This window comes from Magallana gigas, chromosome 3 (assembly GCF_963853765.1).
Source record: "Magallana gigas chromosome 3, xbMagGiga1.1, whole genome shotgun sequence".
Lineage (NCBI taxonomy): Eukaryota > Metazoa > Mollusca > Bivalvia > Ostreida > Ostreidae > Magallana > Magallana gigas.
In genome coordinates, this window is record NC_088855.1 from 23,398,840 (window position 1) to 23,687,197 (window position 288,358).

Consider the following 288,358-nt stretch of genomic DNA (forward strand, 5'->3'; position numbering starts at 1 on the left):
TCTGGTTAGCAAAATACGAAATACATTTTTTAATTACTAGTAGGCCCGACTTCTGCTATAAAATTTTACAAGGAGCAGATAGGGTATGTACGTTTTTGAGTGACTGGTGTTATATGTTGATGGCTTTTTTGTATACACAGATTGAATATTTATTTTCATAGTCGAAGATTCGTCAACTCCACACGGCTGTAGAAAGAGGAAACCTGCTGGAGGTTAAGAGATTAATCACCGCAGATTTATCCAAATCTCGAGACAAAGGCGGGCGGGGACTCCTTCATAAAGCTGTGCTCTTTGAGCGTCGATTTGTCATCAAATACTTGTTGAAAGAGTTTCCTAAAATGGTCCATGTCGAGGATTACGTAAGTGATAGTATACTATCACGCTTAGATCTATCTTCAAGAGGACTTGATGGTTGTGGCCATTTTTAGTCTATTTTGATCTCCTTTCGAAGAAGAGCTCTACAAAATTTTAGGAAAGTATTAAATATATAAATTTTTTCTTAACTAAATATAATAGATCATAGCGAAACAAATCCTATCATAAAATTTTACGCAGATCTGATGGTTAATTTGTTGTTGATGACGACCATCTAGCCTCCTTATAAATAGAAGAAAAGGGATAGTTTAACCGTTAGAGAAAATTCGGTCAATTGCAACGGGTTAAAGTTTTGGCGATAGATTGCAGCAAGTGATGGAATCAATCAAACTGTCGTTGAAACTCAGTAGGGTGGCTGGTTTTTCTTTTTTTGGTTTGATCATTTGTTTTATTATACCAGTAAGTTACTTAATTCATATCTCAATCCCGATTCATTCAATTAGGGTGGAAGACAACCACTACACTGGGCTACCTGTCTGGAAGAAAAAGACATAGAGAGGATGCTGATAGACGCAGGATCCAGCATGTCAGCTCGTGATAAAGTAAGAGAGAGAGACAGAGAGACAGACAGACACAGAGAGACAGAGACAGAGAGCATGCATGCATGCATAAAATGATATTACACATGTATATATATGAAAATGAAACTTTTGCATAAATATACCAACAACACTAGCTGCTTCTTTCGTCTTACAGTTTTACACTGTAAATGATTTATGGTTATAATAATGTTTGTGGCGATCATCAATCGTTGGTTTTATTCTTTAACAGAAAGGTCGAACACCGAGGACTTACAGAGATGTAGAAGCCGAAATCAGAAAAATCATCGAGAAAGAGAAGTCCAGGGACTATGGACTAGACATCTTTCTACTGAGAAAGTATCTCGAGTTGGCTGATGCCATCAAAAACAACGATTTGGCGGCCCTGGAAAAGAGTCGTAACAGCATCTATGCAGACATCAAGCTGAGCGATTTGATGAAGCTCATGTTCCCAATCAAACCAAAACCCATTGATTTACTGTGTCTGTGTATAAAACTTAAAACCGAAAGGTGTGGGAAATACCTGTTGAGCCAGGGATGGTCGTGGGAAATTAAGGTGGGATTTTACAACTGCTATATTAAATATCATCTTAATGTTTGCTAGATGATATTCCGTAAGCATATATGGAATACACACAAAAGTGACTATATATAATATATTGACTAGACTACAGAATGACTAGACTACCGTTGACATAATGTCTCGACATATAGGAAATTAAATTAGATTCTGCACAGAATCCAAACAATTTTGATTAACAATCCAACCACTGGTTTAGCTGATTCTGGCCACGACTCTTGAGTCCTTTACCATGACCTGAAACTTTTGTTTTGTTTATTATACCTTTTTTTATAACACTTTTCACGGTGGAAGTTACAACATATCCAACTTTTCTACAATATGTAATTGCGTCTTTTCGTTGTTTTTTTTTTTCATTTACATGATGATGTACCGATAATCCGATTTCTTTTTAGTATGTGGAAAATGAAAACGACAATCCAATTCCTCTGGAGAAAGCAGTTCAGCTGAGAAATCTACAAGGCCTGGTGGTGTACATCGAATATCAGGTTACATTAACTTTTCTCATTTCATCAGTTTATTGCAGAAAGTGTAAATTGATATGGACAGATGTGAAATACATGTATTAATATCCCATCTCTATTCATGCGCCGTGGAATTACCCCTGGATAACCTAATCATAATATAACAGGGTACCACATTGCATTGCATTATTCCATGAGCGATTATATAAAGGCATGCAGAGTTTTACATTCGCCGATTCGGTGACCAGCTCATGTGGAAACCTTTTATGGTGATTACGTTTTGCAGCAGATTGTGTATCTTATACCAAGAACAAAAAAGGATCAGATTACATTGTAATCAAAATTGATTTTGCATGGGTGGCTCTTGTCCTCATTTTATTTTTATCACCTGCATAAATACGTGTATATTTGATATTGCTTGAAAAGCTGGGTCTGGAAACATGAATATTTAAAAAAAAAAACCTCTACATGTAATAATTCCGAAGCCAACTCAAACAATATACGTCGTGATCGATTAGATGTCGATTATCATAAAACCTTACAAAAACTTAACGTGTTTACTCAGTCGCTCTCTCTAAAATGACTCTCGTGGAGAAAACTGTCTTTGAGAGAGGAACTGATTTTATGCAATTATTTCTGAAGAGGTGACAAATGAGAAACCCATTAGCGCCTGTTCCTCGCTCCCTGGAAACCAGGGATCTGTTGATGAGAAAAGCAAATACTGCTGGCCCGTTAAATCCGAAATCCAAAATCATTTCTTGATTGGATTGAATCCATTTCATTAAAGTGATGCATTGAGTGTAAATGCATTTGTTTCATACATTTTATACATCCAGGATGTAGTAAGAAAAGACCACACTGTAATGGCGTTCATTTACGACTCCTTCATTAAAGTTTATATATATACAAGATAATAATAATGCAGAATGCAAAAAGAATTTTCAGCATCTTTATAATCCCTTGAAAGTTTTAACCTCTTATGTCTCAAACGGGCGTAGAACGCGTTTGTAGGGGTGGGGTGGGGAATACTTTGCATCAACATTTCGTCTAAATTTTGAAAGTCTTACCCTGAATACTGGCCCTGGGGCCATAAAAGTAGATGAGCTCACTTTTGATCTCAGTCTCTCTTTTCTACTATATATTCCCTTTGAAAAAGTGAGACTGAGATCAAAAGTGAGCTCGTCTAACTTTTATGGCCCCAAGGCCTGGTCCGTGGGGGTCGAAACTAGGACGTTAAGAAAAGATACTGTATGTACCATTATATAAACTTTACAGTAAATGTCGTGGCGTCTGTATAACATACGATAAACATAGGCACATGTTCTTTCCAGGGCATAATAAAATATGCTTTTGTGTTCTTCGCATAATTTTTGTATTTTGATCCCTATAGTTTGATTGTGGTATAGACAATAAAATGGAGTATTATATAAACTTATTGAATTGCGTACAATAACATTTCGAATTTGTTTGCCATTGAGTATAATTTCTGTTGCCTATTAGATATAATCGAGGTAAGAATTCAGTTTGCGCTTTGAAATTACTATTTTGTAACCTTGGAGCTACTGAAGCGCTGCACGAGGCGCAGCCTCAGACCGGTCCCAATGGAAGAATGGCGTTTTTAGCCTTCTGTGTGCCTCATGTCACGGAGAAAATTAGGGTCAAGGTTTAGGTTAATTTTATGGTAGGAATTTATGCCCTCGAAAAGACTCAACGAAAACTTGGCGCCTGAAGTAAGGACATTTGTCATTGAACCTGGACTTTTCCGATGGATATACAGTTCTTATAATAACTATTGCCCGAAATTCCATTCAATGGCTCTTCTGTTGTAGCAAAATAAACGTTGAAGGGTCTTATTACAGCCACGGGTGTGTAGTCAAATCGCCCATCATGAGTGAATTGTCAGAGCATCGTAACCTTGATTACACATTAACAGACGACATTAGTTACAGTACCCTTAAAGCTTTCCTCAATAGAATTTAAAAAAATTCGTTCATTACCATTTTCTTTTTTCTAGAAACAAAAACTACTGGAGAAAGAAGAAGAAATCAGGCTATCGAAGCTGAAAAACAAAACTCTAGAAAAAGAAGAAAAAAAGGAGAGCAAACAAAAGAAGGAAGAAAATGAGGTTTCAAAAGAAAAGAAGGACTGACCTGTCAAAGCTACAGAAATGGAGTTCTAAAAAAATTGTAATCTCGTGTTCTGTGTGGTGTCCATTTCTCTCTCTTGGTTGCACATTTTTTTCCCAAGGAAAAATACGCAAAAATGTTGATTAAAAGTTGTGTAATACTTGTATGCAATCTTTCATATCGAATACAGAAGAATATGTACATTTAAATTCTATCTTTCGTCTTTTTGTTTTTGCAGACACCAGCTAACGCCAACAAGTCCCCAAACATGTAATTCAATTTGAAATGTATTTTTCGAGTTTTAATAAAAATGTTCAACCCAAGACTCAATGCACCTGATCGAGTGTACATTTCATTTTGATGCTTATCAACTTCTGCATGTTGATAAATTTTCCATCCTTGTTCCGTTTTGCCTATGCCCTGCAAGAAGTACCTTGCGTTTGGAGATGATAGGTGGTATGACAATGGTTAGCTTACTAAGCTGGCAACCCGTTTCCCTTTCAGTGTAAATACCCGTTATATGTCTAGATGGCGTTCTATTGGATTAACTCTATAGCAATAGATATTATAAGGAAATTGCCATATCACACGTCACCATGAATGATATTAATGTACTAGTATTAAGGTGCGTTAATCTTTTGCATGTTTGATCATCAGGTATGGAACAATATGCGTGAACTGCTCTGCAAGTTTTATCTGAGGTTTTCCTCTTTTAAATCTCTACATGAATCTGTGTACTAGTATTGAAAGAAAGGTTTAATCGATTAACAATGTGTAATTTTTTTTTTTTGCTTTAGATCAATAACGTGCAAATAGATATGATGCACCTCGAGTACATGTATAGTATATACTTTTGATGGGGTCGGGATATGCCTTTGTTGACCATAAGAGGGTATATCGACCGAAGACGAAGTCCGAGGTTTATCTACTCAAGATCACGTGATAACAATCGCCTAATCGAACGCTTTTTGAAACTACAGATGACTAATAAAGTTTTATTAAAGTGTTTATGATCTAAAACTTCCGATAAGTCACCGTGATCTCCTAGCGTTATATCTGGAGTAATGCGGGATCTGCTTTGAGACACTTTTTTTTTTAATTTTCATAAAAAGAATCAATATATAAGAATTAAAAAAAATCTTTTCCAACAGAAGACGATCTACCAATTTTTTATCTTTAAAATTTAATTTGATGCTGATAACACAAAACTGCCCGAACAGGCCATCAGAAAGGTGATTTATAGCAAGTGCTTATGAATTTTATATACTGGTATACTGTCAAAACTGGGAACTCGCAGTTCAAAGTGCTAGGCGCTCTAGACCCACGCATCGATAACCGGTTCTAGTATATACATGTGTATAAAAGAACCGTCCGAACAGAACTACGCATATATACAGTATATACTAGTATATATGGAAGAAAGGCCAGAAGAAACAAACTGATGACGAACATCTCTATACCGGTATATTGAAATGAATGTCAACTAATAACATGGTACGTGCAATTCTTGAAAAACGGGGCTATCAATCACTTAGCAAAAATAACTGATTTTTATCGGCTCCAACTTAGATCTGCCCTACTGTCCATTACAAAAATTTAGACTATTGAGAATAGTAAATTGTATATGACAAATATTATATTTTACTTTTGATTCTCAAAATTCTTAGTTTTGTAAAAGACACTACCCAATTTGTGGGGGTATTTTATATACATACGTGTATTAAATGAAGCCATTTTAACAAGAGGCTCGGGGCCACATCGCTCACCTACGCAACATTAGCCATAGCTCTGGTCAAATCAGCGTTTTGGAATCAAATACAAAATATCTTTGGTACAGTAGATGTTGCATAATGAAATAAATTTTCATTTATTTTTTCTTATCCTTTTATTAAATATTGAGTCCCTTTTGTTCATTCAGTTTTGAAAAGATTTTAAAAAGATAATTTCGATCTATTATTCCTATGAATAGATTGAAGTACCATTCTAGCTCCACCCTAACCTCGGGGGTCATGGTTTCAGCTAACGTAAATCTACACTACGTTGGGATGCTTCAACACAAATTTCAGATTTTTGGCCAAATATTTATTGAAAAAAAATTTAAATGCCATGAAATTTCCCATAATTCTTAATTACTTCCCCTTGAAAGAGGATGTAGCCCTTCACTTGAATAAAATTTGGTTCCTCTGCAACCATGGATGCTTTGTGCCAAGTTTTCTAAAAATTGGTCGGTTGGTTCTGGAGAAGGAGATAAAAAGTTTACAAAGACTACGACAATGACGACAGACAGTGGACACATTTTGATAAGAAAAGCTCACTTAGGCCTCTTGCTCAAGTAAACTAAAACCATATTGTCACTTTCCTTTTCTAAACGTTCTAATATAGGCAAAACGGGGATTTGATTTCATAATTTGAGATCGCCGGCTATCTTAAATATCGATAAACATTTTTCCTTAAAAAACAATACTGTTATTAAAGCAAAATACAGAATTATTGCCTTGAGTTATAGTTTAACCAACATTTTGGACGAAGCAAAGTAATTTAGTAGGATATTGGATAGAACGAAAGTCATTAAGTAGGAAATTGGATGGAGAGAAGTTAATTCTACAGGATATGAACCACACACTGATAATGGAAAACTTATTATAGGCCGAAATATTTCAAAAATGAGTTGGATTTTGACACGGTTATTTGACAATTTTTTTTTGGAAATGAAACAGCGTGAATTTGGAAAAGAAATTAATATAACTTGATACAAAGCTAGTTAAGGGTGCAATATATATTGTGACATACTTTCTTTTACAATAAAACAAATCTTTCAAAACGTTGATGTGCAGTTGCGTAACACAAAAAGATATATATGCGTAACCTACGGTCTGCAAGTCATGCGTTCGAAACTCAATTTTGTTTACTTTATTTTTTCTAAAGAATGTTGTCAAATTGTCAATTGCTGTTCAACTTGATTCATGAACATGAATTTCTAAAACGGGGCTTAAATTTTGAAAATGGCATACTTTCCCCCACGTTCACGTTGAAATCTCAAGGTGTACCATGCCACCTTAATTAATTAAAGCAGGTAGATTCAGCTGCACACCGAAGTAGAGCCCTGAAGTACTCTCCATGTATGTGCATTGTATAGTCATTATAGCTGAAGTAACATAGTGACATGCTTCACCGAGCCATACAGCGAAATCAACAATGATTCTGATAGACAACATTTAAGATGTCGTGTATTTTTTACTCGAAAATACATTTTTATGAACACATAAAAGGCATACAACTAGCATGGTGTATTTTTTTTTTACAGAAAGAAAAGAAAATCGATAAACTCTTCAGCGGCTGAGATAATAAAATGTCAGCCCGTATTGAATGCTTCTGGCATTAGAAAAAAATACTTTAAAAAAACCACCTAGATTCTCTCACGACATGTGGATTAAGAATACAAAGCAAAATCGGAGGGACATCATTCCTAGGTAAATTGATCAAAATAATATAATTCTTGGTGGTGGTTTACCAGGACGCGAAATACCTGGTATAAGATGTTGGTGCTATTCCGTCAGCCAAGAGTTGATCCCTACCTTAGATATACATGTACACAATCTTGACTCTTGCAAAATATGTTTCTCTTACAATTATTTTTGCATCACAACTGATTCTTTAACTGAAGAAATCTGTATTAAAGAAAAATGAATTCCCACAATTCTTAATATCAATTTCAATTGTTAAAGGATAAAACAGTCTACCAGACTTGGACTACGCTCACAGAAAGGAAAAGAGTATTTGTCCTTGAACCCCGGAGAGAAATATGACAGATGTAAGGAACACATTGTTTACATTGAATTATATGAAGACAATACTAGCATCACCACACGAACACGCTTTTCAGTACATTGCATGGTTTGTGTGCACTTCAAATAAAACAATTAACACTATATATGTACATGTTTAGTTTTCCATGTTTTAGAGTGGTTTCAAAAACTGAAAGCGAAGGTCTCGGTTGTGATAACCGCAAGCACATGCAACAGCAAGCATGTCATAAACGCAAATATTTATTTTCTAAAATATTGACTTGGTTCATAGAGTATTCCACCAATGGACTTTCACGTGAATATTGGTCCTAATTCACGATCAACTTCACCCCCTTCCACAGAGTCCCTACCCCCTTCTTCTCCAGAGTCCCTGCCCCCTTCTTCCACAGAGTCCCTGTCCCCTTCTCCCTCCCCCTCCCCCTCCACAGAATCATCACATAGCTCTTTCTCCTGGGTTACCTGGTTCTTGCACTGAGAGTCGTGTCCACCACACGATCCGTTTCTAATGGTCGTGTCATGAGAAATCTGTCTTAACTGAACGTACGAGTTTGGATGAAAAGTCTCACGGCGCGCAGCCTCCGAAGGAGCAAGAGAACGAAACAACAGAACGAAATGAACTATGTCCAGGATAAGGTTGCCACAGGCACCGAATCCGGCAAGTAGAAGAGACCAAGGGAAGTAAAACGTCAGGTTTTGGTTTAATTTTAGTTTATTGGTTGACGCTACTTCCGCCGTCCAGTTGAACACGACAGCTGACAGCAAACAGACTGTAATCAAATAATGAAAAGTTATCATATATTTTTTTTTCTAGGGTTTTTCAAAACATGCGTACAGTATAGAAACATATTATTGATCTTACTCTCAGAAAAAATAAATGATATTCAATGACACACTGACAGACACTTTGAATGTTGAAGAAATCAGGTACTTATAAAATTATGCCGAAATTTATTCTTACATTGATTTTTTTTTCCCTTTTGAAATAAGAGCTATTCAAAACATAGATTACGGTACATATTTATCAAAAGTTTCGTATTTCGTCAAGTTAATAATCCCCAATATCTCTCTTACTCTCCTACCCCCCCCCCCCCCCCGTGCTCTCTCTCCCTTCTCCACACTCTACTTACACGATATTGTAGAAGTAAGGACTACGACTAAATGATATCGCAAAAAGCTGCTGGTTTTGCAGAGAAATGGAACACAGAATACAGCGGCTAGAATGGAGGCCAGCAGCGCCAGGGTACACAGTACCTGTGACCAGACGCGCAAGGAGTACTGGATTTCTGAAAGACACAATCATTATTTTAAGCTTTAGTACTATACAAAATGTAAATCATTTCTGGAAAACATGGCGATTGCTTTACTTCATATTTCATATGATATCTAAACTTCAACACACAACAATTGCACTATTCATAGTTATAGTACATGTACTACCATTCATTTCTGGAAGACACAACGATTGTTTTACTTTAAATTGCACATGGTATCTAAACTTCAAGACAGAACAATTGCACTATTTATGGCTATAGTACTACCAATCACTTCTGGAAGACACAACGATTGCTTTACTTCATATGATATTATAGCATTGAATGATTTATTTTTGACGTCGTCGTGTCAATAACTGCCGTCAGGTGAGCAGACAAATTGAATAACGCGCGTTAGCGCGTTATGATAATTTGTCTGCTCACCTGACGGCAGTTATTGACACGACGACGTCAAAAATAAATCATTTAATGCTTATATTTACATTCCCTTACTGAAGAAATCAATTGTTTACTGAAATAAATCGATATAAAGTGAAGACCACGGAGGGAGTAAATTAGTAACAGCAAGAACAGCTGATTTGTAATACCGGTTTAAACTGGTTTTCACAGAGACCGTTGAGATGAGATCGACGAGCATGAAAATATAATCCATGAAAAATAACTATTGAAATGTTGCTTTTAACAATAAAGTCAACTGTTTTGTTGAATAATTATAAAACATGGTGTTTTGACAACATTTATGAAATACATTTTTTAACCGATTACATAGAAATCACTGTTTGAGAACTACTTATGTAAATTACATGTAAATTCATACGCAGTGAATAGGTGTTGCATTTAGAGGCATTTAAACATCACGGAATTTAATGGAAAAACACAGTAGAATGTAAATATATAAAATTAAAGACAAGACAACTGCATTACCTAATTTATACCGAAAACACATTTCTCCATCATGCTAAATGTTGACGATGAGAAGGAGGGCAGTGTTGTTTACATGTAGCAGTACTATTATCGCAACATTCACTGTCGTCGAGATTTATGAGTTTTCTAATTAATTAAGATCTTGTATTTTTGTAAAAGATATAGTTGGGATACAAAAATCAGAGAGTTGGAAAAAAAGCTTTTTGGTCATGACCCATTCATTTGCAATTGTTTGTGCAAATTAATTCCTGGAAAAGCCAGGAAACTGAAGAAGACCTCGTTTGATGGATGTTCTGCGTACGAATCTAATTATGCTTCGCTGCCTCATTTAAGGATGACTGCGAAGTGTGCGTTTAGTTATTTGCCTAGTGTCACACAGGTGCAAAGATAACATAACAATGTATTAATATTTAATATTCTGGTATTCTTTTACAGATTATTGAATTTTGATGTCAATACCCGGTATGTAACAAAAATTATACAGCAACATGCCACATTCTATAATATGCAAACAAGAGTTATAAGAAAGAACAAACAGTAATAAAATATGGGTCTTATTATCAAAGATCTGAATAATAAAAAAGCTTTTGTTTAATATTGTGCGAAGTAAGCATGCTTACAAAACAAGTATTACATGACTTTTTAGTCTAATCTAATGTTCAAAATATTTCACTTGATTTCGCATTACTGTCCATTGCATTTATTTTCTATTTAACATCAAATGCGATTGCAGATCACTCTCAGTCTCTCTATAAGTGCCCTGAAATCGGCGTACTGCAGTAAAGAGAACGTTGCTCTTTTTAGCGATATTCAATTATTCATTAAATTTTAAAATGCTTTTATAAATTGCACATCAATAATCTGCTGTAACCCAACTTCATCTAATAAAACAACAAACTAAGGGATGAATTCTGGTGAACAGATGGGTAATTTGATGCTGATGTCAAGTAGAGTTTCAGACATGTTAACAGGGATGCATTATAGACGGCCAATTTGCCTAATGGACTAGGTTTTCACGTCTCTGTGATTGCTAAAGTAAGCCCAATCTATTTTCTATGGCTCCATGGAGATTTTTTTTTACGATCCAAGGTGTTGAAGACACAAAACTATGAATTTGCATCTTTTTCTAACAAATACCTGATTACCACGAGAGATGTTTCAAAATCATTTACATATCAAACCCGAGGAAAGGTCTAATTGCCAGTACGCGGAAGTCTTGGGAAATAAAACTTAACAATTATATGGGTGTCCTGTTTGCAGACAATGATTTGACAATCCTTATTGTCTAATCTTTAGCAGAGAAGAAATCGATATCTTAAGCGTTAACACGAATATTTGATCACTTAATGCACATTTATCCTCCGCATTAACATACAGTATGCGTGGCCTTGTGAAGTGGTCCACAGCCAGAGATAGTACACATACGTGTAATTACAAAGGTTCGGCTAAAGTGATCTTTCATAATGTTACGACAGATTGAAATGATACTGTTACCTTGGCAACAGTTACCTCAAGCAATAATTTTTACTCCATGCGTAACCACTTATACTTTCTGTATATTTACACGACAATTGATATGGTTACTGAACATTTCAAATTGCAAATAAATTTTACTTCCATCATAAAAAAGGGACAACTGAAAATAAAATATAATAAAGAAACCTCTCCGAATTTTCTTTCCTTCATAAAAAAGCACACATAAAAATATTCTCAAAGAACAAGCAAACAAAAGGAGAATTAATTGACATGACAGACTACCTTTGAAATTATTGCCATTTGCTATGTCCTCCTTGAAGGCTTCATGGTGTGTTACCGAGCTGCAGGCACCGTTTTCACATTTAACTGTATACCACAGGCCGGTGTAAATCTCCACACTGCGGACATCATCCGTGTAGTTGTCGGTCAGGAATTCCGTCATGACGACCCATCCGTGGGTGCTGAAGGCGAGGATCTGGAATATAGTGGACACACAAGCCAGGCCCAAAAACAGGACGGAGAACAACGGATTCATAGTACACTTCGACGAATTCACGGGGACGATGCTGTATTCATCTGCCATTTTATCGCTCCGTCATGCTTTTTCTGTATTTTGTTGATATATTTTTTTTCATACAAGAACAAACAAGCGATTGGATCGTCCTCCCTGCCACCACATCTGCAAAGATGTCATAATATTAGATCCGAGATTTTTGGGTTAGTCTAAAATGTGGTTTAGCCGTAGGTTTCCCCCCAATCGCCACGTTAAAACGGATCAGCTTTTGTTCGGTATCAAGGCGCATGGGAATTTGCTCTGACATACAAAAGAAAAGGGTAAAACAGAGCTGTATCGATACATGAATATACAGTCTTTTGTTAGGAATATATCTTTACCAAGTAAATTCAATATAAATATTAAAAAAATGAACCTATGATCATCAATTTGGCAGAAACGAATTACATGACACCAGCATAAAGATTACGCTTTTATCTTTTCATCAAATGAAGAAATACATACGTAATCTACGTCGAATCCAGTTTTCCCATCAAAGAAATAACACCAAGGTTTAATTTCCGGAGAATGAATACTTCACAGCTAGGATTTAGATAACGCCACACATTATGTCGCCGAATCAATACCAACCAGGTGAACCAGTCACCCAGTTGTATAGTGCTGTGTATAAACTAAAACAGATGCGTATTGTACTATCATTATCCACAACATTTTCTCGCAGATTTATCTACACAGTGCACGTCTTTTTTTCGCGAATGTTTATAACGACTTCCAACCCGGTGTGTAAGTGAACTATTGTTTTCCTATTTTTTCGCTTGAACGGTAATTTAAATCCCTTCGAGTCGCAGTATCAAAGGATTGTTGTAAAAATCAAACAAAAATTCATTTAGATTAAATATTTAATTTAAAAAACCTATAAGCTTCATAATATATCGATCCTGTTGTACAACGATTTTTTTAATGCCCTATAATTAATAATAAACTCATAAATTACCTTTTTCACTGTTCGCACTAAGTCCTCAATAGCGCCCTCGTATATGACAAATTCAAATAAGAAAGCGGGGCTCATCAATTAAGTGCCATATTTTGGACGGACCCTTGTTCATTCCCCTCCCCGAGAAGACCCGTAATTAACTATGTGTAAAGACCCATTCACGCTACACTGGAATTTCTATTCTCGAAACAACGACAAAGAAATCCGATAGTAAAAGACATGCATTATTTTTCGGACGTTGTCGGTAACCCAATTTATTTAAGCAGGGAGGTTTAAATTTAATTCTGTCGACCCCCTGTCAACCTTCATTTATTGGTTTTCAGGTGGGGAGAGGGGTGTCCGATGCAGACAAGAAGATAGGAAATTGTAACAGAGTTGAAAGAAATTCCAGTCACTTTAAACATGCATGAGAATTAGCCAAAGAAACCAACCGCAAATCTGAACTTTAGACTTTGCTTAACTGAAGTCAACAATTGACGAGTGATCGGTTTACTTCACATCCAGGGTCTTTTACATTCACAGACACGTCAGGTGTGGGCGAAATACCCCGGATGAAACACCCGAAATTGATTCCAAATATACCCCCCCCCCAAAAAAAAAAATCCCCGTAATGTCCTTTTGCCTTGTGAAGCTTTTTATCAGGTCAAATTCTCGGCTTTCGATTTCGATTGGCGTGTACCTTTGCCAACTGGTTTGGAGAAATGACACCCAGAGAATGTTTTAAAAGTCGTGTAACTTTCCCCGCCATAAATAGGTTGTCCAAGCCATATCTCTGACAGGTATCCCTCTCAAGTTTGCACTGGGTTTAGGCGGTGTTATATCCTCCGCCTCAGTCATATAACCCGGATAGTATCAGTCAGTGCAGAGAACAAATGTATGTGTGTCACTGACAATGCTTTAAATGGGTTCTTGGTAGCGGGCAACAAAAAGTCACACAAAACATATGAATGATTTTCAAGCATTAAATTTTCCAATACAGAGTAAAGCTAATATCAGTATTACTAATATGTAAAGTTTTACATATACATGCAAGAAACTGCCTGGTATCACTTTAATCAAAAAAAAATCCGAATACATAGTTCATTCCATTTCATTTTTTTCTTTATGTGTATACAGTGACATCTGAGTAACGGAAGAGCTACTAGTACTTGTCATGCCAACTAAAAAATAAATGCTCTATAATTGTATTTTAGGGCCAGGGAAGAAAAAATAGGTAAATTTTGTATGATTGAATTATTATTAGAAGTACAGTTTTTGTCAGTATCAACTTAAAGGAAAAAGTTAAATCGCAAAACTGCTCACTTCTCTGGAAACTTAAGTTACAATCAACATTAAACAATCAACATTAAACAATCAACATCTCCCAATTATCACCGGTGCCATCCATTTCTAGAAGCGTCATGTCTTCAAGTTTGTAATTCAGATCTAGCTCATACACGCTTAGGAATATTACCTGGCTCCACCGTCACAAAAATTTTCAAATCCCTCAACTCATTCTTCAACTCAAATTCTTTCAAGAAAAGTGCATAAAATTGAGGACAAACCTCAGATTTGAGGCTGAGTATTGACTTAATTTTAAGCCGTTTATTTATCACAAAAAATTGAGATATTCGGACGATTTGCCTGAAAATAAAGTGTTCTGATGACGAAGGCTCCACTTTACAAACCGTGCTTCGGGAATCAGTAGAAAAATGCAGTAGTTCACCACGAGGTTAGAATTTGAGGACATTCGTTATAAGTTGAGGTAAATCTGTTTTGTCCTTTTCACATATCAATATGTACTAGTATTCCAATAATCTCCATTCAGGTTTTGGTGTTGTTTTTATCTATTGCAAATTTGTTATATGCGCAAACAGGTGGGTATATTATTAGCTTCGTTAAAAACTGCCTTTCCTTTATTGACTATACCGGTAAAAAGCGAGCAAAAGGGGAAAACCGGAAGACCTTCATACATGTAACATAGATAAATCATTTCCGGTCCTTTTCACTGTATGTGAGGTCTGACGTCGTCTCTGACCCGGATGTTGTCCCACTCTCGGCTGTTTAGGTTCATGGCCTGTCGATTAGGGAAGGGGTTAGGTTCAGTGATAGGGTACGCAACTCCGGCTCTCCACACGGTAACTGGTTTTAAAAGCTTTTCCAAAACTCGAACCTAAAATGATATCGTAATGACGATTTACAATTTCATTATCTCATCAACTTACAAGATACGCGAGGTCATATTAAATAGACCTGTTTTGCCATCTGAAACACTCCTATGTCATTTTGTAAATGCATGTATTATTACTGTCAAAAAACCACCAGCCACTCATAGATTTTTTAAGAAAAAACTAACAAGTCCCATCAATCAACTCTTAATAAAAAAATATTCAAAACAAACCAACCAACTTTTTAAAAAATCGCGAAAAAAATGATTTCGCGATTTTCATAAGAAGAGACTGGGTCTCAAAGAATATTTTCTAATTCTAACTATCCTTTTAATAGAACGTAATTATTGAAAATCGCCATTAAGTTTGTACATGTACTATACGTGTAGGAAAAAAAGGTATAAAAGGGCCCACAATATGACAAACTGATCCTCTCCGACAATATCAGAATCGTATTAGAATCGTTTTTAATTTAATTTACAAGACCTTGGACTGTCGTTAGGATGTAACTATCTTTTTCTTGCATTAATTAAAACATTTCTTGCGCTTTTTCAGTTAAACATCTCGGTAAACAAACCTATAACAAAAAAGACGCCGGTTTCAAGTGAAACATACACAAATTGCGTATTCTTTGCTCAAAAGCCAGACAAATCTTGTTAATTTCAAAGAGCCATGGCCGAGTGGCAAGCATTGAATTATACAGACCTACATTACATTTCATGATTGCTGTTTGACACAACTACCCAAAGTCCAAGCTATTGTCAAAACGATTCTATAATGCGTCAAGCATATGAATGATGACTACAATTATCGCCGAGTTTTAGAACCATTTTAACAAGACCTTGGACTTTCAGTAGGACGTAGCTATCTATTTCTTGCGTCAAAACAAGTTAAAAATGACGCGATTTCAAGCGAAATATGCACCGATTGCGTAGTCATAGCTCAAAAGCCAGACAAATCTTGTTGATTTCAAAGAGCCATGGCTAAGTGGCCAGCAATGAAATAGACCGGCCTACGTCACATTATTGTTAGACACAACTGTACCAAAGTCCAAGCACTAGATACCTGGGATTGAGAGTCTTCCATTGGACACTGTCCGTCATGAATTTTAAGAACAGTGATGTCCGCCTCTTTCCCAGGGGTCAGACTGCCAATCACGTTACCCAGTCCTATTGCCTTTGCTGGCGTTGACGTCACGGCTCTGATGACATCCGAAAGTGGCATTCCTGTAGAATGAACGGCGTGGTTGAAGATAGTATCTCTTCAAGACTTGGCAAAGAGGAATAACTCTAATTCATTTGCGACACTAATTAAATGATGCTGCCATGCACGGGACAAATTTCATTAAATAATTAGAGTAAAACAAGTTAGAGCAAATTGCCAGGAACGAACGATTTTGCAAAAATTGTTGTAAACGTATTTCGTTATATCCTATAAGTTTATGATACGCTGCAAGATATGAGTGGGATAAAGCTGTTTCCCCTGAAAAATACCCAGTTTTAATTAAAATGCATGTATAATATATTATAAGTGTTCACTGTAATCTTGGTTCTAGTCAATCAACAGACCTAGGTGTAAGAATTTAGACATCACGGTCGGCAGATCGTACACAGGTCCCCGGTGGTTGCCCGTATGTAGATCGGTGCTGATCGTGTCGGGGTAGAAGTTGGAGCGCGCGCAGATCTCCGCCACTGTCCACCCAAAGGAGCCCTGGCCGTGGCCCACGTCAAACAGGACCCCCCTTTCCTTGGCCCGGTTGACATCTGGGTAGATGGCCAGGGTCTCTTCGTCCACGATACAGGAGCGGTAGGGGTGGAACGTGTGGGTGTACAGGTCTCCCGGTCTGAGGTCTCGCGGACATCCTAGTTCTGTGGAATCATCTGGAAACAACGGGAATAACATTGAATAAAACTGTGTATATCCAACCAGCAAAATTTAATTATTACTAGCAAATATTGTAAAGTATAATGCTTGTAGCATTTATCATTTTGTTGTTTTGTTTGTTTGTTGTTGTTTTTTTTTGTATTTTGTTTTTTATTGCAATCATGAGTTTAGTATATTTACTCCTTTTTTATCCTGTATATTTATCAACTCAAAACCTTTAAATAACAAAACGCATTAATGTTTTTTTTTTAATTTGTCTTCCTCAATCTTACCTTAATCAGTTCATTAAATAGCAAATGATGATGATATCATACTCCATTTCATCTCGTATGAAAGTGTTAAATGAGCCAAAAAAAATATTTTAGATACAGACATTTTTACCAGAATAACATACAGCTATATTAATCAAACACATGTATTACATGCATAAAATATGAATAAATTTGACAGATCTCGATACACTTATTCATACATTGAGTAGTTGCTCGTCAGTATTTTCTTGATGTGCGTGTTGGCAAGGGGTCCAGCATTCTAATATTGTGATATCTTTTAGCTCATTGAAGTATGAATACTTGTGTATAACATGTATTTTATTTGTGAACATAATTGGAACAGTATTGGCCTACAGACAGGCAATTTCAGCAAAAGTACAGTGAAATGTGACAATCTGAAACTTATTTAGTATAAAAAGTACATGTAGTGTGTCACAATTCAGTATATACATACTGTCCCAAGATATTTATGCATCACAATTATCTTAATTGATATAAATATTCATAATTATATATACTTCGTTTCCAAACATTGACTTTAAAACAATTCCAGTATTAACCTTCTCCTTTCGATTTCTGAAAATTCCAGAATGGAAATCTCTCATGATATGAAACCGTAAGAATTAGAAATCCGTTTCCATTTTTTGTTCTTCGGGTAAAAAAAGTGGATCAAATCTACGTACAAATCTACGAGGGGTTCTCTTATATCGATTTCAATTGTTCTTCCTTCTTCAGATATGCTTATTCATTAAAGAAAATCAATACAAAGTGACGGAAATAGAAACCTGGGGCAGAGTATTCAACATTTTTAAAGACACTAATTGCCGGAAGAAAAAAAAAATAAGTTAATAACAGAAACAGAAAGCGTGCAAATATACAGTACCGGGACCAACTTGGGTTTTTACAGTTGACATGGTGTGATGAACCATCAGAGGTACGCCAGCTCTCTCGGACGCCAGTAAAGCTCGCCTGAAACAAATCCCAACAATTATATATACTATATATTGAATGCAATCATAAGCATGAATGTGCCCTAGATTCCAGCAAGCTTTCTACATGTAAATACAGACTTAGAGGCCCCATGTACTTAAAATGTCTTCCATTTATATTTGTCATTTTTAAATACCAAAACGGTAGAATTTCGACTTCTTATGGAAAAATGCAGTGTGTGCACAGTGCAAACTACAACTGCAGTTTCATAAAAATATACCGTCTTGGCATGTAATAGTAACGTTAAATATGAAAGTAGATTTACAATACGTCAGGGATTTTTTCGCATTCCATGTCAACTTAGTTAAAATAGTTTTCTATATTGTCAGAAATGAAGTATATGTATAATATTCTAGCATCTACTGCTTAGGTATTTTATTGGCGTCTTATAATCCAAAAAGATTACGATATTTCATCTGGTATACATATTGCAACTATACGGTATATAACAACATTTAAAACCATGCTCATATTAAAAAATCTTGTGATGTATGTTCGAAAGCTTGTGATGAAAACTCATAACCTGGCGTTCGACATAGTTTTACTTTACAACATTACCCATGATCACTTGGCTAGGTAAAATAGACCATAAAAACATAGCTCATCTGGAAAGAAACAACGGAACCAAACGATGAAGAATAAACCCAGTAGGCTAGACACCCGATAGCTAACCTACTGATTTACATTAACATTAATTTAGTGATTTATAATTACATTTTACAATCAATTTATTAATGTGTTAAAAGAAAAATGTAAATATTAAAAAAAAAATGCTTTCTTTGATGATTAATGTGGGTAATGAAGGTAGCGATCATTTCAGAAAAAAAAAAATAGATGACCCGCTAACGCAGGTTATGTATTTTTTCTGCAATGTCGCCACCTTCATACCCCGCATGAATCACCAAGGAAAGCATTTTATTGTTTTAAAAATAGATCTCTGTGCGCACCCCAATTTGGTTCCATGCATTGGTGCAGGGATCATGCAAGGTTTGAACTTACTTGAATCTACACAATATTGGGCATAACACAAATGACAGCAAATTTTCTTAATTCCAATTCAAAGAGGGCGTGGTCTTTTATATGAATATATTTTATATAAGCTTTGGTGAAAAAATGCACGATGTATGAAATGTTAAAGGCCCCTGATGATAGACAACGCTGCTCCAGATGAGCTAAAAATCTATTATTTTTCACTCAGAAGGTTTTTACGACCGGCATAGATACCATATTGTGCTAAATAACTGTACGATCGATTTATCAGAACCGTAGCATTTTCACATTAAAAAGAGACGGCAAACTAAGCTGCAATGCGTAAAAACGTGGCAAGGGAAATCAAAGCAGAATCAAATATAGTAAAGCTGTTGTTAGCTAAACACCGAGGCATAGTGAGATTTGAGCTTAATGTGCTGGAAAGTCACAAAAGACAAACAATGATATATCGACAGACGAGATCGGCTCCGTCCGTATTCCGTTATCGTTTGATAGCTATGTTTTACCAGGGGATACAATCAGTGTGTATTGATGATCAATACGTCAGACGCTCACACTTCCTCGTGGTTCATCGATCTCATCTCACCGCCAATCTTATCTTGTCATAAAAAGGAGACCAAACGGTTCTGTTGTTGATGGCAACAGAACACAGCGTTCGATTTAGTAACTAAATCACAGCATCAAATGAAAGCGGCATTATGACTAGAGATATGTCCATACGGCATGAATACCTAGCTTGTCAGATTGTAGGTAGCATAAAATGAACCTTCATCTTCTCACCAGGTTGAGCTTATTCTAGTATTTTACAGTTATGAACATGTATATGAGCAATAGACATCCCCCGACGAAACTTTCTAGGAATAAATCTTTGTATAACATATTATGCGGAAACACGACAACGTTCTGTTATAGGCTAGCCAACTGAGCTCCAGCAGTTTGCCAAATCTATAGTTAGACTTTAAATAACAAATTTTAGGATGATTACGAAGTATCTGCAGCTGATTTCGTACGAAAGGTAACTGTAACGTATCTAATCACGTGACGTTGTAGACCAATCGGATGACAATGATAACCTGTAATGAAATTGTTTCAATTTATTTCTTAAAAAAAATTAACGATTGTATAAATACATCGACCTGTTTCTTTAAAAGTAAGTAAACAGCAAAATACGGAATAGTAAATCAGATTAATATAAAAGGTCAGCGTCAAAAATAAGGATACAATGCATTCTTTCCCAAGTATTTTCTTTGCTAACAGCAAAAAAATGGTGTCAATGGAAAAGTCCTACTATCATGACACAATGTCAATGGCCCTCACTCATGCAAATCTTTGTATAAAGGTAGATGGAACATTGAACGATTTTTTTTTAACTGGGCTAAATGCAAAATAAGGAATAATGAGGAAAGGTTATGGTATATGATATTGCGCGACAGATCAATTGCTCTTACTTATACGTATCTTTGTGTGAAGCGGGATGTAAGAGTGTCACGTGATTGCGATTGATGTCTAAAAATAGTACCATTGGGATGGACACGGTAAAATGAAACGAAATTAAAAGTACTTTAATAATTTGCGATAATAAATATTGTAGCTTTGAATATGGTCAAATAATATCAGTTCATTAAGAAGAAAACAGCCCTTCGACAGACCACTAGCTAACGACAAAACCCGTGTAAACGTATTTACAGTCTAAACTGCGCAAAAATATCTAAATATTAAATTATTCTTGGGCAGACAATTGTTTTCGTTAAAATAGAACGCATTAACTAAAACTTCAGCTCATTGATATCGCATTGAAAGTTATAAAATTATTTGTTTATTTCTTTTTTCGAACAAACGCGTAACTTTCGAGATATACAACAGATTTTGAAGAAATGCGTACTTTTCGCGAATTAAATGCGTAACTTTGAACATTATTACGCATAACGTTCGTAAATAAACACGACACTTTCACAAACAAAAAAGTAACTTTTGCTATATAGTGCAAATATCCATACACAGAAGGGGTAGCGCGTTTCTAAACAACAAACAGTTTTCAATATACTATTAAACATGTATTTTTAAAATTGGCTATAAATAAATACAAATAGAAAACCCAGTCGCAGGTTCAATACTTGCCTGTAAGCTTCGTGTTCATTTTTCCCATCATTTGCGATAGAATCCGACAGCCGGACTTTGATACCCACGATCAGGTCACGGTTTTCCACTACACACTTCGAACACTCGTCAACTGACACTACATTCAGAGAGTCCAGTTCTCCGCCGGGGGCTTAAAAATGAAAATCCAGAAAATAAAATGACCTGTACTTTTCAGTCTGGTGTCTGGATAGGTGTCACTTTTATGGAATAGTTTCGCACAAAAGATTTAGTCAAACTATTGAATAAATGGGCTGATCTCGGATCTGACTGTTTATATGATGTGTATCTATTCCTAGAAAATTAACTGTATTTGTTTTCTCTGTAATTAATCACCTGTCGCAACATTTCGAGCCTTTCCGACAAATGAAGCAGAAAAACAACTTCGGGCGTACATGAAAATTTTAAAACTTTTTTTTTATAAATATAGAGTACGTACATGTATTATTTGCTAGGAATTGAGCTAATCTTAAAATTCAATGATACTAGTTTACCATTAGCATCAAATGCACCACAAAAGAGACATTCAAGACCAATTTCTAGTTAAGGGGCGAGCTCCGCATGCTTCACCAACACTGGCGGAGCTTAGTAAGTCCTCTGGTAAGAGATTGATCCAAGGCAGCCTTGACATTACGTAATCTTAAATTAGTCAAAATTTTTTGCAATTTTTACATCTGACAAGTAATACAATAGAGGTATATATATATATATATATATATATATATATATATATATATATATATATATATATATATATATATATATATATATATATATATATATATATTTTTTTTTAGATATGTTGCAAATGTCCGAGAAATCATTCAGTTGCAATTGGTTTGACATTTAGTTACAGTAATACGTTTCCCAATATCTGGAATGAAATGCAAAACTGCTGTCAAATTAGTTCGAATGTGTGCTTAAAAAAGAGGAGGTGCTATACATATAGCGTTTATAAGCATCCATGCTGGTAGCACGGTACGTACCTCCCGAGGTGCAACCCGATGCTGCCAGACCGTGCTGGGCAATGTGAAGGAACGCCAGGACTCGAGTTTTACTGTTGTCAGCAACATACTTCCGCAAACCTTCAAACGTTGAGGAGCCTTATAAAATAGAAAACGTGTATCAGCGTATATACTTTTGAAAGGGGTCTGGGAATAAATTGTATGTGACTACTGATTTTCACCGAACGCGAATATTTTTACGACTTTTTACACAGACCCCAGTCACCAAACAGGATCAACAAAAGGTCACGCCCCTGTCACACTGTTCTAACATCTAATTGCCAGCAGATTTGTTGCCAGTATGTTCTGGTGTATATATTCAAGACTGAATCACGACTACTTACGAATATTTTTTCTGAATTATATAACAACTTCTATACGACTATACAATTTAACTGATTTGAAGTGCAGACATATCTTTTATTATTGTGGTAAAATGCGTGGCGTAGAGAGACGTGAACAGAAGAAAAGGATGGGCACACTGGAAGTGTGTGTCCACTATGGAAGACTTTGTCCGTGCTTACAAACGGCACTGATATCTACGAAAGCCCATTGAGCTCATTTTCGTAGGTAAAAAAAATATTTTTTTCGCGAATAAACGCGAAACTTTCGCGAATAAACGCGTAACTTTCGCGAAAAAACGCGAAACTTTCGCGAATAAACGCGTAACTTTCGCGAATAAACGCGTAACTATCGCGATATAACGCGTTACTTTCGCGAATAAACGCGAAACTTAAGTATAAATATTGTTATTTCATAGAAGAACCCCTATGAAGAATAATTACTGAAAACAAATATATTAATTTAAATAAAACAAAATAATATTATATAAAGATGTAAATGAATTAGATTTAACCTTATACAAATTAACATAAATTCAAACGTAGGAAATCTTAAAAATCTTAGTACTGATTTTCAAAGGACATAATGCATTGCGCTTCTCACATTCTAATGGGCGCTGTATTATTGAAAATGAGGCAGCAACATATTTTAATTATTTATAACAATTTTAATTCGAATTAAACGTTTTATTAAGTATCATTTTAGAATTTAAAGGATATCATCGTTTAAAACGTTATAATATATGTTATATCGCCGCGACATAATTAACGTCTAGTTTAATATCAGAAAGATAAGTCAAGCTGTATATTGAAATTTTTAAGCTTTTGTTCAAATCTAGATGACGTAAATTCGTCCTCCAAATTTATCACAAATGTCATTTAAAAATGAATACTAAGATTTTAAAGGTTTCTGACGGTTAAATTTATATCAATTTTATAAGAAAAAGATAATCAATGAATGCCTGTTCGAACACAGGGTCGGCGAACAAATGAAAATCGTAATATGATGCTCAAACTTATTATCTACTTGGGACATATAACATATAAAAATGTTATAAAGTTTTATCAGATTTATTAATATCTATATGTAAAAAAGATAATTTTGTCTTAAAAAATCAACGTAACACGGATATTATAATAATAAGTATTTTATGATAAAAAACTTAAAATGTGTTTGTTTTCAATCGGTTTTCTTCATAAAGCTTTGCATGAAATGACAATATTATTTAATGGTTTCGCGTTAATTCTCGTAAGTTTCGCGTTAATTCGCAAAAGTTTCGCGTTATATCGCGAAAGTTTCGCGTTCATTCGCGAAAGTTACGCGTTTATTCGCGAAGCTAACGCGATTATTCGCAAAAATAACGCGTTATATCGCGAAAGTTTCGCGTTTATTCGCGTAACTAACGCGTTATATCGCGAAAGTTACGCGTTTATTGGCGAAAGTTTCGCGTTTATTCGCGTTATTAACACGTTATATCGCGAAAGTTTCGCGTTTATTCGCGAAAGTTACGCGTTTATTGGCGAAAGTTTCGCGTTTATTCGCGAAACTTTCGCGATATAACGCGAAACTTTTGCGAATTAACGCGAAACTTACGAGAATTAACGCGTTATATCGCGAAAGTTTCGCGTTTATTCGCGAATTTTATTTTTTTTTACCTACGAAAATGAGCTCAATGGGCTTTCGTAGATATCCAGCAATGAGAGCAACATCCAAACAAAAACCAGCAGGTTAAACTATGTTTGAAAATCTAAAACTAATGTAAACGACAAAAACCATGAAGATCGAGAAAAATGTCGTTCCACTAGACCTGTTAGTCCAGAAGTTTAAGTAGCAATAAACAGAGGGCAGTATAGGTCTTGCTAGAAATACAGCAGCATCTCTGAGTAACCTGTAGAAATCAACCCAGTACACTAGACACAGTAAGCTAAGACTTTTTTTTACCCAAAACTATAAGCTAAACATTTTGGACCCAAAATCAGTAAGTTAAGAATTTTCGAAACAAACGTCACATTGTTGTTGGTATACTGAACAGAGCTCTGGATGACAACTGAGAAAGAAATTGATATAAAACTTGATAAAATATTATGAACTGGGATACACTGGCCAAACAAGATCTCTAATCCACAACTACTTGTATAGAATGGCTGGAGCAAAGCTGTACAACAGTTGGCACCACGTACAGTAACATGCATGAGCCTATACCTCTCAAAAACCGTCCACCATGCTTTGTTATTTCCCACCGTGCATCTCCTGATGTTTGTTGGGCTTCCGGACCCCCCCCCCCCCTCCCGGGTTTTTTTTTTCCCTCGGAGTCGGAGAACGTGTCACGTTCATTCCATCTAGGTGCCATCTGTTGTACAGCTTTGCTCCAGGCATACCCCTTGGCGGTGCGTTTTCAGGAAGACAATCTGTAATACTTATGCTTTTAGTTTACGTGTTTCCTTGCAATATCACACGACAATACGCCAAAACACTCTATTAAGGCCAATACAATTTCGTCGCCCTGAAATGACAAGGGGTTAGCAAGGTATTTGTATGCTATAATCATTGTCGTAATAATTTCTACATCTCCAATATTTATGTGTTCCATTCGTTTGTCTTGAACTGGTATTTAAAACCATTCTAACAAGACCTTGGACTTTCAGGAGGACGTACCGATCCATTTCTTGCGTCAATGACGCGGTTTCAAGCGAAATGTGCACCGATTGCATAGTCTTAGCTCAAAAGCCAGACAAATCGATAATCCCCTTTGATAAATCGCACTTGAATTAGCATCAATTTTATTGTCTTCAAGCATAATAGATCACAGCACCTACAATAATTGTGCAATTTTAAAAAGATACATCGTGTGATTTTGGATACTAAGTTGAAATTACACCCTTGGAAACCTCAACATAATGGGTTAGGAATATATAAGGCTTTCGTGCCAGGCGAGCAAAGCAGAGCATATTGAAAGAAAAATCAGATATCTCAACTATTATGGGACTTAGACATATTCATTGTAGATGGTTAGAATTCCTTATCTTTGTGTAAAAAGCAGTTGAAATTTGTGGGGAAAAAGCCGTGTGGAAGTTCCGGTGGACAGTGTGGCCCATGGGCCTTTTTCCTTTATAGGTTTCATATTCTATATAGTTTTTTTTTATTGTTTTATTGTTAAATATGCATTAGTAAATTGCATAATTAATAAGTATCGAACTGAGAATATTAAGTCGCCTTTTCGTAAATTGTTCAATAACAAACGCAGATGTTTGCTCAGTTTGTTCAATTTCCCCTCATTTGGCCCCTGTGATGTCTAGACAAATATATTGGTATAATTAAGTCTGCAATAGAAGCAAATAAATATGCATACACCTTAGAAGATCTATTGGAAAATTGAAGAGCTTGTTGATAATTTACTTAAAACAACGGAATTGTCCTTTAAAGACGGGGCCTTGGACGTCGACATGCATGAGGTCGTTTTATAACATGTACAACGAGCTTTCAGGCGCCATCTTGGTTTTTTTCCTTCCCGCACAGACGTGACTGAACTAGTCCACAGCCATATTGGAAAGAAAAGATCTACATGTACAATATACATAGACGTGTTACAAATATCATGTTGGATATGTCAAACAATTTTTATAGAGTTAAGATGAATATACCACGGAAATGGATGTACGTTTGAAATGGCCCTTTGTTACGTACGGCTCAAGTTGTTTTCGATGGGATTACTTTCAGAAATTTTATCCCTATCTGTAAATGGAGTTTCGTGTTATATGCTGGAACATGTTTCTTAATCGTAATAGAAAAACAAAAAGGGGCTTCGATATTGATTGATGGCTACATTAACAGCGCTCACGAAGTCCTGGGGCGCTGGTTTGGTTGATGTCCTTGCAAGCATAGGACCTATATATAGAGAGCTATTAATTTTAACCATGTTGCCAACATTTATTTACATCGCAATAAAAGATTAAATTGAACCCTTTGTGGTGTGATCCAAAATCCCTCTGTATTTCATTAAAAAAAAAATGAGGTACTCCAGGGATAAAATGTTATTGTCATAATTAATTCAATGGTAAGTATATATCGCACAGGCTTGTGGGCAGGAACAAAAGAGATTTAAGTCCTCTTAGTGTAACGCGAAGAAAAATATAACCCGCAGCTACGTGTCACTCTTTCAACTGTTCAAGGGCTTGAGCTATTTGCCACATACCAACTTCCTTGGATTGAACACAACACAGATGTATTGTGTGTGTAAGTGTAGTGTGTGTACACTGATGAGTCAGGCTGTCGGCGGTTTAACCGATGTGCTGGCACACTTACACTTGGCCAGCTAAGGCGAACTCCTATCTGTCTATTTAAAACCCGTATGCAATAGAATTGATTTGCTGGATTTGTTTTAACTATAAGATATGAATACCGTTTTTGTTTAATGTGTTGTTTGTGTCTTATTTTATTTGCTATCTATCGCAGCTTACATTTCTTTGTGCGATAAATTGTGACTGTACACAATAAAGGCGACCATTTTGTTTTAGTCCTACCTGCACTCCCGCCATCTACGATGGTTGTAACACCACGGGAAAGGCACTGTTCATCGGGGTTAATCCCTAATGGTGTAGAATATTGGTAGCAGTGAACATGACAATCGATCAGACCTGGCGTTACCAAGCAACCGGTAGCATCAAATGTCTCTTTTGCCTGTAACTGTATATTATTGCCAATCGATATTATCATTCCATCATTAACAGCTATGTCAGCAACAGTGTCCACTCCATTTGCAGGATCGATTATTCTCCCGTTTTTGACCAACAAATCAATTTGCGACATTCTTTCGTGATACTGTAGTCTATACCTCTGAAACTGTATCGTTATCTACATGTATATGTATAGATATCGGTACTATAAGTTAAACCCCTTCACGATAACTGAGGTACTGTTCTCTTGCAGGGCAAATTTATATACTTTGCTGAAAGTTTAGTAGGTAGATGATTAAAGACGTAAATGAAACAATTAACGTTACGTAATTTTTTTTTCACCAAATTATGTCACTTTGCCCTGCAAAAGGGCAGTACCGCAGTTACTGTGAATGTGTTGATAGCAGCTCTAATAGCCTCTATTACGAATATAATGGTGGCGTTTTTGCTAATAAAATATGTTGTGCTAGCTTATGGCGTGTCTACAGTACATACGTGTGTCACTTGAACAAACCAGTTAGTTACTAAATGAAAGGTTTGGAGAGCGCCCCTGGTTGATGTTAATATGGTGTACCATGTGACTGCATGGTAAAGGGTCGAAGGTCACGTGTGCATGTGACGTCACGATAGGCCATGAATTTTTACTACATTGTATAGAGGATATGGCAACTGTGTATTTGCAATGATTGAATTTGTGATATTTATTGCGTTCTAATACATAACACCAAACGTTATGTAGCATAACAAGATATGGTACGAGAAACGAGGTACCTACTTGTTGGGAATTTACCCGAGAAAACTCCAGAAGATGCAGTAGCAGAACATTTTAAGAGGTGAGTATAGCACACGTTGACCAAAAAAATTCAGGTCAGCCATTTTTGTAGCGCGGATTAAAGCAACCCTTTTAAAGTTGTTGGGTTGAAAGTTATGACTATATGCTTATACTTGTATCGTATTGTTACTGGGGGTACTAATTTTCTTCAAGGTGATCATAGATATAGGAAATATTTGACCAAGGAGACAGAAAATTAAAGGCGGAAAAGCTCGCCTCGAGGGAGCGTATAAAAATGTGATATTCCATTTGCCAGGCAGTTGATAAAAGATTTGACTAAATAATTCTTACGAAATATAAGACACCAAATAACATTAATTATGCATCCAATATTGTTTGTTCAAATATACTTATTTTAGTCTTGCGTACATCCGTTCTCATGAGTTATGAATATTATAATTTAGGTTGGAATGTCCATGTTCACTGCACAGCACACATTACACAAAAGCACAGACAGGGAAGGCTTGGGATAAATGCAGTTATATCTTCTCTCCATATCTCGATATGTTGTATTTGGCATGTGTAATATTAAACAGAAATGGTTTCAAACACTTTAAGAAATATTATAATTGAACAACAACAGAATTGATTTAATTTTTTTTCTCACTGTTTTTGATAGATCATAGATTTGTCAATTCTTGAATTTAATAATTTTATTTTAAACATGGTTCTTGATCTATTTCATTCAATGTTGTGAATCCTTTAATGAAGGATTCAGAACAAGGAAGCTGTGAAAAGCAGATTTATTTATCATAATGAACGATTCGAAGAATGTTGGGGCTGCAGTGTTTCCTTTTGCCAAGATCTCAAAATGTACAGGGATCTTCAATCCCATGATGCCAAGTAGATATTGAAGTGCTGTTGAGATTTCCAGAAAAGTAAATGCAATGCCAAATATCCTCACCAAGCAAAGCTTATGGAGATTAGATATATTAATTTTATTACTATTTAATTATAATAGTGACTTTATTGAATTGCCCGAAATTTAATCAACTTGAATGAACACAAAAAACGACATGCTTGTTACGACAAACCCAGTCTCTGCCTAATTTTTGGGCTCTTAAAATACGGAGCAACTTTTGAAGAATATTGTGATTTAAATACTTCAGCCATTCAGCCACTCTAATGTGACAGGGTGTGCTATGCATTCTGATCAGAGACCTGTTCAGTAGAGAAGGCACTAGTGAAGGAAATCTAGCAAGCAGACTGGATCAAACTTTCTAAACTCAACTCCCCCCCCCCCCCCCCTTCCCCTAATTTCCATTTTCTTTGCCATTCTGGATTGCATTTTTATTGACAGCAGTGTCGCCATTGGAGTCAAGTGTTTGAATTTATTCAGACAAACAGATACAGATCTTTAGATGGTCACACAAGTAGAAAGATTCAAAATATCTACTCTGTGCTTTACGAAGTTAACTGGTCATTTGGATACACAAATTGCAAAAAAAACTGGAAATGTTTTCCTTTTTTCTTTGATTGGACCGGCTGATTTACAAAAAAACATTGCCTGCCTTTAACACTGACTCATGTCATCTCTTGATATGGATTTTTTGCCTCCATGTTGTCAGCTATGTATGTGATCCATTTGTTGTTTGATGATTATATCACATGATAAGCATTATGTTGCCGCATGGAGACATTATTGGACAAAGTTAGTGCTACACTAATGCTAGTACACAACAGTGCTTCAAACGCCGACATCTTTTATGAAAGGAATAACTATTTTTAGATTTATATACAGAGCTGATACTTGAATAGCAGCCTACTAAAGAGTGGTATAGCTTTAGAACTCAGTAGTTCCAAGCACTGACATCGCTTAAAGTTTGATATACTATAGTTTTCCATGAGAGAATAAGCTCCTTCCAAAATCTCAGTCAGAAGTGAAATCGCAGCTGTATCTAACAGTACATGTAGTAACATTATTTGGTGTTGCAACTATTCAAATATTGTCAGATTCTGTATGCTTGTCTGATAGTGAAACAGTGAAAGAAAGTTAAAAGCTATCGACTTTGACAGAAAGCAGATGAATGCCGCATCCAGATATATGCATTTTTCTGTGGCTGTGGAAGGGAAAAAAGTCTTAGCTTCAAGGGAAATAGGAAATCAATGAAGCTAATGGATGCAGACGTAGAAGTCCCTGTTTCTATTTTTCTTCCTCAGACCATTACGTCTTGATTCTATATGAGAATTTTGAAGGAAGGATTTAGAAATAGAACTAATTTAACAAAAGCTTGGACTGTGGGTAGTTGTGTCAAACAGCAATGTGACTTAGGCTAGGCAATTGGTGCATATTTTGCTTGAAACCATGTCATTTTTGACTTGTTTTGAATAATACATAGCAATCTAGATATCTTGTTAAAATGGTTCTGTTGTCTCCAGAACTCTATAAACAATGAAATATCAAATTGATAGAACCATTTTAACAAGGCTTTGGGGTTAAGTAGGATGTAACTATCTATTTCTTGTGTCGAAAAAGTAATAAATGATGCTGGTTTCAAGCGAAATGAACACCGATTGCAGTTGGTAGTCTTAACTTAAAAAGCTAGACAAATTGTGTCGATTTCAAAGAGCTGGCTGTATGTCCAGCAATGAAATAGACAGGCCAACTTCACTTCAGCATTGAATGCTTATTTTTCGATGTCGTGGTCCTACAACACACCAAGCGGTGCAGACGATTACCGCGCTAACGCACGGTATGATAATTTGTCTTGACCGCTTTGTGTGTTATAGGACCGACGACATCCAAAAATAAGCATTCAATGCTTATATTTAAATTCATACGCCAGTTTGTGTAAAAATATTTGTGCATCATAGCTATGAAGCCATTTTATACGCTCTTAGTCAGGGATATGAAACATACATGGAACAGCCATATTAACATGGTGATTAATTCGCTTCCGCAACTAAACGTATAGTGTCAGAGATTTTGTCGAAAACAACCTTTTAATTGATGAATAGATTTGATTTAACGATTATTTTCCATTAGCACATATCAAATAGGTTATGTAAGGTTGAACGTTTCATTTAATCTTACAATAATAATTATACTCAAAACACATGGTTAGTGGTTACCTTTATATTTGTGCTCATGGCACATGAATTAGCTATAAGTGTGTTCATAGGAAATTGAACGTTGCAGATTTCTAATGCAAACATTCGAGAAAATATGCACTGAAGGTAAATATAATGCTGTTTGACACAACTACCTAAAGATCAAGTTCTTGTAAAAAAGATTCTAATACATTTATAAAACATTACAGAATAAATTTCTTAAGTACCTACATGTACTCTGATAGAAACTGGAAAAACAAAGTTACTTGAAATTCTTAGGGTTATAACCATAATATGAAGCCTGTACAGTGAATAGAGGGTTATAATTAGAAGCCTAATAAAAATGTAGATAGAATACATACATATATACATTCCCCGCTCTGTTTAGTGTGTTTGGTGTAATATAGAGAGTATTGCATGCTGCCATGCTCCAACTAGCACACCTACCAACTTTTTGCTTTGTCGGTAGAGTTAATGAAGGGTAGCGAGTTTGATTCTTACAAAGACATTTAGAAATTATACGAGATTTGTCACTTACATTGGTATAATTGATATTTTCAAGTTAGGGAAAATTTAAGGTTGTGTGGGACCCATTGGCATATGTGCATGTATATAAAATTCATTTGAATGAAAGTACATCATATTAAATAAACAATTGTTATCTTCATAACTATGATAGTATGCCATAAAACACATCTTGGAGATTTGTATAAGGATAAGCAATGTATACTGTAATTGCCAGCTAGTCTTGACCTCATGCCACACAGCTCTAGATGTATATATACAGCCAACACCCTAACCATAATACACTGCCGACAATTGTGTAGTATAAAAGAAAGTGTGGCCATGATTGTGGAATAACTATCTGAATTTTTATTGTTCTATGAAATATTTCATGCCCAATTCATTTGTTAATGACGATGTTAGTTACTAAGTTAGTGTTGATCCCTTTCTTTGATTAAAATTCAATACTTTAAAAGTTTCGGTATGATAAAGTTACAGTCTCTCAATTATGTAAATGCAAGTCAAAGCAGCAATTAAAATTTTGTAATATAAGCTTATTTTGCCACAAGATGGATTAAAAACCGTTACTGAAACGTGATGAGAACAAAACAATGCATTCAAATGCAGTTAATTTTGAGTACATATACCCACAAATGCTTTTATATACAGTAAAATTTTTGCAAGAACCATTCAATACAAATCTCATGAATTGTTTCTAATGTCTAAATTCATGAACTATGTGAGAGGAAAATATGATCATGAAATTGTGGAGAAAAAAATTCATATACTACAAATGTACCTGATATATTTAGAAAAACAGAATAAATTCAATGTATACACATTTCACAAAGTTGAGATTTATCTATAGACCTGACCATGTATATGTATGTTGAAATTGGTAACACTCTACGAAAATTTCAGTGAAAGTTGTATCAATGTAATGCACATGTGTATTCAATTCTGTATGTGTATGTCTGGCTTTTATGTTAAAATGTGCTGCAAATGACTACAATTATGTGGTTGCTGTTGGAGACATATGCCTGCACAATGTTCATAAGGCACTTGAAATAGCAGTGGGGTTTCCTTGGTGAATAGATAATTTCACAAATCCGTGGTATTCTAATTCAACAACAAAATCTCAATGAGGTGAACTAATTTTGCTCCCGGAAACAGGCATCATCGCATATGTTATTTTGTCTGCACAGTCGGCCATGTTTTGTCGGTACAAACTGCTGGTGCAGTTTTGTTCGATAATTCTGGTTTATTCCACATTCACACATATACTTATTCCAAATTGTCTGTATATTTTTAAAACCAAATCTCCAATGCTGATACAGACACTGATAAGTTGAATTGAATAGGGAGGTCAAGATTTGGGTGTTTTTTACTTATAGATATCAACAATACAAAGTGACAGTAATACAATTCATAAAATTGTTTTCACTTTTTAATAACACAAAACAAAATTCATTTCTGTACACAGAAAGGTTTCGTTTCTATGAAGGGAATGGGTGAACTTCGTTTCATAGATGAGAACCACCGAAGTAAAGTGTATTCCACTGTTGCAATCGATAACCTAGCATGGAGCTTAGCAATGAAGAGAAAGGATCACCTGAACATGAGTCATACTGGAAGAGTCCATGTACAAGGGTGATCAGGCTATTCATAGCGTTTACATTGTTTATGTACATTAGCAAAAGTGGGAAAAAATCCCCCTAATGCAAAGTAGAGCTGAACATGTTATTGCCAAGTCAGCATAGAAAGCAGACAACCCTTGATAAACATGATAATAATGCTAGTCTTTGTGCAGAACGGGCGAATTAATGCCCTTGGTTTATTTACAGCTTTCTGGTAATAAAACCTGTTCTGGCAACCTTTGTAATGCCTGGCAAACGTCCAAACAAAATTCTTATCAGTAAATAGTGGATTTTAAACATGTATTAGGTTGGCTGCAATCATTGCCTAATACATAGAAGTCTGATCAATAGCTTTGTGGAATTGCGCAGATCAATATTGTTCAGCTGAAAAGACACATATTTTATACTGAAAGGCTCCATTGGCTTGTTATAGGCTATGGCTTGTTGGAGCACTCATTACTGACATTAGACTTCTTTAGAGATCTATGGAATATTGAATGTTGGTGTACACTCTGGAATAACACAATTAACAATCCTACAAAGAATATGAAGGGCAATCATAAAAATCTGTTGGGAAGTGTATAGCTAAAACTGGAATCTGCTCTAAGTAAGATACACAATTAATGGGGCATACAAATACATGAATAATTTATCTGCTTTGTGATCTAGTCAGACAAGAAGGACCATCTCAAAAGTAGTTTTATCAGGGAATGCCTGAATGTTATCTGGAGGATTGCCAGCTACAGCTTACAGTGAAAAGTTGGAACACTGCCAGTTTTCTAAGCCTGCATAAAGGAAAAAAAATAGAGCTGAATGGATTTTTAAAACACAGTAGGACAAAACGAGACATGATTGTTCCGTCTTAGCATTGTATTTGAACACAGTCCTAAGAAGGGTGTGTGGTTACAGAGTTAAGAGCACTGAAAAATGTAAAACTAATAAAGGGGGAGTGAAACAAATCTAATAAATTTTGTTGATTTTTAATCTTAGAAAATGATTTAATGAACATAATAAATTTTGCCCCAGAAGGTGATGTATGAAAAATGAGAACCAAGGACTTTATATATAGGACATAACTATGTGGTTTATGCTTCAAAAGTCAAAACAAGTTGAAATTGTTCTCTGGTCTCAAGTGACGCAGAAGATAAGACATCTTAGAATAGAGACAGGTATTCTCTACCAGCAAGTGAACTATATTACAAAGGTTTAAGTACTAAATTCAGAAACGAAAAGTTTTTTATAAAGCTGATTTGTCAGTTGCTGTTCTAGAAATCATTTGATAAAGTTGAGTGTATCCTGGATGTGAAAATAACTTGAAAGAAAATAAACATTTTTGATACTACTAAGATTCAAAAGCTTTGATAAACTTAAACTTAACTTAAAAAATCCAGTTTTTCCTTGATTTTGATCTTGTAAAAAGGAAAATGCACAAACACTTCAAATAATCTGCAGTGGTGACTAATGCTGCTATAATTTATGACTTGTCTCTCATACATTTTTTATCATGCTCTCAAGACAGAATAGGCTATTCTATACAACACAGTTTCTGACTTCAGTGATGCTGCCAAGCTGAAAAACAACTCGAGCTGGCTGATTAAAGTAGCATGGTTAGAGAACAGATGAAAAAACAATTAGGCCACATTTCAAAATCTGTTTGCCTTCTCCTGACTTTGTTTGAAGATTGTGTAGAGAACTTTTTTCCTCTTGAAAATTGTGTGAACATTGTCTAAATAACTTACAATGAGATATACAATTCAATTTCAATTTCAATTTCAATTTCTTTATTAACCAATTAAGGGCCCTCAAGGGGCAACATGAAGACTGTTGACATACAATATCCAATGAACATAAAACATTCAATAAACATATACAAGAGGGAAAGAGCTGGATGATTTAAAGAACTATGACAGACATGAACAATTAAATAGTAGATATGTATATATATGTATAATTATGTATGTTTCCATACATTCAATATAGTGTCTTCTATATATTTATGTTAAACACCATACATAAATATGTCAAGATACAAATGCACATACAAATTTGAAATAGTTTATCATATGATTGAAAAATAAAAAACCAATATTTGAATAGGAAATACAAATTAAGGCAATGCCTTTTGTAAAAATTTACCAACAGAGTTTAATATATCTAATTTAATATAATTTAATATAATTTAATATATCTGATATAGATCTGATCTGTATTTGAAAAAAAATGAGTAAGAATTTTTTTCACAGAAAACTTCTTGCTACTTGGTCAGAATATGGACAAACAAATTTGCTTTTGTACTGTGTACTGTCATACTGTACTGTGTATATAGCTAATCTGAGGTTCAAATAATTTTTTTCTCTTGAAAATTGTGTGAACATTGTCAGAATAACTTACAAGTAGATATACACATTAACAAACATAGATCTGATCTGTATTTGAAACAAAATGAGTAAGAATTTTTTTTACAAAAAACTTCTTGCTACTTGGTCAGAATATGGACAAACAAATTTGCTTTTGTACTGTGTACTGTCAAACTGTACTGTGTATATAGCTAATCTGAGGTTAAAACAGACTAGAAACTTTCATACTATGATAACTGGCTTTTCATGTATTATAGTACAGTGTGGCATTATGAAAGGGTTTACGTCGCTTAAACAATCTGAAACAACAGTCATGATATTTAATTCATTATTTACATAACAAAAACAACAGACATGATATTTAATTCATTATTTACATAACAAATACTTGAAGGAATATAGATATCCCTCTAGTTATCATTTTATTTTATTTGTAAACTTGATGAATTCTGAAACGTTTTGCGAATTTAAACATAATGGAAGTTTTGACTTTATTCTAGATATGGTAAAATACAAAGTGTGAAGATACATCACAAAGAAAATGAAGAAGGGTCCTCGGCAATTGTTGCATTTGGAGACATCAAATCGGCATCCAAAGCCCACGGGACGGAAAACCGAATAGAAGGGAATCTATTGTCAACGGAGTACTGCGAGGGCTCGGCAACAGGAAGTGCCGTTACCAGAACCGTAGAGCCAAGACACGGAACATACAACAGATCGTTCAGTAGAAGCAAGGGGTAGGAATTTTACTGTAGCATTTCAGTTGTTTTAATTTTATTTAATAAAATTAACATGCAAGCTTATTATTGTCAAGTTTTATGTGCAGATTTGCAGTGCTGTATAGTTTCTATTGTGAATGTGTAAAACTTAGTTTTGTTACTTGTTTGTAGTTGTTTCATATTTTCAGACCTGAACCAGCTCCAAATATGGGAATTTATTATTATTGTTTATTTTTTGGTTAAAGTTGATTTACTTAGATATATGAAACATATCTATAGCACATGGATGTATTAACACACCGTATCTTTAAAAGAGGAATTAATGAGTTATCAATGTTTTGTGTTGTGTTTTCTCTCTTTATTTATGGATTATTTTCTGAGTGTTGTGATGGGAATGCTGTTTTTGTGAAGGATTACTCCACAGACCTCCTCTTTCCATTGATTATGAAATGGAATAACGAAGCCTTAGTCTTTATACATCTCCGACATTTGGATGTGTTTATTTATTATTTTTCCAACTGATGGAATAATTCTTATCTTATTGTATTGAAATCCAGTGGAATATGAAATTCAGCCTGGATTTAACCCTTTCCTGAGTGAGAATGGATTAATTAATCTTTTGTTGGAGTGAGAATGGATTAATTGATCGTTTGTTGATCGATTTATAATATTTGCAAAGGATATGACAAAGGATTTGTTTGTATAGAGTGTTGGATATAACAATGGTATTCCCCCTCACAGTATCTATATCCAAGGAGTGTATTTACTTCAGGTATTGTAAGTTTTAAGTTACAGAGTATGATTACATGTGAACTAAAAGAATTAAATGATGAAGGGGTGACCAGTATCAGAATTCTGCATGCATTTGCTGTTATTTTTAATCAAAGTTTTTTAATTGGTAACAAAAAAAAAACTCTTTTGAATAGTGAAGGAGAATTAGGACACCTTGATCTTGTTTCAGAGATTTCTTTGAAATAAACAAGAAAATAACCCTGAATTGTCATCAATATTTTTGTTAGAACCATTTCAGCAAGAGCTTGGACTTTAGGTAGGACGTAACTATCTATTTCTTGCATCAAAAATGATGCTGGTTTCGAGTTGAATGTGCATTAGTCTTTGCTCAAAGGCCAGACAAATCTTGTTTATTTCAAAGAGCCATGGCTGACTGACCAAAAATGAAATAAACAGGGCTTTGTCACATTGCCTTTTGACACAGCTACCCAAAGTTCAAGCTCTTGTTAAAATTGTTCTATAAATCTTCATCAATCTATGGCATCATTAACATTTTTGTTAATCTTTATCAATCTATTTGTTTAACAGGCTAGCTCCTTTGCTAGTAATATGTAAGTGACATGGGTTTGAGACAGGCAGGGTTTTCCCCCACAATTTTCATTATATTTGAATTATGATAAAGATATATAAATTTTATGACAAGATAGCTTAAAAAAGAAATTGGAACAATTAAACATGTAAATTAATTAACATTATGTTAAAAATGTATGCAGTACTTTTATCTAAATCAATTTTCCATAACAAAGTGTCCCCATCAAAATTAAACATTTGCATGCATACATCACTCAAATTTGGACCCCTAAACTTATTAAGTATGTATCCTATGTTACCTATCTAACCTTGACCTAATTAGCTTGGTGAATGCAGACCTGTTGCTTACTGGGTAATGTAGAGGAGAAGATAATTTGAAAATGATATATTCATTGTACTTGAAGAATAATACATTTTTCACCAGTTTTGCTCTATTTAACATGTCCACTATATTCACATTGCAAAAAAAAAAAAAATAATCCTTTTAAAATTCATTGCAAAAGACTGTGTATTAAACAAATACAGTAAAAGGCAATATATGATTCATTGGTTTGTGGTATTTTAATTATTAATGTTGTATATCAAAGTACATGTATATAGGACTATGGAGGATTTAGGGGGAGGGGTATATTAGCATTTTTTGCATGTTCGATATCGTTGTTCTGTCAATCTTTTTTTTTCCTGTAGAGCTATATGGTCGCTTTTTTAACAGGGTTTTCCAATGGAAAAATCCGGTTATTAAAATGATGAAAATGGCAGGCTGGCGGGTGGGTGAGCGGCTGCCAAATGGGTACCCTTATTGTTCGGAGAACTCCTCCTACAGTAGTTGTTCTTTTGCAGATCAACTGTTCATATATCAGATGTGTGCATGTTATTAGGATATTGATTTCTGGAAATTAATGAAAAAAATACCAGCTTTTGAACTTAGTCATTTTTTGGCAAAATATAGCTTATAGGGTACTCTCATTGTATGGATAAATCCTCCTACAGTATTCAAGTATATATTTCAGAGGTTTGCACATTTCTAGGATTTTGATTTCTGATAATTTATGAAAAAAATTCCAGCTTTTGAACTTAGTCATTTTTGGCAAAATATTGCATATATATATTGCATTTCACTGGATACGGTAGGTAGTGTTTATCAATTTAGAATTGGCGTTGATTATGAATAAACCCGGTTTGCTGTCACATTGACAGCTTTTCACTTGTCTTTTAAATGAACTTATAGACACCAAAAGTTCCCATGCAAAATGAATGATATCAAAAGAGTTAGAATAATTATGCATTAGTATTTAAGCTTTGATATTGTGTGCTCTGGAGGCTAAAGGTTGATGCGTGTATGGAATACAACCAGTGGTATCTATGCAGGCATGATTGGATCTGAATATTGAATTTCTTTTCAATCTAACCCCATTTTATTAATTATTTACAACATTAGCGATTTGAATAAGTCAATTCGTATCTGTACATTGCTTTGTGAAATTCCTTTATTCATGCCTGGCTTGGACAGGGTGGATAGAAATTCACATACAGCTTGTTAACCAATCAGAACTCTTCCTTCAAACAACTTTGGAAAGAAATTTTGCACCTGTTTGTCAGAAGGATGGTCAGTTTATAGAGCTGTTATTGTGCTGCTGTCTGTTCTAAATCTTCTAAGGGCAGCAGATATTAAAGTTTTTACACAGGTATCCTTAGGATTAGTTATTTATAGATAACGGCTATTGATTTTTAGGTGAGAGTCGAGTTAAGAAAAACTACTCAACACTTCAATAGGTAGACCAAGTATTGTCAAATCAATATCTTAATCATCTGCTGGACAAAAACAACTAAGCTTCGACTATTTATCAGAATTGAACTGAATTAAAAGTGACATTCAATCAAAAGTTACATATGCTAGAAAATGATAAGAGAAAAGGGTTCAGGGACATGCAATCAGATAAAAACACTTTTTTTTTAAGATTCATCATTTAAATTCTATTCAGCATTCCTGGAAGCTGATTGATTATTTTCTTTTTTGTTTTTTTTATAAATCGATCTCTCGATAAACGATAAACGAAGAGGGCTCTACAGCAAGTTTTTCATCTTGGCTAGCCATAAGTGACAATCAACTCCTCTTCTGTTTTCACCCTTAGTGAATCAAGCCAACTTTTATATGTATTGATTGATAAGTGTGATTTAGTATTTCATCTTTAAAGGCCAAATGTTGCATCACAACCAATATTGCAAAACATGTATGTTACATTCGACAAGGGCTACATGTGTACATGAAATTCTGCATGTTATACGACATTGTTTTTTACATTTCCAGGATATGATGTCACAATTCTATCCCTAATTGTCTCCAAAGATTGATATTGTGATCTAGGTTTTTGTGGGAGTTTCACTTTATTTACAGGAGCAGCCATTGTTGTTTCTGAATGTTTTTTGTTGGTCGTTATGTGAATGCCCCTATCTGATGAATGTAAAAGAACCAAAATAATTACTAGCAAATCACACCAGAGGGCTCTTATGATATACATAATTCAGCTTTATGAATCAACGGTGAAAAAAAAAGCGAAGCAAATATTGATAAGCTTTCCAAAATTTATTTCGGTGACCTACTTGTCATGCCTTAACTATGAGTTTCTTAGTTGGTCGATATTACTAATTGTTATACTTTCATGTTAAATACTGAAATCTGATTGGTTAAGACGCAGTTAATAATATTTACTATTACCCTCAGCGTTAGCAACGCACTTGGCAACGGGTAACATTAAAAAATGTTACATGCGCGAAAATTATGCGCGTACGGTTCGCTGTAGAATTCACGTTATTCCTATATAAAAGCAGTAAAATTTTCTTAAAGATTTTAAAAAAGACATTCAGTATAACAAAATAAATAGTGCCTGTTTGGGAGGATAACAGTTGAAATTGACACCCCTCGAAAACCATTGTCAATCTCCGCTTCGCGTCGGTTGACAATGGTTTTCTCGGGGTGTCAATTTCAACTGTTACCCTCCCAAACAGGCACTATTTATAAAATACATAATGCGGTCTTTTAAAAATGAAAAGCAGTAAAACAATGTGACAATGTAGCTAAAGGGAAATTTTTTTTGGCCATTTAATTTATTTTTCAGTCCAAGAAACATGTAGAAACTATTTTTCTTTCATATTACAGTAAAACTTGTTTTAATATGAACACAGATCGAGCGAAATCTCTCATATAGCGAAGTTATTTTTAGTCCTCAGTAAAATCCTTAACAAATCTTTGCAAAATTTACAGTTATAATAGATTCAGATATAATGATTTTACAGATATAGTGAACTTATTTTAAGTCTCGTAGTGGTGATTAATAACAAAATTTAACACTTTAACATAATAGTTTGAATAAAGTTATTTTCACATTAATTCTTCAATACACAATCTGATTATTAAAAGTATAAAAAAAACCCATATTTTCATTCTAAGCCTCAATTAGGAAAAATTGTAGTCTGGTGAAAGAAAACATGTATATAGTGAATTTGCTTTAGTTATTGTTATTCATTTTACGGATACAACAAACTACGGATATAAAAAAAAATCCATTGGTCCCCAGGACTTCACTACAACAGAGTTTAACCTTATTTTGCTTGCATTAAAATAGTATGAGGTCAATGGAAAAAAAATTCTGTTCAAAATTGCTTCTGAATCTTTTCATTTATTCAGTTTCATAGATACTGTTCAAAACACAATTTCATCAAAATCATACAAAGATACATACTGGTGTAAGCAATTCAACAGTCAATGTTCAGGCCTTGACTTTTCCAGTGGCTTCCACCACATTATTTTATGTTTAATTCAGTTTATAAGTACTGTTTTCAGCACCAATTAAAGACTTCAAATAAGATATTGACTTATTGACTAGATATATGTACTAGATATTGACTTATTGACTCAATTTAACAATCTCAGTTGTGACCTTGACCTAACCAATGACCTGAACTTCACCATTGATTTCCATTTTTTGGGGGGGGGGAGGGGTTGTTGAAGAAGTTGTGTATGATATTATTTGTCAAACTTCACTCATTATCCCCAGTAGATATCTTTGTATTGTTAGTTCACAGTATGCCGGTGCTGAAGACTCAACTTTTTCAATTACTGTGATTGATATTTATACTATTTAGTTGCATTATTTGTATGATACTGAAATATTCAGAAAATGTGTCCCACTTTTCAAAGATGAAATATCGGAAATTCGTACTACCCCAGGCTGCCTCAAAATATGCTCATGACATGTATTTTCATTAACCTTGACCCTAGGCCAAATGACCAGGACAAGGTTAAATAAAATCGAACATGGCATTTATTCAAAACGGGTTTATTGGGAGGGGTGGTGGAGGTACACTGGCCCGTTGTCCTCTTGCACACCCCTAGAGATTATACTGTAAGCATATTGTATCTAGCATAGATTATATTTAGAGAAACTGATTTTTCAAGTTAGTGTTGATTACAATAAAATGTGTGTATTTCTGAAAGAATCTCTTCTTGTCCATATAAGTTAGACATTTAAGTACGTACTTGTTTTAGTGGAAGCTGCTTTAGGCAAAAAAAACCTTTGAAAAATACAACACACCAGTAGGTAGAATACACTGGAAAATTTATTATGTTTTCATGACCTGTCACCTGTAAGATGTTGTGTAAAATTATGAATAATAGTTGAAACATCCTGTTTACCTTGTTGAAAATTACATCTGACGGTCTTTGAACATGTTTGACTTTTAGCCTTTAAAGACATAAAAGTAAATTACCTCAGAAACTGAGATAAGAAGTGTTAATTGTGGGGAAAATCAATACATACAGAGTTGTGTTGTTTTCTCTCCTCCTGTGTTGTCTTTGTTCTTTGGAAGAACTAACAATCATGCAGATGTCTTTAATAACAGTTTATCTATGGAGATTTTTACCTTAGATCTTTAGCTCTGCTTGTTATTTGAATTTTCAGAGTTTGATGGAATCTCAAACAATTTAGTGGGTCTTTACAACACTCGAATGTATTTCCTTGCACTCATATGTTATCAGGTTTATAAGCCATGCAGGCACTTAATCAAATGCACAATTGCATATGTGGAGTCAGAACATGTTACAAATTGATCATTGTTGAGGGCTAAATGATCATGTACTATTGTTATTATATTTTCATATTCATATTCGACAAATAAAGCTCTAACCCTAACACAATTGTAGCATCTGGTAGACTAGTGTTAACATACAGTCTATATTTTGTTTTGAAGAATATTTACAATTTTTTTTTGTGATGGATGTAGCTTGATTTTTAATTTTTGGTCATTTGTGAATTGTTGACAACATGTTACGAATACTGATGTCTAGATACTAATTACCTTTGTCAGCTTATTGTTATTAGCTCACCTGAGCCAAAATGAAATGAGAAGAATGGGTTCAATTTTAGAAAAATATGTCAAAAGAAAATATGGTATTTATTATTAGGGAATGTGTAACTAAAGAAAGCTAGTCATAAGAATTACAATGATTTCCCATGTTTAAGGGAAAGGGTCAAATTGTTGCAAGGTTCGTTTGTGTATTGGTTTGTAGTAGTATGTGTGACAAGGAGGTTCACTGCATAGGTCAGAGTTGGAAATCGTTTCACATGTGAGCAATATTGTCCATAGGTTTCAATATTTTATTCTAATTACAATTTGAATTCAGTTTGATTAATTTTCGTATTGGAAGAGATTGCAACTTGAAATTTGCTATACAATTTGGCTAGTTCATCATCAGTTAAGGCCATTGAATTTTTGTTTTCAAATCTAAGAGCAGCATCCATTTTTTCTAGCAAGAGTAAACAAAAATAACCTCTTTACTAAACAGGTCTGAAGACAATGAATCCTTTGACTCCTACTATGGAAACAGCAGGTACCCTGGTAACCATGGGGATGAGATGTACAGCAGAGGAAGACCAAGGGAAAGGTTTTCAGGAAGGGGAACATTCAAATCATATGATAATAGGTCAGTTCATTTATAATCTCTTGAGGCTGTTACGCTGTAGTAATTATTTTTTAGCAAATTTTTTATGTGTAGTTTGGAAGTAAAAACATTGATCCAGTTTACTGATCCATCAAACAGTATGTTTCTCTATTGTGATTTGGTTTGCTGAGAGTCAGATTTCAGACCCAATGTTACCTGAATACTGGTGAAGTTCTATGTGTTTAAGCAAAAGCATTAAACAAAACCAAGACCCTTATTACTATAAATGTAAAATGTAACTGATTGCTACAAAAAAAAGTCTAAACTGAACTTCAACTTCATGTAAAGTAAGTAACATTGCGATATAAAGCAAAGGCAATTTTGTTGTTAATATGAACTTGTTTCTATAGGGGTGGTTTCCATGGGAGACCTAGAATAGTAGACCAGTCCTCTCAAGATGAGTTTGAGAAACCCAAACCTCCCCACTCTCCGACCCATTCAACCTCACACAGTGGAAGTCGACACAGTAGTAAAAACAAGAAAGAAAAGCGGGTATCTCGATCAGGCAGTCACACCAGTAGCAGTAGCAGCTCCAGTGGGTCCTCATCCAGCTGTGGTTCACGATCAAGGTCAGTGATTTCTTTCCCTTTAACTGGAAAAACATTTCGTTTTGCCCATCCTTCCGTCTCTCCCTTTCTCTGACGTACAAAGTGAAGTAAATTGAAATAAATTTTTAAAAAAGGGAAGGTGTTGTTAATTGTGCATGTTTATAATCATACGCAAATGCAGTTTATCATCCTCCTGCGTGGGTGTTGCAGGGGTTTGACTTTAATGCAAGCAAATTGATTTCAAGAGTGAATTAGAACCATTTTAACAAGACATTGGACTTTTGGTAGTGCATAACTATCTTCTTTCTTTCATTGGAACAAGTTAGAAATGAGGCTGGTTTAAAATGAAATATACACAGATGGTGTAGTCTTAGCTTAAGGCCAGCGAAATTATGTTAATTTCAAAGAGTGGCCAGCAATGAAACAGACAGGCCTATGTCACATTGCAGTTTGACACAAAAACCTTAAGTCCAAGATCCTGTAAAATTGGTTCTAAGATAGTGGCTAAGCAAGACTGCCACCAAGTGAGAAAATCAACAGTATTTTAGACCCAGTTTTAAAATCATGACATGATATGCCACTCTTTCCAGATATGAACATAAAAATGCTTGGTTATTGAAGTAGATTGGTTTTACAATGGGTTTTGTTTTCATGAAAAACTTTTTAATGTTTTGCAGTAGTAGAAGTTCTAGTCGGGGTAGTACCACTCGATCTCATGCTTTGCCTCAATCAACATCATTGGTCAAGAGCTACCGCACAGAATCCCAGGAGTCTGTTAACAGTGACAAGACTGGAGCCAATGATGACGACAAGCGGCCCCGCGGAATCTGTATAAACCACCTACCAATCAGATCCACAGGTTTGTGATCGGTCCATTTTTCCGTTTTCTTTGCTGTATTAATAAGTTGACGTATTATACCTAATGCAAAAACTGCAAAAAATTTTATAGTATTGATTTGAAAGATCTTGCTTGAAAGTTCTCATTGCTTATTTTATCTTGCATGCAGATACAAGTTTGAGGGATGGTTTGTTTCATGAATACAAGAAGTACGGAAAAGTCAATGCCGTCTTAGTAGCAGGTGTGGGAGAGGAGAGATATGCCATTGTCAGCTTCAGAAAGTAAGACTTGCATCGACAGAAATTGTACAGAATAATGGATAAAGTGTCGATCTCCACCTGTAAAATGAAATTGTTGTTTGCAATCATGATTCCATAGTGTTCAAAAGATTTAGATGAAAAAGCGTGAAAACCAGTGAAGGAATTAATTTGTCTTTTTTAGACCTGAGGATGCAGCAAAAGCAATGTCGGCCTCACAGGATAAAATCTTCTTCGGTTCCAAGATCAAAGTGAGCCAGCATGAAGGCATCGGTAAGTTAGGGCTGGACATTGTCTACTGTAGATTCCTTATGAAACATGAGGAATTAATATCTGCGTAAAATCACAAGAAGCAACGTTTGCGGATTTTAAAATCTTGCTTTTATTTTTCATGTAGTTTTTAACTTTTGAAAATGATAAATAAAAAATTGATGCTCTTGATTTTATATTCTCGTGATTTGATACAAAACAAAGGAATTGCGGAATCAAGTGCTCGCGCAAGGAATTTACAGTAAATGATCTCAAATCAAAGATACACTTCTATTTGATGGAAAGTCATTAGAATTATTGTTCTAAATTCTAATGGAATGCATGAGACATTGCCAATACCAATTGCAATACTTGAAGGTGCAGAATAATTTCACTGAAGTTTTAATCTGTTTATTCAGCGAGTCTCCCAGGCTTTTCGACAATTTTTGAGATGACAAAAACACCGTACTAGCATTACAGCAATGTTTTAAAATTAATCAACATGTGATGCGAGATTATAATCCCACGCACAACATACAAATCTGCCATTTCATTGGTCAAAGTCAAAAGGAAATCTGCTTTATTTTAAACGCTGCACAATTTTTTCCACTGGCATAGGACAGTGATCTCATGGATTCTCGTATAGACATCATAAAGACTAACCGCTATATTGATCTACCACGCAATGTATTTCTTACTCAAAAGGGAATGTTTTAATGAGAATATGCTTGAACTGATCAGTTTATTTGTGTCCTTGCTTCACAGAGGTCGACGACAATGAGTTCCGTCCCCCAGAAGCTGAGCTGGATGAACACCACCCGAAGGCCACCAGGACTTTGTTTGTGGGCAACTTGGAGAAAGATATATCAAACCAGGAGCTGAGAGAGAGGTTCCTCAAATTTGGAGATATACTGGTATGTGTACTGTGATGTATCATGATGTTATTAAATTATAGTGAAGGAAAATGAAAGAAAAACGAACACTATTACAAATTTTACTATATGTATGGTAAATATTTTTTATCATGCCTCAATGTGTGTAATAAATCCTAAATTTAAAGGTTGGATAGATTGAAGAATTTTTTTGAATCCTATTTGTATAGGACATTGATGTGAAAAGGCAAGGAGCTGTGTCGGCATACGCATTTGTGCAGTTTACAGATATACGGAGCGTGGTGAAGGTGCTGAAGGAGATGGAGGGGGAAGTGTGGGGCTCCATGAAACTCAAGGTAGGCTTAATAGATCCGGGGGGGGGGGGGGGGGGGGGGGGGCTCCATGAAAATCAAGGTAGGAGTGGGAATGGGGTTCTCAAGGTAGGCATAAAAGATTCTAGAGGGGGGATGGGACAATGTGTATATTCACACATACCCTGACCCCTGATTGTAAGAACCACCTTAATTGATGATGAGATTCTGGCATGTGAGTGTCACATCAAGATATTACAACTGTATACATCTTTTGTTTAATAAAAGACTCGACTCTTTGATTTAAAGACATGTTCTTACTACAGCTTTCATAAAGGATTGTGTATAGTACATAACTCAATCATTTCAATTCAACATGGATGATTTTTATTTTGATAGTTGGGATTCGGAAAAAGCATGCCCACAAACTGTGTCTGGCTGGACAATGTTGATCAGACCGTCCAGGAGAACTTTCTGAGTCGTCAGTTTGGTCGTTACGGACAGGTGACCCACGGGATCATCGACAGAATCAAGGGGAAGGCCCTGGTCTACTTCACCAATGCTGAACAAGCTCAGTACGCTCTCGTGGAGATGAGGAACAGAATACTAAACAACAAGAAAATTATGGTAAGCGTAATATGCTATGTTTTGTGATAAATCTAACGGCCTGTTATTTGCCAACAATGTTTTCACAAGGGAAATTAAATGCTGGAAAGATGTTTTGCTTTTAAAGTTTTGACATTCTGTAAGCTATTAGTTCCACCCACTTCATTCAATCGACATGTATTATGACTGCCAGTTTATAGTTGTTTTTAAATTACTACGTTGTATTATGCAGTTGATATAAATTTAGACAGTTCAGAAGTAAATGATCAGATTAGTTTCAGTACTGTATGAATAAGAGCACCACTGCAATCTTCACTGGATACGAGGTGCTAATGAAATAAATACACTTCACTCCAAGTCATTATCACATGAGCTGCAGAAGTAGGCAGAGGTAAAAAGTCTACTGGTCTGTTTGTAGATTGACTTTGCCAGTAGAGACTGCCAAGTGGAATTTTATGAACAGATGGAAAAGAATGGCCAGTTGAAGCCTGGTCTCCGTCCAGACGAGAGGAGGGGGTGGCTGTACAACCGACAGACCCCGGAGGGCCAATGGGAAGCAAGGTATTGTCCTATCACGATTCTGATTCAGTCGGTGATTCTTTTGAACTGTTTGATCAGAATTTTCTTTCATAGGTCTATCAGGGATTCTGTATCTGCGTTGACCTGTAAAGAAAAAAAAAATTTCAAAAGTCAAGATGATAGTCTTGCATTGGTCCTAATTATGTTGTACTTTAAGCTGTTTATATGGTGATTGACATATGATACAAAGTGTATCAATATTAAAACCTCATAATGCCATCACAAAAAAATAATCTTTTACCCCCCAAAAATCTGTTAATTTTATCAAACATTTCATAGATCTATTTAAACATGCAGTTATTCTTTTGATTTGATTCAGTTGTGATTAAATTGCAGCTATGACAACCGATCTGCCAGTTTTGTGAAATTTACCAGTCCTGGTTTCCGAGGGCCTCAGAGACCTTCCAGAACGGCAGGACGGGGGGCAAGCCGCTACAAGGAGGACTTTCCCGAGGAATTCAAAAGAACAAGGTAAAAATGGTGTACTTTTATCAATTATCTCCGGCCATTTATAGATTCAAGCATTCACTTCTTTCATTACCTGAACATTCTTAACTTGGGTTGTCCATTGGATTAATACTTAGAAACACTTGGTTACTTGCAAGACTTAAATTGTTTAATCCTGTTGTCAAGATTGATTTTTAGTTCCTTATGGTAACTAGTATATGAGTCTGCACTCGGTTTTATCTTCTTGTTAGTTTAGAGAAAAAAAGAAGAAAAAATATCTTTTTCAGAAATATTGTTAGTTGTGTATTAAAAGGTGACAATAAATTTCCACACATATGTTTTTTTCTCCACGTGCAATTAATATCATGATGCTGAACCTGTACAAAGGATTTTACATTACTTTGTGTAAACATGTTGACATTTTCTAACGTAGAATCACTGAAATATTTTCAGACAAATGTATTTTAATATTCATAACTTGTAAGCTAGTCTCCAAGAGATGATGATGTAATTTATATCAATTAAGTTCATCCGACTGGCAATAAGCAATGGCAATCCTTGATTTTACGGTGTTTATTTTTCTGAATTTCCACAAAAACAGTATGGATGATGTAATCAATTATTAATATCATATTAAGTTCACATGTTACGTATTAAGCAGAGGGTACTCATTGGAACAAATGATTTTACTGAAATATCTCTTCATGTGTTCTATGTTAAGGCATGCTTCCAAAAAGCAACAGTTTTATCAAAAGATGTCAGTTGCCATTTATGTAATATTCAAACATGACAAAATTGATATTAATTGTTAAGGCTGCCAATGTGATATTGCATGTCAGTTTTGAAATTTTTGCCTATTTTTAAAAAAGAACAAACTGAAATCAATGATAATTTAAGTTTCATTTTGGTGAAAATTTAAAATTTTCCAATGTTTTGTTCATTTCAGATCTTATGAAGACTATAGATATCCTGGGGAGTCGGATGATTTTGAACAGGATTTAAGAGCTTATCAGAGGGAGAGACAGCATGGAAGCCAGAGTCCTCCTCCCTATGGAGAGGATATGTACAGTGACCCTGCCTATCAACGGTCCAAGGATTTCTACAAGTACGCCGAGTCCTATCGCAGTGGAAGTCCTCACAGTGAGAGAACCTACGAAGGATTCGAATATGATAAAGTTCGCGGGGAGGAAAAATACTATGGCAAAGAAAGATCTGTCGCCCGCGAGCGAAGTCTTGATGTGCAGTATAACAGAAGCTGGAGTAGATCCCCATCTCACGGAGGTCAAATTACTTTAACTAAGGAAACTGTGGGCCGCAACACTCCTCCTACTCCGATGGACGATGAGGCTCGAGACTTTTCGCGGGATGTCAGCCCAGTGGAAGAGGGTCAATCCAAGTTTAGTGACTCCAAAAATAAAAGAAGGAGTGAAGACGATTTCAACATTTGTGAAGCGGATATAGCAGAGTTATCGAGTCGATCTAAATTTACTGGTGTATTGCATAAGGAGCCGTATGAAAGAAAGAGATCGTATGAAGAAAGTTTCAATCAGGATTATATGAAATCTCCTCGGAAACACAACAGACAATTAATGTCTAAGTCATCTGTGGACCGTATTGAAAGTTCTAAAAGGGATTTATATCAAAAGTATCAGATCATTCAATCGCGCATTACAGAAAAACTCAAAGGTCGAAATGAAAGCAGTCCCAGTTCGGCAAGTAGTGGATCTGAGCCTGGACAAGTGAACGAAGGCGGCGAACTGTCAAATCTTCAGCATGAGAAGGCTCTTTTACTTGAAAAATTAAAGCAGTTGGATAAGGAATCTAGCACAAGTGATATTGAAGAAGCTTTTGACATTGAAGATCCGAGGAAAGTTCCATCAAAACGTGCGAGACTAGAACCAATGGGAGCTTGGGGAGATTCTCATCACCAACTACCGTCAGGATTTGGTAGTGTTACAAACAAATATGATTATAGAGGAATAGACTCAATTTCAAGTGTGAGGAAACAAGACAGTATTCACAGTTTTGAAGAAAAGGAGAGGAATAAATCGTGCACCAGATCAAGTGTTGAGGGAAGTGACCACGAGGATTTTACTTCTTTAGTGTCTCCGAAGGATGTACACATTGGATTTATTAAAAAGAGAAAAAAGAGTGAACATTCTGAGGAAAATAACCGATCCTATAGATCAAAGCATGGTGAAGAAGAGGCTCATGCTGGAAGTGATACGGATGAGTTTCGAAACGTTTCTAGAATGGACCAATTATCTTCAAATCCTGTGTTCAGAAGATTGTCAAGCACTGACTCTTCAAGTCGCGCATATTATCCTCACGAATCTTATAGTGAAGTGCATAGACCTAATGAATCGGATATGTCGGGTGGTGATGGATTATCCATGTCCCATTCGGAGGAGAGTAAGCAGCATAAGAGATCAGATTCAACAAACAAATCTCATAGCCATAGATCTAAACACCGGCACAAAGAAGAGCATCAGCCCACCAAGATTCCTCTTGAGGAAGACTTTTCAAACTCAGAAAACCTGGATCCCAGGAACCCTCACAGAATACGTCAATCGGTTTCTCTACCTCTGCCAAAATTTGCCAAACTAGATGCAAATGTAATGACGTCACCTGATGTCAATGAATCACCCGTTAATTCTAAAGCTGAGTCTCCGAGGTTTTCTTCTCCAAGCAGTGGAAGTAAAAACACTTCATCCCCACAGAGATCACCTAGTGAATCAAATTCAACCAATTCCCAAGAAAATCCTCACCAGGAATACATTCCTGAAGAAAATCCATCAGACTTGAACAATGATGCTGCTCCCATGGAATCTATGGGAGAAAAGGGGGAATTTGATTCAGATGGGAGTTCAGAACACAGTGACCACAATGACAGTTTTGAATTGGATAAGATCTCTCTAGAAGAGCGGATTAGGAGACTTGATGAAAAACTAAATGCTGTACCGGTACCTCAAAGCAGTACTAAACTAACCTCTGAAATCAGCTCTCTGCCAACCAATTCCACCGTGGTGGCAAAGTCGGATCCGTTAGTGTCGTCTCTCTCAAGAACAGCCTTGTATTCCAAATATAAGATTAACAAAAAGGAGGCGACACCAGGAGCAGGGACAGAAGTAAAGCCTGGAGAAAACACTGAAGTCACCAGGAAGGTGACGTCAAGATTCAGCATTATAGATCAGGACACCAAGCGGTTACAGGACAAGATACAGGAAAACTTCTCCCCAAAGTCCACACCACATTTCGATGAGACACATATATCGCCTATGACGCCACTTCGCACCAAAGGAGCTGTGAAAGAGATGCCAGCACAAATGCCACATCTGGCTACATTACCAGGGTCTCTAGCTGGAAGGCTAGGAAATGGTGCTGCACCCTTTCCTACTCTAACAGTGACAACATCATCAACCATCAGCAGGCCTGATGAGGCAATCGCTGTGGATGTTTACACTGCAAGCCCAATGATGAACGATAGGCAGTGGCAGGTTGAAAGCAATTCTCTCAAAACTCCAGTAAAGTCATGGCAGATGGATTCAATATCATTGCCCAAGAATAGTTCTCCTGATCAAATCAGTAAAGATATGGCTTCAGGTCATGTGTCTGAAGAAACTTCATACAAACCATTAATAACACCAGCATTTAAAAAGCAAATGAGTGACAGTTTCCCCAAGACTGATGAAAAATCATCTCCAAAAAATTCACCATTAGAACTTAACAAGTCACTTTCACCTTCACTGGAAAACAAAAGACAGTCTCCTGTTTCTAATATATTGTGTCCATCTCCAAAGTCTGAAGTCAAGTTACAAGATGCTGGAAGTCAGAAATCGAACCAAGACTTTTCCCAGTCCAACAGCTCGCAAACCTCAAAAATGGAGAACAATTTCTCTATGGACGAGGGTAAGAGCTCTGACCTTTCAAAAGAATTAAAGTTGGATTTATTGAAGGAAGATCAATTTGCAAAGACTGACAAAGAGGTGTTGGATGATTCCATGGATATGGAATGTGAAGAATCAGAGAGCTTAGCTGGAAAAACAAATCATGATACACAAGAAACGTCCAAACCAAAGAACTCACCTCCAGTTGTGTTAACAAAGGCAGAAGTAAAAGATATGTCACCAGTAAGTTTAAATGTTTCGGGAAATAAAGATAAGAGTGTAAAAGAGTCTCCAAAGAAACAAAATTCAGAAAGTGCTGAGGACATCACAGGTGTAAATTCTACAGTGATAGTTGGGAAACGGAAAGCTGAGACAGATGAATCTAGCAAACTAGAAAATGAGAAGAATAAAGATTCAGTCACAGAACCCAAGTCTCTCAATAATAGTTCAGATTCAGAATCGCCGGACTTGGAAAAAACAACACAGGCAAAGAAACCGAAAATTAACAAAACAGAATCTCACAGCTCTGAATTATCAGAAAAATTAGAGAAATCAAGTAGCAGTTCTAAAACCAAAGACTCTCAAAAGAAAGATAAGAATAAAGATTCTAAAAAGAAAGAAAAATGTGAAGGAGACTCAACTAAAAAGGATAAAAACCATCATGAAAGAAAAGACAAGGACAAAGATGGAGGGAGAGACAAAGGTACTAGTTCGAGTTCTTCTAGATTACTCTCATCCAGCACTACCAGTAAAACAGAAAGTGAGAAAAACACCAAAACAGAGGATAAGAAAGCCAAATCTTCAAAGTCGGAAGAAAAGAAAACCGAGAAATCCTCAAAAGTGGTGGGATCTAGCAAGTCGTCAGATGACAAGACAAAATCTAGTGAGTTAAATGACAAAAATGTGAAGTCAACAAATGAGAAAAAGTCGTCCTCATCAGAAAATAAAAAAGATGTTGAAAAAGTGAAAAAATCATCTGACCCCTCAGCACATCGTAAAGACAGCAAATCCAGCTCCTCAATGAAGCCTCCTAGTGAAAAATCTAAAGAGAAATCCAAGGACAGATCCAGTGTTAAATCAAAAGACTCTAGTAAATCTGATAAAAGTACAAAGGATGGAACAAATGATAAACACTGCAACAAAACAAAGACAGATGTAAAATCAACTGAAAAAATCACTAAAAGTGAAAACTCAACATCAGCAGAGAAAAGTAAAGACGTTTCTGAAGAGAAGCAGAAGAATGCATTTACGAGTGACAGTAATGCAAAGGCTGGGAAATCGACTGATGCTGAAAACAAGGGTAACGGCTCGCATAGTTCAGAAAACAGTGAAAGAAATGGAGAGAAATCAACCAATCCTGATAATGGAAGTTGTTCAAATGCGCCAAGTGATCAGTGCAAAGACAACAAACCGAAAGGCAAGCATTCCACAAATGAAAAATCTGGGAAACCAAAGCATAGGGATGAAACACGAGTGAAAGCAAAAGAAAAACATTCAACCTCAGAAAAATCAAAGGACAAAGTGTCAAAGGAAAGTAAAAGTTCCAGCAAGAAAGAAGAAAATAAGGCAGAAAATGGGAAAGACAATACAGAAAGAAAGACAGAGCCCAAAACTGAACAAACGGAGTCAAAAGCAAAACAAACAGAACCCAATGAGAAGAGTGAGGATAAAAAGTCTGAAAATAGTGATAGGAAAATGTCATCAAAAGAGAGCCATTCAGATTCTAAGAAGAAGTCCCACGAGTCTTCAAAACCATCAGATAAAATGCACAAATCCCACAAGCAGAAGTCCAGTAGTTCTTCTAGTGTATCGGAGGATGTTACAACCAGTGACACAAGTAAGAGTTCAAAAAGTGCTGAGAAGTCTAAAACACCCAAAACTGAACACAGAAGTAAAAATGACAATGATAAGACCGTGAAAAAGGAGATTAAGGTCAGCAAATCAGAAGATGAGAAGAAAAAGCCATCAAAGTCATCTAATGAGAAAAAGAAATCCAGCAAAGAAAATAAACCTATTAAGTCTGTCACACCTAAGAAAAAAGACAAAAAGGAGGAAAAGATAGAAGAGCACAAGTCAGCTGAGGTAGCCAAAAAAGTGGTGGCCGACGATGATTTTGATTGGGATGCTTGGCAAGATGCATCTATGTACGACAAGGTGAAAAGGAGATCAACCATCAAAGATAAGGAGAGAGAACTGGAACAAAGTAGACAGAAACAGTTGGACCAACTCCAGGAACGAAGGCAGAAGAAGTCCAAGAGTTCAGTTCTACAGAGTGATGTTAGCTCTACTAATTATTCTGATTCTGATGATGTAGAGCAAAGCAAAAAACCTTTCAATAAACGGAAATCCAAGTCCAAGAAAATTTACAGCTCATCCGACACAGACTCGGACTTTAAGTCCAGTATCTTTCCTTCAGAGAAAAAGCTGCAACCTCAGAAACCAAAATTTGATCCGTTGAAAAAATCCAAAAAGGCATCAGTTTTCAACAACATTTATTCCTCAGACTCAGATGAATCAACTGATAGCAGCTTTACTGTTTCACCTGAAACCAAGAAGAAAACGAAACATGTCAAGAAAGTGTCCAGTTTTGAGAGCGATGATGTGTTTTCTTCAAAGTCTAAAAAGTCTAGCAAAAAGGATCAGGACAGCTTCAAATCCAGAGTGTTGGCTAAGTCAGGCTCAATGAAAAAGCAAAATATTTTCAGTATATTATCATCCTCTTCTGATATTTCAGACGATAGTGATTCAGATTTGGATTTCAATAAGTTTAACAGGACGAAGGAAAATAACATGAAACCTTTCGATAAGAAGAGCGTAACGCAAAAATCCTCAGGTAGAATTTATTCTTCATCTGACAGTGACTCGGTTGAAGAAGAGAGTAACATTATTCCAGTCCCCAAACCAATTTCTGTGTCAAGCAAAGCCTCAAAGAACAAAACAAAAGAAAAGCAGAGAAATCTAGAGGATAACTTGAAGAAAACGGGTGTAGGTGAAAACAAGTTTATTGAGGAGAAAACAGCTTGTACAATTGACAAAGAGACCTACAAAAGTCCAGTCATCTCCCATACAGCTCTTGATAAAGAAGTGTGTGTGGATAGTGTACTTGAAGCCGTAGAGAAGACAGAGAAGAACAGGAAGGACAAAATGAAGAAGAAGAACAAGAAGAAAGAAAAGGAAAATATTCTGGTTGGAGAAGGCAAATTAGAAATTGGCAAGAACCATAAGTTTGGTTTGTTTGAAAAAATTGAAACTTTTATGGCTCAAAGTAACTCAAAGGGGAAGAAGGGTTCACTGGACCAAAAGGCTGCTCCAGAGGATAGTAAGAACATGTTGAAAGATGTCCCTGAACATGTGGAAAAGCCAAAGGAGAGCAAGAAAAAGAAGTCGGACAGCATGAAAGAAAGGGAAATTAAAAAGCAAATGTTGATTTCACCAATCATGTCACCTGTGAGTGAGTTTTCTGACAGTCTCAATATTGACAGTGTTAAACACGAGGAAGGTAGTGTGATTGTCGATGAGATTCCTTTGGATGAGAATTCGTTATTGATGGATCAGCCCTGTGGTGCTGGTAGTGACAACGCCAGAAGTATGTGGGATGTTTCTGAAGTCAGAGAAAAAATGAGCAGTGTGTCACCAGTAATTGATGAACAAGAAAAGTCGCCAGAGAAAACCTCCACAGATAATGAAGACAGTAAAGACCCCAAAGTGAAGAAAACGAAGAAAAAGAAAGTGGATAAAGACAGTGATGCAAGCTCGAAAAGCAAAAAGTCGGTTAAATCAGACAAAGATAGTGGGAAAGAGAAGAAAAAGAAAAAGAGTAAAGGCAAAGCTTGCTCTGAAGTGGACAAGACCATTGACGATGTCTCAAAGGGGAGATATATACTGCTGTCAGAAAATGGTGAAAGAGCAGATTCACATGGCAAGAAATTGGATAGCACAGCTACAGATTTCTCAGACGTCGACTTGGACTTCAGTACACCACTGTTTGGAAATTTTGTGCCTGAGAAAATAAAACCAAACAGACCGTCTGCAAAGGATAAGTCTGAAAATGAAGAAACAGAGGGCGAGGTTTCCGAGGAGAAAAGGAAATACGATGATCTATTTGATATGCCTCTGGCAGATGATCTGATGGACACTGGTAGGCAGGGTCCTGAAAATGTTGAGGAATCTGCAGATGGGGAGAGTAAATTGTCTGAAGTTAAATCTCAGAGCTCTGATCAGAAAACACTTGAGTGTTCAGATGCATCATTATTCAAAAATCCGGAGTCTTCAACAAAGAGCACCAAGAGCTCCAGTAATGCTGAGTCCTCATCGAAGAATGCCAAGAGCTCCAATAAGAGTGAGGGGAAAGAGCTGAATGATGTAAAATTACCTAATCATGCTTCTAAGGAAGGGAAAGATTACATCACACCAGCCAATTCAGTCAAAGCCATGCTTGGTAAAGGCAGTGACAGTGCAAACCAGAAGAAAACTGCAGATGTATTTGACTTCCGGGAAGAAGAGGAAGAGGTATTGGACAAACTCAAACCCCGCCATGGCACAGAGAAAGAAAGCAGTCAAAAATCAAAGAAAGCATCAGATTCCAGTAAGACTTCGTTTAAATGGGACATAAATGATATAACATCAAAAGATACTAAACCCTCATTTGAACCGAAGATGACAAACAAAATGGTCAATCATAAACAAGAGAGTTTGTTTGCAAGTTGGGCCAAATCACTGGCAGAGAAAAATGATAAGGATCAAAACACCAATACCTCAAGTGAAAGTATAGTCAACAAACTGAATAAGAAGTCAAATGCTATCAAGAAGCAACCCAAGGTTTCTGTCACTAGTGAAGGGAAAGATGCAGATCATGACTTACAATCCAAATCAGTAGCTCAAACTGGACGTGATGATAGTTTTGTAGCGCCAATGGAGGAGAAGAGTAATGAAACCAAGAAGTCAGCAGTTGAAGAAAGTCAAAAGGAAACCAAAACTAATGATAAGAAACTGGATGAGGTCAATATCAAAATTGCAGAGACCATTGAGGCTGTGTCTACAATCCAGGATCTGCAAAACGAAGAGAAGAGGGAACGGGAAAGTGATATGTTTGGTGACGAGGGGACTCTAGTGATTGATGAAACAAATCCATGCGCTCCTGAAGCCATCACAGAGCATCCAGCTGAGCAGGAAGCACCACAAGCAGACAGTGAAACTGCACTGGCCATTCAGTCCATATTGGGACTAGAGGTGGAGGATGCTACCAGTAAGTTACAGGAATACACAGAACCCGAAGTTTCGGTAGAACCTTCAGTGCCTGACAATACACCCACTGAGGGAAAAATGGTGCCGGAGGAATTGCTAGAGGAAACTCGTGTAGCAGAAAGTTTAATTCCATCTGCCGTTCTTCAGGAACCTGTGCAGAGTCAGCTGCCTCCTCTGAATGTGAACTTCTGCCCAGAACCTATTCAGCAAGGTCCAGTTACCAATGTAATGCCATCTAAAGAGCAAGTTGACACGATTTCACCTCAGAAGTTTGATGACCAAAGGCAAAGGGGAAAGAAACAGAGGCCAGTGAAGACAGCTCCTCCTCAACCTGCTCCTCCTCAGCCTGCTCCTATAGGGTATCCTAATGCTGTTAGTGAAGAATGCCTGCAGGATACACGCAACAAAGAAGATTCAGATGATGGGGCACTGCACATTGCTGATATTCCTCCTATGTCACCTAGGGAAGCACAAGCCAGTGTCATACATCAAACACATCAAACATTGGAAACAAGAGAAGAACTTGTTGCTCCAGAATTTGAAGTACCAGTACCTAGTGTTAAGAAAGCTAAGGGTCGACGGAGGACGTCTGGAAAAAGCACAGAGGAGCTCAACTTTATGCCCGTGATCGAGCATAATCAGCCACCTGTGGTTGATTTGCCTCTTTGTGCCCCAACAACAAGACCTGAACCAGAGCCAGAGTTAGAGACTCGTGTGGAAATTCCAGGATTGGCTTCTCCTCCTTTGATGATCAGTACCAAAGGAGAGGATAAGGACATATCAATGTCTGACTACACTGACTCGGAGAGAAACGATGATAGTGAATTAGGAGGTGAAGAGACTAAGAGACCCCAAAGAGGAGGGTGTAGAAGAAAAAATTATAAGAAGATGTCGGGTATTTCACCAAGAACCAACTCTCCAAGATCTAGAACTTCTCCAAGGTCACCGAGGGTAGCATCACCCAAACAGCTCTCACCAAAGTCAGACATTGCTGCTTCTCCAGTTGTGAAAATAGAGCGCCTACCTTTGGCAAACAAAACCTTCAAAGCTGATGAAGAACAGCCTCCTAAAGACATTCAGCCAGCTCCAGCTCCTTCAACAGCAGTGAAAGAAAATGTCTCCTTGAAAGACATAAGGCAAGGAAAACCCTTAACTGCAGCTGTTGAGATGGCACCCAAAGCACTAAATGTCTATGATTTTGATGATGTTGAAAGTGAGGAACAAAATGCACCCATTCTGAAGAGACGCTCTTCCAGTAGAAAGAAGAAGTCTGCGGAGGAAACTTTTGAGAGCAAAGATACGGGTAAAGTCCTGAAATCTGAAATAATGGATACCGGCATAAAAATGACCATAAGACCAACAGTAAGACAATCTAAGGAAGCTGTGAAAGAGAAAGGAAATGACTTTCCAAGGCTGAACGAGATCCCGATGGGTCACCCAGACCCTGTCCAGAGAGAGGTGGTACATCCTGCTCACCCAGTGGAGGAAAAGAAGGCCATCAAGCCAAGAGACATCATGAGTGCAGAGTATCGAACCAGAACTAGTAGTATTCCAAGCGCAAAGGAGATGAGCAAGGTTCCAACAGCCAGTGAGCAGTCCCTGATGGGTGCTCCACAGCCAGCAATGCCTCAAATGAGTAATGTTGATCGTATCATTGATGATGTTTCCAAAGGATACTTTGACACACCTGACAAGGGCGAAGTGAGTTTACCTCAGCCAGCTAACAACAACTTTACAACCCCTCTGACTGTAGAGGTCAGTGCTTATGAAAGGAAAAGAACCTCCAGTCGCGGGAGCTGTGCGGAGGAATCGTTACTGAAGTCCCCGTCAATGAAGTCTCCTTCACTCAAGTCGCCTCAGATGTCGGCAGCAAATCCAGCCTTCCAAATGCCTACGTGTCTGGTCAAGTCTCCAGCTAACACAATCTCACCAGTCAATGCAATGTACCCGGGACAAAGGATTAGTGCAATCATGTCCAATGCTGCTTATCCAGGTACGTTGATATCTGATTGTTTGTTGAGTTGTTCTGTAGAAAAGTCATCATGTTAATTATAACTGTAATGTGTTTAATATGTTTGTTTTTCTTTATTTCACTTTATAGGATTCCTTGCAGATCTCCAGAACAGAGATGCGATGAGTCATCTGATGCCAACAACTCCCACTGTATCCTCCTCTCCCATATCCACTCAGTCCTCTGTGATTGGAACAATGGCAAGCAAGCTAGATGTGCAGGTGACAATGACATTGCCGCAGCTGGCCAATAACAATGGAGGAATGCCAGCACACATGTCTAGTGCCCACGGAAACCCTGTGGTTACAGAAAAAGAAATGGGCATGAACTTAACTAAAAGTGCTAATGAGTCTTTCCCAACAACTACATGTATGCTGAATACCGTGTCCTCAACAGGCATCGGGAAGTCTGTTATTGCGAGTGCCCACTCCCATCTAGTACAGGATGCTAACAAGCATTTAGCTAGTGTTGAAATGAGTCCTCGTCGCACAGAGGCAAGTAATTCTGCCAAGAAACAAAACATGTCGGTTGTTAGTGCCACCAAAATGCAGAATATTTCTTCTCACCTTCCCAGTCGGAATGCAGAGAAGTCCAACGTTCCCCCTGCTGTTGCTAGTGGTGAACGACAGCAACAGAGCGTGTCTGCGGCTCCTACGTGTGTGGTTCATCCAATCACCACCACCTCACTAAGCAGGCAGCCCCACAACATGCCAGCCATGATCCAGCCCGTGACTGGCGGAGATCCCTTCTTCTCTGAACACAAGATCAGAGAGGACATGACCAAAGAGAAGCTGCAGTTACACATGCAACTGATGCAGGACTTGAATCAGCAACAATTAGCAAAAATGAGTAAAGCTGCACAGAAGGAGATGTTCAAAGAAAATACTCAGAGACCACCGAGTGCTCACAGTAACCAGCATAAACAGTTACTGCCGGGTGATGCCCATGTCAGACTCGCCCAAGAGCAGGCCTTTCTATCAATGCAGCAAGATTTTCAGTCCCAGCTCTTACATTCCAAACAAGGGTTCTATCCTACATCCTTCTGGGCTCACCATCCTCATCTACAGCCGGTGGGTGTGAAGATTGATGACAAGAAGGCGGAAGTGAAAACCACCTCACCAAGTCTAAATCACCAACAATATAACATCCTAGATGCCAGCTCTCAGCACCCTCAGATCAAATCCCCAGCGTTGGCCCAGACAGCTCCAAACATTCATCAAATGGGGCATCAGCTGCCCAACAATACTAGTCCTCCAAACAGTGCCAATAAGAAGGTAGGGGAGTGTATACAAATCAGTCATACCATTTGTTGCAATAAGAGTGAACTTTTCAAAAGAAACAAAATTTGCTTAATTGGTGCTAGTGATTTAACATATTTTTGGTCACCTAAATATATGGTTGTGTCTTATGTGATTAATGAAATTAAATCAACATATTGAATACTCTGAGACTAAAAGTAAGATCCATTTAATAATGTCAGCTGATTGGATCTGATTTATTTAACTTTATAATAATAACTAATCTATATGATTTCCAGATTCTGGAGAAGTCTAACACCACAATGAGGTGGGGAAATGAGTTGGTGATGTCAGCACATGAAGGACCCAAGTCTCAACTTCCATCGCATGAAGCACCAAGAGCATCTCCAAGGGAGCACTGGGGTATGTACTCGAAGGAATCAAGCTCACCTTTGCAGCTGTCATTGTTAGAAAGACTTGAACAGTGGTCATACTGCTCTGACATACAACAAATATTTATTATATGTCTCATTTTACATTGGATCTTTGAATACTTAAATGCTTAACTTAATTTTTAATATCCAAACTAAAGGTCAACAAAGGTCATACTTATTATAAGTGAAGGCCCGTGATCTTTATTTCATAGTTTAAACCACAATTATTTTCAATGGTTTATTTGGTATTTGTGTATTGTAGCTCAGCCAAGCAACATGCATCCCCAACCAGGACCCAAACCTGCCCACCAGCAGTCAGAGGTTAACCCTCCCATGTCTCAAAAGGAGCACATCAAAAAGAAAAGGGCAGAGGAGCGAAAGCAGCAGGAGTTGGAGGAATTACATGTTAGTATCATTTAAAATGATCTCTCTGTTTGGAGATTCTAGGTCCTAATTACATGTTCAGAGAATCCTCAAATATAACCACACTAGCAGACATTGTTAGATTGTTTTCATAGGACTTAACCAAAATCGCATTTTAATATCCATCAGAGGTATAAGTGAAACTAAAAATGAAAAATTTGTAATGAATCAGCTTGTGTTTTTACATTTGTTTCATTTTCTCTCAGTTTCAGAGACAGAGAGAGCTACATTTCAAACAACTTCAGATGGAGCAAGCTGCCCATCGTAAGGCTAGTGGGTCCACATCCAACCAGCCCACTGACATGAGGCAGACGGCCCATGTTCCTGGGCAGCAGAGACCAGATGGGCAGTTAGACAACAAGAACTTGATGGACCCCCACTTTGTTCAGCATCCTATGTATCCTGGTATTCCAGACTTGCGAAGACCTCCCTCTCAAAACCAAAGTGCTTTCACACCCCCAATATCTGGAACGGACATTTCTCAAGGTAAAGCTTTGATTGATTGCATCTGATATATATTTACCATACAGTGTTTTTGTATCTGTTTATCTTACTGTGTGGTTACTGTCCACTTTTCCTGACATGTACATGTTAACTGTGTTAGGAACCTGTAGTCATTGAGGCAATTTGTTCTGGTTGTAGCAATTCCTGCCCACAAGAACTACGCTGAAATTCAACAGCAGTATCAACAACACCCACACTTGTACAACGTGCACATGGAACGCTTGTTCTCGTCCAGACTACCCCCTCATTATCTGCCTCAGCCTGGTCTGCCCATTCAGGATTTGACAGACCCAGGACCAGCTGGTAGAAGTAGGTCCCCCCACGTACAGAACCCTCCAGTCCCTGCCCAGACCTCCAAACACAGGGAGCAGGGAGAGCAGCTGAGCCGGTCCATGCATGACAACCCCATGAACATGCCACCCCGGGCCATCCAGGAGGCCCCAGCCCCACCTGGGGGAGAGGGCAGTTTGCTCAGTCTTCTGCAGGTAACCACTTATATTCTTCTGCCATCTCTTCACAGCTTTCAGAGATAAAAATGTTTTGGATGAAGTCTGATTTTCAAATCATTCTCCTTTTTTTATGTATTTAAACTTTCAAAATATTTGTTTTTTCAGCGTTATCCTGTGATGTGGCAGGGAGTACTAGCTCTGAAGAATGATCAGTGTGTGGTGCAGTTACACATGATCAATGGATTTGAACAGTTGGTGAAACTGTCCCTACCTCAACAAGGTCCAGACGGCTCGGTCCAACCTCTCCGGATCGCTCAGAGAATGAGGTTGGAGCCAGCACAGCTGGACGGAGTCATAAAACGCATGAAGGTGAATATACTGAACCTTAGAAATATAAAGGAACTTGGAAATAGCAATATGTGACTGCATATACCTGTATTGAAATTGAGAGTCATCTGTTTTTATGTGGACTTATCATTTCCTTTTTCTCTTCATGCCCTTAGTTTGACAATGACTATTGTATGCTGCTGGCTTTACCCTGTGGAAGAGACCATGATCACATCATTGAGCAGACGAGAGCGATGACCACTGGATTTATTCAGTACCTGCAGCAGAAACAAGCGGCTGGGATAGTCAATGTAGCTGAGCCCGAGACCCAGCAGGTAATGGTTCTTAAAGTAAACTCCTCTAAATGTTGTCTAGCTATTTTATAAATCTAAATGGGGAATTGGCAAGAACAATCTTAATCCTGATTTTTTATGTGAATTTTCAAAGACCGCAACTTGTTTTACAATGCAATGAATCTTGTTTATGAATTCTTTTTATCAATTTCTTTTCAGCCGGCCTATGTGGTACACATTTTCCCACCATGTGACTTTTCACGCAGCACTTTGGAGCGGCTTGGGTTCGGGTTGATGCAGCCTCTGAGGGATTTGGCTCATCTACTTGTGATCATTACGACTGTGGCATAGATATATGGAAGTGTTTAACAGACCACTGTGATCAACCTAAAACAGACAACTTGGATTATTTAACAAATCAGAGGATGGAATGTAGATATTATTTTCATTCTCTGTGTGTACTGGAGCGTACCTTTAATTCTGTGTTTTCAGAATAAAAAAAATGAAACTTATCGGGCTTTGAAAAGCCTAAACTGAAAATCATATTTTGTTGAAATAGGGCATTTCTCTTTGTTGTGAGATAGTGCATTGGATGTATACTCTGGTGTTATGTGGATTAGCATTTCTCATGAACAATTGGATTTAATTTCATTGGATTATGATATGTTGAGTGCTTCTGTTGACCATGTATAGTGGATGTATAGTAACACTGCCTGGCTGTAGTGTTACCTACTATTTATTGTGGCCCTGGCCACATCTCTGTGTGGCGGGGGGCCAGTCGTGGATTCATTATTAGTGCTGTTGTAAATACCCGTCCCTGTTTATCCAATTAAGGTCACATTGACACGGCGCAGACGTGTGAGGATTTCCCATTGGCTATGTACTCGTCATGAAAATCATGTCATTGATGTAAATTTGTGGTCCTTTTTTTTTTTTTTATTAATATCATTATTAATATAAAATATTAAACCAACATGATTGTATTGTACAAAAAAAATTGACTGTATAGTTTGTATTGTGTAAAAAAAAAGTGATGACAATAATTTGTACATACTAGTATGCTTATGGTGTTACAAATAGTTTTAAATGTTGATATAACTTATAGTGTCTGTGATAAGTCAATTTCTATGAATTGTTTGAATTAGTGGCTGGTACAGTGTGTACGTGTGTGTGTGTCTGTCTGTAGGCCACCATGTGGAGTACCCGCCTCGGGTTTGGTGTTCCCTCTTCATCCTTGTTATGTGTATGTGGAAATCTGTATGTGTGGAGTTTGTATTTGGAGTCTGTATGTGGAGTGTGGAGTCTCCTATGTGCAGAGTCTCTATGTGGAGACTGTAGGAGGACTCCACTATTTGAGTGGTCACTGTGCAGTAGAGGTGATAGTCAGACTCAGTATGAACTTGTCTAAGGTCTGGTTTTTTCTGTAATGATGGATTGACTTAAAATAATTCTCCCATTTATAAAAAGTCCTACAGAACAAAATGTATTGGATTCCTGTTATCATTTGTAGATTTTATGTGAAAATTGGAACTTTTAACAAAATAATAGAACAAGCTGACTTCTGTAAGAATTATTATTGACTTGTATGCTTGGATGTTCATCATGTCTCAGATCTCATAAAGGCAGCTATTTATCACTTGAATGACATCATGGAATGATTGAAGAAGAATGTGTTGTTACGAGTCTGTAGTGTATGTGTGTGTCAATATGGTTGTCTGGTTTGTAAAACTGTTGATTTGTGTGTACAAATAGAAACTAACAAATTTCCATCAAATCTTCTGTGCTGGTCATTATGAGGTTTATCTTCTGTCAAATTTTCAATTTTACCATTTTGAAATGCAAAAAAAAACCAACTTTTGGCTGATGATTGAAATTTAGATATAAGAAAAAAAAATTGTTCATATCTTGAGAAAAGTTTTGTTTTGATTGTTTGGTGCTATATTGTGATACTTTTTTCTTTCAAGTAATGGTGTTCGTCCCTCAGTAACAACCCAACAGTATCGTCTGTCCCAGACTAAATTGCTTTAGTACATCAATCATGAGCATGAACCTCTGGCAAAGCAAATATAATTCATATATTCAACAATTTTTTTCTTCAAATATTCCAGATATCATAAATTTGGTTTGGGTTTTTCTTATTAATCTGAATTTACACAGTAATAAATGCAATCGCAGATACCTGGGGGAAGGAACGGCCAGACATAGCTGGATTTAATGGTTAGATCTATCTTCCATTGAGAGCAGAGTTTTATTTTTGTAAACCTGTGTTAGTTTAACTATTTTATGTGGCTCAATTGTATATATCTCATCCTCACTTTTGTCAAACTTTTCTTCAGAGAATGCTTTAAGAGAATAAAGTACAAGCTAATGATATAAAAATTATATATGTGTTTTGTTTTTGATGTAATATTGTGAGGGGACATAGTCTTTACTTAATGAAGCAAACTGGATTTTCACACTTAGTCCTAGTGCTTTAATTGTGCCCATTGCCTCTGGACCTAGTCCAATTATTTATACCAGGTATCAAAAATCATAACAATACATATTGTTGATATTTCATTTATCACAGTTCACTGACAAACTAATTTGAATATACAGCCCATTTTCATTATGTGTTCTATGAATAAATATACATTTGAGACATGGCAACCATAATCACCAATCTAAGATGAATTTATATCAATAGAATTTATGGGCAGCAAATCAGCTGGGATAAATCACTATTAAACATTAAATATTCTATTTGTATTCAATACACATATATCCCATTACATAACTTAATTTTAAAATTTCTTTAACAAAAATGCAGTAATAACAAATGCATGTATTACGACTATTTGAACACATATTAAATAAAAACACTTTCCAGTGCCATTTATGCCTGCTTCATTTCACATTGACAGACAAATGGAGACGAAAATCTGAACATGTATAAAATCTGAACATAAATAATTTTTGACTAAGACAAGAAAGACTATCACATACTACTGTCCTATTCTACCCCTCAACCAAACAAAATAGTGATTCATGTACAGTATGTACTTGTTATCAAAGAGTATCAAAAGTACTGTAGAAATTATACTGATACATGTACTGGTATTGCAGCCAGCATTTAAACATAAAAGTAGCTATAACCAATTGTTTCTTTTGGGTAAGGAGAGAAAGGGAAGGATAAGTAACCAATCAAAAATCAAACTTAAAACCATTTTAACAGGAGCTTGGAGTTTGGGTAGTTGTGTCAAACAGCATTATGGCATAGGCCTGTCTTTCATTGTAGGCCACTCAGTCATGGCTCTTTGAAATCAACAAGATTTGTCTGGCTTTTGAGCTAAGGCTACGCAATCGGTGTATATTTCGCTTGAAACCAGCGTCATTTTAACTTGTTTTGACACAAGAAATAGATAGTTACATCCTACTGAAAGTCCAAGGACTTGTTAAAATGGTTCTATTTATTCATAAATAATGAGAATTTTCTTTTCATGCAAGCACTTTTAAAATATGACCTTTTGTTTTAATTACTGTCAATTTTTGTCTTGGTTTTTTCTTTTTCATCTAGTGGATGGATACCATCCATAGTTAAACGATACATTCAGAGAATTAAAAAAGAGATATCAAAATAAGTTACAAAATAATAAAAAATGTAAAATGTTCACAAACAAGATAAAAAAAACCCCGTGCATGGGCATTCAGAGGTGGAATTGCCATCTTTTAAGATGACCACCATCAGTATATGTCAGAGGTGACAGAGAAAAATCAGGCGTAAGCTGACAACACATCAATAAAATAATAATATCTTGTACATTGATATTATGTATTCATTGAGGTATTTAAGGGAAGAATTGATTGGCTACTGAATTTATACAGTTTATGAAAAAGTATGAACTGTTCCAACCTGGTGTATATGAGTATTACTTTGGTAGCTATCAAATTCATTTTTATGATTTAATATTTCATCAGTAAGCTCTCCTAAATTACCCCCCAAAAATTGTACAAAATCTAACTGTAACTTCATGTGTATTGATACATGGTCGTTATTATGCAATACAAAATAAATCTAAATGTATAAAATAATCTTTCTAGCCAATAATATCAAGTTAAAATCAGAAATAGAATCATACAATGTATATCAAAAAGCCAAAGGCAATATTGAATGCTACTACTTATCATTTGATTGTAACAGAAGCACCGGTACATGATGAGCAAGTACATTACTGTATTGTTACACAATACATGTGTAGACTTGAAGAATATTCAACTATACACTGGGCATAAAAAAAATTTCATTCAACATTTCAACTGACATAGCATTTTCATGCAACAAAGCAGATATTGAATTTTTTCAGCCCTGACCCTTCTGTAATTTATCTGTTACTTGTGGTCCCACTTTGAGATTCTTTAGATATATGAATCCAGGTGGTCAGACACAGAATCTGTGCTGGCCTTTTATTCCTATGAGCCGGAATATTCACACTTGTTTGTGCTCATCAGACGGTCTGTGCTCAAACTCATAATCCAAGTGCACAAAAGCTCGCTCGACCTCTGGTAAGCTTTCTAGTTTTTGCTGCAGAGGTTCTCCGATGTCGTGAGCCTCTTTTAGAGTCATGTCTTCCGGTAAGACAATGTCCACTTCCACCAGAAAGTTCACTCCGAAGTGGAAGGCTCGGACTGTGTCCACGTATAAAAGCTTGGGGTGGTGATTCATGCAAATCCAAGTCAGCTTCTTCAGGAAATCTGGCTTGGCCGTGTGTCCGGTGAGCAACTTGATCTGTCCTGTAAGTTAAGATGTTTACATGACTTATTTATGGATGTAATGTACACATATGAAATCTACTCTATTAAAATAATATATGTGAGTATCATGTGAAGAACAATCATGAAAGCATGAATGAGATTTAAACTGGGGCAGGTCCTCTGAATCTACAGTCAGGTGCTTCATTGCCCAAGCTACCTGATGCCAGCATTTAAACCAAACATGTACTGTTTCAATGAACAAAACCTTTTTTTTACAAGGGGAAATCACTCTACAACTTCTATTATTTTAATGATGGACTCACCATATCCTGTGGACCACCACCCAAACAGGATGTACAGTGAGATCAGGATGGCTCCTATAGGATCCAGGTACACCAGCTCCGACACCTGGTACTGCTCGTACATACTCTTGGAACCTGATCCACATTAAAGGCAAAACTTGATACTATCATTATTATTAAATGTTACACAAACCAAAAAAACTAATTATCATATAAATATTATAATATAATATGATGAATGTTGTTCCAATAGGCCATATGCCCCTTCCCTACCCTACCCTAAAATTTTAATGGATGACCTTGGATGTGTTAGGGTCATGACACATCTACAATAATGGCACTGAATACCGATTGTTCAAAATTTTTCATGATAATATATCTTTCACTTTTTGGAAATCCTTTTATTATCACAACAGTATGTGCAGAAATAAATTTTGATATTTCATTTTATATCAATCTTTTAAAATTGTAAAAAATTCCATACACAAATTAAAATGGTTTGATAATACCTTCTTTTTTGCAAAAGGACTATGTGCGGTTTTATGCATTTTTTGCCCCCAAAATTAAAGTTTTATAAAGAGCTTTAAAAATAAGGTGGAAGATAGTTAGAATCATATTTAAAATAAGGGTGCAAAAGATTATCACCACAGTGACGTCATAGTGTAGAAATGACGTCATGAAGATTGCCTAATTTTGATATATTGATGTTTTGTAGCAAAATATGGGTGTTTTCCGATGGTTTTTCGACTGGGAAACATCGAGCGCAGGCTTGCTCAAGTACCATTTTTTAGTATAATGTGTATATTTATCAGAAGAAAAACATATGTTAAAATTGTACTTGAGCAGACCTGTGCTCTATACTTCCGAATGCAAAATATAAAGCAAAATTGAAAATATATCTCAATTGTTTACAAATTTGCGGGAATTAGGTCATTTAGTTGACTTCATAGATATATAGCGAATGAGCAATGATGACTAAAATCATGATTATAGTTATAGGCATCCACTGTACAATGATTTATGAAGATTTGATTTTTATTGGACACTATTTAAAAACTGGTTAAAATTGGGGGCAGATATTTGACCATACCGCACATACCGGTAGTCCTTTGCAACATGCAAAAAAAAAACCCCAGTAGTTCCAGTTTACCTATATATCCAAATGCAATGGCCAGGATGTTGGACAGTACGTCATTGCGATGGTCTCTGGTCATGGCATCCACTGAAGGAGTCCTCACCCGCCTACAGACCAGAAACAGGACTATCTTTGTGACTACAATGCAGAAAAGATCACAATTTAATTAGCCTTCAAGATTCTTACACAAAACATCCCCCTCCTTCGAAAGAATTTATTAACACAAGGTGATAGAAAAATGGTTCCCCCCCCCCCCTCCATTACCGGTTTTAATAAAAATTCACAATAGAATGGCCATTATGTCTGACAATGCTACAGTGGTCATCTTTTTGACATAGTCAACAAAAAGTACAGAACTGTTGGCTGTCTGATAAATTTTCTGCTTTTTGTCCTTCTGACTCGCATCTATTTACATTTTGTTTTCTCAAAATTCACAGACAACAGACATATGATATAAATCATGACATTTAAAATACCATCATTTATATGGTCATGTGATTTCTACCTATAAAAATACCTAACTCTAAACTATCTCATTCCAATGAGCAAATCAAAAACTAAATTTGTAATAATGTTTGCTATCATCGAGAAATCATGCCAATGGATGAACAAATGATCTGAAACAGAACAGACGTAAAAAAAATGGGATCCAGAATAATTTACCAATAGTACAAGACAGAAGCACAATAGTTATAATGCCGACATCAGGACGTTCTTCGCCTCCTGTCGCTAAACCAGCGATTTTTTCCGAACTTTCTACAATCAGCTGGATGGAAGCGAGGCTCATGATCACAGACAGTATGACAATGGCAATCGGCTCCAACTTTGTACGACCTGAAAAACAAATTAACAACTTAACAACAAGAGGAGCTGCACTGTCATCTGAAATGTAGGGTAAATGAAGTTACAAGTTTAACAGAGAAAAAAATGTCAAAAATCATTGAGTACAAAGCTAAAATCCGAACTATTAAAACATTATTACATACATGTACATGAATTTACAAGAAATGATTTATGTATACACGGTATATAGAGAAAAGCTAAGCGCTTGAAAGCACTGTAAATGTATTTTTTGTCTGATTGAACTATGTATTCTATTTAGCAATTTTGGAGAAAGCAGATTTATACCAAGTGATACATTGTTAATGGCTGCATTAATGTAGCCCCTCTCCTGATTTTTTCCTTTTTTGGGGGGAGAGGGCAACAACTCCGTAGGATCTCTGTCAAGCATGGTGCAATTGCGGGAGTGATTCACACCGGCATTTAATTCAGCATTATTCATATATAAATGAGAATAATATTTGCAGTTTTGATACTGGGGTATCAGTTATTTTTCATGTATGTCAACAACACAAGTTGAATTTGCCAATCACGTTAATTGACCTTGATTGGTTTTATTTTGGGATGGATAATGAGAATTCAGAAGCAGATCTTGAACTAAATATACGAATTCTTCCAATTTAACCATAAATAATGCTGTAAACATGAATTTTCCATGATATACCACTTCCTTAAATGATATTTTAGTGATGCTCCGAGGTACGTTGCTTATTAAAACCCACATTCACATATCAAGCCCATTAAAACTCAAAGCGTAATTCCCATAAAATCACGTGAGAACTGTTACGACTGCTGAAGAAGACGACTGGTAAACATGATGGTGTGTTTTATCTGGTTTTAATTTGTATACAGTTCGTTTGTTCAACCTGAATTAAAAAATCTTTTTATTTAAAGGAAGTCTAACATAAAAATGATCTTTTCAGACCAAAGTCAGCCACATTAACAAAAATAATTTGCACTATTACGGAGATCCTATGGAATTGAAGCACTCTTTAGTTAACATCAGATATAAAAAAAATCGAAGAGGGCTACATTATTGCCGCTGCACAATATTTCTATTCAGTACATTCCTTCTGCATCCACACACCTTGAGGGTATTCATACAGATCTCGCTTCCGCATGGCTCTCTCGGTGATGGCGATCACAAATCCCGAGGACAGATCCACACAGCTGTCCACCAGACTCGAGATAACTGAGATGGAGCCAGACAAAATGGCCGCCACCAACTTGGCTATCAGCAGAAACTGCAATACATGGAAGTTTAATGACTAAACTTATCTTTGATGGACACAATGACCATGACAGTATCATAGACATTGTACATTGTACTAACAGAAATAATACCAGTATATGGTACTAACTATTATAATCTCTTTCAATTTTAATGCCTCCCTTTTCAAAGTCATAAGAAAAAAATAAACAATTTCAGTTTCATGATTTCTACAATGATTTTAGACATTACTGCAACGAATATGACAATTTTACATTGTCTTCAATTGCCTTAATTCATCTGGAAACATACTTCAAATATTGTGATATATTACATTAACTAAATACGTGTACAAACCACATTTGCTACAAGAGTTATCTTGGCTAATATATTAGCCTTTTTGCGCCTTTCTTCCATTTCTTCAGTGTGTTTCATTGCATCGTCAACCCCAAAATGGAAGTCCTCAAAAGTAGTGATTAATTCATCCTGATTCTTGTAGTATGTTCTAAAACATTATATAATTTTTTTTAGCAAACTATCAGGTGTTGGATCATAAAAGAGCATGGTATTACAATTCAGCATGTTTTTAATTCATTTCTAATAGTCAGCATTAGTTTCCTCATCCAAGTTATTTAATTGATTTTATAAGGTAACTGGAAAAACCTACAAAAATGTTGCAATATTATTAAATCTAGGGTTTGGGATCTGAACAGTATCCGATATAGACCATTCATGGAAAAAAAAGTTGAGATGAAGGTTTGATATAGTAAAGGTGTGTCACATAATGTCTAATTAATCTACTTGACAGATAAAATTTTTGAGTCTGATGGAGGTGGATTTTACAATTAATGTCCACCCCCTCTACAGATGTTTGATACACAATTCAGTCAAGGAAAGCCTGGCTGTTTCTATGACCAATAAGTCTTCTGTTTATCTTCTGTTCATATTTGACCACAACATTACAGATGACATGCAGCAATGACATTTATTCAAATAGCAAATGTAGAAGGTATTTAAACTGCTCAATTCTCTTTTTTTTTCTAGATATAGGGTGATGAAAACTTCAATGCATGCATCTCATTATAAAAACTGTTGTTATGATACATGTATTTGAGACAATCAAATATCTAATAGTCCTTTGCAAACGATTATGTACAGTGACTAACAAACACTCCTTAGTTTTTGATAATTATAATATCTGAGTACCACTACATGCCATACCCTCGTGACAAGCCTTCATATCTCTGGCCACATATATGTATGGTACAATCAAGTGATCATTGTGACACTATTAACCACTTAATGAGATCAAGAGTAGAGACATACATTTATAAACAAAATCTGAATGACAGAACTTCACTTTTATGCTCTGAGAAATTAAGAGTGACATCTCAATCAAGAGTGCATTTTGCTTTTATCGGGAACTGGAGAGCCCTCAAATTTAAAATGCAACCTTTGAAATTATTAGTATTTTTAATCTTGCGCAATATCTTATTCTTTCAGTGTTGCCTGTACATGGACGCCTCTCTTACCTGATGCGCTTTGGCAGATCTTTGCTACTCTTCCCGTGCTTTTTAGAAGAATACTCGCTAATGGAGAGCTTCCATTCTTCCCTATTCTCTGCAGAAACAAAAAGAAAGAACTGATGCCTGCAATTACTAATTCAGAACCACAACTTTTATTTAGAGGCTTTCTATTAACTGCATCATAATTCTTAGCTATTATAACTAAGAAATTAGCCACCCGTACTTACACACAAGAGACCTGTGGGCCTCTCAGCTCACACAGAAACAGTGACAAACTGTGTTTCAAATAAAAAGGGTAATACAAATAACTGCATTTGGAGCCAGCCATGATTCTGTATTTGTTTAAATCTTATACTATTGTATTCTAAAACTACCGTACAAATGGTGTTAAAACCTGATAATGTACTACAATGTACATTTATATAAAGTACATCTAACTAAACATGTACAGTATGTACACACATATTGCTTACCCAAGCTTAGTATGCATACAGTCACACATACACCTGCATTACAATTACATGTATTGTACACAATTATGCACATTAACATAAATTTACCAGTTCCAAAAATGCTGCTGTGTGATGGCGCCACTTCTGTCATACAGATCCGATGACGGCACTCATTGTTTGACTGGACTGGAGGAGCGGTACCATTAGAATCAAAGATATTTCCAGCATCTGCTCTTCCCAGCAAAAACTTCAACACAGGAGACTTGACTTCCTGTAAGAATGGTAAATTTGAAAGAAGATAAAAAAAATTCTGTGACAGCTTGTTTCAAAAGCTACGTTCATGTTTCTGATTGGTAAATAAAGATTAAGGTGGTATAAGGGACACATAAAGATATTAATACGGTTAGATATAAGTACATAATCTTTCAAAATATAATCCCAGTTTCAAAATTTTAAATTGTACATAATTTGAACACAAAATACTTTTATAAAACGGTTCATATTTGTAAAAGCCTGAGAATGTTTGAACTCAAAAAACTTGCAGATCAGATCAGATCACCAGTACCTGTACTAGCGGACGCTTTATCCTATTGCCCTATACCGTTTGACATGAGATTAGGAAAAAAAGTATGCCAACTTTTACTGGAGAGTGTCTCCCAATATGGAGGTCTCCTACACCTCCTAACCCATAATACTGATTCTTCATAAGATTCTATCCTGTCAGAATGAAAATAAAATCCAAAAAAGAAACACACTTACTTTATCTCTTGAGGGTTGGTCACCTTGTGAGGACCTCCTCTTTAATGGAACCGTTTCCTCTGTCTTGACTAGACTAAGATCATCCATGGTATAAGACTTCTCTGCCATTTTGCTTTTTGGAGATACCTACAGTTTATCAATATAAAAATTCTCAGGGTACACAGCATTTTTCAGACATGCATAAAACTTAAAGAAGTAAAAAATAGTTCTATAGAAATGTATGTTTATTAATATCATATGCTAGTTTAATATAAATGGCCATAATGTAATCAAATATATCAAAATCTATATTAAACACTGAACAGACTCAATATGTGTTTATAGATAATACATAATGGACGCATTTAGTTGAGAAGACTGGCAAAACTCATGGGATGCATGTCTTTTTAAAATGGTTATTTTCACTGGGATTTGCTGAACAAGCTTTCATTCTCACATTATTTATTAATACGGCTTTATTCACAAGTTGGAACAACTTTGTACACCTTTGAAAAATGTGAGTTTAAATATATTTGTCATTGGGAGGGGGATATGGCTAGAACCTCTTCAAAACTCTTTCTTTTTCAGAAAAAAAGTTTTATTTGTGCCTGATACAATAGGAGAAATGGAAATGTTGTCTGATCTTTGCATGTGGACAAACCTGTTATCATCGCTACATGTACATGCTAGTTCATAAGAAATTGATTATGTTTTTTACATAAAATATGATCTATATTTACCGTAATCAATTTTTGATTGCTAAAATTAATTTAGGTGATATGGGACATCTGTTGATTTTATATGGATTAAAATCCATTATAATTAAAATACTTTCACCATTTTAGAATATTTTCAAATTTTACACTATTAAACAAAAAATATGTTTTAAAAATTGTTAGTAAGGTAAAAATTTTAAAAATCCCTGTTGAGGCTTGAACACATGACTTACAGATTTGTACTCTAACCAACTGCGCTATGCTATTTTAAAGTGACAATTTGGGGAAAAAAACTACACTTGATTTTATTGTTTATTTCGATAAATAGTACATCACAATATGTAGTTGTCCCATACCACCTTAAATCTTTCTCATGTACGGGTAATAAAGTAAATTAACTTGACTTAGATTTTAATACTGTCCGCTTATAGTAACACCCTCTTATTGAAAGTGGATTCTTTTCTATTGCAGTGGGGACCACCCCAGTTTATATTTCATTCCACTAGTTCGTGGTAATGTCAACATTCGCTTTGCGAGCTTGGCTGGAAATTGAAACTAGGATCCCTTGAAGCTTCATTGCAATCCATAATTCCGTCAGTCTATTCCTGTAGGTCTATTGAGCAGGTCCAGTATGCACCATATCTTGAATAAGCTTTATTAAGCTATTCAGAATCTCTTGATAAAGCTATTTATATGCAGGGTTTTTTTATGACGTTTATTAATTTTTAAGAAATAGACCAAAAATAGCAATTTAATTACTACTCATACCATAAACCGGACCCCTTATCAAAGATACATGTACTTTTAACATTGTATTCTCTTTTGACAAGTGGACTACTTGGATGTAGGCTATGCCTGTCCACTTCTCAAAAGAGAATACATTGTATTAACACTGCAACTTTTGAACATAGTACTGGACCTGTTGAGCTCACAAAATCTTTTTTTCAGATTTGAAAGAAATTTATTCCTGTTGTTTGCGTAGTGCTTAATTTTATACTCAAATAAAATAAAATATCTTATGTACCTTTTAATTAAGTAGTGTCCACACTAAAAGGTGTAAAATCCTTCAGACTGGTGTTATGAGTGAGCGCGTAGAGTTTAAGGATGTGGTGAACTTCATTTTAGGCCTAATTGCTATCTGTATAAAACAAAAAAATGTTTAAATCTGATACTAAAGAATGATTATAAAGCAATCTAAAATTATGAATGTTTGTAACTGCGATATTTAAATTAGTTATAATAAAACATTAACATCATAAACATGTCTAAAAATTATATCTCTTACCAACGCAGAGAATTTCGATCCCGATGTTTATTTATCAGATTACTTCGGATTTTCTCATACTTTTTGGTAGCACGCTACCGCGTGAGGGCGAGATCATCCGATTGGCGGTGCGGTGATTCTAGCATATGTATCAAGACGTTTCGACCCCATAAATAAGTCATAAACGGTTCGGTCCATGGTCGGGGTATTACCATACAAAATAAATTGAGGGGTGAGATGGGGAATAGGATCAGTCTTTGTTAATTTTTTAAGGCACATGTTTTAATTAATTTCCATTTGTAACAACATTTCTGAACATCAGTAAAACATTGTATAGATTTTGGAAAAGAAAGCCCTTCCTCACTCTAAAAATAAGGGCTTGCAAAACAAATAAATAAATTGTTAAATTAATGTTAATTTCATCATAATCAATAATTATTGTATCGAGGGACTTCATCGGACATATGTGGGACTTGTTTTCCTCGTTTTAGTATCCGTGTTTTAGTATCTGCTTGAACCCCCCCCCCCCAGGATTATTAACAGTATTTTACTAAAGAGACGTTTAGTGTTTGTATATTTGCCTACTTTGACCACTAATTTACTCTGTACCTCACCCAAGCTCAGTAGCTGCATGAACACTTCACCAGCGTGTTCAAGATTTATTTATTTATTTGAAGAAACAAGAGGCCCATGGGCCACATCGCTCACCTGAACAGCAGTTCCTTGTAACATTACATTTCGTAGCATATGCTTTTTCTATTTTAAACATTGAACCCCTTTCTGGGGACCCAGTTATGGTCCGAGGTTTATGGTTGGCTTGAACAACATAAACAGTAACATAGGAATGAAAATGTGTAGCACTGCGGTAGGACCGCACGTACACAACCTGAAAAACTGAACGTAGCAGAGTTCCACTTCAAGAAAAATAACTCTCAGACTGTACAGAACATCAAGAAAGATAACTCTTGGTTCCACTACATTAGAGTTTACACAATTTGAGGATCCTTGCATAATAATCTCACAAACTGTAGCATTATAGTTCTCGAGAAAAACTTTTTAAAAACATTTTCAATATATCTTTCTATGTTAAACTTTGAACCCCTCTTGGGGCCACAGTATTAGTCCGGGGCTAAAGTTTTAATTATTTGGAATCTACATTATTTAAGGATGCTTGCATAGTTATCTCACAAGCTGAAGCATTATAGTTCCCTAGAAAAAGATTTTTCAACATTTTCCCTCTATATTTCTATGCTAAACTTTGAACACCTCTTGGGGCCCCAGTATTAGATTGAGGTCACAGCTTTTATAATTTCGAATCTACACTATTTGAGGGTGCTTACGTAGTTATCTGACAAATTGATGCATTGTAGTTCTCGAAAAGAAGATTTTTAAATATTTTCCATATATACCAGGACTTCTACATTTAACTTTAAACCCATCTTGGGTCCCTAGTATTAGTCCAGGGGTCACTATTTTAAAACTGTCAAACCTTCATTATCCTAGGTTGTATGCATGATAGTAATCTCACAAATTGAGGCATTGTAGTTCTCGAGAAGAAGATATTTTAACGTTACCTTTATATTTCTATAATAAACTTTGACCCCATCTTGGGGCCCCAGTATTGGTCCGGGGGTCACGATTTTACCAATTAGGAATCTACATGAGCGAAGGCATAGAAATTCCACAAACTAAAACATTGTAGTTCTTGAGAAGAAAATTTTTAAACTTTTCCTTTATGTTTTTTAAAATGTTTAAATTTTGAGCCCCTCTTGGTGCCCATCAATTGTCCGGGAGTTACAATTTTTTGAATCTACATTATTTAAGGATGTACATGTATGCATAGTAATATCCCAAACAGTTGCACTATAGTTCTTGAGAAGAAGATTTTAAAACATTTTCCTATATATGTTAAAATCTAAACCCCTACTGGGGCCCCACTTTTTTGTTCAGGGGTCACGATTTTTACAATCTTCACTATATATACAACCGTTTGTGTATGTATTGGCATTTTTGGTGAAGTGGTTTTTGAGAAGAAAATTTTTAAACATTTTTCATATGTAGTTCTATGTTAAACTTTGAACCCCGCCTGGGGCTGCAGTTTTGATTTGAGGGTCACGATTTCTACAATTTAGAATCTTCATTATACATACAAGCTTTTGTGTAAATATTGGCATTTCTGGTGCAGTGGTTCTTGAGAAGAAGATTTTTAAACATTTTCCTAAGGTATATCTATGTTAAACTTTGAACCCCGCCTGGGGCCCCAGTTTTGGTCCGAGGGTCACGATTGTTACAATTTAGAATCTTCACTATATATACAAGCTTTTGTGTAAATATTGGCATTTCTGGTGCAGTGCTTCTTGAGAAGAAGATTTTTTAAACATTTTCCTAAGGTATATCTATGTTAAATTTGAACCCCGCCTGGGGCCCCAGTTTTGGTCCGAGGGTCACGATTTTTACAATTTAGAATCTTCACTATGTATACAAGCTTATGTGTAAATATTGGCATTTCTGGTGCAGTGGTTCTTGAGAAGAAGATTTTTTTAAAATTTTCCTATGTATTTCTATGTTAAACTTTGAACCCCGCCTGGGGCCCCAGTTTTGGTCCGAGGGTCACGATTTTTACAATTTAGAATCTTCACTATATATACAAGTTTTTGTGTAAATATTGGCATTTCTGGTGCAGTGGTTCTTGAGAAGAAGATTTTTAAAACATTTTCCTATGTATTTCTATGTTAAACTTTGAACCCCGCCTGGGGCCCCAGTTTTGGTCCGAGGGTCACAATTTTTACAATTTAGAATCTTCACTATATATACAAGCTTTTGTGTAAATATTGGCATTTCTGGTGCAGTGGTTCTTGAGAAGAAGATTTTTAAAGACATGCACCCTATACTTACTGTTTCGCAATTATCTCCCTTTTGAAAAGGGCTGCGCCCTTTATTTTTACAATTTATAACCCCCTTTCCATAAGGATGCTTTGTACCAAATTTGGTTAAATTTGGCCCAGTGGTTTTTGAGAAGAAGTTGAAAATGTGAAAAGTTTACAGACGGACGGACAGACAGACAGACGGACGGACGGACGGACGACGGACAACGGGTGATCAGAAAAGCTCACTTGAACCTTCGGTTCAGGTGAGCTAAAAAGTTCAATATAGCACCATCTTTTTCTGTTTTTCTAATATTCAAATAACAAGATATAAATATCCTTTTGCGCTTTAAAATCAACTACGAGAACCAAATTAAACTTTTCCTAATATTATGTACACATATCTTGCGTATTTGATTTTTAAAATACATCCCCCCCCCGCCCCCCCCCCCCAAAATAATAAATTATCACACGGGCACTCCACGGTGGAATTTGGCCCCATTGGTACAGACTATCAAACACTTCTGACTTCTGAATGTTTTATGAAGTGTAAACATAAAGCTTTTCTATAAAAATAGTAAGGTTTATGTTCTATTAATGTCTTGATCCAAAATCCGTATTCTTACATGTATGTATATATACATGTACATACTGTACTTTTTCTTTGACATCGTATAATGAAACTATCCAATCAGGATGATTTTATGATTAATCCAGTACTTATTTTCCTATAATTGAGTTTACCTATGAGAAATTACAAAAATGTATTCCCTTTAAGATGATGGGAGAATAAGATAGCGCAAATGCCCAGTTGGTTTAGTCGTAAAATACAATTTCAAAGGAAGTAATTTTACTGGAGGAGTTGGTGTTTTAAACTCTCAGTTTAAAATCACGATAGAGCTTTGTTAAATTGCACGTTTTCATAACTTTTCAAACACTTCCTCATAAGGCTCTTTGAGTTGTTTTTCTTGAGCTCTCGCGTGTTTAAAGCTATTTTAAAAGCACTCAGAAAAATATAACCCACAAACGTCGCAGTAGTTCGTAAGTGTGAAAATTACCTTTACAACAGGGGCGTAATACCCAGAGTGTCGGTGGCAGCCCCTACATTTTTTTTTCGAAGAGGGGATTTTTTAAAATTTATACATATAGAAAAAAATATTTTGAACGTACAGGTCCTCCAATTTTTTAAGGGGGGGGGGATATATAAACGTCTAATGTCTAATGCGTTCCCTGGAGTTGTCCAAAACGTTTCTACTGTATTTTATGGAATCTACAGGTGACATGAATATTTTCTCTGTACTGACAGGGAATGATCACGAGCATCAAATTCCAAAATAAAAAAAAAACTATGGCAGAATTAAGAATAACCAGCGGCCCAAAATCCTTTTTCATGATTTCACGTATTGGAAAGTTTTTGACAAAACTTTACCATTGCATAATGAAACAAAATGCCGTAAAAATATGAAAATATATTTATTTTTATTTTTAAAATAATTAAATAAATGAAAATACATTTATTGTTTCCAACTTAGTAATCTATAAACAATATTGCCATTCTTAGTTTATTACATTTACAACATATACAAGAGTACCGTGACGTCACTATTGTTTCAGTGCTCTAACGATCATTCTTATATACTTTATCGATTTATCTATTCTATGGTGGTATGGGACACCTCCACATTGTGATGTAAATGCGATCGAAATAAACAATAAAATTTGGTATGATTTTATAAATCTCCCCCCCCCCCGAAATTGTTACCTCACAGCGTAATGAAATGGGTTAAAGTGTTAGCTATGACTCTTAAAGTCATGAGTTCGAATCCCGCAGGGGCTAGCGCTTTTTATAAATTTTACCTTTGCAAAAAAAAATTTTAAAAACTTTTTAAAACATATTTTTTGGTCAAATATTGTGAAATTTGAAAATTCTAAAACAGTGAGAGTATTTTGATTTTTGTGTACTTTTATCCACCTTAAAATCGACAGGTGCCGCATACCACCTTCAGTCCATAGCCTTGAGACAAAAACTTGTCATTGTTTACTGAAGTATTCTATATTCTTTTTGAAAACAGAACTACAACAACAAAAGTAATTACATTGTATATATGAATATTTCAATTGATAAAATGGCAAAGTAAAAATGGGTTGACAATCTTGTGGTCACAACTTTAATATATACAACAGTCAATTTTTTCATAATGTACATGAAAAATTATGGGACCAACATGTTTATCTGTACCAACCTGCCTTAACAAAAAAAAAATAATGAACTGGTTTTGGGCCAAAAAATGAAAAAGTTAAAAAAAAAAAAAAGAACCCATTAATACTGAATGCTGAATTTACTGAAAAGAAAATTAAACTGAGCCGTTGGATATGCTCCATTAAAGTTACCACCTCTACACATCAATGAGGCATAAATTTTTAAAATATTCTCATAATCTAGAGATTTAAATGTCTTGTAAAAATGATTTAAAATTTTAAAACTTCCTCATGCATTGTGTCTTTCACTCAGTCTTCTTAGCTTACAATGTATCATGTTTAACTGAAGTCTCTCTTTCTACCTTTATGTGGCTTGCCTTGCATTGGACTTCCTTATAAAATTCCACTTTTTCCTGACACTTACAAACATAGCTTCCTTAAAGCCATTGTAATTTTGCTATATTTCGTGACCTGTTTGACAAAAAAGATATTTTCCCCTATAAATCTACAGTCCCTTATACTTGTGTGAAAAAAAAAAATTCTACTGCCGGGGACATCTACCAGGTAGCTTAATAATCTAAAACAATTCTAAAAATAGTATAAAGATATCGATGTTACAAAATGGTTTTAAAACTTGTACACACTGCTTTCAACAACAATTGTTCAACAACAATTTGAAAATAGCATTATCATCAAACTACTGTAATAAAATATTCTGTAAATACAAATCGGTACCAGCATGGGTAATTTTGAAATTGTTAAAGAGAAATCAAAAATATTGCGAGATCTGATGCTAATAAGATGTGAATGATATAAAATGGTGTTAAAAATAGAAATACCCTGGTACTAAGAAATCAAAATGCTATAAAATTTATGACGATTTTAAAAAATATTTATAAAGTTTAGTGATTAAAACTTTTGACTCTGAAACAAACACAAAAGCAAATATACATGTACATTTACAATGTACTCCGTATGTACATTAAACAATTTGCAGATATGGACACAATTTTTTTTCCTTAAAAATATAAAAGAACACAAATTTTAAGAAAACAAGTTGTATGTAATTAACAAAGATAACAAATTAACAATAAATGTAAATTTGTATAGATGTGAATAAACATATACATGTACTGGGTATGTGAAATTGTATGAATACACAAACTATGAACAAGAGGTCCTAGCTCTTTTAAATATCACAGAATTGAACATTTCAACTTAGAGGAAAATCATTCCACGGATTCTGAATTTCCTCTGTCTCTAAGACATCTAAGACGTCTAGGTAGCTGTAGGATCTTGGAATCCGCCTGTACCTGACGGACAGAAAAAAGTTTACAATCAAATTATATATTGATGAATAATCCATTGGTGAACACAGAATCAATTTACATGTATATAAGTTACATTTCACAAGTGGCTGCATCCTATTAAGGTTATTTAGCATGCAATTACAAGTACCAGTACATAAATGTTACACACAGACATAATAACAGACAGACCAAGGGACTAGCTGACAGACTCAAATCAATATTCCATTTCTTTTTATAGTAAAAACTTTCAAATGTAACCTCACTTGCACTGAAAAAACCCCTAGGATGAAATTCTTTGTGTGACTAAGAAACTCCTATATGCCATTTAAACATGTTAAATCGCACATAAATCTCCACAAACCTGATGCTGTGTCATTGACAAGTCTTTCGTGTTCCCCTCCGACATGCATCATGTGTCGCCCGGCCCTCCTTCTCTCCTGACAGTACCTAAAGGCGGGCACGATGATGATGTTGTTGTACAGACACATCCCAGACAGCAGGATGACGAAGCCGACCAGCTGGAGGATCTGGAAGTCCTGCCAAGCCAGGAAGAGCGTGATCAGCCAGATGAACAGGGTCCTCACACTATCTAGCACCATGCGTGTCGTCGCACTCAGTTCTTTGGTTACACTAATCCCAGCAAAGTTGAAGAAAGCTATACTAACAACGTTTCCTGGAAACGAACACAAAAAAAAAAATACAAGGAAGGGAATTAAAGTATATGTATACAGCTTTTTAAAAACAATTAATTAATGAATAAAATACTTGGTTTTTTTTTCCCTTGATTTACTTCATCCGTTTTAATTAACTTACCAACTGTAGCTAGCAGAATCTTCCAGCTATTTCCAATTTGTATAAAAGCATCTATTGGGTCTTCTAATTTATGGGTTGGTAACTTGCTGAAGGCTCCAGCATCGATGTAAAAGAAAATGATGTTCAAAATTCCCAGGACGATGAACCCAAAAAATCCTGAAAATAAAGAAATAGATAGTTGTTACAACCATGGGATCAATCATATCTCAGATAACTTATGTACTCTGTTATCTATTCCTTAAAAAAATCAAATCTTTTTTATTTTATTTCTGTATGTTTATTTTAGCTCTGGCATTGGTACACAATACAGTACCTATCAATGTAATATAATATGACCATATGTGTTAGCTTATGTTCAAGGTTTAAAGCTACACATCTTTTTATCTCAGATTTATGGTAAATCAAAGGTAAAACATTTCTCTCTCTGAAAAGGATAGATACAGTTGAACTATAGTATCTTGAACATCAATACCTTGAACCCCAGTGAATAGTAATATAAATTGATTGGGAAGTGCGAACCATTAACAGGTATTCTTAAAGTATTTTTACCTAATTACATGTATCTTGAATCCTCTGGTATCTCAAAAACTTAAACATTTGGTCCAAAGGAGTTTGAGATAACCAGGTTTGATTGTACATGATTGTACATTGTGTATAAAAATTACAAACTTTCTAATTCTTGACCGAATGCTACAGTGCAATTAACTGAATTAATTACCTTCCCATCCAACAGCCTGCATGGCTGGTATACTGTAGCGTGTGACAAACTTCTCTTCATACACCATCTGTACAGCAGCAATGATTTGGGCCATAATGATGAGGAGATCACCTGTAAAAAAAAAAAAGATTGGCATTGTACTGAATCAATGATCAATGACAACAATAGCTTGAGATGTGTAGCTCTATAGAAATATTCAAGTGCTACAGTTCCTCACATGCAGAAAAACTGCATAAATATCAAGTAGTTTTTAATTTACGGTATAAATCCTATACCTTAACATCTGCATGTTAAGGTATAGGTGTGCAAACATCCAATACAAAAGTCTGCAGACATGTTGACTACAGTTGTACATTTGCAGCTAGGACAAACTGACAACAAAAGCAAGCCTTGAAGATGCATGTACCGGTACTTGAATATTATTAAAAAGTGACCGATCAGTTTACCTGCAATAATTCCATTGGTGTCTGTCTGAGCACCAGTATTTCCAAATATGATATCGGACACCCCCACTAATGCCAGGCCTACCAGTATGATGAAGATCCCCGTCCACATCACCTTACGAATCGTGGATCCAAGGAACGCAACGGACAAAAGAGCCGTGAAGATGATGACCGCACCTAATAAAGATTACATAAGTTTGGGAAAGATTCAGAGGTGAAGCAGAAAATGTTCAAAAGAAGTTAATAGACGATGCCACACTGCCAGTGACAGCAATTCATGTATTATTTTTGATAATTAAGATACTGAAGCAGGCAATACTGGTCATTAAAGCAGTGAAAATTCACCCCCGTCTTCCATCAACCCTGGTTATGGTGTCATCTTATTATGTTTAATGAGCAAAAAATTTAAAACTGCAAGGTAAGGAAATCATCAGATTTCTACAAGGCACAATCAGGAAACGTTTTTTTAAATTTACAGTTTGGTTCCTTTATACTATCACTAACAATTTAAAATTATTTTTCAGAATAGACATAATTTCTCCAGCTTTTTTTTTTGGAATTTTGAACTCAAGAGCCAAACAAAATTTTTTGAGATTTATAATGATTTAGTTTATTTCAGCAATTTAATGACAATCAATTAAAAGCCATAACTAAGCAGCAATAAACAGAATGTATAAAGGTCATCAGATCTACTATATAAACATACTTTCACATACACTGTTTTTTGCCTTACAATGAATATTAAACATGTAATTTTATTTTTGTACAATATCAACTAGAGGTACTATACTGAATGCACTATTTTTCTTATAGTGACCTTGAACTTGTACAAATGACCAAAGCTCAAGGTAAGGACATATTAACAGGTCACTAGCAATTGTTAGCTTCTATTCATTTTCCACTACAAAATATAACATAGACAAATATTATGATTTTTTTTTTCAAACAGTGACCTAACTTGAACTTCCACAAAATGACCTTGTTTCAAAATAATGACACAACCTCAGGTCATAAGCAATCTTTGTGTGAAATAATAACTTACAACGTTTTTTCCCAAAAAAATATAATCTGGACATGACTTTTCCTTCCAGTGAGCTTGAACTTGCCCAAAAGACCTTGAATCAAAATCATGAAACACCCTCAGGTCATATTAAGCAATCTTTGTATGTAGTAAGAACCTCCTATGTTTCTCCAAAAGAAAGAAGTTATGGACCAGAGACGATTGCACAGGCCGATATTCAAGGTGAAGGTGATTCCTATATAACCCCCCTCCCCCCCCCCCCCCCCCCCCCACCTGAAACTTTGTTTGTGAGGGGTATAAATATCTTTTTTTATAATTAACTGATAATTAACAAATATGTGAAATTGACTCATTAAAAAAAAGATGCTCTTATAAACATACATCAATGATCAGTAAACAAAAACAAAAATATCACTTTTTCTCATTTTCAGACATGTCTTATTAGCAAGAGATCTATATACAGCTTACTCCACTTATATTGAACTCGCTTATTATGAAATTCCGCTTATTTTGAAATAGAAATAAATCCCCAGTTTTTGCCTCTCATATTCTTTGCATTGATTTCACGGATATAATGAAATCGGTTATTTTGAAATATCGCTTATATTGAAGCCACTGATCGGTCCCCAAAGGTGATAATTAGTTGTTTTTATAACGGTTATATTGAAGTACTCCCTGGCGGCTGTCGTCACGGTTGGTGATAGTAATTATGCCAGACTGACCGGTTGATTTACAAAGGTGTGAATTGATAAGTTCTCTTCATGTGTGTTTTTATACTTCTATTAAAAAGTAAAATTTATTCACTGTTTAATTTTTTGTTTATACGAATACGGATGTATTGAGGCTAGACGTAACATGGCAACCCCACGGAAAAGAAATACCTTATCTCCGGACGCTAATATTACTTATTAGGTTTGTTACTGACTGTTTAAAGAAATTTGTGGGGTCGGTAAAGTCCATAGAAGGCGAGGCGGAGCCGAGCCTTCTATGGACTTTACCGACCCCACAAATTTCTTTAAACAGTCAGTAACAAACCTAATAAGTGTTTTGTTTTGTCGAGGACCTAAAGTTTGATATGTAAACAAACGTTTGTGTCGAAAATCAGTTCAAATAACGTTACGTCCGCCATGTTGCGCTATAAATTTTGACGCTTGCCTTTTAAAGAAATTAGTAAGGCAGCCACGTGACGCGTTTCATCCAATGACGTCGCGACATTCTAGTCCGAGGCAAAACAAATTATTGTAATAGATAAATGATGACCAAATAATTTGTTCGAGTTTGGTTTTCTATGCTTACATCGGGATTGAACTTTCAAAAATGGCGGCTTCACGTCAGTCAATTTCGCTTACCGGTATATTGAAATACGGATATATTGAAATAATTTGCATGGACCCCTGAATTTCAATATATCCGGAGTAGGCTGTATATATTTAATGTGCCACTGTCAGAGATTTCCTTAAGAAGGCTTACTCATAAACTGGTTGTTTTTTTGTTTTTATTTTAGCCCTGGATTACTTTTACTTTAGGTCAAAAGATGGGGAATTCAATTTTGTTTCTAAAAGTTGAGCAAAATAAACCTGAACAATTTAAAAATAAATTATACTCAGATAGGTTATCAAAAATCTTACACATCATACATATCTAAACCCTGCAAATCTTCATTGACTATAAAGTTTTTTGGTCACAACTTTCATGTGCATTTCTGCAATAGCCTTATTTCAGTCTTATACCGTAAATATCTCTTCCATTACCTCTCAACATCTGGAAGCTTGATGCGAATGTTAAATTGAGTCCCACATACATAAGAGATGTCCCACACATGTCACAGAGAGCCGGGGGCAGAAATATCAGGGGATTAAAGCTCTGGTTCCCAAGGTTTGGTTCCTGATTGGGGCGCCGGACTCTGTTGTATGTTTTGATTATCTGGAAGACTATGAGGCAGGAAAATTCCCCCAAAAACATGCCAACTGCCTGAATAAATAAACAGTTAAAGAACAAAATACATAATGGTAATTTTTTTTAAAACAGACCAAAAAAAAAAAACTCATAAAAACTCCATTATAACTTCACTGCCCTAATTTTAGGCACAAAAATATGAACAGGAAGTTTAATATGTGCAATAAAACAAATTTTTTCTCAAGAAAATGTGGTTATCATGAAAAAAACTACATGCATCAAAACGGCTTTCCTTTACCTGTAAAAATGGATGATCAAACGAATGAACATTGCCATCTCTACCTTCAGCTGACTGCCGATCTGCCCATCTACAAAACATAAGAAGAGCCAAATAGATTCAACTGTATCAATAATATTTAGCCAGGGTTGTCTCTAAGACCTGGGAGCCGGGGAATTCCCCCGCCTAAAGTGATGTAATTACCCAGCTATTTTTTCATTTCAAACACAATCAAGCTAGACCTCCAGAACCCCTTCTACTTTTTTATTTCTTCCTTCTACTTCAATTTTTAGAGACAACCCTGTTTAGCACAAAATTACATTCAAAACTGATGTAGTAGTTGGGACAAAATTGACTTTGGTAAGCTCAGTGGTAAGACTCTTAACCATAGAGTTGCAGTGGCCCCTGGTTCAAATCCCAGTCCAGACATATACCAAAATTTTCATTGATATTTGATCATTCCTCCTCTCCTACATCAGTTGGTGCCATCAGGTTCCTTGTTCAGGCAAATATGAATATGATTAATAATTCCCTACAACAAGGTGAACTTATGGTGTGTCTTTAGCTGTTTAGGTTGAAAACTCTTTTTAAAAAGGAGGGAGGAACGATTTTTTGTTTGAGTAATAAATAATTTATTCAATATTCAATTGATGATCAATAATTTACAGCTTTTTTTAAATCAAACCTATTGCAACTGCATTTTTCTGAAGTATATCAACCACTCTTTTTCCCAGAAAGTTTAAATTATACACATTGCATGTGATATAGCCTACATGCCATGAATTGGACTTAGTCAGTGTAAACCGGCAGGTACATGTACCCTAAATCTTTCAGAAGTTACAGAAGGAGGAATGATAAAGTTAGGGCAATATGAATTGACCATTGATATATTTACATGCATGGATAGCTACTGCAAAGTGGACAAGCTCCTGACTAAAGTTGTACAGGTCCAAGGTTTGACTCCCTGACCAGCAATATTTTTTTTTCATTCATAGTATCTCATTCCTCCTATCCTACTAAACTTTGTAAGATATTTATGCAGCACATTTTCTTCAATCATTCAAAATTTATTCTGTGTTTGCTTAACACCCCCAACATTGACGATGTAAAATAAAATACATGTAACGTTACATGTACTTTTACTTACGTATTTTACAGAATAAAACATAATGTATAAAACACATAAATGCATATTGTGACGAGCTCCTGCCTCTTTGCCCCCCCCCCCCTTTTTTTATACGGGTCACGTGCCGATGACATTTTTCTTGTGAAGCTTTTTGACACTATTTTTATTTAATCGAACACTATTAGAACCCCTAAAATAGTTTTTAAGAACATGAATTTATAAATGAATTAATAAACGTAGGAACCGGGAAGATAGTGCAAACCGAAAATAGAAAAAATGCGGTATTTTTTTCGGGTTCAGACGATATAACACGACAGTGTTACAGAGTCGATTTATGTTATAGTTACGGTACATTGTATTCTCACTTACTTCGTCGACAGAGTGTTTATGGAGCCCGTGATGACCATCATCACTGCAAGCAGCATTTGTTTGGCTGTCCATGCCATTTTTCTGTCTTGGTGAAGGAGGAAGACAGTAACCTACGCTTATTTACTTTTGTGGGTCATTGATCGAAACTCTACGTCGAAGAAACGCTTGAAAATAAATAAATGCCTTTCTATATACGTTTAAAGCTCATATATCACATGGCTCGTTGGTCTAGGGGTATGATTCTCGCTTAGGGTGCGAGAGGTCCCGGGTTCAAATCCCGGACGAGCCCGAACTTTTTTTCTCTTGTATTTTCATGTCGATGCTGTCCTCCAGTTAATGAAAATCATTCTAGAAACCAGATTAAAAGATAGATTACAAAAAATCCCATCATTCTTTTCTATACTAAAAAATACTAAATCTAGTTGAAAAATTGCTCCATTATTTATTTTCACTTAGCTATTACCGGTATATTGCAACTACAATATATATATATATATTAGAATTTTCAAAATTCATTTTAAAGATGCATACCTAAAAATTTCAAAGAGGTATAGCACATCTTCTGAAAGTGTTAGATGTGTGACCTAGTGGTAAAGCAGAAGTATTTTTGATTTTGTGGTTGCTGGATGGAATCCACCAAGTACCCGTAGTAAATATTCTTTCACTTAATTGTGACATGAAAACAATTGATAGATGAAGTTATATGTATCTAATCGTCTGGGTTTTTATATTTTAAATATCTTGTTTAATTCAGTCCGAGTATGAGCACACCCATTATAAACAGATCTCTTCATTAACACCATACATGTACTCTAGCTATTTAGACTTGGATCCATTGCAATTTGCTTGGACTTATCACAGTTCAGATAATCAACTGACATTTTACACACAGTTTTCGGTATTTATGACAAATCAGCAGTTACAGACACCGGCATGATTATAAAATCAGTATCTATTTTTTGAAAATCATGTTGTGACAGCTAGGTATCTGAAACAATTTTTAGTAACAGATACTTTCCGTCCAAACACAGGTGTAGGCGAAATAATGGGTAATGAGGTATACCTCATTATCAAAGATAAAGTTCATACATTATTCTTGAACATGGGTCATTTCTATGAATTGAGAAATCTCTTATGATAATATGAGATGTTTAATTACCCTTAATTAAAATGATTTTTTTCACATACATGACTATTACTTGTAGAAAGAAAGATATTTCGTCATCATGTATAATAATGAAAAAAAAAAAGACAAAAAACTTTCATGAACAAAAACAGTTTATAAGCATATATATTTCTTTATTATAAATTGTGCATATCTCACTCAGGAGAAGTGAAGGAAAAAAAGTATATTATGATATCTGATAAGACATAAGATACACAGCATTCAAGTAAATTTTTACCCCTTTTGAAAAAACTGAATATTGCAAGTTTGATATACACCGGTACATTTTTCCTTTCAAACTTGCCCATGAATTCTAATAAATTTAAGGATATGTAATATGAGCAAGTACTCAAAAGAATGCCCACTACACAGTACATTTTAACAGCGGTGGTAGCTGTTGCAGATATGTCATATGTGGTGATAAGATCTGCATACAGTTTCATGAAATTCATTGGTGATGAAATAAAAGTTCTCTTCCCATTGTGAAGGCAACAATTACTCACTAAAAATTTGTGCATATTACTTTTACTATAAGAAAGGGATTAATTCTTAGAATTAATTCAGGTGAGAAATATTTTTAATATCAAACAAAGAAAATCTTAAAAACAATTTCTGCATCTATAACTAAAGAAATGGATATAATTATTTGGAAACCAGTCCATTATGGACAATTCATTCAGGTTTTTGAACTTTTGTACAAAGAAAGGTACTCAGAGTTATGTTTTACACTACACCATTTACAGGTACCTAATGTTATATATTTTTCTCATAATAAAAATATGTACCCTCTACCTAATAAGACATATTATTAGGTAGAGGGTATATATTTTCTACAATATAAGAAAAATATAACTTCAGATGCCTGCGACATCATTATCTGAAAGTCAGAATAATGTGAGGTGATATTTCACTTGTTAGGTCTCTAAAACTCAGGACTTCTATAGGACCCCCCCCCCCCCACCTCCCTCTCTGGAACCACCCTAAACATGCTGAAGGTTCCCGAGGGTTCCCAAGTCCAAAATAACCCCCCCCCCCCCCCCACAATTCACTTTGTACTTATGTGAAACAAGAGGCCCACAGGCCTTGATGGTCACCTGAGTACCATAGCCCTTAGACTGACATGTCAGGGAGTCTCATGTTCTCAAATATATTTAGATAGAATGTTCTATCGTTAAAATGACAGATGTCCTACGGACCCGGTTTAACGATAGAATTCGTCCAATATACTCGCTTCATAGCAAATAAAAAAATTATATCACACTGTATCTGGCCTAAATTTTTATATGATTGGTCTCAAATACCTACATTGTTGCTCTTTTATAATCCCATATTACCACATTAACTGTTTTTGCAACGAAATCACTGCCACTTTTAACATCACGTTTGAAAATTCGCTGTTTATGATCGCCATGTTAATGATAAAATCCGAGACATTCCGAGTGCGATTTCCGACAAAATGGCAGGCAAATATTCAAACGTGTATATTAACAAAATGCCTTGGTACAACTCATTAAATGGATATTTTGTGGATTAAACTACATATGCATGTTCATAAAGGTTTGTAATGTATAAAAATGTGTTTTTCCCATGCAGAATATTTTTAACAGACTTAAAATCGACGCGAAGCTGATCCGCTTCACGGCTGCTACATTGCAAGCATATGGGACGAATTCTTACTGTGACCTGAGCGTAGCCTGGTCACGGTAAGATTATTCTTTCTAAAGTATATTATGCACAGGATATTGAATTAGATTTCCTTAAATAGAACACATATTTAAATCAATATTGCCAGTTAATACATTTTCACTATGTGGCCATATTGGCCCCACCCAAGGACCTTAACCCCTTACTCAGAGACCATGAATTTCAAAATTAAGGATCTTATGGATATCACACCAACACATTTAGTTTTCTCAAAGATATATGTGATAGAGAAGATTTCTTATAAATAAAATTTCACATATTTTCACTATTATGACAATACTGGCCATGTCCTTGAGCCTGAACAGGAATTTCACAATTTAGGTAAATGACTCTGTGGACATCATAACCATGTATTTAGTTTTTTTCAAATTTAAAATACAAGTATATATGGGTGTAGAAAAGAAGATTTTCAAAAAACTTTAACATTTTGACATATAGCCATATTGGCTCCATCCTAGGGTCTGAACCCCAGACTGAGAGGCCATAAATTTCACAATTTTGGTAATCAACTTCATAGAAATCATAATTATGCATTTAATTTTTTTCACTTAATGTGTGGGAGATGAAAATATTTTTGAAAATTTCGATTTTTTTTTGGGGGGGGGGGGGGGGGGTCGGGGGGCATATTTTGCCCAGCCTTTGAGGCCCAAGGGGCAATGAAGCCATGAATTTCAAAACTTAGATTTTTCTAATCATAGAGATGCTTCATTCCAAAAATGGTAGCAATTGGCCTAGTTGCTTTCAAGAATTTGAAAATGTAAAATTGTTAACACACAACAGGTAAACACACAACGACGGAGAGAGACCAGTTGCTGAGCGAAAACTTCCCAATATCAGTCATTTTACAATCATTATACTATAACTATTCAATGAAGGGATAAATAAAATCAAACAATTATCCCATTCATGATAAATAAGCTGTAAAACAAGCAATCACTGTGTTGATTACTCTATCTGGAAACATTAAAGTATTAATAATAAATAATATAAAAAAAAATCAGGGTAAAAAAGTCAGCCGTGTTGAATAAGTTAATTAACCCTGACTAATTGCTGGTTGTAAATCTTCCTTCATTGAACTTCTTTCACTGCGCTTTGCTAAAATCAAAAAGAACAGTTTAAAAGTACTTGCACTGATTGTATCAACGAATTATATGGATGTATAATTTATCCAAGTTTTATTAAAATATCTATGCATTGAATAGCCTAGAAGTGTTTGGTAATAAAACTATTCTCTGACAACAGACTAACAGACTAATTACAAATCACAAACAAGATGTGTTTAAAAAATTAATTGATTTATTAGGCTTTTGAAGCGAGCTGGTAGTTTTTTATCTGGGTCGGAGTTCGACCCCTTTCCATTGAAATTAATGTTAAAACGGGCTTGGCCCCTGTGGTATAGATGTCAAAATACATATCATACTGATACTTTTTATCCACAATAGTTAAGTATTTAGTTGTTAGCCATACAAGAGATGTCTAGAGAAACATGCTTCCAAGATACATATCATTTATATCTGAACACATTATATTAAATTAAAAGTATAAATATGATTTACCTGTCTGTTTTTTTGGGTGCTCTGAATAACCTGATCAGTACCAAGTAAACAAGAGGGAATCCTAAATACACCACATGGCCTACATATCCGACAGAGGAATAGATCTGAAAGAAATTAAAGAGAGAGAGAGAAGTGTTAACTACATCTTTTCTTCACAGAACCTTTTATTACCGGGTGTATATGAGCTTGGATGTACATGTAATTCCTGAACAAAGTTTACCGGAAATTTTAAAAAATCCCATACAAGTACATATACTCAAACAGGTCCTCACATATCAATACCTCATCAAAACAATTTCTCTGCCTCTCCCTTACCCCTTTACCCAATAACATTCATTTTGAAAAATTTCTCTTTCTTTTGGTTTATCTAAATAGTATATTAAACTAGAGCAGAGCTCGTGGCAAAGCCACGAGTAGGTCTTCCGTTGTTGCTGCGGGTTGAAAATATATGTGATATGGTGTCAAACGATTATAATGACTAAACTTTCAGTTCTGCTTTTGTTATAAAAACGTGTTATGATTGAAAACCTGTATATAAAACATGTTTTGAAAAAGAAAGGAAGAAGAAGTTTTAGGAAAACTATTTGTCGAACACAGTTTGTGTAATCGTTTCAAAAATTCTTTAAAAAATGAGATGTTAAATGGCGAGTTAAATTTTCAAAGGGTAGCAAGCATTGTTATAAACAGTATGTACTAATGATTCATGTCAGGAATTGTATTTGTTTTAAAAACCGAACACGCCTACAAAACACGTTATCTTTTCTCTAAGATAACTTCTTTTATTTAAATCTTTCTAATTTTTTTAAGACTATGTGCAAGTTTAGAATTGTTACGTGCTGACAAAATTCAGTAAATAGTCAAAATTGATGGCATTTCTGAACTTTTCTATTGGGAAATGTGTGTCGTCTGACATTATTTAATGATACGAGTAGACTTCGACTTCAAAATAAAAAGATCAGCGGGAGAATTTATGCAAAAGCGAGCATCTAAATTTTACACCAGATGGTGCTGTTTCATAGAGACACCGCCATGTAACATGAATTAAATAACCTTATTTACAGAAATGAATATAACCTCTCGCGACGATGTAATAATATGCAAAATCCTTATTTTTATGTCAGTGGGTTGATTTATAAAATTGAAAAAAAACTTCAATTGCGCTTGCGTAAATTGGAATTCTGGGAAGGAATTAGACAGTCCGTGTTAGAGAAATTCGAAGAAGTTATGAAACTGTTTCTAGATCAAACTGCGCATTGATGCATTAAAAGACTATATTGTGTATCGTCTGTAGCCACGGTCCGGAATCCGTATGTGCAGTCAATACATTGTATGTATATCGATACACCTTTACCTCCTCACCTACAGTAGTATCCACAAGTCAAATTTTATATCAGATATTTTCCACAAGTGTGATATATCATTTTAAAGCTTGGAGAAAGTATTAAAAGAAAATGACATTTTGGAATTCTTTGGTCAAATATTGTTACTAAAAATAGACTGCAAAAAGTAGTGCTTATGTTATTCTTTGTGACCATTTCTTGGGAATACTATTTATTTTAATAATCGGCATATATACAAGATAAATTATTATCACAAATCAAAATAAGTTCAATAGGATTGTAATGTAAACTTTCTTTAATCATACTATTTTGATTTTTTTTGGATATCCAAATCCCTTTATTATTCCGCACCTCGGATTTAAACGTATTCCTACGCCAACGTCCCGTTGACAAAAACGACGTCAAAACGTCAACAAATAAACATTTGTAATTCCGATATAAACAGTTCAAACTATTGCAATAACTTTGCTTGTGATTAAATTGGACAAATTAAAATACATTTACATATTTTAATTATTTACTTACTTCATTTAATACATGGTAATACGTCTTGCCACTAATAATACATGTACTACATAATACTAGTTACAAGACACAAAACTGCATTATCTGTAAAACAATAGTAAGCATTTTGCACAAATTAATCTTTATAAATTATTTTACAAATCAAATATGAACAAAAAACGATCAATGTAATTAATATTTTCATATATGATTTGCAGGTGGTCAATTTAAACAGATTTTAGAACTTTCAACAGATTAGACATAAGTTCCATGTGAGTCAGTGGGTGTCGTTTTCCATTGCTGCCTATTTTAGAAAATGAGTAAAGTTTTTTGTCTAGATCAGTCTGCTTTAAAACATTTTTCCTGTAGCGAAGCTGTGCTTTCAAAGCGTTACATTTGTCTGACGTACGATTCAGCTCTTTCAGTTTTAGTTTGCACTCTCGGGGTGATTTCCACAAGCCATAGTTAACAATGTCATCACTTTGTTTTTCCAGCTGCATTCGTTTTTTTCTCCTTTTTTCAGCTCTTTTTTGGAACTCCTCTTCTTGTCTTTCTTCTCTCTGTCGTTGTATTTCTGCTTTTCTTCGGCTGAATAGTTCCCTTTCATCAATAACTGATTTACTTGCTTCTGAAATAAGAACTTCGGTATTTTCACTATTTCTCATTATCCATGTGGAGGTTTTGTTCATTAAGAAGAGAGTGTACGCCTCGATAGCCAGGGTTGATATATTTGGTTTTGATTTCAGGATTTGGTCCATGTAGGCAAAAAGTCGCTCAGAATAAGAGTTGTGTTTGTCCACACTCTTGGTAGCTTGTGAGAGTTCCTCTGTGAATGATTCATATCTACCATTTGGCAAATGGTCTTTGTAGACATGAAGTACTACTTTTCGGATTGATGGTAACAGGACTCTGAGAATGATTTCCACGTCAGTATCATATGTTGACTCTTTAGTTAAGGATTCGAAAATTTTGTCATCATGAAACGCTACTCCTGTTAGAGATGGAAAGGTTCCCGTCATGAAGTCAACGATGTTTTCGCAAGCATCTACCAAATACAAAGACAGATGGAGATAATGCTGTGTCATGTCTTCAATTGATGTGTCGCTGTTCTCAAAAATATTCCACAGGGGCGTTGTAACCATCTTTGATATCAAACCCAACGCTTTCAGTCCAGCAACATAAAAGGAGACATGAAGATCCGATAGAACAGATTTTAAAAGTCTTTTGTTTTCTGTATCTGATTTTTCCAAAAACGCAATCATGTGGGGATGTAAAAAGTATAGACAGGCCGCATTTTGAAACAGAATATTGAATCTATGGCCTTTGAAAGGTTGAAGAGGAAGTGACATCATTCTATTTTCAGTTAGAAAAGGCTGCATGTATGTTCGGAAGGCTCCATAACACCCACATTTTTCATCCCCTCTTCTAGCAAAAGCTTTGCACGCACTTCTGATTAAACGGAAACAACCAGATTCATCACTCTTAGAGAACGTTTTGTCAAATACTGGAGGATTTCCTGCAAAATTCCCTACCTCTGCTTCATATAATCCTTTCTGTGCAGCATTTGCCATATGAACAAGACCATGAAGACCACAGAAGAAATTGTTAAGTCTACTGACTGTTTCTTTCTCTTCATGATCCATGGTGCTGTAATCTGCTCGTACCTGTGGCAACACCTCCTCTCGGTAACTTTCTAAGAGCTCATTGAACTTTAACTCAGTTGCAGCACGATCACTCATAGTATTTTGAATGTTACATAAAATCTCGTTTCCAGCACTCTGAGGATGAGTTTCTTTTCTGGTGTCAGCAATATCCTGCAAAATCTCCTTGAAAGTATCCAGTGTGTTCTGTGCTGATTTTGTAGCCATTTCACGAAGTAATTACCTTCTTCATCACGAACAGAAAATCCCCCGTACTTGATGCCAACTTTGGATGTTTCGTCAGTGTGTAGAGTAGTGTTTATCTTTTCAGGTAGTTCATCTTCTAGTTGCTTTTTAACGAGACAGAGTCTTTGAATGTTCATATTGGCCACAGTTGAAGGAGATGGAAGTCGATCAGGTTCTTTTCCAGCCAGCTTTAAACATGCTTCTATGGTTGGTCCTGAAAAAAATATGAAAGAAATTAAATGTATATCCAGTACATGTGTGTCTTGCTTAATGATGAAAAAAATCAGGATTATGTACCCGTAGTAGTTCAATGTCCTTATCCTTATGAAAATGAGATACTTACCAATTTGCGTTGAAGGAACATTGTGTTCGAGAAGAGAGTACACACATAAATGGAGTTCTGGGGTGAATGCTTTTTCTTTCTTGTCAAATAGATGGATGACTCTCGTTTCACCCCCCTCTTGTAGCTGTTCGATGAGATAAGCGATCTGATCATCCTTTTCCTTTAATGCAGTTTGAAGTTCGGTGATAGTCGTTCTTTGTTGATCATTATCAGCCTGCAGTTCATAAATAAGTTGTTGATAGTCTTCTTTTGTTGTGTCAGTCGTTGTCTCCAGTTTTGTACATTTGGTTTTCCAGTAATCCTCTCTACGTTTAGTGCGTTTGACTGTTTTGTTTGATGATACAAGGTTTTCTTGTAGCACTCGGTTCTTCCTTGATATGTTTTCAGACTTTATGTTCAGCGTTTTCAAGTTAGATATAGTTTCAGATAACTCGGACTTTAATGTAAATTTTTCCTGATTTAGATTCTGGTTTTCCATAAAAAGAGAGTTTGATATGGATATGGCAGTTGACGTGGCATCGCCGCTAGAGTTAATCAGACATGTAACTTCGGGCAATTTGGACTTTACTGTTTTTGATAATGTGGGTGGAGCAAACTCTGTTTCCAAGAATTCCGTAAACTTTCTGCTGCCGTCAGTTTTAGATTTGTTCTTACGAAGCTTTTCATATTCAGACCATAATCGACCAATAGCCACCTTAGTTGATGTCGGATTACAATTTTCTGACTGTGTTACTATCCACTTAGCAGTTTTGGATGTCCCATGTGATATTTTAGAGTTAATAACATCATAATTCCGAATCATTTGGGTAGAGCAAGACATCTGACGAAGAGTTTGTTGAATAAAAAATGCGATAAGCAGTATCCAGCAAGTTCTGAAATAAAAATTAACCAATCGTAAATAAATATATTCTTGGATGTTGGTAACTGTAAAAATGTAATAACGGTATATCATCAGATTTACAAATCATGTTACATGGAACTACGGTATTAAAATATATAACTAATTAGTTTTTGCTGGCTTTGATTTCAGAGTTTAAAAAAATGAGTGAATATTTTCCCATTAAATGGAATATATAAATGTTTTTTAATCAATTACATGTATTAACGTTTACAACAATCGATCAGAAAAAAATCATCATAATTTTTTTTTAAACTTTCATATCGCATAATGTACTATGTTTAATGTATCTATGTATGTGCTTCAGTGTGCATGCATGCATGCGCGCGCGCACGTGTGCATATGTACATGTGTGGTTTAACTTTTGTGTAACTTGATTTAATCAAAGAAATTATACTAGAAAAGTAAATATACAAATGGGTTTTGTGTCATTCACTATTATTTCGCCTATACCCGTGCTTGTACGGAAAGTACCCTCTACAAAAAGCATAAATACAGGTGCCTGTAGTAATATGATTTTCTAAACCTAGGTACATATTTTGTAATGGTGTTTGTATCCATTAGTTTGTCATAAATTATGGAAACGAGCATCGAGAAATGAATATACATAACATTGTATATATTTAAATTCAGTTAATATTCTGAATCATGATTACTTCCAGCATAATGCAATGAATGCTAATTATGCAAGTGTAAACAAAATGTAGTGCTTTAATAAATTGTTTATACTCGATGTGCTCATACTCAGAATTTTGCATAAGAAATTGAAAAAAAATCAAGCAGTTTAGATAAATGTAATTAATATCCTTAATTCTTATACTTAAAGAAAAAAATATGTGTCACTTTATGATTCTTCGGGAAATCAATTAATTGACCGCAAAAAAACTTTGCATCACCACTTGGCTATTCAAAACGCATTTTATTCAACACATTAATTGCATGTTCTTTATATACGTAGCTATGAATAATTTTTTTTTAAGTCAAATGTTTTAAAGATGTAGTGACAGCTAGATTACTGAGACTCTTTTCAATTTTCAGTTGTGTAATTTGCGTTTGTGTAAATATTATAAAATAAATATTCTATAACATTTAAAATGTATATACTATACAGATTAGAAGTATTTGTAAATTAATTATTTACATGGTTTTATATTATAACGGTGTAAGCTGGTGTTTTCATAAATCTTAAAGTAAGTACTAGAGAGAACTTGATCATTATAGATATATATTAATTTAATTTTTCAAAATATATAATTGTATTTGAAAGGATAAAAACTATTTTTCAACTAATATATTTGAATGATGTTCATTCTGCATAAGTGTTAAACCTATTTTTAATTATAATTATATTATCAGTATACAATACAAAGTGCAATTTTGATTTAATTTTTCATTGTTAAACGTTTTATTTTTTTTTCTCTAAAACATTCTAATAATAGCATGGCCTTAAACATATGTTGCAATAAAACTAGTTCCAATAATACAGGTTATAAAATTTATGAATGCATAGCTAATAAGGAGTTGAAAATAACAGTGAAAATGTGGATATTATTCTACATATCCCCGTAGGGTGCCCCATATTTGAACCTGCTAGAGTTGTTCCCCTTAATATATCCGTGGTAACAGTTAACAAACTCCATCCGTGATTTTCTCTGTTCATAGACGACGTCAAATTTCAGTTACAGCCAAAATATGTATCATGTTATTTTCAAAAGCGCTCGTTAGCGCGGATGTTTACTAAAGAAGTATATGTATTAGTTTGAAGAGGAGTTAATATCGATTTTAATAAATGCTGTAACAGATATGCAACCTGTCCGAGAACATGGGGGATTTTTTGATTAAAAATTACTTACTTTCTGTAGTCTTTTATCATGGCAGAATAAACGTTTTTCGTGCGTTGTTTGGTATCATTTTGTTCTGCAAGTTCTCCAGCGTCTGTTTGTAACAAAGAACAGTCTGAACAGTCTCATGCACCGTTATTGTCCTGGTAACGGCCGAATAAAACAACGCGACTTTTACTACCTGTTATATTTCAGGCGAAGCTTTCGCAAACAAGCGCGATATTCTTTTCATTTTAATTTAATTTTAGACGAGGTTTTATGAAATTAAATACATACACTAAGTATTTTATGGTAAATCATTTCACATATATTTTTGTTCTATGATTATTGAGTGAATACAAGCTTATGAATTTGCTGTTTAAAAACACTTAATTTTGTATAGAGTCACATAGCGTTACGTTATGACGTGACTCTGTTTGTGGATGCTACCTACAGCCATACAAATGAGGGTGCTACCTTCATATACACATGCACAGTATTATAGTTCTGGAAACTATTTATCTTGTATTTTAATATATTGGGTATTCATTGATCACCTAAAATTAGTATTCCACTGGCTGTAGCTAACCTTGTAAGTAAATTAAGTTTCATTACAACCTCATAATACACAACTTCAATTAAAAGGTTTTTTTATCAATTTTCAAACAATTAGCAATAAATAAAATCCCCAATAACGCACTTTAAAAGTGTAATTTGAGAGGCGAATATATTTTTTGGAGGCAGATATGTCGCTATATTATAGTCTGCAAGTCAAGTGAACTATTATGGTCTTTCAAAGAAATAAGAAATCTGTCGACACTTGCAGTACTTTGATGATTTCTATGGCGATCGACTGCATTGCATCATGTAGTCGTATTTCCCAAGAACAAAATTTCCTTTGACTTCCAACTTTCAATTATAATATATTATGAATTATTCTGTTCATAACTATGGAAGTTTAGCGTGTTCAACAGGTTAATTTATTAGCCACATTCTCAGGTTACTATTTCACATCTTTAAGGTGAAGATGATTGACTTCGAATAATAGTCTTATTGTTAATAAAAGCACCTTCCAACTTTTACTCAATTACATATGTTCTGAGTTGTGTGCGCTAAAGCGACACAAGATTTTCGGTCGCACATGGCGATTGAATTAACACAGACTGACCGAATAAACAAACGGGTGGGAAAGTGAAACACATTGAGGAGAAAATGTTACACACAGGAAGTCACCAAAAATGATTTTCGACAGATCTAGATATCTTTTCGCCAATTTAAAAAAAATCTAGTGCGAGCACTTGTCAGCGGGGTGGGAGGGGGGGGGGGGGGGGGCGCAGCAATGAGTTCGCTTCCACGCTCAAACGAACAACCATGTATTAGAAAAACTACAGAGTGATTAATATGTGACCGATAGAATCTAATCTTAAGTTGTTTAAAACTCATGTTAATATTCTTTCAAATAATCATCAAATGCCTCAATTCAGGACAATTCAGGACATTCTTTTATCGTGCTAGCACCTACCGCAAACATGTAACATGGAACTTTGATTATAATTTGAGTTGATTTTTAAACTACCTTGTACGCTATCGTATAATTAAATCAATGCTTAATCAGCTGTACAAGTAAAATAAATTTATCTTTTCATCTTAAACCTATATGATAGTTGAAAACATAACAAATATAGTTCTGTCCGTGCAAAATATGAAACATGAACGCGTGATAAGGTACATGTAGAAGAACACGAGCCGACAGCGGATCACTTGTCCACTCGCCCTATATTTCCTCGGCCATGTGCGAGGGATGATCATCATCTAATATTTGTGAGGGGGGGGGGGGGGGGGGGTTAAATTTTTTAGAGATACAAACCAACCATTGATTTATGTTTGACGATGTTTCCGATTTGGAGTTATATCGTTCATTAATATTCATTTTCACTCTAATGTTTAATTGAATAAATACAAGATGGACAAACTTTTATAATCATCTAAGTGTGCGTCGTGCTGTGCGAATCTTGTGTCTTAGATAACCGCTTACCGGTAGGTAGTGCAGCTGTGGCTGATCTCTTCGGCCGTGGACGAAGGATATATTAATGAAAGGTACAACGCACAGACACGCACAGCTCAGAAACCAGGACGATTTGAAAAGTTTACAGTATAATGACCATATTCTATCAAATAAAAGTTCTTTATTTTAAACTTAAAACCCAAAATTGATCTTTGTCTGATATTGCTTTAGATTGAGAATGACATTGCTTTTATTAATTAACTGAACAATTTCTTAATTGACACCGAATCGTTTAGTCGATAAACTTTTATGTGTAATCAAAACTAAAACAATTCTTGAGTTCGCGGCTAATTAAACTCGTATATGAGAGACGCAACTCTCGTGTATTAGATAACAGCTGACCGCTAGGTAACCCAGCCGCGACCATGGTGACCGATTTTCTCGGCCGCGGGCGAGGGAGAGTTTCGTTAACTTGGCCAAATTGCCGCGAGTACTGGTCAACACGTATTACTTTTTCCCTCACATTGTGAAATACCCGAACACAAAAACAGTTTTATGAGATCAATAAAGTCACAAACAACATTTTTTGCAGCGACGCCCATATCGAAAAATTTACCGTTTTAGAGTTATGAAGCAAAGACTTTTAAGGAATCTAGACCCCTCATTTTAGGGGCTAGCCCTTTTTTTATGGTATCAAATGAAAGCTCTTAATATTCTGCACAACTTTTGTTCTATATGTGTGTAGAAAAAAATTACAACTGAAAAGTTATTGAGCAAAGATATAAGCAAAATTTAACATTTTTTGAAACATAAATTTCAATGTAATTTTTTAAGAAGTATACGTGGGTTAATCAAACATGTAAAACTAGGAGGACAACGTTCAAGATGTCTACATTAAAGATTTGAAAATTAAAACTACTTGCTACGGATCAACTCGGAGCCTTTGCAGGTACACGAGACCCACTAAAAAAATATTTAAAGAGGAATAACTCAAAACCGGAAGTAGCGATTTCATAAGTTTTTAGTAAGCTATTGTCATTTCCAATAAACCCTGAAAATTTGAATAAAATCTAATGACAAACAAGCGAGATATTACAGTTTATAGAAACGTCTAGAAGAAAAAGAAGAAGAAAAATAATAATGAAGAATTTCCAACCGAATCAGTACAAGGTCTTCCGTTGGAAACGGAAGACCTTAACTAGTAAGAGGCTGAATTTAAGCTCTTTAAAAAAAACCCCACAATTTAAAAAAAAAAATTGATTATCAACAAAATGCCAATAACAGCTATGGTATATCAGTTTCTTACTAGTGAAATCATACATCCAAAAATATACTTTATAGATCCATCAAATAATGTATTGGTGCATCTAGCCATCATAAAAGTAAACAGCTTACAAGAGGGGTTACAAATGAGACATTCCAGAAAACACGATCCCTTACCTGTAAATACTTGTCATGGGTTAACATACAAAAGCTGACTAATGCATAACTAATGGAGAAGGTTAGCAGAATTCTTCTGACCAGCCAAAGGAATGGTTGCAGAGTTGGAGATCTGTTCACTTCATGTAAAAGAGGTATTCTATATTCCAGCACCATAATCTGAAAAGAAATTTCAGTATGTTTCGAATTGATTTCGCAAACTAAACTTGTAGATCCAGACAAAGCTTAGTAACACAGCTTAACATAGTAATTAATGATCAAAGAGTTCAAATCTCCCATTTAAATTTCTCTATATAATATTCCAAATTCCCTTACTTATCTTGACAGCAAAACAGACAAAATATACTATATACACAGACAGTCTCCAACAGATGTAAAGTAGTAGACTTTTAAAATTGGACCCATTCATTATAATCATACAAGAAAGAGTCAGGATCATATAATTTACATTTTACACTTAACAATGTTGGAAATACCAAGATAATTTTCAATACTTTTCTGAAAATTACAAATATTTCATCATACTTTTTTTTTTTTAATAAATATTACCTGATTTTCTGTGTTGACCATGATGAATTCTAGGAAGAAGTTCATATAATAGCCGGACGCTAGTCCATGCCACATAGCTAGATATGACAGGGTCACTGCCTGGGATAATGACTTGCTACCCAGAAACTGTAGTCTTCTGTAAATGTAACTGTAAATATAAAAAGATCAGTTATAAGCACTCTTTTATTTTATCCAATTTAAACTGGACAAAAAAGGTCGACAGTTTAATAATGCATAAAGCAATTATAGCCAGAGTCCTTTTGTTACATACACGTATTTATGAAGGTTGGGTGATTGTGGTCATTTTTAGACTATATTTATCTCCTTTAAAAAAAGAGCTCTGTATATTAAGATATAGAAAAACATCAAAATTCTAAAGCTAATATATCGGTACTTGGATTTTTTGAAATACACAATGATATTTTTTTTTACTACAGAAATCATCTCCAGCCGACCCCATGGGTAATTTGTAGACCACCCAGCCTCCTTAGGGTTAGGCCAAACAAAAAAATAGGTTTGTTTCCGCTTTCAGGCTGAAAAAAATTAGAGTCGGATGAACTTTTCCCCCGGCTGGTGGGAACATTTCTTGAAATTCAACTGGCACGACATGCCATTTGTAAATAACAAACATCTACACAACACTGATGACATCTAAATAAGTTCTATAAAAGTTTTTACGACTTAAATTTAGAGGACACAATAAATTATTTAACCGAATAAAAAAAATGTTTAAAAAAAAAATTGATAAAAACGGAAATTTACAAAAAAACTCAGAAATTTTTTTTGGGTCGGCGGGCTTAAGTTAATGTCGGTCGGGAAAGCGGAAACAAACCTATTTTTTTGTTTGGCCTTACCAGTGTGCTACTCACTTAACTGTCAATATTTAGACTGTATAAACATGAACATTTCCATGTAACATACATATATGTATATATAACATGCATATGAGCAGAAAATGGGAAAATATCAGAAGCTTGTTGCTGATTTGTCAGGAGAGAGGGTGGAGAGTATGGTGTTTCCCAGTGGAGGTTGGCGCGCGGGGCTTTGTTGGACAATCCTTGTGGCGAGCCCTGAGAGTCATCTTAGTTATTGGGTTGGAAAGAAGACAGCTCATAGGGCGACTAAGCAGCGAGGCAGAAATAGCATCGCTATGGTTGTGGAGAAGCAGAGAGGCAGAAATAGCATCGCTATGGTTGTGGAGAAGAAGAGAGGGACAGTGGGGAAGACAGTGAGAGACAATTGTGAGTGTAAGATCAGTTCACAGGCGGATAGCTGGATGGTCCCGGGCTGGGAGCTGATCACCCCAGTTGGCGCACCTCTAGAGGTTGTAGTGGACAGCGCCAAAACAACCGAGGAAGGAGGATCCACCTGATGACGGGATCATCACGCATCTATACTACCAAGATGTTTACAGGTACTTTCAGACCACATCAATTCAATAGCTTGTTCATTGGAACTCCAAGCTTGCATTAAAACAAAATTCTTAAATATTTTTATTTTCCCCATCCAGAAAATTCAAATCTATAATTATTACCTCGATCTTTTCATTTTTATTTTCAGACTAGGTCATAGCTGGGCTTGCCATTCATCCGAAAATATACTCATTGGCAGAAATAGCATAAGAAAAAGCACAAAAAACAAGAAAACTCAATGGAATTGCCTAAAAATGTGATTTGTTTCAACTGTCCAACTTTAAATCATAAATAACAATTGAGTAAAATGTGCATAGTATCTGGATGATACCTATAGCTTTCCCCTTCAAACCCTGACCATTTTTGTTAAGAGTTTCAGTTAATATATTAATATTAATATATTCAAAGTTAGAATTAAGGCTATTCACCTAAACATCCACTTGTTTGTGTTATAGTTGAAGGCCTCTATGGCTTCACGGAATGTGCTGCAAGTTTCCTGCTGATAGAGTTTTACATTGGACACGCCGTCCCACAAAATGTTGCCATTTTTATCTTTTCCATTGTATGACAGTCCCATTAAAATAGAAATGCCCTCCTGGAAAAAATATGAAACATAACAAATTAAAGTGTAACTAAAAATATGACTCAATAAAACTTTCAAATACCAATATGGAAAATTCCAACCAACCAATGTGTCGCAATACATGTCCTATGCTAGGTATTATTTACATACACAAATGACATAGGAATTTATTCAATTCCAATGATAAAAGAACCAGACATAAGGACTTTACTTGAATATAGGTCATTACTAAAGGACTTTGCTTTGACCTTAACCTCTGACTTGAAAAAATTAAATAGTTCTGAATCATTGCACATCTTTAATCTTCAAAAAATAAAGCCTGAGCAAAATTTGTTCACGCAGTCAAAAGAAAAGGATTTTTACATCGGTTTGCTATGACCATGACCTCTGACCCGAGAACTTGACTTAAGGTCACTGTACATCCTTTATCTGGAGTCACCTTGTGGGTGAAGTGTCAGCTATATTGGGCCAAGAGGAGAGAATACTGTCTAATAAGGACTTTTCACATATATCTCCTGTGATCTTAACCTACAAAACTTACACATATTAACCAGGTTCCAACATATTTTCTAAAATGAAGTTGTCCCCATACCAGTATGTAGAAACATTTGGTGATAAATCCCAATTCCTGAAACATAAAGCAAAGGCAAGTTTCACATATTTTTTAAATCAATTTTAAGCACTCTCTACCATCACAATATTGTAACAATAAAATAATTTGAGTAATCAAAAAGCACTCATATATGTTGCAAGTATTACAGTTTGTTCTCTGAATCACCCCATAACTGAATTTTTCTGTGGGGTGCTATTTTTTGCAAAATTTTGCAGTATATCTCAAACAATCCAAACAACAATAAAACAGTTACAGAAAAATGTGATAAACATTTCCAGTATTCTTATTATCATTATGAAATCACACAATATAAGATCATGAAAATTATCATAAAATGAACTCCGATTTTTTAAATCAAAATTCAAAACTCTGCACCTGCACAAGAAGGATATATTGTGGAATCATTTTTATTCAAGGGGGGAGCAATGTGTTTGAGGGTAGCCAAAACTTTCCTGATTTGTGGGAACGTAATGTCGTTAGTAGTGTAATTAGGATAATTTTAATAAATATTAAACAAATGCTTGTATATACATTCATGGGGATATAAATTCATGCATGGGGAGGCGTTACCCACGACGAAAGCTACAAACATTGGTCCCCCACAAATACATGTAATAATGATTCCACAATATGTTAAATTCTTTGTTCCTTTAGTTGACAGTTAACCTTTCCGTTCAAACCAACCTGATACTGAGCGGTAAAGAAGTACTCGTCAGAGAACAGCATGTTGCCCGTCTGGAACAAGACAATGTATAATATGCCAAGGGCGAATCTGGTCAAAGCAGGGCCAACACTGTCATTGAAAAAACAAAAACATTCTGTACAATCAGCATATAGACACTGCAAAACTTAGACTATGGCAGTTTAAAACTATAAGCATTTGTGATCGAAAATCAAAATTTTGTGATATAAATACATGTATATCTAAACAAGAGATTTTTGTGAAACACTTATGCCCCCCTCCCTTGGAAACATCCACAAAGACAATGAACGTAAACTGCAAATAACTGGAATTTTTCTAAGTCCAATGGTTATAACTCTGTCGAAAATTGCTCTATCATACCCAAAATTGAACTACCTAGATATTATCATGATAAACCTGTATACCAAATTTCATTCCAATATGTTCATCCTCTGTGAAGAAAATGAGCAGAAACTGCAAATAACTGGAATTTTTCTAAGTCCAAGGGCCATAACTCTGTTGAAAATTGCTTGATCGTACCCAATATCTAACTTGACCTAGATATCATCATGATAAACCTGTTTACCAAATTTCATTCCAATATGTTCATCCTCTGCGAAGAAAATGAGCGGAAACTGTAAATAACTGGAATTTTTCTATGTCCAAGGGCTATAACTCTGTCAAAAATTGCTCGATCATACCCAATATCGAACTTGACCTAGATATTATCATGATAAACCTGTATACCAAATTTCATTTCAATATGTTTATCCTCTGCGAAGAAAATGAATGGAAACTATTGGTGGACTGACCGACCGACAGACCAACAGACAGCAGCAAAGCAATATGCCCATATGCCCTCCCTTCTTCGAAGGGGGGCATAAAAATTTAATTTTTGTTATTCATTTCGTACATGTTGAATTATATCTCTAATTGCATAAATAATATTGAACATAATTATTATACATCTAGAAATTGCATGGATAAAGTAATTGCATGTTTATTTAAAAGTGATAACTCATATAATTATGAACATCATGTGTTTGATGTGAATTTACCACCAGAATTGTTATTCTTGGTACAACACCAAATAGAAATCCTACTTCATATACATTAACAAAAGCTGATTATTATAAACAAGAGATGTTTGTGAAACACTTATGCCCCCCTCCCTTGGAAACATCCACAAAGACAATGAACGTAAACTGCAAATAACTGGAATTTTTCTACGTCCAAGGGCCATAACTCTGTCGAAAATTTCTCGATCGTACCCAATATCGAACTTGACCTATATATTATCATGATAAACCTGTATACCAAATTTCATTCCAATATGTTCATCCTCTGCGAAGAAAATGAGCGGAAACTGCAAATAACTGGAATTTTTCTACGTCCAAGGGCCATAACTCTGTCGAAAATTGCTCAATCATACCCAATATCGAACTTGACCTAGATATTATCATGATAAACCTGTATACCAAAATTCATTTTAATATGTTTATCCTCTGCAAAGAAAATGAACGGAAACTGTTCGTGGACCGACCGACAGCAGCAAAGCAATATGCCCTCCCTTCTTCGAAGGGGGGCATAATAATATTGATTTTTATAAGAAATCAAAAGTTGTATATATGCATTGTACCAACTTGCTGTGTGTGAGAGTCTGTGAGAAAGTGGTGTTCTGTCTATCTGTCTGTCTACATACTATAAAAATATGAAAAAAATCCAAACAGCACGAGATCATCTGGAGCTTATCTCTTATCCATGTTCCTGCTGATCATACATGTAACGGACCTGAGCGCTGGATATTGCACAAATTTATATACGCAATCCTGCACGAGAATTACCTGTGGGTTTAAATCTACCAAATTACGAATTTCTCGTAAATATTGCTTCTTTTAAATTAACACAAGAATTACTTGTGTTTGGACCCGTATTTAAGTTATTATCGAGGGTAATTAAATATAAGACTATTTAAAGTTTACGTAAATTTATTAAACGATGAAAAACCAAGACGTATAATTATATAACTAATCAACAATAACAAGTACACCTACAATTATATCACTGACAATCGGGAATCACCCAAATTGAACAGTGATACTATAGCACAACCTTCGTGTGTACGTTAACTCAATAAAAGGGGGGGGGGCGCACTAAACGAGAATGACCCGATTAGTGTACGAATAAATATTATAGAAGTCGAGAAATAATCTAGAATTACCAGACTATATCTCACTTAACTTTTAACGCAAAACTTTGCCAATTATATACCACAATAAATCTAAATTTACGTAAAAACTATTTCTACTGTGACAATATTATAAAATATCGATAATTCACTTATTTAGAATAATAAAATTCCAAAGAACTATTAACGTTTACTTAATTATTTAATCGGTAAGACTTCAGAGATTAACCCTCTGTCTAATCGTAAATAAAATGAACTATGTCGTCTGTATCGAAATTAATCCAATAAAAACTCCCTAAATATTAATAAATATCGTGAAAACGAGATTAACCCGTAATACAACGATGAAATAATAAATAAATTACTCAAAATCCCCTAATTCTACCTAAAATAATCGAAGTAGTAAAAAAACACCCTCTAACCTCAATTGCTTCACCCCGAGTCCACCGGATAGAGTGATCTCCCCTATTTATAAACATACAGAGTCCCCCCAGTGACCCACGCGCTTCCCTAGGGATCACCGGCAGCCACCGGCAGTCACCGGCAATAACAAAGACTAATATATGAAATATAATTCAACAATTAAATTAGGTGATTTACACAATATATGACAAATACAATTATAGCAATTCATACAACAACAATTTAATACAGAAATCGCAATAAAACCTAGTGCACAAAAGTTATGATTTGCATCGGGCGTGATATACTGAAATTCAATAACACTAATGGCGGTATGTAAAAACAAAAAGATACAGGCTTGGAAAAATCATGAAAACGTTTAAAGTAGAGCTTGCCAATGAAAATAAAAGACCTGGCAGATTGAAATACAATCAAATAATCACGTCCATCTGAAGCAGTAAGTAATAATAGTACAAATTAAGATATCTTGTTGTAAAATACAATCGGTACAATCGGTAAATAAGGGGGTACAATCGGTAGATAAGGGGGTAAATAAGGGGGGACATGTCAAAAGTAGTACATTATAAAAATACAACTCTACAATATCACAATCGTCACATTACACAAGGATAAAAGACATTACCTGGCAGGTGGATGATCCTTCATTCCTGGTGAGGCATCTTTAGCCATTATTGCACTGAACTCTCCTCTGGTGAAAGCCAAATACTTCCTTATACCAAACTGAAATAAACGTTGTAACAGTTGAAAAGTACTGAAATATCTAAATAACCATGAGTAAGTTGAAGTGATTTTGGAACTGCAAACAGCTAATTCTTTTAGTATTTTTACACCTGATATCTCTAATAAAGTTTTTTTCTTGGTCCCACTTAAAATATAATAAATGAGTTTACCATTGTAAAAAGTTTCAAAATAGGTTGTTTGGATTTTTTTGTGTGTTAAATTTGAAATTTGGATGAATACATATTTTGTGGACCAAGTTTTACCAACAAATTAAAGGTTTGGTTTTCGATGAACTTAAAATTTAATGTTATGAATGCTAGCATCAATCTATATTTAGCTTTCCATATATCAATTACCTGTGGTCCAGCTAGCATTCCTCCCACATAGAAACATTGGCCAAAGATAGCAAGCAGCGACGGAATGTCTGTGATGAAATTTTCCTTCTGATCTTTTGATAGCTTGTCCTAAAATTCAAATCAACAAATACTAACGGTAATGGTTATCATATTTGCTTTGGTAAAGACCAATGTAACTAATTTAAAGTTCCCAGTTCTTAACAGTGTTGATTTCTTTGGTCCAAAGCTTAGTCAACCCATGGAATGAATGCCTATATTTTTTCAGTGACCAAAATCCATTGGCAGGCCTTCAAAACCAAATTCAGCATCCTTAATTAAGCATAGAATAAAATGAATTGAGTATCCCATATTAATCATTAGAAAACTGTGTCCCAAATTAATCATAGGAAAACTTAAATGAGTGCTCTATATGAAACAAAAAAAAATTAACAGCCTACTTGTCAGAGCTGGTATAGGTTTGCCTGTTCAATGGTATTTTAGAGATTTTTCATATGTTTTCTTTTGAGACCTACACCTGTTTTACCTGACTTTTCTTCCCATCATAGTAGTCTAGGACAAGGGCTGTGAGTCTGAGCGTGAGCACACACTGAGGGGTGCTCCATGTTATAGAGTAGCCCTCCAATTTCACACTCTCCACGTAACTATATAGAAGGTATAACTACAATATAAAAAAATGTTCAATCAAACACAGCTTATTTTTTTTTTATTATACAAAAGATTAACACTTCACTTAAGGATCCTAGACACCCCGTGACTTCTACTTTTTATGACAGTAAGTCACAACATGGCAATTTTAGCGCATTGTGAAACAGTTTATACCACCATTCTTTGTTTTCTATCTCTGTGGCGCAGTGGGTGTTCCTTCAGTCTACCAACTCACAGGTCCCGAGTACGAATACTGCAGGGGTTTTTATTTTCATTAACAGCAGTAAAATTTGAAAAGTTGATTTTTCACCCCCCAAAAAAAGAATTTCTGGGGTCATTTTTAAGTCGAACACATGCTAAAAATCCATATCTTCAAGTAATTTAAAAGAATGGGCTTGTAGGCGGAACTTTTCCCAGGTGTGTGGAGGACTCTTAAAGCACTGATAAGATAACATGTGAGATCTGCTTCAACAAACAGCAGAATAAAGGACAGCTTGACCTAAGCTATATCTTAAATTATTAATAAAGTGAAGTTTATTAAAGAATATCATATACACTAAAGAGTAAAAATAAAAGTGATGTATATTGTGTGTATTTGTGACAGTGTATTTGATATACAGCTGAGTTGTATCACTTTCATGTTATTCAAACCAATCATAAAGAAAAATAAATTGTCATACTCACAGAGTTAAAAATAAAACTGAAGACCACTGAAAATTTGGATCCACCTGCCACCCTGAGTAATACATATATCACAAGGATATTGGCAATAGGATGAATAAAATTTAAACCTGGAAAAAAAAAGGGAAATAACAAACAAAACATGAAATTGTGCTGTCACTGACAGAAGACACTTTTTTCTACTTTTTTAATTGAAAACCAAGCAAAATTTTTTTCTTAAACATACTGATAAATAAAAGTTTGTTTTAGTATCCAGTAGTCTACATAATTCTGGTATCAAACAATTTCAAAAATAACTGGAAGGGTTTTTTTAATCGTAAAACTTACAGATTTCTTCTCAGTTTTAATTGTACATAACTATTCTATGATAAAAGAAAAAATAATACAAACATGGTACCACGCCGACGGATACCCAGTATCTTAGTTATGTTTTAATACACTGAAAGTTTACCAATGTTAAAATGCATCATGCAGGAATAACTTACCAAAGTTAAAATAATAAACAGCAAGACCTGTTGCTGTGAAGAACACATGGTGAATGTTTTCATCTTTTCCATGTATAAAGGCACGATGGAAAAATCCTAAAGGATATCCTATAAAAAAAATCTCATTTCAATAATTTATAAGGTAAAAACAAAATATATTTGATTTATGTAAATTCATGAGGGTTCGAACAATGTTCATACAATAATATAAAAATTTGAAATTTTGTCGATTGCACACTGGACCTAATTTCAACTTCAAGAAAACGCATGAACATTGTAACACTGCATAATGTATAATAACGTAGGAAATGCGATTGGTCTCATGACACCGATTTTGACATAAACACAAATTCGCTTTACCTATAAATAACGATAACAAAAAGATTGTTGCTTCAACGCTGGCACCGATCTGCGATGCAAGTGCGTCCAAGACACCAGACATCTCGGAACCCTGTTTACCAGTTCGGAAACCACACTGTTGTAAAACTGGTCCGCTGTCACTGAGAACCAGCTTTGCCCTTTGTGATGAGTATAATGTCCGAATGACAAATGATGACCTGAATTATTCGGGGTGTGTGTGTGTGTGGGGGGGGGGGGGGGTAATGTTTATTTAGAGCGAGATTCGGTTTGAGTGACTTGTTGCCAAGAATACCTATAAAGATAAAATCTAATCAAACCAAGCCTCATCTCTGTTGTTGTTGTGTTTTTTTTGGGGGGGGGGGGGGGTTCGGGGGGGGGGGGGGTCGGTACTGCTAGGGGAGGGCTGCTGCTGCATTGAGTGCAAACCTTTCCTGTTTGTTTGGACTTAAAAAAAAGTGTCGATACTTCTTAAATGTTTCAGAATTTTGATATTTAACATGATTTGTAAAAATATACATTAATGTACAACAAATTCAGTTTGATGAAATCCATCCCCTTTAAGCGTTATTTTTTTTTAAATATTTTTTTTGGTAGTCAAACATCAGTATATACACAGCACTAAGTATAATGGATACTGCTACCCACCCAACCACCCACTTCCTTTTTTTAGGGGGCGGAATAATTCCTTCGCCGATTTATATTTAGTGATTCATCATCGATAATCTACCGATATGAAAATTCTATTGTTTGCAACTTTACATGTAAGGTTCCACGTTTTCAAAAGAAATTATTCATGCACAGTGATACACTTTGACGTTGGTGCAAAACTCAAACCCGTTACTAGTCCAATTACATGAAAAATAAACCAAACAAACGAAACAAATAAACAGCAAGTCCAATGAAAGAACATTATGCTGTGTTTAAAATAATTGTCTATGTCTAGGGAAACAAAAGAAAAAATGAAAAAAAAATATGTAAATACATAAATTTTCACAATCTGCAGTTGCGTCGGAGGATTAATTAAGGAAACTGAACTGAAGTGGGGTGGGTTGGGGCTAGACTTATTAGACTAAAAAAAAAAGGAAAGGAAAAAGGGTTATGATTACATTAAATATGTCTATTTTTGCAACAACAAGAAAAAGTGGGGGGGGGGGGGGGCTTTTTTTCATTATGCATTATGGCATCTACAGTGTATTTCATTTGTCCATGCATCACATTTCTACATGTACCTTATCATATTTTCATTTTTCAGCTTTTTTGTGACACCACGAATCGATTTTGTAACGTAAAGTCCAATACAACGGTTCATCAAATATCAATCTGTGAATCTGATTAAAATCAGCTGTTCTGATACGCTATCGCTCTATTCATTCGTTCAATTAATATTGCTGAAAATAAATACATGTATAAATTAATATAAATATATTAAGGAATCATTCTCTTATCGTATTTGATCACCTCATGATCATAATACTCATTAATGATTCCTATTCGTACAATGAGTTCGGAAATCAAAGAACCCATTGAAGTATTCTACTTCGCTACAATCGATTAAAACATAATTTTCTTTTTTTTTAAGTGTTTTTTTCGACCCCCCCCCCCCCCCCCCCCGCAATCAACAAATACAATATAAACTTGTAGACTAATTGTTCTCGAACAATTAGAGATCAGTTTCCACTTTATCATATATTTTATGTTTAGAACATTTCCGTTTCAAAAGAATCGATGAAATGCTTTCCCTGGGATACTTATTGAAAAATTATTGTTAAATAAATAAGTAATGATTTTTTATTGACCTTGACCTTTGACCTTTATCTATTTTAATTGGCCACGGTCAACTTTTCATTTTGAAATGGTCCAATGTCTCTACGATATATGTTTCAAACAAAAACTGTAAGTGTTTTTAACAAAAATAGGATACTTTGAGTGGACATTAACTACTTTAAGGAGACATAGGATCAATTTGATGCGATAACAAGCATTTTATACAGTAGGGGCAATAACTCTATAACTATTTCACAATATGGGTTGAAGGGCTATATTTTGAAATGTCTTTTTAAAATATGAGTCATTTTCTCGTGAGTTTGTTTACACGGTGAGCTTAACAGACTCATGGTCATAACAATGTCAGCGTCAATTTAAAGCTTGAATAATCAGTGGCTTTTCTTGTTTTAGTAAAACGTTTGACTGATATTTTCTTTCCGGAACCCGGATAACATGACGTCATTGCCAGTCAATCGCCATCCATTATAATATTTTTCATCGACTTGTGGAGGAAGCTAGACCCCAAAGATCCTTTTCTGCAATAATTATTTGATTCAAGATGTAAGTCATAAGCGTAATGAGGGTATTTTGATCATGCATTTGATACAAATGAAGAATCCAGGGAAAGATAATGGCTACAGTTGCATATCGGTCCCTCATTAATGTATAAAAAAATATTGCAGAGAAGAGTTCTTCCATCATATTTTGCAATCTACTATAATATTGTTAAATTTTAGAAATATTGAAATTCTTGTGTGTCGTCTATGAATTTCTAGAACCGTAGTATGAACAATACCACGGACTTGCGGTGGGGTGGGGGGATAGTGACATTTCCCAATTTGATTCTGCATGCAGCTGTCAGTCTTGCACTGCAATTTTTGGGACAACATCCGGGTACTTCTTTATTGAGGAAACTATTGATTTTTTTCGTAATTTTTAGGGGAATCAAATTGACCTCTGATCACTCAAACTCCAATGACCTGAATCGCTTAAGATGACATATAACACTTCTCATCAAGTACCTGTTTTTGCCACCTGAGTTTGTGCTGATTTGTGATGTTTTGTTACAGGGCTAGAACTATTGCTTGATGATAATCGGTTCTAGGCCAGTCCACTTTTAGTTGCCTTATCTGTTTGCTGTAATGCCATATCTTTCCCTTAGTGATTGTAGGTGTGAGTAAGTCTCTGCACCACCATTCACGATACAGATCATACTGCTATATTATACTGACATCCAAGTTAATGACTTAAGGGCATACCTGGAAATAAAAAAAAGTAAAAAAGCGCTAAACACTGAGTTTATACTGCTGACCTTAGTTTGACAGCTCATCTCTTAAGACTTGCACTGTGCACTAATGAAACATTCCAAATTATTTAAACTGTTCATGTGTCTTAAGTAGACTTAGTCACAATCTTACACATCATCATTTCAGATGTATGTATACTTATGCATTTCAGAGATGTTATGTATGCATATGCACTGCCTGGGCAACTTTTTAATTGCCATACTCAATGTTACTTATTATGATATTGATAAACATTGATGCTACCAGTATCTCATATTAGTTACCACCGAGTTTAGACTTGTATCTCTTAATTTCATTTTTGTTGGAGATGTAATGGACTGTCAAAATGATAAGATTTATGTTCACAAAACATGAAATTGAATGGCCAGTAATTTTTTTTTTCAAGTTAAATATAATTGTAGATTCCCTATTGTATTCAAGTATTTGCAATTTTAGGCATTTATCAATATTTTGATTTTTCATTAGGAATCTACAGTTCAAGAAATGGAGTGATATGGATGTTTAATAGTTTATAATTATGGTGTATATATATATATATATGTTTCATGTTAGTTTATGATTATGGTATCATATGTATATATGAATGTTTCATGTAAGTTGACTTTTGTTAAGGTCTGCTCCTCCACAGAACCCCGTGGCCGGACCAGGAGGGCCACCAATGTGAGTATGGTTGAGTTCTCATGCTGTTGGAATCATATTTACATAGACATGATTAAGTCAAGACCATATTGTCCAATTGGATTTTTCTGCAGACTAAGTGCTATTCTTTTTCCGTAAATTTTTCAGTTTTATCTCATCTGCAGAAAAAACAAATCACTTATGAAAAAAATTGTATTACATTATTATATACAGTATTTGCCTCTGAAAAAATGATTCGTTGAATGTGATGGATTCAAAATTCATTGGTGTGACATGGCAAAATATGGGAGTTCAATGAATCTATTTAATTTATGAGATTGGATGCAATCCAACTCAGAAAAAAAACCTCTGTACACATGCAGCTAACATCTTGGTCCTAAAAGTCTGTCATTACAAGGGTAACAGCATGAGAACATCTTCAGGGATTATTTTTTGTGTATATGTATAGAACTTATTTTTATTATGTTGAATTTACATGTAATGCATGTGTATAATTGTTTTTCATTTGTTTTTGTGCACAATATATTATACCAACTACATTGTTTTTTCTGTGATTTTTCACTATTGAAGATATGTTGATGATTGTGTTATGCTTTTAATTTTTACTGAATTATTGGTGTATTATACCTGGTTATTGTATTTTAAGTACATGTAGTACATGCTCAAGAAAAATCCGAAAGATAAAAAGGGCTTTGAAAATGAGACAGGCACCATATCTCGACATTAAGCACATATAGCATCCATGTTTTTTTTTTTATTTGATAGATTTTCATATTAACATATTGAAATTAAAAAGGTTTATTAAGACCAATACTAGGCGTTTGAATAAAATTTAGAGCTTGAATTAATGAAAATTTTAATTTAGCTGGAAATTTATATATCATGAAGATTCCATGCATTGTAAAATGCTAAGGTATGAAATTAGACATTTTATAACAACGTGAAGAATTTTCATTATAAGTATTTGAGCTTAACCCGACACTTGATTCATTGAACATTGCTAAAAGGGTAATTTTGAAAGCAGTTTCAAACTTGGACAAATTGATTTTAACTGTTAAGATTTGGGTTTGTCAGAAAAAATAATAGTACATGTAGTAGTAATTGTATTTAGAGGATGTAAGTACAACCCATAATGATGATGATGTCACACAAAAACTTCCCAAAATAAAGAAGTTTTATAAAATGTACCTGTAGGTATATGTTGACAAAAATTGAATTTTGTTGAAAATTATGTCATGTTTTTTTTTCATGTTTTTCGTATTTTTTTATGTTGTAATATTTATATTTTCTTCTATCAGTTTATTCTGCCTAAATATAAGATTATCTTATTGCCATTCTTTGAATTCCTTACAGGATTTTGTTATATTCAGGACCAAAGAGACCATCATGATGTTTAAAAAACTGTGATTAATAGACAAAATTGACTCCTGTTTTTCCTTCTTTTAGGTCGGCAGCCGGAGGCCCAGGGGGCCCACAGCCTGCACAGCCCAGCAAGCGCTTACAGCAGACCCAGGCCCAAGTGGATGAGGTTTGTTACAAAACTTGCATTTGCTTATAATGAAAAATTATTCCAAAATTGTCTAGTTAAAGTTATATAGATAGCTGATATGTCCTTTTTTTACTATTAAATGAAAAAAATGTATATTCTTTTACAGGTTGTGGATATTATGAGAGTCAATGTTGATAAAGTGCTAGAAAGGGACCAGAAAATTTCAGAACTAGATGACAGGGCAGGTAAAGTGAAAGACTTTAAAAGATTTTGATAATCTTTGATCTACTGAAGTACTATCCATCCATTGAATAAAAAATTCCAAATTGTTGCCAGCATATATTAAATCCAGTCTGTTTTATTAGACGCACTGCAGGCAGGAGCCTCGCAATTTGAAGCTAGTGCTGGCAAGCTGAAAAGAAAGTATTGGTGGAAAAACTGCAAGGTATGTTAATTTCTGTTAATATACGTAAAACATATTCTCCTCAATGTTAAATCTAATGAGGACCATACATACTAATCAAAGCTCGAACAAATGAAGAGGTTACATTGTGGCAGTCTTTCTTTATAGATTATTAAGGAATGAATTTTACATCTACCCATTTTGTAGGAGTGTAAACCTGGTTGGGGCAGTAAATTGTTCCAGCCAAGTTTATATGATTGTAAATTGGGTTGCTGTTAAAATTATTCTTTTTAATTCAGTTATCTATCAGAAAGTATAGGTGTGTTTGAAAAAGGATTAATTGTACAAAATTGAAAGATAATGTCACACAGATTGGTAGGATTTTGGTGCAAGTCAATGAGATGTAGACCAAACAGGTTATCAACATAAATTCCCTCAGCCAATCTAAATTGTATGTTGCATATAGAAATTGAATAGACCTTGAAACATGCTACTACAGTACACCTAGCTTATTGGCATAACTTATAGGACTTGTACTTTGTAAAAGCTTGCACATAAAATTATGTCGCTAGGTCTTGCATTTAAAGCTAGAGTACTAATATTATATGCAGAAAATATGCAAAGAACAGTAGTAAATGTATTCTTGTGACATCAATATACAGCTGGTTTGTCATATTCAGAAGCATTCCTAGATAAAGGAACGAAGAGACTGTTGCTGACCCTATGAAATATATTCCTTATATATCAAAACTATCAAAAGTTGAAATCTGCTAATTTACAATTTTATAGTTTCCCATCAGCTTTAACTCTTTACCCCTTAATGCCACCTTTTGACGCATAGGCCATATCCTTAACACTCTACCGTGGGCTACCCTTAGACTGTTTTCAGATGAACTGAAAACAGCTGGTGTGTGTTTTTGAGTAGACTTATTACAGGTCTTAGCAAATCAAACACATAGAAAATTATATATCAATGGATTTGTAATAAATTAAAATTTTAATATTCATTGAAAAAAAAAAAATTTAAGTCACTAATAAAGCAATACAGGTGCTAACAGGTATATGAAAATAAAACTGAGTGTTCTGCATTAAAGCTTCATTAAGAATAATTTCACAACAGATACTTGATAAACATATTTAAAACTGTATATATTACAAATAATTATTAAATAATTTTTATAGAAAGATTCCATTATCATCATGGAATTCGTTTTTTGATAGTAAATAATTAAATGTACCTGTGGCTGACTTTTCAATTCATGTCTATCATTTTCAGACTTATATTTACGTTTTTTTTCAATAAACATGATAAATGGTGTAAGAGGATTTGATAAATCTAGCATGTTAACTAAATAAGTGTGCTGACTTTTTGAAAAAATACAAATTTACCGGTATATTCGTGTATTTAGGGGTTGCAGGTAATGCACACCTTGTGTTCTGTTTTCTGTAACTACACAGATTTTTCCAAAAATTTTTGCATGAATTTGACATCTGGCTTTCATCTTTCAATCTCACTACCAATAAATCTAGAAAATTCTGCCTCTAAACTTGATTATAAACAAAAAGTGAAAACAAGTGCGATGTCCGCATCGTAGTCCGCCATCTTTGTTTATTGTAGTAATGCATCACACCACCATACACAGGTAAATCACGTGATATCTTTATTTAGAATGAGTGAACAACCATCCGTAAACATGGCCAGGTGTATACCAGTCAATGTTTATAATAAACAACAGGTGTTGAGGGGTCTAATTAAGAGCTGTATATAGGGTGCGTCAAAAGTCGTCATTAAGGATATGGCCAGGGTCGTCAAAACGCGTCATTAAGGGTTAAAGGATAGACACCTCTAAGGGGAAAAGAGTTAAGGAAGGTTCAAATATAGTATTGGTAGCACACTGATGATATTAGTATTTATTTATGTAAAATTATCTATGTGTCAGTTCAGTATTATCTGATTTCTTGGGACCAGGAAAATCTAAGTTCAGAAAGTTCAAACCTACTTGTCTGTTTGGACAAGGAAATGTTCTATTTCATGTTTTAGTCTTTTCATGAAGCTGATACATATTAAAAATTGATAAAATTGACAACTGTCAGAGATTGGACATCGTAGTGAGAATTAGATGGGTTGTACAACATTAGCATTTGAAAATCCCATGATATGAAAATATAGATGGTTATTTCCTTGTAAAGGTATACATGTATATTGTGATAAGCTGCTTGATAACAGATTAAAACAAATTTAATTGGCATTTGATAGTGGTATATTGTACAACTGCTAAACTGCAGTAACATGTTTCATGGTCTGTTGTATCAAATTGAAAGCGGCCTTTACATTCTCATTACACCATTCTTTTGCTCTTTTGTAACTTTCCATGTTATAGTCGGACCATAAAGGCCCAAAAAAGCTTCCCGTCTGTGGAGGTTGATATAATACAATCAGAGAATTTTATGGCTTATTAAAAACCAATTGTAGATGATGATAATATTGGGCGTGATCATTGCTGTCATAGTTATTATTATCATTGGTAAGTTCTACACATTCTGGATGTTTAGCCATCAGTTGTAATTCCTTATGTTTAGGCCACACCTCTTTTTTGTTGATTAGATGTATGTGTTTGTGTGAAAAAAAAGATTCTGTATCATTGTTTTTTGTTGTTGTTGATTTCTGGAGTCTCTGAAACCTGGCCTCTTTTACACAGCATCTCTTTTACAAGATGGACTATCTGATTTTTCTTAAACTTTAAAGATGGTTCCCTGTGTAAATTCTTTGTAAAGAAATGTGTTGATGTATGCAAAATTAATTTAATACTGATTTTAAATCAATTTGTTTAATGGTAACACATGTCAAACATCTGGCCTCTGTATTCACAAAATTATAGGTTGACAATGTTTATAGGTTGATAAATCCTACTTTTGATCAAACATTAGGGGGGGGGGGGATAAGACAACTTGACTTTGGAATATAGATTTACATGCATAATCACAGCTTTTATCATCAAATTGATATTTGGTATAGAGTAGCAATTAGTTACATTAATTACTTTGTAAAAATTATTAATACGTGGAAAGGGGAAGTGATAAATGAACTACTTGTTTCCATTTTGTACTTATTAAGTTCAGGTTATTAATTTGAGGTTAATTTACTTGATTAGAGGTTTCAGAGGCTGTTTAAATTTCAGTTTAATTTTGTTTTCACAAAGAATGTGAAATTTGTGGACTGACTTGGATTGTGATCCCAATGAGATTAATTGAACCAGTACCGAGAATAGTTTAATCATTTATGCTATTCCTCGCACAGAATTTATGTTTTTAAAAAGGCAAATAAATTAGACTTACCAGTAACTTGAGGTAATATGAAACAAATTTGAACAAGAAATTAAACAAAGTTTCCATTATTTTAGATGAATTAACAGATCTTATAATTATCTGATTATCTTGTTTCTCAAAAATTTAGAAAGACATATGCAAAGGTGTATTAAAAAAACACAGGCAGTTTTTATATATTTCAGTATAACATTGATTGAGCATACCTATCCAAGTCAGTCATTTAATGTATTTTATTGTTTCAATATTTTTGAGCACCTCATTTTATTTGTGAACACTTGTTTGTTTATTTCCAGATGTGGTTAATTCTTATTGCAATCATTCTTATTATAATCATAATAATTGTCGGTGAGTATATCAAATGCTTCACATCAAACATGTTATTTGAACTAACTGATATAGCAATAGCAAAGAGGATCCTTTCATTCTTAAAAAGATAAATGTATGAATAAAGCCCCCCCCCCCCCCCCCCCCCCCAAAAAAAAAAATTTATTCATAAATTAGAATTGTGTTGCTAAAGAATGATACAACATCTAAAAGTAATTTTAAAGAAAAGTATCTGAGAAATGAAAGGATCCTTCCATTTTCTCAACTTATACTGCTGGCATGGGAGAAGGTAACATCTAGCATCATGGTATAGTGTCTCTGAATGTTTGCTCTCAATGTCTTAATTAATACTTCAAATTATGCTAATGCTTTAATAATTAAGGGCTAAAGCTTGCAACTGTGTGAAGTATATTAATATGACATATATTTGATCTGTACTCCTTTTTGACATGGAGATATTATTCTGTTTCATTGCAATCAGCATGGGTGGCATCTACTTATGGTTAATCCACAGAAGTAAGGTTCTCAGATGGCCATTGTAATGTTTAGATGTAGTATTCAATTGTGTCTGTCTTCCATCTATAGAATATATAATGTGCTGGTATATATTCTTCTGTAGCCTTACAAGTGTACCCATCAATACCTGTTGGTCAATAGCATTATTGATTTATCATTACAAAGTTAGCTTTCCTGCTGTTGTTTCACAGACTGGCTGTATAAATATACCCCACAGCAAAACTATGTTTGCTGGGTATAAGACATTGCCCTGTCAGTCAGTCTGTCTATCTGTCTGTCTGTCATATCTAAGTTTCCTGGGCTGTGACTTACTATCTTAATCAAAAGATCATATAAACTCACTTGAAGTTTTTAGACACAAATTAAAAAAAAAACAAAAAACATTCAATTTTGAGACAGAGAAGAAAAAGAACAGATAGACCTTGCTTTGATTTTTTTTATTGGGCATCAAATTTCATAAATTACAGTTGACTTCTTGCTCAGAAAGGTTATGCGGGGGTATATGTCTCCAGTGGACAGCTCTAGTCTTAGATAAGCTTGAATATGTAATGTATTATGTTGTTATATACACTCTTCCTCTAACTCTTGCAGCTTGGGTGTATTCAAAATATGGTGGCTAAAGGTTGTTTTCTGTGTTGTCAATTTGTGCTTCTTCCTTATTTTTGATCTTATTTTTAGACAGGAAGGATTATTTTGAACACAAACAGTAGTCTAGAAAAGGTTTTCATGCACTTTTATAGTCAATTGTTTTGACAACACTTGCTACCAAAACATTTTTACTGAAGCATGAAACTTTTTATAAGATTTAGATGTAGTGCATTTGTAAGCATTTGAAAGAAATTTGTTTAATTTATCATATAAATAACTGTTCCTATAAGCCCTTTATACCATGTGGGAAGTAAAAACACACTAACTTCTTTTTATAGAAATTTTTAAGGAAGAAATATTTTTGTAGGTAGACCACTTGTTATCTTTAGATACATGCACAGTCAAACTTTGTTGTTTAAAAACATCGAAATATCAGAATATTCGAGATATTGAGGGTAAAATACTTTTGAAAAATAAGTGGTTGGGACTTACAATTAACTTTGACATATCCATTGTTTTTATCAGTGTGCGAGATATCAAAATTCAACTATATATGTAATTTGAAAAGTTGGAATATTTTGCAGTCTAGAAAAGTAGCAAGTGTTGTTTCTAATTGATATAATTTTCATTGAAACAACCCCATTGTTTGCACTTGATCTTCTATGACTCTTTTAATTTTAATTCTCTGTAGATACCGTAATTTGGAGGTCATGCATATTAAAAATTATTACCAATTCCCATCACTTTTAGTTGTTTGATACACTTTGATGAATAAAGAAGCAAGACGATATGTGGCTGAGTTGCTATTCTAAAGATAAAATTTGAATATATTTAACCTTACATGAAGAAAATGTAAGCATGCAATTGCAGCAAATTGAACTATACATAAAGCTATTTGTTTTGCCCCCCCCCCCCCCCCAACAATTTTCAAATAAAAATAATGGGTAAAATACATATATCAACAAAGAAAGGTAAATTTGAAAGATTTATAACCCATGTTTCTGTATTAATGAAAATTGACAATTCATTTTAACTTTCAAATCTTCAATATGAGTTAAAAATAGCTAAGATTTGCCTTTATTGACTGTAATCTGTTTCTATAGCAACGGATAAGTGAAATCAGCCAACTTATTCAGCCTTGCTTCTTTGTTTGGAGTATATATATCATAGAGTGAAATATATTTGTTTAAATATCAGTGACCATGCATGCTGGAACCATTGTAAGAAATTTTTGATTGATTTGAAAATTTCTTTTTAATATGCATTTATTTGTCTAATAGTGATAGCAGTTACAATATTTTTGTTATTTAATATTTTTACACAGTTTTGAATGAAAAAGGATCTCAGAAAAAAATCATTAATTTATGATATGGAAAATAGGGATTTATTAGTTTATGCATCCATAAAGTTTATGAAAGTGTTTATTGTTTAAAATTTGGTCAGAATATGTAAGAATAATTTTGGTCAGAAAAATTATGGGAATTGTATAAATCATGAACAAGATCATAATTCAGATATTTTTTTGGGGGGGGGGGGGGGGGGGGGGGGATGGGGGGTAAAATTTGATTTCTCAGAGTTGTACAATTTTGGAACATAATATTAATAATAACAGATTTCAGAAAAATTTTGTATACCATGGTACCATAGTTTCGACATGTTGCCATATATGAAATATCATACATGACAATTAAGTCAAAAAAAAATATCCAAAACAAATATAAAGCCAATAAATCCACACAAAAAAATCTTGGTTATCATGAAACTCTTCACACAATATTTTTGTTAGTACATACATGTATATCTTATTTCAGAAAAGGTGTAAAAAAAAAAAACCCCAAAGTTTATCTTTTTTCAGAAAACCTGTATAAAAAAGTTCTGCTTTGTAAAACGTGTAATAAAATCATAGGGTCTTTGATAGCTGTTGTTGTAGATGTAAAGAACATGTAAAAACTTAATTGTTAATAATTGTGTTTTCGTTCTTTGTGTAGTTTGGGCTGTTACAAGTCAACAAAGCAGTGGAGACAGTACCAACAACAGTGGATAAGTCAACTACATCTCTCAGAGCATCATCCATATTTCTAGTGCTTAGTTCCTCTCTTCAGGGACTCTCTTATTTCAACTGACAGTTTTCAAAGTTTAAAGTTGTTGTTTTTTCCTCTCAAGTTTGACATAAAACAAAATATTGATATTTAATAAGAAATAATGTGTCTATGCTTGAAAATAAGTGATGTGAAATTGTCAACTGCTTTATTGAATTCAAGTTCTGTAGAGTTGATTATTTTTTTTTCTCTCATGTTTTTCTTGTATGTATTTGCTGTCCTCAGGATTAAAAGAAAAAGATTTTGATTGATTTTGATTTTTTTCTGTAAAATGAAAAAAAAAAATGATGTGATTAATGGTACAATGTATTTATGATTATTCTAATATTGTTAAGTTTTATTGTAAAAATCTGATATGAATTAATCTATATGTACATGTATATGAACATAACCAATGTAGAGATTTCTTGCACAACATTCCAGTGTTCACGAAGGTTTATTGCTAGCTTAGATTAAATGACTGTCATGCTCTTATATTTTATTTTATAGGAATCTGTTTTTGGGGAAATTAAAGTGCATACATGGGTTAACAGAATCATTAGTTAATTAATTAAAAAATATGCAAACAAATTCTATAAGCGAAACTAGATGGCTTTTTTTAATTTGCTTTCAACCTGTTTCCTTTGACTTATTTAAGGTGGTCTCTGATAGCATTAGTATACAAAATGACCTTTGACCCTAGTGTGGTCAAATAAAATACTGGAAATCTCAAGGATGAAAAGGCGTCATATACAAGTTTACCCATGTATGCCTTTAAGATGGAAATGACTGGATAATGTGTGTCTAGACTCTATAGAATAATTCAGCAAGTTGTGGACTACGTAATGATTATACGGGATATATTTACCGAATTATTGCCCTTCATGTTTGTCTATTTTTAATTGTCAGCTTTTTTTTTAACCAGAGTTGGTCTGCTGTCCCTCTTTTACTATTATTCCAATACCTTGTTTTGGGCTATTGGAAAAAAGTGAAAAGTCATAAATATATTGTATAGAACAAGTAAGGTCATATTTTTATAGGAAGGAAGGTCTTGGGTAATATTGATTTACAGCATGCCCCCCCCCCCCTTTCCAAAAAAAAAATTCGAAGGGGTGTTAGCTGTATGACAAAAATGATTTCTACAAAAATTGAGGGAATTCTGAAATGATCGATCTCAAATAGTTTACACTTTCAACAAAGTTTTTAAGATTCTTATGATTTTCTTTCACTTAAAGAAGTATAATAATAGTAGTATTTGGTTTGCCTTGTTTTTGTTTGAACTTTACATTTTTGGTCATAAAAACAATAGTATTCCCTAACAGATTTTGAACAAAATTGGTTGTCATCAATGCCCCATTCACATAAATTAATAAGAAATAAAAATACAGCTAATACCTAGATTCTTGCATGTGGTGGAATCCTAATGAACTTCTGGAATGTCTAATTAGGCAACAAAGTCCTTGAAGAAGTAGAGTTATACGTAGTTGGCTACGTTAGGTGAGTAGTGCGTCCCACTGGGGGGCTCTTGTTGATGGTACTCGTCTGTTGGTAGTCATTACTGTACATACATTAATGTTTATTATTTATTATTGGGTCACATAGTTATCATTATTATTACTCTGTTTACATTATGTATGATGGAATCCTGTTTAAAAATTTGTACATACATTGTAAAATAATCAGATTCTTTAACTGGACTGCGAGTGGGATTATTTTCATGGCTTAAATTTATGTCATTATGCTGTTCCTTCTAACCCCCTGATGTGTACAATTTTTTAATGTTCGAATATTTTTGCACCTGCATGCTTTCTGAATCAAAGATATTTTGTCATTCTAATTAAATTTGAAAAAAAATTTGCCAAATTAAGATCAACCTGTCCATGAAACGTGTTTGAGGTGTATTTGTTTCCATTATATAGGATTCCAGTTGCATTTTATGTGTGGAATTGTAGCTCTGACATGGTATGTATATCTTGATATATGTACTTGGTCCCAGTGTCAGGCTAACACATTGTATAGAATAATCTGTGTTGTCTTGTTGATGCAGTCAGTGTAAGAAATAGATTAAATGCTTACCATACATAGGTATATCGTATTTTGTCCTTTTTTATGACTGCAAGAAGGAAGGTTTTTAGGGAGTCTGATTATGGAAGCCCAAATGAACAAAAAAAAACTCGAACAATTGATCACTTTGATTTCTGGTATTAGTTCAAAGCAGAAAAACTGGACTTTATTATTCTAATGGATGAATGGAGTTTAGGCACAAAAGTGTTCATGATTATCGAAATATTAAGGTTTCTCCACCCTTGATGATCTTATGGTATATGCATGTAATAGTTGTTTAAATTTGAAGATCAATACGTAAGCAATCAAATTGTACTTAATTTTGGATATGTTGCAAATATATTTCTCATGATGTAGGAGCTAACACGGGTACATGTATTTTGTATCGGTAGAATGTCCTTCATAAAATGTTTATTGAAATTAAAATTAACTATTATAACTCAATTATTGATTGAAAATTAAGAGTTAAATCATTGATTAGCATCCAAATTTTACACGTTGAAATTATCAAGTTTTACATAGTAATATATAGAGAAAATCGTTAAAAAACTTCTTCTCAAAAACTATTAGGGCAGAAAAGCTCAAATTAAATTGGAAGCATACTCAGGTAGTGTAGATTCAAATTTGTTCAAATCATAGTCCCTGGGGGTAGGATGGGGCCACAATGGGGGGGATCAAGTTTTACATAGGAATATATAGAGAAAATCTTTAAAAATCTTCTTCTCAAAAACTATTTGGCCAGAAAAGCTCAAATTAAAATGGAAGCATCCTCAGGTAGTGTTAATTCAAGTTTGTTCAAATCATAGTCCCTGGGGGTAGGGAGGGGCCACAATTGGGGGGATCAAGTTTTACATAGGAATAAATAGAGAAAATCTTTAAAAATCTTCTTCTCAAAATCTATTTGGCCAGAAAAGCTCAAATTAAAATGGAAGCATCCTCAGGTAGTGTAAATTCAAGTTTGTTCAAATCATAGTCCCTGGGGGTAGGGAGGGGCCACAATGGGGGGATCAAGTTTTACATAGGAATATATAGAAAAAATCTTCTTTTTAAAGACTATTTGGCCAGAAAAAGCTTAAACTTGTGTAGAGGCATCCTCGGGTAGTGTAAATTCAAGTTTGCAAAATCAGTCCCTAGTGATAGGGCGGGGCCGTGATGGCGGTTTGAATTTTTACATAGGAATTTATAGAGAAAATCTTTAAAAATATTCTGGGAAAGTTTTCGGTCCAAAACTCAGTACTTAGTGTGAAAGCACAGGTTATGCAGATTTAAGTTTGATGAAACCATGATTCCCTAGAGAAAAGTGGGGCCACGAAATGGGGGGGGGGGGTATATAGGAATAAAAGAAAAATCTTCTTACAGGTATAACAACAAAAAGGGCTTGGTATTTATAAAAAAAAAAGAGGTGGATAAAAATTGGCAGATTTTCAATTTTTTTTAGCAAGATCTATTGTACTTAGTTGTCAAGATATTTTGATACTGTAATGCTAATTTGATCAGAATTAAGGCAATTGTTGCTCAAGTGAGCGGTGTGGCCCCTGGGCCTCTTGTTTAGAAAGCCACTCAGAAGTTGGAGTACTTATCCGCTATTACTATTCGAATAGCAAATAGTAATCTGTGGTCCACAATTCAAATTACCGTAACTTTTTTTATCGACGTAAATCAAAATCAAAATCTAGATAACTTCCTTATGTTATCGAAAGAAACAGTGATATAAATGTAAAGAAATGACCTGAACATTGACATAATTAGCTAGCCTGACGAGAGTGTAAGTAAATATATCATATACTGTTGTAAAACTATATTCAATGGGATGGTTAAGAGTCTAGATCCCGTATTTTAAGCCTTCATGTTTGATCAGGATGGGATACCGGGAAGCACCTATCGACCCTCAAAAGGATCCGGGTTTAACTATCTAAATTGAACATCTTTATGGTAAATCATTAAGGAAATTTAAACGAAAAAATGTTAATATAATTGTTCATGAAATTTTGTAAATTATGTATTTCAGGCACGTAGCATCGGGGCACAGATTTTTCTTATAAATTTACGTACAAAAAATTGAAATAACATGGAGTTTGCCCCCATACTTTTATGGGAGCATGTAAAAAATTGAATTGAAAATTAGGAAATGAAACGTGAGGCATACCCCCTCTGATTAGGATTTTCGGGATTTTGGAAATTGAAAGCAACCTTATTTCGTTTTTTTTTGTTTTTGTTTTTTTTTATTTGTCAAGTTTTTTTGGATGAGCCTGGCAACCACTTTAAAAAACGATGCTACGTGCCTGTATTTAAGGAGCAAGGAAAACAGAAAGCGAATTTTAGACGTTATCCTGGTCAACTTAGTGGTAGGGAGCACATTGCGGATTTTGATATTTTTTGCTTATTTGATATTCAACTGATTTTGTTTATAGTAGATATATGAATATGATGAAACAATAAATTATTTTATGTAATGCCGAATATAGGTGCATATCTTTACAGAAAAAAGTTAGAGACGATGTCCCCAAATGCCTTACAAAATAAGGGTGAGAGTATATTGGAATCATTATCTAGATAAGATGACTCGTAGCATTTCAATAATCCTATATGAGTTTGGTTTTATCTTTTTTTTTTCCAGAAGAAACTCAGAGATCACGATTTTATCCCCCATAGACTTCAGGAAGAGCTAATAGTTGGTTCATAGAAAAGTTTGAATTTTAAAGTTACATTGTAAATCATTTTATCTTCTCATATTTTCTATCATTAAATTCTTACATAAAATGGTAAATGAAAGAAAAGGTTTGTTTAAAAAAATAATGATATGACATTCTATACATTTTTTCAGCAGTTTTAAAAAGGTTAAGGAGCGAGAGGATAACTTTTAAAGTAATTCTTGTTCTTCAACCAAATGTCATTTTTTTTTTTTCGTTTTCGTTTATTTCGCGAAAGTATTTCAAAATGTTGATTTTACATGTTCTCGCATAGTAAAAGCTGTATACATGTATGTTAATTAGATTATTATTTCATTACACGAATCAATAAAGGGGTGGTGAGTTTAATTCTATAGTGTTTCCTGCATGCCAACCTCCTGTCTATGGATTTGTTACAGGGTGTGTGACGTATGCGTTGCGTTAACACATCTGGTATTTCGCTATGATTGGCGCTTCAGCTGCCGAGAAGATTTATCTAAACGAAGCGTCCTATTTTATGATATCCGAGCGCAAACACAGGTCCGAATGATCTTTGCGATCTTCCAATTACACTTCTATAATCTTTGATACTTTGGAATAATAACATAAAAAAAAATCACACACTGAAAAGTTTTCACGATGTGAAGAAAATTACAGAAATGAAATTGGATTAACCAGTTTTCGAAAAAATGCGAGTTTTCACCATTTTCCGAGCCTTGTTTGTCCGAAGTTTGTTCGGGGCCCACGGGCTGATCGCCATTTGGCGCCTGTACATGGTGATTGGAGAGATCTGGTGTTGGTACCTGAGTGTGACGCTTCTTGGACTACTCATAGAGACTGTTGTTACCCTCGCTGTCAAACGTGGGAAGGAATGGAAATGGTATGTATGTTACAACAAGGCCTGATATTTATTGTTATTTGATATAATCCTAATTATTACTATCATTAATTACATGTATATTAACCTCATACAATAAAACCTTATTCTTCTGAACTCGATGGAACCTTACAAAAAGACGCCTTCGAGATACGCGATGAGTCAAGATATCATGGTTAAAACGTTTAAAGAAAAATTGGACTTCCAAATCACTTTCATATAATCATGAAATCGAGATATCTGTGTTGAAGATACCGAATATCACATTTATGAATGGTAGGAAATTTGTGATTGTGACAGAACAGTAAGATAAAGGAATTAGAGACATCTGCACTGAGAATAGAATTTCGCGCAAATATATTCTCTTTGAAACTGGTAAAAAAAAAATCACCGCTTCCACCACTCCTATACCCAAAAGGAAAAATGAAGTGTTCGTTTATGACGGCACTATGGTCGCTCCCTATCTAAATCATTTTATCCCTATACGTTAAAAACAAGGCCTAATACTTTCGACATTTTGATCTGTTTTATCTCGACCGGAAGCGGTCAAAGTTTGTTTTAAGCATATTAAACATAATACTTGACACCGTGCTTGTTCATTTAGAAATGTAAACTGTTGATGAAAATAAAAATACTCATTTAAAACATGTATAGTTTGTAACTTTAGTCACTTCCGGCGGAGATTTGTGCTGAGTTGCAGGCCTTGTTCATTTATAGTACTAGGAATGGCGAATTTTATATACTGATTAATATGCGTTACGTCTTTGGATGGTACAGAAAGAAAACCTTAAAAATGTACATCATGAATTTTTTTGATATTTTTGTAGAATAAAGATGGAGATTATTTGATTATAAGCATTTTACATTGTTCTGAGCCTTTCCGTAAAAAAAAATGTCTAAAAAAACAAAAGTGGCGATCATCCATTATTGGCGAAACGAGACCTTTGTGAATTATTTCTTCTTTAAAGACTACAGTGCATAAATGATTCTTGATAAATATAAGTAATGAAACCTGCAATATAAAATCACATGTATATTTTGATATGATATGGAATATATTAAAAAGACAGATGTGTTCTTTTAAAATTTACTTTCTGAAGAAAAGGAATCATAATATATTTGCAGCACGTCTTCAGAAACGCATATTGTGATATTTGCAATTTATCTATAATTAAATCCGCTCGCATACTCGCTGTAGCAAGTACGCGAGTAGATCAAAAATTTTTAATTAAATTGACAAACATTGCATATGGATCAATAATCACATTTTTTTTTTTATTTTGGGAGTTAACAGGTTTTGACGTTGATATATCGTACAATAAAGAAACGTTCAAATTTTTGCGATATTATAATTTTCAAAGAAAACCGTTAATTCTCATTAGCCTTTTAAATGCTCGCCCCTCAGTATCTTAACTGACATATGTATTAAATATATCGGAATTGAAGATTCTGTACTCCTGGCTGCAATACTTTAAAAGTCTGTACGCATGCGCGGATGTACTGTGGAATCATTAGAATTCGTGGTGGCTCAATTCGTGGGTAGCCTTTCCCCACGAATGTACATCCTCAACGAAAACAAATTTAGAAAATGTTATCTTTGTTACTGAAACTGAAAACCGACGCATCCACAAAATTACATTCCAACGAATAAGTAAAAAACCACGATCCACGAAAATTGGCCCTCACGAATATAAATGTTAATTTTACATGTACAAGTAACATCTCTCTATAATCTTAAAATAGGAAAACTAATGTGATTGTGGATAAGTGCCATACTACGTTGCAAAGAAACAGCAAATTTATAGAATGATCACACACCTCGGTCAATTCGTACCTCATAGACGAAATCAGCCGAGGTATGCCAAATGATGGAAAATGAGCACTTGGAACCGTGCTCTCTTTGTCGCTAATGGTTTAATAGACCCCGGTATAATCCACGCTTAGTTAAATTCTCACAGTCATTGTGTAAGACACCATCAATCATAATTTGTAGTGGATTCAGAAAATATTGTCACTTTTTGATTTGAATTAAATGACCAGTGTTAAAAAGTACGATTTTAAAGACATAAAAAGTTTCAAGGACTGCGTATATTTAAACAATAAAAAGCTTTCTTTAATTAGTGATTCATTCAGGTTATAAAGGTAGCGACACTGCAGAAAAATTACCCGCGTTAGCGGATTATGTGAATTATTCTGCAATGATCGCTACGTTCATAACCTGCATGAATCATCAAAGAAAGCGTTTTATTGTTAATATTATATAAATAGTGCCTGTTTGGGAGGGTATCAGTTGAAATTGACTCCCCGAGAAAACCATTGTCAACCGACGCGAAGCGGAGGTTGACAATGGTTTTCGAGGGGCGTCAATTTCAACTGTTATCCTCCCAAACAGGCACTATTTATTTTGTTATACTGAATGTCTTAATTTTTAAGAAAATTTTACTGCTTTTATATAGGAATCATGTGAATTCTACAGCGAACCGTACGCGCATAATTTTCGCGCATGTAACATTTTTTATTGTTATACTTTCATGTTAAATACTGAAATCTGATTGGTAAAGACGCAGTTAATAATATTTACTATTACCCTCAGCGTTAGCAACGCACTTGGCAACGGGTAACATTAAAAAATGTTACATGCGCGAAAATTATGCGCGTACGGTTCGCTGTAGAATTCACGCTATTCCTATATAAAAGCAGTAAAATTTTCTTAAAAATTTAAAAAAAGACATTCAGTATAACAAAATAAATAGTGCCTGTTTGGGAGGATAACAGTTGAAATTGACACCCCTCGAAAACCATTGTCAACCTCCGCTTCGCGTCGGTTGACAATGGTTTTCTCGGGGTGTCAATTTCAACTGTTACCCTCCCAAACAGGCACTATTTATATAATGTTACCCGTTGCTAAGTGCTTTGCTAACGCTGAGGGTAATAGAACGGATTATGAACTGTGTCTTAACCAATCAGATTTCAGTATTTAACATGAAAGTATAACAATAACATTTGCCTATGACTAAATCAATTATGTTAAGTTAGTAAAATTCACCAAATTACTGTTAATGTACATAAGTATGCTAGCTAAAAGAAACAGCCAAATCGTCTCCTGTGAGACATCATCATGAATATTTCGTGCAGTCCGTGATTTTTCTTAGGTCGCTGTAGGTTTCGACCAATCAATAAACATGGTGTGTCGATTTCAGTCCTGTCAGTTTTTTTGTCAAGTTCAGCCGCTGTAGATTTCGACCAATCGATAAATGGGATATGTAGATTTCATTCTGGCTGTTTCTTTAGAGCTATGATTTAACTATATAAGTTTCTGTAAGAAATAGAGGATATAATACGTGGTAGATGTAAATATATATTCCTAAGCGACAAATTGAATTAAACTGGTTTGATTATGATTCGGATTTTTGGGGGTGGTAACGATCCGATTCATATAGAAATAAGGGAGAAAATGCTAAATATCTTTAAATGTCATTGGCGAAATAAAATAATCAAATGTAATACTGTTAGCACACTCTAATTTCTTCGACCAAGCCAGTGTTTCATTAGAAAAGACCAATACAGAGATATATACAGTTACTAGCGGGGATATATAGCTTACTCGCTATTAAAAAAAAAAACCAAAAAAAAAAAAAACCCACCAAAACACCTCAAACAGACAAAGCTTGAGTCTCTCTTTCAACTTGATTATGTAGATATATAATAAAATAGTTTTGAATACAGCGGACTGTAGATAATGAACGCACCGGGTGCCGTCTCTCTCTCTTTTCCTAGTTTTTTTTTACGGAAGTATTGACCTTTAGTCTATGTTGTGGTCTTTGCAATATGATAGTCCGTTTGAGACTTCAGCATACTAGTCCATCATCAACCTACACGTGTCCCGACACAAAGGGGGGAGAGGTAGCCACACTATAGCCAAGTCCCATCTTAATGTCATGAACGGAGGGTGACAATGGCGTTATATAATCACCACAGAAAGTAATGCTGGGGAACCTTTCACAGAAAGTAATTAAAAGTATTCCCTCGATTCTAGCAACAGCAAAATTACTCATTTTCCCAAATAGCTGTAATGACAATCAAATCTGGCTGGGTTTCTCACGTTAGCGTTAATTATACGTCCGCGGTAATAAAAACTCTCCCTAGTTTGTTATGTGTGTATGGTTTTTTGCTACTACTAAATGCTTGATCAAAAACCTCAAGTCAATCCAATTCTGTGCTTTCAGGTTTTGTCCCAGCGTGTTTTTCTATTTGGCGAGTGTAGTGCCCGCCATTTGGTTCTTAGAGCTGCATGCAATGGAGGACCGGATAGAAGAAAAGGCTGAACAAGAACGATTTAATATAACTACACAAAACCAGAACAGATCCGTGGAAGATTTAAAGATTATTATTAAAGATTTGGGGGTAAGAGGAATTCATATCGACACACTGGTTAATGCTCGACAAAAGTACAAAACATTTTATTAATCTCGAAATTTTCTTTGATTTTAGAAATAAGGTTACATTACTTTTCAAATATCATCTTTTATTCAATCAGATAAATCAATAAGCATAACAGTGCGTGTACTTTAACACGAAGTGACGTCAGGAATCTATAGCCGGTATTTAGGAAATATCGGAGAGGCAGACAAATGGGGGGGGGGGGGGGGGGGCACCTGGCCACTTAAAATAATTCTATTATAAATGTATGATAATAGCGTCATTTCACAACGCTCAAGAAAACATTTTATGCCTTGCATATTGTACAGATTTTATAAGTACAAAATATGCATCTTAAAAATCGGTGAAAGAAACCTAATTTCTCTCATATTTGCACTCTCTTAAACCGTTATTTTTTACACAATTGCGTTTGTAAAAACTTTGATCAGGATTTATGTATTCAACACACCACCTTACTGCAGTTAATATTTTCTTTAATTCTGAGAAGTGTTTCAGTAAACAAATAAAATGAAAACATCAGGATTTCTTCTTTTTTTTTTGGGGGGGGGGGGGGGGGGGTAAGAACATTAGACCTTTTATTGTTGTTTTACTACATATACATTTTTATATTGTAAGTATGATATGAACAACTGATATCTTTTGTATCTTTAGATTGATTTTAGTTTCCCGTTGTCCTTGACCGCTGACCTTTGGCTGCGTGTCCTTGAGCAGTTTTTGCTGCTGATGCTGATAGTCGGACGCTGGGTGCTTCCTAAAGGGGCGCTGTCACATGATCAGTTATCACAGCTCCTATTGGTTTATGTTGGCACTGCGGCTGATATTGTTGAATTCTACGAAGCATTTAATGAGGAGGCGGTAAGTTTGAATTATTGAATATTTTCACACAAAACATAGAACACAAAAACATATGTATTAAAGCAGTCATGTTGTACATTTTAAATTACACTCACGTTTGTCCTAATTATATAAACTTCGCTCTTACAATAATTCATAGGCAAGTACCAATAACCATTTTAGGTAAAGTACAATCCATTGTTGATATATATTCTCCTTGGTATATGGACCATGAGCCTGCTTCAGTTCACGTTGGTCGTCACGGCAACGAGAGCACGGCGAGATCTTGTCGGCGTTCCGAGTGGACTAATCCTGGCAATGAAAGAAGAAGCGCCAAGCTGTTGCAATCCGGAAATCTACGGAATCATCGTGTCAATTCTGATGCAAGATTGTCCCTTTCTTGTGATTCGGCTGCTTTTGATATTTTACTACCATGTTGTGAGCTATACAAATATGTTTTTCACTTCCAAAAACTCGTTGGTAATTCTGTTACTCTTGTACAGAGTGGTCGTTATTCAGACAACCGACAAAAAGAAATCTCGTTCGTCTGGGTTGACTACGCGAGAAAAGAGTGTAGAGGAGCTCCAATCTAAGAGCAATATTGAAGTTCACAACCTTCTCCACTCCAGCAAAAGTGCTCCAAACGTGTCCATAATCAACGGCAATTCGGCGTTCCGTTCGTTTGACAGCCTGCCCATTGACGTCACCACTGATGTCATCGTTGGAGTCGAAGGATTAGTGGACGACACAAATCGTAATCTGTAGGAACTAATAGCTGGGAACACGACGTGACTTAACCATCAAAATATGTATTAATGTTTGAATTAACTTATCATCACTCATGAATCGGGCACTGATTGTTTTGACATTGAAGTCAGTTGAATTAGAATAGCCATTTCTGACATTGTATTTCTAAGACATGTTTTCAACTCAATGTGTTATACGTTTAATCGACATCAACTTTACCTATTTATCAGCTGAATTAAGACTAAACAATGACTTGCAGCCTCAGAAGCCACTGGTTTAGAGTATCACTGTTAGTTTTTTGTTGAGATTTTCAATAAAAAAAAACTTTGGCTTTTGTGATTTGTAGCGTATCAACAAATTAAGGATTTCGTCAATTTCGGATGAATCAAAAGATAGTTTCTGGTTCCTGCTTATCTAACGAGACTTCATTCCACAATTTACTCAGTTTATTTTTTGACAGTTATATGTTTTAAAAACAAGTTTCATTTTTTTTTACACAAGGTATTTTTTGATGCAGATCAAAACGTGTACATGTATCTTATAGTTAGCACCATGCAAAATAAATTCAAGTTGCAAGATCAAAACGCTTTGACATATTGAGGTCATTTCCATGTAAATAGTTGTAAACAACAATTGGATGAACTCAACACAATGTGGCACATTCATTGAGAACAATTCTATGTAACCGAAATTACACGGGGAGGAACCAAGACATCAATTTTTTTTTTGGGGGGGGGGGGGTAGCCTCGTTACCATGGTAACAAAAACTAAAGATGGAAAAATTTTCATTGTCATAATTTATAAAGATATTTTTTTCTATTTAGATGTTTTGGAAACAAATTGACAACGTTCAAACTAAACATTACAAACTAAAAAGATCGTCAAATCATTTGAATTGAGTTATAATTGTTTCGAACAATAACTCTCCCATTCGATGCACGCGTTCATTTTTTTTAATGCACGCAATAATTCAATCATTGAGAGCAATATCTTTTTTTAAAAAGCATAAAACTCATGCAGTTTACAATCATTAGAATCACTTCTTCAAATGGTTGAAATTCAATGTCTCTTTCAAAGGAATCGATGCATGCATTTATTAAAAGGGTGATATCACCGAACTACTTGAGATGTATTCATGGTTCTCCTCACGTCGCTTGTGTTTGTCGCCTCTGTCCAATTAGATAATCAAAGTATTGAAAATTCTTATAGTAAGAAATGTATGAGCACTACTGATTCATTTTTAAAGTTTTATTTTCATTAATTTTCACAGTGTTTATGGGTCTTATTAATAAAGACTGTAAATATTTCATTTATTTTAGGCTATATTTTTGTTTTTACCATACTGTATAATTTGAAAATAATCTTATTATATAAAGTTGTAAATGAATAATTTTGATATCTCAACATTTTCAGTGCGTCTAAAACACCAGAAATACCGCTCTTACGTTAACGAAATTAACCATTAGATTTACATTAAAACCTTTCCTTAAGTTTTAAACTATTATTTAGTATTAAAAAAAATCCATAATTTTTTTGATTTTAAGAGTTTGAATGTTTTCCTATATCTTTATACAATCGCAACTTCTCGGGACTTTCCGGCAGGCTCGGAAAAACACCTCGAATATATTAACATTACAGGTGGTTTTCCGAGCCTGCCGGAAAGGCCCGAGAAGTTGCGATTGTATCTTTATACAGAACTCTCCTGTTCAGGAGATTTGTATGGTCTAAAAATGTCCAAGACCATCTAGTTCATTTAAGTTTTGACCGGATGAAGGTTGTATTGAACATTTTTTTTCCGAAAATATATTACTTTCAATATATTCCGTTCCGTGGACATTGACCTTCCGGTTTTTATACACGTCACAATTAACGTACGAGTACCAGCTGTGAGCATTCCCCCGGGACACACGGTTTTAATTTCTAAAACCTAAACGATCATAAGTCACAATAACAAAAATTTCTAAATTATGAACAAAACACTGAAAACAGCATAGCATACAATTAAAAACCAGTCTTAACAAAACGACAACTTTGTTTTAATTACTACATCAGCACACCATGTTGAGTCCATCAATTAAAACAAGTTGATTTTTAAACAGCTATAATTAATATCCAGAAAAGTGATGTGTTTTCAATTTTTGTAATTCGTTTTTTTGTTTTGTTTTTATTTTTTTGTTTTTTTTTTGTTGCTTTCATTGATTATATAATTAGTTTTTTATTTAAATAAATTTGTTAATATTGGGGGAGAATTGATAAAATTATTTGGGCTTTTTAAAAATCAATATTATTTTGTTAATCCTCAGGGAAAAATAATTTTGTTAACTCACGGGTGGAGTCTATAATTGGTAACTTTCTATATGAATTTAACTAAATACATGTATGTTTTTTTTATTCAACTGAGAGCCAAGTCTATTGATCCCTCTCCTGTCACGAGTCAGGAATTAGCATGACGTCACAATGAAAGTCACATGGTATAACGTCATAATCAAAACGACGAAGTCACTATCACTATAGCATATACAGAGGAGATGGCAGGTAATGAAAATTGCATAGTTGTCATCAAATATTGCATGTCTGTACATAAACATTATATCTTAAATGTGGTTGTAGAAGACATCTTCTGTTTCAGATCACAGTAAAATGGAGTCAAAATCAGATATTGGAAACGGTCCAGTTATCAATATGGTATGTACAACTGCGTTTTTAAAATACATGCATACATTAAAAATTCATAAAGTCGCAACGGAATTAAACAACCACTTTTGTCTTTGACTTATCTAGGAACGGGTTCCAATCACAAAGGGCCAGGAGATTCAACGTTCAGATGAAAAGAGAGCGAATAATATTGGAAATGGAGAAATCCAACGTCGGTTTAAGAATATTCCTGTATTGGAGGAAAGAAGACTCCTTGCGCTAGAAAGGCATATCAAGCGTAAACGGAGGAGACGGCCGTACGTTAAAAAGATGAAGAATCTGGACAAAACAGGGCACCAACTTGACAAAACCATGGCGTCTTCCAATGGAGAAATGGCAGACGACCCTGGGGCGTTTGATTTAAAGGATGAGAGGATACAAGTTTCTGAAGGGGAAGGAAGAGAAGGTTGCATTCTGAATAAAATCGTGGGTACGAGGATGCCAGCTTTAGAAAAATATGAGGAGAATCAAATTGATCTTCAAATAAAACACGAACTGATCGAAAATGTTGAAGCTCAATCAACAAAGATGGAGGTAGGAAAAGATAAGGAACAGAGTGTGCAATTTGATAAGTTGGTTAAATACTTACTTGACGGAGTAAAATTAGATTTACTGAATATAGTGGAAGATGAACTAAACGGTAAGAGGAAAGAGGTTGAGGAGGAAGGTAAAATAAAAAAGGATGAAGGGGCTGGTATGGAGGTGAAGCAAGAAAACGAAGAAAATTTAACTGCCGTGAAGGAAGTCAACACTTCGCCGCCTAAAGATGCTTGGATGGAAGTAAATCGTGTAAATGACAGAAACTTGAAGAAAGAAAAAGAAAACCTTCAAAATGAAGGGCATATCAAATGTTCGGAGAGAGCAAAGGACCCTGAAACCCAAACTGATCATATCAGGTAATTTCTCTTTTACTGCATCATTAATTGGATTCAGTAACTTACATGTACGAATTTTATTTCATTCTTTAATCTTCTTGCTTCAAAAATTAAAATTCATTTCATGTTGGTTTTTTTAATCAGAAATGTATGAATAAATTAACAACAATGAAGCAATTCAGCATAAAAGTACAGACAACATTTGCAATTATTGATTGAAATCCGATTTGAAATCTTTTACATTTCTTTTCAGAGTTGAAAATCCGGGACAAAGTAGTTCTGGGCCAAAGGAACCTAAACCAAAAGATTCCGAATCGGAAGCCATCAAATCAAATGAACTGGTAAAAGATGGAAGAGATAATGAAAAGACTAATACCGATATAAGAAACAAGGTATTTACATATTCTGATTATTTAACATTTTGTCAAGAAATATATGAAAACTTCATAATACTGTTATGAGATATTTATATCCAAAGTCTTGTTTAATTTGAAAAGTAGGAAGAAGACGATATCATTTGGTCTTAATTACACTGAAATCTATATACATTAGTGGGAAAGTTTTTGGTCCATGTTTTATTTTTTTATAACTTCATCCACTGAAATAAGACTATTCAGTTTTGACACCGATAAAAAATGTTTACCTTTTCTTTTAATTTTTAGCTTGTCCTCGATGACAATGAAAATGATGATGAGGAAGATGACGATGAAGGCTTTATGCCGAGAAAACTATTTTTCTTTAGTTTTTCTGAATTTAAGGTATTTCTTTACGTCTATATACTATTTGCAAATCTTTATTTCACTGCAAATATATACAACAGAATTAATTGTTTGATTACACACTACTACTGTACATAATACTAGTGTATAGGTTGAGAACTGAATTATTCGTACTTTTATAAGGAATAAGGAATTATTCTTTGAGTATTATGAGGTGATAATTTCGGTCGGGGCGTGATCAAATCCAATAAAGCAAGAAGGGCTTTATGAAAGAATAATTCCTTATTCCTTATAAAAGTACGAATAATTCAGTTCTCAACCTATACACTAGTATTATGTACAGTGTCATTTGAAGTTATGGGTTTTATAGTACAAAATCGATACGTAGTGTTATCACAGGCAAAGGCACTGGAAAATGTAGATACATGAATTTAAATTCAGCGTTAATGACTACACCTTGAACATGTAAATGAAATATACATGATGTTTTTCATTTCTTTTTGTTTTTGTTTTAGAAAGAAGAAACCTCTGCATAATGGAAGAATAAGAATTATCAGGAAAAACAGCATTCCACTTCATCACCCGGTTAATTTGTTATATATTGAGCACTACGAGTTTAATAAATAAAATACTAGTATGTTTTGTTGACTGTAGTTGGCTATTTTTTTTTTTATCTAAGATCTGTTGGCACTTGATTCCTTAGAATACAATATCAAAACATTCTTTCTTTTAGGATTTATGTCCGTATAAAGGTAGCGAACAATACAGATAAAAACAGATAACCTGCATCAGCAATGATCGCTAACTTCATACACACATGATCCATCAAATATTGCATAAACCCCCAAGAAAAAAGAAATAAGCTGAATCTTTATATTTGCATTCCGAATCTCTCCTTGGTCACTGTCTAAATTAATTTTATGAAATAAAAGTTTATTTGAACGGACTAAAAACTGTAAACGTGCCATTCCTTGGGGGGGGGGGGGGGGGGGAGGGGGGGATCTTCTCAATACAAGTTCGACATTGTGATGTTTTTATAATTCATCCCTTGTCCATACATATTTTCTTATGTCGTCATTTCTATTGTCGTAATAAAATCATAGATTGAGACAATCACATCTGAGAACAGCTGATTTAATGGCAACATTCAGAGTTTCACCGATGACATCCTCAGAAGCACCAATCGTCACCCAAAGAACGCAAAGCATAACTCTCTCTCTCTCTCTTTCTCTCTTTACTTCCTCATTTGGATACCTTAGATTTGTTATAGTTAAAATTATATTCTAGCAGCTCTCAGCATTTATTTTTTAAATTTGGGAAGGACTCCGAAACGAAAGTTGATTTCTGTTAGAAAACATACTCCAAAAAGGAGTTTGGCGCCTGGGCACTTATATCAAAACAACTCATTTTTACGCGAAAACAGGGCTCTTAGGAAATTACAACATGAAATCGTGGACTTAATACTCAGTAGATGTAAATCTTTGTTTATGAATAACAGTAACAATCTCCTTATTTATTCAAAGAACTATAATTATATACACCTGTAGCAAGCGATTGCATAAATCTACGAGTGAATTTTCAAATAAACTACAAAGAGGCATTAATATCATACATGTAAAATTTTTACAACATACAAAATTTTATTTAATTTTAAGATATTTTGCGAAAGCCAGCATCGTGGTAGAATATGTATAAGCGTCAGAGGACCAAAAAGGGAAAAACCCTGTGGGAGAACCTCGAGGGTTAAACCCGGGAAAATCTATGGGGGTTTTCTCGCCAAAGTGTCTTTGGGAAAGCAGGATGTTATATTGTTCATCTGACAAGGTCCCCTCGAATCCGACCAGGAAGAGTCCGTCTGGAAACATGTCGTCATTGAAACTGGTTCCGTTCAGATATTCCTTCCGGTTGGCTGGATACCAAAATGGCAAACTCTGTAAAAGGTTCAAAAGATGTAAGAGAAATATATACGAGTAGTTTAAAATTTATGAAATACTTACGTTCTTAAGGTAAATAACAATGACGTTAAATAGTGGAAAACGTGATAGAGCCGAACAGACATACACGTACAAATGTAAGGAAATGCAAAATAATTTGATACGGAGACGAGTCAAAGAATTTAGAATGTTTATTGAAACAACATTAATCAGAATGTTGGAAGTACAAAAAACGGCCGTAAGAAGAAGTAATGTTAATATCGTTGCATCAAAATTTACCACTTCACGAGTTACTTCATCAATTCGAAACGCAGATCATTTCTTGTGAAAGTGATTTTCTATAGCTATTGTAAAAACTGAATATGAATATTTTACCATTGACTCAAGGAAGTATGTTGCTGTCTATCAGTTTGCCTAATGTATTATATGTGATTGTGTGAAAATGCGATTCTTTGCAAAATTACCGCTTGTCCCTTCCCAGAACCCGAGAAAAAAGCGTTCCAGGGCTTGAGATGTGTACCAAGGATGTTATCGTTCAACCATCTCACGCTTTGTTGAATTGTTTCGTTTACCGAGCTGGGTGTGTCTGACAATGATACAAACATACTTTTTGTAACAGAAATGCCTATCAAACAGGAGGCAAATCAATTAAGATTTATAAACACATGTTTTGTTCATAATAACTTGTACATAAGAGCATCCTCCAAAAGAAAAAAATAACATTGCTGAATTGTAAATTCAATGCGTGGATTTTTTTTTTAAATTTCAGAAATATATATGGTTAAGTTAGATGTTGCAAAGATCTCAGAATTTAAAGTTAAAATCACATGAGCACAACTTACTATTCAAGAAAGCAAGTGTATCGCCCTCTGTTGACGTCCAGATATTTATAAGTGTGTTAACGGCCATTGATGTCGTAAACAGCCTATCTTCTGCATATTTCTGGGGGAAAAAATCCAAGATGATTAAATGAATTTTCTATCTATTTTATCAATGTTGTTTCAAAATGAAATCCAATTTAGCACTTTCGAAAGGATTATAATCCTTACAATAGCATTTCCTTTTATGTCAAAATCCCCGTCTCCCAAAAAGTCGTCAAAATATATTCCTCCATCTGCCGACTTACTGGCTTCTTGTAAAATGTCCGCAGTTACTTTGTTCCTCATAGCACCCTCTAGCTTTTGCAACACATCCTCTAGCATCTAATAATTGAAAGACTAAACCCATCAAAATGACATTCATTCATATTTCTAGCTCATTGGTACTTGTTTTAAAGTTATAAGATAAATTAATTAAATGTCATAGAAATCGGTTAGTATGACACAGACTGCAGCTATAGCAAAAGAAATGAAAGACGTAAAGAAAAACAAACTATCCATATTCAGATTAGCCAAATGAATCTATGTGGTACCTTGAGAGAAAGAGGTGCCTTTTTGTAGAAATCTCGTAGAATGGTCAATGTTCTGGACGTAAACCAAAAACACTCTAGTTTGGACGGATAATACGTCAGAGCCAAGTCTCGCCGAGACGAGAAGTTTCCCGTGATTTCGTAGATGATCAGATCCACGGTATCTTTGTAAATATGCTACAAAAATACCAGAATTCCTTGGATTAAATATTAATTTCATGTGAATCTTAGTATTGTCTAGAAGAACAAAGCAACTTTTCGTCTCAAACCTGGATATCACTGTCAAAATCAGTGGGCTTAAACAGGCCAGAGAGCAGAGCAGACGTCAGGCCGTTTACAGTGTTAGCTGCAACCGTGACGTCAACGTTATTGACGAAGAACGGCATGGCGACACCTTTATCGCTCAGCGCCATTGCCTCATCCACATTCTGAATCTATAAAACATCAACAACATGGATATATCTGTGTACTCGATTATGGGAACATCCATCACGCACATCCCTTCTCTGCAGTGTATCAGTTGACTGGCACATTAAAGTAGCGTTGCAAAGTGTTGGAAAACGCAGTTATCGAAAATGGTTTTAAAATTCAATTGGCCTCACAATCTTTCATACATCATCCTCTGAGTAGAGTAAAATTCTCAATAGACGCATCGCTGGCCAAACTTTAGTTAGTAAGAACAAACATGTCTTACCTACAAACTTATTTTTTTTTTGCAATTCAAAGGAATTGATGGGATGGACTTTTTAGCTTCTTTAGCTTACACAAAACACTAAAACCTTTCAATTTAGCTTACCCATGTCGGGACAAATGCAGCATCTGTTTTATTTGTGGCGGCCAAAAACTTGTGAAGATAGAAGTAGGTTCTGGGATCAATGGTGTTAACACGAGTGTTGTTAGAGTGGGGTCTGTAGGCGTATCTCTTCAGCGCGTGCAGGACCGAGGTAAGGTTTGAATTTGTGGATTGCCATTTTGCAAACAAATCACTGTAACCTGGAATTTCCTTCAACAATGAACCAAGTCCAATATTGACAAAGGTATCGTCAAAATCTGGTGGAATGTGGAAGGCTGCAGCGAACATATCTCTGTGAAAAGGCAACAAATCCGTTATATTCATTTCATCAGGCATAAAGCACCGTTTTTCAAAGTGAAGAGACCAACTGGCTTGTATGTTTATTTTTCTATAGTTAATTATATAGGTTAAAGGAACATTTTTTTCTTAAAAATATAGGAGGGACAAGACCTCCATTTTTTAAGTATTTATTTTCTTGCTTAAGGTCTACATGTACTAACTTTTCGTGCAGTAGATGGTCCATGACTGTTGCTATGTCACCGAGGCCCATCAGCTTCAGTAACTCTTCCACAGATTTCACCGGAAACTTGTCCGATAGCTGGAAGAGCTGTAACAGATTTTCCGGGGTACTCTGCCATTTTTTGACGGTATCGTTGTATAGCTGAGGCCAAAACGTCATCACCGATGTGTTGTAATTCACGTTCTTGTCGTGATATTTTCCTACAAAAACGATGTCATATATCGCATGTCATAAAGTAAAATAATGAAATGCAGTTTGTATAGTTATCTCTTTACAGTTTAACATGCATAGAAGGTAAGGGTAATGTCAATTTTAAGAAGTCTTGCAAGAATTGGCAAAAGTTTGGAAACTTCAAACTTTTTTAATATTTAGTTGGTAAATTTTAATGCTTAATGCCCATATAACTTATTTTGCAGGACAAAGTACTAGTATTATATTTCACAGTGTTTGTGTCGCACTATAATGTACATGTGAACATGAATTTGAGAAAGAATGAATACTGTATACCAATAGCATCCAAAGCTAGATCTATTTGTTCCCTTTTTGGTTTAAACTCTCCACCCAATGCCCGGATCTCTAAAAGACAAGCTGTAATCCATGCTGTCACAAACATGTTGTTGTCATTCACGGCAAAGTTCTTGCGGATCGCAACCATTTCTGGAGCTCCATGAAAATTTAATTTGACCACGCTTTCATAAGTTCCTTTGTCCAGTTTCCAAGGTAACACAAGTGACGATTTCTTATCCTCCTTGGGTTGACGTTCTTCTACCTTGGAACTCAGAGCTACAAGTGTGTCTTTTATTGTCTTTTTGAACAAAAATCCGTCTGATTTGTCTATAAAAGGAAAAAGAATCACCAACAAAAGTATAAATTGTCCAGGGAAATTCATCTTGCCGGTCTGAAGGTCGCGCCTTATCTGGCAAAGTATTTTGTAACAGACGATCTAGGTGTTTCTAAAGCGTTCATAACAACTAGTACGGAGAATTTGATAATAATTTTCGGAATATGAGTCTCAGACTTCGATAAATTCTTCGTGAATGGAAACTACAGTCACTTACTATACATTATCTTTACATGTATTTCAATACACTTAACAATGAGATAATCAAGATGAGAACTGTTAAGTCCAAACCACACCGGACTTTATTGTGCAGGGTCTGTTTTGGAAACTTTACCTCATATTCGGTGATTTTCTGTGACATTCGAGATAGGTCTAAAATACACGCAATTAACGTTGGCATTGTAAGTTACATTTCATTTTCTCGTGCACCATCGGGACATGATGGAAAATGTCCCATAAAACTCTCTTTTTATGATATGCTAATTGAATAAAACACTTTGAACATATTTTTCCAAAATGAATGAATATATGTTCATGCAAGAACTCTTAATATAGATACAGTACAACAAATATACATATACCATGATCTTTGACATTATCTTCTATACTGGCACGCCAGTATAGTCAAAATCCATGATCCAATGTTTTTCACGTTTAGATGGGAAACATTGACGCACTATGACGAACACTCGGAGAGCATGTTTTGCAGTATTCATTCTTTGTGGATTATCGTCACTCTTGTGTAGGTTTCCTTAATAACCATCATTTTATTATACAAAATATAATTGGACGTCTCTTTCTCTTGTTAATCAATATGGCCTTAGAAAAACTTACGATGCATGCATGTTTTCAAGTGTTTCAGACAAATATTGGAAGAAACAACAGCATTCCCAAAATGAAGCCCTTGTTATTCACACGAGAAATGAGAGAACAAAATCAACGTATGTACAAAAAAAAGGAAGAAAGAAATTCAGAGAAATATAGATTGGTCCTAGGATATTACGTTTTGATTCGGGGGATGGAGTACCATTCATCATGAAGTTGAACATTTTTTTTTGGTTAAATTCTCTTTTCCTGATTCTATGTAAAACTTCACGAGACAAATTTACAAGTTTGGGATGGGTTATATACCACTCCTCGTCATCTTCCCCGACTGTTTTACGCTAAGTTGAAGGAACACTTCTAAAATATTTTTTTTCCGGATCCATCACTAACCAATATTTTTCTATTACCAAAAAGGGTAGATAAGTCACTGTGCATTGTCCTGGTTAATATTAATTTTAGCAACCACCTCCACTATTCAAAACCTACGATCCCAAGATGGATTCTGGCAATATGAATTTCCTTGAGCAGTTTAATTACACATGTACGCTTGCAGTGTCAATAAAATATGTGGGGTTGGGGCAAGGGTATGGAAGGGGTTATAATGGAATATAATTTTCCTATATATTTTTTCTAAAATTTTCGATGAATCATGTTTTAGTTATTTGTACATTTGGTGTTTTGAATAGAACCTATAAAGAAACAGAACAAGGTGTCCAAGATTCTGCTGATGACGTACATGAGGAGCGGGTCGTCTTTCGTTGGAGAACTGCTGAAGTTCGGAGGAAACGTTTTCTATGTGTACGAACCATTCTGGTCGGTGTACGAGAAAACCTTCCGGACCGATACGGAAGTCTGCCACCGGAACGGAACTTGTCAGTAAGACGACTTTGTAAATTACAATAACAATATAATATTATTGCATACTGAAAAATCAACATTTATTCGCGACAACGTATTTTCGCGATGGATTAGTCATATAACGTACATATTACAAATTCTTGAAATTTGAACTTTTTTTTGCCATTGAAAGACTAGATCGTAACTATATTTTTTTTTCGCACATGAAAATGAAAAAAAAATAGTTTTGAGGAATAACATCAAAATATATTTTTGTTCCTTTTTTTTTTTAAAAAGAAAACCGTCCAAAACATTACAGAAGACAGATAAAACTATTGACATTATCAGTGCCATTTTTGACTGTCGAATTTCTGAGCTGCCCATTGAGGTTTTGAAGAGTTTCACGACCTTCCATTTCACGAGCGGATACAGCAGACGATGTAAGTCAATCCTAAAGAAAAGACAAACGTGGAAGTCACGCAGGAAAAAAGTGTATGACAACAAAAAAGAATGGTGTCTTTCTCGGTGGGAGAGAGCTTGCAAAACAGCTACGGCCCGAGTCATCAAGACCATTCGTCTGTCGCCAAGACTCCTGAAGAAGACTGATCGGTTATCTGATGTAAAAATAGTCCATTTAACTCGTCATCCTTTGGGCATTTTGAATTCTCGCATGAATATCGGAGAAGTAAATAGCAGCAACTTTCTCTCGTCTGCTCGACATTTGTGTCAAATGATGGGACAAGATGTTCTTTATGTAAAGGATAAAGTGAAAAACGGTAAAGAAGATACAGTTGTTCCGCTGACCTTTGAGTGCTTGGCTTCGAACCCGACGGATGTGGTGAAAAATATGTTTGCTTCTCTTAATTTGAATTATTCAAGAGATACGGAAAAATGGATAGCAGAACATACAAATTACAGCAGTCTAAAGACGTTTAACAATGCTAAAGAAGGATCGGTTCAAAATATAACTCATGATCCACAAAATACTAAACAAACAAACGGCACGTTCCACGTGCGGAAAACAATGTCCAAAGAGATATCCAGTGCTTGGAGAAGCAGTCTCTCCATAGACTTGATAAAAGATGGAGAACAAGTCTGTGAAATTGTTTTGAAAGAAATCGCATTCTTGGTTACGAGAAAGGAAAATTCAGTGTGCTAATTAATGATCTCTTTTTCTACGATCTGCAATGATTTCATTTGGAAATGTTGTAGAATATAAGGTTGATATATCATATGTCAAGTTTTATTTAAAATGGGAATAAAAGATAAAAAAAAAATTAAAAGATCAGGCTAACCCCCACCCAAAGATCTGAGTTTTTCTGGCATTGTAGTATCATTTGATCTACTGACAATTTTCAATTTATTCTAAATATCACTTGATGGACACTGTTCAGTACCAAAACATACCAGTATCATAGCTTTATAAACTAAATTCCAACAGTAAGTCTTGATAGCTGGACAATTATCAGTATCGCTAGACACCTCCTGATCAGTAACACTTGATTAGTATGATCATCATCAGAATAAATATCACTTCGTTGACTGATAGTTTAAAATGCAATTCGAATTATGAAAAAATAAATAATAATGAAAGTCTAGAGTTTGATGCTTTACAACCTTTTATTTTGTAGAAACACATGATTAGGAGTAGTGAACAAACAAAAATCAAAAAAGTGCTTGTAAATATATATACATATACATTAACAACTGGCATGACAAGAAAAGTATATAAAAAATGTATAAATAAACAAAATGACTTGTCATAGTGAGGCTAGTATGACTATGATTTATGACTATGTCCTAATATCACAAGAGGCCCATGGGCCACATTGCTCACCTAACATATCTAAAGAATTTCTGCACCTCTTTCTGAAATTTCAATAAACCCTGAAATCAGGAAGGAGGTGGGGTGGGGGTCAGAAAAATATGAAAATCGTTGGTCAATCTTTTCAACAATTAAGTAAATACTTTGTTTCAAAAAGTGTTGCGCCAAGTTAAATTAAAATTGGCCAAGTGGTTTTGAGAAGAAACCAAAAAATGTGAAAAGTTTACAAACCAATGGACAGAGCGACAGACCATTAGGCTGACACTGAACAGCTGGTGATCAGAAAACTTACATGAGCTTACTGGTAAGGTGAGCTAAAACATGAGAATGGTTTAACACTTACAAACTGTAAGTGTTCTCTGATATTCTGATGCATAAACACTAAACCCAAATAAAGGTTTTTATATCTTAAATTGTGTTTTTTCCCTTGAAGAACTACATTTCAAGAAAGAGTTGAATGATAAATACTGTTCAAATGAAAATGTATCACCTTTAAATTAATTTTAAATATTTTCTTTGTGATATATTAAACTGCTATGTATCACAATTGCCAAAAAATACCACTGGTTTTTTTTTTTTATACTTTTTACACAAATAGTGGATTGCTTATACATTTAGTATTATTAAATATAAATTAAAATCAAAAGAAACATTAATGTCCCCCCTCAATTCATTGGGGGCATATTCTAATACAACAAAAATTAGAGTAATTCAGCACACAGACTACGTACATTACCATCATCACACATACTTAAATATATACCTATTAATGTTGGGAACAACAACCCATGTGACAATAGTGTTAGTGCAGCTTTTTCTCAGCAGTACATGTATAACCATTGTTTGCAATGATTTGTTCATAACCATTGAATATTGGAATGTCAGGTTCTGTATAGCTAACAAAAATAACACTGTAAATAGACAATATACAGGAATGTAATGGCCAGCCGATTTAAAAAAAAAAAGGGGGGGGGGGCGGGGGAATGTACTAATGAGCAAGGAATGTTGTTTATCTATCACTATGTGGAATGTTTGCAGTGCAACATTTCAGCATTTAATGCCTTTTCCATCATCACAGGTATTAATATTGTAAATATATATTTATACAAATATATATGAAGTTCTGCATTCTATACAAGAGGATAGAAGTCTCTACATGTGAAAATATGATTTACTTCAACATTGCCTCCAGTCTGAATAAAAAAAAAAAATCGTTAAAATGTGTAGGCTTTAAAACTAAATCACATGGCTAAATATCAATACTTTAGTATTCTTACATAAATATCCACTTGCAAGATTTGCTGGTGGCTGATGCTTGGGTGTTGATGTAAATTATCAAGTAGGTACATGAATTAATCATACTTTTAAAATATAATGTAGAGTAGTGGACAAATCGTATAACAGTATCATTCCTTTCTGATGACCTGATCACAGAGTACCAGTGGGTGATTATCTTATCATCATTAATACTGATGAGCAAATAATTGACCAAGTATTTCGATTTTCTTATAAAGTTAAAAAACCTTTTACAATGGATCATTAGCATGCTTGATATTATGAGACGCGATCTGTGCCGGACCAAGCACTGCATAGTTACATTCACTCTTCATGCAATGATAATGTGTTTGCTTCAGTTCGTACGGACACCTGGAGACCTCGCATTTCTCATTGACCCCGATCTTCTTGAACCCCTGCGAGCTGATGTTGTCTAGCTTGGTGTGGTATTTTCGGTGAGTGAGAACTTTGCTGGAGTCGGTGCAGTTGTAGTTGCACTTGAGACAGTGGAAGTGGGAAGCCTTGCCTTCGTACTCGCATTCATCGCGTCCACAGGGCTGGTTCATACGAAACTGCTGCATTTCCCCACCAGTCAGACTGTCGATTCGCTCATGTCTTAACGTGTGCTGTATGAGGCGAGAACGATCACTGAAGCTGTATCCACAGTCTGGGCGCGTGCAGTGGAAATGCGTGATGCCCTGGCGATACGCACATTTAACAAAGTTACAGTCATCCTTGTGTCGAACACGGATATAACCTTCAGGAATGCTGTCATCTTTGCCACTTTTGGTGCTTATTCCACCATCGCTTATCCTTCTTTGCTTGACTGCTATTTCACCACTGTCCACAAAATCATTATGTCTGGTTCTCATACGTTTCCTCCCTGATCTTTTAGAAATACTTGTGACATTGTTTGACATTTTACTCTCTTCTTTTGAGGCTTCTAAACTACTTTCATCCATAGTACTCTCCTCTTCATAGTGGTTGCTATTTTCAGTTTCAGATATGACTAATTTCCCATCCATACTTTCATACAGATTCATACTACTCTGAAGATCTGATGTGCCATGAGTTTTCTGAGCTTTGGCAATAAGACTGGAGAAAGTGGATGGATTCAGATTCAGAGAATCTGAAGCATTCAGCTCCCCATCAAGTGAGTTGTGTTCATCATCAGAGCTCTGGGCTGACCTATGCGCCCTCTTATTTGTTGGAACATGTCCTTGATCATGATTCATTATGGCTTGTATTTGGTCAGGCTTTGGTGCAATGGTAATGGGACAGACAGCTTTCCCAATGATTTGCTGGGAATCATTCTTTCCGAATTTCAATCCATGCTTTGAAATGTGTGCCTTGACTCTATTCATGTCGGAGAAAGCTTGATTGCACTCGAAACAATGATAGTGGTCCTTCTTCTTTAGCTTGCAAAATGGTCGCCCACAGTTCTGATCCAATCCATAATGCATCTTATTCTTCAGGTCAGACCAGGTGGGTTGTGGAATGGTGTTCCCTCCTTGCTGTAGAAGAACAGCCAAAGGTAGAGGGTGTCCTGTGCTGGATATCATTCCAGTTGCAGCAGTAATTATGGTTGGTGTGATACCCGCAGATACCATAGGGACAGCTGTGATTGCCCCGGACACAGCCATCGGATGAAAAATGGTGGCATCTACTGCAGTGGATACTTTGTCACTGGACTGTCCTGATGAAAGGCTTGACAAGGGATAAAAAGTTCCTGATGTTTTGATCAAGCCCTTGGCATCAGCAGGAGCAATGGGAATAAATCCAGCTATGGAGGTATTGTCAGTGAGTGAGAGAGTTGGATCTTCTTTGTTTGTGCCATTTACTTCAGTGTTTTCGTGCTTCTTGTTGTGTTGCATCATGGTGCTGTGGCGAACAAAGGAATAGTCACATTTGGGTCTGACACAGTGGAAGTGGCGATTGGCTTTGTTGTTGTGGCAATGCGGTCTGCGGCAATTGACATTTCTATCAAAGAATTCAAAGCCCTCATGAATCGTCACAAAGCTATGGAAATCTTTTGCGTGCAAATTGAGAACATCCAGTCGATCGGTGGCCTGGTAGCAGCGAGGGCGAGCGCAGTGAAAATGTTCCTTCCCCCTGTACAAACACAACTCGTCCGGGCAGGGATTGTCCTCTTCAAACTTTTTAAATCCATTGATCACCGTCGGGTTTTCACACGAGGGATTCAGTATTTCAGACTCTGTCAGTTCCACTTTCGGAATAACAGGTATAGTATTTCTGGGATACTTGGGTGGTCGACCTCTTTTACGCGGTGTATCCTCTGCAGACTTTGGCGAAGACTTGTACGTTTTTCCGGCTGAGCTGCGCGCATACTCGTGGATCCTATAGTGTTCAAGTCTCCCAAATGTGGGGCCTTCATGGGGTACAACATGTGTGCAGCCAGACTACAAAAAGAAGTAATAAATTCAAATGAAACCCAGCTTATTTTTTATGAGATAACATAAATCAAAACATGTCAATCAGAAATTATATATGCATTTGAAACTGATGCTATGCATTACCCAGATGCAGTGATAATGTGTCTGCTTGTTGCTGTACTGACAGTTCTCTGGGCACGTGTCTGTGTCGGAATACATAACATAGGCGACAGGAGTGATACGGTCTTGTAGTTCATGAAATCTATAACCAAAAAAGAGATTTAATAAAAAATCAATGAAATCATAAAAAACACTCAAGACAGAAGCAAACCCACAAAATTATATCTTACTGACCCTTTAAGAAAACCTAAAAAATTGGACTTCATAAACATGAATGATTCAATGGTAATACAACTCAAGAACCTACCTGGCATGTTCGCGGACACCATCTTTTGATTTGAACAACACCAGACATCCCTCTACTCGACAATGGTAGTGGTCCTTGTAAAGGTACTGACAGCGAGAGTTACACGGGTCATTGGCTGTGTACCTTAAATAATTGAAAAAGACAAAAATGAAGATAAATTGACTACTACAAGTTTATCAAGCAAGTCTTCGAATTTATGCAAAAATAAAAACAAATTCATGTGTTTTGATATTGTTTCAGTACCTGATGAGGTAGTTTTTCCAAGATTCATCTCTCTCTTTTCGCTCCTGAGTGTTGTTAGCTGCAGTCTTTGATAACAGCAGCGGTGTATTTGGTTGTGGGATGGGGACATTCAACCCTTGGGCTAAACTTGTCTTAAAGTGTGCTGGTATGCCAGTCTCCACTTTGGGCTGTGTAGGCAGAGACATCGTTCCTTGCACCGCAAACTCCTGTTTCTCTTCTTGCTTCGTATACACAGGAATGGGTAAGGTCAGAGAGTCATTCAGTTTCTCCCCCCGGAGGCGGTCTGCGTGCTGAGGCAGAACCATAGTCTCCTCCTCCTCCATCCTGTCCAGTTCTTTGTTGTCCGATTCCTCCGACTTCAGACTCTTTACATCCGAGTTACTGTCATCCAGGGAGTGTTCGGACATGGGAACTCTGGAGTCGCAGCTCTCGTCTTTGAAATCGTCGTCGTTGATTTCCGTTTTGATGGAAATGGGGAGGGACATGTGGCTGAGTGGACTACTAGTGAAGGACTGATTCTCACTCGCTAGATTACTTCTGTACTGTAGACTAGAATCCATGTCGTTACTGTCCTCTCGGTACTTTCTATAGGCCGTCTCAAAGTCACGCCGTTCATGCTTTCTTTTATGAGAAAACAGCTGAGCAGTAGAATGCAAAACGTAAATACAGCCTGTAAAATGAAAAAAAAACCTTGAGAAAAAAAACCTACAAAAAATCAAGCACACAATGTGTATAAAAAATGCATAGACACTGCTAAATAAGGGAAACATAACTGTTGTTTCAATTTTAAGTTAAAAAGTGAAAAATTGAGTTATTCCCCTTTGTAAATCATGAAATTAAATATGCTGTCCTACTTTGTATTTTAATTTTTGATCTGCAAATATTTCCTGTATATCCTACTAAGATCTCTAATTTAGATTTGTGTATGTTTCATACAAAATATGGGATAGGAGCATTCATGGATATTTTCCATATTGTATAATTTTATCTTGAGGGGATAATTTTTAGTAATTATTTTTTTTTTTTGGGGGGGGGGGGGAGAAAAAAATAATTTCTTTACTTCATTCTGGACATGGCAAACAAGCAATTTCCTAAATATGGCCTAGCTAAGAAGATGAAAAGTACCATACTTGAATTCTATCCCTCGTTACATGTACTAACAAAATGATATACCCATAAACCCAGTTCTATGTCATACCTGGTCTAATGCAGTGAATATGGTTACTGAGTTTGGAATATCTACATCCAATATATCCGCAGTGTTCATATTTCATAAACTTCTTAAATCCATCCCGGCCAAGCACTTCATCCTTTTGGTGGTATGTCTTGTGCTTTTCTATAGAAATTAAAGATAATAAAAGTTATTTCCCTTTAAACAGACTACCAAATTCAATGTGGCTCAAGACAACTGTAATGTTTGTACAAATTAGCTATAAATTGGCTGTTATAAAGATAAAACATTACTTTATAAGTTTAAGTATATGTATATTAGTAAGGGGTGAGAGAAATAAACATTTTCCCAGAAAGTTGCTTTCAAAAACATTTACCGGTACTTGGGCAAAAATACTTTTATGACAATCAAACTAACAGCCCTTCCAGATTCAATAAATCTGATATCCCCATCTACAAATTTAAACAAATATGCCATAAATTAACATTTTTGAGGCCCCTCTTTATAACTATTGTCTTAAAAATACCTATTAATAAAACATACCCATATCTGCTTTGTTTTTGAAAGTGAAGTTACAGCCTGGTCTTCGACAATGAAAATGAGTCGTTCTTTGTCCGTAAAAAGCACACAGAGGTGTCCCACAATCCTCAGTGGCGCGGAACCTCTGGAAACCTTCCTGTATAATGGCTGAATCCTTCCTGTGGTAGTTGGCGTGCATCTGTACATCTGATGTACTGATGTAAACTTTGTCACAGCCTTGCTGTAAAAAATCATACAAATATTGTGTAAAATAAAATTTCAAGAACATTATGTTTCTGCATTTCATTTTTCACTGAAAAATAATTAAAGGTTTTTATCCAAATTAATGAATATCAATTTTACAGGATAACTCTGACATCTACATCTTTATCTTTTACAATACAGACACTGTAATCCAACTTTTATTTGTGGCAAGATTCTCTAAAACCTTGTTGTTGCAAATATTTTTTGATTGCCATGAACCAGTCATTATGGTGACATCTCTTTTATGTGCTTAAAATCATTTGCAAATCCATGCAATTGATTGCAAAAAAAGTCATCGCAAACCAGTACATCACTAGTCAAGTCCTAGTGAATAACAGTTGGTTTACAGTATGTTCTACATCCTACATGGTGGTTTACAGCGTTGACTAACCTGTAAACAGTGGTAGTGGGTCTGCCGACCGTTGTGGGTACAGGTGCCATATTTCTGACTGCAGTCGTCTAGGGGACTATACCGCATGAATCCATGCTGGAGGGATTCCTCTCTCTTCCTGTGCCATTTGTAGTGGCGGACCATCTCTTCTTTCTTGATGAAGACCCGAAAGTTACAATCCATGCAGTGGAAGTGCTCCCGATACCCCAGCTCCTTGCAGTACTTGACTTTGCATTCCACGCCACTGCTGAATCTTAAGGTGAATTCAAAAAGCATTCATACTTAATTTTATAATTTCTTGAAAACTTAATATAATTTAATCATAAGCCTTTTTCCTCACATTTGATTAAGTTTATAATACCATTTGCCATCTGTAGGAATGAAACTGAAATCACTGTAAGAGTGAGTTCTTTATAAGCATTTTTTGCTTTAACTGAGTTTTATTGTAGATTGGGAAGGAAAGGAGAAAATGATTTCTTTCCCACATTATAGTAGCTATATACTGGTAGTATTGATTTGAAACTGTCCCAGGTGCCCTAAAACTGCTATTACCTCTTAAGGTACTTGGAGTAGTCCGGAAGTCCCGGATGCTTGATGGGACTCGGAGAGCCTGGACTCTGGTTGTTGAACACTGCTTTAATATAAGCCGCACTGTTTGTAAACTTGTCATCTTTGATCACTGAAAAGAGATTCAGATCTTACAATAATGCATAGACAATCAAGCAAAAATATGCTTTGAATTGTAGATATTGAATTTTAAATCCTGGATGATTTTTTCATTGCATTTCACTCTCTCTCTCTTTCTCTCTCTGAATTGTAGAATCTATGTACAATTGAGTAATGGATAACTTTTTCATTGCATTTTACTCTCTCTCTCTCTCTCTCTCTCTCTCTCTCTCTGTGTGAATTGTAGAATCCATGTACAATTGACCCCCTCCCCCCTTAATGACCCCTCTTTGACCCTAAGGTATTTATTGTATGGATATGCATATGTACATATGTATATGAATAAAATTATGAATAAAATGAAATCTAAAATTTCGTTTGATTTTCTTCTATTATTTCCTTCTATGGATTGCCAATTCTTCTCAATGTGCTTGCTTCTGTACTTTAATGACAAATTAAAGCCTCAATTTTTTTTTTCATTTGATTATTCTCCTATCTATATATTCACTACTTTCACAAAAAAAAAGAACTGTACGCTCTCTGTATCTTGTTTGTTAATTGACAACACTGGCATTCAAATTTTTGGTTACCCATTGGAAATACCATTAGATACCATTGTATACTTAGACTTTTAAAAAATTAGAAAAACTAAATTTTAAAATTTTAGGCTTAAATTTGTATGTGGTCATGCCCATTTAAATAGGGATACTAAGATTATTTCAATTTTCTTGTTCATACTTCAAATCTTGGACAAAGTTCAACAAAATAAAGATTAATAAAACTTTAATTTGTGTGTTCAAAGTGTGGTTTTTTGAAGTGAAGTTTTTCCATTTTTAAATGACAGCTTAAATTGTGAAATCGAGTAAAAGACATCGTCATGTACGTATTCAATGTTATTCGGTTTGGCAGTATTTCAAAAACCTGATAAACCAGTAAAAGATTTCCATTGTTATCGAGAAAAACTTGCAAATTAGTCATATTGCATATAAAAAATGTAAAAACCATTAAGTGTTCAATGAAATTGCATTTAGGCTGGTATTCTTTAAAATATATATTTTCAATCTATAATGTATATAATTCATTATCATAAATATTGAAAAAAAACAAAGGAGTTCATTGATAAGTCAAGCTACATCAAACAAGATATTCTAGTTTTCACACAGCTCGCCTTGACACAATGGAAAATAAATTTTCTTGAAACAACCGAAAATGACAAAATCTTGTATATTTAATAATAAAAACCTTCCATCACCATCAGCACATAACTTAATGACAATATGTCAAGAAATTAATAAATTTCTCTGAATTTTAATTGCAAATTTGAAAAATTAGAATATTAAATTTGTCTAAATGGAAATATACAGAAAATCTGACTTTATATCATCTTCTTTTACCTGAAATTGCTGCTCTCACATTAAATGGGAGCATCATTTGAATAATATTGTTAAAAATCAAAAACCAAAGAAGAAATTCACTTAATATTTAAGAATTTATGATGAAAACATGACTAGGTGACATTTTGATTTATAGACTTAATTTTCATATAATTAAGACAGAATGATAGAAGAATACAAAGAATGTAAAATAGTTATGACTTTTGATAGAAATCTAATCGACAAGTAATGACCCCACACACCATATATTATAAAAAGAAATTGCAATTATATTTCAAAAAAACAATTTTGCTATCCTTAATAGATAATTTGATATAGGCTTTTTGCAATCTAGATCAAAAGAATCTTTACGTAGTGTATTTTTCATCAACTGTTCTAAACTATTTCAGATTCAAAATCGGAGTCTGTATATATGTACATGTATTTATCAATAATAGTATAAAATTTCATCGCAACTAAAAACATTTTCTCATGTAATTTCTACAATTTCATGAATAAAGTATGTTGTGTCCACTATACGATCTAGCTAGCTTGTATGATTAATTTCATTTTCGTATCCCCGCATATAAAGTTACACACATTAAGGATTCTTTCATTATAATAATGTACTAACTGACAACAGAAAATTTCAGATAAAATTGTATATGTATCCTGTGAAAAATAATTCATTTAATTTTCACACAAATCTAGACTACATTATTCATAGCAAAGTAACAAAAAGTGGAATTTTTTCACCACAATTCTGACATTAATTGTTGCATATAATGTTTAAGAATAAATATTTTATTTTGAAGAAAAAAAAAGATGTATTTCATTTTCACTTATGTAAATGAATCTGACAAAATTCGCAAAAGAGTATCTTAAAACCAAATGTGAAAGTCTTTATATCTTTAAAAGGAGGGGGGGGGGGACTTTTTATACTTCAAAATAAAGTGCAAACAATTTCTTTGTATACACAATAAACAATATATACTTATAAATAAATTATATGAATTACGGGACATGAGCATGTGTAAGTTTTTCACAATTGGTGACCTAGCTTATAAGACAATATACTGACTATTTAACTTATATTAATTACTGATTAATTAACTTGGTAGGACTTAATTCATAATAACAATTAGTTCACTTTGCATCTACAATAGACATTGAAACACGATCACATGACATATAGACCAATATATCACCAGAAAAGGTGTCAAGATTTACCACCGAAAAATAATGCCGACTTCCTTAATAATACGAAATAACAGACATTAGAACAGCTTTAACTGTCAAATACAGAGAAACCCCCTATTAAGCATTAATTGAAAAAAAAAAAAACCCAACATTTGATGGATCTTTGTGATTTATTTAGTACCAATACAACTAATATACTTCTCTCCAAATTCTATTTTCCCTTTTATTCTTCCGAGTTCCACAAATAATATGCCTATATATGTATGTTAAACATATGATTCAGAAATGCTTGAATAAACTCTGCTACAATGTGGTACATTTATTTGCTATCCATTGCACAAATATGTTTTTGTTTAATATGGCTGATTTAATTGTATATTTTGCAAAATAGTTGCGAGCACCTGATACTGCATTCTAAACGTCCTCATGAAGGTCAGTCATGTATGCGAGCCTGCATGGCCTAAATATTTTGGATGTAATATGAGTTCAATCACATAAAAATTCTCTGATTTTAAACTGCATCATGGAAGGTTGTTGCTTTTACCAAAAATTCCAAACTTGGCATTTTAATCAGTTTTGCGAGAAAAAGGTTGGCATTTAAAGCAATTTATTTCATTTGCAGCATTATTACATCTGTATTTAGTTGCAGTAATTGGCAAAAAATGTAGCTATGCAATTCAAACTACTGCTTTGTCAAATTTATTCTACTAGATAGATGAAGACAATATGAAGATGACAGATGATAAAGATTTACCATAATCTATGTAACTCAATAATAACTATTAATATGATATACAGAGCATATATCTCTAAGATATAGAAAACACTCTTTCAAACTAAAAATTTTTAACCACTATAATTTTTTTCTTAAAATTTTATTGATTTTAAAGTTACATTACCTTTCAATTCATGAATAAAGGATTCGGTCTATAAAGTGATCTACCGTCACTTTAATATATATAGGCAACCATTAAATTTAAAAGAGACTTCATTAGCTTTCAAATCACTGATGTCAAAGAGGCTGGCAATGACAAATGTTTAGATGTTACTTGTTTTCATATTTACATACATTCAATAATTCATGATGGATACGTTGGCACCAAAAGGTTACTGCAAAAATTGAGAATAAAATGTGGAATTACTTTATCTAAAATTTCTTCAAGATAAATATAAAAAATTTGATAATTAATTTTTAAAAAAACCACTTACGTCGAGGGCAATAAATACTGCAAATATGTAATAATTTTACAATGTGTAGAAAAAAAGTAAAAATCATAATAATTATTGTGTTTTTCTTTAACTAAGTAAAAAATAATAATGTGAATATTTATTTTAATTCTACGAGGGGTTAGGGTGGAAGTTGCTTCAATCGTGCTTCTTCTATCTTATTAAAGGAAAATTACTTATCAAAGAATGTCATTTTTCATTAAAATAGACCTGGCCAATCAGTGATAGCTGACAGATAATCAAAGAACGTTTCCTCAACAGTTTTTCTTGTCTCCAAAAACACCATTTCTGTCATTTTAAGAAATTTCTAGTCACTTTTCTAAAATATATCATTTTGACATCACCTTTCTGAATGTATAATAACATGAATTTACATACTAGACATGATTTTATGCTAAAAGTAAATTATTTTGGGACATTTTTGTCATTAAGAATTAGATAATTAGCTTTATAATACATGCACTAATACTCCTCTTCAGAATCTAGGAAGATGATTATAAAAACAGGCACCTGTTCTAGCAGAAATCTCTTACACACATGTAGAGAACCATTCCCAAATTTTTTTCAAACCCATGTCATTATGCCACGAAATTTTACAAGGAACAACCAAAAACCCAGACAATTTAGAAAACTACAGTTTCTTGTGTTTCATGTTTGTTATAAACTTTATGTTCAAGTGAAACAAATTAAACTTTGACGTTTTGTATTCTAATAGAATTGAATTTAAAGGCGTTCATTGTAAATTAGCAAATTTAACCAAAAGAAAATACTTTATTGTCTCCAGTGCATAATGTTGTGAGTTTGATTCCTAGCTGTGTCTTTCCACTTCGGGGTTAATAAAGGTAACCAAGTTATGACCATTCCCTATTTTTAATTTAATTTTTTTCATTTCGCAACTTTTTTTGCAACTTGAAATTGCCCGCCATCTTAATTGACCAATGTTGTTTGTTAGTTAGCCAATGAGAATTTAGGAGCAGATTTTACTACTGAAAATACGAATTTTCAATTCAAAATGTCAATGGCGCGGTAAATATGAAAAATAACACCTTGAATGTTATGGTTTAGGTGTGGCATATAGGACCAGACCATTTATCTACATATGTACTTCATTCAGGCCATATTTAATTAATTAGAAGGATGCTGATATGAAGATGATGGATAAATTCTAACTTTAAATATGCATAAAGGGTATGTTTGTTCATTATGATAAAAATGTCAACCTTTAATCCAGGTATTGAAATAACTTGTCCGCAACCTAGTACATGTAGCATGCAACTAGAATCATATCTTTACCAATGCAATATTTATAATTTAAGCCCATTTTAAAAAAAAATGGCCACATGATGTCATTATAAGAAATCAGTTTAAGTAGAACGAATGAACCCACAAGTGTCATTTAAAATTTCTGACTTTAAACTTTTTTTTAATGATGATTGCAGAAGATGACAGCAGTATCACTGTATATCTTCTTTTTGATTAATCAGTACCTACAATTCAATCATTTTGTACATGTAACAAATCCTGGCTTACAGTTTTCAGTTGCCTTGAGCAAAGGCCACTTTTATATCTAATCCTTAACAGCCTGGCAAAAACAACCCTTCCCAAAATGAAATAAATTATTGATAATCTAAAATTATGAGATAAAATATGCTTATAATCATACATTGTTTAATTTGCAAAACTATTAAACCAAAGGTTTTAAATGTTAACTAGCTGATAGACAAACTTTTAATTTTGTTTCAACAGAACCTTAATTTTAATACAGATTTAAGCATGTTGATCAATTGCCCATATTTTGAAATACTACTGGCTGAATAACCAAACTTGCTGTGTAAGCATCTTTCGATCACTCTCAAATTTACAACAATGGTATTTTCAAATGATTTAAAACATTCAAATATCTAGACTTTAAAAACTGCAACTTTCCATTTAATCATAAATAGCTAGATAAAGATTGTGTCCTTTAACAACCTAGGTTAACAAATAACGTTGTTAAGGCGGTCAAGATAAGACAAACTTTAGTTGCTATGGTATCTGGCAGTAAGGCTGAAACACCCACTTATTTTGGATAATAAGAACATTAAATTTCAGGTCAAATATTTGAATTGTGGCCCATGTACATATCATATACAGTCTTAAGTTGATAAGTAAGGTTGAAAAATTGTGGATTTTAGGTTAGCTAGATAATAGGACTTTTTTCCCGAAAGAATTGATAAAAACATTTAAAATGCGAGACAAAAATTCTTAAGAATGAAATAATTCCCACAGCTACAAAAAGGGTGTGTGTTATTTTTTAATTCTAAGTAAACACGAGTTAACATTTAATATTTGTCTTCATCTACAATTTTTCCTGCTAGAAATCTATAATAAAAAGAGTTATTGAGCTGTTTTCTGATGCAGCCATAAAGCCTTCAGAATTGCTGCCAACATAACCCATTAAGTAATTATTGAAAAATAGCCTGATTGCCATGGAAACACCTTTAATATTGGAAAACGATTTTCACGTTACATAAAACACCAAAACCAATATTTATAAATAAAATTATCGATGGATTTGGAGTCCTGGTTTACATAATATTGATTTTCCATTTTATTTGGACATTTCTTTAGTGAGTCAAATCTGCCTTTCAATTATAGCGGAAAGGTAGCCTTAATGGAAAGCAGGGTATCTCTCACTACACAAAATCAAAAGAACTCTGCCATCTAATTGCAGCAATGGAAGGCTGGAAGAGAGACTGAGTTAGCTCTTTGTGGCGAGAGCAACTAAGAAATTTGATATGGACAATGTACATCTAATATCACATGAATCTACTCAACTCAATTAATAATTCAATGAAACAGATCGAAGAAACTTTAGAGTGTGTACCTGCAGAACTAAAACATTGAACAGCTGATATAGTTCAGGAACCAATAAGTTCATGAAAGAATACTGCATCAATAAATTAAGACTTTCATTATCCTAAAAAGTCTTTTAGTCTTTCTTTTCTTGATCCTTGCAAAATCACACATGACAATAAAATGTTATACTGTTAATATATATCTATAGTGTTTGGGATGATTAGGAAACATGGCCATAAACTAGCCAAGTATCTTATATATATTCAGCTGCCCCGAAACATCTAAAACAGCTCAATTGATTTTTGGAGTAAGTATTAAGGCAATTTTTTTTTATGGAGCATTAATTGATTCAACAAGTATTTCTTTTTTAATATAAATATTTAATAAGTCATGATACTTATGGCATAGTTTCATAGATGTGGAAAAAAAGGACAGGAACTATGAATGCATGTACTTGGGTGTGGGGGGGGGGGGGGGGAGAGGGTGGTCACATCCCCCATTTAGATGGGTGGGTGGGGAGAGGGTGTTAGGAAGACAACCATGTACATGTATGCCATGTCAGACTTCAAGCTTTTCAAACTAAAGGTTACGTTTACCTATACACACTTATTCAATGTTTATCATTCCTTAATAATTTTGGTGAATTTCCAATGACGATCCAGCATTCGCTTAAAAAATGTTTAAAGATCTTTTGAGCAAATAATTCATTTCTACCATAGCAACAATAAACATAGAAATAGATCTTCCTAGCAACTCCATCAATCTTTTGTTGTTCAAGTAGATAAATCAGTGAATGCTCATTTTGGCAAATTGGGAAAAATTGATCAATCACATTTTCAAAACATTCATTCTTTATACATGTATTCAGGCTTTTATAGATAAATAGCTGTGCCATTGGCAACCATTCCTTTTAAACACACAGTAAAAGCTGAATAAACTCAAAAGAAAGTAAAGGGACCTAAAGATTTTTACCTTTTCAAATTGCACATACACCATTTAAAAGACAAAATAGCAAATAATATTTGTGTAAAAAATAAATATATCGCAATGAAAGTATATTATGCATTCTGAACGGAAATTTTATTGATTTTTTTTTCCCAACCAAGAAAGACAGGTCTCAAAATTCCCTCAAACTTTGGTGTAATCTAGACCTATATAAATTTATTGCATTAGAAATGTCAAACTTATGAAAAGCTGGATATACTTTCACACAGGATTTAACTACTAAGTATGGCCCATTTTACAATGAAATTCACATGAATTTGAAGTATCACGAGACTTGGCATCCCCAAAACCTCTTCTTAACGAAGAATTCTAGTTTAAGAGTTTTATCATTAAAAAATCTGTGCATATCAAATCTCACCCTGGTTCTCACGTTAAGAACAATGACTTCTGAAGAAGAACAGTCAGTTTTTTTTTTTTTTGTACAAACTATGGTATCGGGCAATCAATTAAAACACAGAAGTGACTTTGGGAATCTTAACTTCATATTCCTAGGCCAGCCTCTTCGATTCTCATTTCATTTCAACTCATTAGGACAAGTAGCATAGAATTGTTGGGGTTCTACAGAAATAATGCTTAATAACATTAAAGATAGGGTGGAACTTCTAAAAAGAGTTATTTAGTACTGTAATTTCACACATTCAATAAATCCTGCACTTCTGCATGGCTAAGTTATATATAAAATGCAAACCATGTATCTTTTCAATTTGACAACTAAATTAAAAAAAATATGGTACTAAAAAGAAACAATATCGAAGCTAACAACCTTAATCTAGAAAAATTAAACATGAACTATCCATAAATATTTGAGAAATGACTTTAATACTTTACTTTTTAACAAAAATTAAACACATTTCTCCCATTAAACTCTGTCATCCGGTTCAGAAAGTTTGGATGAAAAATATACCAACTGTTTACTTTATAATTCAACAACAAACTTACCTAGCTGATTCATGCAAAAATCATTTTCTCTGTTTTTTATTTGACATCTGATTTTCCTAAATAGGGACAAAATTTCTCTCTCTCTCTCTCTCTCTCTCTCTCTCTCTCTCTCTCTCTCTCTCTCTCTCTCTCTCTCTCTCTCTCTCTCTCCCTCTCTCTCAGAGAATACTGAATCCTTTACTGTAGTAACTCAATGCAAACTATTTAAATATAACCTTGCCTAAAAAGTAGTCTTAGTGTAAAAATGTTCTGGATTTGAAAATGTCCATTTATTTGGCAGCTGCCAATCTAGATCATGCTATGCATTTTGAAATACTCTAGTTATTCTAATACTGCATTTTGATTTCCAAAATATGGTGCATATTTCGTCTGGCTATGGAAAATAATTCTATACCCTTTTGAAACCCTCAATTCTTGTGCAATGATACCAGACAGGAACCAAAAATATCAAACAATAGATGTGTTTATAAAAACAATTTAAAAATATTTCTGACAATGAATCATTACACACAAGTGAAAGTGGTTTTTTTCCCCTCCTTTTCTGAGATTTTCCTTCAGAACAAAAACGTTCTCTTGACAAAGTTATCCTATCTACAAATTCATTATTTGAAAATAACTTAAGACTCTATTATATTCGCCCAAAAATGATTTAAGATCTGTTACAACATATTTATGAAAAAAACTTCATTATTCAAGTATTATTTTTCACTTAATTGATTGATTTTTAAGGAGATTCTCTCAATTTTGAATCAATAAAATGCTATAGATTTGTGGAGTGCATTACTCATGTATTATTTCTGATTCAGATTCAATGGGGGATGTACATATTAACACTATTAATCTTGTCTAACATTACCGGTATTAAACACTTAAAAAAATTTTCTCATTGACCCCTCCCTGATTTCTAAAAATCTCACTGCTAAGAATCTCAGTATAGCTCTATGACTTAAACCACAGGATTTTTGAAATGTTCAAAATTGTTTACCTATATATAATGATTATGTAAATAAGTAGATTTCAGCTCAGTTTTTGGTTAATTATTTGAAATGCTGACTTTAAAATTGTTGGGCCTGGAGAAATGAAGAACAAATACTACATATGCAAACAGATGACAAAAACTTGAATAACGTCACAAGTGCTTTTGCGATGTTTGGCATGAAGGAGTTTTGAAATGTAGGTCTAAATGGGTATCACACTTCATGTCTATATCTATGGAATCATCTTGATGCAATAAGTTCAATACTATAAGCCTTTAATAATTTTTTAAGACAACGCACTTCATAAAAGCATGTTTAAACTTCCTCTGTTCTGATGTTACCTAATGACAAATTACAGTAGCTCTACAGATTATAATAATTAAACGCTACACGAAATTTAATATTACCCACAAATATAAGCCCCCACACTGTTTCTGTATATTTTTAAATAATTCCTAAATGCTTGAATTGATTCTATTCTTTCATGTTATTTTATCGTCTTTGACCCAAAATCATGCGATATAGATTTTTAAGTCTGTAAACGGCCTTTTAAATGGATTTATTTTAAATAACAAGTTTGGGTATTTTTGAAAAAGTTATTTGACCAGAACTAAGAATCGGTCTTTTAAAAGATATTTACACAATAGAATGTTTTGGGTTGCCAAGGCAATATGGTTCAATAGTTTGGGTTATAAAGGATTTTACATTGAAGCTAGCCAAGAATTTTTGTTCATTTATCGCTGTGTTACGACTTAACCGTACTTTGTTTAGACATGTCATGAATTAGAAATTTCAAATCAATACATTGATAAATAAGCAATTTTGACAAGAAATATAGAATCAATACTATGAGCTATATAACTGAAGAAAAATTACGTGTTAGAGGAAAGCTTTACATAACTGAATATTGTCTTTGATATAATGCCTGTATAGTGCAAGTCATATGATTCTTGATCATGTACCACTCCAGAATTTTACAAAATAAATGATTCATCATATTAATGATTTTGGTATCCCGCTTTTGTTGCTTTTTTTTTAATGATTAGTGCACGTTAAGAGTTTTCTAAAATTGAATACATAAACCCAATCAAATCTTGAATAAAAGCTTTTTTTTTAAGTGACAAATAGAACAAGAGACTTATTAGACCTTCTGCAACCTACTGCATTTGTAATTGCACATAAATCTACTTTTTAGTCCCCTAAGTATTAGGAGAAGGGTTGGTGTGTGTTTTTAGGGAACAGCCCCCCCCCCCCCCCCTCCAAAAAAAAAAAACTTACCTTCATTATTGGTATTCTTGGCGTTCTTGCTGGACTGACTGCTTTTGTTAACCGATGGACTGACATAACTAGTGTAGATGCCTTTCTTCTCTGTGGATATCACTGTGTCAGGGGACACTGAATCGGTGGATGGGGAGGGGATGAGGGGAGGAATGGGTTTGCTATTTTGTACTTTTGGCACTGGCTGTGGACTCTGCTTATGAAGAATTTGATTTGATGTAAAGTTATTGGAAGGAATCTGCTGTACAAGAGAATCTCCTGATCCCGCACTGAACCCATACATTGACAACAGCTCGTTCATCGTCGACTCAGCATAGTCTTTTAATACTGTCATTTCTTGCTTCTCTGTTTTTTCTGCAAGTTTGATCTTTGAGGAAGAAGAAGAAGAGGAAGATGAAGCCGATTTCTGGGGATTACTTGTCATTTCCAATTGAGAAACAGCTTGATGTTCACTGGCATTAGGCAGTGACTGACTAGATTGATTGAATTCCTGAAAATCTTTCTCCGAATGATCGCTGTCCTCTGTTGATTTGGCCACAGAGAGGTCCAGAGGTGCTGCAGTGTTACCTGGAGTGCTGAATGACTGCGCTGACTTAAGTGGTTTCCGTGACTGTTTTCTGTTTTGTAAAGAATTGTTGATACTAGCTGAGACTGGACTATTGTCAGTGTCATTGTGCACGGTGTTGGCCGAATTTTTTTGTACCATACTATCCTCTTCCTCCAGGCTTATATCTTCCTCAGGCGGAAAGTCCGTATTTTGATTGTTTATTTCGTATTCGGCCAGCTCATCGTTCTCATCAGCACAGTCCAATTTGTCGAGAATTTCCCGTACCTGAGCAATATTTCTTGGGGCTGCAGCTTTTCGACTTTTCCGTCTAGATGACCCGGCACCTTTCTTTTCTGATTCTTTGTCTATCAAATACTTTTTACTTTCCAAAATCTCATCTCTAAAACTCTCCGCGTTGTTCGTGTCACTCTCATTCAATAGAGGTATATTATTCTCTTGCTCGCAAATCTCGAGCTCCGAGACAACATCGGAACCTTCCTCCCCACTCAATGATTTTAATTTGGCACAAATGGCGTCAAGAGTTCTTACTTTCATTTTCGCAGTCATGTCTGGAGAAGAAAAGTTTTTCTCCTTTCCTGCAAAAACAAAATTAAAACATCATCAAAATCCAATGAAAAGGAAAACGTTTTTCCAAATATAGTGGCAATCTGGCAAAGCATAATTATGATGTATACCATTTTTCCTTCATCTGATGAAACTTATTTATACCTATGTTGAATATAAGTACATGTTGATGTATAAAAGTAACTGAGTGTCTTTACTTTAAAGAAAATGGAACAGTTGGACGGTAAATCATTTGTGATTAAGGATGTGTCATTAAAAAAAAAAAAGAGAGAAAGATTTTGCTGTATGTCAAAATTCATGAAAAATTTATATTATGCATGCTTAAATCAGCTAATGAACTACCATGAACCATTTTTACATAATTTTGAAAGAACTGATTTATGTGTCAGATGTAGATTCATTTTCCTTTTATAAACTGTCAAAATGCTTCAAATATATAAAGTACTCCGCATGTTTTGTATCATAACCACTGAGTATATCTAAAAACAAAAGTTTAAGTGTTAATTCAAATGAAAAATGGACCTGAGGTGCAATTAAATTTTAATCTTAACATCAAGTTGTACAGCAATTTGGAGTTTGATTTTATTAACTAGTTTCTTTTTATTAATCAACCTGAATTTCATTTTGATGTCTGAATGATCAATCAATGTATACTAAATTCATACTTTTATTTTCCACACTGAAAATACAACAGAAATGCATAGTACTGAAAAATTTAAGCAATGTAAGTCCAAAAAGTTAGAAAATTTTATCTATATTTCTAAGAACATTGCAATAAAAATGCAAACAATATTAGCAGAATTGCACATCAATTTACAGGTTAAAAACAAATTCTTAACCTCTAACTCTTGTTTTTATTAAGATAATTAGCAAAATCTGCAAGTCTGCTATTCGAGCTAGTTTAGTCAATAATTTTTTTTTTTACCTGCTTAAATGTACACGGTCCTGGAAGTATTTTACAGGTAAGTCTAACTATTCATGCCAGGAGATAAAATGTATGGATATATCAATAAAAGCTAATTCAGCAGCCAGTTTCCATGCAAACACCACCACCAGTTTCTCTTACTGAACTAATGTCCCAGGACGCTGGATTCCTTTTCGCTTACACCAAATCAAATTATTATTAGGTATACCTGTGTTCAATATACCTGTGAATTTGGCCATTTCCATGACAACCTGACTAGTGTGCAACTACAGGCATGCATAAATAATTCTGAGTTGCTATAACGATGCCTAGGTCCCAAAGTAGAATGAACAATGAAATGAAGCGAAATCAATCATCTGACACAGAGACAAGTTGATACTGACAAACTCAGCAGTTCTACACAATATTTTTTTTGTTTTACCTAGTCAACTGAAAATGTTCGCACATGAGAAGATTTAATTGTTGTCTTTTGTAAAACCTGATAATTCTACAAATGGACCAATAATACAGACACCTATTCTTTCGGCAGAAGGCAGGAAATTTATCTGGATGGTGGATTATTGGATATCCATACCGAGTTCAAAATATCCTCATAGATTCACAGTTAATTGTATTTTCCAACAATTAATTTACACTCATTCGTTGCTCATTGGTCACATCATATGTGAACATTCATAATTGTATATAAAATTCAGAGAAATATTTTTTTATACCTACATGAATATAAGAAATACTTTATTATTAATAAATTCCAGGTTATTTCATGCTTTCCTTGTCAAATATAAAAAAGGTAGTGCTTATTTCATAGAAAAAATGAATAAAAGCTGAATATGAATTCCATGTTATATTGCATACCTTTGATTTATTTCAATGAATTTAAAAATGCATCAAATTGATCACGGCTTTCAGCATACTATAAAGGTTGTTCATTATTGACAAAGCCAGGGGTCAGTCATGTTTTATTTAGCGAAGTAGAGAGAAAAAGATTTCTCCTTTATTGTTTGAAGTTGCCAGTGGAAACTATTGATATATTGGCAAACTATTTTTTGCATAATAAATTGAAAGAAGAAAAAAGGGAATGTCTGCAAAGTTTTTAAAAAACTAAATAATACCATATACCTATACTATTAGGTAATATGTGCCATAATGATAGAAACCATGCAGGGCCCAGTTTCGCTAAAGCTAACTTATGTATATATGACAATAAAACTAATAAAAATCTGCTTCTTTCATACCAAAACTTGTCATAGCATCTAATCAAAATGTTTCAAAAATACTGTCATACATGTACACGTATATCTTAATTAAGATATTCATTTGATTGTTATAAAATATTAAGAATTTTACTGGTACATTTGTTTTTCAATTCCAGACATACTAAACATGATGAGAGAACAAATATGTTTTGATAAGAAATAAACAAGTTGTTACTAAATGGAATGTTAAATTTATGGAGGATTATGGACATTATTGACAATTTTGGTCTACTGCCACACATAAATCCTATTGTGTTGAACTCAGTACTCATTTAAAACAATAACTCATAACTGCAAGAGAGCCAGATTGAATATGCCTGAGAAAGTTTATAGCCCCCAACATTCCACTAAGGCATTTTTCCCCCCATTATAAATATACATAGTGAAACAGTCCAATAAGGAAGTGAGAAAACGTCTCTAGATATTTCACCTTATTGTGTTAAAGTTAAGTTTTAATACGGTTGTTTTTTTTATGTTCCTTGCCTTTTTCATAGCATTAATTTTGCACAAAATATTCACTAGCAAGTAGATCTGCATATGTGGTGAAATATAATTGAATGCTCATTCTAAATTAATAAAATTTCGAATGTACGCATGGAGACTTCAATTGCAGCTGATTCTTACACTCAAAATATAGATTAATTATCAATGGAATTTAGAGTTTGCAAAACCTTTTAATATATAAAACTTTATGCAATGCAGCAAGTCATGCACTATTTTTCCCTTTACTAAATAATGTTACAAATATTCAGCTGAGGTGCCCAATATTTTAAACCTATCTGTTTTAATCATTTAATTCATATCATTTACTTAAGTATACATACAAATGATAAATACTGATGTCAGGATATATAAGTAATTTCTTATCTATAATACAATTCTACATACATTAATTAATACATGTATTGAAATAACAAATCTGAAATGATTATATACTTTTAAACATTAAATATCACATTCTCTGATATATAGATATATAGATTATCCAATTAGGGATAATCAAAGTTGCAGTAGTTTGCCAAACTTCAAACAGTATAAATGACAAACATGTTAACTTTCATCATAATCAAGTTAAACTCTTAATGAAAGACATATTCATTAATTAGATCTTTGCAAAATTGGGCACAGACATACAAAGTGCCTGTAAATGAGCAACAAATTGCTGCAATACATATGTTGATTTTCTTTCGAAAATACCTCAAGAGACAATGAGAGAAAAAACACATACCTTGTGATTTGCGACTGAAGTACATTTAATTAAAGAATGGATTTAACACAGGAGTCCTCAAACCCAACATAGTCTTTTTACACAAAAAAAAAAATCATTAATCTTAAGAGACTTTGTGTTTTAAAACTCTGGTCAATGCACTATTTAATTTTTTAAAAGAATATAACATTTACTGTTAAATAAAGCACAATATTATGAAAAGACACGAATATAAAATAATTTGTTGGTTGAGTGCCAGCTCCTTTGGGTAAATTCAAGACTAATCTTTTAAAGTTCAAATTTTTTGAGACAAAAGGTATATAGTAACTATGACAATTACCAATGGATAACCTCAAACAAAGAAATTTATATCAAGTCAGGTAAAAAAAGATAAACGACATTGTTGTTGTAAATTTAAGGTGGCTTTACCAGATTATGCATGATCCCACACGTTTGAGGACTAAATGAAGTTAGTTTCTATAACAACTCAAACAATTATGGGTTATAGTCCTTTTAAATTGACCATGCGTGTACACCTTGCAAAATCCTTCTACATTCTAACAAGAATTAAAAAGAACAAAAATCTTGAAACAATGATCCACTTCACTGACTGAGTGGTTGGAAAGAAAAAACTGCAATTCTGCAAATTTTAATCATATCCAAAGTGGCCTACATTGTAGTGTATCAATTTTGTTCAGGATTTTTTTTTTACAGCATAAATAGGGCCACTGCTCCAGAATAATTTTGTCATATCAAAATGAACTTTGAAACATTAATATTTCTCTCGAACTGATAAAATACCATAGGCTTACTGTGTAATGAAAAATTAATAGCTGAGGTTGACCTATTATCAAATAAAGATACTGAACAGCACAATGAAAAATTGAAAGAAAGTTAGAATTGCACACTTTCCATGCCAAAAAAAGAAGACTTTTAAAAAGTCCACAGAGATATGCTTATGTTCCTTTAAACAGACACCAAAATCTACGGTACAGGCTCAATGGGGCAATATACAAGCGTGATACAAAAAATATTGTAAACTTATCTATAAACTCCTAAATATGTATAAAAGAAAAAAAATAATGTGGTTGGCAAACAATCAAAATTTACGCACCCTATTCTGACCTGTGATACATAGCAGTATGTGTACATGTACTTTGATAACATACTACGATACTCTACCTTTTTTGGGGTGAAAAGTACAAAACTGTCACAATTTTATACCGAAGGTTTTTCCGAATGTAAAGGCATGTTAAACGGTTAGAAGTCAAAATAAGTAAAATGTAAGAATTCAGATGAAGTTTTACCCAAATAAGACAAAGTTTTTCATAAAAGTTAAAAAGTTTAGAAACTACTTATCCTTACCTCACTCCTCCAGCCCATAAGATGAAGTCTCGTTCATTGGCGTCTGCTGCGAGATTTCGGTGTTATTGTTGTTTTCTGTCATTCTTCGATGCCTTCACAATATATTTCAAATTAAGTAAAATAATTGTATGTTTGTCATCTAATACAAGCGAACATTTCTTTAAGTCTATTTAAAATGATCTCAAATAAAGTTAAAACCGTAAAAATATTGGCCTTACCACAAGCGATCTCCTTGGTAACGGTCCGCCATTGTTTGTAAGCATAACATAAATTCACGTTGGGTAAAGTCCCAGGCCTAGCGTTGAGAGAGGAACTTATAACTTAAAAAAATGTCGGACACCGAAGAACAAATGGGAGAGGAGGCGGAGGATGAAGTCGTAGGTGGGAACGAAGAGGAACAATTAGGTGAAGAAGAAGAGAAGCTGGGAGAAGAAGAGGAAAAACAAGAGGAGGAAGAGGAAGAAGAGGTATATAAATTGAAAACTCTCTCTCTCTCTCTATCTCTCTCTCTCTCTCTCTCTCTCTCTCCTATCATATATACATGCAGTACAATTACCACTGCAGTTCTATATCAGTGGGACTTCATATTTTACCATGTAAACAAGCGAATACTCAACTCCTTATTTCAATAATTAACAGTATTTTTACACAAAATAACAAAAATGCCACCATATTTTTTTTAATTCATAAATGATATTCAACCGACGCACACTGGCAATCTGAAAGTATTTGATAAATGTCCTAAATTAATTGTTTTTCAGAAAGTTCCTGAAAATCCATTGACAGAGGAAACTGTTGGAGAATGTCTCTCACTGCTCTGTAAAACTGGTGATGGTTTAGCCCATGCCTTTGTCAGATTAGATATACATGAAAGGTACAGTGATTTATATTTGCTATACAGTGTGACTGCTTTTGAGGACAATATCAAAGTGCTTGAATTTTATTCTGCCATTATTCCTTACATTGAATAAAAAATCCATTTTTGGTCAATGCCTTAATGTAGCATTACTTGCATTTATAAAATGTGAAGTCACCTGTATTTTGCTATTTTTCATGTTTTGCACAGATATTAAGTGTAGCTGCAAATTTATCAGTAGCTTAATGGGAAATTTTTACGTCATGTCGACCTAAATTTTCCCGTAGAGCTACAGATCTGCAGCTATGACACTTGTCAAAAATAGCTTGCTGGAGGCATCAATTGTGAAAATATGATGCCGAATCACTGTTTTGAAATAATGTAAGCAATATTCGACTGAGAGTGTTGAAAAGGTTCAGCAATCCTCAAGCCAATATTGAACATTATGATATCTGATAGTGTTTCATTTGTTTCAACTTAAAAACTTTGATTTATATTAATCTAAAATTTCTTATTACAGAGAAATTACAGATATCAGTATCTTGAAAGCCTTTATTCACCTGAGATACATCGACCTGAGTGGGAATAAACTAAAAGATATCAGTTCACTAAGTGTTTTAACTCATTTACTGACATTGAAAGCTGACAATAATTTACTTGTGTCAGCAAAGTTAGAAGAGATGCCATTCTTACAAATTGCCAGCTTCAACAAAAATAAAATAAAATCACTGGAAGGAGTTAATCACCCAATGTTGGAACACCTGAGTCTGAATGGTAAGACATATTGCGATCAAAGGGAGGAAACTCTGAGTTTGTTAAACAAAGATGCATTGATATTATGATATGAAAGTTAGAATGCTACACTATAATTTTATTTGATGGAGAGTATCTCCCCTGAAATATTATTTCATTGTTCAATGCTTTGAACTTTTAAATGAAATTTTCTGTTATATTTTGATCCTGTTTGAAAAAAAGAAAATGAAAATTCTGTGATAAAGAATATAAGGTTGTTTAATTGTATTATGATCTGTTAATTATCTTAAACAATCAGTATAAAACAAATTAGTGACTTAATGTCAAGGAAAGTTATTCGCTACTTACAATTTTTATATGAAATGATCAGGAGCAGTTTTGTTTCACTTTAGGTTGGGTCATATTTAAACAAGCAATTTTTAGCTTAACGAGGCAGAGTACAGTTCAGTACAGTTTTTGCGCAGCGTTTTATTTGCATTGTGATGTCATCTTTTTGCTTGGTTGACGCCATGGCGTTATGGTTTCAACTGCAGATATTCAGCAAAAATTGGCTTCAACTGCTGCAGATATTTAGCAAAATTTGTCGAAATAAGCTCATTTGAGGCATAAAATTGATGTTATATTGTAGAAAAAACATAAAAGTCTTGAAGTATAAGCTATGTTTGGGCTCGAGTCAAAAACGTGAAGAGAGTTCAGCAAGCCTATAGTCCTCTGTCATGTTTTCTTACCCCACCTAAATATAGCTTAATACATGATGTATTTTAAGACAATAACCATGTATTTTGTGTTAATGACACTTGATATGTGATGCTATATATTTATTTATTACTTATATAAATATGTCTGAATGTTTTAATGCTGTAAAGTTCACCATTTCCACCTTTGTCAAATGAAAAATTGTGATTATCTGACAAATCTGGGAAATTGGGCATACAAAAACAACTTTGATAAGACCCCAGGAACAAACCAGGGGGTAAAAGGTTTTTTTTATTTGACCATTTAATGCCTTTTAGCAATAAATTTCAAATGTAGAAAAGATAAAGAAATCCCTAGGGCAGAAGTTTATAATAAAAGTAAAAAATGTGCAAAATTGATACCATACATTTCAAGCAAAATCCCATGTTAAAAATTAATAAACTTTGAGATGATACCCTAAACAAACGATGTGGTAAATGTCTGATTTTTTCATCTTAAATCATTATGTAAAAAATTACATTAAAAAATCTAGGGCAGAACAAATTAGACCCGGCCTCGTTAATTAAATTTGTTTTTAAAATATAATTGTCTGATATTTCTTTTCTATGCAAGGTGAGAGAGAGAGAGAGAAAGAGAGAGAGAGGCTCTGGACATGTAGCTCTGGAATTACCAATATATTGCTGTGCATGGAAACAGTAAACAAATACATTTATTATATATGATTTTTAATAATTTTTTTTGCAGACAATGAAATAAACCAAGTATCAGGTCTAGATCCAGTTAAACTGTCCCGTTTACACACACTGGAGCTGAGAGGAAACAAACTGGAGACCACAGAAGGAGTTTGTCTTCCAAATCTGAAGAACTTGTTCCTTGTAAGAAAATGGAAATATTTCCTGTTTTTATTATAATTGAAGAATTCAATTTTAACCTCAGTAAAAGTTCTTATTTACACATGGGGGAAATTTAAACTAGACAAAAAACAAAGTAAAGCTTTCTTTAGCCTACATCCAGATGCTTGCTATTTTGATGCTATGGACTCATTTGTTTTAAGAATGCTAGATGATTTGAATTGACATACTTAGTTAATGATTTACGGTAAACAAACCAACTCTTATGGGCACTTTCTATCTCTCTCTCTCTCTCCAAAAAAAAAATGGTTTGTTGAATTACAAAGAAATTTAGAATCTTGTAATCTATAGTCATATGGATGTACGATCTTGAAAACTGCTGTAGAAAGGGGAACAACTCATGTATGAAGTTCTGCAATACAGTATTTTATAGCCATGCATATTATACGACAGCTTCATAAATGCATTCTTAATAAGTGTAAATAACTACGTTTACAGTTTTGAACATGTTAATTTTATTCATCGAATTTTATGCATATGAAATATGTAATGGAACTATATTATTTTATCCAATACAGGCAGCTAATACAATTAAGAAAGTTGAAGGCATGAACAGACTTCAGAGTTTAACCACTCTACATCTGAGAGACAACCAGTTAGAAGCTTTAGATGGATTTGTTGAGGATTTAAAGATGCTACAATACATCAACTTCAGGTGATTATATATGCCACTAATGATGCTTCAGATACTGAAGCAAGCAGTTCTCAAATGAGATGTGAAATATCAAATTTGATCCAATAATTTGCCCTTTGCATTTAGACATTATCCAGCTCTTCAGATCAAGTTACTTTTATGGAGATGAATTTATCATACTTTGCAAAAATTATGAAACGGTCTTTTTTTGGAATCAATTGTACAGTGTTTGCTTATTTAACAAAAGGCATTTCAAAGGTACTTCATTTAAAACATGCTAAAAAAGTGTTGTGATATAGATTTTAAAAAAATATAGTTTGGTGATCTGGATATCAGATTACATCTCTGGAAAATTAAAGATAGTGATATTTGACGGTTATATACTAAAAGTTTTTTTCATACTATGTTTTACAGAGGAAACAACCTCACATCACTAAAAGAATTACAGAAACTTCAGCCTCTGCCAATGTTGAGAGCTCTGGTACTATCAGGTATGAAATTTATATAGGCATAAACAACACATTAACAGTACATATATGACCTTTGGAGCAGGAGCTAGCTTATACAGGAATCTCATAAAGAGGAGGCAGGATTCAATTTTTCCACAGTTTTAATGATTATGATTATCCACCTCAATTTTGTTAATTGGCAAAATTGGCCTGGATCTTCATGTAAAATCACTGAATACCCTTTTTTATAATATAACCCGAGTTTGATTTTGAATTGGATTTTTTTTTACAATTTTTTTATGCTGATTTTCCTTTCTGGCAGAGAACCCTGCTGCTGAGGAGGAGGATTATCGCCTCGAGGTTCTGATCACTCTGAGGAAGCTTGAGAGGCTGGACAAGGAGGAGTATAATGATGAGGAGCGCGAGGAGGCAGAACAGATCTACGAACAGAGGCGACAGGAGGAGCTGGCAGCGGAGGTAGGAGCTCATTCAAATAAGACTTGTAAATCTATTACACATCAGATTTATGCCAGATACAAAATGTGTAGTTTGTGGTACTATGCCAAAAACTGTCTGATATTATTTTGTGACAGAACTGTAAAGTCATATATATCTTATTCTTGTTGACTCATCTGAGACAGTACGATCAGTGCTGCAACAGTCTTATAATAAGTTTGATATAGGACTGATGCAAAGCTCACCAATGTCAGACAATCAAAAGTAAATTTTTAGGCTGAGTGTAAGATCATAATTATAAGGAATGATGTCACAGCAGTGTTTCAATCTTACAATACACTACATGTATATACAAGATCTAACATCTCATGTGGAGTCACCTCAGTCAAATTTTACAAGTCTTATTTAATTATAGATTGCGGAAGTAGGATTCTCACACTGACACACAGAGGTGCTTCATGTCAAAGATATTTTCTTAATAATAAAATTATTCCCTGTTCTATAATTAGGTTTATAATTAAAAAAAAATATTTGTAACGTCAAACACTTGTGCACTAACACTTTCAATGAATGTGTTTTGAGATGTGGTTTCATGCTACATGTAATTACCTTTGACTTACAGAATACAGCAGAAGGAGAGCAAGGTGATACATATGTGTATAATGTATAACTGTAGTGGTTGCTTCAATGGAAATACACTCATTCTTGTTGATAGAACATGTAGAACAAATGTACTCTGGCTGCTTTTTTGTTTTAAGGTTCTTCAATCCTCAGCATGCTAAAATTATTTGTATTAAAAATTATTTAATATCATATCCTATTGTGTGCATGTTCTTCATATCTAATTCAAATTTTAAAAAAATCATTTTAGATTTAGATATATATCAGTTTCTTAAATTTTTAGTCAAAGTCAGAGCTGTACTGATTGTGATAAAAAATGGAAAAGTGGAGAATTATATACAATTTTTAAAATGGTGGACTAGATGGGAAAAGATATGAATATCAAACATGAAGAAATGATGTTTCTTAATTTTACCACTAAGCCAATATCTATGATAATAATTACCAATTTGAAATAGGAATGTTATAAGCCTATTTGACATTTTCTTTTAAAATACTAATATATATATATATATAAAAACATAGAGCTGAATTATTAATTGTATATGAAAATGATTGTCCCAGATTTTAATAGAACAATCAAACTTTGCTGAGGATTGTGCAACCTTTACCTTTAAATAGTGCTTTGATGCTTTTAATCGCTCTGCTTGCCTTTTGAACAATGTGGGAGCGGATCTGCAGTTCTTGTATATCTTTTGTAGTTTGTCAAGATATGTTATAGTGACTGGTAGTGTTACAAATACATGTACATTAACAACTTGGAGTTGCATTTTTCCAAAAAGTCAAAATAAAGTATTCATGATTGATTCATATTTAATCTAATTTGAATTGATTAACTTATTTATTCAGATTTTTAAAAGTGTGCCAGTATCGATTTTTGAAACATTAGATAGATTCTGGTCTTTTTTGTGGAACATTTATCAATTTGGTCACAAGTTGAAAGTTTTTTGTAAATCAATATCCTTATGCACTCTGAGATATATCATGTATTTGTAAAACGTATATATAGAATATATGTATAACATCTACCTACCAGTATGTCAGTACTTGTCTGTCCTATCTCTCTTGTGTATATCTTCTCATAAACCATGTACTTTTTGACTTTTGCCATCTTTGTTTGATCATGCAGATTTTATTCATAAATTTTTTATTTACATGTACCAGTATATAGTTTTGAAGAAAAAAAATCCTCTCTTTGAAAATGAAGTCTATAAAAATATTTCCATGGCAAATTTAAATTAAAGTAGGCAGGAATTTTGATTTTTTTCTATCTGTGTATCACCAATTTTATATGCAAAAAAGTTTAATACTGCATATAGAGAAATCCACACAGTTGTTGAAAAGTGAGTGAAAAATCAAATTAGTCCAAAAAAAAAAATGTCTTCATCTTCAATGACTATATAAACTGTATATTATAAACCATCTTTGCTAGCAAAGGGTTTTAGGTCCACTTCGCTCTCCATTAACCCAAGGGTTTATGGGGAGCGGAGTTGGCCAAAAACCCTTAGCTTAGTGAATATGATAATAAACTTGAGTACCCGATACTACTATTCTGAAAGTCATAGCTGATTTATATTTTATGATTTAAACAAAATTCTCTACCCATCAAACTGTGTATTGCAATCAAAATTAAAATAAATTTTGAAGTTGCTATGGTTTCATTAATATTCAAGGGTATCAATTTTTGTGGATAAAGTGAAAATCACGGTTTCAAGATACGTAAATTTGTGGCCAATGATCCTATCAGTACAAATAAATAGTAGAAATTGCACTTCAATGAACATTTAATTTTATGGATAAATTCAACAACGAAATCCACGAAAATTGGTATTCAACGAATATTGATGAAACCACAGTATGTTCTTAAAACCAACATAATTAAGCTGCAGATCTGTAACTCTAAGGGAAAACTTGGGTGCACATGGCAACCCAAATTTACCCATTCTGGCATGCGACCAGATCTCGCCAAGTACCATTTCTTGCCAGTGCATTGATATGTCATTTTTCATATATTATTTTATGTGTTGATAAAATGACATAACAATACACTGCGAGAGATGCTGCTCGGCGAGAACTGGTCACAGACCAGTAGTTACTGGTATATATCTGCTAGCTAATGCAAAGTTTGGGCTGATGAGTTGTCAGATTTGATATGTGAATACTAAATGCTTGGATTTAATTTTCTTTGTAGAATGAGGAAGGATCAGAAGCAGAGGAGGACTAGATGACCAGTCAAAAATAACAGCTTTAAAATCACAATAGAAATTGCAGGAAGTGTCTTTAAAATGAAAACAGCTCACATCTGACATAGAAAGCCAGTGTTGAATTTGTGAACAAATATCTGTGATATATTATTTACTGTACAATATCTGTTTATAGACATTCTAATCACATCTTTTTTTTTTATATATTTTCAAGGGAATAAAATCTTTTATTCTATAAATAGCGTCAGTTTCATAGAATTATGCTGGTTTGTTTTATTTTAAAGATTAATACAATTTTAAACCTGTACAAATGTGAAAATTTAAAATCAACTTTTAATAAGTACTATATATGTTACATTGTATCTCTTTCATCTCATTTTAAAGAATTTATACACTCAATTCAGATATTTAATGTATTTCCTAAAATCATTGAAAAAATCAAGACCGTTTTCCAATTATAATAATCCCTGTTTCTTCCTCAGTAGTTGTTGTTGTTGGCAATGTAGTTGTTTTGGCTTCCGTTGTCTTTGCAGTTGTTGTATGTTTTGGTGTATGTTTGGATGCCATGTGGTGTTTTGTAGTGATTTCTGGAGTTGTTTCTGGTTCTGTGGGTTCTGTAGGTTCTGGAGTGGGTTCCGGTGTTGTAGGTTCTGGGGTTGTAGGTTCAGGAGTTGTAGGCTCAGGTGTTGTAAGTTCTGGAGTTGTAGGTTCAGGAGTTGTAGGTTCAGGAGTTGTCGGTTCTGGAGTTGTAGGTTCAGGTGTTGTAGGTTCAGGAGTTGTAGGCTCAGTGGTTGTAGGTTCTGGTGTTGTAGGCTCAGGTGTTGTAGGCTCAGGAGTTGTAGGTTCAAGGGTTGTAGGTTCAGTTGTTGGTTCAGTGGATATACTTTGTGTTGTAGATGGCACAGAGTTGGAGGTAGTTTCAGGGATAGTAGCATTCAGTTCTTCAATTCAAAGAAGTTGTTAAATGTATAAGATAAAGTGTTTAGTGTATATGAAAGAGGCATAACAAGTGGTTGCTTTTCAAAGATAACATTATCTGAAGTGAAATCATTTTTTGTGGTTACAAAAAATATTGATTGAAAAAAAAACTAAGTGTACTGGTTAAATTATAAAGTAATCCGTTCCTTGACCTTTGAAATAGCGACTTAAAAAGCAACAGGGATCGTCTACTCCATAGAGGGTACCCGTACAATGAGTTAAAAGTTTATTTTGCAAAGCGTTCTTAGATATTGATTGAAAAACACTGAGTCATCTGGTGGATGCCTAGCTAGTCTAAGGGTAATTTGACAGTTTACCTAAAACCAAGAAGTGTTTATATTCTCCGTAGGGGTACTTATGTACCAAGTTTTCCAATGATGTTTTTTCAGCAAATAACTGTTCAGCGTTTTGTATACATGTAATATGACGTTAACTCTAGATACTAGGTTTCATTACATGATATAGGCACAAAGCAAATAAGCTCATCAAGTCAATAAATGAATAATTGTAAGTATATGGTATGTTGTATGGTGCCCCAAAACGATTACCAGAAACAATAATGTAAAGATCAGTATCATGATAGCAGTAGGAGTGAGACAATATCATGTGCTCTACCCGAACAGTTGATGCACGTGACCAGAATTTGCATTAGATTGAAGTTTGATATGATAATCTGTCAAAACTTTATAGCCAAGACTCATCACAGTATAAAAGCGCCTGCTAAAAGAACAATTGAATTTTATTTTAGCGTGTTTTTGTTTGTTTGGGTTGGGGTTTTTTTTTTTGCAATAATGACAGGCACGTAGCATTACTTTTCTAAATGGATGGTTCAGACAATGCCCGCAAGATCACAATTACAATGTGATCTTTGCTTTCATAATTATCCTTTCCGAACAACCTTCTATAACTTCGTATACATACCGAACTCACACACCCATCCCAGCTTGGTGGAGTTACAAGGGAAGGTGCTCCAGTCCTGTGTGTCATGACTATAGGCCACACAGTTATCTCCCGGGGTCCCCATCTTGGGCTGCCCAGTGTGCCAGTGTTTATAAGTCTTCAGTGGTCCTTTAAACGGTATCATACGTAATAAATGCTTAGTTATTATTCATCGACTTTATTGATATCTCTATATTTGTGATTGTAAGCAACAAAGTCATCTTTGACAAAATACCGGTGTATGCCAAACTTGCAAGGTGCATTATTGGTAAATGCAATTTGAAAACAGCAAGTTTTCAAAATTGATTATAAACTTTAAATCATTTTCAAAACTAGGTTTATGTGACTAGATTCAAATAGATAATATTTTAGGACTGCGAAAACGAATCCCATATAGTTTGATTTTAAAGAGATCTTTGATAAGATTTTGTTGAAAATCAGACGCTTTTATCCGCTACCGTTAGAGAAGTGGCGTGCGCTTATGGACCACAATAACTTATTAGTTAATCCTGTACCATTAATCCAAGAGAAGCTGCCCGGAGTAACGGTGTCAGAGAGCCCGATCCAAATGTACGCATCTGCATGACCCAGAGCTATCTGGTCTCTCATACCCAGGTAGAAGTTCTCCAGCGATTGGTGGATGTTCATCAGGTTGCCGCCATTGCTGGCACAGTCTGCTTTGGCTGTGAACCAGTCAGCTCGGTCCGTGATGACGAAGGTATAGCATCTTTTGACGTAACTATAGTACATCAGGTACCTGTTCCGTTGAAGGTGTTTTGGACATAGCTTATGAGCAAAATAGTCCAGTACCACTGCTTTGGTCCCTTGAGCAGAGGTGGCACCTTTAGTTGTTTTCACGGTTGGTTTTGGCGCCGAAGTGCCAAAAAGACCTGAAAGTCAACATAGAACAGTATAAACGAAGCTGCCTTTGGTACATGCGTATTTTAATTGTTTCTCAAATAATGAATGATTAATGAATGGCCAATGGTCAATATTCAAATATTTAATGCAATTGTTTGATCGCGATACAATCAAACAGTAAAAATTCCCTTTAAATTGGTTGTTGCAGATAAAATACTAACTATTAAGTGACTTAAAACGTACAGTCGTAAGAGTAACGAGTTTTTGTTCAAAAATCATTTTTGTTCCCGCATTTATGGGAATAAACGGACTTTGAACAACTTGTGAGGGTTCGGATTATCTTTTAGGGAGCAAAGATACATGAAGCAATCGAGTTACCAATTTCGTAAATACGTGTGCATGCACTTCCTTTAATAAATATATGAAAACTTTCTTTGTATATATAATATGGTACAATTGTGCTGGAGAAAAAGATCTTTGAGGCAAACGTACATATTTTCTTGTTTCTCCTATTTCTTGTTTTTGGTTTTTAACTAACCCCTCTCCCCCATTTTAAGAGAATTTGGCTTTCATTTCAATAAAAGGTTAAGAATAACTAGGTTGCTGTTGGTTCAGTAGTTTTAGAGAAGCGTTCACTGGCAACAGACGCCGTACAAATTGTGATATGAGAAAAATACTTTGGCTGCTATATGTAATGACTAAGAGTGTAACTATTCATTCCATAAAGTAAATACTCACTGTCAAAGAAAAAGGCATGTGAAACAGTAAATGTCGCCAACAAAATGACCAGTCGAAAGTTCATTTTGACGCTGTCCTCATACGAAAATAAGACTCTTATCGAAGATGGCGTGCTTGCAAGAATTGATATTTATAACAGTACAGTGGTCACAATATCACTATATGAAATAGTAAGAGGACAAACAGATAACAGATCGGAACTAACTGACCATTTTTCCATTCCGCCGAAAAATTATCAACATTATAATTATCCTCATATTATATTACAGGTTTCACCGTATTTTTAATCTTGCGTGTCTCAATGTGCTTCTAAAATAAATTCATTTTTTATCATATTGATCATCATTTTGCTGTTCTATGAACACATTTTCTCGTGTTGTTTCTTCTGATTTCTAGATTTTGTAATGAGAATCGGCATACTTTGGCTTTTATTTTGTGTACGGTATTGTGATGTGCCTCGGCCAGAGATTCCCGTCCCTCTCCGGTTTGTAGCATTTACCTGTCTATCAACTTCCTTAGTCCTGTTCCACCGGTTCCGACTTAAGCACATTCTTTGATATCGTGAACGTTACATGGATTATGTTTTCTTGGTTTTCATCAAAGCTTCGTGACATCATCGACATATTGAAAGACGGTATACACAATGGAATGCTTTGAGAATTTTGGAATGTGCGCCTCCTCTTTTTTAAAATCGGTAAAACTGGTCAGCGCAAGCGAAATAATTTGGTGTTTGTCAAATGTATGCCAGTTAAAATTACAAGATTTCATATCCATAATATAAATGGGGGAGAAAACGAAGAATACCAAAATAAAGCAAATAGCAAAACATACGTTTAATCATTTTAAGCATAGATTTTTGAAAATACCATTTAATATGTACGCAATTGTATCAAAATGTTAAAATTTTAGGTTTTTTTTAAATTTTAGGTAAGGTTAAAGTAATGCACAATTATTTAGATACAAAATGATACCGAAATTAATCATTTCTTTTATTATTATAAGATATAGGCAATATTCAATGTAATAAACGATGTTTTATTTATTATTTGAACCAATGTTTTGAAACAATCACTCGTAAATCAAATGTATTAAGACCGTTGGGTACTTTGATTAATACATGCACATGATTTCTGGATTTGTTCCTGAATACTTCGAAGCAAACACAAACATCATAAGACTTACATTTACATCATATCAATGTTTGAAAATACTGTATACAGGGTTAATTTCGCCCCTTGTTATTTTCGCTCTTCTTTACTTGTAAATAGTTTCACCCCGTCTTGAATTCGCCCGCTGACAAATAGGGCGAATTCGAACATAGTAGAATTAAAATCGGTCTAACTGTGAGTTTTAGTGACCCAACAAGATCTTCAATTGAATACAACATTTTAATTTAATCAATTAAAAGGAACATTATAGTGAAAGCATACGAACTTAAAAAAAGTAAAATGATGAATCTTTATAGAAACAATTGAGAGTTTTATGTACATGTATTTTTACTTACATGTGCTTATAACTATTTCTTCTTCTTGATCATAAGCGTACAATGTCTCACTCTACATCCTGGGCTATTTGTTCCCGCTGTTGCCATGACATTCGTTTCCTTTTGGCGTCGGATCTCTTTACCAGGCGATTCCTGAGGCGTGTTCAGCAAAGCGACTGCTCGCGAGCGCTCGCCAAAATCCCTTATACCCTCGTGGGTTCCAGCTGGATAGGATTTGCTCTGTCACTTGCACAGTTTATGTCTTTTCATGTCCGTCATCTTTCCATGCATGTGTCCCTCCTCGAAAGTATATAGTATAATAAAGAAACAACAACATAATATACTAGTAGGGTTGAGCAAATTCAGGAAAATGAAAAGGTGTTTTCTCATAAAGGAATTGCAATTACTTTTACTATTTTATATCATTAAAGGGTGCTTCTGCAACTCGTTATGATATTTAATTGTTTCATTAAGCGTTAGGGATGTTGTGCAATTTAGTTTAATGATACAATTTCATCATGAAGTGGCGATTTATCATTGATGGTTGGAGTTGTCAACTGTTATTGTTATACTTTCATGTTAAATACTGAAATCTGATTGGTTAAGACGCAGTTCATAATCCGTTCTATTACCCTCAGCGTTAGCAACGCACTTAGCAACGGGTAACATTATATAAACAGTGCCTGTTTGGGAGGGTAACAGTTGAAATTGACACCCCGAGAAAACCATTGTCAACCTCCGCTTCGCGTCGGTTGACAATGGTTTTCTCGGGGTGTCAATTTCAACTGTTATCCTCCTAAACAGGCACTATTTATTTTGTTATACTGAATTTTTTTTTTTTTTAATTTTAAGAAAATTTTACTGCTTTTATATAGGAATAACGTGAATTCTACAGCGAACCGTACGCGCATAATTTTCGCGCATGTAACATTTTTGAATGTTACCCGTTGCCAAGTGCGTTGCTAACGCTGAGGGTAATAGTAAATATTATTAACTGCGTCTTAAGCAATCAGATTTCAGTATTTAACATGAAAGTATAACAATACAAATTGTTACATGCGCGATAATTATGCGCGTACGGTTCGCTGTAGAATTCACGTTATTCCTTTATAAAAGAAGTAACATTTTCTTAAAAATTAAGACATTCAGTATAGCAAAATAAATAGTGCCTGTTTGGGAGGATAACAGTTGAAATTGACACCCCTCGAAAACCATTGTCAACCTCCGCTTCGCGTCGGTTGACAATGGTTTTCTCGGGGTGTCAATTTCAACTGTTACCGTTTAATACATATGTAATAGTTTATAGCATTGCAACTGCAACACTTTATGATTTTATTTCATTAACGGTTGTTGCATGTTTTGAGCAACTTTTCTTTGTTGATGATGGTGTCGGACCATCTTATCTTATACATGAGTTTATAGTAAATATAATTTATTAATATGTGTTAAATTATGATAATAATATTATATTCTATAACGATATTATGTTGTTTTTTCAGGGTTGTCAACTTTACACAATTACACTAAAAAACTGTATGATCGGAAACGTTTATTATTTAACGCGTTTTTGGGAACCAATTCTGCATCACGTAACAATATTTGATATAATATAAAAAACTTCGTAACCTCTTTGCTTCACGAACCGTAAATGTAATCTTATATTCATTCAAATAAAGAGAATGGCAAAATTGAAAAGAAAAAAATTGACTACGGTCGCATTTCTGTAATGATGGTGTTTAAAAACCAGCTGAATATTTGTTATCTGGGACTTGAAATGAGCATGACTTGCCTTTAAATAATGATTTACACTTTGGGTTTATGGAGGGATAATATTTATATCAGACTGATACAAGCAAGCAGTGCGGTACCTGAGGTGGTACATTCCATGTGTGATCATGACCCACTTCTATGCAAGCCGAACAGAAATAAGTCATCTGCACTTCAGATGAATATCTAAAATGAGTTGGGTGAATTTGATGACATTTCTTACAACGAGTTTCATAATTGTCTCTTGCTCTGTCTATATGAACGATGGTACCCCCGAGGACACCGATGCCTTGTCTATAACGAAGACTGGGTTTTGCTCTGCAGAGTTGGAAACCTATGGAGAAATTAACCTCAAACCACTGACCAGAAGCGACGGACTTCCAAGGTAAGATTTTTTTTCTTCGCTCAGTATAAAATATTAGTTATCATAATTATCATATTTTTGTTGTCCTGCCCAGTACAGCAATAGTCATGACACCTTCATATCAGATATTGACCTTGATAGCGAGAACACCTGATAAAATGATTCAAGTTTAATGATACCTGACCCAGTTTTTAACACTATTATATATACTTGTCAGTTGTGTACTGACAGTATATGCAACAAGACTAAACAAGCCCGAGGTAAAACTAAGTTACTTAGAACTACAGCGAGTACTTGACGGACAAAACCAAGAAGATTTATCTTCTTGATGATATGCACACTCGAATGTATCATAATTTGCGATGACAGTACATATAATTTGTTGATACTTTATTATCCATATAGTTTTGACAACATATCTTTCATCAATTATATCTGTAAGATGAATGGGGCATAGAAAATGCACAACAACTAGCAATTAGGAGGTAATAGAGGTGGGTGGGGGTGGGATCTCATCTGGTTTTTATATAGATATTTTACCTACAACATGACATTCTTATTTGGATAACAGTTATTAAAGACGAGAGAAACAGCAGTTATTCTTGAACTTTATATCACTTTGCATCATAATTAAATAACAAGGCTCGGATTAACAAACAAATTCTTGCTCATGATGTTGGACATTACTTAATGGTCTGAGTTTTGGAACTTGAATTTGACTGTCATACACAAGACAATGTGTCTACATAATTTGACATAATAAGAATTCTTTATATCAAAAACAAATATTGCACGGGTATAGTATATTATTGATAATAATAATAATATAATTTCCATAATTATAATATCTTTATTACAGTTTTTATTCCACTCTTACTTCCCATGGAGAGTCGTACAATTATACATTTAATCCCTGTCAGCCATTTAACGAGCCAATAAATCCTCATCAGGATGACGGGAAGCGATTTGGGGACGGATGTAACTATGTCACGGTAAGGAACATCAAAACGCTTTTTCGTGTGTGCGTGTGTGTGTGTGTGTGGGGGGGGGGGGTGGTGGGTGGGTGGTGGTTCAAAATATCTTATATAGATATATCAGTTTTTGTATTGTGTGTGTGTGTGTGGGGGGGGGGGGGGTGGTGGTTCAGAATATCTTATATAGATATATTTCCCAAAATACCAGTTTTTGTATAGTTCAGGAAATCATTTCTAATTCTAAAAATACTTTACCGAAATTCTACAAAAATATCTTTAATAGTAAGGTATATATGTGTGGCTTTTTATGTGCTGAATATACATACTTTGAACATGCATATTCATAAGATACAGCTCGTAATACGTATAATATGACCATTCTAAAACACACACGTTAGAATATAATTTTGATCTAAAATTAAATCTCGTAGCCTTTGACATACTTTAAACATTAGAAAATGAAAATAAATTTAATTGATATGCATTCTTGGATGGTATAAAATTATCTATCCATATACTGTGGTTATAAAAAAAACCGATCACGTATATATATTTTCGATACTTTATAGTGGGTCGCCATTACTATTCGTCTGGGAAACGAAATTATTTGTTCGACATAGATATCTTTAAATGTTTCTTGTATAACTTATTTTTGAGATATGTAAGTTAAATTCAGTGTGTTAAGTTTCTAAGATTGTAATATGTAGCAGTTAACGGTTTGGTTGAGGTGAACTAAAACCATAAGGAATTGTCTTTCGTCAATGAAAGTAATGCTGTAACTTTACAAAATATTAAATTATTACGTTCGGTTTTATTACTTATTACATCTTGCTTCCAGATCAACGCAAAATTCAATAAAAGCCCAATGAAACACATAAAGTACCACTGCTTTATGACAATGTATTTTCAGTTATGTAAATTTACACATGAAGCTAAGCGGTATTTCTACTACCCCTATGGAATCCAAAATGAACAAAGCCCGGAGTTTTCTCTGGAAGTGGACAAAAATTCCCAGACACCCACCGTCATGATGACGTACACTGGGTCTAGGTTGGTACTCATTTTCTTAGCAGAATACTGAAAGTTCTTGTGCGTTATTCGTATATTTTTACGTGATTTTAAGTCATAATGTTTATTGCCGACTTCTTTTGTATTATTAGGATTTGCTCAAATAGTAAAGAAGGATATTTCTTAATACATGAGACATAATTAGAAGTACATATAATTGAATCCTTAACACAAATACCACATGTACATGTACATATCATATGCATGTATACTGTAACACACGATGGCCATGCATGCTAACATGTACTTGTACCATGCACATGTCTTATGGTTTACAATGCATGTTAAACACATGGACAGAAACAACAAGTTTTAGCTTAGTTACATAATTGATAAAACGGGTGATCTTGGTTACCAAAAAACTCGTTTCTTTAACGTGTTATGAAATTGTTTGAAGTTCAAATCAAACTTTTCTCTGTGAAGAAAATTGTGTTTTGTGTACATGTACTTAAATTCTTAAAAATAAGATTGTATAATTTTTGTTTATACCATATCTCTAATTGTACCTGAATGTTGTTTTTTTTTTCAAGGTCAATGTCAACAAAGAAAAGTCGTATTTACCTCAAATGTAACCGGAGCCTCCACGACCCAGAGGAGGCACGCTTCATTCTGCTTGTCGACAACCCCAGAGTTGGAGTGGTAGGTCAACGCGAGTAAACAGAAAGATGAAAAATTCAAAAGATTTCCCAACCACATCTATGCATCGTTCTTGTCTATGAAAACAAGATCTTGATTTATTTATTCATGTGCATGTAATGTACCTGTCTGTATTTTGAAAAGAACAGGCAATTGTTTCTGCGACGTTCACCAAATAGTATAATGTTACATGTATTATAAGAGAATGGGGAAAATTTTGCAGAGGCAATTGCTGTTAATATACTCTTTCGTCTCCGACTTTTAAAAAAAATCATACAGTGACTTGTTTGGCGACTACATGTATGAGGTTTTTTAAGTTTAAGCAAATAAAGAACATGCAGGGTATACAAGATACCCGTCTTCCTTTAGAGCAATGAATACATGCATCTTTTCACCGATAAAAATTGGTAGTATAATTTTCATAATGCATATCAAGTTTGTAATTGCGTTTTGCTAACCCGACAAAGAAACCCACCTCAATATTTAACTAAACATTTTTTTGGTGGATAAATCTATGTACTAGCAACTGAATTTGCAAATTTAAAGTATTAACGAATATAGATTCCATTTTAGGATAGCAAATAACAGAAAAGTTTGAGAAATTATTATTATATGCTTCGGAAAGCCTTTCACATTGTCATAGCTGTAATTTTCTATTCTAAATGTATTTGATTCCCATGTCATAGGAGCCTACATTTTTGCACACCATCTTCAATTTAAGACACCCTTTATAATATTATTTAAACAATAAAATGTTTTCATTGGTGATTCACGAGGAATATGAAGGTGGCGACATTGCAGAAAAAATACATAACCCGCGTTAGGTTGTACATTTCAGTCCTGTCGGTTTTTACATCGTTATACATGTATTTACATTTACTTTCTTTCCTCTTATTAAATTGCATTGATTGGTTTGAGTGATATTTACCTATAACACAGAAGACCCAATCACCAAATCTGGTGCGAATGAATACATTCAGTCTTCATGGATCTCGGTGAACATGACTGACTCTCCTCGCGACTTCAAACCGGATCACGATCTGAAATTATACTTACGCTGATTATTATTTCATTGATGTAAATATTTTTCAACAGTTAAATGAATTCAATTAATTATTTTCTTAGTACACCAAAAGTAAATTCATCTAATTACAGAATGAAAAATAAAATTGTGTTATTAGAATCTAAAACGCTGGGCACTATTTTTGTCAGCATAATTCGGCTGTTCCAGCGGCTCTTCCGCTAATTGCGCATTACTCGTTGAATAAGGCAGATAGTTTAAAAAATAAATCATATTTACAAAAAGGGAATGAATGCTATAAAAGTAAATATAAGCATTGAATCATTATTTTTTGAAAGATGTGGTCTCATAACTGCAACGGTATGTGCAAACAAATGTTCATAACGCGCTAGCACGCGTTATTCAATTTGTATGCACACACCGTTGCCGTTATGAGACCACATTTTTCAAAAAATAATGATTCAATGCTTAAATGAATTGCAATCAATTTCGTTACGAAATAGTGGGAATCAGTCCTCAGAATCTTAACAGTCAAGAATTGATCAAGGGAATAAAAATACTAATACCTACATTTTCTTAGTTTTTTGTGGTTTTATACATTAATTCGCAAAGTCTTCAGTCTTTTTTCCTCCTAAGTTTGAAGAGCTCTTTAAAAGAATCTAAATATTAAACTAAATGAATTAACAGTTAGACAATTTCAGGAAGCTGAACTTCACCACGTATGCGCATGTCCAGGGGGATGTAAAGGTGGAAATCTACCGGAAGCTGGATCACGTGGTATACATTTTCTAAAAACTTTTGCATACTACATATTTCGTCTTTTTCCATAACGATAATACAATTTCATTTTCTGGGGTTCTTTTAAACATTTCAGCAAAATTTAATCAAACTAGTCTTAGCGCAAATCCATTCTTTTATATTTGATTACCGGTAAATGATTATGATTTAATAATTAATTAGCCAGATAGTTTGAAGATGTTTTCAGTTTTTGCATATCATGACTAGGTTGTGGGTGTTCAGAAATGGGGTTCATAACATACTAGTAGTTTTATAAGATAAAATTTTCTTTTACGGTAAGAGCATCGGGGCAATTTGTAGAATTAATTTAGAAGCGAGCTAATGTATTAACATCGTATTATGTTTGGTAAAATAATGAAAAAGCAATATTTTTCGTATGTGCTATGAATTGCAAATTTTAAATAAGGTTCTGTATGTGTTGCCCACGTGAGCCGTTGTGGCTTGTGTGCCTCTGTTATCCTTTGCTTGGTTTGTTTTTTGTTTTTTGTTTTTGTTGTTTCTGCAAACAGTGAGAAATGTATCTTAGAGTAGCTGTAGTCGGTTAGTGAATTGTCTATTTTCTAATCCACTTCGTTCCGTTTTACCGTTCCGCGTTTTAGCAACTCCAATTCTATTAAAAGGTATTAATGAAATAATAATTCATTTTCATTCAGAAATAAATGGGGAAGTAGCCGATTCCAAAGACAGTAGCGGCCACGGTACAAAGATCATTTTGATTCTTGGCGTAAACATTGGGATTCTGGTGTTAGCTGGATGCGTAGGAGTCACTTGTTACAGCAAACGAGCCAACCTCCAACTCTACAACAAAATCCCAGGTTCAACAACTAATCTATGGTCCACAACTTATTCATTTGATACCGATTCTAATAATTATGCGCAAAAATGTATTGAAATACCAATTAACGAATTAATTCTATAGAATCAGTTCTTTTTAGAATAAATTGAAAAGATAGAAATTCAGAATTGTAATTATCACTGTAAAAAGACGTTAATTCCACGTCATAAATCATTTAAACTCGACCTCATAAAAGCGAACATGTCGTTATATGGGAAAAAATAGCAAAATTTTCGTAAAATCATCTTTTTGAATTCCCTATATGTGTATTTTTCATTATAGTCAGAGCCGCAGCTAGTCACGTGCTTACTATGGACAACACTGAGGCTCTACTGGACCCTGGGGTCAGTAGCCGTCCTTTACCGGTAGTTTCACCACCGAAAGACCCCCGGGCCTCCGCCTATAAGGACTACGAACCCGATGCTTACAAAAACAGGGACAAAAAGATAAATATACCTGTGCTAGACAATTGTCTCATTTCTAATGAGTCCTTACAGCTTTCTCAAAGGTAATAAGTAATGTGATTTTGGGTTTTTTATGCACCTAAAAATATAAATTTGGCAGAAAAATAATCGTAATAATATTTACAAAAATGAATCTGTATGTATGTGTGGGCAAAATCTGGGGATGCGTCAATGTAATTAAATTTTATATGATTAATCTATTTGAATAAAGTATATGGTTTCGATAGTATGCATATTTTTGTTAAGCTTGGTGAATAATTGGTTACAGACTCGGCGGAGGAATATACAGTGACACAAATGTTGGTGAGTACTGCGGAATGAAAGTTGCCGTGACCAGGATCACTCTCAACATCCATGACGACCAGATGAGCCAGGAAACGTTAAACTGGATGAAGGAAGAAGTCTGGGGGCTAAGGTATACCGAACATACAGTTAGATAAACCAAACTGACCGATGAGATTTAAATATAAAAAGTTTAACTTCTTTCCATCAAAACTTTAAAATTTTGAAAAATCTAAAAGTTTTTGAGCAGAATGGTCAGACGGAACAAAAAACCCACCCAAAACAATATGGGCCTCCCCCAATCTTCAACCTCTGGGGCGTTGACGTCTTGCTCTTGTTGAGAAAATTAACGTACACTGTACTAAACAGTCCTAATTTATGTGAAGATGTCCAAACGAATGTATTAGATTGCAATTTTAAGACGTTAGTAGAACTAATCAACAACGAATTTACAGAAAAAAATCATAACGCACCAATGCACTTATTTCAATTAGCAAACAGAGTCGTTAGTTGAATAACACATAAAAAATTCTTTAAATTTGATTTTGTGATATTTTTAGCCGTCAAAGACATCGGTATATAGTGTCGATGCTGGGTATATGTGTAGACAACAGACTTCCTTACATTGTGTCCGAGTTCGTGGACGGACAGAGCGTCAAGTATTACATCAACAACAGCACGGAATCCCTCACGTGGCCACAGAGGGTTAAAATAGTAAGGCTCTTCACATTAAGTATCCAATTTTGCAATTTATATAAGCAGCTTATGAAAATAAACTGGCTAGACTACATCTAGACCCACTTCTTGTAATGACCAAAAATATTATATTGCATTATGCTGTGCATGTAGCAACCCAAGATAAAAAAGATACGACTATTTCAATCTTGATTAGTACGATACTTAAGCTGATTAAGAGGGATGGATGGTCGTGGCCATGTTTTAGACTAGGCCTATATCATAAAATCTAACTGAGAATAGAGTTCTGTATAAAGATACAGGAAACTGCTGTATAAAGGGAAATATTCGCCCCCGTTTTAATTTTACCCCTTTCGCCCTCGTTGTCAGCGAGCTAATTTAAGACTGGGCAGATTCCAGTGTCTCAAGTTACTAAATTAGTATCTATCTTTAAACACAACTATACCTGGCCTAATTCTAAACGGGGTGAAACCGTTTGCTCGTGAGGAAGGACGAAAATAGCACGGGGCGAAAATAAACCTGTATACAGTATTCAAATTTTAAAGTTAAAATATTGGGAATTTTTGTTTACCTAAGGGTCGTTTGTGGCTTATAATAAAATCATATCTTGGATTTGAGGGTAGATCTAATGGGTAATTTGTCGACTATCCAGCATCCTTAACTTATATTCTGGATATCCATTTGCATTGCAGTGTATGCAAGCAGCCGATGGCATGGCGTACTTACATTCATCGAAGCCACCCACACTACACAGAGATCTGAGATGTGCCAATATCTTTATTAGTAATAATGACGTTGTAAAGGTGAGTTATCTCAATCTTTCTTAAAGTTGTTTTTTTTATGAAAATAATCAGTCTATGGATTTTTTTAAAATGGGAATGAAGAGTTTTATGTCGATAATATTGCTCAAAAGCATATACATACACATACATACTATTATAAATGACTTCGCTGTGTTTATAATTGATTAAGAAAAGTGTAAACAAAACTTTGTAACATTTAGAATGCATTTACAGACTGCATTGCTATTATTCTTTTTTTTTTCATTTCTAACATATGAGCCATTTATTATGTTATTCAATTATATAAAAATATAGAAACACAATTTTCCATAATGAGTTTGTCGCTATTATAGTATTTAACGCCACACGTTTTATTTTTCTTGTGCGAGGAGTAACGTATATACTTAACAAAAAAAAAAAATTATTTTGGCATCCATACTGAGTAGAGTTGTTCTTTATTTTAGGTTGCCGATTTTGGTCTAGTAAAGCTAATACAGCCACTCAGAATGCTTTGTGATCAAGAGGAGTGTTGTTGTAAGTGTTGACTCAAAATTCCATCGCTTCAAACTTTGAACAACATGTGATTGCGTTAACGCATTTTCGCACAAAACACCATCGCGCAAACACAACGTCTCGCATCGCGTAGTTACGCAAAATGCCGTTGTACTTACGCGAGTTACGCTACTATCACTTTGTTACACTATTTGCTGTTGCGCAAACATTATAAAAGACAACAATGCAGCAGAACAGCAACTGGCGGATTTGGCCATGGCGTGTTCATCTAAACTGAACATGCATTTCAACAACCGACCTTACCTTACACAACGCGCCGTCGCGCAATTACAATTCTCGCTGTCATGCTGAATCAAAATTACGAGAACGGGACGGTGAGTTTTGTGACAGCGCAGTAAGTCGCCTTGGTATGTTGTATGACAACAATAAAGCAAGTTGTGCAAAGTTGTTTTGTTGTTATAAGCTGCAAAAATAAGCGCAACAGCGAGTTGTAGGACGGAACTTTTTCTGAACGCTTTTGCAATGACCTCGGCAGGAAACCGTATGTGAGACTTTTCTGAAAAATAGCGGCAACCTCCCAGTTTGGCATGCAAATTAAACCATGAATACTTATTCGAATATTTATCTGAATAGGACAGAGAATTCTTTGCATCTGATTAACCGATTGATATTGATATTTAATTCATTTCAGGTCAAGGACAATTCAGTGGCTGTCCATCTTCCCTGCGTTGGACCGCCCCCGAGGTCATACAGAATCCACGGAGTCTGGAGACAGACCCAGACTCCCCCCACACGATATATTCCGACGTGTACTCTTTCGGGATGTGTATGTGGGAGCTGGCTGTGTGTGAGGATCCATTCGGTGACATCACAGAACAAGAGGTGTGTGTGGGGGGGGGGGGGGGCAGAACTATTGGGGAAATAAGCCTATCGAAATAGTTTATTTATCGTGAATTAAACGTTACATTAAAAAAGTTGTATATCTGGAGGAGGTTGTATACTATTAAAACATTTTCAATGCTAAAAGTTTCGCCACAATCTTCCATTTTCCTTACCCTTTCAACCAACCTCGATAAAATATAAGGACATTTTGTGTATTTCGTAGCATAACAGGTCAAAAACTCGTAAGAGACCGTACCAGCCCAGCAGATCACCTGTTACACTGCATGTTTATTTCGTTGTTCTTTACAGGTGATGGAAAAAGTAAGACAGGGGACGCGGCCGAGCTCTGTCCCCAGTGAGTCCTCCAAGGAGATCATGCCGCAGTACCGAGCCTTAATGCACACCTGTTGGAATGCCAACCCAGACAATCGACCTAAATTCACACAGGTATGATGTCAAAATGGCTTGGACAGAATTTACAGGCGTTATAAAGTAATATAACTGAGTTGTTAAAACAGTTGTTTAATGTTTTGAACAAAAAAAGCAAATAAAAATCATGCCAGAAGTAATTTTTTATTAGAGTAAAGTTTTGTTTCCTTTACTTTATCTTATTAAATTAAACAATTTTATAATAGTGTGTAAATAAATACTTCGTTGTGCACTTCATTTAATTCATAAAACGTGGCTGTAATAGTCATTTCGTAGCTTCCGCATGTAAATTGACTCAAAATATGATAATACAAGTTACTATGGTTTAATTCAATTTTATATATTTTAATTATTTTGTTCTTGGAAAGACAAATAAGCTATTTTTTATACTGTAGGTCGCCACGAGATTGAAAGAAATCCTGTCTCCAGCCAGAACTTACCAAAAGAGCGTTATCACTAAGAAAAAACAAGTCGTGATTTGTTAACATTATATTTTGCTACAATTTCAACAAATTGTACGTTTACTATTGAAAAGAAATCTGATGCCGTGTTCTTGGTATTCGAGACAACGGGAGGAATCAGAATTTGGGATATCGAAGTTCAATTGTACAAGTACACGCGTACGTAAAAGTGCCAAAATAAATTCAATAAACCAAATGGAGGAGAGATACTACTACTAAATACAGTATATAAGATGTTTTTGTTGACAAATTGTGTCATTTGTAAATCACCTAGGTCATTCATATTGTTCACATTGTTTATACAACACATCCATCTTTTATTCTCTTGTTATAGGGCCTATTTTCAGGTTATATGTTTCATTTTTATCGCTTAAAATTTGCCATTATTGTTTATTGATGTTTTTTAATTGTATATGACGTATCATTCAATGTTTTAAAACATTACACGTCACTCATTGAAGTATGAATTTGTTTTAATAAAACGTAATGAATGTATATAGTCTTACACAACATGTCATGTGTGGATTTGGTTTTGCTGAAAGTCCCCTTGTGTGAAGAGAGGCAATAAATAGCCCCTCATACCGCAGTCAAAATTTAAACAGTGACTTTTTAAATGTGACTTTTTCTTGCTAGTCATAAATTGTAATTGTAAAGAAGTAATCCGGAAGTGAACAGGTCTTGTTTCCCACTCAAACAAAACAAGTGTGCCTAACAGTATGCATAAATTTACGCAAATATCGTAAATGATGAATGCTTCTTATTGATTATTAATAAAAAAATAAATAAATCAGATATCTGAACATTGATTATTTATAAAAATAAATCAGGGACGTATATATATACTAACGGGGTTAGTATACGTCCTGTCAGTTTCTATAAAGCTAACAATAATTTTCCGTAAGAAATAGAGGGAATCATACCCGGTTGATGTAAATGTAATGAGATAGTTTCCATGAACTAAAATAATAATTAATGTTAAGGTAATTATCGTCATATAAAAAAACCTTTTAACGTCAGGCGCCTGTGGATTAAGCTCAAAGACTATCAAATCCCCCGGTCCAAGAACTTATATCCCTGGGACACAGGTTGAGTCCACTATCTGCCCCCTCCACACCCCCCCCCCCTTGTTTCTAGACGGTTCATGCATCCCAATCCCTGTACATCCCATTGCAATTTAGACGATAGGGAATTGGTCTTGCTTGGAAGCTGAAGAAGGAAAGATGAATTGAGTACCTTTAAGCTTAAATTTTACCATGATACATTATTTATTTTCCAAGATACTGGGTCAGTTAATTTTTAATTTCAAGCTTTGGGATCAGCTTGTGTGTGTGTGTGGGTTTTTCTTCAATGTAGAACATCCACTTTTCACTATTTCACATACAATGTAACATGATACTTGTAGTTATGAATACATTTAGTTACAAATATCTGTCTGAAGTTTAAATGCAAATCTTTTTTTTTAAATTCTTTCCGTCTTAAAAATACAAGAACCGGTGAAATATGGTTTTGAATTGCGGAACACCAAAAAAAAAAAGAAGAGAAGATCTTTTAAAGAGGTCCACGATTCACATCTCTCACCAGAATCAACAATTTGATCTGAAGGAAGTGTATAAATAGCTGTATTTTTTTTTATAGTTTTATTGTAATACATGTATCTTTATGACATTTAAAGCAATACAATGGCAAGTCTAAACTATATGCAAACCAACAACGTTTAAAGTTTTCTTCCGCTTCTTTCTACTTGCAATGATTTCGGTGCTGCTGCGCTTGCTGCACGTATGCTGTATGCTTTGATGCATGTTCCACAAAGGGTCTATACTATGAGCAAAAGTTAAAATGCGCATGCAACATCAAAGACAAAGGCAACTTATCTTGCCCAATTTCAATCTACTGGAGAACCATTTTCTCAAGAGGTCACTTCTTTGCATTTAAATATTCTAAAAAGAATCCGTTGCGTCTAATCAGCTTTGAGACTTGAAACAAATGGTGGTCCACAACTCACAAGATACGCCGTGGACAATGTTTTCCTTTGTCCTGAGTAGTTTGGCGTAATGACATCATTTTCAATGGTAACCATCTACTAAAAAAACAACCGCTAATAGCATAGTTTGATTTCTGATGAGCAAGGCTTCTCAAGATATTTGAAACAACAGCAAAATATAGAGTGGATTGATTTGTATAATAACGTGTCCATAATAGGTTGACATAATAAGAATAATGAAGACAAATAAGAAGACATACAATAGAAGCAAACTTCTGTTCACACAAAAAAAACAAGATTCCCTAAAAAAAAAATATTTTGTCCTTCTTCAAAATTTACTTCAATATCTACTTCCATTGTAGGTATCTTTGTCATTCTTAGTAAGCTAAATAATGTTCTTGCCATCATACCAGAAGCTTTTTCGTACATAACCTGTTCACAGTCAAAACCATACAAATTTAATGTGAAAAAATGAGTTTATTAATGAATACAATGTGGTAGCTTTCTAAGTTTAAGTGTCCAATCTTGATTGCACTATTGTAGAAAAATAACGAGGTCGTCAATTCAAGTAACATTTTCAACATCAGTCACATCTGCATCCTCTAATTTTTCAAGATGGTCCTTTAAAGTTTGAATGCTCTCTTTCTTTTGCTTTAACCTTTCATTAAGTTCTTGGATTTCATATCTTATTTTCGTTTTGGCTGACAGTATTTTTTCCAAGGTCTTCTCCTTCTTTTCTTCAACTTCAACAAAAATGAAATAAGTGGAACAGATTAATTACAAGGATAATGGGAGAAAAATTTGAATGAATATTTTAAACAATCAAACCAGAGAGAAAAAGAATGTAAGGTAAAAAATGATACTTTTAGTATTTAAATTAGAACCCACATTTATTTGTATCAAAGATGCAACCTTAATAAAAATCATAAGGACAGAAAACTTTAATCCATCTTTCTGGAGAAAATTAGATACAATATTATACAAGCCTGTGGTAAGTTATTTACAAAAATACTTGTACATTGTACTTACAGTCTGTTTCGTGTTTATATGCTCCTATTGCCACAGGCCGTGTACTGTTTAGTAATTGCTGCATCATTGCTGTTGGGTCTTGAAAAACCTGAAAACAAGACACGGAGTTATCACTTAAAATATTATTGTCATACACCCTAGGCCAGTCTCACATTCACTCACAGATGGTAGGCCAACTCATTGAAATTTCCTAGTTTTCATAAATACATGTATATATTTTTTTCTTGTTTCAACAAGGAAAATTCCAACTAAAAATGAATGATACTTACTATTTCATCATAGTACTCAGCAACAAGAGATTTCTTTCCTAACATAATATCAGTTTCACTTTGGAAGAGTTTCAGCAAATGGTAAATTGTCACCTAAAAAGAATCAAAATCTTTATTTCTGAATCTTGAGAATAAAAGTAGAGCACATTACAAAAGGTTGTACATGTACTGCAATAATCGAGAAGCAATACATTTTAGTGTTTTGGAATACCCTAATAATACAAATGTACATGTAGCTTTTAAAATTCCTTTAAAAAAATAGTATGCACATTGTGTTTCATGCCATGTTTGTTTTTCATCTATTCACACAAGGTGATCCTGGAGAATATTCAGTTAGTCCTGTTAGTCTGGAAGTCATTTTTAAAAGAAACATCAATCAATTATTATAGCATAAGGAACATAACAAATCCAAAAAAAATATTTTACCGGTCTTTCATTGGGATCATTGAAATATATTTTGATGACCACTTCAAATTCACCCCAACCAGTCTCTGTAACTTCATAGGGAGGTTTGACAAGCACTGAAATAAAAAAAATATGAAATCAGTGTTGCTAAACCTTTTTCACAAAGGCACAAACAATAATATAAGACAATATTCACATCCATTAAGCATTTTCTCACGCATTTCTTAAGAGATGCAATTTCATTCATACAGCTACTAGGTACTAACAAAACCAAATCAAGACTAGAGGTACTGTGAGCAAGCTCACAATTGATACCCCCCGCTAAGAAAAAAATCATAACGCGTGTATTTTTGCTATTATAGAAAATATTGGATGAATCTATTTCACTGTCCATTTTCTATAAATAACAACTGCTTTATTTTTGAAAACTGTTAATTTTTAGCTTCTAATATTTCCATTAATACAAGACATGACACAGACAGAATTAAGCTTTTTTGAAACAATGACCTTGAACTTTCTCAATCGACCTTGGGTCAAGGTCATGACACACCCTTTAATCATAAGCAATCTTTGTGTGAAGTAAGAACTTCCAATGTTTCCCCATAAGAAAGATATGGACTGGACACGAATTTTGCACTTTTTCTGCCAGTGACCTTGACCTTGCCCGAATGACCTTGGGTCAAGGTCATGACACACCCTTAGGTCATAAGCAATCTTTGTGTGAAGTAAGAACTTCCAATGTTTTCCCATAAGAAAGATATGGACCGGACACGAATTTTGCACTTTTTCTGGCAGTGACCTTGACCTTGCCCGAATGACCTTGGGTCAAGGTCATGACACACCCTTAGGTCATAAGCAATCTTTGTGTGAAGTAAGAACTTCCAATGTTTCTCCATAAGAAAGATATAGACCGGACACGATTGCACAGACAGACGGACAGACAGACAGACAGACAGACAGACAGATAGACAGACGGACGGACGGACAAGGTGATTCCTATATACCCCCCCAAACTTTGTTTGCGGGGGGTATAATAAAACCAGTTCAAATCTAACATGAATAAATATATATCTACGTTCAAAACATACCTCTATTTGGGTTTGGGTAACTTTCATGAAGTTTGAAGTTGATTTTTTTCACATAGGTAGAAAGATCCTATAAAATAACATCAAGACAATGATTATAATATAAAAGTTCTAAAACATAAATGTAACCGTCAACATCCCTTTCAATATCAGTATAGTAGTTGATTTTTTTTATCATACTGATACAATAAACAAAATTCTGAAACAGTGCATAATTAGTACAATGGTAAGGTATCTTAACGTTTAAAGTACCTCGTTTTTGTAAGGTTTGACGTATACCGTCCACTGATGAGTGTGTCCATCCTCATCGCGTTTCTTTCCAAAGTAGCGAGAAATATTTCCATAAATCACTGGCTTAACAATTGTCAGACCCTTCAAAATAATCACATCAAAATCAAATGCACATGAAATGTGTCGAGTATACAGGTGCACAGACAGGCAAAACTAATCTGAAATTCTGTTGATCCTTAGAAGTAGATGGTGAGATTTGTAGTATAGAGCATGTGGTCTTCCTTTGTATTAAATACATTAGGCTGTACATTAATTATTTAAGGGGGTAAATAAGAAGAGATATGCACACCTAAAAATATATAACTAAAATATTTGTTAATGCTAGAGCCAACCAATCCCAAAATTTCAGGTGATAAGCTCTGATAATGCAACCAATGTAAACACTGCCCCTCCCCTTTCCTACCTAATTTTGTTACACTACTGCAATCTTATTTTATCATGGTTTCTACTGTATTAAATTAAATGTAGTTCAAACATGATATCAAAAAACGTTTACAATGAACAATTCTAAATTTTTGCATACTGCAATAATGTGATAAATTATTTTATTGCACTACATGTATATTGAATTTTAAATGTACCTTCATGCGTCCTCCAGAATCTGGGCCAAATTCTGCCATTTTGCTAGTCTTGTTCTTTAAAACCCCATGAATGGCCCCTGATAAAAGAGAATCTGAGGACTGTTATAATTTTAAAATTCTGACTTAAGTAGCAAAATTTATTTCATTGCTTATTATGCTATGCTATTATTATGCATGCAGGTCAGGTACATTCTTTCTGTCCATCTTCCCTGCGTTGTACCAGGGTTAGTAGATACGTCCCTGGTTGAACCACCTCGAGGTCTTTCAGAATCCACAGAGTCTTGAGACACTGTGTGTAAATCGCGTGTCTCCTGACCAACAGACCAGTCAACATGGTCAACAATACATATAAACTAATGTATACAAATTGTCGAATAACCTGTTCTGGGGAACACATTTTACTGATTCGTTTCTGTCAGAACAAATAGGCCTATTCTTCGGGATGATTTTCTAAGCATTCTATTCTAAGGTAACAGTAAAAATAATAAATAATTGAATCCAAATGCATACCCACCAAATTCAAATCAATGTTTTTTCCCGACTTTAAAGCCATGTATTAATTTTGCCAGCGTAAAACGCCCGATTGATTATGATGAGTTTTAGGCGGTACGTTGATATACCCCAAATAGATATGATAGACCTAAATGGAAACATACAAACCCAAAAAGAAAACGTGATAAAATTCGAATTATGCATTGTGTATGGATTTTGTTTATCTGATTTGATAGAATATAATAAAAATTCAAAAGGGCATAGTTATAATATCCCATCTGATCAGATAAAATATATTGGTACCAAACTAGAGCAAAGCTTGTTGAAAGGCAACGAGTAGGCATTCCGTTTTAAAAGGCACGGTATTTCATATAATTTATTTTGCAAAAGATGATGCTATAGTTTAGATCTTTTGTCTTAAATAGTGGTATAATGACCAAATCAGACCATATGACATTTGCATAAAGTAACTCTTGCTGCGAATTATTGGTCGTGTTTTAAACATTAATTTTATTCCGGTGTTTACAATTTCACATACCTACAAATATTAATGCGACTGGGTATTTATAAGATGTGTTTTATTCAATGCGCATATCTAATTTTGAATATTATGAGATTATTTCTACTTAGAACTTGTGATATTATAAGATTAAACAAGAAAAGATTTGGTTTACCCCATATCCAAGATGTTCGAGTTTTAAATTTTTTTACACTGTCATCTTCGCTAGCCAAGGGTTTCTGATCCACATCGCTTATTCTCACGAACAGAAGCGGTGCGGATCAGAAACCCTTGGCTAGCGAAGATGTTACACTGTGCGCTTAGCCGAACACTGTTAAAATCAAAGTTAAACTCACTGAACTTGTTAAGAAAACTGGCGAGTATGGTGCAAGTGTTGCATAACTATTCCGTCATTAGAAAAAAGAAAAGAAAAACACACTCATAAACATGAATAAATAATTAAAGAGATTAAATTGTATGTGATAACTAACGAAGAATAATCATGAAAGTAATATAATTACTGTAATAATATAAGCAATAGTCATTAGTGAAAAATTGTTAATCGAAGAATGACCTATATTTTCGTGAAAAAGATAGCGTAGGAATATGAATACTTCACATTTATATTTCTTTGAAAAGGGGGATTTTTAAAAATAATTGTACGTTAATTTTGTTTTCTTTCACGTAATAAATAAACATTGATATCCTAAACATTTGTTATTATGTTGTATCTGCTGATGATGAATGGAACTATATTTTTAGCGCAATTGTGTACCCAGGGACGTATATACTATCCTGGTGTACCTGAATCTTGAATAGATATTAGGCACTGATCGAATATACTAAAGAAATGTCTACCTTTGATGAATTAGAATGTTAATACTGTAGTAAATAAATACGTTTACGATATATGCATAATATAGTAAAACGAGGACAGGTTTTAATACACAGCACATAACAGAAAAGTCTACGGAAATGTTGCATTGTAAACGACATAAAAAGTACCCGGATGATTGAAAGTGCGAGGTGCCTCGAGTACACCCGAATGGAGAAAGATGTACATACATATTTCCCATTATAAATTCATTTTCGTTCATGATAATATATATCCGGGTAAAAAGGAGAAGTTAAAAAAAAATCTTTGATTTTTCCCTTGTACCGATTTCAACTGTCCTTTTTTTTTTGACAAGTATAAAAATTTTCGTAAAAATTCATCAAGAAGTGATGGAAACAGTAAAAATATTTTGGCAAATCTTTTTTTTAAATCCCTATTTCATTTTTTATTTTAGCGTATTCTTTTAACAGTTTAAAAGAAACATTCATGAACATGTTTATATTGCTACAAAGATTAATTCATTTTTACAGGTCCCTTGAATTCCTCTTTTGGAGTAACGATTTCTGGTGTCATTACAGTATTTCACTGAAGGTCAAAACAAGGCTGAGGCAAAATAATTCCTGAATTTTCCTTTGAATTTGGAGCGTTTCCACACGCAACAGGGGCTGATTTTTTTATGTGATGAAAAACAATGTGTAAGAGGTCTAACTATCCCAGTTTTTTTTAATAATGCGAGGTCATTTGAATTTTTGATGCGTGTTGTTTCCGGAGGGGGATGAAAAGGCCCGGGCTTGATTTTCAAGCACATGTGTAACTTCGAGGTAAACAAAGTCTCACGCCTTGCTGGATGCACGTGTGTATTTTGCTAGAAAATTGTAAATGAAGCGTTGTTTTAAAAAATGTCAAGAGGATTTATTCCAGAAGTTCGTTTTGAATTTTTAATCTGTATGTAAAGTTGTGCAATTTTGGTAAGAATATATAGTAAAATTTAATAATGTAGTCAGAGACTTAAATAACAATGTTATTTATGTCTCTGCTATAGTGCATCTTTCTATACGGTATGAGTTGTCTGAGGTACAAGTTATCTAGCACTCACTGTCTGGAACAATCGTACCTTCATTTGCAAAAGAGTGATATTACGGAGTTCGAATAAGGTATTTTTTAGGTAAAATATAGTTTTTATGATGTTGCAAATTATAGAGCATATTTTCTTTGCATCATAAGATTATTGTATTAGTTAACTAAATGACACGCATATGATGTTATTTTTATGAATGTTTCATTGTCTGATACATCGTTTTCTTCATCATACATTCGTTTAAACAGAAAACTGGTTGCTCATTTAATACAGTAGTAACAGTACTAAACTATAGAAAAATGAAAGTAAAACAATTCGATGAATTTCAAATATACAAGGGACTGATTGTTACTTGGATAGCTTAAGTTAAGACGGTCAGCAAATGTGAAATCAGTTTTCTTGACAATCAACCAAGACAACAAATTCTATGTGAAACTTTTTGAATTAAAAATTGATTTAACATGTATTATACAAAACCTTTTGGATGCATTTGCTTTTAGCCATTTTTTGTAAAAATGAAGAAAAGAAATTGACACATAATTTTTCAAAAGATTGTGTATATAATTATATGAAATACACTTCTTGGAGTACTTGTTTTATTGGGAAACATGATGTGCTTTTTGTTCAGAAAGACATAATCCGAAAGGAATGAAAAATTATTCCCATCTAATAGATAAAATATGACATAGGTATTTAACCACCAAATGAGGATCAAAACACCAAAGGGGGGGGGGGGGGTGCCCAACCTGTCAGTGTTTCCAACTTATTATGTAATGTCTTAATATATGCCGTGGATAATATATGCAGATTGCATTGTACACCCTTTTGTACACCTTTTTCTTGAGGAAACTTCATAAGCCAAACATGCTATCAGTCCTTGATTTTTACTTATACAGTCAAACTTTGTTATTTCAAACTAGAGGGGACTGTATAAAAACTTTGAGATATCCAAGTATTTGAGATATTGAGGGTAAAATCTTGAAAAAAAGTGGTTGGGACTTACAAATCGCTTCGACATATCCATTGTATTCAAAATATCAGGGTTCGAGACATTTAAGTTCAACTGTACATTATCTAGAATTTTTTTAAATGGAAGTTTCTTGTTTGTCTTGTACCACATATAACTGTCCTAGCTTTAATGTTTCTTAGTTATATGTGCTTACAGAGAGGGTATAAACACAATTGTTTTATGATTTCATTAGTACAGTATCCATGGCAACTAAGAAACTTTTACTAACATACATGGTGATTTTCAAGAAAATGAATTTTGCACTTTTTAGTACAGTTTATTTTTTTTACTGCTTTTAAATCCACCAACTTGCTTGGGGTGCATCAAAGAATATTTAAAGGCTAGATAGACTTGGATGCTAAATCTGAGCCATAAATTTAAGATGCTGGAGGATTTTAAGGTATTGGAGCAGGTTAAAGTTTTTGGAGCAAGTGCCCTTTGATGATCACATCAAATTCATTACTGGTCATATTTTCACCAAACTTGCTTGGATACCAGTGCATCTGGGGGTATTTAAGGACTAAGCATACTGAAATTACATAAATTTCAGTTGTTGGAGGAGGTTAGGAATTTGGAGCATGTTTATGCTGGTTCCATATAAAGTATACTATGAAGATATGCATAACCATGGATGTGTAATGTAGTGGTAGCTATAGATACAGAGTTTGATCTTGATTATAGGTATCTGATTGCTAAGGCAGTTTCACTGTTTAGATTTTTGGAGTAGTTTTACACAGGTTTGAATGTTGTCTTAGCCCATTTTAGTCTCATAGTTCTATTGATATGCTATAAAGCTAGATTTGCTCTTCAGATACAGAGCCTGATCTTGATGCTAAATAATGATTTTAATCACAGTTGTTGTTTTTGCAGATAAATTTTACATATATCAGAAATGTGCATACACGTATTACACAATGTACTTGGATTTTGATTTTTGATTATTTATGAAAAAAATACGAGCTGTTGAACTCATTCATTTTCTCGCAGAGTATTACATAAAGGGGACTTCATTTCTCTGGGTAAGTAGTATTTATCAATTCAGGGTTGACAAATGGATTATGAATATGTTGTTCACACAAAAAATCTAGTTACTGAAATGATGAAAATGGCGTAGGGGCGGGTCAGTGGGCGGCTGCCAAAAGGGTACCCTTATTGTACAGAAAATAATACCATACAGGGTACCTCTATTGGATGGACAACTCCTCCTTCACTTTTCAAGATAGGAAGTTGTCCTTTTGCAGATCAATTGTACATATATTAGAGGTGTGCATAGTGCTAGGATTTTGATTTTTGATAATTTTTAAAGAAAATAGCAGCTTTTGAACTTAGTCATTTTTTGACAAAATATTGCAAATAGGTACCCCTATTGGACGGATAAATCCTCCTTCACTTTTCAAGATAGGAAGTTGTTCTTATACAGATCAGTTGTACATATATTAAAGGTGTGCATTTTGCTAGGATTTCGATTACTGATATTTTTTAAAGAAAATACAAGCTTTTGAACTTAGTCATTTTTTGGGCAAAATATTGCATATAGGGTACTCCATTTCTCTGGATACGGTAGGTAGTGTTTATCAATTCAGGGTTGGCATGGATTATGGATACAGTTCACATAAAAGAAAACCCGGTTTGCTGTCACATTGACAGCGTTTCACTTGTCTCTTGTTATATTGTAGTATGGATAATATCATTATGAAACAATATTAATTTTTTTCAAGTTGCTTTTTTTCTTTCCAGAAAGATGCCATAACAGTTTCATGTCCGTCATAAACTATGGTAGATTTTCCATGAACTTATGTGCTGACATGATTGAGCAATATGTTTGGTGAGGAGCTCTAGAATAGTATCTTCAGTTCTCCAAACTTTATCTAAAAGGTAAGTCTTTCAAAAATATGTATTCTCTTAGTTCATTTAAAATTGCAGGTGTTGCCAAAGGCAAAACTGTGTAAATTTCTCTTATTACAAAGCTCATTTATTGTTGAATGGGGCAAGTGCCCCATGTAATTTTTACTTATTGACATTGAAATACAATTATCTTTTTTTCCCCAAAAGAACATATTAAGCTCAATAATTTGAGTATAGTACATTATTTACTCTTTTTATTTAGCCTGACATTGTTTTAAATTGACCCATTGAGTGTATGAGTGCAGTGAAAATAACCTTTTGTGTGGTATTTGACATGTTTAAATATAGAATTGAATGTCTGAGGTTAATTAAGCGGCCCTAGGAAAAAAACTTTTTAGAGTTGAACAACCACTTTATATTGATTACTTCCCACTATTTTTAAATGCAACTTTCACAATTTGACCAGTTTAGGAGTGCCAGTAAAAGCTAGTTGCCAGTGAATGCTGCCATAGCTAATGTCACTACAGCTTGCAAATCAAATATTATACATGTATATCATTCATTTAGTAAATGTTTTCATCTTAGAATTGTAGCTTTTGTGAAATCAATATACATCTACACACATTAATGTTTTAAAGTTATTGATCAAGACTACAGCAGCTCGGAACATCACTTGGCACTGTTGTTCAGGTTAACAAAATAGTCCATGGGCCTCTGAAAAAACTCTTAATTCTACTTCTGGGTGAATAATATGACACTTTAAAAGTTCATGGTTGCCAATTGTGTTCTGTTTGATATATGAAACAGCACTGCAGTTAAATGTTTCTGATGGATTCATATTAAGCAACATCTCCATACAATTAATCTTTTTTTGTGTGATATAACACCAGACTCAAAGTGAAGGAAATTTTCCTTGAATAAGTGCCATTCCCTCCATTATATCAATAAACAATTTTGCTTCCTTGATTGTATAGTGTGTTGATACATTTGAACAGCGCCATAGAATCCATGTTCAGACCGGATTCCCATTTACTAAATGTGTCCTAGCTGATTAGGTTCTTGAATATTTACCCAAGAAATGTTATATAGTCCATATAGTTGTGCTGGCATTACATTTCACTGTGCACCGAAATCTAATGCATGAGATTCATAGATTATTGGGAAAATGGCAAGAGGAACGGCCCTAAGGCTGCTGCCTCCATCATCAGCGGTGTCTGACAGTTGTTGCTGTAACAAAGAAGTATGAAAGAGAGCAGGATCACTAACTCAATCAATTAATGTCTAGATCATTGTGCTGGAGTGGCTGATACTCCGAGCTAGAGAAGTATTATTGTGAGTGTATGTAAGAATGACTGAAGCATTGGTATCTGCATGTGTTTTTGAACAGGTGGGTTGATAATTATAACTTTTCTTTTAATGAATTTTTTTGGTTAAAAACACTTATTTGCTATGTAAATCTTGTTTTATTTTTGAAATGTATTGACAATAGTATATTATTAGATATACATTTCCTATGCTTTAAATCTTTCAATTGGTGAACATTGTCTGTTATCACGCAATTGTTCAATTGCGTGATAAAAAAAATTAAAAATAATAATTTATTCATAAATGTAAGTGTTTTTCATTAAAGTTGGTCTAATGTGTTTATTATATGCTTTAAAATTCAGGGAGAATGAAACAAAGTTTGATGTAATAATGAGTTCATTATAAGTATGGTCAGTGTAACCATGTGTTACTGAAATTGTAATATTCAATGTGATAGAATGTTATTAATAAAAAATGTTGTTAAAAAATTAATTACGATATTGCCTGTATAATTGGATATTTTTTATGTACATGTAAGTTAATTGATATGATATTAATGGTAATTGATATAATGTGAAAAAATGTCTTTTCATTGACCATACAAATGAATATTCATTTTCCCTATTTGCAAAAAAAGAAATTAAATAAAAAACAGATTTGGATTTTTTTTCTCTCTTTGTACCAAACAGTGCTGTGGCAGCCCTAGCTTTGATCTGCCAGTTTTTAGCAATTAAAGACTTTATGACAAATATGGTCCATTATGTCAGATATAAGTATTGGTCTCCAAAGCTTATCAGTTATGGTCTCGTATTGGACACAGAAAAGGTTTTCTATACCGGCATCTTGCTCAAATCATTCACAATCTATGAAAGAAAAGAGTGAATGCTCTCTTTGCAAGGTAATTATTGTCCTAGTACGATACTGGGCAGCTTAAGGCTTTGGTGCCTAAACCACTGCTGTCCTTCATTAGATGAAGGTTATGAATATAGCAAAGAAATTTTCCTTATATAGATGGATCATGGATAAATGCAAATTCTATTATTATTGGTTATTGAACTCAAATTATACGATATTTATTGCTGTGACATATCTCTACATTCGAAAGAGCTGAGCCAGAAAATATAGGCTTTAAGCTATTGAAGGAGTAATTTGGAGGAAATCTTGGTAAAGATTAAAAGTAACTAATGGAGGAATATACCTGCAGTAAAATGCTTTCTATAGTGGCTTATCATGTTTGTTTTTATATCTATTGAGTATAACCCCCTTATTTTTAAAATGCAGGAAATTTCACTTTGAATTGTAATTCATCAACTGGTAAGATTCAGATTTTTGTTCAAACTATTGTGACTGCTGATCGATTTCTCTAATAAAGAAGGCGATACCCTGGGGATGTAAATATAATTAGATCTTGAATGCAATCAGATTATATGAAACATTTTCAGAAACAGCTATGGCTGCAGCACATCAAAACCATGACACTTTCACTATTTCAAATAACCTTGTAACTTTTGTTGTTTCAAATATTTTTAGGATGCCTAGCAAAGGAAAGTATGTAGCAGGCAGACAAGTGTCGCGATGGGATGCAGAGTCTGACATAGTAGACATTCAGTATCGCCACTTTGACAAGACAGCATCGTCGGGCCTCGCTGATTTCTTTTCTGGCAAAAAAGGGAATGCCCTCAAAGTGCTTCTTCTTGTAGTCTTCTTTTTCACCGGCCTCATCATTGGTTACATTATCAGAAGAAACATCCATGAAAAGTACATTGCACCCAAACCAGACCCGTCACCGGTGCCTGTTTCTCCTATTTACCAGGTAAATAACACTGTAGTACAGTTAAACTTCGATATCTTGAATGCTGATATCTCGAATACAATGCATATGTCGAAGTGATTTGTAAGTCCAAACCACTTATTTTTTTTTATATTTTATTGTCAAGTACTCGGATATTATGAAGTTTTTAAACAGTCCAATCTAGTTTGAGAAAATGAAGATTGACTGTATTTTGAATTCAATTCTTTAATTAAATTTTTTTAAGTCAGTTTCAAAATTTTACAAAGATCAAAGTTTGGTGTGTTATTTGATATATGAAAAAAGACTGGTTCAGTGACTAAAAAATCTTCAAAATTATATTAAAAAAAAAAAAATTTTGAATTTTTTATACAAAGTTTAGAGAGTAAGATGTCTATTGATATGAAATAATTGATTAGTAAAACAACACAGACCCAAACAAAAAGTACTATACCCTGTACATGCTTGCTGCACTATCACTGCAAAATCATCAATAACGTTCATGAACATTGTTTTTTTTCTTTCCTGTCAAATTTTTTTGGGTCAAAAATTGTTCATGTTATTAAAAGGCAAAACTAAAAAAAAAATTCTTTTCTGCCATTAAATTCATCAATATCAACCTGTTCACCTCAATCTTTGAAGAATTGTTCCCATACATTTGGACCTTTGTGTAAAAACTTCTTTAAAGCAATTCATGGAGAAAGACATGTCAGCAGATTAGTCTTTCAGACATGTTTATTAATAAAAAACAAGTTCTGCTCAATCTTAATTTTTGGTATGGCAAAGATTCCTTGTAGTGGGATGTCATAATTTTGTTAAATTTAAATCTTATTTTATATGCAATGATCACCATATTTCAAGATGGTCAAGATTTTAAGCAACCTCAGATTGTTCATCCATGTTCAATATGATATACATGTACCAATTTAATCATCAGGGTATCATTTTAAAATGCTTCACACTTTATTAAGGTTCCAGTTGAGATAACTATAATTAATTGCCAGCTAGTGTTGACTTTAATTACTGATAGCACTTTAAATTCTCTTTAATTAAAAAATGCAATTGTGAATTATGCCATGAAACGTTCTTGAATCTATAAAAATAAAGGTCGATGTAAGTTACAAAACAATGAGTATAGAATGAAAGTGAAGATTTATGTAGAATTATTTATGAGGCAACAACAAAGGGGATTTGATGAGCTTTGTTGCATATATTGTGTATCAGTGTAGATAAGGCTGTTTTGTAAAGGGCTTAGTTCTCAGGACAATCAAATTGGCATCCATTATCAAACAACAATGTTAATCAATCAATAAAATGTACGTAGCAAATGCATCATAATCTGATATATTGTATACTCCAGTCTGAGTAGCATAGGAACATCAAAAATTTAGGAAAATAGGAGCTCTATGGTGGAAGCGTTCTGTGTTTGAGCTTTCGGAGCATGATTTGTATGTATTCACAGGGGAGCCGTGAAAGTGAGGCCAGATTTTGAACATTGCTTCCAAATCAATAAAATGTCTTTCAAACAATACTGCTGACCTAATAGTAATTGAGTTAAGCTATATATTTAGAAGATATTTTATTGCTCACAAAAATCTCCAGAGTGTATGCAAGCATCAACCCAAACTTCCTTTTTTTTTTTTTTTTTTTTTTACGCCTGCCAGCTAGTTTCTGTTACGTTGTTTTATTTATGTATGACTTATATTCCATTCATATTACCGTTAGTTGATTCAGTGCAATTTATATAACTCTGATAAAAATCAGTATATGACACATTCTATAAAATAAAAGATCGTTTAGTACTGCAAGCACTTAAATTTGCCATGTTTGGATTACTGACTGATGAGGCAAACATTGAACTTGATCATATCCAGCAGCTGACAACATTAAACTGTGATGTTTGTTCCAATAGTGGGGCCCTTGAAGGGGTGCAAAGTTTTACACACTTATATACAGAGAATTTTTGACAAGAAGTCTTCACAAAAATCACAATGCTACAATTTTTAAAATTTATGATGATACTACAAAAGCATCGTAGAATCCCACATGGTGTGGATAAAAATTTGATGTTCTGTGACCCGAGATACAACAGTGGAGCCCCACAAGGGGTGCAATTAATTCATGCAATGTTTCTACAGAAAAATGATGTTCATGTTTACAAAACAAATTTTATGAATAATTCATGAATATTTAAAAGGGTTACATGAGATTTTTCCTCGTAATCAGAATAATCAGGCAAAATGATTGTAATCCAGACAGATTAAGAGGAGTATTGCATATTTTATATTTATTGCAGTATTTAAAGGTTCATGTCAGCTTTAACAACCTAACACATCTTGTTTGGTTGTATTGTGGTATTGCAAATAATTGTATTTTGTAGGACTATGATCCAGCCATTAGAAAACTGCTGCAAGATGACCTGCAAGATGTTGTCAATATTGATGATCATATCAAGTAAGTTTGAATTAAAAGATTTTTATGTTTTAAAAATCTATGAAGATAAACTTTTAAACACCCCCCCCCCCCCCCAACCCACTAAAATACCATTGTCCAAGTAGCATAGTGGACAATGCACTCGCTTCTCACCGCTGCGACCCGAGTTCGATCCCCGTGATCGACACTGGTTGTATGTGATAGGGTACGGCAGTCGCCCGCTTGGACATGTGGGTTTTCTCCGGGTACTCCGGCTTCTTCCCACAACAATGACCCCCTCAAGCTAACATCCGTGCCAATGAGAGATATTGATATAAGTTGTAGAACTTGTTTATCAATCGTTGTAAAATAAATAAACGTTCAGTTCATACCATTTAAACATGATCTATAAATGCATGACAGTAAAGAAATGTTGATCAGGACATCATTTGCAGCTTAAAAATAAGTTCTGTTCACAACTGTTACCTCATTAAAAGACCTCAATCCTCTCGGGCTGCTAGATGTGAATTGGAATGTACTGGAAAGATTCATTAATTTTGTTAACGTCATTGCTGTCATACTATCACACCAGACTACTTCGCTTCATCTCTTACATGTATACGAATAATTTTTTATATCAGACTGTGTTCAAAATTAGTTGCTGGAAGTTAGTAGAAGAAAAGACCATGTTTTTTTGAAAGCAAATGGTTGTATTGATCTCAGAACATTGCTGAAACCAGTTGTAGGGGTTAATAAATCCCCTAGTTTGAGGCCATATAGCCGTATATACTGGTGGCTGGTGAGGGTCTTATTTAGTGTTGAAATGTGGTTTCTTATTCAATAAGCTGGTGGTATAATGCATGAATACAGGCAATTCCTAACAAAGTGAACCTTATTTTGCAAGTTTTATAAGATCTGAGTTGATTGGATGTGGTAGTGTAATGATGTAGAATAAATTTTATCATTGCATGGACGTACAATTCACAATTAAGATCGGAATTGAATTGAATGTTACTTGGATGGGCTGTATAAATTTGTCTATATAACAAAATTAAGCATCTTCAACCTCAAATTCTGCTGCAATAACTGGTTATATCCATATTAATTTGATTTGATTTGAACATAGTTTATCATGCAAATATACATTTACATAAATGGATTATGCAGCAGGCAATGCCTATGTAAGCCTTCTCCATATCAATATTACATTTCAGGTATACCATATTACAAATAAAAAAAATGTACGAAATTTTTCATTTCTATTTCCAAAAACACAAAATGTACTTGTGCAAAAAATTAACACAGAAAATACTTTCTTTGGTGATTCATGCATGTTATGATGTTAGCAACCTTGCAGAAAAACACATAACTGGGATAAGCTATGAATTGCAATCAGTTTCGATAAAAAGTAAAAGAAATCATACTTTGTGGATGTAAATATATACCGGTAAATATGACCACTTTGAATGATCTTATTGATATTTTTACAATGGCATGAGGCAAGACTATTAATTCCTGTCTTTAGATATGTACTCTATTGAGCCAATCTATTTTAAGTGCATGTCTCAGGAAATTACTTGACACCTGTCATGGCTGCTGAAGGAAAAGAAGTGATACCATTGATTGAATGATTAGGAGAGCATCTCTCTAGGGTTCTTATTTGATTTGGTTTTAATTCATTTGTGATTGTAGTTCTAAATAAATAATATTCTAATCTTATTGCAAATATTCAAGAAATTTATTTCTTCTAGAAAAAGGGGTAGAAAAGGATTTCTGGAAAGAACAAATATTGCACATTACATGAAAAATAAACACTATGGTTGAACTAAAACTTTTGCCATTAATTTTTTTTGGGAACATTGGTAATTTAAATCATGCTAGCCTACATGTATGTATTGATATTAACCAGGAACATGAAAATACTGTGACTAAATTGAGAGCTGAAACATAAAAAGATAATTTTTAGGAGATTCTTTTTCTGTATGAATGAAATTGATTATGCGGTGTTCATGTAAATATGCTGTTATCAATGAAGTACATTTTTAAAAAGTTTGATGTTATAAACTTGCGGGTATTCAGAAACCTCCTTTTGAATTATCATCACTCAATTATGTATTTTGAAGTCATTATGCATTCCACAGCAAGATTTCATAACTCTGAGAACATAACATTTGCTTTTATGATAGATATAAATGTGGTTAATCTAGAGGGGTTCAGATGTGGTAAAACTTTTAAAATGAATATCATGGAACTCCTTCATGCTAAAAGAAAAAAAAATGCAAATTTTAGCATTGTTTTAATAGTTATATGGATATAGTGCACATATAAATTCAGATTTGCTCAAACCATGATTCCTGGGGCAATCATATATAGGAATACTGGTATTTGATGAAAATATTTTTATGCCTCCTTTTGAAGAAGGGAGGGCATATTGCTTTGCTGCTGTCCGCCTGTGTCTCTGTCGGTTGGTCAGTCCACCAACAGTTGTCGTTAATTTTCTTGGCAGAGGTTGTAATATTGAAATGAAATTTGGTATAGAGATTTATCATAATAATATCTTTGTCAAGTTAGATATGATTGAGCTATTTTTGACAGAGTTATGCCCCTTGGACTTAAAAAAATTCCAATTATTTGCACTTTCTGTTCATTTTTTTTTTTTTACAGAGATATCAACAGAAGGGGGCATGAGGGTTTCACAAACATCTTTTGTTATTTTTTTTTTTATAGAAACTACAATTTTACAAACTGTGATGTTATTTATTACTCTAGAGGTTACTTAATTGCTTCGCAAATAACTGTTTTGGAATTCACTTCAACAGTAAAACTTTATTAATTTAAACTAAATTAATTCCTCTCTCTCTCTTTCTTTCTCTCTCATGAGCAAAATAACATTATTTTGAAGCCTCAAATAATGTAAATAACATGATCATTACAGTTGTCACAACTTTATTCTTTGCAATCTTATGTCTTCCTTTTGTGCTAATATATTATGGCATTGCTTCTGTTGTTTATAACAAATTGTGTGTGAATCCTACCAGGTTAAGTGTTTAATTCAGATTTTCTGTCTTTATTGTTCTTCGCCTGCATCAGGAATTTGTTTGGAACATTTAGGGCAACCATACTACAATTGAACATTAAAATCCTATTCCTGCATCCAATCATGAAAAGTGTTGCATCCATTTTTGGGAATTAAAAAAAAATATTTCATCCACTTTAAAAGTAATGAATATGCACAAGTTGAATTTATGTGTGGATTTAAGGGACAAGAACCAGCAACATAATTACTAATATATCAGAAATATTTCCAGGATTGTACATGGAGAATGCTAAATTACTCGAACATTATTTGACATGTTCTTGCAATTCTGTTGGTTTTTTATCAGCTGAAATAATCATATAAAAATATCAAGACATGAAGAATTTTGTTATCTCAGTAGCTTGTAGTTCTAACAAAGCTTTTTAAAAAAAAGTTATCTTTGTTTTTATATAGCTTGATTTAAAGTAACAATTAATTGCCATTGTTCAGATCCATTTAAATGGTAGCTTTTTTTGTCATAATCAGCTAATAGGCCCTCGTTCATGGAAGAAATCAGATCTGAAAGTACATGAATTTTGTATTTTCTCTTCTTCCAGTCATTATTATATAATATTGCTTCCTTTTCCTCGGCGAGAATATTGACAAGTCTTGTAACCATTGTATTCATGCAGGAAGAAGATGCTTTCACCATACACATTGTAAAACTTGTGCTGGAAACATTATTGATCATTAGTACGAAAAGCTTTTTGGGTTTGTTGATCTGCTCATGATTCAAGCCATGCACTGGAACTTATATCAAAACCAACACAATTTCTTTCACCATCTCTTTTTACAATGGTTATTTAAACAAAACAAATTGAATTCAAGACTATGGGATGAAAGACAAAATTATTCTTTACTTTATGAAACTTTGGGTGCGTGAAGGGTTGTGATTATTTGGTGTACGTATAATCAAAATAGTCAGAATGCAATATTAAAAACATTTAAGTTCTTTAAGGTCATGGTTATTTAAGTATAAGATAAGAATGGTGAGTGAGGATGCATCAAATAAATATTGTAAAATTCTTGCCCTCTGGTTCAGAGGTTCTGGTGTGTAGAAGGATGAGGCACTATTGATCAGATAGCAAAAGTGCTTCAATTCTTAAAAAGTCTTTTCACTTCAGGACATCTAGCAAGAAAATTGAGTACATTGTTAGAACTGGCAAGAAAGCCTTTACCCAAATTGTGAAATAAATTGAACTTTGGTTAGGGGTTTTTGGTCATATACTGGTATTAAAAATGAAAAATTAAAAAAGAAAAAAACCCCAACAAACCTTCAGTTCCATCCTGATTCAGTACATATATGAACACTGGAACTGTGACAATTGTATGGATCCTTTACCGGGCTGTATCCTTTAAGTTTTTGTTTTGATCTCTTTAATACAGAACATGGACAGAGAGCATCGGACTGTCAGCTGTAGGATCGACTTTAAAGGTTGTGATGGGCACCCATGACATGTGGCAGTATTTTCCTCTTGATGGCCTAACCTGGACAAACTACTCAGTACTGCTCTCTTATCCATTTCTGTAAGATTTAATTTTTTTATTCTCCGACTTTCCCAATCTCTAATTAGGGACTCCACTGTGTTGACCATTTCTACTTTTCTAGTAATTATTATTGTGTCCATCTGATCATTTGTCTGTCCTATTGACATCTGCTGTCTGATGCATCAAATTTTCTAGGTCAAAGGTCAAGGTCAGAGATGACCTGTGTGTAAAATCCTAGTCTAGACCATATTTGTCCTTGACTCTGCAATCTTGGCCCATTCTTGCTTAGACCTTATCCAAAGGGTGTCTTTGGTGAATAGGTCTGCAGTGATCTTGAAGAAAGTTTCTGCATTTTAAAGTCATGGTCATATCAGACCTCTGTAAAATCACTGTCTGCCTCTAAATTTTTTTAAGAGTGCTTGCTGGATAAAGGATTTGTATTGACCTTTAAGCTGTTTAATATGTGTCAACTTAGTGTTACTTCTATTCATTTTATTATTTTTAAATAATATTATATTCATAGGAAAGCTATTTTTTTTAAATTTGATGTAAGTTACACAGGTGAGCAATGTGGCCAATGAGCCTCTTTGTGATTTTTTTTTTTTTTTTTAGAAATTCATATCATTTGTATTTATGTTATTACAATCAGTTTCTTGTCCTACAATAGTCAGAGTCCAAACAGAACATCTATAACACTACAACAGCGAAATGGTACTGTGTTGTGGAATGCAAACTTCAGCTTCTCTTCAGAACATCCAGAACAGATGCCATTCAATGCATACTCTCCAGAGGCATCAGTGAAGGTGAATCCAGTCTGTGATTTTTTTGTGGTTGACTCTGTACAATATATTTAAATACAAATAAATTCAATTCCATTATTTTTACAGGAAATTTGGCTCTTTTGATCTTAGAATGTGGGTCTTAGTTTAAATATTTTAATGAACAGTTTGTAAGTGCAACCCCTCTTTAAACACTACAAGGAATTTGTTGAAACTTTGTAGGAATTTAGATCACAATGTGTAGATGCCCATATTATTAGGAAATTCAGATTCCTCAATTTTTCTGGTAATTTCTGCTGTTTTAGAATTTTGTGATTACCTAAGGCATAGTTGTGCATATTTGCAGGTAGTTTTTATCTTGTGATTTTTTGAAAGGTATGCTCTTTATGAAATTATTTTGTGTATTTAATGCATACCCTGCCATTCATTATGTGTATAAGCATTGTCAAGTATTGGGGGAGGTTGGGGTATGTGAGCTTGCTCACTTTTTCTCTCACTCATAGGTCCTGAATAGAAAATATAGAGTATTTTTCTAAGAAGAAGATGCAATTTTGAAATTGCGATCTTTTAATCAAGAGATATAAAAAAGATTATTATACCTCTGTGTATTTTTCTATGTAAAATAACGATGAATAAATATGCAATTTCATCTAGCCAGCCTTTACTGTGAAGAAAGTTTTTGAGCTATTTGTCGTTGAAACTATTCACTGGCAACATTTGATTTCCCTCGTGTTTAATCTCGGAACTCCTCTAATGTTATAAGAGTCACTGCGTTAAATTCCAAGTCCGATAACTCAAACTTGTTTACCATCAACTAACTCAGATTGCTGACAAATTAAGTTTTCTTATGTATGATTAAATAGCTGTTTACTGGCTATGAGGACAATAGCAAGTTCATTGTCCTCCAGTGTTGACAGTAACTGTTTCCTTTGGGAAATTGAGAAATACTAAAAGCTGCTGTCTTTTACATTTGTCCTCATAGCCAAAAATTGGGTGTACTGTAAATTCCTAATTAAACGCGAGGAATTAATATTCGCGTAAAATCGCGAGAAGCCCGTCTCGCAAATTCTAAAATCTCGCTTTTAATTTTGGGACACATGTAAACTACATGAAACTATGATAAAATTTCAGCATTCGCGATTTTATGTTGGTAAATCATTGAATCGTGGAATTAAGTACTCATGTAAAATAAGGAATCTACAGTAATATTTGTTAGCTTACCATCAATTTTTTTCTCAAATGTTTATTCATGTTTTGTGTATTTTGACAATGTGTTGCTTTTCTTTTTTTTTGAACATAGGGGAAGTTAGTTTTTGCCAATTTTGGAAGAAAGACAGATTTCTCTACATTAGATAAGCTGAATGTCTCTGTCAATAACAGCATACTACTGATTAAATACGGCAAGATCCATCCAGCCAACAAGGTAACAATCATATTGTGGCATATTCAAGTAAATTAATTGGAAAATTTTGATACCTTAAATTTTTAAGTTTAAAACCATGGGACTTGAAGGGGTGTACCATTTGAGCATGTGTATAGACCATCAGACTTAGAAGTACATTCACACCATTAGACTGCAAGTAATTCATCGGAAATAGCACATCAGCCCATCATAGGGATTTGACACAGATCATTGCCCCCTGATGTGACTGTCTCATATCAAAGTACTGTACACATATTACATTTGGCTGTGTATTCTATTCAGCCAGTATTTTATGCGGAACGTGGCTTCCACCATATAAAGAACATCTCATGATGTTAAACATAAATATAAATAAGATTATTAGGTACATTCAGGAATGGGCTAAATCAAATCAATGGTAACCTGTTGCAAGATCATTTTCCACTGCATATCGTATGTTAAGTGAAATATGTTTATAGTGCCATATCACGCTCTGTAGCTATACATGTAAATATCTGATTGCTATCTGGATAGACAATTAAGAAGATGCATTGACAACATGCACACTTCCATCCATTTTAAGGCATGGAACATAAATTTGATACATCTTAGTTTTCAAAATAAATCAATTAACTTTATATATTCAACTTACCTTGCTCAATAACTCAGAGTACGCGTACGTGTTATATTCAAACTTTCATTGAAGGTAAAACATGCAGAGGAGAGTGGGGCCCTGGGTGTCGTCCTCTATCCCGATCCTCTGGACTATGCAAACAACAACACAGAGGCTGTGTACCCCAGCACTTGGTGGCTGCCTGGGTGGGCCATCCATTCCCATCATGTCAGATACACGCTGATGGGAGACCCACAAAGTCCTGGTTATCCCTCACTAGGTATTGGCCAAGTTAATAAAGACATGTATTTGTAACCATAGTGGTACCTTGTCATGTAATATTACTGTAAAGTCTTGTGTATAGCACGCACCTGTGTATAATACGCAAGCCACAAAGTTGAGTGAAAAATGCTGTTTCTATGTATAATATTCAACCCAAAATCAGAGAAATTTTCAGTCAAGAGTTTTGAAAAGTCATTGATGTGCATGCGTTGATAGTGTATTCAAAGCACTTAACAGTAATAACATTTGAGGATCTAAACGAAAGCAACAATGAAAGTGATGACTAATTTGATATTTAGTCCAATTCCTTGATTGTTCTTACATGAAATACATTGTAAAAACCTGCATGGGTTTTGCGAAATCACTTGATATTTTGAACCCAGGTTCAATGTTTTGCTGCAAAACTTCGAACCCAAATAAAAGTTTACAATACTATGGCTGCGAAATTTTGCTCTGAGATTTTTTTTTCATATGTATAGATGGAGTTTATCATCAACCTTATCCGAAGGAGAACTGTCTCGGATGCCCCCGTATTCCAGTTCAGTCTGTCTCATACAACGATGCCAGAACTCTAGTCAGGTCAGTGTACATCCAATTACAGATTCTTAAATTGTCAGTAAAACATCAATACCGGTACTTGCTTCTTTAAACAAGTTGTTACTGCATTGGTTTTACTTTGACTGGTTTCCCTTTTAGGTCAATGGTTGGTTCCTCTGTCCCGGATGACTGGATTGGGGGATTAGGGGTGTCATACAAAACAGGACCGGGGCATTCTAATGACAGGTATTGATGTAACTAGAATTTAAGAAACCATGCATCCTCCAAAAGGAGAAAACTTTTATCCTATATGTGAATTGTTTTCTAATTGGCTCAAATAATAAAGCATTATGATTGAATGACTGAAAAATTTCTATGGACAATTTTTGAAATGATCAAAAACATGTACCGATACCTCAATTTTAAAAAAATTTTTTTTTTCAAAGTGCATTTTTAATGATGCACTTTAAAATCGTTCAATAGTACTCATCGTAAATTTTTGTAGGTTGGTCAATATGACAGTAATACGAAACCTTGTGCAAAGAAAAATTTCAAATTTAGTTGCAGAAATAAAGGGAAAGTATGAAGAAGGTAGGTTAATGTTTCTAATTAAAACATCACAATTTTAACACTATGTAATGCATTGATGAATATAGACGAGTATAGTTTATTTAATTAATGTTAACTGAACTATAATCTTATAAAAAATGAGAGAACAGGTTTGAATTTCTCATACTATTTTTAGGTAGGAAATTAAATAAGTTGATATTGAACACATGATAATATATATGCAGACCTTAAAACTACAGTAGATAAGCTGATCTTTTGTTTGTGCAGTGCAACTTACTTTCCAACTGAACATTTTCACTGAAATATTAAAGGGCATTTAATCCCTAACAAATGTTTCTGCTTAAACCCAATAGTGATGCAGATATTTTCACTGTGCAGATCTGCCTTTGATATATATATATTTTATATTGTAGACAGATACATAATCATTGGAGCACACATTGACTCCTGGAACAGAGGGGGTGTAGACTCGGCCAGTGGCTATGCAGTGTTGTGGGAACTCCTTCGCACTTTTAGTTTTCACACCAAGAAAGGTATAGTGATATTTTTTTTCATGCACTTCAATCTACAGAAATTTGTGAAAGAGCTAGCTTATGATTTGTTTCAATATACTGGATGTTAACTTAAAAAGGTAAAGTTTATAAGAAATATATGTAAACATACTAGACATTTTTGTATTGCATTTCATATTGTGAAACGTAGCATGAATTCATATAAGCATTTGATTGCTATGTTATATTCTATTGTATCATAACTGCTACAGGTACATGTAGGCTTTCTACTGGTGCTAGGATTGGATGTTAGGAAATTTTGTCTACCAAGTTTTTTTTTTGACAACAGGTGATATGGATTGCACCATTTTATATGTACAGTAAATTTCTTAAATTTTTGTGTGTGTTTCTACATCGATATTGATAAAGGTAATGCACAGGGTTTTTTGTTTTGTTTTTTTTTTACTTATGTCCAAGAACTCTTTATTATAAAATATTCATTTAAATCAGAATGATACATAACTCTGTTTTCTTAATACATGTACATTAATCAAATTACCATTGTTATTAAAAATAATTACTAGCAAATTTTTCTTAGCATTTCTTTTTTGTTGTTTTTTTGTAAAGGATTCTATGAGAATATGTTGCTGAATTGTGACAGTGTAAAAAGGTCTTATATTTAAAGATGCACTAACAATCACACAAACAAAACATATGATGTAACATGTTTGATATGAAACCATCTTTCTATTGTATTAGGGTTCTTGAATATAGTTAGTTGCAGAAGATAACTGTTATGGTTAAGAACCTCGTGATTTTAATTTTAGTGGTCAGCCCATAAAAATTGAAAACAGACAATACATGTATAACATTTGTAGACTAATTAAGACTTGGAGCACCAATTTTATACAAAGTTAACTGTACTGCAAAAACATGAGCAGAAAAATCAAATATTCACATTGCAAACTGACCATTTTCTTTATGCAAATTGAATTCAATTTTTATTGACAATGTCAAGCACCAATAAATCTTATTTCTTGCACATTTTTTTCCTTATCTGAAAATTAAGTATTTTTTTGAAAAGCCAACCACAGCAGTAGTGGTATATATACAGGTTGAAATACATGTAGTTATGGATGGCTGCTTTCTGAGCGAGGAATCCAGATTATTCAGACTTCATAATGCATGCACTATACTGAATATGAACAGATTTGAAGAAACAGAATAAAGAATCTACACAAATTGAAATTTAGATTTGATATCTTGCAAGAATTGCCAGAATATCCAAATCTTGCTCAGCAAAGGTTGCCACACTTTACATGATCATCAAACATGAGTGCAGTGTTTGCATTCTGACTCTGAAACTCCATCCAAACTGGAGAATAGGTGATAATGAATTCAAGTACATAACTTGCTGTTCTTCATGTATGTTTCTCTAAGTCTTTGTTCCCTTTTATTTGTTTGTTGCTTCTTCGGATATTTCTTACCAGTGCACTGACTTTAATTTTTTTTGTCAAATTGAATTTCTACAAAACAATGCGTGTGTCTTAATATAAATGTGTTGGGTTGAATGAAATACATGAATGCAGTGAGGCTTGAATATAATGCTCTCACCCTTAAAAGGCAGGTGAGCAAGGATGATATCACAAACTAAGAGGTGGTAGTTGGAGATGAAAGAAAAATAATGCATACTCATTAATTCGTGTGATCCTTAACTGATTTGGTCACAGTTAAACATTGTTGTTGCTCAAGCGAGGGATGTGGCCTCAGGGCCTCTTTTAATTGGATTAACTCTTTTAGAAAGCAATGGCATGTATGCTGATATGTATGTTCTGATAAAAATAAGTATATTTTGTATTTCATTAGGTTACAGACCAAGGAGAACACTGAAGTTTGCTTTATGGGATGCATCCAAATATGGACACGTGGGATCCTTTGAGTGGGTTCAGGTATTTCAATTTGACAAATTAAAATGTCTTTCAAAAAAACATTGAATTTTTAAATACAAGTTTGCAAACATCTTAAAAAACTTTAGAAAGATCGAGATACAAAAATTCACTTGGAAAATGTTACTGGATCAGATGAGTTGTGTGGTCCATGGGCCTCTTCTTTCTCAATTCCTACTTCATTGTTAAATGGCTGTCTTGTAAAAGTAAAATGTTGATTATTACCTGTATAATGGACTACACAGTGCAGTATACATGTATTACACATAGCTGTCTTTGAATAATAAAAAAGGGGTTGTCTTTACATTTTCTGTATATAATTACCATTAACTAAATAAGATAATAACTGATAGAATACCTTCTTTTGAAAATCTTAATCCTGTATTTTTTCTCATTTATGCTTTAATTCTGTTTTTTAAACAAGGAGATGGAAAAAGAAATTGGACTGGGAGCCATTGCATATATAAATTTAGATACAGTTGTAAGGGGTGAGTTATTTTAAGTAAAAGTTGAGGTGGAGTTGTAATTACTGTTGAATGGTTAAAACCTACTTCATAGAACAATGAACCTTTATTATTAAATAAGTAAACTTTTTAAGAGTATTTGAAATAAGTATGACTTTGACATTTGTCCATCATAAATCTTCAAAGTCAAAGGTCATTTAATTAGATGAAAGCCTCACATTTCCATGACAAGTTTAATCTTAGATGCTCAAAAAGTAAATTTTAAAGGCATTAAATTTTATAGACTTCTGTCATGAACAGAGAGTGATGTGCTTTTTTTGCTGGACATTTACTACATTCAGAGGTCATGGCAGATAGTTTACAGTATGATGGTTAATGAGGCTGGATAGTCAAAAGATTAATCATCAGACCTACCAAGAAATTTTAGAAATGGTTTTTATAGTTAAAAAAATATTTCTTACTAAAGAAAAATGGCTGATATTTTAGCTTTAAAATTTGAGTATTTTCATAAATCTTTACACGAAGCTCTCCTTCTAAAGGAGATTAATATAGTTTTTAAATAGCCATGACATTCCAGCCCTTTTAAAGGGTTTCCCAATCTGACTCAAAACCTAATTTTGTGGTGTTTTACAAACATTTCTTGTTATATCTTAGGAAACTACACATTTTTTGCGGAGAGCAGTCCATTATTATTTGACGTGATTCACAAAGCAGCCAGCACGGTGAAGTGTTCCGATCCTGATTACCAGGATATGTCAGTTCTGGAGCGATGGAATCAAACCTATCGGGATCCGGAAAATCCATTACAGCCAAAGTAAGTAGACATTTATGTAAGGTCAGGGTTAGTAGTGCTATCATAAAACCACCATCATTCAGAGTCTTATTTCATTCTTGAAATAAATCTCTTTCTTTCTTCTTCTTTTCCTCTGCGTTATTTGATCAGTGTATATCAAAGTATGCATGGTGGTGATGAGTGAAGAGGTCTTGTGAAATTTATGTCTCCTGGGTAAGGGACTCTGAGGATATATAGGGTTGGGCTCTATTGGTCATATAGAAAATATGCATATCAGTTAAATATCGGGTAAAATTATTTTTAAAAAATACTCTTCCCTACAAATAGACTTTAGCAATAGATATTTAGCAAAAAATCTTGATACAGTGAGGAAGAACAAAGAGATCAGTACTAAAATGATGAAATTTATATCCCTTTATCAGTTTTGGGTCCCAGGGTTTGGCTCTCATAATTTTTTATAAAGTCCTAACTTTCTCGGGACTACAGGGCATTTAGACAAACTGAGTGCATAGCTAGGATGTGTAGGATGCGCAGAAGGTGAACTTTGATCACCACACCAAGCTTTGTCAGTTTGGGTTCTTATAATAGAGAAAGATATTTGGATCATGTAGAGAAAAATTCATTCATGCCTTAAAGTGTTTTTTCAGTACTTGAAACTATAAAACTTTTGAATGTGTTTTTAAACAATCGTAACTCCTGAACACCCCACCCCTTAAAAAAGATCAAAGGAAAAATGGATTAAGGTACTTTTTGTTGATAACACAAATGGATTACTTATTTTTACACATTTATCCATTTCTTTGAAAGCAGTTATTCCTCTTTGGTTATGACACCTTTCATAAGTAATAATACCGGTAACTTCTTTTTATAATGTATGTTTTTGATAGGTCATTTGAAAAAAAGTTATACATAGAATTGATTTTTAAATTCAATTGTTCTACGTATATATAATATATTCCTCAGCATATATCAAACCTACAAAAAGTCCTACAAAATGACTTTTAATTCAATGTCCTACAAATTCAATATAACCATCAGTCTGCAAGTGTTACATTAAAATTGTTGAAACACTAAACCTCAATTAATTAATAATTGTCCAATCTCTGTGGAAACAAAAAAAAAGAAAAAGTGCAGTGCAGCATGAGTCGTGGTTGTTACATGAAATTATAATAGAACCATTTTAAGAAGAGGGTTAGTTGTGTGAAACAGCAATGACACATAGGCCTGTCTATATCCTTGCTGGCCACTCAGCCATGGCACTCTGAAATCAACATGATTTGTTTGTCTGTTGAGCCCAGACTATGCAATCTATGCATATATTTCAATTGAAACCAGCATCATTTTAACTTGTTTTGATGGTAGGAATTAATTAACAGGAAGGTTACATCCTACGGAAAGTGCAAGGTCTAGTTATGAAATGGTTCTAAATGTATCTTTAGTGAAGGGTTGTTAACTGGAATTTGAAAAAATATGATTTGTTGGGCCTTCAGCATTGGGAAACAATTTTGTCTATATGATGTTGGCCTCATACCAAGTCAATAACCGTATAATATAACAACTCAGGGAATCTCCCAGTGAAAACGGTAAAGGATTGCTGCTGGTGTGATAAAATGCCTTCTGTTGACTAGTTGCCCATGTATAATGTTTTCTTGTGTATCTTCCACTGCAGTTATTTTTATGAAGGGCATTAGCAAGGTTGATGTCACATTGACAAGTGCAATGCAATCAGCCAGTTAATTACACTTTATGGTTTTGCAATTAATTGACTATAAAGTTGCACATACCTTTAATAGTAATTTTTGATGTACGTGTTGTTTAATACTTTTGACAAGGTAAACATCATTTTTGTGTGATGTCATAGTAAATAGTGCTGCAAAGTTAGGCCCCAGGAGGGGAACCAATTAATAATATATAAGTACCAGTAAACTCTTTAATAATCTTCTCAAGATCGAGCTACAATGCTACATGTACAATCTAAGATATTGCTAAGAAGCATCCTTATTTATTGTAGATTTTGAATTGTTCAATATTGGTGCTCCATGCTGAGGGTGTAAAATGTCCGTGTAACATACAAATAAAGTTACATATCTTAAACAAATTCTCATTAGTTTTTAGTTCAATTATACAGATGTTATGTAACAGTTTGTGAAATAAATTTATTGAAGCATCCTGATATTGTGTACAAACATTGATAGCTGTTTGAACCAATCATTGACCTCCTTACCAAAAATTGGATCCTCGAAGAAAAGCAAAGTTTAAAACCAGGTGTATGATATAGGAAATAGTTTTTAAATCTTTTTTCAAGAACTATACATTGCTACTGTTTGTCATATACATCTAAAAATGAATTTGAAAGCATCATAATACAGTGTTGATAAAGAATTGTATGAATTGATTGTAACCTCCACATCAAAAATGATATTACTATGCAAATGGTGTTCGGAACCAGGAAATACACTGTACATCTAAATTGTTTCATGAAGGATTAGTCTGTCAGTTTATTTTTGTTTTCATTTTTTGTCATCATTAAGTTAAATATAAGTGGAACTGTTCCCTATGGGTCATCACACCTATTCAACAACAACACCCCCCCCCCTTTTTTTTTTTTTTTTTTTTTTTTACTTTTCACCCAACCCAATATACATGTTTCATTCATTCAATTGGAAATTATTATCAAAATCCTTATGATTTTGTGTTAAAAATAACTTTGGTTCCCTATAATTTCATGAAATTGGATAGCAGCCATGATAATTAAGAAGTTATATCTTTTTGATTGGTTAATTGAATAAACACATATATATTTGAAACATATATTTGATGCCTGAAAAAACCCCTATTTTTTCCCTAACTGGTATATTTTATATGTACTAGAGTAAACAATTAAAAGCCATTTATGTGTCAGGGAGATTAATGGCTTTGGTTTGAGTTTTCTGTGTGTTCCTGGTTTTGTCGTTGTTTACCATTGCATATCATTGTTGGTGTTTGTGTGTTGTACTTTACACAACTGGGAAGCCAATGAAGGAATGTAATTATGATTTATGATTATTTCACAAGCATTGAAATTGACAGGCAGATTTTTTTATGAGGTTAGCTAGTGTGTGAATCTTAATAATCTATTAAAGAAGACACAGAAAAACAACTGGGGTTCATAATTTCCCTTTAGAAGTATTCTTTATATAGCTTTTGAATTTTATTATACTTGTATAATCCATACAAAAGTGTACAAGCACTATGCTGAGTGTATTTTTTTTTTGGTAACAATCAGCAATTTTTTGGTAAGCTTGTCATAATACTTTTTGAAATCTTTTGAATTCAGATATTAATTGGTGCAAATTTAAAGCATGGTTCATTGATTTAATGCATTAATTAGTTTTTGAAAATTTTTCTTTCTTCTAGGGTTTTGATCTTATTAATTAAATGAGTACATACTTAAAGAAAAGCTCTACTTGCAAACAAGTGGGGAGGTATTCTATCAAAGTAGGAACTCTAAAATGTTGTTGTTGAAGGATTGACATTATCATATATAAGATGTATGAATTAATAAATACAAAAAAATGTACATTAAAATTTTGTATAAATTAAAGGATATCATCTCAACTAGCTGGTACCCCTATTTTGAAGAAAAAAACCACATTTCGCAGATGGTAATGTTTCATATCAAATGAATTTTTTATAACAGAATGGGAGAGGCCTCATTAATCTGATTTATAATCGCTTCAATGTGTGCTAATTTGTTTTTTATTCTTAATTCAATGAATTTTTAACTGACTAAGGATGAATGGTAATCTTGACCCAGTTTGTTATGTGTACCGGTATATCATTTTTGGATTTTGGTTTTTTAAAAAGGTACCCCGGGCCACCACATCAAAATATATACTTTTTATGACACTATGTCACAAAATGGCGACATAAATGTTTTGTTAAACTGTTTGTATCAGTTGTTTTGATTGTATATGACAATAGGTCAGTGGTTAAAGTAGCTTGCTTGTGAACTGTAGATCACAAGTTCTAGTGATATCTATTCGGGATTTATTCTCAGGTTTTATGATACTGTTTCAGTAATGTACATACGCGCTTTCAGACGTACCATTGTCATGTCACATAAACTGACTTATCTTTTTTTTAAATATTTGTTTTCAGAATCGAAGCTCTTCAAGGAGACAGTGACCATTCCCCCTTTTACTATTATCTCGGTGTCCCGTCTTTCTCCCCTGCCTATATGTATAATCCTAAGGTAAGTTCCAGTAGATCTTTACACGCAATGCTAGATTTTGGTCTGTGATAAAATTTTAAAGAATGTGGGCTCTGAACAAAAATTTCTTCCACATTGCAAGTGTAAATCATCTTGATGGGCATTCAATTTGATGTCTAAAATTCATGGAATAAAAATTTGATATATTACGAATATCTCTGCGATATATCATCGCATTTTGGCTTCCTAACTCCAGACCAGCTGGTTTCTCAATAGGGATATGGGCACACCATAAAAGCAACAATTTTTTAATCATTTATCTTTATTTTGCTTCATTAAAACTTGGAAATGGCTGAATATTTCTTGAAAGGCAGTTAGTTTTTACCTGAATATGTGTCTAAATATAGCAACAATCTGCATTTGATGCAAAAATATTTAATTCACAAATGATTAATGATATAATTTTTCTGGGCCTTCTCTTCCCAGATAAAAACCTGTAATTAATGTACATTTCACTGTAGAATATAATTCTTTTTAAAAAGCCGGATCCGGAGATGTTACACCCAGAGATAATAAAATATTTATATACTTTTGCCACATTTTTTGAAAAAGCAAAATCTGCCAAAATTAAAATACAAGGATGCCGTGTCATACTACATGTACTGTCATTCTGTCTTGATTTATATGGTAGCTTATTGGAACTGCTAGTTTAAGATATGCAAGAATTGTTTTTTGGTTTGAATCCTGTTGATAAATGTAAATGCTATATTTTTTTATTTATTTATTTATTTATTTTTTTTAAAATTATTTGCTGACCAGCTCTTGTATAAATAGGGATAGACAAATATTTAAGACAACCATTTTTATATGCATTCTTTTTGCATTAATTTTGGTAGATATGTCATGTTAGTTCCTAATTCTTGAGAGGAATTTAAATTATTTTTATTATATAAAAACTACGAAATATATTTCAACGTGTTTCTATTTCTCTTTGTCATATATTCATGATAATTTTTGTTATTGTGTAAATTGTCAATTTTATTCCATCATATGCAATATAACTGCATTATTAAAAAAAAAAAGTCTTTGAACTTTACAGACAGTTCTCACCAGACAGCATTTAGTCACACCTTTTGTTATTGGGCACCTTTCAAAAGATACCACTATATACTGATTTTAAATATGAAATAAAATAAAACATTTCTCTAAAAGAGGTGAAGCTTGACCCCATATACCATTTTTTCAAGCAGTTCATATGTGTATTTAGAAAATATTCTGCAACTCAAATGAAATGTTTGCTACTGTATCTTATAAAGGTAGTTTCCTTTTTTTTTTCACAGAAATACCCAAATTTACCCAATTATCCAGCATACAACACCTTGGAGGATACAAAAGATTATCTGACAAATTTCACAGACAGGAACAACTATACCTTACATATCAAAGTCACACAAATCGTAGCCGATGCCATTTTACGACTGAGTGATTCTGCAGTGATTCCCTACAGTATTCAAAATATAGCAGACATGCTTGCTAATGGCAAAAATATTGTAAAGCTGTTAAATTCATCACATGTGAGTTCAGGTGAGAATTTTTTTTTTTTCTCAAAATGTCCTTTCTAAGCTTTAATGCTTCCAATTTCAACACATACAGACAAACAATCGAAAAAATCTTCGAATCAACTAGAAAATTATTAATACATATAAAGTTAATGTGTTAATGGTCATTTAATTTAATTTTTTCATCTTTTTATTTACAGATTTCCTTTTTTCTGAAATTGACAACTTTTCAAAACATGCCAGATTATTGCAGACAGAGTTAACACACCTGGATAAAGACAAGCTAAAGTGAGTTCACAATTTGATTCATATTTATTTCAAACATTTTAGGACATGACTGACTACAAAGTAAAAATATACATCAGTATACCTACTTATGCAGAAATTATTAGCTTACCTGTGCTTGAAGTTCAGGTGAATTTTCAAATTAAACTCACCTGATGTCTATTATTGTTAATGGTGCCTATGAATTTTCACATTTTCATCTTCTCTAGAGACACCGAGTCAATTTTAACTAGGTTTGGTTGAAAATTTTATGAATTTTTTAATTTGCTAAATAAAAGGTCCTTCCTGAAGCAGATATATATTATTGAAACTAGAGATTTAGTCTTCTATTTAAAAATTGCACCTGAAATGTATATATTAAAAGGAAAATTGGTGTTCATTCAAAATTTAAAACCATGGGATCACAAATTGGTCATGTGATAAATTATCTGAATATTAGTTTTATTGCCCCATTTGTCAGTATACTGCTTCAAGATGATGATGTTTTCCCAAAGAATTAAAAAAACCAAACAAACCATGTATCATATTAAAAGTACATTCCATTCCATCATAAGTTGACAATAGAAAAGACAAAAGAAATAAAATTAATTAATCTCAGAAAATACAATTTTTTTGATTGACAATGGATAAATGATTGAATTGTATAACATTGAATTTAATGAATTACATGAAGACCTTTTTGTTAACAGTGAAGAAGTATTGTATGAGATCAACGACAAACTGATACAGTTGCCAAGAATCTTCATCGTCAGCGCAGGGCTTCCAAATTTTACCCAATATAGGTGTGTTATTGCACTGTTTCTCTCTCTCTCTCTCTCTCTCTCTCTCTCTCCTTTAAACTGTTCATTTTCATTAAAAAAAAAAATCAACTAAAACTACTATTAACTTCTTGCATAAATCAAATTATTAACTGGTCTGAAATTCCTGTTAGAGGTCCATTATCATTGGAACCATTGTTGTCGAGATGGGAATTAACATTTGAATGTACTGTTTGCACCTGAAATGAGACATATGTGACAGTTTTAAGCTTTACAGAGATAATAAGTGTGATTGACATGACTTACTTTCTTAGTAGAAAGATGACTAAATCATATCATTTAATTTGATAGATAAAATAAAATCTTTATTTAAATATCTGTCAATTTCATGAGAAACTTATCAGAACTGTCCTTTTTTCAGATTGAAGAGCAGGTGTTACAACTGAATAATTTATAGTTAATAAGTCTGATAATTAAACCACAATGTGCATAAATTTACCTTAGTTGCAATGATGACATGCACTCGCTTAAAAATCTGTTCCCTTTTTTCCAGAAATATGCTCATAGCACCACATCCGGAAAATTTGTACCAGACTCAAGTATTTCCAGGAATTGTCTGGGGATATAATAATGGTCAATTATCAGGGGATTGGTCCGATATGCAAATCCAGCAGTCTTCGTTAGCTGTGGCTATCAGGCAGGCCAGTAGAAACCTGCAGTCTATTCTGACAGTTCTACACAGTCTGCAATAGCAAGCACTTTTTTTTTTCAGGAACAGTTTTTGATTTAAATGAATTTCCAATGCCCAAAGTCAAAAAAACAGATGGAAATATATACATGTATTGCATTTATTTGGTTATAGAATATTTGTGCTTTTGTTCTTTTTGTTTTATGTGTGTTTAATTCATAATGTCACACAAAACGAACGTTGTAATTCATTTCAATAAAATGTCTCAATTAGCTATTTTTTTAATAGTACCGGGGTATTACGAATCTTAGTATATTTCTAGAGTATTTGCTATTGCTGTTTGCTTTTGTCCTGTTAGTTTTATCTGCTTATTCATGTCATAATTTTTAAAACTAAGAATAAGTTGTTATTCATTTTGATCAAATGTTTCAGTTGGTGAAAGGAATTTTTTTTGGAAGATGTTTTTGATAATTTTGCATCTTTGAGCAGTGGAGTAAACAATTTATAAATTATGTTTATGATAAACAAGAATCAGTTTTGAATTTTGTACACAAAATGTCTGTTATGCAGTCTTAGCAGATTGACTTCTGAAACAAAACTCACAGGACTGTGTTTTCTGTTCATCGAATCTCTGGTCTTCTTTTTCATCTTCTTTTATTTCTTAAAATTTGGAAAATTTTGTTCATCTTGTGTTAACCATTTACTGTGCACTGGATTGTGCTCTATATCAACTTGCCATTCAGTATTTCCTAACTGCTTACAACGTTATGATCAAACTTCCTAGCCATTAGATCATTCTGTGTTTTTTTTTTATGCTGTTCATTCAGTGTTTGCTCATTTAGATGGGGAAGTAGAGTGTTTCAGGGACAGCTAACGCTTTGATGTTTACAGTGTCAACTTTTTTTGAATTTTATCTTTGACTGTGAAAAATTATTTTTTAATTAATAAATATAACACACTAGCTGCAATAATGTAGCCCTCTCCCGATCGATTAATATTTTTTTCTGGGGGGGGGGGGGGGGGGGGGGGGAGTAATATAAAACATCAGATATAACAAATCAGAGAGGGCTACATTATTGCAGCTAATAACACACATACGTACATAAACATCACGCATAGGTAAATAAACATCACACATACATAATCATCAGCCTAACATTTTCTTCTTGTGTTTGATACATGTATGTGTTTTGAATGAGTTGTCCTTGTGTCTTTTATCTTTATTTATAATTGGTCACATTTTGACAATTTTTTTTTTTTTACCTACAGCTTGTTTTGCTGAATAATTATTTACAATGGTTGTGCTATATAGATTGATATCAATCTCCTTAGATTCTCTCCAAGTATATGTACTTATTTGTTTACTTTTTTTTCTCCAGAATTAACACTTGAGTCATGATAACTTATTTATTTTTTGGGTAGAATATTGCATAAATGTATATTTGATGTGTTCACTAGTATGTGCTTTCCATACCAAACATGCAATCATGCTGATCTTTTTTCGGTGTCAGGGTCAGATCTTGGGTTGTACTTGTGCTTTCCATACCACACATGCATACTTAACTCTTTTTTTTTCTTTGCCAGGGTTAATATATTAATTGTGGCTGTACTTTAACAAATTGGCCACCATGCTCGTCTATCTAATATTTTTCGGTGTTTTTACACCACAAAGAGTCATTTATGATTGATTTGCAATTGATTGCTGTCAAAAAAGTTTTGGTGTAGGGTTTGTGTTATAATTATGAATTATTAATAACGTTTATCAATCATTTGAACTATGAGAAAAAAAAAAACCCTGGCTAAATCATGTAGAGTCATGAACTATTAGCTTTTTTCTGTTATACATTTGTTTAGAGTTATTTTAGTTATATAAACCCTTTATACATTCCCATCTTGTTTTTCTAGAACTACGTGTTCAGTACTGGTCAACTACAACCAAAGTTGGCAGAAAGCATGCATTTATGAAAAAAAGATTTTCACTTTTTACAATACCCCTGCAAATACCGGTAAATATGGTGGTTTTTTTTGGAGGAGAAGTAATTGAAAATAGCTAGGTGGCTGGTAATATCAAAATTTTTGATTTTGCTTTGTTAGTATTGTTTTCAGTAGCCAAAACCTTGCATTTGTCTTCCTTGATACAATGTTTGCAAAAAATATCTTGAGTCTCATATTTTGAGATAACTATTAAATACATAATAAAGATCAATTCTGTTTTTGATTTGAAGGTTGTGTGCAGATTATATATTATGAGTTCATCTTTTTTTTGTTTTGTTGAAAACCATTTTCAAATTTTTGATTTATAAGTGGATATCTTTTGATTTCCATAAATTCTATCATGATGTGTTTTTGTGTATAATTCAATAAAAATGTAAAAATTAATCGTGCTTCTTCGTGCTAAATTTTGATTATTGAATCATGGGATGTATGTCAGTTGAAGCTCATTGTATAAGGTAATAATTATTTGCACTTAAAATAATAACTTAATTCTTTTGAAAAACCAGCTCCTTTCTCCAATCTTCATGACAATAAAATGAAGTTTATCGGTGGATGGTATGTTAAATTTACCCTTTTCGACCATCAGAACATGTTTTGGCACTATGAAATTTGTAAATCATAAATGATAAATGTATATTCAAAAAGAGTCAATTTTGGTTTTCAGTCTTCATTGGATTTTTGTGTGTATGGTGGAGATTTGGACATGCAAGTCGCAGTGGCTCAAAAAATAATAAGATTTACATAAGTTGTTCATAACGATTCTATGTCTGGAACATTTGTTATTATTTTACATGTATTATGAACATTATGGTTGTGAAAAAATCTCGTGCGTGAAACAATATATCATATCATTGGTATATTTAGGAAGACACTTTCCATAAAAATTGTTATCTCTTAAAATTAAAAACCCTTTACTAAAGTTTCATAAAGAATAAAATCACTTGCAGTATAACGGAAATCAAGTTTGTATGTTTGAGTCTGAAGTACGAGGTATTTGACATTTATTTTTTTTTTTAAACTCAGCTGATCCAAGACGATTCCTGCAAATTTTGTATCATTTTGTGACTTGAAAATTTTTCTCTAGCATCTGTGCAGTAAGACGTTTTGTAAAAAAAAATCTTCCATCATCAACAGGCCGCAATGATTGATCTACATTTATAAAAAAACAGTCTTTCTACCCTTCACCCCAAACACAATTACAGGAATAAAGAAGAATTAAAAATGTTGTAGTTTTTAAAAAGAATTTTATTCAAACATGACCCCTGCAGATGTAGATCTAATAATGATGTCCAATTCTCAGCAATGACTCATATATATTTCTAGAAATTGTGTTTATATCATATGGAAAGTGTGAGTTATATATTGTGTAATTGCATACGTTTCTTGCGATTCCTCAACTATAGTTCTTTCACTCAGTGATATCTTGGTCAGCACATACCATGGAGACCAATAACATGTCAAGATGGAAGATTATGAAGGCTCGTTCATAATATTTAACCCGATAATTTTCTTAATTTTAGTCAACATTTTATTGACCTGTGTTTCCCAGTTTCTCGTGACTTCTTACATAAAGGTCTTTCTGTTTATCAATGTCATGATATTCTGACCACATACGTCTGTTTAAAATGGCCATCAAGGGCTTTTTGACCATCAAGATCTATCTGTTAACGTTTTCCCACTTAAGTGTGTATGATAATAAAAATGATTAATTACTGCGATTATACACCCTCGTTTCTACATGCATGGAACTGGAAATTGTCTGTCTTCGACGAATGATGAATGCGTCATTCTGCTTCCGGTATGATATCCACCAATGATATTGTAGTCCATTAAGGAAGTATAAAGGTAATAAAGAAAAAATAACAACGCTTTATAGGTATACTACAACCGTTACTAGTGTAGGACATCTAGTATACATGTAACACCGGCCGGTTTATCATTCTCCCATGTTATGAGGTTTTTTTAGTATAAGCAATATACATCTCTCTCTCTCTCTCTCTCTCTCTCTCTCTCTCCCTCTCTCTCTCTCTCATATTATTTGGCAGAGACATAAAATATTACCGTATTCGAGAACAATTGTTCTGAAGTTGAGTAGTAATACTGAATGTACAGCAGAATGGGGAATTACATCATATACACGACTTGCGTGGCAGTTTATAAATTTAACATGAAGATTTATATTTCAACTATTGCAATTCATATTTCAAAATGATTAAGTACATTTATTAATGTCAACATATCTCGAAACATGCAGGTGTTAAACTTTCTTGTTACATACTTATAGGCTTCAAGCATTTAGCTACATATTTTTCTTTTTTATTCGTTCAGAAACTCTGAACAACTTTTTTTGATAGCGATAAAAGGCGTTAAATTTGTTCACTTCAGAGTAATATATATTCCAGGTTTGCTAAGTAAAGATCAAAACGTTGAAGTATTTTCAAAAATTGTTATTTTTATTTATTTCTAGCTACAAGATACAAAAATTAATACAACAGGACCTCTTCATGTGTGACGCTTCATTCTCTGAAAAAAAAGAAAATCCAAATTAAAAATCAACCGAACACATGTTATAGTTTGATATTTTGCAAACATGATTGATGCACCAATAAAGACAAACTTTCGATATGAACGTGAAGAAAAGTACAGTATAAACAAAATACTGTAACAGATTTTCAAATTTTACAATATTTGACCAAAATATGTTTTAAAGATTGTTGGAAAAGTAAAAATTGTTAAGGCCCTGGTTGGATTCGAACTCACGACTTACAGATTCTTATTAACGCTGTAACCCATTGGGCTACGTTGTTGGGTAACCAATTTTGGAGAAAAAAAATTTATAAACTTGCACTCAATTTTATTGTTGGTTTTGATAGGAAGTACATTAGTACACTATGAAGGTTTCCAATACCACCTTTTAAAAGGTCTTGTCAAATTCTCGGGTTGTCATTGAATTAAAAAATGTTACGGTTTCGTTATTTCATGGACAATTGCTTTACCAACACATGTACAACTTAAGTTTGGAATTTGTAAATAAACTTCACAAGGTACTAGTAATCCATGAAAAAAAAGAGTTTAACGAAAATTAACAAAATTGTGGTTAAATTCCAATTGCTTTTTGATTTCCTACCTTGCCTTCCAGTGGATCATATTCCGGAATAGGTGCAAAGTACCATTTAGGTAAACAACATTTGTATTCATAGTTAGGATTTGGGTTTTCTATGGTACAGTGGGAATCCCAGTTGCTATATTCTTCATAGTCACTAGAGCAGTCTAAATATTCAGGAACGCATTCGCAGTCATCCGGTGATGTATCTGGTGGCAAACACATCGCCAACCCTGATTAAAGAACAAAACCATAGAAATATTACCACTGCGCACAACTTAAAAACTGCATGATTCCATATGAACATGATTTGTCCGGCACTACAACTAGTATACTTACCTAGGATTGAAATAATCAGTGTTAACACAAGCAGTCTGTTCATGGTTATGTTTTCAAGGACTGACAGGTAAGAAATGATATCTTGGCCAATTTTCAGCGTTTATATATATATGTACAGATCGGGGGTTCCTCCTCCCATTAGCCCCACCACTGCGAAATAACTTCCACTCTTCAGATATGTTCCCGAAAGCGTTAAGTGTTTTGGTGCATTTCTATCTATGACCCGTGAAATGAATGCGTGTTGGTCGTGACCAGAAATTAATTGAGAAATAAACCTGGAAACGCCATCGGCTGTTACATAAAAACCGTTTGAAGATTCCGGTTTTTCTTGTGTTCGTAAAATAAATTCATTAACCAAATTGCTAGCTATTTTTCTTAGCTTGCTTCTTTACATCTAATAGAAACATCAATTTTGATTGACAGCTGTTGAAATGGTTCATTCCTCCTATAATCCCTTATTTTATTTTCAACTGAAAGTCACCAATATTCTTTACGCGTGAGAATTTGATAGCTTTAGATAACTAAACAAGCAAGACAACCTTTAATTTTTGTTCTGGGGACCGGTTGCCATGGTCACGAGCAAAAAGATGGAAATCTAACAATTTTGAACTAACTTAAGAAAATTGTAACTAATGGCACCAGTTTTGGGAATTCAAAATCTTATACTTACTTACAAAATATTTTCACATAACTTCAAATTATTGAACACTTTATTTGGGCAAATGATTATTAAGTGTTACTATCTTAGCTAATATTTAAATTAATTCTTTAAAATTGCTAAGATTTGCCATGTTGCTATCGTTATTTTCAGTAACCAAGAAAGCGGACACTTGCAACTAGTTTATGGTGTCTTGCTTCTTTTTACATCGATGAGAATCAATGTATCCGTATGCAAAATTAAAACAAGAAGCCCTGGGACCATATCGCTTACCTGAGCAAACACATCACCTACCCAACCTACCCCGGGGACCATGATTTTAACCATCTTGAATCTACACTATCTGATGAGGCTCCAACCAAATTTGAGTTTTTTTGGCCAAACAGTTTTTGAGAAAAAGATTTTCTTTATATATTCCTATGTAAAAATTCGTCCCCCAATTCTGGCCCCGCTCTACCCCCGGGGACCATGATTGAAACAAATTTGAATCTACACTAGCTGAGGATGTTTCCACACAAGTTTAAGCTTTTCTGGCCGAATATTTTTTAAGAAGAAGATTTTTAACAGTTTTTCTCTATAAATTCCAATTTAGAAATTTGACTCCCCTATTGTGGCCCCATCCTCCCCCCCCCCCCCCCCGCTGACCATGCTTTGAACAAACTTGAATCTACACGACCCAGCTGAGAATGCTTCCATACAAGTTACTGCTATTCTGGCCAAATACTTTTTGAGAAGATTTTTGAAAAATACCAACAAATTTTTGATTATTCTAAAATATCCCCACTTTAAAAAGGGTGCGGCCCTTCATTTGAAAAAAAAAACACTGGAATCCCCTTTACCCAGTGATGCTTTGTGCCAAGTTTGGTTGAAATCGGCCCAGTGGTTCTTGGGACGAAGGTGAAAATGAAAAAAGTTTACAACAACGACAACGCCAACACCAACGCAAACGACGACAGACAACGGACAAATTTTGATCAGAAAAGTTCATTTGAACTTTCAGCTCAGGTGAGGTAAAAATGAAAGATTTGAAAATATTAGTAAAAATCAAACTTTCGTAGATTTTTAATTTCATATTTAAACTGAATTTGTGTGTATGTAGTTAAGAAAATGCGTTCTTTAATGATAATGCGGGTTATGATGCTAGCTAAATTGCAGAAAAAATACATAACTCGCGAAAGCAGTTTTATGTTAAAAAAACCCCCAAAAAAACAAAACAAAGAAACCAAAAAACTGCAATGATCGTTATCTCCACAACCCATATGAATCTTTCATTCAATTAATAAAATGATCGTAAAGAGTAAGTTAGTATAATAGTAACTAAATTATTGTTATTGTACATCAGCACGTAAAATAAAAGAAATAGCCACGTAATCTTATGTGGGAATTTGTGTTTGACATCATCATGATTATATCCGGTTGCTGATGGTTTCGACCGATCAATAAACTGGTTAGAACTGGACCGTTTAGATTCCAGTCCTTGCAGTTTCTATAAAGATGTGAATTACATGTACAATTAATTTCCGTAAAAAATGGAGGGAATCATACTTAGGGAATGTAACTTTAATATGATTATTTTTTTTTATTCACAATGCTACAAAAACAGAGATTCTTTTTCTTTTACGCGTTATTTTCTAAGGTTCACAAATTTTAATATTCCATTTCAAAATGAACAATACGGCTTTGTCAAAAAGATAGATTAACGTCTGATATTGCAAATTTATGTTAAGTAACATATATTTATATATATCATGCATGTCTTAAAGCTAATAAATGAAAAGTCCTTGTGATTTTCAAAAATCAAAAAGATAAACTACTAACCCCTTTTCTTTTTTAAAGATATGTCATCAATGCAAAAAAGGAACTGTAATTTTGCAATACACGCTTCATTTATATTTAAATATTTACATGTTTATGTGTCTTTGCCTGTGATTATACTACGAATCGATTTATGATAAAATCTATTATAAAGCCATTCAGGCTTTCTTGGATTTGACCACACACGACTGTATTTGATCACTTCAGAATACTTAAAGAACGATTCCCTTTTCTTTAAATCAGTGATCAAAAGCTTCTTTTTTATGCAAAAATTTAATGCCCCTATTATATATGTAAAGCATTTTCTAGTCATAATCCAATAAATGAGATTTATCTAACTCATCGCTTTTGTAAAACAGAAAGCTTAATATATTAAGCCTAGTGCATGATATATATGTATGACAAATTCTGGAAATGGGCAAGTGATCAAACGCAAACTGGCTCTTTTATGCAATATGTAAGTTACAGATCAATTATATAACATTTTACGAATTGAAAAAATAAAATGAGTATACATGAGTATACAGTGTATGTGCAGTTAAAATGTCATTGAATGTTTTTCATTTTGTATAAAAAATCATTGCATTTCACGTAGCTGCACTAAGCAATTTTAACACCGGTAACTTAAAATACAAACGTCAAAAGCAATTGGTTTGGTGTCTTAAGGGCTGTTCATTCGTTTACTTGCCAATCCTGGGCTAATCCCGGCAGGCAAAGGGGAAAAACATAGGACTCTGATTTGAACCCTGGGCGAAGAACTTGCCAAGGTTGATCCCTACAGGATGACGTACAACTTTCTCTCGAGATGAAAATAAAGCATTTCTTTGTTGTTTCAAAGGGACGTAAAGGTTGTTTTCATTAAAGGCTAAAATTTAACATAATGCATTGATGCTGATTATGCAATGCAATTAAAAGGTCCCCTAATGGGACATTGGTAAAGTATGTGACCTTTCTGAACGCGTTTCTTTGTATCTGAATTAAAGGAACGTGCTCAGACGAATAAATAACCTTACTGTTGTAAATAAACCTAACCATTACACTTAACTTACATCTTGTCGATTAAAAATTTAAAAGGAAGTTTTTTTCTAAATATCTTTCCTAATAATTTTTTCAGTTCAGGAGACTGCGTGGTCAACAAATTACTCATAAGATATACCTTATGTTGTTTTTTTTTAAAGATATGATATACGTCAAGCTATAAACTATAATCTAATAAAGAAAAATTCTATTAATTTAATTCAATTTAAAATAAGCTTTTCAATTTCAGTAATTTTATATATCTACAATTTGTTCAGCGATTTTTATTCTTAAGGAGATTATTACAGTCTAAAATTGGCCACGGCCACCCAGCAATTTTAAATGATACCATTATATAAACAGTGCCTGTTTGGGAGGATAACAGTTGAAATTGACACCCCGAGAAAACCATTGTCAACCGACGCGAAGCGGAGGTCGACAATGGTTTTCGAGGGGATGTCAATTTCAACTGTTATCCTCCCAAACAGGCACTATTTATTTTATTATACTGAATGTCTTGATTCTAAAGGAAACTTTACTGCTTTTATATAGGAATAACGTGAATTCTACAGCGAACCGTACGCGCATAATTTTCGCGCATGTAACAATTTGTAATGTTTCCCGTTGCTTAGTGGGTTGCTAACGATGAGGATAATAGAACGGATTATTAACTGCGTCTTAACCAATCACATTTCAGTATTTAACATGAAAGTATAACAATAAAAACTGGCCCATCTTGTTCAACTTAAATGATAGCTTAATTGCTAATTTTGAAGAGGACAAACTTATATTACCGCAAGTTTTGTCTCAGCATGAAGAAAAACGGAATATATTAAACATTTTTTTTTTTTCAGATCTTTCTTTGTCAATTTTAGTATGTACGTATTCTTGTAGCAGGTTGTTGTTGTTTTTACAGTTGCGTGCTTTTCTTGTCACGGCACAAACACAAAGAGTCGAAGATTCAACGATCGAACATTTTGCAATTAGAAATCGCCAACTACACGCAAGAAGTACTAAACTCGAGGATTATTTTGAAGCCTTTGGCAGATATACAAGTATCTTCAAATGATACTCGCAGCAATATCATCAAATAGACAGGTAATATTTTGACACTCTGGTACACCTCTAATTCTTCTTAAAACAAAGCATGCACAATTGCCATCTCTTTCCAATTATAGAGTTTCAAGGGGTTTCACAGTAAAACGAGCTGAATGTAACTCTGTAAGGGCAATTTAAATACTGCATGGTAAATGCAAAATAATCTGATCGAGGAAAACAAGTTGCTCAATAACAAAGATGGTGAAAATAAGGAAATTACATGGGACTGCTATTCTGAAGTTTTTAAATCAATTCCATTTTAATTCCATTCAGTGGGAAGAGAATAAAATTTAGAATTTAAATCCACATAAGCAGTTATGACACGAATTGTGACCTTGCGAGAAGGCATGATAAAATTATCGTAGTTTCATTGGTAAAATATCTTTAAAAAACACATTAACACAATGGACAGCAGTTATGTAATGTTCAGTAAAGAATGTAATATACATGTACTTGCATGTGAATGCAATAATTATCATCAACAAACAATTAAGACGTCAAAGCTTATATTTTTCATCAAGTATTTAATTTATCCATTCAAATGATAATTAATTACATAAATAATATTTCTTTCAGGACGAATTAATCAGAAATCAATTTTAATTTCAGCTTTTATTTGGAAAGTAATGGATGGATTTAAAGGAAAACAATGATTTGTTACCATAGCGGAATAAACAAAGAGAAATAACTCTAAAAAACAAAAATAAGGTGGAAATGTTCAAACTTGTTTCGTATTTTTTCAATCTGGGTTTCACTCTTGTCACCTTTTAGGTGTGAAAACTTCAAACTCTCGATTCAATCTTTATTTTTGATAGGCCAGAACAATAGCTGACCTTTTTTAAGGTTGGCGAATGCCAAGTCCAAATCCAAACACAACCGTGTCGATATAAGGGCCAACCTTATTAAGGTACCTGAATACACCTGGATTTATATTTTTTAAGACACTACGTCACAAGATGGCGATTTAAATGTTTTGTTAAATTGTTTGTATCAATCGTTTTGGTTTTCTATTGTCATAACTCAGATCGGGCTTGTGAAGCACAGATCATCAGTTCGAATCCGTCTGTGGCTTTCGTTCACAAGAAACAATTTTAAATTAAATTTTTTGGTCCAAAATTGCACATTTTTTTCGCCTATTTGACATGTATACTTCTCTTCCATCATGCCTGTATCAAGTAATTTCCTGTAATTACTCATTAAACTTTGAAATATTCACGAATTTTTCATACAAAGAGTTTTTGTACATCATCTTCCCATAAAAATTTAGCTAAAAGACCGGAAAATATAATGCAATTAGTAAAAATAGTTTGTTAAAAATTCACTTTAAATGACTCAAAATTTTACGAAGATTTATAAGAAAAAACATCTGATATTATAAATATATTCTGTTTATATCAATTTTTATGAAACTAATGAAGAAAACTAATGAAACTGAAACATTTAATGCAATATTAGAAAAATAACAAAAAACCCATAAAATCATTGATTTATTAATTAAAGACAAAACATTTTGAATTAAAAAAAAACCCAAATTTTTTCCAAATGAAAACTTGCTTACATACAAAGACAAAATCTATTCTGTTCAATATTTCTCAGTACTGATACTCTTGACTGGTAACAAATAGATTTATTACTGCAACAAGTATTTTTTACTTTTTTTTCTAAAAAACATGTACAATGATATGTATAAACGTATTCTATATAATAATAATGTGTTTGTTGAGAGTTGAAAATACTTAAGCGATTTAAGCACGAAAAGATGTACATGTATGTAAAAAAATATGAACATATATTTAACAGTTACAATAATGTAGATCTGAAATATTGCATGTCTTAGAAACCAATGATAGAAGGATATCACTACACATCAGCAAGCACATGTCATATGAACATTGATAAAATAAAATCGAAAGAAAATTACAACTATGCAATTAGGATAAATGAAATATGACAGTTTAGGAAATTCAAAATCACATGCCTATCTGGTCCAATTCTCTGTTCATCTGACATACAGCGCATGGTTCACAACACAGAGAAGTGAAGAAATCCTTTACTAATGATCCCTGCAAAAATCACAATATAATAAGCTGAAAAAAAAACTGTTGACAATGTTTTGTACATAGTCAAAAATACATACATAAACACGTTAAATATATGTTTAGCAGTCTTGCTACAAAGTTATATAAAAGTAATATAGGGACTATATATTTTTATGTCCAAAGTTTTATGTCCAGTAAATCAAAGTTGTAGATGATGTCCATGGATGACTATCACAATGAAAATATATACTGAAACTTTAATTCTTTTAATAACCGTGTAACCAAAGTGGTCTGTTTTGAAATTATTCATGAATTTAAAAATGAAAATCTAGATAGAAATAAAATTTTCAGTTTTGTTGAGCAAACCCTTCTGAACTTATGGAGAAATATCGACTGCGAAATTGGTAAATTTGTATGAAATATACGAGCAAAACGTGGGTGTTACTGGTTTGTGATAGTAGTCAGCTGTTTTTGTTTACGTGTGAAGTGACGGGGAAAACACGTGAGGTCAAGAGAACGCGCGCGAGGCACGAGCCCCACACAGCTTGCAAAGATGACAGAGATTGAGGAACTTCCTATCAATGAGGTAACTAGGTAAACTCGGTTTGTTGTTGTACAAGGAGACCTTTGAACTGCGTCCATTTATGCGAGTCGAGCCAAGATTGGACTGTCATGTTTCTCAAAGTTAACAATCGTTGACTTTTTTTTTTTTTTTTTTTAAATAACCGTTTTGCTTATCTTTAAGATTATTGTTTGTCGGAGTTAGGGTTAGGTTATTTATAGATATATGTATGCTGCATGGTTGTTCATAGATATGTGTTTTTGGCGCACGTTACACTGACATGACCCTGCACTTGCCGCCAGTATATGCATAAGTACTAGTCAAATATTCTATGTAAACAAAGTCGGATATTGTATCAGATTGTTATAACATCACTGGTTTTTTCCTTGTCTAGAACGTTCCGATTGCATAGATCCTGTGAATCATTGAGTTTTTGTGCTCAATTCACACTGATTTCTTACCGTTTGCTATAATATTGATAAAATAAATTTTATAAATGATTAAAGTTGAATTAAGGTTGAATTATGATAAAAGTTAAAAGCAAAAATTTTTTTTAGTATATTTTGATGACCAAAAGATTTCAACTGCCGATCTCAAATTAGGGGGAATATTTAGAAAATTTTAAAATTTTGTAAATAGAGGTGTAGTTTATTTGTACATTAAGACTTACCTTGATACCAAATAATGTTCTGACTTTGATTCTGAGAGCGAACACTGCACACGGAATAAGTGCCATAAAAGGAGTTTCCCCTAACCTTGTTGCTATTATGTATTTTAAGTACGGCCAGCAACAAACGTAACAGCAACCTGGAGATACAGAATAAAAGTGATAACATTGTTATTCCAATTTTTATCATTTTATTATGTTAATTTCAAAATATATGATGACAATCCACTTTTGTTGTTTAAATAAAAAAAAATACACTTTGAATATCTTGCAATGATGTAAAACCCATTCAAATGCATGTTAAGCCAGACCAGTGTTTATAATACCAAGAAATTTGCCTTACTCTCAAACTATTGTAACTTCAGTATGCGTTTATATTGCAAAATAAGGATTTTTTGATAGAATACATTAAAAGGATGTCACATATATTTTCTTGAATTAAATATCAACTCGAAGAATGAGTACATTTCATCTTCAGACCAGCTGTCAGACCTTGTTTGGAATTCACTTAACATTGACTTACAGTGCCTTTTGTCGTCACCTTTACACTGACAGAGTCCATTGGCCCAGTCTCTTTCACAGTGTGCGTCATCGAAAATTGTCCTTCCTGCATCTATAGCTTTAGCTCGACTTCCGGTCTCCATACGCGACGTTTTGCGGGGTTGGGCGGTGATAACCGAGTCTGTGTCATCACTAGTTGTGAAAGAACCCCCTGTCATTACTATGTTCTCCTTCTGGTCTGAAATGAATGCAAAAAAGTCCAGTTCTTTCATCATTTAAGGATTGTTCCAAACCTGTCCCTCAAAATAATTGTTTTCAATCTTTTCTCATTATCAACCATTTCTGCATATTTGAAAGAAACCTTTTAGATTTTTAGGTGGTACTAGTATTCAACTTTCATCGATTTGAAAATGCTATCCTGAATTTGAATTTCTTTTAAACTTGTTTGAACCTAATTCAATATACTGTAGTATTCGGGTGAATCTTGTATTTAGTTTTAGTATAGCAAGTCGTTTGGTTTTTGTTGCGCACGTATAATATTGTCGAGGATTCTGAAATGTTAGTATTTAATATAATATTCAATATACATAGTAGGATGAGTGACTGTGTACACTCGATTTGTTTCCGAAAACTGATAAAAGTTTTAGAGCATAGTTCGATAATGGATTGAATTTAGTTTCACAACTAATTTACAAGATCATATGTCATTACATTAGCATATCTCTTAAAGCAATATGAGCTGTACATTTTTTAGAATTTTATTTTGCTACCAAAACCTGCTAGTATAATACACTTGAACTTCGGTATCTCGAAAACACCGATATCACGAATACAATGGATATGCCAAAGAGATTTGTAAGTCCCAACCACTTATACTTTACGTAATTCGCCCTTGATATTTCGAATACTTGGGTATCTGGAAGTTTTTAACCACTCTCATCTAGTTCGAGAGAACGAAGTTTCACTGTAAATGAAACGGTTAAGAGTCTTTCTCAATAACAAATTTACATAGTCATTCTAGCTTCTGTTGAGAGAATGACCACTGGGTAAGAAAAAGTGGTCCAATGAATGTTACAGCTTTATGAGATAGGGAAGACTGGCACGTCTATTAACTTTTAAATGAATTCATGCATTAGATGTAAATAGTTTTCAGAAGTCCAGATTTTTAATAAGCTTTTAAACCTTATATGCAAGCAATAATTTTTTGTCTTTGTATTTGAACTACTTAGTGTTGCAAGTTGCAACCTACTTAGGTTTCACATACATGAATAATCAATATAATTTTGCGGTTCTCAATCATGTTTCTGCATTTATTTTGAAAGTTAATTTGTCTTTAATACACAACTCTGTGCTATAAAAATCCACATCAAACATGTTACAAATAAACAGATGTAAGGTTAGCTGAGGCAAGCCTTAATCGTCCTAAATTTGGACAATTTCAATTATCCCTGGATTGCAACAATTTTGATCGAAGTCATCCACTGGCAATTGTACTCGTTGAATATTGATAATAAAATCGTATAATTTTATATCATTATTTATAAAGTAATATTGCATGGGTCTTTATAAATGTTTTGGGCGAATCCGCTTTGCCTGGATACATGTATTTACGGTATTCTCTTTTGAGAAGTGGACAGGATGTAGGCTATGCCTGTCCACTTCTCAAAAGAGAATAGTATTTACGGTTGCAATTGCTTATTGAACACGACTTTTCTACATAATGCCTGCCTATAAACACATCAGAGAGAAAGAGAGAGAGAGAGAGAGAGAGAGAGAGAGAGAGAGAGAGAGAGAGAGAGAGAGAGCAGCTTGTTCCGAGATATCGTATATCAGTATCTAACGATTTCATCCTAAACTTAAACATAAGTTAAGCCAACGTCGATTAACGCTTGATGCAATGTTATCTAAAAGCTAAGGTTCGTTCCGTGGAGCAAAATTCTGTCTTAACAAAGGGGGTATTTAAAAATAAATGAACACTTAAAAGCAGAGAAAATCAGAAAGAGCGAAACTTGTAAGAAAACCATAGACTCAATGCATGGCCATCATCTCAATTAATATAAAAATAAAACTGAACAAATATACCAAATTATAACGTTGAACACACAGAATCAAAACTTACTATTAGATTCCATTCCTTCTCTTCTCTTTTGTTAGAGGAGTATAATTCTTTGTATTATATCCTTTCCTCTAAAATTTGGAATGTAAGCAGACGATCGGTGATCTCATAACTATGCCGACGCTGAACCAAGGCAGATAGCATTACCGACACACGTGTAAAGCGCCCAAATGCTGGAATGCGTTACAATTTATAAACACAACTCACAATTTGGACGGAATTTGCAAACAAATATAATATGACCATCAGGGGATAAAGATCCAGCTGTTGAGGATTTGAAACCTCCTTCCCTCGAAAAAACCCCCAAAGAATACAGAATTATGTGATGTGGGGAGATTTGTCTTTTATTAAGGTCTTCCGTTTTCAACGAAAAATCTTTTTGTTTTAGTTCTATTTATTATATATCTCCCTCCTCACCATAGTATTTCACTTTGTTTCAGGATCAGGTAACAAACAGTGCATCGTAAGGTTTCTAAAGCTTCACTGAAAAGGTCTTATTTATGAAATATGTATTACTGTAACGCGTAACTGAAATCATAATTCAGTCGAGTATATTTATGCAAATATACACAGGCAAAAGTGGCTCGCATGAATCTCATATGCAATTCATGCGAATTCTTCGCATGAGAAAGAGACGAAATTAGTAACACGCATGAAAACTTCATGCGATTTTGACATATTTTTCATGCACGATATCCATGCGAAAATGTATATCTTATGTATCATTGTTGTTTCATGCGAATATCAAGTAAATTTCATATGATTTTTATGCAAAAACTGTTACATAAAATTGTACGATATTTCTGAATGTTATTTTAGAAATAACCAAAGACACTTTTCCTGTATATTTCTATACACTGTCTTGCCTCATTGCAATGATAAATAAATGTTATGTATACAGTAAAACACCGTTATAGCGAATACGCTTAGAATGAATTGACGCTTACACCGAACTGATTTTCATTCCCCGTGACTTAATTTACGTTATAAAATTGGCGGATTTAACAAATGTTTATAAGGAAGCATATTTTCCCTTCCCAAGCACTTCGTCATAAGCATGTTGTACTGTACACTGAAAAATATAAAAGAAACAAAGTTGTTATATTCAGTCTTCTTTATTCAAAGCCTCGATCTTTCTTGTTTGCTTCTGTTCTAGCGACGTCCATCTCTCTGGAGACTGTTTCATCTGCAATACAGACAATATAAGATTGCATAAAATCATTTCACATGGAATAACGCAGCATTTGATTGGACAGAATTTTTTTTGTACATGCATGTACAAGCTGCATTGATACATTCTTTTTTTTTAATTGTGATTTTAAACTAGAAATATTCCAGTGGGAATACTTCATTGGTTATTAATACTTTGGGATTAGAAAACATCTACTGAAAGCCTGCATTCAAGAGTTACCCGAAATGAAGCAGGAACAGCTAATCATGCTGACTGAGTCTTGTGACCAAGTGCATTTGGGACCAAAATATCAAGGGATTCAATTATTTACGTAGTCGCCAAGGAAAAGTTAATTATAAAAACACATGTAAGGACACATAGTTTTAAATGGTGCACTCCTCTTTACCAGTTAAATGATAACTTTGTTTATTCACATTAAATCAGAGGTATCGGTATTGTTTCTTTTATTTATTAATCAGCATCATGATACGCCTGATATGTATAATTTACTTACTTGCAACATTTATGAAATATATTGTGTCCACTAAAATTATAAGCAATCAATCACCATTCCAAGTTTAAATAACATGCTAAACTTTTTCTATATATTATTGTATCAACATTTTTTTAAAATATGACACGTGTAGATTGTTTTATAGCTTCACATTGCACCTTTTCATTTTGCTGTGGTAGGGTTGGAAAGGAGTAAAGTGGACCTTTTTTTGCCATTTTGCAGAGGCTATCAGTCTTTTAATTTTGTAATCATGTAAACTTACGCTGATTAAGAAATTAAGTGAAACAGTTCGCACTAAATGAGTTTAATTTTCAAACAGCAACAATCTATAAAAAAAAATTTGAATCAAGAAAAAAATGTTCCTTATAAACTTTTCTTTAATTTGACAAATCAGTAAAATCCTTACATGCAAAAAGGAGTTCAGTGATTCTTTGGAGGGTCTAAAAGACCGAATCGATACCTACTTGGTTGGAATCAGGAATTATTTTCCTCACCTACAGCAGAAGGTCAAGACGCATCTTTCTGTTCATGTAGTAAGTTTAAATATGGTTTAAAATCTTTTTCTTTGCTTCCATAATTTTATGTCGAGGTAAACTGGAACGTGTTTCTCTAACTACAATAAATATAAGGGTTCTTTTTAAGGGATATATATATATATATATATATATATATATATATATATATATATATATATATATATATATATATATATATACATATGCTTCTATTAAAATGATTTATCAGAGGCTTTACCAGGTATTCATAAGACTGGGTATACTGCACCGCAGAGTTTCCGGTTTAGGTTCCTATTAATATTGGGAACCAGGTGCCTCAATCTTATGCAGATTTACTACGTCCTGATTCCCAACTTAATTCCCCAGACACCAATACCGCTGTTGGAACTATTTCTAACTCCCACCCTTGCCTCTACTTTCCTGACTATTGCCTTCCTAATACTCTTCTTCTTCTCAGGCTTCTCCAATTTGTCGCCTACGAGCTGCCTTATCTGCCGGCAGAGCCGACTTATATACCCTTGGAACAGTTTATTCCAAGGGATGTCAGGTCATTCCATTTTTATGGGTGCGTTCAATTCGTTTCAAAACTATGCAATATAAATGAAACTGAATATTATAAAAGTTGACAAATGAAAGCCTGAAGGTCTCTTTTAACCCCCCCCCCCCAAAAAAAAAATAAAAAATTGCTCCATTGAACTAATGTATTGATAATCCCAGATTCCTCAGACACTTGCCACCCCACCATTCCCCTTTATGATTGATTTTTGCAAACACAAAGATGTTCCTTTACAGACCTCTCCTGTCGACTGTATCCTGGTACGTAAAAACTTATATATCTATATAGGCAAAATACATGTATGTGCATGCTTATTTTTAGGTAGATGCCTTACTGGACCATGGTCAGATGGATGCATACAAAGAGGATACTTTTGAAAAAAATGCATGGTCGCATTCGAGACCAGCTGTTTACCCATAATTCACATGCCAGAAGCAGGGACACTGCCATTGCTTTTGTGGAAATGGAGGTCTTGAACCACATCCTGACAGGTGGATTTTTTCCCATATGGAGAAGAATGGGGAGAACATGTTTGTACTGGCATTTCTTGAAGCATTATACAGATTTTCTATGTACATTCTTTTCCATCAGCTATTGAAGTTTTCATATTGAATATTTATTTAAATAAAATATTATTAAAAATTATCTGGAATCAACATTACATTCTTTTTAATGACTTTGTCAACTTTGTAAATTATCAAAATTTGCATAAATTAATCTTAAAGGTTGCAAGCATCAGACTTAGTGCAGAAAACATTCAGCTCCCAAGAAGTAAGAGGATTTCGGGGCATGTCATCATCTGAGGATACATCTAGTTCCATGAAGCTTTGAAAAGCCATTAACAGAGAGAGGGGATCACTGGTATGGGAGACTGTAGATGATGACACTGTACACATGCTGTCATCTACATGCATATCAAGGAATATAAATTTCACAGGGGCCAAAAGGAGCAAGTTTCGCTCACTTAGAACGAAAGCAGACCAGCTGGCCTAAAAGGAACGCCAGTTTTGATCAATGTTGACGACAATAAGGTTCGTAAGGATACAACAAATGCTAATTGTTTATGATTTAATATGTATATTTAATTTTCAAAGAAAACTTGTAGGAAGAAGTTGGCATACTTCAAGAGGAATGGCTCATTTCCACTAGAGAAGGCTCTCGAATTCGACTTTCACAGATTATCTTAACGATGTCATATTTCTAAACTGTGGGCAGTTGAAACATTATAATCATTATGTAAAAACGTCACATATATATCTGTGCAAAGAATTACAGCAAAATGATGATGTGCATTTTAAGGGGCCATTTTAGGCCCATATCATATATGGTTCTTTCAAATTGTTAAACAGTGTTGCTTTTGATTTCATTATAATATATATTTTTCATTGAATCACTAGACTTGTTCGTTGATGATCTCGGGATTGATTTGAAAGATGTCCGTCTTCGAACCACCCGCTTCAAGTGGACATGCGACTTCGACAACTCAACTGTGGATGTTCAAAAGAAATGAGTTCTAATGTCCTGTCCAACTGACGTTTTTCGCCCTGCTCTAACCTATCCTACCAAAACCAGGTACCAACAACACTGGATAGAAAAGCACAGTCGTCCATTGCGTCTTGTCCTAGAAGATAAGACACGAAAGTGCATCTTTTCCGTGTAACAATATAGATACATGGTTTATGGTATTTCAAAGTGTTATCTGAGTCCAGTGCGTCTTCTTCATCTTTTCTTGCGATGATTGTCTTGCCTGGTTCCACTAGGGTATGGACAATCGACGAAGAGAACCATTAATGTACAATCAAATACTCATAATATCTTGATTAATGTAATGAAGCCATGAACCAAAATCATTCTGCCTTTGAACCTCTTAGATCAACAAATGATGGTTCTTCATCTGCTTTTCAAATGAAACCAGGCAATGCTCTTAGAATGCCAGTTATTATTGATCGCTACAAGTCACTTGAACTTAAATCGAGTTCTCTTCCATTTTATGAGCCCCTACTTGTGAATAACTTTGCCCCTGTCAATAGACAGAAAAGGTAGAGATACATTCTAAAGTTATCTCTGCCCTACCAAACTGAAACATACAGTTATAGTGCAGGAAATTATGTTGGCACATCTCATTTTGTTTGGCGTACACCTCCATCTGCAGATTTTAATGCTTCAAAGCAAGTCATGTCAAACACAGACAAACAGATACCTATGTACCATACTAGAATGATGCGTAGAGAGTTTCAGTCATGATTTGAGGGTCTAGTCAGTACAAAGCCAGTAGTAATGCAAGAAATGTATCGCTTCCTTACTGGGGATAGTTCACAGGTTGTTAATGATATCTCAAAGGAAGTAAAGGCTAGGTTAGATATTCTCCTTCAAACTGGTGACTCTGAGAACTTAGTAGATCTCCGCGAGTTAAAATAGGGGCAAACCTGTGAAATTTGACACTTTTTTTGATTGTGTACAGGCTTTTATTAATAGAAATGCATTGGAAGCAGTTGATGAGAGAGAGCATGAACAGCACACTCACGTGGCCTTGGCAATTTCTGTTCATGATTTCCGAGAACAAGTATCAAAAAACTTACCAGAAGGTACAGCTATTCCCAGTGAGAACTATTTGAGGCTTCAATTTTGGCCAACCCACCCTTATTTCAAATCTGCCATTTATTATACTGGGAAGTTAAATGTGAAATACATGGTTCAATCACAACAGTTGCGCTCTCAGCATGTAGCTTCCCACTATGCAGCTGCAAGCTTTAAGTATCTGAGGGAGTTCTGTATGAAATTTCAGCCTTTCTGTACATTTTTGTCACTTGACGACAAACATCAAATAAAAGTAGGTGAACCTGGCTACCCTGTTGCTGCTGTGGAAAGGGGCCGTCAAGTTTTAGTCTCCAAAGACCAAGCCTTTTCTGTTGGTGACCATGGTTTCACAAAATTCAAGATAAGACCATCTGTTGCATTTAAGATTCAGATACCTGATTCCATTGACAAATCATTCTATGATGGCAATGTATATGTAACTTTGAAGAATACTATTCTTCAACCAAGTTCACCTATGAGACACAGATTATTAAAGATCAGGGAAACCCTATATTGGTGGTGTTTAGTGATGGTGGAGGTGATCACAGGCTCACATTTGTATCAGTTCAGTTAGGATTTTTGAGTCTCTTCATAAAATACAAATTGTCATACATTGTTGCTGGTAGATGTGCTCCGTGTCAGAGTAACATAGATCCTGTTGAAAGAGTTATGTCTGTCTTGAACTTGGTTTTGCAGTCAGTTGGCGTCATGCGCCAAGAAATGCAAAGGGGGTTTGAAAAGCAAATCAGTGGTTTAAATACAATGACAGACATTAGAAACAAGGTAATGAAAGATGATGCTCTCAAGAATGAAATTGATTCTTGTATCAAACCCGTAACTGATTTGCTTGGGAGTACACTTGGTAGACTGACCTGGAAAGGAAAACAGATTAACATTCATGAAGCAGCCTCTGAAGCTGAAATTGATGCATTGTTTGATACTTAAGAATCTTGAGCCAAATTTTGACAAAAAGAACATGCAACAGAAACACCTCAAAAACTATCCAGTTCTTCAGAAGTTCCTTGAAACTCATTGTCAGAGACACCATTACTTGTTCACCATGAAAAGGTGCAGAGAACAAGATTGTGCAGTCTGTAATATCGCAGGTGATGAGATTATACCTGTTGATCTGTTGGAGTCCCTCCACAAGTTTCCTCTTCCTGTTCCTTATGATGGTGACAATGCAGATCATTACAAGTCTTTTGAGCAGGTAACAAGTTTACAAGTAATATTTACAAGTATTAATTATTTGCATTGATTAATGAATATCAATATTGATAATTTATCACATGTATTGCATTTGTTAGTGCATGTGTGTCCTGAGACATGAGAATGACAGTTTTCATTTTAGTGAATGGTGAAATATTTGCAGGTTTGGGGTTCAGTTCCTACAGAGAAGTTGGATGAAAGTCAGGAGCTGGCTGTTCCATTCACTGTCTCTGGTGAAAACTGCAGGGGTTTCATCAAATGTGAAGTGTGCCTAAAATCACAATGTTACTATGCACAGTAAGATATTTCATTAAAGAATTTCTTCCTTACATTTTGGTTAATCTGTAATCTTTGAAATAAAACATGTACTTCAAAATATATTGACCAACATACTAGTAATTTAGACAGAACAGCAAACAGTGTAGCATTTATAGCATGTAGCATTTTGGGGGCAACATAAGCGAAACAATTAAATATTTGGGACAAAGAGCAAAAGAATGGAGATCTTTAATGCCATATAAAAATAAATAAATGAAGGTATGTGTCTGCCTTCATTTGTCATTACGCAGTTGTGACGAGTTTCACTTTCGGCCTTTCATCAATGTATGTTTTTCAAACAACAAACTTATCAGTAGATTTGACTGATAAAAATATTCTTTTTAAAACTTTACAAGAAAACACACACATACGATTGCCCAAATATTTTAATCTACGAAGACAGTCATATTTAAAAAATGATATGGTTTCTGTATTGGTATCGACTCCTTTTGGTAAAGTCTGTCGAAAGCCAGCCCCTAGAAACTCACAAGACAAGAATTTTTCAAGTTTGTGCTTCACAGTGCTACCACGGCTGGTCTTTCTAAAGAACAATGCTGGTAAAGATGAAAGTGGTAGTTCAAACAAAAAACTTGCTACCTTCTCTTAAAGGAACTGCTCCTCTACCTCCAGAAAACAGAAAGTCCACTATATAAACTTTTAATGGATGTCAGTAGTTCACAAGAACCTCTAAAGCAAAATCATTTAATTTTAACAAATCGATTTAATTTACATCATTTTTCAAGTTATTTGTCCATCATCTCAAAAATTCAATCTTTCTTTTCAAAAATTGTAGAATGGAGTTTCCCAAGCAAAAACGTGAGATCATTTACTTTTAACAAATCGATTTAATTCACATCATTGTTCAAATTATTGTCTATCATCTCCAAAATTCAATCTTTATTTTTAAAAATTGTAGAATGGAGTTTCCCCAAGCAAAAACGTTTCCTCCGGCGATTGTTAAAGATAGAAATGGTTTTCTTTGTCGGGAGATTGAAAGAAATCATCCAGTTCTTGTGCAACAACCCACTGGTGCTCTTTACGACCTTTTGCAGAGGTTTCTTTTGAGCTACATGTTTCATCCATACCCCTATTTCGCTCAAATCATAGTTTTATTAGGTCGTAAAAATGGAAGAGTAACTGTTGTGTATGGCCCAACTCGAGCATTAGAGGAAAATTTAAGCAAAACAACTCTTCTCTTACATTTATTCAACTGAAGATCTTTTACCGATACAAAGGATGAGGAAACATCTTGGATAGAATTTTTTTTATTTCTAGAATCAGATGATTGTCTTATCTTTGTTATAGCAGATGTTGGCGGGCTAAAGAAAGAAATTTCGATGTTTTCTCACAAGGAAATATAGCTTATGAAGACAACGTGGAACAACCAGAATGGATTGAAGTTCTTAATCCGGATTAATGACGACAGAATGAATTCCTTCAATTTTAGTTGTGATGATGGTGACCTTGATCATGATTGGAGTTCAACATCCCTTGAATATCCTGATGATCTTAAAAAGAACTACTAAAAATGAATGTTAAAAAATCCCATCCGCTTATTTAAACAATATCAATGCTTATCATTTATTAGTTTTCAACATAGTAATGATGATCATTTATTAGCTTTTAACATAGTAATGATGATCATTTACTAGCTTTCAACATAGTAATGAATACCCTTCTAACCTTTTCTTATACTATGGAATCAATTAATATCGTGGGGGCCAATGTTCTTGGATCTTGAAAAAGACTGATGGAACACCATTACAAATGTTGAAACTGAATGTCAGAAAAACATTCTCACGTGTCACAGTTTAGTCGTGTGCGCGTCTAAATCACAGCAGGTCATTTCCTCTATTACCCAAAATGTTTACTGTGTTCCTTTTGCTTCAGATGATAACGCGCCGTTTGGTAAGTAAATATTTAATATTTAATTTTCCTTATTATAAGATAGCGCTAATTTAATAAATAACGTCACTGTGTAAATAGTTAATCTTTCGAACGGAAGTCAGTAAATACAGCACTTAGATAGGTTTTTGTTTAGTCAAATTGCTTTAGCCACTACTTCAACTCCTTCTAATTTATGTTTAATGTTTTATTAATTATTTATCCTAAATACATGTTTTTAGTAATTTAGATTTAATTATATTAATTTACAATACTTAATCTTTATTATCGTACCAAGTAATTAAATTTTAGCAGTAAGTTATATAATTAGGTATACATAATTATTGTGAGGCAAGTAAATTACATTGTAGTCAATAAAATGTTGCATGTACAGCATCCATGTTTTGTTTCTATAATGATTATAACATATGTAATTTTACATACTACATCCTTAGATTTTAAACATTTTACATACTGTCGTATAAGGATAAAGAAACCATGTCGTGCTACGGCTGATTCTTGCTACATAAACATGGTGTAAGACTTGAGATGTTTCACATGATGACGACCTCAAAAATCATATTTAGTATTGTAAATGTAATATTGCAGCACTCTTTTATGAATTTCATCTCATTATTATTATCTTATTAAAACATATATACATGTTACATTATGATGCCCTTATTTCGTTTTTAATTTTGCATGAATGTTCTCTTTGTCCTAGTGGTTTGCCTGTGTATCGAATAAATCTTTTATCAAGTGTTGTGTCCTACAGGCAATAAAGCAAATTTAATTTTAGACGTTGTGTTTTGGGATAAGATTTCCAACTTCCGCCAGTTTTAGATTCCCACACTTTAGAATCCATGAAGAGTTATATGTTCAAAGCCTTTTTTACTACGTCTACCTGTTCTTCATCCCAATAGAGTGTCCGATTAGATTATCCTTTATTCTTATCAATAAAATGTTCTTTTTTATAATCATATGAAACAATAATAGTGTGGAGGTCACTTTAGTATTTGTTGACTACACATTCTCATTTTTCTATACTTATATCAATGAGCCTGTTTTGTTAAAATCCAATCAATTATTTATTTCTAAACTTCCTATACATTCATCATTGGTTTTTAATAGAGAGACTATAAGTTACATTAGGGAAACAGTTCTACAGAGTATCATGCCCATTGCTGCTACATTTACAAATTTATTCTAAGAGAGATTTTATCTGAATGTACAAATACTTGCCGATAATAATATATTTCATTTCATATACTAGTATGCCATGGCCTAATTTTAGGATTATACTGGAAATTGTGAGTTGTGGTAGACAAACCAGTCTCTAAATGTTCACATTGTTTTCCATTGTCTATTCTTAATTTAAATTAGCAAACGAAAAGAACGGTTTCATTGTTAAATGTTTTGACAGTAAAATTAAATGATTTTAAAATACTTCAGATGTGTTTATGAAAACACTAGTACGAATTGGCTTCATTTATGTATAACAACATTACCACTATTCAAATTCATTAGGCTTTTAAAGTAAGTTTTGTTGAAGTGGTAAATGCTGAAAGTTTTAATACTTACTGTAGAAAATAAACATCATAATAGCCAAAGATTCAAGTGGTAGAGGATTTCCATTCTTTCATACAGCGTTTTTAGCTCACCTGAGCTGAAAGCTCAAGTGAGCTATTCTGATCACATTTTGTCCGTCGTCCGTCTGTCCGTCTGTCTGTCCGTCCGTCCGTCCGTCCGTCCGTCTGTAAACTTTTTACATTTTGAACTTCTTCTCTAAAACCGCTTATCCAATTTCAACCAAATTTGGCACAAAGCATCCTTAAGGGATGGCGAATATAAATTGCAGAAATAAAAGTCCGATCTGTATTCAAAGCGGAGAAAACCTTGAAACTGTAGAAAAAGGGGGGTGCATTTTTAAAAATCTTCTTCTCAAGAACTACTGATTTCAATTCAACGTAGATTAGCATAAATTATCCTTATGGGAAGGAAAATATAAATTGCAAAAATTAAGGTCTTATTCTGTTTCAAATCTGAGTTATTACGAAATTAATAATAAAGGAAAGGCGTGTTTCAGCTTCGCGTTCGGCATCCGGTAAAATGGGTAGGCAATACTTGGCCTGGGCAAAACAAAAGATTGGCAGTTATTAATCTGCCAATCTCATTAAAATTTCAGGATATTTGATGGACCAGTAATATTTGTATTCGCTGTAAATATGCCGCAAAATAATGCGTATTTGGAACTGACGATTGCCGATCTGCCCCGGCTTTTATTTTGCCACGGCCCGGGTTTGCATACCCATTTTACCAAGACTCGTATTCCATACTTCTAAAACGAGGCTCTTTGTTTAAAGCAGCTATGACATTATACGAAAAAGGGTCTACCTGACTATGATGAATTTGCTTGTTATACAACAGTTTGCGTATGAAGGGAAATTTTTGAAACATGCAAAATATATTGGTGCCGATTTTGTGAAGTAAATTGAGGCTAAATATTTCAATGCGTTGACAGTTTTCACACATGACGTTGGTGTTAGCTTGTTCTGATTTTCGTTTCGTTTTCATTATTTATGCTTTGTAACTTGGAGACTATCGTCTGTATTTCGTGATTTTTACGTATCAAATCAAACAGATACTTCGGTAAATCAAACAGTTAACTGTTTACCTGCGCAAATTAAGCAAAATCTGATGTATCAAAAAAGTACTGAAATACAATTCATTCTATCGGTAATTCGGCATTATCTTTTGCGTAATGGTAGATTACAATGCAATAGGTTTTGTTGAGTCGCTCGGCATTTTCTCGAGTTTATTCAGTTTAAACAGAGTTTGATATCGCTGACGGAAATTTGTAGGTATATATATATATATATATGATTCATTTCGAAAAAATAAATTGTGTTCTTTATTTGTTATAGTGCATGTTTCTTGTGTTTAATTGTTTACAATTTCTATTTACTAACCATATTTGAGTGTTACGCTTCGATTTATAAGCAAGATACAGAGATTTGCTCACAATTGTATGTTTGTACACAGATCTTAAAAACTAAAGATTAAAAAAGTAAAGAAATTGTCAATATTTATTAAGAAAATTTTCAAAGTCTGTTCTTCCAGAAACCAACTTTAACAATTATTGTATCTATACTACTATATTAAAATAATAGACTCGAATTTTTAGTCTTTAATACCGAGAAATCAGAAGAATACTGTCTTTTGTTTTATATATTTTAAACATCTTTGGTACTTGAAGATTACCAATTTGTTTTTATTTTTTCTCAGTTAAGCTTCGCTAATTAATAATCAACGAAAATTCCTCAAAAAATCCCGGAAATCACCTGGATTTTTTGGATTTTACAATCTTGCACTTGCGCAATACATTCACACTAACGGGATCTTTAGTTTATATTTGTTTCCACAATATCACATCTGCCTGAATAAACTCAGAAATGATTATACAAATACGGGTAAATTTTCATTGGACTTTTGCTATATATTTTGTTCATATAAATTAATGATTTCTTATGAGAGAAAGTATAAAATAACAAATATACATTTCAACTAAGCACTTACTTTCATCTTCGTGATGACAAAAAATATTTGATTACATGCAAAAATGTTACATTATATTTGTTAGGAGAGTGAAGATAGAATATGTTTATCGTAAAAATGAATAATGTCCTACAGACCCAGTTTTACAAAGAATATACGATTACGTGTACGTTGGTGAAAAGGTGTTGAGTTCTTCCATTCTATGAATTAAAATTTTTAGTTGAAAGGTATTTGCAGTCTCAAAAAGGTTTGTTGTGATGTATTTGACTGTTATTTTCAAGGCAACATCATTCATTAACTTTCTCCAAAATCGTTCCAGAGCGATTCTGCAATTTTCTTCTACTTTACGGGTATAAGTAAGGGAAGGACTTTTCCCGAGACACAGTTAGGTTATTCAAACTAAGGAAAGTGTAGTGAAATTAATAGCATTATTGTAGGCTTATAGCTTTGTTATGTAAATGTCAATAATAAGGTGTATCGATGTACCTATTTCTAAATGTTCGATATGCAATGTCAACCCGTGCACGCACGGGTCAAAGTCTAGTTGTAGACTTAACCTTTAAAGCTCACCTGAGGGTGGGGCCACAATGGGGGGGGGGGGTCGAAGTTTAACAAATGAATATATAGAGGAAATCTTTAAAAATCTTCTTCTCAGAAACTAATCAGACATGAAAGCTGAAACTTGTGTGAAAGCATCATCAGGTAATGTACATTCATAGTTGTGAAAATCATGACCCCCGGGGGTAGGGTGGGGCCACAATGGGAGATCGAAGTTTTACATAGGAATATATACAGTAAATCTTTAAAAATCTTCTTCTCAGAAACTAATCGGTCAGAAAAAGCTGACACTTGTGTGGAAGTATGCTCAGGTAGTGTAAATTCAAAGTTGAAAAAATCATGACCCCCGGGGGTAGGGCCACAATGGGGGGTCGAAGTTTAACATATGAATATATAAAGTAAATCTTTAAAAATCTTCTTCTCAGAAACTAATCGGCCAGGAAAGCTGACACTTGTGTGGAAGCATCCTCAGGTAGTGTAGATTGAAAGTTGTGAGAATCATGACCCCCGGGGTAGAGTGGGGCCACAATGGTGGGTCGAAGTTTTACATAGGAATATATAGAGTAAATCTTTAAAAATCTTCTTCTCAGAAACTAATCAGCCAGGAAAGCTGAAACTTGTGTGAAAGCATCCCCAGGTAGTGTAGATTCATAGTTGTGAAAGTCATGACCCCCGGGGGTAGGGTGGGGCCACAATGGGGGATCGAAGTTTTACATAGGAATATATACAGTAAATCTTTAAAAATCTTTTTCTCAGAAACTATTCAGCCAGGAAAGCTTACTCTTGTGTGGATGCATCCTCAGGTAGTGTAAATTCAAGGTTGTGAAAATAATAATCCCTGGGGGTAGGTTGGAGCTACAATGGGGGGGTCGAAGTTTAACATATGATTATATAAAGTAAATCTTTAAAAATCTTCTTTTCTCAGCCAGGAAAGCTGAAACTTGTGTGGAAGCATCCTCAGGTAGCGTAGATTCAAGGTTGTGAAAATCATGACCCCTGGGGGTAGGTTTGGGCCACAATGGGAGGTCGATGTTTTACATAGGAATAAACATAGTAAACCATTAAAAATCTACTTCTCAGAAACTAATCAGCTAGGAAAGCTGAAACTTGTGTGAAAGCATCCTCAGGTAGTGTAGATTCAAGGTTGTGAAAATCATGATCCCCAGGGGTAGGGTGGGGCCACAATGGGGGGGTCAAAGTTTAACAAAGGAATATATAGGGTAGATCTTTAAAAATCTTCTCAGAAACTAATCAGCTAGATGATTCTTTACAATTGTTAAGACTTTGGCCCCAGGACAATTCTTAGGCCTCACGAGAAGGTTCAGAGTTTGATGTACGTTTATATCCCATATATAAACTATTGTTAAGGATCTTTTTGAGAACTGCAATACTCAACATATGATATGACTATAAAATCATCCTGTTAGAAAAGGGACTAATGATTATAAACATAAGAATGTCCGGGGGAAAATGGATTTTATTTATACAGGATCTACATGTATTATTGTACATTGTCCAGATAGTTTGTATTATGACTCCATTAAGCTGATTTTATCATACCTATTGTTCCTCAGGTGAGCGATGTGGCCCATGGGCCTCTTGTTTTCACCGTTCCCGTCAAACTGGCAAGTCTCCCTCATATGTAAACCAGGCGCTCTCATTGAAAGATTAGCACAAGAAGTGGTGTTGCTTACGCACAAATTGCCAGAAACATCAAAATCATATAGAGTTTTCAAGGCAGGAATATGAAATTTAACACAAAAAATAAAGCACCAATTTGGCTCAGAAGTTTTACACAATCGTAGTCAAGAAAATTCCAATCTCTAATTAAAATTATCATAAATACATTTCCTACCCTTCGAAAGTCAAAACTATTTGGTGAAATATTCGACCATTGTCCCTGTTTCGGTAAATCAATTTAAAAAATTCTTGCAGAAAAGTAAATATTCTCTTAAGGATTCGAATTTTCATCTTATTTGCCTTGAAACTGGAGGGAGGTCAATCTCCGAATCGGTGAATTTTAGAGTATAATGTTTGTTATGTAAGGCCATCTCTAAAATTTCATATCAGATTAGGAGGACAATGCAAAAAAAACCGTTTAGGCTAGTTTTGTAGATGGCAATTTTTATTATGGAATTCATCCAGAGAGCAGTCTTGCTGATAAATGGTATTCCAAAAAAAGTTCTTCAATGAAGTGCAATCTTAAAAATTGCAAAATAATGACTTCTTGTTTGGATTTCGAGGAAGAGATGGAGGAGGGTGTAGAAAATACTTGGGTTTTTAAGAGAGAGTTACTACTTTCAACAATTTTTTGTTAACATTGTTTATTTAAAATTTATAAAATTTTATGAAGCACATTCGTATCGTTCCGATTTTCTTCGGACCTCTTAACTTGAAGACGACGTAAACACAAAATCGGCGCTATTGTCAATAGGTACAAAAGGCATATACATGTATATAGAATTGAATTTTGTTGAACTATTTAGTTTAAATTTAGGCATTATCTTTAAAAAGGAGTAAACATGCAATTTGAAGGCACAATAAACATTGAAAACAAAAATTCCATTGCCTCATTCTGGAATTATACGGTCAATATGATTTTAGGCGTGTTGTGAAAATCACACAACACAATGCAAAGCAGCCAAATCTCAAAAGCCCATACTAATTCATCTTAGTCTGGTAGACCATTAAGAAAGGTTTGAAGAGTTTGTTCTGATAATCAAAAATATGAAAGACCATTTTTACAACGCAACAAAATTTCTGAAGAAAAAAGTACACCAAGTAACAAAGCCTGTTCTTAAACAAGCTGTAACATTACATGCATTACATATATTAAAATATGTACCAAAAGAAGAATCTGCTTACATCTGTAGAAAATAAGGTTTACCATGTAAAAAACCTTTACACATTGAGACTTGCTATATCACCTCAAGTTTCATAACCCAAGCAAAAGCACCGAAAAGGCCAGGAATCATTGGAGCCCAAATTAAGAAAAAATAGTGTATTTTGTGCAATGAAGACCATAGTCCAGTAAACTGCAACACTGAATACATCTGGAAACGAGAAAACAAGATATCTGTGAGCCAATGCTCACTAGTGATACCCCCGCTCTGATGTGAATATGCAAAATAAGCAAAGTTGACCTTTAACAGAAAGCTGGCATCCGATTGGTACAGAAATATATCCCACAATATGGCATGCCTAAACAAATAGTGTGTTAAAATTTCAAGCATTTGCGATAAATAGTTGCTGAGAAATCTTTGACGGAAATTTGTTTGAAAATTTTGGCTAAAAATAAACAAAATTATCATTTAACAGGAAGTTGATGTCCAATTGGTACAAAAATACATCCCACGATAAAGCATGCTTATACAAATACTGTGTAAAAATTTCAAGCATCTGCGATAAACAGTTGCTGAGAATTCTTTGACAAAAATTTGTTTGAAAATTTTTGCTAAAAATAAACAAAGTCGTCATTTAACAGGAAGTTGACATCTGATTGGTACAAAAACCCACAATATGGCATGCCAAAACAAATAGTGTGTTAAAATTTCAAGCATCTGCGATAAATAGCTGCTGAGAAATCTTTGACGGAAATTTGTTTGAAAATTTTGGCTAAAATAAACAAAGTCGTCATTTAACAGGAAGTTGACGTCCAATTGGTACAAAAATACATCCCACGATATGGCATGCCTTAACAAACACTGTGTAAAAATTTCAAGCATCTGCGATAAACAGTTGCTGAGAATTCTTTGACAAAAATTTGTTTGAAAATTTTTGCTAAAAATAAACAAAGTCGTCATTTAACAGGAAGTTGACGTCTGATTGGTACAAAAATATATCCCACGATATGGCATGCCCATACAAATATTGTGTAAAAATTTCAAGCATCTGCGATAGATAGTTGCTGAGAAATCTTTGACGAAAATTGGTTTGAAAATTTTAGTTAAAAAATAAGCAAAGTCGTCATTTAACAGGAAGTTGACGTCCGATTGGTACAAAAATATATCCCACGATATGGCATGCCTTAACAAACACTGTGTAAAAATTTCAAGCATCTGCGATAGATAGTTGCTGGGAAATCTTTGACGAAAATTTGTTTGAAAATTTTAATTAAAAAATAAGCAAAGTCGTCATTTAACAGGAAGTTGACGTCCGATTGGTACAAAAATATATCCCACGATATGGCATGCCTTAACAAACACTGTGTAAAAATTTCAAGCATCTGTGATAAATAGTTGCTGAGATAAATGCGACAGAAATTTTTGTTACGGACGGACAGACGGACAGACAGACACACAAGGGTAAAACAGTATACCCCCTCTCCTTCGGAGCGGGGGTATAATAAGGAAGGGCGTGTTTCAACTTCTATTGCTTACACAAAGTAGCAGATTGCAAATCCACGAAAAGATGCAACAAATGTATAAAATGCAAAGGATATTAAAGTAGATGCTTAAAAAATAGAGCACATAATTCAATATTGCCAAGTAACAATTTACCATGTTGTTTTCAAGATGGAGTTAAAATTGTAGTGGATTACAAACAGCATTAACCCTTATTAAAAATACATGTTCAATGTATGGTCATATTGATATTTTTAACACCCCCCTCTCCCCGATAAAAAAGCCTCAAGTTATGTCCCATGGCCTGGGCAGTGATTTTCGCAATTTAACATCTGTAACGTGTCGCGGCCTCGACCAGGCGTCTCGGTCCGTACATGGTTCACCCGAGTTTAATAGGGAATGCAGACACTTGCCAAGTGCCTCTATGATGTACAGAAAAGCTTTAATTCAAAATATACAGATATAGGTTAACCACTGCCTTGTGGTAATTCTCAATATATACAGATATATATAAGCCACTGCCTTGTGGCTATTTCTATGTTTGTCAACCGCCCTTGCCACCTGGCAAGGCAACTTGTCGCTCAGCCACTTGGTAATGCAAGTTGATCAATCAATCTGGCTATGCCACTTGGCCTATCAATTTGTCATTCGAAGAATCTGACTTGATCCTACTTTACTTAACCAATGTTTCCTACTTACAGAATTCACGGCTGTGAAACTCTACAACACAGTAATTCGCACTCAGGGATTACTTTACGTATGAGTCGTCTGTACAGACTATACAACATCAGCAAACCAAACTAGCGACACCATCTGGCTCTTAAACCAATTGCATTATCTCTAACACAAGTGTTTAAGAACATCCAAACATACTCTCTTGATTTATAAGTCTTTCTGACTAAAAAGAAACTACAATAACTGTTTTTGTTGTTTTGTTTTTATACAATAAAAAACTTGAATAACTCTTTTAATCATTTGACATTTTAATTACACTATTTACAATAATTACTGATAATAAAAATACAAACAAGGGAAGATAACTCTTTCAACCGTTTCACATCAAAGCATTTTGAACATAACAATGCATATCTTTATCTCCCACGACTGTGATAGATTAGTATAATGGAAATTAAATACAATTTACTATGTGGTCATATTGGCCCCGCCTTCAGGCCATTTATTTCACAATTAAGTTAAATGGGCTTCATGTACATCAGTATCATTCATTTAGTTTTATGGGAGTAGAGAAGATTTCTTTAATATTTAATATATTTTTTCCTATGAAACATGAATTTCACAATTTAGGTGGAGAACCTGTCTCGTATTTACAATAAAGTCTGCTCAGAGTATTTAAGCAAGAACACTTCCAACCTGATAAATAAGGCTACCTGGCCAGCTTTATTTTCTTCTGCTTGGGAGTCTTCTGTGACTCCCAATAACGTCAAGGCCGGATTCAAGGCATGTGGGATATACCCTGTTAACCTTGGCGCAATTCCAGATCAAGCTTTCCATACCAGCATTCCATTTGATATTCCTTTATCTCAGAGTCAGAGTGCTGCCTTATCTGCTAGTGCCTCCACATCAACTGGTATCTACTCATCTGTCATATCTTCCCCAACATCAAGTTCAGTAGCACCAGCTTTTTGTACAACTTCATCTTCTTCATCTCTCTCTTTCTGAGATTCCATCTACTTCTGTTCTCCCTCAGCCTACAAGTGCCTCAGCTGCTCCATCACCCCTTCCGACATTCTGAACTCATCTGTTCCACCATCTGATTTGGCTGACCCCACTGACAGTCCTCCTGGAACACTGCTGGCAGAGATAACTTTGCAGGCTGCAGACCCAAATTTGACAGATGGGGAGTTTGCCATTGCTACCACTGATGACATTCTTTATCTTGCGTCGGTGTTGGACCTTGATTTGCCGATATCCTCCGAGATCAATGACATTTTTTCTCCAAAACCCAACAAGTCAGGCAGTTCTGTGCCTTTAAAAAAGAGAAAAATAACATCACACAGACTGCTTACATCAGATGAAATAACACAAGAAAAAAGATTGCTACCGAGGAAAGAGAGAGAAAGGAAATAGAGAAGAAAAAAAGAAAACAAAAATGAGAGAAGAAAAAAGAAAGACAACAGAACAAGAAAAATAAAAAGCCAAAAGGAAAGAAAAAATCTACAAAAGAAACTGTATTGTGTTCAGTGTGTATTAGACAGAATGATAGTGATCTGAAAGATGAGAGAGAGTCTTAGATGCAATGTGACAAAATAGGGTGTGAGTCATGAGTGCATTTAAAATGTATTCCATAAAGCAATGTATGTATGGTTGAGCAAGGTAATTCTTTTTTCTGTCCAACATGCCAGTGGCTATCTGATTAAACTTAATAAAATTAATAAAGTGATGGGTTTTTATATATACATACACCGTGTGACCCTTATAACAATCACAAAAAACTTGTTTTCTTTTGACTGGCCCTTGAAGCGTACTCTTATTCCTTCTGGTCTATTAGTGTATTATCGATCGAATTTGTGCGCGGTGTAAGCAATCCAACTATTCACATGTGCAGTTTTTATCAATACAATTATACGCCCCTGATTATACATATTCAGTCAAAATCATGTCATATGTATACTATTTCTTAATAGCGAGCGCAGCGAGGCGGCGCGAAGCGCCGCTCGCGTAGCGAGCTCCATAGACAACGTGTACGAACGGAGGAAATTCGAGTTGAAATCTGCACATTGTTCAAAGAAAATTTTATGAGGCCACGTGAAAACGTTCTACTATCCCAGTGATCCTTTGCGGTGCATAGCAACATGGTGGAACAGAAAGTGTTTCTACGGAAAATTCTTACCTCTACATCACATACATCATTTTCATTTAACAATAAAAAAAATCCTTCTAAAAACATTACAGTAAACAACACATAAGCTTACGTAAAAAAACTGAACTTTTGCTGACATATGACGTCATTTCCTTCTCCGAATTTGTCCGACAATTTACGAAAACTGTCGAGCGCAAAAGAATGTTAACTATGACGTCACAAAGATCTCGCGTTTTAATTTCCCGCGATACATTTAGAGGTGGATCAAGCATATGTACTGGATCATGTAGGAAGTACTCAGTATCAGTGTTAACGGTGACTCTTTGGCTGATTAGTTTTGTTTTGATGATTTTTTTTTTTTTGCTTAGTAAATACACATATGCAAGTTCCATGCTAAATTTATTGTCATATTGATCCAATCATATATGCATACGTTAGGTAGGTGACAAAAAATTATCAAGAAAGAAAAGTCTAATCATTATTAGATCTACGTGCAGCCACGTCATTTTGTAATGAATAGATAAATGAAAAGAATTAAACTGTTAAAATATCTACCGGTACATGTATTTGTTATATAGTTGCATATGGGGTCAAATAATATTGGATATCACACACTAAGAAAGGGGTGAGGGCACATGTCTACAACGCTTATATAGCGTACAAAAATTAAAAAGATTTAAAACAAAATTAATGTCACTGAGGAAAATAATTAAAACACGGGTTACAACAAGGAACAAAATGAGAAATAACAAACAAAATTTATTTTTACTGATTTTAATGATCATTATTAAAAGGTAAAGAAAAGATAAAACATAATTGTATCTACTTAAAAAAAACGGCGTTGTGTTTATCAAAATATTTTAATACAATGTTAGTCTGTTTAACATTTTATTAATGCTCAGTGGTAGTTTGTTTAAGTGTATAAGACTAGGAAGGGGCCATTGGATAACTTCGGGTTCCTTGCGGTGGTAAAAGTTTTCGAGACAAAGCCAAAGTTTTTTGGTTGGGGCAAGTCCACGGGTTGCATTTAACAATGATGACAGATGTGTGGTTCCTTCTGCGCTCGCCCCAACGGTCACACCGTAAAACATATTATTTAGCACAGGTAAACACAACCTATAAGAATAACTGACTATTAATTAAAGCAAAAGCAAAACTTTCAAAAACTATCCTACATGAGTGACGACCATTGTGAGAACTTTTCACTCCCTGACAGTCAGCGAGAAAAACAAAGACAAAGAAAACCACTTGGTGGTTGGGAATCTGATCCCGATCCGAAATATTATTGCTCGCGCTCTCGAGCGCTAGCAACTACGTTAGTCTTTTTGACTGTAATACGCATGCTCGACTCCATAGTAGGGGATTCTGGGAATACTGTACTACTGTAGATAAATTGTACCATTTGAATTTCATTTTCACATGAAGTTTTGTGCTTTATTGAAAATGGTAAAAAGTAACAGTAGCTTAGGTCTTATAATGCAAAGTTATTTTCAATATTATAATAAATAGCTAGCTATATCTTAGATTTCTTCAAGCTCGGATAACAACTTCGGATATGTTTTTCGAGCTTGCCGGAAAGGCCCGAGAAGATACGTTTGCTTCCTTGGAAGACGGTATAAAGAGTTGAAATAATTTACAGTCTCCGGGTTGTGCACTTCCTTTCCTTTGTGATTGGTAGAAAATACATGATGTGAAAATTTACATTTATTTCATTGGTTGAAATACTGTTCGGCGCAAGGGAGATAATTTTCTGATGATCTCTTTCATGTACGACTTAACAAATTTCGTAGATTTCAAATCTTGAAAAAGGGGGAAAACGAAAAATCAACACAAATTGCTATGAATGAAATTCAGCCTTTGATTTTCAGGTCCAACTAGTTGAAAGCAATATTCTGTAATATCTAATGAAATTATTTCCTTTTCTTTCGTTTTTTTGTTTTTCGAATACAAAATTAAAAAAAAAATTGATGCAGCTAATATCGGTAAAGTTGTTTGCACCTTAGATAGGTAAAACTATGTGTAATAATTGTTAAAGTAGATCCAGTTTTCTGTGATGTCATACTTTTTGTAAAACTTTGAGTTCTTTAAAGTTTGAGCAAGATATTTTAATCTATTTAATGCGAATATAATCGCAGGGAAGTAATTAAAATTATTGGTAAGTTTAAGATATTTTGGCAGCTTAATTTTATCCTAAATTTCCTAGTTTTTATACATTTTATCGATGCTAAGGGGAAATAACTCTTTCTGACTTTTCTTTCAGTTGAATGTCTAAATGCCATGGTTTTTCTTATCCCAACGATTAATTTAAAAATATTTTTGTAGTTTTAGTTTTCTGATAAAGTTGACAATACATTTAAACAAGATGACGATAATTCCTAAGATCTCTTTTACCCTTCTGTAGTCGATATCAACTTACAAGCTCGGGTAGTCATTTCTCAATTTTAGACACGCAGGCTTAAAAGACACATGATGGCATAGAAATGCTCCAAACGCTATGGTATGAAGAGGAAGGTGACATTTATATAAAAAAGAATTAAATTGTCTTTGATAACTAATTGCTGTTTAGAGTTCGCTCTTAAGACGGTAAGCTTTTTTTTAAAAAAGCTAAATGTAACCATCTACCCGTCACTGTTTCGTGGTATCTAAATGTGCTGGAGAGACACGAATTATCCCGATGAAACTCGAAAAAAATTCCAGAATGTTCGCTGAAGCGATTGCTATATAACATTACTACCTTCACATGGTAAATGGTGAGCATTTCCGATTTACGTACAATAGTGTCCGAAATAACAACACTTTTCCCTATAATGCTAAAAAAAACTATCATTTAAAAGCGTACACAATATTTAATTTAAAACAGGACCAAGCATTTTTTTGGCGATGCCAAGTGCTACACTGCCTCATTTTAAAGAGGTTTGATCCTCTGATTTTGGGTAGCCATTTTGGGTCATCTCTAGTCTGGAAATTCTGTTTCATATATGAATTCTACTTGTAAATTCCATTTTTACAATGCCAAATAAACTATATTGAATAAAATAGTGGAGGAAAAATTCCATATTTAGAGAGTGCAGTAAGGGACTATATTTTGTGGCGGAAGGTTTTTAAGAAGACAATAAACATTTTTCATAACTTAGTTGTTTTAGAGTACCGTAATTTTAGCTTTCTTATTTTCCGTGCAGACCAAATTTTCAGATAGTTTATGCATTGTGATATATTTGTGTTCCAAAAAACATATTTCAACAATATTTCAATATTTCTATCGACATATATTTGCATATTTAAGTGATATTTCATAAAAGTAAAGAAAAAATCAACTCCAATTTTCCCCTAAAATTGGCTCATTTCATGCCATATCTCAAAATTTACATAATAGACCCATACTTTTGCTTTTATTTTCTGAATATTTAAGTTTTTTTTGACAACTCTGTCATAATTTGAGAAAAAGTTTGAGACTTTTAAATAATTCAATTGCATGTTGAATCGTTTATGTCATTGAATAAAAATGGTGTTTTTTCAGTGCAAAAAGGTCAAAATATCAATAAGGTGAAGAAATTGCAAACTTTTTCATGTTGATAATTTTAATTTTATTAATTCTAAATAATGTAAATTTGTATTTGATACCATGGTTCATTTCGATAAAAAAAAAAAAGAGGTAAAAGCGATTTATGTGCAATTTGCACTTTCAGTGCAGAAAGGTCATATTAAATACACCATAGCACCGAAAAGAGCATATAGACCCCAAAATTTTGTTTTGAATTTTGGTTTAGATATGTGTGTAGATGTTAAAAAAATACTTTAGAAAAAAACTTAAAGACTTTTGATAGCAGGATCCAACGTCCTTAAGATACAACATAAACTTGGAATTTCAAGAGAGTAATTTTGTGTAAAACATCATCATAAAAAGATGTTTGCCTCTCCGATATACGTAACACAGAACTGTAAACATTATTTCGCATATGAATGTGTATTTATAGACACAAATAATGACTACCTAGGTCAGCTTGTGTTATAATCTAGCATTTAAAGGTCATATGAAACGATATCCTGACCATATTGAGTTATATACGGGAATGAGTTCATAAGTGCCTATTTAATAAGACTGACATTGTTTTTTGGATATTTTATGCAAAATGTGAGCGCCACAGTCGATCAAAATTACTTAATCGGGAAAAGGAACATTGACTTACGCGGCTTACCTCCCTTGCTTATGACGTCATTAAGACCCAATCGCCTTATAAAGCTATGTTGTGAATACAAATATCCATGTCATTTTGGAGCATTTTAAAATATAAAAAAATACTATTTTATATAAAAACTTGTATAATTATACAATAATCAACCACGTCAGTATTTTTTCTCTCAAGAAATGAAATCGTGTGCGTTTTTATTTACATGTAATAGCGTGTACATAATGATATTCAGTTTCGAGACTGCAGGGAGAATAAATGATTTTCTTCATAGATCCACATGCAAGTATAATATAATTTTAATATAAGCATATTTATATGTTTTGTTTTGATCTTTTTAATGAAATTGACAAATTCAAAAATAAGTCTGATCGTTTTTTCCCATTTGCACGTTCATGCAATTCATTAAGATTTTTTTTCTAAACAACTTGTAGGCCTCATTGTGCCTCATTCGCTCCACGATTATATTGTTTGTTTCACTTTCAAATTCACAAATATGTTACCATTTAATTATTTTTAGTCCAAGAGAAATTTCTTCAAATGTTTTGTTTTTGAAACGTGTACTTGAATGTGCGGTGTTTTGATTTTAAAACGTGTATGTGCGGTTTTTACTCACAGATCCCTTTTATCTCACTTTCTTCCGCAATATTTTCTTTCGTTTTTTTTTTATCATTATTGATGCTTGTTCTTAATAAAATCTGTTGATTATCTTCACATTCGTTCACAACTATTTTTATCAAACAACCGATTTATTTTACCGATACATTTCTAAATCCTTAAATGCCATATTTTTGCGATCTAATTTAATAAAACGTTAATACACGTGTACACAAAGTATTTTCTAAAGATATTGCTACATGTATATATCAATAAGTCAGAAATTTATATTATTTCGAAATAAAATTTAAGAATAATTTTGCGGCATTTTATAGCAGCTCTTAAATACAAACTATGTACACAATGCCTCAAACATTTTCATTGGCCTGCCTTATATACTTTTTTATGTGACAAAATAAATCAAATCAATTTAAATGCTTTAATTCCCTTTAAATGTAGCTCAATCATTATACGTACCGAAGAAGAAAAGGATGTTTCTATTTCAAAAGGATAAGGATAATTCATTAATCAGCTGTAAATGTTGGAGCATTTCTTTCGTTAAATTTCCACTCCAGTACGGGATCTTCATCATGATTTTACTTTTGTGAGAAGCTGATATTAGATTTATTCATTAACGACCAATTAAAACTAAGTCATCTGTAGGCTACTACGAAATCAAATGATCTCATTTGAAAAGAAAGACACGTTCATATATGCAAAAATTACTAAAATTTAATCGATAAACTACTGTAAAATTACACTAGTTTTAATGCATTGTTTACATCAGTGGGGTCTTTGTGACGTCATAAATCCACAAAATCAAGAACGATAAGCGGGCAAGAATTTTTTCAGGTGCTCAGTTTTCACGGTTATTTCTCAGTAATGCAAAGGCAAAAAAATCTTACATCATGTATTTTAACATTTGTTTATACCAAGCTTTATATTCATGAAAGAAAATCATAGTGTTAAAAATCGTTTCATAGGACCTTTAAATAAATTTAGCCCTTTATCGTGGTAACACCTACAAACACTATTTACATGAGTGCTCTTGATAATAAAAATTCGTTTTTTGACTTTAATAAAATGAAGAGCTTCTTGGTCGTGCTAGCACCTACTTAAAGTGCAATCACCCTTCCTGTATAAGTATTTCATGTGCAATGTTTTGTTTTTGAAGTTTATGTTATATAACGTTGCTGAAACTAAGCATGGTGAGAATAACCCTAAAATCTGTAGGCATAAAACTATACATTATTTACTAAAAAAAAAAAAAGCTTTGAATTGCACATCTAAATCAGCAATGTTCTATTAAGCTTTACGTAATAGCCTACGTAATCACATGACGCACATATCTCGAACTTAACTTAAATCGGCAACAGAACAACTACTTTATCAGTCGGCGAGCAATTTTTGACACTGTTAATAAGGATAAAAATAAATGCAAGCATGTCATGCATGATTTTGTAGGTAAACTATCATGGAAGATAATGATAGTGAGTAATTCTTTATTCTTTTTCGTTTGAAAGCGAAAATGAATGCAATTCACGGATGGGGGGTACTCCAAGCCCAGGGCTGCGTTTTACAAAAGAACTTACGACAAAGCCATAAATATTTTCAGTCTCATGAAATGATATATAAAGAACAAAACTTAGACAGAACTCTATTTTATAAACTACTCTGATGTCCATAATAATATTCTACAGCAATGAGAGTAAAACATTGATTATAGTCTGTCCCAAGATATTTTTGCCGCATATTTTCTTAAATTATTCAATATTTATAAATACCTCTTGGTTCAGACGATGTTCATTCAATAGTATGAAAAAATCCCAAGATTTCCCCTTTGAAACGCCCCCTCTAGCTTGTCGGGTATCAGTACACGGCTAAAAATAAAAAGTCTACGAGGTTTTTCCATTGCCAAGGAGATGAAGACGCCAGGATGATAACGTTGAAAAATTGCGCGAGGGGTCCCGAGTATTTCCGAATGGAGAAAAGATGTCAACATTCCCCATTATAAATCTCCGTAGGAAATCTGTTTTCGTTCCTGTGAATTTTAACGAGGGAAAAATGATAATGTGTGAATGAAGTTATCTTGGGAATTTTCCCTTTCATCGATTTTAATTGCACTTCAGTCACAGGTATGTGTATTTTTATTAAAAATCGTTCAAATGTGCAGCATAAATATCTTGGGACAGACTATAGTTTGTGATTAATTAGCAGTCATTAATTTGATCGTAAGTCGTAAGTTTTTGAAATGCAGCCCAGAGTTTGATACCATTTGGTACTTAATTCTACAAGTTGAACTACAAGCGCCATTGATATGTCAAAAAAAGGGGTTTTTTTAAATTAAGATTTTGTCTTTTATAAACTATATTAAAGTATGTATATACTTTGTTCCAAAATATCTTATATTAACATTTTGCTAAAATATTCGATATTTTTTACCGTAACATTGCTTGTTCAATGACAGATGCGCTGCAGAAATATCTTTGGACAAACTATACATAAGATATTACGTGTATCTATTTATTCAAGTTTTACAACGTTTAAAGCTTCAGAAATTAAGATATAATTAAAATAGCTATTTTCCAAGTGTCGTCCATTTCTTCCATGTGTTCCTTTCTGAACACCTTTATCTGTAAGACTGCTGTCTAGGGGCGCGGCTTGATTTTCCAAAAAGGTGTACACCGGGTACACTTTTGTAAATCAAGTGCAGTGGTGTAGCGTTTAGGTGTACATTTTCTACACCGAGTCAGGGGCATGTGTTGTTGGGTGTAGCACTGAAAACCAATATGGCGGACGAATGTTATGATTGGAAACTTGACAAATGATTTTAGTAGTATATCGGATTAGAAGTGGCAAGTAAATATGTCTTTTGTATGAAAGCCATTTAATTTGAAATGTGTTCATTTTATTGCATTCAAATAATTAAAAAAAAGCCTTTGATTGTTGCTGAACATCAAATTCCCTGTTAAAACAGCAGCATTTTCCGCCATATATTTTCTTATCTTCCCTACACCATGTACACTAAACCCTTTAAGTGCACTTGATATACAATACAAAATGTTTACACCGGTGTGCACTGGTGTACACCAAGTTAAGCTTAATCAAGCGCACCCTAGGTGAACAGATTGTGTTCTACGTTTCTATGAATAAAAGATAAATGAGGTTAGGGAAAGTTGTAAGAAGGGAAAGTTGTAAGAAGGGGAAGGGCTTTTGATATTATACAAAATAAAACTATTATTTATTATTATTTTTAAAATAATTAAAATTATATATAAATATAAATATATATATATATATATATATATATATATATATATATATATATATATACACCAAAAAAATATAATATCGGTGTATTTGGTGTATTTTTAATAAGATAATATAGGATATTGTGTACTCTAATATCTTGCCTGGTAAGTTACTCTAATTTTTTGCGACAAAGCTGTCAAAGTAAAAGAAAATAAATAACAAATGCCTGGAGAAAAGTTATTTCAAATTTACTTTCCATTATTTGGCCAATACTTTACTTACACTGATATTTTGAGTTAATGGTTAGCAGTGACTTGAATCAAGAGTGAAGGTCATAACATATCTCTTCATAATCAGTTTTAGACCGTAGGTTATTTTCCAATTGCTTAATCTTAGTTGGATTGAACAAAAATCCCTGTATGCAAGAGAAAACGGGATTGAATTGAAAGTTTAATGCCATCTGGAAAAGTTGTAGGTAAAGGTCGAAACAAAATTCTTTGTACTGCTTTTCATCATATTGTCTACTATTTAAGCAGTGTATTGCAATTGCTTCTATTTCAATTTCCTCCTCTGCTTCATCGAGTGTAAAAAAATAATATTTTTAAAAAAGAAGCAAACAATGTACCCCCCTTTAATCATATACCGGCATCTGTTGTCTAATTACGGAATTTAATTTCTCACACAAAAACGACATCTGCAAGCAATTTCTCTCTTAAAATATTGCGACAATTTTGAGGTTTTCCGAAATGAAGAAATGAAGGTTGATGTTGAACTTCCGCCATGACAACATCAGTCATGCAAGATGTCTCTTGTATTTGAAGTAGATGAGTTAAACAATGCTAATTGCACTTCTATTATGGCGAAACCCCAAAAATTATTATAATGAAATCAAAACTGCAAAATTTTTAAGTAACAAATGTAAACTGTCAAGAAACCTGCTTTTCATTTTTCCAAGGTGTGGAATGTGGACCTGTTTAGAAAATGCAATGGTCGTTTCCATGTGGAAGGAGAGATCAGAGATAGCACCAGTGGGTTTATTAATTTTGCAGGCGAACAATCTTGTGTAAATTCCTTGCTGGTATGTATATTTACAACGGATCACTTTTCTAAAAGGATTAAAGAAATGTCCCCATTTCCTCTCCAGCCTGTGTGAGAAGGTTTGAATGCTGCTTTTATGTCTTAAACTTTTGTACAGAAAGAAGTATGCAGATGCATGATAAAGGTTATTGAGATTGTTCTCAGGATTGAATTTTGAATATTTGAAACTTTAGTCTGAACATTGTGTAAATTAAATAGATTGGTCACTTAGATATTGCAGTTTGTTTAAATTGGACTAATTAATGAAATATTATATAAAGGAATTTCTGCGGCAAATATTAAACTATATCTAAACTTTTTTAAAAACAAGTGGCGACAACTCTGTTGTGAGGTTAATGTATGATAAAAAGGATCTAAATCGTAAAACCTATGACATTACCGCCTCATGAGCGGGGCCCAATATGCAAAATGGCGGAATTAAAAAAAAAAATTCTGTACCTCCACACATGTGAAATAAAAATCTTCTTTCCGACTCCATTGTATATTTAAAAAAAAATTAAATATATGATTATGGTTATGAATTTTACTTTATTTTTCAATAGGTAACCGTGCATTTGAATTTTTCAAATATGTATTGGAGTCCATAAATCCTTCTACGTATTTTTACTGGCCTCTGGATCAGAAGTGTAGGTACTCGGGCGGGGCAAATATTGCGATATAGTAAATATGAAAAAGTCTTAAGATATTCTTCTTTTCTTTTTCCATATGTATGCGAGATGATTATACGACTACAATGATGGCAGTATCGCTAATAACTTTATTAAGCATTATTAAGTTATAATAATTTTCAATTTTTGAAAATATACATTGATTGAAGAATTTTAAATGTCAATCGTGTAATCGCCGATCTTTAAAATGGCGTTTGGCGCTGAAAGTGGATGTAATGAGAACAAGGAGCTATGTGTTGCAGGCAACCGAGGAAGGTAAACAGAAGATACGAGCAATGGCTTGTTGCAATATTCATGTGTTGCTGGCTACCCTGGAAGGAAAACAGCAGATGTAAGCAATGGCTTGTTGCAATATTCTGCAGTCCAACTAGTTTGATGTTGGACTGGAAACGTTTGAAAAGCCATGACTTCGATTGTCTTAAAACTGCAATGATCAATAAAAAAGGTAGCAGAAGAATATATGTTCCATCTTTAAGAACTGTTGTGTCTCTTTGACGTTTTTATGGCGTTTTGCATCGGAGTACATTGTCAACGATTATAGGATTAGGGTGTAGTCCATCTTTGTTTACCACATGGCCCAAGTATAACACGGATGGGTTAATTAAGGCACACATAAATGGCTTACGTTTCCGCCCTGCTTCCCTTTGACGTGTGAAGACTGAGTCATATTGCTTTAGACGAGACTGCACGGTGTCAGAATATAAAATCACATCATAGAGATAGATAAGGTCTCAAATTGTAATCCTTTTAGAATAAGCTTCTTGCATTTTTGAAATTAGACATTTGTCGGTCTCTTGCCCCCCCCCCCCCTCCATTTAATGAATTGATGTTTCCAAATATAAAAAAGCGCGGGGGTAACAGTCATAGGTGTCTCCGATAAGAGTTAGGACTCAAAAATGAAAATTAAAATAAATTTAAGGGCTTCGAAATTAGGGGTTGTCAAGACCTGTGGGTCTAATTTTTTTGCGGCGATTCAAGTGATGAAGGTAATTTTTTCGAATATTTTCATAAGTCCCAAAGAGCGATTATGGTCTTCGAATGTGAGGTACAGCTGAATTTTTCTTTGGCAAAACATCTTTCCGTTATAAAATTTTTAGAATGCTCATGCATACGTGTGCATTCTATACATGAAATTAATAAAAATTTATTCAATCGAGGTATAAAAAAAACATCAATGATTTACTTATAAAGTCAACTGTGTAAGTACACGTAGTTTACTACGAGTTCATCAACCGTCTCTTCCGACGGAGATTGATTGACAATAAGTTTGACACTTTCCAGGAGACCTCCTAGAAAAGATTCCTCTTCGTCAGAAGATTTGTTTTCGTCCTGCAAGAACTCTTGCTGATAGGCTGCAGAACGAAAAAGAATCTTTCTTTAGGTAGCAATGCGAAAGCTCGTTAGGCGGCGCTGTAGATCGTAAATAAGAAAATGGCGCAATCCTAACCTCGGTTTACATCGTTTACATTACGGAGTTTTTTGCAATGAAAACGCCGCCAGAGGTGTGCTAGCTATTTTTAGTGAGAAATCCTTTCTGCATGACGTATTTGGCAAAAATTTTCCCGGGTTTTGTCAAGAAGGAAGTACAAATCTGCTCTGCATTTTTCATCTATGTTTTTATTTTACTAGTAAGGTAAATGCGCACACGTAATGCACATCAAAATATTGCTTACATACCTAAGTGAACATATGAAAACAAGTTTGTCATAGAGTGAAGCTTAATAGTTGGGAAAAGTTCTCGTGCAGCCACGGAAGTTCCAAGAACGATAACTCCGTCCTTGTAGTTGTACTACAACTTGTAGTTAACGCTGATAACAACAAAATATCTGCCAATCAATGACTGCAAACAATTAAGAAGTCTTATAGAAGTGAAAACTTCAATAATTCAATGCAACTAAGCAATTATACTATATTTATACATGAATTTATCACAATTGAAGTCAATTTCGAAATTATTTTTTATTAGTGGACGAATATTCCCAACAGCTGTTTACAGATACAGAGAGTGAGACTGACTCACAGGTAGTTTAATAAAATGAAATATTTGTTCTATATTATAGGTATCTTTGTAGTTAATTATTCAGTATATACTCCAGTATAATTATTCTGATTTTATATTTACATATACTAGTACTACACATATTAGCATGTAGTAAATGGTTTATGATTTATTGTCATGAATAAAAAATATACATATGTAATTATTCCATGTGTTGCATACATGTTTTAAGCAATTTGTTGGCTTTCTGCGGGGGTCACTTGATTTGGATGCCACTCGGGGTCCATCGGGATCCACACAAGATTTCACTTATAGTCAAGACACAAGCTCCCCTGAAAGTTCAATAACTGTGGAAAGCCCAAAGAAGCAAAGTGACCCAGCAGCAAAACCAAGGAAGAGACAAGTATGATATGTTGAAACAATTTTATCGTAAAAACATAAAAAATGACAATTATGTATTTTAAATGTAAGGTGAATTTCCTTGAAATATTTATGACTTGCAAATATTTTTTTGCAGATAAATCATTTCTTGGCTGTTGGAAATCCAACAAACCACTGTTGAAAAGGAGTAAATCTACAAAAAAAAGGCAAGTCAACTCAAACAGTTTTTACAGGCTCCTTTGCTACAAATACAAGTTGCATTATTTTTTATGAAGACGCTTTAGTGGAAGTTGTGAATGTAAATGAAAAAAAAAACCCCACAAACACGTGTATTTGGAACTATTTTGGGTCTGAGTTCGTGTGCGGAAACTTGGAAAAATTGCTGGAATAGAAAATGTAAATGTCGAAGCATATCTATCCAAAATACACAGAGTGGTTGGTGCTGATAAAAAGAAAAGGGGTAATTTATGAGAACAGTATAGAAAAGAAGAATTTGAGATTCCAGTATACATGGACAATATGAGGATGTCTGCACAATTTAAAGACAGCGAAGAAAAGGCTGAGGTGAAATTAAGTTCCCTCACAGAGAAACTACAGGAAAGACGAACAAAGGTAATTGAATTGACAGAAAAAACAAGAAAACTAGAAAGGAAAGAGAAGCGAATGGAAGTCTACTGACTTCCATTCGATTTCTCTTCTTCCTTTGCTTTTCTTCCTTTGCTTTCTTTGCTTTACTAAGAAAAGAAAGCAAAGGAAGATCAAAGTAATAACACTGTTATCAAAATTGAGAAGGAACTAGTTTCAAAAAATAAATTACTAGAGAAAGCAAAGATTAGAAACAAACAACATTTAAATCACTGGTAGATTCCAACAGAAAAGTCCGATTCATTTCCAAGAAACTGGAAGCAACAGAATATACAGTTGGGAAACTACAAAGTACTGTGAACCAATTAGAAGAGAAATATGATGTTGCAATAGCCAAAAAAATCATTTAGAGGAAGAACTTAAGGAACTTTCAATATCAAATGACTTTTTACAAGGACTTCTAAAGAATGAAGCAGACTTGTATCTTTTTGATCCTGAACTTGTTGAGTGTGCAATGAATTTGACTAACTTTAAAAGTTGCTTCTCGAAATGTTGGACCAGTCATTAAAGAGGTTGCAGGTTTATGTGGGAAAATACCTAATAAACTTCCTTCACGCTCAGCTGTAGATAACTTTAATGATAGAAAACTCGCAATATCCCAAAAGCACTTGGGAGCAGTGGCTGCCTCAAAATCCAATACTACTCTTTACACAGATGAAACTTGCAAGTATGGGCATACTTATCAAACATTTCTCATTACTGATATGGACAGAAATTCTTACCTACTAGGCCTAAGGGAAATGGTCAATAAGAGTGCCCAATGCACTTAAGACACATTGAAAGAAATACTGGGAGATATAGACTATTGTAAAATGCAGGAGGAGCAAGAAGAACAAGTGAGATCTACTGTTGGAATGAAGTTATTAACAAACATCCGCAACACGATGTCAGATAGAGCCGGCACGGAAATTTTTGCAGCAATACAAGAATGAAATTTTCCAAGAAATACAGCTAAATTTCAACAGTCTTACTGACAATGAACAACAATTGTGTAGTCAAATTAATAATTTTTTACTGTGGATTACATCTGCTTATAGGCATAGCTGATGTTTGTGAAGCTGCCATAAAAAATTTGAAATAGAATATTTAAATGGAAAATTGATTGGGTTAGCAGAAAAGCCAGAATTGCAACGTTACCACAAGGCAGAAAGTGGCACTCTCCGTCTCTTGAGAACAAGCAGCAAAGCGTTTGCGATGGGGGAGGATGAAAAAAAATTGTGTTTTTCTTCCATGGAAAACATACTTAAATTGGAGTTGTATCCGGTTTTCCAACATGGTACAACATCAAATATGAAAATGATGAAGCTATTTATGCTTATAACTTGTTAGATGATTACAGAAAAGGGAAACTTAAAATTGTCTTTTCATAGTGCAACAGGCACAACATGATTAACAGATTAAGATGTACATATTTCAAATTTACTTTTTAATTGAATGATTATGAGGATTTTTATAGACTTTTTTTAGATATACATGTTTATGGCAAAGTCAAGTCCCTTTTTTATGTGTCAGGATCTTCAGTTAAAAAGTTTCAGTGTTTTACATTTGTTTTATCATTGCATGTCCTCACAGGTAGTGAGTTTTTATGGCATGTCTCCTCAGATGACAAGTTATTATTACTAAAAATCTATAATTTACATCTCAAGAAAGAGAAAATTTACATAAAAAAGAGTGTCTCCTGTTTCCTCTTCTCTTTTTTATGACTAATTTATTATAAAGTCTATAATATTGTAACGTGCCCGAGGATCAAGTAAAACACGGTTTAAAAGTTATAGAAATTTAATTGTGATTAAACAGCAATATAATTATAAATATGAACTGGTATATCTCTTGGAACTCTTGGTTGGTAAATGATTAAAGCAGCAAATAAATATAACACGGGTGTATTTTAAACAAGAGGCCCAGGGGCCACATCGCTCACCTGAGCAACAATTACCTTAATTCTGATCAAATTAGCATTACAGTATCAAAATATCTTGACAACTAAGTACAGTAGATCTTGCTAAAAAAAAAATAGAAAATCTGTCAATTTTTATCCACCTCTTTTTTTGGGTAAATACCAAGCCCCTTTTGTTGTTGTACCTGTAAGAAGATTTTTCTCTATTCCAATTTACCCCCCCCCCTCCATTTCGTGGCCCCCCTTTTCTCTAGGGAATCATGGTTTCATCAAACTTAAATCTGCATAACCTGTGCTTTCACACTAAGTACTGAGTTTTGGACCGAAAACTTTTCCAGAATATTTTTTAAGATTTTCTCTATATATTCCTATGTAAAAATTCATCCCCCATTGTGGCCTCACCATACCCCATGACTATTATTTAAACAAACTTGAATCTTTACGATCTTGGGATGCTTCCACTTAAATTTGGGCTTTCCTGGCCTTATAGTTTTGAAAAGAAATTTTTAAAGATTTTCTCTATATATAAAAATTTATCCCCCATTGTGGCCCCGTCCTACCCCCAGGGACCATGATTTGAACAAACTTGAATCTACATTATCTGAGGATGGTTACAATTTGAGCTTTCTTGGCCATAAAGTTTTGAAAAGAATTTTTTTTAAAGATTTTCTCTATATATTCCTATATAAAAATTTATCCCCTATTAAGTTGTGGCCCCACCCTACCCCTGGGGACCATGATTTGAACAAACTTGAATCTACACTATCTGAGGATGCTTCCACTCAAATTTAAGCTTTTCTGGCCTTATAGTTTTTGAGAAGAAGATTTTTTAAAAAAATTTCGATATATTCCTATGTAAAACATGACCCCCCTCTTGTGGCCCCACCCTACCCCCGGGGACCATAATTTGAACAAACTTGAATCTACACTACCTGAGGATGCTTCAATTTTAATTTGAGCTTTTCTGGCCTGATAGTTTTTTAGAAGAAGATTTTTAAAGATTTTGTCTATATATTTCTATGTAAAACTTGATCCCCTAATTGTGGCCCCACCCTAGCCCCGGAGACCATGATTTGAACAAACTTGAATCTACACTACCTGAGGAAGCTTCCACTTTTATTTGAGCTTTTCTGGCCTAATAATTTTTTAGAAGAAGATTTTTA

The 288,358-nt window shown here is 34.1% G+C and overlaps 20 protein-coding genes, 1 long non-coding RNA gene and 1 other non-coding gene across 49 annotated transcripts in view; 11 read left to right on the top strand and 11 right to left on the bottom strand.

The window, feature by feature from the left end:
* Positions 1–4,296, top strand: part of LOC105328666 (poly [ADP-ribose] polymerase tankyrase-2) — a 6,010-nt gene extending 1,714 nt beyond the window's left edge. Inside the window, exons 2-6 of the mRNA XM_020067375.3 lie at positions 162–359; positions 819–917; positions 1,147–1,470; positions 1,890–1,982; positions 3,973–4,296. Coding sequence (XP_019922934.3) covers positions 162–359; positions 819–917; positions 1,147–1,470; positions 1,890–1,982; positions 3,973–4,107 — 849 coding nt within the window. The 3' untranslated portion in view covers positions 4,108–4,296. The remainder of the gene's footprint in view (positions 1–161; positions 360–818; positions 918–1,146; positions 1,471–1,889; positions 1,983–3,972) is intronic.
* Positions 4,297–7,283: 2,987 nt separating this feature from the next.
* LOC105328667 (uncharacterized) lies at positions 7,284–13,543 on the bottom strand. 3 transcript variants are annotated; one of them, XM_020067377.3, is made up of 5 exons: positions 13,070–13,543; positions 12,580–12,746; positions 11,844–12,375; positions 9,018–9,173; positions 7,284–8,657 (listed from the first exon to the last, which is right to left on the bottom strand). In XM_020067377.3, the coding sequence occupies exons 3-5, from the start codon at positions 12,142–12,144 to the stop codon at positions 8,182–8,184; spliced, it is 933 nt and encodes a 310-aa protein (XP_019922936.3). In that variant the 5' UTR covers positions 12,145–12,375; positions 12,580–12,746; positions 13,070–13,543; the 3' UTR covers positions 7,284–8,181. The 3 variants fall into 3 exon arrangements, with proteins under 3 accessions (XP_019922936.3, XP_019922937.3, XP_034337846.2); XM_020067378.3 differs by lacking the exon at positions 12,580–12,746 and having other exon boundaries at positions 11,844–12,240; XM_034481955.2 differs by lacking the exon at positions 13,070–13,543 and having other exon boundaries at positions 11,844–12,240; positions 12,580–12,992.
* A 473-nt stretch (positions 13,544–14,016) lies between these two features.
* LOC105328670 (deacetylase Oant_2987) lies at positions 14,017–27,840 on the bottom strand. Of its 3 annotated transcripts, none has more exons than XM_020067380.3 (7): positions 27,355–27,840; positions 22,475–22,591; positions 21,471–21,621; positions 18,256–18,341; positions 16,785–17,084; positions 16,282–16,442; positions 14,017–15,221 (listed from the first exon to the last, which is right to left on the bottom strand). In XM_020067380.3, exons 1-7 carry the CDS (start codon positions 27,638–27,640, stop codon positions 15,054–15,056), a joined length of 1,269 nt encoding a protein of 422 aa, XP_019922939.3. In that variant the 5' UTR covers positions 27,641–27,840; the 3' UTR covers positions 14,017–15,053. The 3 variants fall into 3 exon arrangements, with proteins under 3 accessions (XP_019922939.3, XP_011427944.3, XP_011427945.3); XM_011429642.4 differs by having other exon boundaries at positions 16,785–17,096; positions 27,355–27,825; XM_011429643.4 differs by lacking the exon at positions 22,475–22,591 and having other exon boundaries at positions 16,785–17,096; positions 27,355–27,657.
* A 274-nt stretch (positions 27,841–28,114) lies between these two features.
* On the top strand, positions 28,115–65,827 carry LOC105328669 (protein split ends). 2 transcript variants are annotated; one of them, XM_011429640.4, is made up of 21 exons: positions 28,115–28,340; positions 36,389–36,625; positions 43,773–43,910; positions 44,279–44,497; positions 45,154–45,335; positions 45,484–45,595; positions 45,756–45,844; positions 46,586–46,734; positions 46,923–47,048; positions 47,403–47,630; positions 48,028–48,170; positions 48,525–48,659; positions 49,582–59,759; positions 59,868–61,051; positions 61,315–61,438; positions 61,712–61,854; positions 62,079–62,358; positions 62,515–62,861; positions 62,991–63,194; positions 63,329–63,487; positions 63,665–65,827. In XM_011429640.4, the coding sequence occupies exons 1-21, from the start codon at positions 28,258–28,260 to the stop codon at positions 63,794–63,796; spliced, it is 14,592 nt and encodes a 4,863-aa protein (XP_011427942.3). In that variant the 5' UTR covers positions 28,115–28,257; the 3' UTR covers positions 63,797–65,827. The 2 variants fall into 2 exon arrangements, with proteins under 2 accessions (XP_011427942.3, XP_065935056.1); XM_066078984.1 differs by lacking the exons at positions 28,115–28,340; positions 36,389–36,625 and adding an exon at positions 37,130–37,379.
* Positions 65,828–66,009: 182 nt separating this feature from the next.
* On the bottom strand, positions 66,010–76,504 carry LOC105328671 (uncharacterized). Of its 3 annotated transcripts, XM_066078986.1 has the most exons (11): positions 76,381–76,504; positions 76,120–76,233; positions 74,401–74,526; positions 73,750–73,912; positions 73,196–73,283; positions 72,021–72,168; positions 71,541–71,697; positions 70,277–70,447; positions 69,629–69,751; positions 68,500–68,613; positions 66,011–68,215 (listed from the first exon to the last, which is right to left on the bottom strand). In XM_066078986.1, the coding sequence occupies exons 3-11, from the start codon at positions 74,506–74,508 to the stop codon at positions 67,911–67,913; spliced, it is 1,377 nt and encodes a 458-aa protein (XP_065935058.1). In that variant the 5' UTR covers positions 74,509–74,526; positions 76,120–76,233; positions 76,381–76,504; the 3' UTR covers positions 66,011–67,910. The 3 variants fall into 3 exon arrangements, with proteins under 3 accessions (XP_065935059.1, XP_065935058.1, XP_065935057.1); XM_066078987.1 differs by lacking the exon at positions 76,120–76,233 and having other exon boundaries at positions 66,010–68,215; positions 76,381–76,399; XM_066078985.1 differs by lacking the exon at positions 76,381–76,504 and having other exon boundaries at positions 76,120–76,342.
* Positions 76,505–82,563: 6,059 nt separating this feature from the next.
* On the bottom strand, positions 82,564–89,556 carry LOC105328672 (solute carrier family 35 member F6). Its single transcript, XM_011429646.4, has 8 exons — positions 89,396–89,556; positions 87,922–87,991; positions 87,479–87,698; positions 84,710–84,883; positions 84,264–84,374; positions 83,546–83,701; positions 83,094–83,405; positions 82,564–82,735 (listed from the first exon to the last, which is right to left on the bottom strand). The coding sequence occupies exons 1-8, from the start codon at positions 89,470–89,472 to the stop codon at positions 82,701–82,703; spliced, it is 1,155 nt and encodes a 384-aa protein (XP_011427948.3). The 5' UTR covers positions 89,473–89,556; the 3' UTR covers positions 82,564–82,700.
* Positions 89,557–89,612: 56 nt separating this feature from the next.
* Trnap-agg (transfer RNA proline (anticodon AGG)) lies at positions 89,613–89,684 on the top strand. The gene has a single exon. It is a non-coding gene; the product is annotated as a tRNA-Pro (tRNA).
* Positions 89,685–90,811: 1,127 nt separating this feature from the next.
* Positions 90,812–113,913, bottom strand: LOC105328673 (lysophospholipid acyltransferase 5). The gene is made up of 13 exons (XM_066078988.1): positions 113,754–113,913; positions 113,394–113,501; positions 112,912–113,018; positions 112,106–112,240; positions 111,583–111,690; positions 111,129–111,226; positions 107,898–108,006; positions 107,142–107,228; positions 106,446–106,612; positions 104,606–104,753; positions 104,057–104,215; positions 93,821–93,924; positions 90,812–93,359 (listed from the first exon to the last, which is right to left on the bottom strand). The coding sequence occupies exons 1-13, from the start codon at positions 113,833–113,835 to the stop codon at positions 93,347–93,349; spliced, it is 1,425 nt and encodes a 474-aa protein (XP_065935060.1). The 5' UTR covers positions 113,836–113,913; the 3' UTR covers positions 90,812–93,346.
* LOC117692020 (girdin-like) lies at positions 95,892–100,743 on the bottom strand. The gene is made up of 4 exons (XM_066077659.1): positions 100,645–100,743; positions 97,894–98,765; positions 97,549–97,764; positions 95,892–96,709 (listed from the first exon to the last, which is right to left on the bottom strand). The coding sequence occupies exons 1-4, from the start codon at positions 100,662–100,664 to the stop codon at positions 95,892–95,894; spliced, it is 1,926 nt and encodes a 641-aa protein (XP_065933731.1). The 5' UTR covers positions 100,665–100,743.
* A 2,015-nt stretch (positions 113,914–115,928) lies between the features above and the next one.
* LOC105328674 (vesicle-associated membrane protein 3) lies at positions 115,929–128,276 on the top strand. 8 transcript variants are annotated; one of them, XM_011429651.4, is made up of 8 exons: positions 115,944–116,078; positions 117,437–117,484; positions 118,910–118,991; positions 119,119–119,197; positions 119,318–119,397; positions 121,829–121,880; positions 123,488–123,522; positions 126,099–126,238. In XM_011429651.4, coding segments are annotated over exons 1-7 (369 nt in total). In that variant the 5' UTR covers positions 115,944–116,076; the 3' UTR covers positions 123,514–123,522; positions 126,099–126,238. The 8 variants fall into 8 exon arrangements, with proteins under 8 accessions (XP_011427954.1, XP_034338504.2, XP_034338503.2 ...); XM_034482614.2 differs by lacking the exon at positions 121,829–121,880 and adding an exon at positions 122,976–123,027; XM_011429650.4 differs by lacking the exon at positions 123,488–123,522 and adding an exon at positions 124,114–124,144 and having other exon boundaries at positions 126,099–126,237.
* A 2,989-nt stretch (positions 128,277–131,265) lies between these two features.
* Positions 131,266–138,185, top strand: LOC105328676 (transmembrane protein 26). The gene is made up of 4 exons (XM_011429653.4): positions 131,266–131,801; positions 136,025–136,202; positions 136,890–137,093; positions 137,256–138,185. Exons 1-4 carry the CDS (start codon positions 131,611–131,613, stop codon positions 137,835–137,837), a joined length of 1,155 nt encoding a protein of 384 aa, XP_011427955.3. The 5' UTR covers positions 131,266–131,610; the 3' UTR covers positions 137,838–138,185.
* A 2,064-nt stretch (positions 138,186–140,249) lies between these two features.
* Positions 140,250–142,657, top strand: LOC117692957 (gelsolin-related protein of 125 kDa-like). The gene is made up of 6 exons (XM_066078989.1): positions 140,250–140,354; positions 140,449–140,504; positions 140,601–141,409; positions 141,642–141,780; positions 142,051–142,146; positions 142,623–142,657. The coding sequence occupies exons 1-6, from the start codon at positions 140,348–140,350 to the stop codon at positions 142,641–142,643; spliced, it is 1,128 nt and encodes a 375-aa protein (XP_065935061.1). The 5' UTR covers positions 140,250–140,347; the 3' UTR covers positions 142,644–142,657.
* A 951-nt stretch (positions 142,658–143,608) lies between these two features.
* LOC105328677 (hypothetical protein) lies at positions 143,609–147,787 on the bottom strand. The gene is made up of 9 exons (XM_011429654.4): positions 147,270–147,787; positions 146,743–146,962; positions 146,246–146,534; positions 145,719–145,883; positions 145,453–145,626; positions 145,091–145,243; positions 144,884–144,983; positions 144,506–144,627; positions 143,609–144,038 (listed from the first exon to the last, which is right to left on the bottom strand). Exons 1-9 carry the CDS (start codon positions 147,649–147,651, stop codon positions 143,748–143,750), a joined length of 1,896 nt encoding a protein of 631 aa, XP_011427956.3. The 5' UTR covers positions 147,652–147,787; the 3' UTR covers positions 143,609–143,747.
* Positions 147,788–148,263: 476 nt separating this feature from the next.
* Positions 148,264–151,040, top strand: LOC105328696 (carbohydrate sulfotransferase 5). Its single transcript, XM_066078992.1, has 4 exons — positions 148,264–148,345; positions 148,458–148,544; positions 149,115–149,304; positions 149,563–151,040. Exons 1-4 carry the CDS (start codon positions 148,282–148,284, stop codon positions 150,422–150,424), a joined length of 1,203 nt encoding a protein of 400 aa, XP_065935064.1. The 5' UTR covers positions 148,264–148,281; the 3' UTR covers positions 150,425–151,040.
* A 1,574-nt stretch (positions 151,041–152,614) lies between these two features.
* Positions 152,615–175,507, bottom strand: LOC105328679 (zinc finger protein castor homolog 1). Of its 5 annotated transcripts, XM_011429658.4 has the most exons (11): positions 175,380–175,507; positions 175,162–175,253; positions 169,277–170,419; positions 158,326–158,452; positions 157,774–158,026; positions 157,143–157,359; positions 156,627–156,764; positions 155,429–156,098; positions 155,186–155,308; positions 154,903–155,020; positions 152,615–154,785 (listed from the first exon to the last, which is right to left on the bottom strand). In XM_011429658.4, the coding sequence occupies exons 3-11, from the start codon at positions 170,388–170,390 to the stop codon at positions 152,617–152,619; spliced, it is 4,929 nt and encodes a 1,642-aa protein (XP_011427960.3). In that variant the 5' UTR covers positions 170,391–170,419; positions 175,162–175,253; positions 175,380–175,507; the 3' UTR covers positions 152,615–152,616. The 5 variants fall into 5 exon arrangements, with proteins under 5 accessions (XP_011427960.3, XP_034338509.2, XP_019922940.3 ...); XM_034482618.2 differs by lacking the exons at positions 175,162–175,253; positions 175,380–175,507 and adding an exon at positions 174,979–175,076; XM_020067381.3 differs by lacking the exons at positions 175,162–175,253; positions 175,380–175,507 and adding an exon at positions 173,818–173,959.
* On the top strand, positions 175,491–182,980 carry LOC105328678 (leucine-rich repeat-containing protein 23). 2 transcript variants are annotated; one of them, XM_011429657.4, is made up of 9 exons: positions 175,491–175,628; positions 175,923–176,035; positions 176,538–176,791; positions 178,211–178,341; positions 178,896–179,032; positions 179,426–179,502; positions 179,783–179,937; positions 180,539–180,560; positions 182,729–182,980. In XM_011429657.4, exons 1-9 carry the CDS (start codon positions 175,491–175,493, stop codon positions 182,731–182,733), a joined length of 1,032 nt encoding a protein of 343 aa, XP_011427959.2. In that variant the 3' UTR covers positions 182,734–182,980. The 2 variants fall into 2 exon arrangements, with proteins under 2 accessions (XP_011427959.2, XP_011427957.2); XM_011429655.4 differs by lacking the exon at positions 180,539–180,560.
* A 137-nt stretch (positions 182,981–183,117) lies between these two features.
* Positions 183,118–187,938, bottom strand: LOC105328680 (salivary glue protein Sgs-3). 2 transcript variants are annotated; one of them, XM_066078993.1, is made up of 4 exons: positions 187,762–187,938; positions 185,174–185,548; positions 184,641–184,787; positions 183,118–183,682 (listed from the first exon to the last, which is right to left on the bottom strand). In XM_066078993.1, the coding sequence occupies exons 2-4, from the start codon at positions 185,406–185,408 to the stop codon at positions 183,180–183,182; spliced, it is 885 nt and encodes a 294-aa protein (XP_065935065.1). In that variant the 5' UTR covers positions 185,409–185,548; positions 187,762–187,938; the 3' UTR covers positions 183,118–183,179. The 2 variants fall into 2 exon arrangements, with proteins under 2 accessions (XP_065935065.1, XP_011427961.3); XM_011429659.4 differs by lacking the exon at positions 187,762–187,938 and adding an exon at positions 186,258–186,455.
* Positions 187,939–189,430: 1,492 nt separating this feature from the next.
* Positions 189,431–200,496, top strand: LOC105328681 (uncharacterized). The gene is made up of 14 exons (XM_066078994.1): positions 189,431–189,892; positions 190,731–190,863; positions 191,756–191,895; positions 192,444–192,552; positions 194,272–194,347; positions 195,022–195,183; positions 195,486–195,711; positions 195,936–196,082; positions 196,510–196,663; positions 197,338–197,448; positions 197,892–197,961; positions 198,632–198,822; positions 199,132–199,269; positions 199,647–200,496. The coding sequence occupies exons 1-14, from the start codon at positions 189,699–189,701 to the stop codon at positions 199,734–199,736; spliced, it is 1,941 nt and encodes a 646-aa protein (XP_065935066.1). The 5' UTR covers positions 189,431–189,698; the 3' UTR covers positions 199,737–200,496.
* A 1,654-nt stretch (positions 200,497–202,150) lies between these two features.
* LOC105328682 (YEATS domain-containing protein 4) lies at positions 202,151–205,981 on the bottom strand. Of its 4 annotated transcripts, none has more exons than XM_066078997.1 (8): positions 205,868–205,981; positions 205,354–205,430; positions 204,734–204,853; positions 204,485–204,551; positions 203,418–203,512; positions 202,992–203,084; positions 202,723–202,810; positions 202,151–202,436 (listed from the first exon to the last, which is right to left on the bottom strand). In XM_066078997.1, exons 2-8 carry the CDS (start codon positions 205,390–205,392, stop codon positions 202,258–202,260), a joined length of 681 nt encoding a protein of 226 aa, XP_065935069.1. In that variant the 5' UTR covers positions 205,393–205,430; positions 205,868–205,981; the 3' UTR covers positions 202,151–202,257. The 4 variants fall into 4 exon arrangements, with proteins under 4 accessions (XP_065935069.1, XP_065935068.1, XP_065935070.1 ...); XM_066078996.1 differs by having other exon boundaries at positions 205,864–205,942; XM_066078998.1 differs by lacking the exon at positions 205,868–205,981 and adding an exon at positions 205,733–205,770.
* Positions 205,982–208,203: 2,222 nt separating this feature from the next.
* On the top strand, positions 208,204–237,563 carry LOC105328683 (N-acetylated-alpha-linked acidic dipeptidase 2). Of its 5 annotated transcripts, none has more exons than XM_066078999.1 (20): positions 208,204–208,333; positions 211,004–211,141; positions 213,947–214,229; positions 216,586–216,659; positions 221,080–221,220; positions 221,849–221,984; positions 223,261–223,383; positions 224,069–224,255; positions 224,737–224,836; positions 224,954–225,040; positions 225,300–225,385; positions 225,778–225,897; positions 227,722–227,804; positions 228,226–228,289; positions 228,920–229,079; positions 233,199–233,292; positions 234,591–234,834; positions 235,010–235,097; positions 235,784–235,876; positions 236,406–237,563. In XM_066078999.1, the coding sequence occupies exons 3-20, from the start codon at positions 213,948–213,950 to the stop codon at positions 236,602–236,604; spliced, it is 2,361 nt and encodes a 786-aa protein (XP_065935071.1). In that variant the 5' UTR covers positions 208,204–208,333; positions 211,004–211,141; position 213,947; the 3' UTR covers positions 236,605–237,563. The 5 variants fall into 5 exon arrangements, with proteins under 5 accessions (XP_065935071.1, XP_011427965.3, XP_065935072.1 ...); XM_011429663.4 differs by having other exon boundaries at positions 208,309–208,344; XM_066079000.1 differs by lacking the exon at positions 208,204–208,333 and adding an exon at positions 210,148–210,285.
* Positions 237,564–248,037: 10,474 nt separating this feature from the next.
* LOC105328685 (placenta-specific gene 8 protein) lies at positions 248,038–252,709 on the bottom strand. Its single transcript, XM_011429666.4, has 4 exons — positions 252,454–252,709; positions 250,357–250,572; positions 249,837–249,973; positions 248,038–248,628 (listed from the first exon to the last, which is right to left on the bottom strand). The coding sequence occupies exons 1-4, from the start codon at positions 252,464–252,466 to the stop codon at positions 248,536–248,538; spliced, it is 459 nt and encodes a 152-aa protein (XP_011427968.3). The 5' UTR covers positions 252,467–252,709; the 3' UTR covers positions 248,038–248,535.
* Positions 252,710–255,555: 2,846 nt separating this feature from the next.
* Positions 255,556–259,011, top strand: LOC136273726 (uncharacterized). The gene is made up of 3 exons (XR_010711952.1): positions 255,556–255,697; positions 255,932–256,237; positions 256,312–259,011. It is a non-coding gene; the product is annotated as an uncharacterized lncRNA (long non-coding RNA).
* The last annotated feature ends 29,347 nt before the right edge of the window (positions 259,012–288,358 follow it).

Excerpts from the sequence above, each read along its gene's own strand:
- LOC105328681 (XM_066078994.1), top strand. The coding sequence starts at position 189,699 with ATGAGTTGGGTGAATTTGATGACATTTCTTACAACGAGTTTCATAATT. Across the intron at positions 196,083-196,509 it reads GAAGAAGTCTGGGGGCTAAG|CCGTCAAAGACATCGGTATA; the intron begins GTATACCGAACA and ends TGATATTTTTAG. Across the intron at positions 197,962-198,631 it reads TGATCAAGAGGAGTGTTGTT|GTCAAGGACAATTCAGTGGC; the intron begins GTAAGTGTTGAC and ends AATTCATTTCAG.
- LOC105328683 (XM_066078999.1), top strand. The coding sequence starts at position 213,948 with ATGCCTAGCAAAGGAAAGTATGTAGCAGGCAGACAAGTGTCGCGATGG. Across the intron at positions 223,384-224,068 it reads AGATCCATCCAGCCAACAAG|GTAAAACATGCAGAGGAGAG; the intron begins GTAACAATCATA and ends CTTTCATTGAAG. Across the intron at positions 233,293-234,590 it reads CCTATATGTATAATCCTAAG|AAATACCCAAATTTACCCAA; the intron begins GTAAGTTCCAGT and ends TTTTTTTCACAG.
- LOC105328671 (XM_066078987.1), bottom strand. The coding sequence starts at position 74,508 with ATGGCAGAGAAGTCTTATACCATGGATGATCTTAGTCTAGTCAAGACA. Across the intron at positions 73,913-74,400 it reads ACCAACCCTCAAGAGATAAA|GAAGTCAAGTCTCCTGTGTT; the intron begins GTAAGTGTGTTT and ends CCATTCTTACAG. Across the intron at positions 68,614-69,628 it reads CATTGCATTTGGATATATAG|GTTCCAAGAGTATGTACGAG; the intron begins GTAAACTGGAAC and ends AATGTGGATCAG.
- LOC105328677 (XM_011429654.4), bottom strand. The coding sequence starts at position 147,651 with ATGAATTTCCCTGGACAATTTATACTTTTGTTGGTGATTCTTTTTCCT. Across the intron at positions 146,963-147,269 it reads TCTAGCTTTGGATGCTATTG|GAAAATATCACGACAAGAAC; the intron begins GTATACAGTATT and ends TCGTTTTTGTAG. Across the intron at positions 144,984-145,090 it reads ACATAAAAGGAAATGCTATT|AAATATGCAGAAGATAGGCT; the intron begins GTAAGGATTATA and ends TTTTTCCCCCAG.
- LOC117692957 (XM_066078989.1), top strand. Across the intron at positions 141,410-141,641 it reads ACCCAAACTGATCATATCAG|AGTTGAAAATCCGGGACAAA; the intron begins GTAATTTCTCTT and ends ATTTCTTTTCAG. Across the intron at positions 141,781-142,050 it reads ATACCGATATAAGAAACAAG|CTTGTCCTCGATGACAATGA; the intron begins GTATTTACATAT and ends TTTAATTTTTAG.
- LOC105328680 (XM_011429659.4), bottom strand. The coding sequence starts at position 186,321 with ATGAACTTTCGACTGGTCATTTTGTTGGCGACATTTACTGTTTCACAT. Across the intron at positions 184,788-185,173 it reads CAGCTTCTCTTGGATTAATG|GACCACTGAAGACTTATAAA; the intron begins GTACAGGATTAA and ends TACCGTTTAAAG. Across the intron at positions 183,683-184,640 it reads GGGATGGGTGTGTGAGTTCG|AACTGAATGCTACTATCCCT; the intron begins GTATGTATACGA and ends TTTGAATTGAAG.
- LOC105328674 (XM_034482612.2), top strand. Across the intron at positions 118,992-119,118 it reads CCCAGGCCCAAGTGGATGAG|GTTGTGGATATTATGAGAGT; the intron begins GTTTGTTACAAA and ends ATTCTTTTACAG. Across the intron at positions 119,398-126,098 it reads ATTGGTGGAAAAACTGCAAG|TTTGGGCTGTTACAAGTCAA; the intron begins GTATGTTAATTT and ends TTCTTTGTGTAG.
- LOC105328669 (XM_011429640.4), top strand. The coding sequence starts at position 28,258 with ATGGTACGAGAAACGAGGTACCTACTTGTTGGGAATTTACCCGAGAAA. Across the intron at positions 45,845-46,585 it reads GAGCCAGCATGAAGGCATCG|AGGTCGACGACAATGAGTTC; the intron begins GTAAGTTAGGGC and ends CTTGCTTCACAG. Across the intron at positions 62,359-62,514 it reads TGGAACGGACATTTCTCAAG|CAATTCCTGCCCACAAGAAC; the intron begins GTAAAGCTTTGA and ends TTCTGGTTGTAG.
- LOC105328685 (XM_011429666.4), bottom strand. Across the intron at positions 249,974-250,356 it reads AGGTGACGACAAAAGGCACT|GTTGCTGTTACGTTTGTTGC; the intron begins GTAAGTCAATGT and ends CTGTATCTCCAG. Across the intron at positions 248,629-249,836 it reads GAACATTATTTGGTATCAAG|GGATCATTAGTAAAGGATTT; the intron begins GTAAGTCTTAAT and ends TGATTTTTGCAG.
- LOC117692020 (XM_066077659.1), bottom strand. The coding sequence starts at position 100,664 with ATGATAAAAGACTACAGAAA. Across the intron at positions 98,766-100,644 it reads ATGATAAAAGACTACAGAAA|AACTTGCTGGATACTGCTTA; the intron begins GTAAGTAATTTT and ends TTTTTATTTCAG. Across the intron at positions 97,765-97,893 it reads TGTTCCTTCAACGCAAATTG|GACCAACCATAGAAGCATGT; the intron begins GTAAGTATCTCA and ends TATTTTTTTCAG.
- LOC105328676 (XM_011429653.4), top strand. The coding sequence starts at position 131,611 with ATGCGAGTTTTCACCATTTTCCGAGCCTTGTTTGTCCGAAGTTTGTTC. Across the intron at positions 136,203-136,889 it reads TTATTATTAAAGATTTGGGG|ATTGATTTTAGTTTCCCGTT; the intron begins GTAAGAGGAATT and ends TTGTATCTTTAG. Across the intron at positions 137,094-137,255 it reads AAGCATTTAATGAGGAGGCG|GTAAAGTACAATCCATTGTT; the intron begins GTAAGTTTGAAT and ends TAACCATTTTAG.
- LOC105328696 (XM_066078992.1), top strand. The coding sequence starts at position 148,282 with ATGACGAACACTCGGAGAGCATGTTTTGCAGTATTCATTCTTTGTGGA. Across the intron at positions 148,545-149,114 it reads AATGAGAGAACAAAATCAAC|AACCTATAAAGAAACAGAAC; the intron begins GTATGTACAAAA and ends TGTTTTGAATAG. Across the intron at positions 149,305-149,562 it reads CACCGGAACGGAACTTGTCA|AAAACCGTCCAAAACATTAC; the intron begins GTAAGACGACTT and ends TTTTTTAAAAAG.
- LOC105328667 (XM_020067378.3), bottom strand. The coding sequence starts at position 12,144 with ATGGCAGATGAATACAGCATCGTCCCCGTGAATTCGTCGAAGTGTACT. Across the intron at positions 9,174-11,843 it reads AAATGGCAATAATTTCAAAG|AAATCCAGTACTCCTTGCGC; the intron begins GTAGTCTGTCAT and ends TGTGTCTTTCAG. Across the intron at positions 8,658-9,017 it reads CCTTACTTCTACAATATCGT|TCTGTTTGCTGTCAGCTGTC; the intron begins GTAAGTAGAGTG and ends ATTTGATTACAG.
- LOC105328670 (XM_011429642.4), bottom strand. The coding sequence starts at position 27,640 with ATGTCGCAAATTGATTTGTTGGTCAAAAACGGGAGAATAATCGATCCT. Across the intron at positions 22,592-27,354 it reads CGTAGATGGCGGGAGTGCAG|GCTCCTCAACGTTTGAAGGT; the intron begins GTAGGACTAAAA and ends CTATTTTATAAG. Across the intron at positions 15,222-16,281 it reads TGGAAGACTCTCAATCCCAG|GTTCGAGTTTTGGAAAAGCT; the intron begins GTATCTAGTGCT and ends ATATCATTTTAG.
- LOC105328679 (XM_020067381.3), bottom strand. The coding sequence starts at position 173,842 with ATGTACTTCAGTCGCAAATCACAAG. Across the intron at positions 157,360-157,773 it reads CCCACTACCACTGTTTACAG|CAAGGCTGTGACAAAGTTTA; the intron begins GTTAGTCAACGC and ends GATTTTTTACAG. Across the intron at positions 155,309-155,428 it reads TGGAAAAACTACCTCATCAG|GTACACAGCCAATGACCCGT; the intron begins GTACTGAAACAA and ends CAATTATTTAAG.
- LOC105328672 (XM_011429646.4), bottom strand. The coding sequence starts at position 89,472 with ATGGCATGGACAGCCAAACAAATGCTGCTTGCAGTGATGATGGTCATC. Across the intron at positions 84,884-87,478 it reads AAGCTTCCAGATGTTGAGAG|GTGCGGTCATCATCTTCACG; the intron begins GTAATGGAAGAG and ends AATCTTTATTAG. Across the intron at positions 83,406-83,545 it reads GATTCTGCTAGCTACAGTTG|GAAACGTTGTTAGTATAGCT; the intron begins GTAAGTTAATTA and ends GTTCGTTTCCAG.
- LOC105328673 (XM_066078988.1), bottom strand. The coding sequence starts at position 113,835 with ATGTCTGGTGTCTTGGACGCACTTGCATCGCAGATCGGTGCCAGCGTT. Across the intron at positions 112,241-112,911 it reads TCAGTTTTATTTTTAACTCT|TTATACCTTCTATATAGTTA; the intron begins GTGAGTATGACA and ends TTTATATTGTAG. Across the intron at positions 111,227-111,582 it reads GAATGCTAGCTGGACCACAG|TTTGGTATAAGGAAGTATTT; the intron begins GTAATTGATATA and ends CGTTTATTTCAG.
- LOC105328682 (XM_066078995.1), bottom strand. The coding sequence starts at position 205,687 with ATGTTGACTGGTCTGTTGGTCAGGAGACACGCGATTTACACACAGTGT. Across the intron at positions 203,513-204,484 it reads TTACCCAAACCCAAATAGAG|TGCTTGTCAAACCTCCCTAT; the intron begins GTATGTTTTGAA and ends TTTTTATTTCAG. Across the intron at positions 202,437-202,722 it reads ATATAAACACGAAACAGACT|TTGAAGAAAAGAAGGAGAAG; the intron begins GTAAGTACAATG and ends TTTTTGTTGAAG.
- LOC105328678 (XM_011429655.4), top strand. The coding sequence starts at position 175,491 with ATGTCGGACACCGAAGAACAAATGGGAGAGGAGGCGGAGGATGAAGTC. Across the intron at positions 175,629-175,922 it reads AGGAGGAAGAGGAAGAAGAG|AAAGTTCCTGAAAATCCATT; the intron begins GTATATAAATTG and ends ATTGTTTTTCAG. Across the intron at positions 179,938-182,728 it reads AGGAGGAGCTGGCAGCGGAG|AATGAGGAAGGATCAGAAGC; the intron begins GTAGGAGCTCAT and ends TTTTCTTTGTAG.